Here is a 288,358-nt window from a genome sequence, read left to right as displayed (position 1 = left end):
AACTGGCAAAATACAAAGATAAAGAAAGAATTCTGAAAGCAGCTAGGGATAAAGGGCCTTAACCTACAAGGGTAGACACATAAGGATAGTAGCAGACCTATCTACTGAAACTTGGCAGGCCAGAAAGGACTGGCAGGAAATTTTCAATGTGCTTAATCGGAAAAATATGCATCCAACAATCCTTTATCCAGCAAGCCTGTCATTCTGAATAGAAGGAGAGGTAAAGGTTTTCCCAAACAAACAAACAAACGGAAAGACTTCATCACCACTAAACCAGCCCTACAAGAGATCCTAAGGGAGACTCTGTGAGTGAAATGTTGCAAAGACCACAAAGGACTAGAGACATCACTACAAGCATGAAACCTACAGATAACACAGTGACTCTAAACCCATATATTTCAATAACATCACTGGATGTAAATGGACTAAATGTTCCAATCAAAAGACATAGGGTATCAGAATGGATAAAAAACAAGACCCATCTATTTACTGTCTACAAGAGACCCATTTTAGACCTGGTTACATTTTCAGATTGCAAGTGAGGGGATGGAGAACCATCTGTCATGCTACTGAAAGTCAAAAGAGAGCTGGAGTAGCCATACTTATATCAGACAAACTAGATTTTAAACTAAAGGCTGTAACAAGAGATGAAGAAGAACATTATATCATAATTACAGGGTCTATCCATCAAGAACTAACAATTATAAATGTTTATGCACTGAATTTGAAAGCACCCAAATATATAAAACAATTAATCACAAACATAAGCAATCTTATTGGTAAGAATGTGGTAATTGCAGGAAACTTTAATTCTCCACTTACAACAATGGAAAGATCATCTAGGCAGAAAATCAATAAAGAAACAATGGCCCTGAATAATGCACTGGACCAGATGGACTTGACAGATATATTTAGAACTTTTCATCCTAAAGCAGCAGAATACACATTCTTCTCGAGTGCTCATGGACCATTCTCCAAGGTAGATCACATACTGAGTCAAAAAACAGCTCTCAATAAATACAAAATAATTAAGATCATACCATGCACACTTTCAGATCACAATGCTATGAAAGTTTAAATCAACGACAGGAAAAGGTTTGGAAAACTTCCAAATGCATGGAGGTTAAAGAGCATCCTAGTAAATAATGAATGGGTCAACCAGCAATTAAAGAAGAAATTTAAAAAAATGTAGAAACAAATGAAAATGAAAATGACAGTCCAAACACGTTTGGGATGCAGCAAAGTCAGTCCTAAGAGGAAAATACATTGCAATCCAGGCCTATCTCAAGAAACAAGAAAAATCCCAAATACAAAATCTAACAGCACACCTCAAGGAACTAGAAGCAGAACAACAAAGAAGCTCCAAAACTAGCAGAAGAATAGAAATAATAAAGATTGGAGCAGAAATAAACAATATAGAATCCAAAAAAAAAAAAAAACCCAGTAAAACAGATCAATGAAACTAAGAGTTAGTTTTTTGAAAAAATAAACAAAATTGATAAACCCCTAGCCAGACTGCTTAAAAAGAAAGGTAGAGGACCCAAATAGATAAAATCATGAATGAAAATGGATTTATCACAACCAATCCCTCAGAAATACAAGCAATTATTAGAGAATACTATGAAAAATTATATGCCAACAAACTGGACAACCTGGAAGAAATGGACAAATTCCTAGACACCCACACACTACCAAAACTCAAATGGGAAGAAATAGAAAATCTGAATAAACCCATAACTAGTGAAGAAATTGAGTCAGTTATCAAAAATCTCCCAACAAATAAGAGTCCAGGACCAGATGGCTTCCCTGGCGAATTCTACCAGACATTTAAAGCAGAGTTAATACCTATCCTTCTCAAGCTGTTCCAAAAAATAGAAATGGAAGGAAAACTTATGGACTCTTTCTATGAAGCCAGCATTACCTTGATTCCCAAACCAGACAGAGACCCCACAAAAAAAGGAGAATTACAGCCAATATCCCTGATGAACATGGATGCAAAACTTCTCAACAAGATACTAGAAAATTGAATTCAACAGCATATAAAAAGAATTATTCACCATGAGCAAGTGGGATCCATTCCTGGGATGCAGGACTGGTTCAACATTCGCAAATCAATCAATGTGATACATCCCATTAATAAAAGAAAGGATAAGAATCATATGATCCTGTAAATAGATTCAGAAAAAGCATTTGACAAAATACAGCATCCTTTCTTAATAAAAACCCTTAAGAAAGTCGGGCTAGAAGGAACATACTTAAACATCATAAAATCCATTTATGAAAAGCCCACAGCTAATATCATCCTCAATGAGGAAAAACTGAGAGCTTTCCCCTGATATCAGGAACATGACAGGGATGTCCACTCTCACCACTGTTGTTTAACGTAGTGTTGGAAGTCCTAGCATCAAAAATAAGACAACAAAATGAAATCAAAGGCATCAAAATTTGCAAAGAAGAAGTCAAACTCACTTTTTGAAGATGACATGATACTCTACATGAAAAACCCAAAGGACTCCACCAAAAGACTGCTAGAACTGATACATGAATTCAACAAAGTTGCAGGGTACAAAATCAATGTACAGAAATTGGTTGCATTTTTATACACCAATAATGAAGCAACAGAAAGAGAAATCAAGAAACTGATCCCATTTATAATTGCACCAAGAACCATAACATACCTAGGAATAAATCTAACCAAAGATGTAAAAGCTGTGTATGCTGAAAGCTTACTATAGAAAGCTTCTGAAGGAAATTGAAGAAGACACAAAGAAATGGAAAAACATTCCATGCTCATGGATTGGAAGAATAAATATTGTTAAAATATCAATACTGCCCAAAGCAATCTACACATTCAATGCAATCCCAATCAAAATTGCACTGGAATTCTTCTCACAGATAGAACAAACAATCCTAAAATTTGTATAGAACCACAAAAGACCTCAAATATCCAAAGTAACATTGAAAAAGAAAACCAAAGCAGGAGGCATCACAATCCCAGACTTTCACTTCTACTAAAAAGCTGTAATAGCCAAGACAATATGGTATTGACACAAAAACAGACACATAGACCAATGGAATAGAATAGAGAACCCAGAATTGGACTCACATATAAATGGCCAACTAATCTTTGACAAAGCAGGAAAGAGCATCCAATGGATAAAAGACAGTCTCTTTAGCAAATGGTTCTGGGAGAACTGGACAGCAACATTCAGAAGAATGAAACTAGACCACTATCTTATACCATACACAAAAATAAACTCTAAATGGATGAAAGACCTAAATGTGAGAGAGGAAACCATCAAAAACCTAGAGAAAAAAGCAGGCAACAACTCTCTGACCTCACCCACAGCAATTTCTTGCTCAACACATCTCCAAAGGCAAGGGAATTAAAAGCAAAAATGAAGTATTGGGACCTCATCAAGATAAAAATCTTCTGCATTGCAAAAGAAACAATCAACAAAACTAAAAGGCAACCGACGGATTGGGAAAAGATATTTGCAAGTGACACATCAGATAAAGGGTTAGTATCCACAATCTATAAAGAAATTGCCAAACTCAACACCTGGAAAACAAATAATCCAGTGAAGAAATGGGCAGAAGACATGAATAGACACTTTTCCAAAGAAAACATCCAGATTGCAAACAGACACACAACGAGATGCCCAATGTCACTCATCATCAGGGAAATACAAATCAAAGTCACACTGAGGTACCACCTCATACCAGTCAGAGTGGCTAAAATGAACAAATCAGGAAACTACAGATGCTGGCGAGGATGTGGAGAAATGGGAATCCTCTTGCACTGTTGGTGGGAATGCAAACTGGTGCAGCCACTCTGGAAAACAGTGTGGAGGTTCCTCAAAAAATTAAAAATAGATCTACCCTATGACCCAGCAATAGCACTGCTAGAAATTTACCCAAGGGCTACAGGACTACTGATGAATAGGGGCACATGTACCCCAATGTTTATAGCAGTGCTTTCAACAATAGCCAAATTATGGAAAGAATCTAAATGCCCTTCAACTGATGGATGGATAAAGATGTGGTTTATATATACTACTTGGAATGAGAAAGAATGAAATCATGCCATTTACAGCAACAGGGATGGCACTGGAAGCTATTATCCTGAGTGAAATAAGTCAATCAGAGAAGGACAGATATCACATGTTTTCACTCATATGTAGATCTTGAGAAACTTAAGGAAGACCATGGGGGAAGGGAAGGGGAAAAAATAGTTACAGAGAGGGAGGGAGGGAGGCAAACCACAAGAGACTCATAAGTACAGAGAACAAACTTAGAGTGAAGAGGGGGATGGGGGAGAGGGGAAAATGAGTGATGGCCACTGAGGAGGGCAATTGTTGGGATGAGCACCGGGTGTTGTATGTAAGCCAAATTGGCAATAAATTACATTTTTAAAAAAGAACCATCTAAAAAATAAGTAAAATAAAGTGTTCAGTCCATTTTCATGTAGTATAATTATTTTTTTTTAATCTGAGCACAGTTGACACACAATGCTACACTAGTTTTAGGAACACAACAAAGTAACTCAAGTCCACACATTATGCCATGCTCATCATAAGTGTAACGATCTGTCACCACCCTATGCCACCACAATACCATTGACGATATTCCTCATGCTGCAGCCCCCATTCCTGTGACCTAGTCATTCCACAACTAGAAGACCATATCTCCTACTCCCTTTTACCCACCTACCTATCACCCAACTCTGGCAACCATCAGTCTTCTCTTTGCATTTGTAGGTCTGATTCTGCTTTTTTGTTGTTGTTTATTCATTTTTAAAAGTCCATATATAAATGAAATCATATATTTGATTTATTTAATATGATCATATGATATTTGACTTATTTCACTTGGCATAATACCCTTTATGTCCATCCATTTAGTATAATTATTGATATGGTCGGCGCTACGTCTATTTGGTTTCTAATTGTTCACTCTGATTTTTGTCCTTTTTCTTCTTCTTGTATCTTTCTTCTTCCTGTCTCCCTTATTTGGAAGGATTAGCTAAATATTTTTAGTATTCCATCTAATTTTGCCTATTGACTTTTTAATTATATATCTCTTACTATAAATTTTTGGTAACCATCCTAGTAATTACAGTATCTATCCTTTACTTATTATTGCCTACTTAAAAATAATATTTAGCACTTCAGATGAAATGTAAGAAACTTGGAAGAACATATCCTATAGTTCTGTTTATTCTTCTCCCATCCTTTGTGTTATTGTTGTCATACATTTTCCTTCTATATATAAGCTAAACAGGACATGTGATATTTTCATCTTAAACTCTCACTTGTAAAGAAATCAAGTTGTCTTTTAAAGAAATCAAGAAATGTAAAAGGTAGTTTACATTCACCTAAATAATTATTTCCAGTGCATTCCATTCCTTTCTGTAGATTCCAATTTTCATATGATATTGTTTTGTTTTTCTTCAACCTGAAAAAAAAAACTCAACATTCTTTGTAACACAAAACTTCTAACAAAATATTCTTTCACTTTTTATTGTAGATAGTTTTCTGGCTGGCATTTTGATGTTGTTGTTGTTGTTGTTGTTGTTGTTGTTGTTCAGTTACTTTGAAGATATAATGCTTTTGTTTTTAGCTTCTATTGTTTTTTAGTAAGAAATGAGCCATCATTCTCATCGTGGTTCCCATACATGATTGTGTTCTTTTACCTCTAGCTGCAGGACTTTTTTCCTTATCTTTGATTTTCAGCAGTTTAACAATTAGGTACCTAGTGTGGCTTCCTTTGTCTTTATCCTATTTGGATTCACTGAATTTCCTGGATCCCTGGGTTGATGTGTAGGGGAAAAAATGTGGGGCCATTCTTTCTTAAAATATATTTTTGCCCATTCTCCATATCTTTTCCCACTGAGGCTCCTTTTACAATGTGTTAGATCACTTGATATTGTCCCATGAGTTACTAGGTCTCTGTACATCTTTGATAATCTTTTTTCTTAATCTGCTTTTAGGATGAGTTTATTTGGGTTTAACCCCTAGTCCTACTTCATGGCACTTACTTACTCTAGAGTGTGTTTTTCTTCTAACGTGCACCCTAATGGATTTCCACTGGATATTTGAGGTAGGCAGTAAGTTCTCTCCAATTTAAATGGGGTGACCTCCACCTCCTAGTATTCTGTGACCTCTCTTACATCAGTTGCTTCTCAACCCCTTGCATAAGTTGTGATGTGTTGCTCCCTTTTGTCTTACCTTGAGGAGTCAAGAGCAGACCTTATTTAAAAACATGAGCAAAACCCACATGTACACCCAAACCCAGCTTTCTGTTTCCAGTCTCTGCTACACAAATTCCAACCATTTCTGCAACCCTAAACTATGATCACTGTCTCATAAGAAGCAGATGTCTAGTTTTTGTCTGGGTTCATTCAGAAAAATGCCTCAGGGCAGAAAGTTGGAGTTAACATAGAGCTCATCACATGTGTTTCCCTTCTCTCAAGGATTATAGTCTTGCACTGCCTGTTTATCTATTCCTGGAAACAGTTACCTCATTTATTTTGTCCAGTTTTATGGTTGTATATATATGTCAGGGCAAGTACAAAACCAATATCTTAGTCATGGCTAGATGTGAAAGTCTATTGCATCTTGGCCTTTTGGCCAAGACTAAGTGTAGTATCTGTTCTTATCAGTTCAGCAAACTTTGAAAAAATAAATAAATAAATGAATTTTGGCAAAATCAGGAAATTTTTTTAAAAGTATGCTTTGCTAATCATCTCCATCCTCGGGGCAACCTCTTACACAAACTCATCCACCTGTCATGTGTCCCTTTTACTAGAAAAATGCTTTAGATCAAATCCTTATTAACATATTAGTATATTTGCATTTTGAAAACATCCTTTGAAGTAAAGCCTGAATACAAAAATAATAGAGAAAATCAATGAAGCCAAAGTAGGTTCTTTGAAATGATAATCAACAAAATTGACAAACTTTAACTACATTGACTAAGAAAAAAAATCTACCTGATCTAGCCTAATGATGAGCTCTTCCATTAGTAATTAATGATCTTTGCTTTGTTCATGTCATCTGCTTTAAAACCTGAATTCTTTCAAAGAAATGCTCCTCCTGTTTCTATAAAAATAGTACTGCTAAAATATATTACATAACACTAATATCTGGAAGTCTCTTCATGGTAAATAAATGTGAAATATCATTTTTGATATTGAAAAAAAGTAGAAAAGTTAGAAAATAAAAAAAAAATATTTCAACTTTCATGCATCTCCACTAGCTAATAAAAAATTAATGGACAAAGAATGTTCCTTTTGATCCTCAAATTGCCCCCTCTCATTTTTGCCATAAACTTTGCATATGGCAAGCTCATTACTGATATTAAATATATATGTACCATCTTGACACTACATTTAATCAAATACATACTTACTGCCTTGATACTACACTTATAGCACAAAAGAACAAGTCTATGCAGCTAACAGTCTTACTAATCTCATCATTTTTTTCTTCAGATCATGGAATTTTCTTTTTTTGCATAATTCTCCATGTTTTTTTTCTCCTTATTACTGTTCATAACCAACAGAGAGGATGGACAAGAGTGGCTACAAATTAAACAATGTTTATATTTCATAAGAAAATTGTCACCATGGATACCATATGTTATGATGCCTCCTCAGTTTGCATCCATGTACTATATTCAAACATCAGGAGAGAGATTGAGGAATCAGAAGATCTTGCTTGTAGTTCTCTACCTTTTACTAACAAGCTGTAAGACCACTGGTAATTTCATTTAATATCTTTGGTGCCTTGGTTTCACAATCTGTAAAATGATGAGGTTAGACTAAAGAATTTTAGTATGTAATAATTACTAAGCACTTTCTATGTACGTGTTATTATGCCAGGAATTTTATGTATTTAATGTTATTTAGTCTTCACAGTAATATGTCTATGAGACTATTTTTCAATGTTCTCCAGAGAAAAAGAACCAATGGGACATATTTAGATATACAAGAGGAGATTTAGTATGAGAATTTGCTCTTGTGGTTATGGAGGCCAATAAGTCCCATGATAAACTGTCTGCAAGCTGGAAAACTAGGAAAGCTGATGGTGTAATTCAGTACAATGCAAGAGTCCTGAGAATCAGGAGGAGAGGTGGCTGCTAGTATAAGTCCCAGAGTCCACAGGCCCAAGAACCAGGAGTTCCACTGTTGGAGGGCAGAAGAATATGGACATCCCAAATCAATAAAAGACAGAGTGAATTAGCCCTTCTTACTCCTTTTTGTTCTATTTAGGCCTCCAGTGGATTGGATAACTCGCACCTGCATTGGAGAGAACAATCTGCTTTACTCAGTCTACTGTTTCAAATGCTAATCTCATCTTGGACATACCCTCACAGATCTACTTCTTAAATTATCACCAGCTATCTGTGCATCCCTTAGTCTACTCAAGTCATACATAAAGTTAGCTATCACGTAGGCAGATATTATTATTATTATCCCATTACATCCTTGAAAACTTGAGGTTAAGCATCATTAAAGACCTCTTCTAAGTAGTAAATAAAAGAGTCAGAATTGGACTTAAATCTGTCTGACTCCTGGGCCCAGGCTGGTAACCCCCACAATTTCAAGCAAAACATATCCCCAAACATTTTTTTCTTTAAAATATTAAATTTAATATCCAGTTGGGGAGAAGCTTACATGCAAACTGGAGTCTTGTGACTCCTCCTTCTATTGAGCACAATCCAGGCTTGTTCTGTGTTTGCATGTTGTCTGTCTGTCAAATTTAGTTCCCAAGTAGAAACTTCGTCTAACACAACATTCTGCCTAGAGGTTCACACATTGCTAGCACTCAGTAACTGCTCATAGCAATATGAATGGCATCTGTTTAGTAAAAGGAATTTTGCCACTAATATTTCTTTTCTATTAGTTCAAATATGTATTTAGCAATTTTAACTGTTGAAAATATTCCAATCTTCTTAGTAGATATAAAAGATTATGTATATTAATATTAGCCTATGATAGCCCCAGTTTGGCATAGTGTGGTTCTAGATAGACTGCACTCTCTGTAAATATACCTAGCCAAGATCTATTCCAGTTTATTCATTCATTTAGTCAGTCAGTGAAAGCTTAGCATTTAGTGAATATTTAGGCATATTATTTGCCTGCCATTGTGCTAAGTACAAGATAAAAACAAAGATAATTCCAGCCTGAAGAATGTATTGTCTAATGCACTGCAGTTTGCAATATAGGTAAGTAAAAGTAGACAATTACAATTTGATATAATAAGTACTAATAATTGGTAGGGTTAGTACAACTCCAAAGGGGGCTTCTAAACCAAGATTAGGGATCAGAGAAGTCATCCTACACAAAGTAATATCCCAGTAAGACTTGGAATGTTCTCATAAATTAGCCAGGTGGAAAACAGATGGAAGAAAATTCCAGAGGGAAGAATTTTTTCAAAGAGCCAAAGATTAGGGAAAGAGAATGACATTATTCTAAAATCTGAATATAGTTCAGAATGCCCCCCCAAAAAATTGGTAAGAAATGAGATTGGGAGGTAGGCAGGTATCATCCCAAAGGACCATATAAGCCTTATAAGCGCCATGTTAAGCCATAGAGTCTTTACCTGAAGGCAGCCAAATAGGTTTAAATAGTGAAATAGACGATTAGATTTACATCTTGAAAAGGTCACTTTGGCTGCAGTGTAGGAAGCAAATTACAACAAGTAAGGATGGACTGGAAGAGAACAATTGGGGGCCTTCTTAAAATGGTGGTATCCAAAGGCTCTGGATGAATTGGAGTCAATTGAGATAAAATTAACAGTACCTGGTAAATTATTAGAAGAGAGGTAGTTGGGAAGGAATAGGAATCAAAGACATGCTTGTGTTTTGGGCCTGAAAAATTAGATGAATGGTAGTTTTATTCATTGGGATAGGGAAGATGTAAGGAGAAGCGGCTTTGGGGTCAGAAAAACTGATTAATTTCATGTTAGTCAAGCCACAGAGATAGTGTTGTTGTTGTTTGGAATATATTATATGACTATTTAAATTCTGATGTAGTACTAATCTGTACCACAAATTAGTACCTGCGAAACAGAGTAGGTGCAGTTTTATCTTACTCTGTCAATTCAGTAGATTACTCTAAAGGTGATAAAAAATGGAGATTATTAATCCTAAACAGTATTGATTCTTGAAGAAGGTGATGGTAGAACATATCTCATGGCTGGACCAGAACCTGTGGGGGAAAGTACTATTCTGAGCTAGTCAGTAAAATTATACAATCTTATATGGTAGCCTGGACACATACACTACAATACCAGTTCTATGTGAAGTAACTGAGCGAGAGGCCCTGAAAGATTGCAAACCAATCTCAGCTGATACAGAATTTCTGAAAAAAGTGGCTGCTTCCTTCAACATGAATAAGAGACCAGGTGATATAAAAGAGTAAACCGAATGTCCCAATCCATTCGCTTTCACTGTCGTAGAATTCCTCCCAAGACTGGTCCCATTCACTGAGTGAAACAATTGGAAAATCTGTGCACCAAATTGCCTGATAAAAACTAGGATTATCCCTAAATATCCTATGCTTCCCAGCTGAATAGATTTCTTACCCACTCTACTCAAGTACTTTACCTCTTTAAGCACCTGTGCATCTGTGTTTGTAACTCCACCACAGAAGGGCTCAATGACTTCAGCCTGGGTGTTTTTCAGGGAAGGTGTTAAAACCATAGCCATAAAATTGGACTATATAATGCAATCCTTCAAAATAGATTAACTGCAGGTATCTTAATGAGTTGATGTAATGGAGGATGTCTGCCAAGAAGGATGGCTTTGGCTTGGAAGCAACTGATCTTCGTCCATCCTTCTGATGATAATTAGGTAATATGTCTGCTTGCCTATTGTTTATTGAGGCCAATCCTAATTTATGGCAATAAAATCATGCTCCCAATTTAAAAGGGAAATCTTATGTTTTTGTATTCTATAGTGGAGTGGCAAACATGGTTTAAAGTCATTTAGATAAAAGTCATCCAATGAAGGATGCCCAAGGGCATTCCTGTTTTATGCTGCTCTGCCTTGTCCTCTTTAAAATGATTACTTTATCTATTGAATTCTCAAGGTTGTATTATAAATAATGTGAAGAACACCTTTGTAATTATCTCCTTAGATTAGATTTCTAAAAGTGGAATTATATCATGAGTCAAATATTTTTTTTCAATTTACAATTTAGTATATTCACAAAATTACTTACAGAAAGAACTACCCATTTAGCTCATATCAGTAAAATGAGAGTGAGTCTTTCCTTAACACCTTCATTAATAATAGATTGTATCTATATTTTTAATCTTTACTAATCCAAAATCCAAAATATATTTCATCATTTATTATTTTCAATTATCTGATTATTAATGCATTTAGATATATTTTCATGTTTCCTGGCCATTTTTATTCTATTAATTACCTTTATATGACTATTGTCTATTTTATTACTATGCTATTGATTTTTCTTCTCTCATTGTGGATCTCATTTTTTCTCCTGATTTATAAATTTATAATGTTTTGTAACATTAATATTTGTCTCATATTAATATCATTGCCTCCTATTTTTTGACATATATATTTATCTAAACTCTATACTTTTCTAAACTTAATACTTGTGACATATATATTTATCTAAACTCTAAAGTTATTCAGATTTTCTTTCCTCTCAAATAAGTCCTGAGTACATTTTTCCCTCATTATCCTAGTGTTCTTAATTTTGTTAACTAGATTCTTTTGTGCCATTTTAAAAGTACCCACATAGCATATATTTCTTACATTTAGTAGTTAATTGTTGTTCCAGGATATGTTGCCAATTTCTGACCTCACTATCAGTCCTTGTCTTTAGGTTTAATTTCAGTAGGTTTTTATGTAAGAATCTATGAGTGGTAAACTTTCTAGAACAACTTCCTGTGCTTGGAAACAATGATTTATTTCACCCTTACTCTGGAAGGATATTTTAGTTAGGTATAGAATTCTGGCTTAACAGTTATTTTCCTAGCTCTTTAAAGATATTCTTCCTTTGTCTTCTGCCAACTGTTGTTTGTAATGACAGTTTTATTGCCAATCTGCCTATCTTTCTGGTTATCTTGCTGTTTGATGTTCTGAAGTTTCACTTTAATTTTCCTGTTAAGTGTATGAAGAGTGTTAAGGGCTGAGTTGTGTCCCCTAAGAAAGATATGCTGAAGTCCTAACCCCAGTATCTCAGAATGTGACTTATTTGGAAACAGGGTCCTTACATGGGTAATCAAGTTAAAATGAGGTCATTGGGGTAGACTTTAAATAAATATAACTGTTACCCTTATAAATAGGGGAAATTTTGGACATAGAGACAAACATACATAGAAGAGACAGAGGCACAAAGAGAATGCCATGTGAAAAGCAAGGCTGAGATTGGGGTGATAGACCTATGAACAAAGGAACACCAAAATTGCCAGCACACCACCAGAAGGTAAGAGACAGAGGGAACAAATTCTTCCTCACAGCTTTCGGAAGGAACCATACTACTACCACCTCAATTTTGGACTTCTAGCCTCCAAAACTGTGAAACAATTAATTTCTATTATTTTAAGCCACCAGTCTGTGGTACTTTGTTACAGTAGCCCTAGGAAATCAAAACAGTGAGCATTTTCAAATGAGGCTTGTGTGTTTCTTTAATTTAAGAATATTCTTAAACATTATATCTTTGGATATTTCTTTTCTATTATTCTTTCTATACTCATTTCTAGATTTTTATTAAATTTATAATGGAATATCTCAATTGATCCTCCATATTTTTAAAATTTTCTTTGAGTTTTAGTTGACATCCTATGCCATATTCCAATTTGCTAATTCTATCTTTGACTTTTTCTATTTTACAGTTTACCCAAATATTGATTTTCTTATTTTTATTCCAATATTTTCATTTTTCATTTTCAAAATTAACCTGCAAGTTAAATAACCTAAAGTTAACCTGAAGTTAATTCAATGTCTTGTTTTTCATTTTATTGGTTTTGTTAGTATTACTTTACTTAATGTGTTTGAATTTTTATTTTGAACTTTGACCTTCTGTGGAAATTTGTTTTTTACCTCTATGCCCATTCCCCCTTGTCTAACTGTTTTACAGTTATCTTAAACTCCGCTTTATCCCAGTGTCCCCTTCAAGTACTTGATGATATATAGTCACTGAGCCAGCAGGTGAATTGGCTCAAGTCTTGCTTTCAATCTGTGTCCGCTTACTCCTGTCTCTCAGTATGTGCAATATGTAATCCAGAAAATTGTTGGTCACAGCTTTTTACACCTTTCTTTAACAGTTAATGGAGCTCTAACACAGCCGGTTTCAAAAGCAGGAAGCCTGACCCTAGCCTCCTATTTTACATGGGCCACATTTAATCTCTGTTACTCTGTCTTAGCTGTGCTTAATTCTGGTCCAAATTTCAGTAGGGAATATGGAGTATACTTATTATATTATATTTTTGGTTTTCTCTTGTGTTTTCGTAGGCATAGGTAAATTTTTAGTTCATCCATGTCTTTTTAATTTTTCACTTTAGAGTTTATCATTGCTATATATTTAGGATGGCATGTGAGGACTCAAACATGAAATCACAAATTTATCTTGAAGAGAAACCCTGATTCCTTTCTATCTTTAATTAAACCTTTGTGAGTCATTCCTAGTTAACTCCTGCTAACCTGTTTCCATAGTTAAATGTGGAAAACTCTTTTGGCCTGGAACTCCATTGGCCTTGAACTATTCCTAGGCTGTAAATAAATTAGGCTTAAATAACTTTTGACAAAATCAGGCTAAGATAGGCCCTATTTTTTTTCTACGTTGATAAAATACACATATACCAGCACCAGATGCAATGTGAACAAAGAGAGATAAGTAATGATTTTTCCTTAATCCTGAATGCTGAACTGGGATTATTTTCCTTCCATGATGCTGAGTCAAGGTTATTGGACCTTACCACTTCAGCATATGGAAAAGAAATCCAAAAAAAAAAGAGACATATCCACTTGCAATGATTTTTTAACTTTCACTACATAAGAACTCACCCCACTACCAAGCCTAGGGAACATGTTGTTGTAGGATCTAACTAAGAGCAATTCTCCTCTTTCCTGGAGTAGAAAAAATGATGAAGAGCTTTGAACTCCTTCCTTGAAAACTAGCAATATTAATTTTCCTCAAAACCTTTTATTGTTGTTCCATATCTTCTACCTTTAATGAAGTCAGTAAGTCTGAGATTGTTTTCCTTCTTAGTGAATGTCCTATTTTTGTCAGTCTAGCTGAAGGACTCTTTATTTGTCATCAAACTACACTAAGATTCTGTTCCTAATTTACCTGGGTATGGTTTATATATTCCTTTAGACTTTGAGCTGAAAACCTAGTGTATGAGCCCATAGTTCTTATGTAGTCATTCAGTTACTAGGGGCTGTGTGAAGAGTAAGCTAGAGAAACTGATAGCCAAAATTCAGGTGGATTGTATCTGCCTACTTCTCTGAAAATTTGAGTACCATACTCTTGAAGTTTTCCATGGTCTTTAAGGAAAGAGTACCTACTATTTAGCTGTTCCCTAGCTTTGGTGTCCCTCATCAGTCTTTTGTATATTTCAGTAAGTAGCACAAATCCCCCACCACTATCACTATGACCACCACCAAGTATTATTTACAGTCTTTTTTTAGGCTTAATCTTGCCTCCGGTCATGCACCAGATTCCTGTTTAAAACCCAACCGGAAGTTAAAATGGTAGCATAATGTGATTTTTCCCTTAGACTTACTCCTGTCCTATTCTGTGGAGGAAAGATAAGTTTCAAATGGACAACTTCCATTTTTTTTCTTCCATGGCTGTCTTTTATCACTTGAACTTCTTCACTCACTGATCCAAACCTCAGCGTCCTTGTTTGTCTTTATCCAAATGTATGACAAGCTCATCAAATCTGGTAAGCTTGTAATATGACTTTGTGGTCATACCTCTAGTATTCCTAAAGATAAATTTTTATCTCTATTTTGCATTCGTTTCTGTAAACTGTAGGCAAAGTATAAATCATGCAAACATGTCCTGACTTTACACTCTTTCCCCGAAATTTATCAATACATTTGGCTTTAAATTAGCAAGTTATAACAAAAAGTGAGAACTAGTAAGTAATCAACTGAAGAACAGAAGAAAGTATAAAAAGTAGTCAAAAGTAGTCAAAAGTAGTCAAAAGTAGTCTCAGTAGTCACTGAGAAAGGCTGCTAGGAGTTTGGTTTGGCTAAAACATAGATTATATCTAAGGGAGCCATATTTACTTCTTAGATTCTTATCAGAAAGTGTCAGATAAAAGTTATAAATAATAATACTATAATAAATTTTATTGTTACTTATATTATCATAGGACAATGCATTTGACAAAGTAAGACCTATTTTGTGGAATAAAAAAGAACAAAGGAGTAGAATTCATAGGATATTGGTTTTTTCTCTTTCTTTCTTCTTTTTTTTTTAACTAGAAACAACTAGCTGTGTGTGTTGGATATGGCCCCTACCATCTCTGGGGTTTCTTTATTGCAGTTCAAATTAGAGAATGAAATTTTACTCTATAGGGTTATTCCATGCTGCATTTATTTAGGCACAAATCGTAGAAAGATGACTTCTCTGTAGGTGAAGTTGCCTGCCTACAGAAAATGTGTTTGATCTCTGCCTAGCCATTTTCTTCAGAGTTTTTGTATCCATAATATCACACTCAACAATCACAAAAAAATAATTGGTAAACCTTAATTGAACATATTCAAAACTCTTCAAGCATAACCCAGAAGAAAAGATTTCAAAATTACACCTAGATGAAATGTTTATCTTTTTATAAATTTCTGTTTGAATGGATTTTGAAGCAAAATTATATTTTATTTTAAAAATAGAGTCAAGATAGTCATGATTAATATTGTTTTGGGAATAATTTATTATAACATAGTTTACATTCAGAAAGTGACTTCTGAAGAATCTTAACGACCCTTTCCAAATTGCTTTCACCTACCTCTGAAGTGAAGGACATTTTACATAAGCACAAAGTGGAAAAAATTAAAATATATACAGCCATGGTTATTAATAGGAAGGCAGGTGGCACTGATTAAAAGAAAACAGTAAAAATTCTCATTTGGAAGTAATTTCACAATTATGTACTATGGATTAATTTAGTCTGGAAACTACTATATGAAAGAAATGCAAATTTAGCTGAGCTTTCTAATTATGAACTATTTAAGGTAAAAAATTATCAGCCTAATTATGTTATTCTATACACAGGATCCCATGGTTAGATATTCTTATATCTGAATTTCTCTGCCATCACCTGCCATTGCTATATACTGTCTTCCAAGAAGTGGATTTTAAAAAAAGGAAATAGCCATGTTATTTGACATTTTGCTCTATTTTTCAATACCCAGTGTATAATGAATGCTCAATAAATATTGATAAATAATGTCTTTAATGAGAATCCAGATTAAAATGAATGTTTTACTGTTAATAATCTTTTCTAAGCACAATGCAGTAACTAGGATCATCCTGACATAACTTCACATAAATCACAAACTGGACAAGTTTGGGCAATTGGTTCACATTACCATCTACCATTTTCACTTATCATTTTATATTATGAAGTCTCCTTAGATAAGAATAGAGCAGACCTTTGGTAGAGTGTAATCTTTTCAGACATCTCATAATTCATTTATGCAATGCAGAAGTGAAAATATTTTCAAGCTTTTAGATAATGATGCCATTGGCCAGGCAAATGACTTTGAATAGCAAAGAGAACAAACTTCTCATTTTGCTCTACTTTTCTAAGACATTACTCTTTCCAACAGTGTGCACTGCGTAGTTCTCAAAATCATTGTGAATAGGAATAATCTAGGACTGTTGAAAAATATTCAGTTCATGAATCTGACTTAAAGAGATTCTAATTAAATAGGAAATGATGGCTGCTGTGACAACTTCATTGGACTATGGGGTAGCAGATGTGAAATATTTCTCTTTATTTTGAAATATTTTTCATGGAACCTAAAGTATTATAATAATTAACACCTGGGTGGCACAGTCAGTTAAGCAATCGACTCTTGATCTTCCTTCATCATGATCTCACGGTTCCTGAGTTCAAGCCCCACATTGGGCTCTGTGCTGATGGTGCAGAGCCTGCTTGGGATTCCGTCTTCCATTCTGTCTGCCCTTCCCCCCACTTGTGTGTGCTCCTGCGCGGGCACTCTCTCTCTCTGTCTCTTAAAATAAACAGGAGCACCTGGGTGGCTCAGTCGTTAGGCATCCGACCTCAGCTCAGGTCATGATCTCACAGTTCATGAGTTCGAGCCCTGCTTCGGGCTTTGTGCTGACAGCTTAGAGCCTGGAGCCTGCTTCAGATTCTGTGTCTCATTCTCTCTCTGCCCCTCCCCCACTTGTTCTCTGTCTCTCAAAAGTAAATAAAAATGTAAAAATAAATAAATAAATAAACAAACAAACATAAAAAACTATTAATAATTAACACCTCTCAGGAAACAATATAGGGGGGCGCCTGGGTGGTTCAGTCAGTTAAGTGTCGACTTTGGCTCAGGTCATGATCTCGTGGTTCATGAGTTCAAGCCCCGTGTTGGGCTTTATAGTTATAGCTCAGAGCCTAGAGCCTGCTTCAGATTTTGTGTCTCCCTCTTTCTCTGCCCCTCCCCTGCTCATGCTCTGTCTCTCAAAAATAAAGCATTTAAGAAATTTTTTAAAAAAAGAAACAATATAGGAAAGGATTCTTTTTTATTTTTTTAATATTTATTTATTTATTTTGGGAGAGAGGGCTCGAGCAGGGGAGGGGCAGAGATACAGGGGGACAGAAAATCCCAAGCAGGCTTTGTGCTGACAGCACAGGGTTTGAACCCACAAACTGTGAGATAATGACCTGAGCCAAAATCAAGAGTTGGAAGCTTGACCAACTGAGCCACGCAGGTGCCCCAGAAAAAGATTCTTTTAAAAACATTTTTTCTAATTATAAAAATATTATATGTTCATTATATAGAAATTTGGAAAATAATGGAAGGTACAAATAAGAATCTAAAATTTGACCATATCCCACTATGGGGAGATAACAGCCATTAACTTTTCTTCCCTTTTTGGAGCATTTTAATTGTTTTATTTAAGAACGAAGAATATTGCAATAATTATATATATTTATATAAGTAAATTTTCACAAACTATACCTGTGTAACCAGCTTCCATCTCCCAGATCAAGAAATAGTGTATTACCAGCAACACAGAATCCTCCCTTTGTCCCCTTTAACACCACCTCCACAAAGATAAATACCCTTATACTGACTTCTAATGCTCTAAACAAGTTTTATCTGCTTCTGATTTATATATATAACATCTTCTCTCACTCATCTAGACATTTGTGAAATTTGTTCATATTGTTCTGTTGCAGTTCATTTGTTTTCATAGCTGTGAATATAGAACCAGTTTAGGGCAATTACAAATAGTTCCCCAGTTAACATTTTTGTGCATGTTTTGTACATGTATATGTACATTGATGTTAGATATTTACTTAGGAGTGGAATTGCTGGGTGATAAGATGTGTATAGAATATGCATATGTTTAGTTTGGTAGACACTACCAATTAGTTTTTCATAGTAGTTGTATCAATTTATATTCCTACTAGCAGAGTATGAGACTTTTAGTTGCTCCGCATCTTCACCAAAACTTGGTATTTTCTTTCATTTTCATTTCAGCCATTTGGGTTGATAAAAAATTGTCATATTGTGGTTTTCATTTATATTTTATTTATGACTAATGAAGTTGAGCTTGTAGCTATCATTGACATTTTGATAAAATTTTTTTGTCTTTTTTTTGTGTGTCTGTATATGCATGCATGATACTTTAAAATAAAGATTATGTTGCATATTCAACTATATGAACATCTAAAATTACATAATGAGAATTCTCCACGTTCATAAGTATTCTTCAGAAATGTTAGTTTTAGAATATTGGTCTGACCCATCTCACTAGAAATAATTAAATGACACTTATTTTTCTCTGTCTGCCTTATTTCACTTATCATAATACCCTCTAGGTCCATCCATGTTATCGCAAATTTTATTCTTTTTTATGACTGAATAATTTTCTATTTTACATATACCACGTCTTCTTTATCCTTAATCTGATGGACACAGTTTGCTTCCATATTTTGGCTATAAATAATGCTGCATATATCTCTTCAAATTAGTGTTTTCATTTTCTTCAGATAAATACCCAGAGTGAAATTTCTGGATCATATGGTTGTTCTATTTTTAATTTTTTGAAGAACTTCCATATTTTTTTTCTATAGTGGCTGTACCAATTTACATTCCTACCAAGAGTGGATGAGGGTTCCACTTTGTCCACATCCTATATAATTTCACTTATATGTGGAATCTGAAAAATAAGCAAACAAAACAAAATAGAAATAGACTCATAGATATAGGAAACTAACTGTTGGTTACCAGATGGGAGAAGGTTTGGGGGGCAGGAAAATAGGTTATAGGGATTAAGAGGTACAAACTTACAGTTATAAAATAAGTCATGGGGATATAATGTACAGCATAGAGAAGATAATCAATAATATTGTAATAACTTTGTATAGTGACAGATGGTAATTAGACTTATCATGTGAATCAAATAAAAAATGTCTAATCACTATGACATACACCTGTAACTAATAGGATATTGTATGTCAGGTATACTTCAGTTAAAAAAAAATTAAATGATACTCTAATATCTGGACAAAAATAGGGAAAACAAATATCTGAGAAAACAATAACTGAAGTTTAAATTGAACAACTGACTTCACTAAATTAGTTTCTAGTTTTCTCTTTTTGTCTTGTCTAAGTCATGGACATGAAGTTGATTAAACTATGATTTTTTTTATCACATGATGAAAAGCAGTGGACCACCTAGGACCCATAGTGGTCAAGTCAAATCAGGATGATGGCACATTCCCTAACTATGTTGGGAGGGTATGTGCATATCAATGAGGATCATTTGAATCTGAGAATAGTTTGTACTATGTAAGGCAAGGAATTGTGGTAAATTAGAAACTATTATTATAATTTTACCACAGCATCTTGTAAATACGAGCCTCTCAAAAAATGTTTGCTCCAAGTGGAAAGTAGAGGTGGCCAGTCCACAAGTTAAGGCTATTTTGCGATGTTCTGTAGTTGGAATGTTCAAAATTCTAGACTACGTACAAATGCCATGAGAATTAATTCCACTTCTAATCATTGTGAAGTAGAGAAATTTAGTATGGATCATAAAATGCCCCATTAGAATAGACATAAAAGATTCTAAGAAAAAAATTTTAATAAGAATACTGCTATTAACTAGAGGTTAGGCTTAACTTGTAAATATCCATCCAAAAATGGTAGTCTATTACTTGTATACTCCTCTATCGAACTGATTAGTGAACATGTTTTTCCACGGCAAATGGTCACTATTATTATTTTAATATTACAAGATGTTAATATTAATGGTTTTGTATTATATAATCATTATCTGAATTAATCTCCATAAGTCTGTTAGGCAGGCTGGTAGATCCTGTCTGTCATTTTATAGATGAAGACACTGAGGATATAGAGTCTAAGAGTGCTGGCCATCATCACATGATTAATAAATGGCAGTCAAAATATGAATCTAGGTCTTCTGATTCCAATCTGTTTATATCTGGTTCCCTGCTCCTTTTCCCTCAGCAGCAGGAAGTTTGTTCAAATTATCTAGGTATTTATTCCAGATCTCCATTTTACTTTGACTGTCTAAACCTAGTTTAGGGCTAATAAAACAACTCTGTTTAGAATTTATTTTCAGAAAAATGCTTTTTATAAAGTAGCATTCAGAAAATTCTTAAGACTGGACCAGAGTATGGAATAACTCCTACTTACCTATCAACTCTCAGTTCAGACAGGACCTTCTTTATTAGACCTCCCCCACAGGACTTTGCTAAAAATGGGAAAATATAATGCAAAAAAATTTTTGATATATGCAAAATATGTATTTAGTATATGGTAATTCCTTTCTCTTATGCCCTGAGACCTTTCTTCTATGAATTCAATCTTCAGCTGTTGATTAATGTGTCTGACATATTGTAGATGCTCAATATATATTTAATACACAAATAATTAGACAATAAGAGCTAGTTTGAGCAGGGCTTTGTGAGAATGGATCCCAGAACTGGAAGAGATGGGCAGGCATGCTGGAGAAAGGAAGCAGGAAATAAATCAACTTTGTTTTTGGTGGAGTTCTACCTAGGGCTAATGTTTGGTGACAACACTCCTTCAGGCTTCAGATAAATCTTCTTGAACTCTGGTTACCCATTTGCCATTTCCCACCCAAGATAGGTTTGAGCTACAAATGTCAGTTGAGGTCCCCCTGAAGCAGATGAATACCAAAGTTAATAGATAGGAAGCAATTTTTTGGAGTTGGCACAGAGGATGTTTGCCAGATTTAGCGAACAAAAATATAGGATTCCCCAATTCATTTGAATTTCAGATGAAGGATTAATACATTTTAGTATAAATATGTCCTATACCTATATTTTATCTGGCAACTCTAAAATAGGGCCATCAATTGAGTTTGGTAATAAGTGTTTTACTGAATTTATTAATGTCCCACTTTTCTCTAAAAAAAGATTTATACCAGCTTACTGCAAAAAGCACAAGATATGTTAATAAATTAGAAATAGAAAACTAGGAATGAGTAAAATCTGTAATTAATAAAATTGAACTTTAAATTTTGCCCTAAGCTTTCTGAAACAGTGCAAACAATTCATGATAAATCATGTATGTCTTACGATTAAAAAGGCCATTTCTTAAAATGAAAAAAACATTATTATCATAAAGAAGAAGTGTAGTATATTAGACTATATTTCTAGTAAGAGTGTTTGGTTTCAAGTCTTTAAGCAAGTCACAACAGCTCTTTGAACCTCAGTTCAAAGTTTATCTATGAAATGGGATTATCTTATTCCAGTTATCTAGCTATGGCTGTGTAACAAATTACCCTATAACTTAGTGACTTCAACAACCATTTTGTTATAACTCATGATCCCTGGATCAGGAGATTTTGTAGACCGTAGCTTGATAATCTATGCGCTCAATGCAGCATTGACTGAGATCACTCACTCAGCTTGGATATATGCTCTTTTGAAGATTCAAAATGCCTTCATTCATCTGTCTGTGACTTAGTAGGATTATGTGGAAGGCCAAGCACTTCTTGGACTGTAGCTCAAGGGACCCACATGTGGTATCTCCAGCATGACAGTTTCAAAGTAGGTGACTTCTAACATGGCAGCTCAGGACTCTTAGAGAAATTGTTCTAAGACAAAAAGTAGATATGGAGCATCTTTTAGGCCTGGGCCCGGAAACAGACACACTGCTACTCCTTCATATGCTATTGGTTACAACAGTCACAGAGCCAACCCAGATCCAAGAACAGGGGACACACACCCTACATCTCCATAGGAGGACTGTTTTAAAAAACAGTGTGGCCTTTTTTAATCTGCCACTCTGACTCTTTACCAGGATCATGGGAAGATAGATGAGATGACATATCCACAAGTACAGATAATATAAATGGCCTATTAACGTCTACAGTTCCGGGCCTATTAAAATCTCTTTTAACTATGGCCTCAACCTAATCCCTACTACAGATAATTCTTTAACCCAGGGAAAAGGTATAAATGTGCTATGTAAATCAGATGATTGGAACCCTCACAAGTACTTCTTTGAAAAACACAAGAACCCTGGATGTTAAAAGCAGCTGATAAATCAGTTACTGAGTACCAGCTGTGTCTGGATAGTAAGCCCTGCTCTTCTTAAACCATTGGACCAATAACAATCATCTTGGTTTACTCAGCCAGTAATCTACATGCCTAATTTATATTAATAGTAGTTCCTATTGGAAAATTGGAAAAACTCTCAGTATTTTAGAAACTCTCAACACTATAATTTTTTTAAGTAGCTGGTTCATATGAGAAAAGGGATTATTTTCTTTTTTAAAAAATGGTGATTTTGTTTGTTCATTAACAAAAGAAAACTTCCATTAAAACTTCACTTCACAGGGGCTCCTGGGTGGCTCAGTGAGTTAAGTGTCATGATCTCACAGTTCATGAGTTTGGGCCCCACGTCATGCTCTGTGCTGCCAGCTCAGAGCCGGGAGCCTGCTTCAGATTCTGTGTTTCCTTCTCTCTCTGCCCCTCTCCCACTCACATTCTATCTCTCTCTCAAAAATAAATAAAACATTTTAAAACATTATTAAAAAAAATTCACATAATGGGTTGCTAGCTTAAGGATATGCACACAGGATTGATTCTGTGCCATAATGTTCCTTCCGTAATGCTGGACATGCCATTCCCAGCTCCATTCAGCAAAAGCACCAAGATTTGAGAACAACCGAAAGCTCTTCCCATTCTCTTTTGCCCAAAAATAGTTCTGCTGTTATCTTCATGGGGTTATTAATCACTTTCTTGAGCTAAAGAGGTGGTTTATAAAAACCTTTGTTTAAAATGGCATTTAGCCATTTTAGTTGCTAACCTAGGACCTTACTGCTGGAGAGGACTCCAGTCTCTTCATCCTTACCTATAGCCAAGGAAACAAAAGCCCAGGGAGGTAAAGTGATCTGCATAAGTTTATAGAGCTTTGAGTAATAGGAACAGAACATGATATAACAAATTTATATCTGCATAATATTTGATAGGCCACAAACTCTTATGCTTATTTTATGCCATTTAATTCTCATGACATCTTATAAAGAATCTCTGAAAGCCAAAGCATTTGAAGAAGAGTCAGGGGTTCTTTCCACTGCACATGTGCCCAACACCTAGGCCCTTAGAGAATAGGACATGGGACAGGTATATTTGCTTTGTATGATTGGGAGCGGTAGAGGGATGGATATGATCCATAATCCAGAAAGACTGGTCTAGGAAGCCAAGCTTGATGGGTCATCTGAGTGAGGAGGAGGAGAGGAGTGCAAACTGAAGCAGGAGGGCCCAAAGGAAAACAAGCTATTGCCCAAATATTTTGAGGGGTTAATCTGAATAGCTTCATCTTTTTCTATGAGTTCCTTTAATAACCTTAAAGGGCACCTGGCCTCATATATTAGTATCTTAAGAAGAAGGACTTGCCTGAATACAGGCTGCTTAGCCTTTTCTCCTTTACTTTAATTGCTTTTGCTGAACTGTCAATAAATTCCCAAGTGTCTGAGCTAAGCAACGATAGGAATAATTTCCATTTCTGCTTCTCTCAGCATGAAAGAAGGCAATCTCTTTCCAATCCAAGGAACTTGGTGAGCAAACATTAAGAAACACCAATTTCTCTCGTCCTTTTTGCTTGTTTAAAAAGAAAATCATAAAATATGATTTTTGTTTGTTTCTTTTGCAGCAGGAAGTATTTGCCCCCAAGCTTCTGAGATGTTATTTTCAGGCTTGTTCTGTCTGTCAATATCTGAAGAACACTTCACAGCAATGACATAGCTTTTGAGTGCATGGGGAGAAAATGAGCAGCAAACAGACCCTCAAGAGACACTGCTGCCACCATAGAACCTGAAAATATGGCTCCTATCTTTTATTGGTGTCAGAAGACCTTCAATTGTGGGTCTTTCATCAACACATCCAGTATTTGCATTTCTAAAGTCCTGGAGCTATTTTGCAGTATTTGAATTTAGATGATAGATAGCTGATTGATAGATGATAGATAGATAGATAGATAGATAGATGATAGGTAGATACTAAAGAGACAGACAGAGAGAGAGAGAGAGAGAGAGAGAGAGAGAGAGAGAGAGATGGGAGAGAGACACTGACCCTAAATGTTCCTTGATCCTGGAAGAACATAAAGTGACACAAGATTGGCATGGACAATAACATTAATCCCAAGAGATATGATTGTACTATAAATTTCAGATACTCTCAGGAAGATTTTTTTTTCATAATTAAAATATTGAATTGCTTTTATTATAAATCACTTTATAATTTTGTCTTCAATCGTGAAATGATAAAAAAAAGAAGACCAAGAGAGTTCCCCTCATCTCCACACATTCTCCTCCCTACACCTGCAATACATACCCTCCCTATAATCCCAATCCTAGAAGTATCTACTGTTACAGTTTTAATATAGTCTTCTGGACTTGTATTCACAAAATAAACATTTTGAATTAATGTGTTCATATTTTAGATAATGTTCTATAATATGCTTTGTAATCATAATATGTTGTAGCCATCTTTCCATTTTAACACATATTTTGTAATGATTACATAAAAATACATTTCCTGAAGTTCATTTTAACCAAGACTCTGCTAAGTTTAGATGGCTTCCAAATGTTTTCTATTTGAAATAATGCTACAACAGACAGCCTTAAATTTATATCATGATACATTTTAATGAGTATATCCGTATGGTAAATTTCTTATAATGAAAGTCTTGGCCAAAAAAATTGCACATTTTGTAAGGTAATACATTTTACTAGATTGCCTTCTAGGTTATATGACATTGCTTGCTCCCACTACGAACATGTAAACATTCCTGCAAAGATTTTTGTACTGACAATGGCTGCTTCATTGGAAGAGATTGTCTCTTCCATTAAGTGACTATTGAGAAAGTGATAATTTCTCCAGAAGTCAAAAAAAAAAAAATCAATGGATAAGACATCATGAAACTTGAAGAATAGTCCAAAACCACAGTAGTGACTGGATGGCTTTCTTCAAATCTGGTGCCAGATAAGACATTTGACTGTTTAAAAAGTATATATTCCCATGTTTTATTGCAGGCTGTATAAGTCCTCTAGCAATTACTTGATGGGATGTATTTGAGTTATTTTCTTTTTTCTTCCATAGGAATGCACTTAGAGTATAGTATAATAGATGAAGTACTGGGCAAGAAGTTATGGTACATGGAGCTGATACCAGCTGTGCCACCAGGTAGCATGTGAAGTATACAGTAGGGAAATTGATTTGTCAGGGCAAATCACAGGTCAGGCTAGACATGGCTATTTAAAGTCAGGCAAACATAACAGTTGCAGCTATTGGTTGTGGTTAAGTGAGATCTGAGGCAGAAATACTGGTTCGTATCAGCAGAAGTCAAACTTGAGTGAGACAATGAGAAGAATATACTCCAAAGCAAGCAGAGCAAGAGGTTCAGTGGAGAAAGTGCCTCACAGAGTAGTCAAGGCTTGGACTACTGCCCCCAGATAAATATAACTTAGACCTGGTCGAAGGTCTTCTGAATTGTAACTTATTGAACAAAGATATAAATGCACACACACATAATGCAAACACACATATATGCATACATATACAAGTATATACATACATACATATATGTATATGTAAGTTTAGTTAAGCAGACTAAAGATTCTGATCACCAGTTCCAGTGTGTGTGTGTGTGTGTGTGTGTGTGTGTATGTGTGTGTGTGTGTGTTATGGAGAGTTTTCTCTACACTACCAACAATCCTTGAACACTAGTAGGGTGTCCTACCATTCAGTTCAATTCTGACGCTATCTACCCAAAGATAACATCAGATTCCAAAGGTAAGGAATTCAGTCCCACAAGCCCGCCCTTTGCTTCAAATGCCAGTCACAAGTCCAAATTGTCACCTGTGCTTCTGACCTACTGGCTATATATGAAAGGTTCCAACAACCCCTTTCTTGGATTCAATTAATCTGCTAGAATGATTCATGGAATGGAGGGAAACATTTTAAGATTACTGGTTTATTATAAAAAATATATAACTCAGACACAATCAGGTGGAAGGGATATATAAGACAAAGTATGAGGAAGGGGTAAAGAGTTTTCCAGCCCTTTCCTAGGCAAGTCTCACCAAATTCCCCCATGTTCACCAAGCTGGAAGCTCTCTGAACCCTGTCTTTATTTTTTTTTATGGAGGTTTAGTTACACAGACATGATTAATTAAATCATTGCCATTGGTGATTAGGTAATTGAACTCCATCCACAACCCCTCTTCTTTACCCTGGGTGGGGTGGAGAGAGTGGGACTGAAAGTTCCAACCCTCTAATGATATGGTTTGTTCTATTGGCAACCAACCCCCCATTCAGAGGCACAAAGCAAAAGTCACCTTATTAACATAATAACCAATTCCTTTATCACTCTCATCACTGGAAATTCCAGTGGTTTTAGGGGCTCTGTGCCAGAAATAGAATGAAGACAAAATATATTATTTCTTACTATAAATCACAACATCATAGGAACACAAAAAATAAATAGGAAAATATATATTGAAGCCAGGTGGCAACAACAGCTATGAAAAAAATTAAAGCAGACATTGGTGCAGTCACTGTGGAAAACAGTATGGAGGATCTTCAAAAAGTTAAAAATAGAACTACCCTATGATCTAGCATTCACACTACTGGGTATTTACCCAAAGAATGCAGAAACAATAATTCAAAGGGGTATATGCCCACTTATGTTTATGGCAGCATTATTTATAATATCTAAATTATGGAAGCAGACCAAGTTGTCCATTGATTGAGGAATGCATAAAGAAGATGTGATATATATATATATATATATATATATATATATATATATATGCAAATAATTCCATACAGTGGATTATTCAGCCATTAAAAAGAATGAAATTTTACCATTTGCAACAACATGGATACAGCTAGAGAGTATAATGCTAAGTGAAATAAGCCGGCTAGAGAAAGATATATATCATATGATTTCACTCATATGTGGAATTTAAGAAACAAAACAAATGAGCAAAGGGGGAAAAGAGAGAGATAGAGATTGAGACAAATCAAGAAACAGACTCTTAACTATAGACAACTGATGATTACCAGAGAGGAGGGGGCCGGTTGGGGGTTGATGGGCTAAATAGGCGATGGGGATTAAGGAGTGCACTTGTCATGATGAACACTGGGTGATGTATGGAATTGTTGAATCATTATATTGTACACCCAAAACTACTATAACACTGTATTTTAACCGACTGGAATTAAAATAGGAACTTAAAAATTAAAGCAGGATATAGGACATAGAGAGTAATTGGGGTGCTATTTTAGATAATCTGATTAGAGAGATATCTTAAATAATGACTTTTGAGCAAAGTCTTGAAGGAAGTGAGCAAGTTATCTATGTAGATGGCTGGTGGAAGAACCTTCTATGTATAAATTTCTGAGGTTGGAGTATGCTTGAGGTAGTGGAGGAGTAGTAAGGAGCTAATGTGCCTGGAATCAACTGATGAACAAAACCAAGTATAAGAACAGATAAGAGAGGTTACTAGGATAGACCATAGTTATGCAGGCCTAAGGACTCAGATTTCATCAGAAGAGTGTTATTCTGGCTGCTGTGGAGGAGTCTTCAGAGAGCAGTAGAGTGGGAATAAATTATAATGTAACAGAGAGATGGAAAAAGTGCAGGCATGAAGTTCTTGAGTCTGCAGAGGAGCAAGGGTAGAATCAGGAAGACCAGTTAGGAGGTTACTGCATGTCCAAGTGAAAATGATGGTGACCCAAGCTAGAGTGGTAGCTAGAGAAGTGGAAAGAAGTAGCCTACCTCCTTCAAAGGTAGACAGGATTTGCTGAAGAATTGGCTTTGTAATATGACAGAAAGATAAGAGTCAATGATAATTCAAGGTTTTTTGATCTGCATAACTGGAAGAATGGTATTGCCAGAGGGAAATCTCTGGAAAGAAGATTTAGAAGGAAATGAGAAACCAGAGTTTGATTTGAGGAGCCTGTTAGGTTTGAAATGTTTATTAGACAATTAAGGGCAAATGTCAAGTAAGCAGTTAGAAATATGAGTCTAGAGTTCATGGGCAAGAATAGGCTGGACATAAAAATGTTGTGTCATCGATGTAAAGAAGCCATGGAACTGGATGAGATCATTCAGAGAAAGGATGCAGATAAAGACAACACCCAAGGACTGAGCCCCAGGGCACAGCCTTGGTCAGAGGAAGAGGAACCAGTCAAGGAAAGGAAGAAGGAACAGACAGTGAGGTAGAAAGAGGCTAAAAGAGAGTAGTGTCCCAGGGGTAAAATGAAGGAAGTGCTTTAAAAAGTGGTGACAATTTATATTAAATGCTGCCAAAGGCCGAGTAAGATGGGGACTGAGAATTGACCATAGGATTTGATGATACAAAAGTCATTAGTGACCTTGACAAAGAAGTTTTGGTAGTACAAGGTGGTCAAAAGCACAAATAGATTAAATTCCTGAAAAATTAAAGATAGGGAAGTAAAAACATCTAGAAGACGCAAATTTCTCAAAGAGTTTAGTTGTAAAGGAACAGAGAAAATGATCGATAGCTAGAGAACAATGAGGAGTCAGGAGTGTGTTGTTGATGGAACTAATGGGAATGAGCAGTTGAGTGGGAACAAATTAAAACGTAATAGAGAGATGGAAAAAGTGCAGGCATGAAGTTCTTGAGGATACAAAGGAGAATGGGATCCATTGCACAAGGAGAAAATTTGGCCTTAGGAGCAGAATGTTTGTCTTTGGGAACAAAAGAAAAATAAAGCATTCAGGCACAGATCCAAGTTGACTAATAAATGTGTTAGTAGGAGAGTGTGGAAATTATCTTCTTAGTTTTTCCTATTTCCTATTCCCAGTGAAATAAAAAACTGAAGGAGTCACTGAGGGACTCCTTGAAGTGGATTGACTAAGGAAATAAAGCAGGAATGCTGGGAAGCACCAAGAACCTACTTGACATATGTGATTCTGAATTTAAGGTGAGGTCAGCAATGTTTAACAGGTATGAAAATAATGGGCGATTGGATTTAATTAGATTTGGGTTTTTTCCAGGTGATTGTGACAGAAGGAAGGAAGAACAGGTAGTTAAAGAGGTAATCCTCCTCATCATAATTATAATCATAACAGTCAAAATTTAATAATCATCTCTGATGTGCAAGACACATGGTCAGTCTCTACAGAATTTATCTACAATGTTTACAACAAATTTATTATTATTATTATTACTACATAAATTTCAGGTGTATAGCTTTATAATTTGAAATCTGTATACAGTACACAGTAATCACAACTACAAGTCAGTTACCATCTATCACCATACCATATGGTTGACCCCCTTCACCCATATCTCTCACTCCCTCACCCCCATATCCCTGGTAACCACTAGTCTGTTCTCTGTATCTATGAGTTTGTTTTTGTTTTATTTTGTTTATTCATTGGTTTTGTTTTTAGATTCCACATATGATTTTGACTTTTTTTTAGATTCCACATATGAGTGAAATCATACAGTATTTATTTTTCTTCATCTGACTTATTTCACTTAACATAATATCTTTAAGATCCATCCATGTTGCTGCAAATGAGATATCTCATTCTTTATGTCTGAGTAGGATTACACTGTATAAATATGCCACATCTTTATCCATTCATCTATCAATGGACACTTAGGTTGCTTCCATATCTTAACTATTGTACATAACACTGCAATGCACATAGGTGTGCATATATATGTTCAAATTAGTGTTTTTATATTCTTCAGATAAATTCCAAGAAGTGGAATATATTGGTCATTTGGTAGTTCTATTCTTAATTTTTTGAGGAAGCGCCATACTATTTTCCATAGTGGTTGCACCAATTTACATTTCCACCTATAGTATATGAGGGTTCCCTTTTCTCCACATCCTCTCCAACACTGTTATTCTTTGCCTTTTTTATAATGGCCATTCTAACTGGTGTTAGGTGATATAGTATTGTGCTTTGATTTGCATTTCCCCAATAATAAGCTTTTTCTGTGTGTATCTTCATGTGTCTATTGGCCATCTGTATGTCTTTTTTGGAGAAATCTCTACTCAGATTCTCTGCTCATTTTTTAATTGGGTTGTTTGGGGTTTTGTTGCTGAGTGTAATTCTATATATATTTTGAGGATTAGCCTTGTATCATATGTACGGTTTGCAAATATGTTCTCCCATTCAGTAGGTTGACTTTTTATTTTGATGATGGTTTCCTTTGCTGTACAGAATCTTTTTAGTTTGATATAGTTCCATTTGTTTATTTTCCACTTTGTTTCCCTCACCTTTGGAGTCAGATCCACAAAGATGTTGCTAAGACCAAAGTCAAGGAGTTTATTGTCTTCTGCTTTCTTCTGGGAATTTTATGGTCTCAGGTCTTACCTTCATGTCTTTACTCCATTTTGAGTTTTTGGATATGGTGTAAGATAGTGATCTAGTTTCATTCTTGTGCATGTGGCTGCCCAGTTTCCCCAGCACCATTTATTTTATTTGCTTCAGTTTATTTGTTTTGAGAGAGAGAGAGAGAGAGAGAGAGAGAGAGAGAGAGAGAGAAAGAGTGTGCAAGAGGGGTAAGGGCAGAGAGAGCGAGGAAGAGAGAATCCCAAGTAGGCTCCATGTTGTTGCATAGAATCCACTGTGGGGCTCAAACTCACAAAACATGAGATCATGACCTGAGCTGAAACCAAGAGTCAGATGCTTAACCAACTGAGCCACTTAGGTGCTCCTCCCAGCACCATTTATTGAAGAGATTGTTCCTTCTCTATTGTATGTTCTTGTCTTCTTTTTCATGGAATAATTATCCATATATATGTGGGCTTATTTCTAGGCTGTCAATTCTGTTCCATTGATCTGTATGTCTGTTTTTGTAACAAAATCATACCATTTTGAGTACTATAGCTTTGTATGATAGTCTGAAATCAGAGCTTTCTTTCTTTCTCAAGCTTTCTTTCTCAAGATTGCTTTGGTTATTCAGGATTTTTTATGGTTCCATACAAATCTTTTAATTATTGTTCTAGTTCTGTTAAGTGTGTCATTGGAATTTGTTGCGCTGACTCTGTTGATTGCTTTGGATAATATGGGTATTTTAATGTAATTAATTCTTCCAATGTATGAGCATGGAATATTTATATCCTCTTCAGTTTCTTTCATCAGTGTCTTATAGTTTTAAATGTACAGGTCTTTCACTACCTTGGTTAAATTCATTTTTAGAAATTTCTGTCTTTCTGGTGCAATTGTATATAGGATTATTTTCCTAATTTCCCTTTTTAATATTTCATTATTAATTTATAGAAATGCTTCAGGTTTTTTCTATTGATTTTGTATCCTGTAATGTTAATTCATTTATTAGTTCTAAAAGTTTTTTTGTGTGTGTGGATTCTTTAGAGTTTTGTGGGGATTTGTTGTTGTTGTTTTTGTGTTGTTTTTTAGAAAGAGAAAGTGTGGGGGGGGGGGAGAGGGGCAGAGGGAGAAAGAGAGAGAATGTTAAGCAGGCTCCATGCTCAGTGTGGAGCCCAAAGTGGGGCTCAATCCCACAACCCTGGGATCATGACCTGAGCCAAAATCAAGTGTTGGATGTTCAATCGACTGAGCCACCCAGGTGCCCCTCTTTAGACTTTTTTTTTAATATAATATGTCATCTGAAATAGTGACAATTTTACTTCTTCCTCTCCAGTTCTGATGCCTTTTATATCTTTTTCTTGCCTAATTGCTGTGGCTGGGACTCCTAATACTGTGTTGAATAAAAGTGGAGAGAGTAGGTAGGCATCCTTGTCTTATTACTGTTCTTAGAGAAAAAGCTTTCAGCTTTTCACCATTGAGTATGATGTTAGCTGTAGGATTGTCATACATGGCCCTTATTATGTTGAGGTACATTTCCTCTATACCCACTTATTGAGAGTTTTTTTTTCATAAATGGATGTTGAATTCTGTCAAATGCTTTTTCTGTGTGTATTGAGATTATCATATGATTTCTATCCTTCATTTCGTTAATATGGTGTATCATGTTGATTGGTGGATATTGAACCATCATTGCATACCTGAAATAAATCCCACTTAGCTATGGCATTTGATCCTGTTAATGTGTTGTTGGATTTAGTTTGCCAATATTTTGTTGAAAATGTTTGCATCTATGTTCATCAGAGATATTGGCCTGTAGTTTTCTTTTGTGCATGTGGTGTCCTTGTCTGGTTTTGGTATTAAGGGAATGCTTGCCTCATAAAATGTCTTTGGAAAAGTTTGAAAGGATAGGTATTAAATCATTTTTGAATGTTTAGTCTGATCTTGGACTTTTGTTAATTGGTAGGTTTTTGATTACTCTTTCAAACTTCCTACTAGTAATCAGTCTATTCAGATGTTCTACTTCTCCCTGGCTCAGTCTTGGAAGATTATATGTTTCTAGGAATTTATCCATTTCTTCTAGGTTGTCCAAGCTGGTAGCATACAATTGTTCATAGCAGTCTCTTAGGATCTTTTGTATTTCTATGGTATCAACCATAGATATACAGGAGGAATTTTAATCTCCTCCTTCATTTCTGATTTTATTTTATTTTATTTAAGTCCTCTCTGATTTTTTTCTTGGTGGTCTAGGTAAGGAGTTGTCAATTTTGTTTATATTTTCAAAAAAACTACTCTTTTTTTAGTTTACTATTTATTTTGAGAGAGAGAGCATGCGTGAGAGAGGGGGAGGGGCAGAGAGAGAGGGAGAGAGAGAGAATTCCAAACAGGCTCCAGTGCTGTTAGCATGGAGCCTGATGCAGGGCTTGAACTCATGGACTGTGAGATCATCACCTGAGCTAAAATCAGGAATCAGATGCTTAACCAACTGAGCCACCCAGAAACCCCATCCAAGAACCTACTCTTAATTTCATGGATCTTTTCTATTAACTTTTCAGTCTCTGTTTCATTTGTTTCTGCTCTGATCTTTATTATTTTCTTCCTTCAGCTAATTTTGAGCTTTGTTCTTCTTTTTCTAGTTCCTTTAGGTATAGAGTTATGTTCTTTATTTGAGATTTTTCTTGTTTCTTGTGGTAGGCCTGTATTGCTGTGAACTTTCCTCTTAGAACCACTTTTGCTGTGTCCCATAGATTTTGGTGTGTTGTATTTCTGTTTTCATTTATCTAGAGTACTTTTTTATTTCTCCTTTGATTTCTTTGATGACCCATTGGTTGTTCGAGGGCATGTTGTTTAATCTCCACATTTTTGCAGTTTTCTCCATTTTCTTCTTGTAATTAACTTCTAGTTTCATATCACTGTGGTTGGAAAAGATGTTTGATATTATTTCACTTTTATTTTAATTTATTGAGACTTGTTTTGTGGCCTAACATGTTATCTATCATGGAGAATGTCCCATGTGCACTTGAGAAAATGTGTATTCTGCTTCTTTTGGATGGAGTGTTCTACATATATCTCTTAAATCCATCTGGTCTAATGTGTTATTTAAGGGTGATTTTTCTTTAGTAATTTCTTGTCTGGATGATCTTTCCATTGATGAAAGAGAGGTATTCAACTCCCTTACTATTATTGTATTGCTTTCAATTTCTCCCTTTAGATTTGTTAATATTTGCTTTGTATATTTTGGCACTCCTATGTCGAGTGCATATATATTTATGAATATTATATCTTCTTGCCGGATTGACACCTTCATCATTATGTAAGGCACTTCTTGTCTTTTATTAAAGTTTTTGTTTAAAGTCTATTGTCATTGATATGTATGTATAGCTATTCTAGATTTTTTTTCATTTACATTTGCATGGAATATCTTTTTCATCCATTTACTTTCAGTCTCTGTGTGCTTACTTCTGAAGTGAGTCTCTTGTAGGCAGCATATAGATGGGTCTTGTTTGTTAATCCATTCAGCCATGCTGTGTTTGTTGATTGGCAAATTTCGTCATTTACAGTAATTATTGATAAGTATATACTTATTGTTATTTTGTTAATTGTTTTCTAGCTATTTTTGTAGTTCTTTTCTGTTCTTTTCTTCTCCTCTTTTTTCTTTCCTCATAGCTTTATAGCTTTCCTTAGTGTTATGTTTAGATTTCTTTCTCATTTTTTTGTGTGTATTTACTATAAGCTTTTTCCTTGTGGCTATCATGAGGTTCATATAAAATATCCTATGTAAATATCAATCTATTCAAAGTTGATACCATCTTAATTTTAAACAGATTACAAAGCTTTACCTTTTTAACTACCCCCCTCCCCCATGTTTTATAGTTTTGGTGACACATTTCACATCTATTTATTTTATACTTCTCTTAATTATTATAATTTTAATTTTACTATTTCTGTCTTTTAACCTTCATGCTTGCTTTATAAATGATTGATCCACTATCTTTGTTATATATTTACCTTTTCCAGTGATATTTTTACTTTTGTATGTTTTATTATTAAATAGTGCCATTTCTTTTTAGCTTAAAGAAATCCTTTTAATATTTCTGGTAGGGCCCATTTAGTAGTGATGAACTTAGCTTTTCTTATCTGAAAAGCTCTTAATTTCTTTTTTAAATCTGAAAGATAACTCTACTGGGTAAAGAATTCTTGGTTGGAAGTTTTTTCCTTTCAGCATTTTGACTATATCATGCCACTCCTTTCTGTCCTATAAAGTTCCTACTGAAAAATCTGCTGAAGGCCTTAAGGAATTTTCCTTATTTGTAAAAGTAGTTTTTCTCTTGCAGCTTTTAAGATTCTCTCTGTACATTTTTACTGTTTTAATTATAGTGTGTGTGGTTCTCTTTGGATTCATCTTACTTGAAATTCTCTGGGCTTTCTGGACCTGGATGTATGATTCCTTTCCCAGATTAGGGAAGTTTTCAGTCTTTAGTCCTTCAAATAAATTTTCTGGCCATGTCTCTCTCTTTTATTCTTCTGGGATCTCTATTATGCAAATGATGCTTGATCTTCTCCCAAAGGTCCCTTAATGTATCTTCACTTCTTAAAAAAATTTTTTTTTTCATTTTTCTGCTTTGTCTGGGTGAATTCCTTTGCTTTGTCTTCCAGCTCACTGATTCATTCTATTTTATCCAGTATGTTTTTGAACCCCTCTAGTATACTTTCAAATTCAGTTATAACTTATGTTTAGTGCTTTCTTATATTTTCTGTCTCTTTGCTGAAGTTCTTATTGTGCTCATCAAATTCTTCTCTTGAGTTTAGTGAGCATCTTTATGACCATTACTTGGACTTCTTTATAAGGTAGTTTGCTTAATTCCATTTCATTTTATTCTTTTTCTGAGGATTTGTCTTCATTTGTTTAGACCATATTTCTCTGTCTTCTCATTTTGCCTAACTCTTTGTTTTTGTTTCTATGTATTAGGAGAGTCAGCTATCTCTCCCAATCATGAAGGAGTGGCCTTATGTAGGAGATGTTTTCTGGGACCTAGAAGCACAATTTCCCCTGGTCACCAGCACCAGGTACTCAAGAGATGCCCTTGTGTGGTTTGTGTGCAACCCTCTTGTTGCAGCAGTCCATGGCTGTGGCATGTTGGTGAATAGGACTGAAGCTTGATATGGCTGCAAGGTGGATCTGCTACTGCTGCAGCATGTTGGTGGCTAGGGTGCTCAGCAGGTCACATCCTCTGGTACTAGCAGATTAAAGGGAGAATTCCAAAATGGCACCCACTGGCACCAGTTTTAGTAATGTGGACTAACATCACAAAAATGGCTCCTGTTAGTGTCTTTGTCCCTTGGGGAAGTCCCTGCTATTTTTTGCTTCTCCCACAGATTCTTTAAGGTTAACAAATGGGTTTCCTTTACCTATGGTCGATGTCCTTTTCAAATTTTTCAAATTAGTGTTTTTGCAATGATTTCCAGGTGAAGTAAGTCTGCTTAGGCCTTTTAAGAGCAGGTTTTCCATCCCTACCGTTTTAGTTTTCCTGAATATAATTCCCATTGATTCTCAAACCCAGTGTTTTGGGGGCTTGTCTCTCCTGTGCATAATCTAAGGGTTGGGGTGCCACTCACTATGGCTGGGGTACAGTTTTTCTCCTGGTGGGTCCAGGTCTCTGCCTCTCTTTCTCGTCTCAGTGGTATCCTCTTATCCTCTATTGTCGGATCTCACTTCATTTAATTTTCAGGTCCTTTTAGAGTGAAATATTCCATATGTAGCAGTACATTTGTTGTGTCCAAGGGAGGAGGTGAGTTCAGGATTCTGCTACAGCGTCTGCAACAAATATTAGTGGTAGGTATTGTTATTCCCATTTTACAGGGGAGGAAAGAAAGGCCCAATGATATTAAGTAATTTAGAAAAACTAAATACGTCTTGTACATATCAGGGCTGAGATCAGTGATATTTTACATATCTTAAATTGATAACGATGACTGCATTATTATTAATTTTAATTTCCCATCCATGGCTCATTAGAAGAGTAACAGGGAGAAAAGAAAAACATGATTACTGGAGTCTGCTTTGGAAAACACCTCACACACACACCTTAACCAATCAATATTAGAGCTTCCAGACACACTAATTGAAATACTTGGCAAAGTTTTCTGTTTTCAAAGACTTTTGGGAGAATGATGGAGAATGAGGAGAGAAATCAGGTTCTTCAAATTGAGCTAAGCCCAAGGAATTGATTCTAAGAACTTTGAAATTTCTTGAAACATCTTTTACTTTAAAAAGTTTCTGCAGATCTTTCTATTACTCATGGTGGGAGCTTGGTCTCATCTTTTAGGCTCAGTACTCCCGAGGAAAAAAAAAGTCAGTGGGCTTTGGGGATGACAACTAGAAGAGTAAGATTCTGATAGAATGGACACTGAGGAGGAACATTGCTCTGCATAATAAATTAAAGACCCTCTTCATTGAGAGTCATTTCTCAATGGAATCCAGAAATATGTGCAGGTTTAGGTGCCCTGGACCCAGGAACAAAGTACTTGGTCAAAGTCATTCCTGCATAATAAAGAAGAGTAGGCCCCTCTAACATGGCATTGGCCAAGGAAAATAGGAAAATGGCCTGCTGGAAATAGCAATATCTACTCTCAAGTTGTGTTTTCCATCTTCTACATTGTAAACTCCATTCTCCATTAACCTTAAGATTTCTATAAAGTTTTATTAAAAACCACAGGCTGGTCTTACAAGTTTAAGGAATTTTGATGGGACTTGTGTCCTCACATGGGACAAAATGTTATTTGAATTGCTACAGAAGCCTGAAAAATCGTTACAAAAAAGCAAGACACCCCCCGCCTCCTGCAAAAACAAACAAACAAACAAACAAAAGCCATTCAGATGAACAAGGGACCTTTAGTACTTGTAGGAAATCTCAGAAAGGGGAATATAAGTACAAACAGGACTTCCTGCTAATCAAGTGATATGAAGAGCTCTTGAAGGCTGGAGAACTTGGGGACAGCTGAGTTACAGAAATGGTTTGTATCTCTCTACCATATAGTTTTAATAGTACTTGTAAATATTTATGTTCTTTCTTTACAGATAATATAATTAATTATAAGGTATCCTTACTAATGTGAAATTTGTCACCTAGAATTGCTGGCTCCTATCTTCTTGCTCATAATGCCACTCAAGAGACACAAAGTAAGAGATACAAAGTATGAATTCAGATCCAAAAGAGAAAGAGAGAGGATTCTGCTAAGGACGTATTTATAAATTATTTTCTTAGAACCCGTATCATAAACTTAGGTTATAATCATGATAAATTTATACAAAAAAAAACACATTCTTCCCACATCCGTGTTCAAATAGTTTCACTACCCACCCCCCCCCATTCCTGAAGTCAACTGAAGTAGAGTTCTGAGATCTTCATTTATTTCTCTTCCTTCTTTTACTTTTTGAAAAAGCTTCATGGCAAAATCTCATTTTCCAAAATTCAAAATATATAGAAATACAATGTAAAACTCAACATGATAAGCAAGGAATCACAGGAATCTACCCCCAAAACCAAGAGCACACTTTATACACTGTATGTTAGCCAACTTGACAATAGATTATATTTAAAAAAAAAAACCCAACATGAATTCACAGTATCACAGAGAAGACACTGCTAACATTTCAAGGACATTTAATTGCAGTATAGATATCAAAACTACATGCACACCCCCCACAAAAAGCATTTCTTATTATCTTCATTATCTTAAAATGATCTCATTCTCAAAAAGTGTTGGATAGCAAATTTTTAATTACCAGAAGCCATATTTCATTACTTTAAATTAAAAAAAGTATTCTCAGCCCATCAAAACCTTCCAAATGATTTCCCCAAATATCATTAAAATACTCTTAAACACAAAATTTAACAACCCACCAAGAATTTCTGCATGATATAATGTTTATAAAACACCAATGACCTAATTCTTAAATTCTTAATGAACTCATTAGTATGTATGTTTACATACAGTACAAATGGAATCTGCACATTAACAAATACAAATATCATTTTTCCTTTATACCTCAGGAAATAAACAATAAACAATTGTAACATAAATAATAATATAATGAATTAGATAATAAAAATAACATCTGAATTGGACCTGAGCTAGCAGAGTCCTTAAGTGCTTCACAGAAGTTATATTACTGGCAGTGTTAAATGTCTAGACTGCAGGGGGAGAGAAGGAAAAGGATAGTGATAATGCATAGCATATTTACACTCCTGTAGGGAGCAGGTGCAATGAGCCTGCAGTGCTCTGTACATCCTCTTGCCAGGACTCAAGGGCAGCTGAAGAGTCTTCTCTAGACAACATTTGCAAATTCCTTATAGTTTTGTTTTTAATTTAGGTAATGAGTTTGGATAGTGAATTGGTTAGTCATTTTTTTTATAAATGATTTTTTTACAAGTGATTACAATGTTTATATGGTGAAAGTCAGCATGGACATAGATATTTATATGTACATACACGCACATACACTGCATATATCCATATGTATTCTGCTATATAATATTATGATAGATACCACTTTTTTCACTAATAGTTACTAAAAACATTTTCCATGGCATTAGTTTCCAAATTGCTGTTTTTAATGTTGAATAGTGCTCCATAATATCCAAATTAATAAATTACTATCTTCCTATTGTTGGCCATTTAAGTTGTTTCCAATTTTCCATTATTATAAACAATGCTTCATTTCTAAATGTCTATGTAAATTTGTGATTATTTTTAAATTATTTACAGTGGAAATACTAGCTTTTCAGGAACAAACATTTTTGAAGCTTTTAATCCGTATTGCCAAATCATTTTCCCAGTAAATTGCTAATGACAGTACCCCTCACACAATGTAAGAAGGTATCCATTTCAAACACCTGTCCAATACTGAACATTTTCTTTTATCATTTAAAAAATTTTTTAACCCTTATTTATTTTTGAGAGACAGAGAGAGATAGAGCATGAGCAGGGGAAGGGCAGAGAGAGAGGGAGACACAGAATCCGAAGCAGGATGCAGGCTCTGATCTGTCAGCACTGAGCCAGACATTGGGCTTGAACCTTGAGATTATGACCTGAGCCGAAGTCGGATGCTTAACTGACTGAGCCACCCAGATGCCCCGAACATTTTCTTTAAAAAAAAAAAACACTTTACCGGGGCGCCTGGGTGGCTCAGTAGGTTGAGCTTCCGACTTCGGCTCAGGTCATGATCTCACGGTCTGTTGAGTTCGAGCCCCGCCTCGGGCTGTGTGCTGGCAGCGTGGAGCCTGGAACCTGCTTCAGATTCTGTGTCTCCCTCTCTCTCTGACCCTCCCCCACTCATGCTCTGTCTCTCTCTCTGTGTCAAAAATAAATAAACATTTAAAAACAAAACAAAAAACATTTTACCAACATAAGTGATTATGGTGCTCCTGTATTTAAGTGACCATTTCTTTCATTTCCATTTTTGCTAACTTTCTAATTTGTTGAGAATTTATATTTATTGACCATTTATACTTCTTTATTTTATGAATTTTATATTCTTATTGGAATTTTTTGTTTTTTATTTATTTATAAAGGTTTTTGCATATTAAGTGTAATTGCCCATTGTCTGTCTTCTTATTGGACAATGTGTTCTTATTGGATTATTTATTTTTTAATTTATTCATAAATGTATTTGCATATTAAGTATAATTGCCCTTTGTCTGTCTTTTACATTGTGAATATCTTTTCTTTCCAAAGTCTGAGAGATTCCTAAGCTCCAGCTATATTCTCACTTACCAAATTAGATCAGTACCATTAGGAGTACTTGCTGGTATAAAATGAGCCTCCTCAATTCATTACAGCAGAGAATATATCAAATTTCCCACCTACCCCACCTCTACCTCAAAAGCTTTTCTTTTTTTCAACGTTTTTTTTTTTTTTTTTTTTTTTTATTTTTGGGACAGAGAGAGACAGAGCATGAACGGGGGAGGGGCAGAGAGAGAGGGAGACACAGAATCGGAAACAGGCTCCAGGCTCCGAGCCATCAGCCCAGAGCCTGACGCGGGGCTCGAACTCACGGACCGCGAGATCGTGACCTGGCTGAAGTCGGACGCTTAACCGACTGCGCCACCCAGGCGCCCCTCAAAAGCTTTTCTTATTCATATAGGGTAGGGAACTGTATCTTCAAAGCTGGTCTAGGCATCCCTAGGCCTGCCCTGATTTTCAAGAAAGCCCAATAAGTTTGTCAGGTAGTTCTTACACCCTTTTTTCTGAAACGGTCAAGTCCTGAGATTTCAGTGCATTTGGGCCAGGTAAACAGGATTGGCCAAGGTTGAGGCCTTGATGAAGTTAGTCCCTTAAATTGTCTAGGCCTCAGTTTCCTCATCTGTAAAATCAAGTGCATGATGCAGGTGATTACCAGTATCCCTTTCAGCTCTACCCTTCTGTGGGTCTTAATTAATACTGCAGGTGCCTGACAATAACTTCTCATTAGAGGACTTAAAAGATTCTGTTTGTTTTGAATGCCCAATTCTTTACTAAATGAATAAAACTTGTATTTTCTTTTCTTGATTAGCATTGACATGTTTCTTGCATATTTACTCACTAAGAATTAATTGCATCACTTTGGAAAACTCAAGCCTCTTTATCCATTCATCTATCAATGGACACGTGCTGCTTCCATATTTTAGACATAAATAATGTTGCATTAAGCATAAGGGTGCATATACCCTTTGTGTTCTTTGGGTAAATACCCCAGTACTGCAATTACTGGATTGTAGAGTAGTTCTATTTTTAACTTTTTAAGTAACCTCCATACAGTTTTCCAGAGTGGCCGCACAGTTTGCATTCCCACCAACAGTGCACAAGTGTTCCTTTTTCTCTACATTCTTGCTAATACTTGTTGTTTCTTGTGTTTTTGATTTTAGCCATTCTGACGGGTGTGAAGTAATATTTCATTGTGGTTTTCATTTTCCTTTCACTGATGACAAGTGATGTTGAACACCTTTTCATGGCTCTGTTGGCCATCTGTAAATTTTCTTTAAAGAAATTTCTGTTCATGTTTTCTGCCCATCTTTTAATTGGGTTATTTCTTTTTCTGGTATTGAGTTGTGTAATTTCTCTATATATTTTGGATACTAACGCTTTGTCACATATGTCATGGGCAAATATCTTCTACCATTCAGTACATTGTCTTTTTGTTGTCTCAGTGATTTCCTTTGTTATGCAGAAGGTTTTATTTTGATGAAGTCCCAATAGTTTATTTTTGCTTTTGTTTCCTTATCTTAGGGGACATATCTAGAAAAATGTTGCTATGGTTGATGTCACAGAAGTTACTGCCTGTGCTCTCTTCTAGGATTTTTATGTTTAAGTTCTTACATTTAGGTCCTTAATCCATTTTGAGTTTATCTTTGTGTATAGTATAAGAAAGTGGTCCAGTTTCATTCTTTTTCATGTAGCTGTCCAGTTTTCTCAGCACCATTTGTTGAGGAGACTATCTTTTTCCCATTGCATAGTCTCACCTCTTTTGTCAAAGACTAACTGACCATATAATCATGGGCGTATTTCTGGGCTTTCTATACTGTTTCATTGATCTATGTGTCTATTTTTGTGCCAGTACCATACTGTTTTGATTACTACAGCTTTGTAGTATATTTTGATATCTGGGATTGTGATACTCACACTCCAGCTTTGTTTCTCTTTTTCAAGATTGCTTTGGCTTTGGGGTCTTTTGTAGTTACATACAAATTTTAGGGTTGTTCTAGTTCTGTGATAAATGCTGTTGGCATTTTGATAGAGATTGCATTAAATGTGTAGATTGTTTTGGGCAGTAGAGACATTTTAACAATATCTGTTCTTCCAATCGATTCGTTTGTGTCATCCTCAATTTTTTATCAGTGTTTTATAGTTTTCAGAATATAAGTCTGTCACCTTCTTGGTTAAATTTATTCCTGGGTATTTTCTTATTTTTGATGCAATTGTAAATGGGATTGCTTTCTTGATTGCTCTTTTGGCTGCTTCATTGTTAGTGTATAGAATGCAATAGATTTTGGTATATTGATTTTGTATCCTATGATCTTAGAGAATTAATTTATCAGTTCTAGTATTTTTTGGTGGAGTCTTTAAGGTTTTCTATATATAGTATCATGTCATCCACAAAGAGTGAAAGTTTTACTTCCTCCTTACCAATTTGGATGCATTTTCTTTTCTTTCTTTTTGTTGTCCAATGGTTGTGGCTAGGGCTTCCAGTACTATGTTACATAACAGTGGTGAGAATGGACATCCTTATCTTGTTCCTGACCTTAGAGGAAAACTTTTCGGTGTTTCACCATTGAGTATGATGTTAGCTGTGGGTTTTCCACATATGGCCTTTATTTATGTTGAGGTATGTTCCCTCTAATCCTACTTTGTTGAGGATTTTTATCATAAATGGATGTTATACTTTGTCAAATGCCTTTCTGCATCTATTGAAATGATCATATTGCTCTTATCCTTTTTTATTAATGTGTTATATCATGTAGATTGATTTGTAAATATTGAATCACCTTGCATCCTGGGAATAAATCCCACTTGTCATGGTGAATGATTGGTTTAATGTATTGTTGGATTCAGTTTACTAATGCTTGGTTGAGGATTTTTGTGTCTATGTTCATCAGAAATATAGGCCTATAGTTCTCTTATTGGTAGTGTCTTTATCTGGTTTTGAAATCAGGGTAATGCTGGGTTCCTAGATGAATTTGAAAGTTTTTCTTCCCCATGAATTTTTTGGAAAAATTTAGGAATAGGTATTAATTCTTCTTTAAATATTTGGTAAAATTCACTTGTGAAACTTTCTAGTCCTGGAGTTTTGTTTGTTGGGAATTTTTTCATGACTGATTCAATTTCATTGCTGGTAATTGGTCTATTCAAATTTTCTACTTTTTCTTGATTCAATTTTGGGAGGTTATATGTTTCTAGGAATTTATCCATTTCTTCTAGGTTATCCAATTTGTCAGTGTATACTTTTTAAGAATATTCTCTTACAAGGCTTTCTATTTCTGTGATGTCCATTGTTATTTCTCTTCTTCAACTCCTGATTTTGTTTATTTGAATTTTTTCTTTCTCTATTTTTTGAAGAGTCTGGCTAGAGGTTTACCAATTTTGTTGATCTTTTCTAAGAACCAGTTCCTGGTTTCATTGATGTGTTCTATTGTTTTTTGTTTGTTTGTTTGTTTGTTTGTTGTCTGTTGTTTCAGTTTCTATTTCAATTATTTCTGCTCTAATTTTTATTATTTCCTTTCTTCTACTGCTTTTGGGTTTTGTTTGTTCTTCTTTTTCTAATTCTTTTAGAGGTAAGGTTAGGTTGTTTATTTGAGGTTCTTCTTGCTTCTTGAGGTAGACCTCTATTGCTGTACACTTCCCTCTTAGAACAGCTCTTGTTGCATCCCAAAGATTTAAAAATTTTTTAATGTTTATTTATTTTTGAGAGAGTCAGAGTGTAAGCGGGGAGGGGCAGAGAGAGAGGGAGATACTCCGAAGTCAGGACAGAGCCTGATGCAGGGCTGGAACTCACAGACTGTGGGATCATGACCTGAGCCACCCAGGCACCCCTGCATCCCAAAGATTTTAGACGATTGTGGTTTCATTTTTCTTTGTCTCCATGTATTTTTTAATTCTTTTTTTTTTAATTTTTTTAAATGTTTATTTTTGAGAGAGAGACAGAGTGTCAGTGGGGGAGGGGGAGAGAGAGGGAGAGACACAGAATCTAAACCAGGCTCCAGGCTCTGAGCTGTCAGCACAGAGTCTGATGAGGGGCTTGAACTCAAGAACTATGAGATCATGACCTGAGCCGAAATTGGACACTTAACCAACTGAGTCACCCAGGCATTCCTAATTTCCTTTTTGATTTCTTGGTTGACCCACTCATTTTTTAGTAGCATGTTCTTTAACCTCCATGCATTTGTGCTCTTTCTAGATTTTTTTTCTTGTGGTTGATTTGTAGTTTCATAGTATTGTGGTCAGAAAAGATGCATGGTATGACTTCAGTCTTTTTGAATTTGTTCAGAATTGTTTTTGGCCTAATATGTGATCTATTCTGGAGAATGTTCCATGTACATTTGAAATTAATGTGTATTCTGCTGTTCTAAATATATCTATGAAACCTATTTGGTCCAATGTGTCATTCAAAGCCACTGTTTCCTTGTTGATTTTCTGTTTGGATGATTGGTCCATTAATGTAAGTATTAAAGTCCCCTACTATTTATGTATTACAATTGAAACTTCTGTTATGTTTGTTATTAACTGCTTTAAGTATTTAGGTACTGCTATGTTGGGTGCATAAATATATACAGTTGTTATATCTTCTTGTTGAATTGTTTTCTTTCTTATTATATAGTATTGTTCTTTGTCTCTTGTTACTGTCTTTGTTTTAAAGTCTATTTTGTCTGGTATAACTATTGCTACCCCAGCTTTATTTCCATTTCCATTTTCATGGTAAATGCTTTTCCATCCCTTCACTTTCAATCTGCATGTGTCTTTAGGTCTTGTAGGCAGCATATAGATGGGTCTTAGTTTTTTTATCCATTCCATCATTCATGTCTTCTGATTGGAGAATTTAGTCCATTTATATTCAAAGTAATTATTGATAGATTTCCATGTGTTACTTGTTTTGGGTTGCTTTTGTAATCTTTCTCTGTTTTTTTCTTCTCTTACTGTCTTCTGTCATAATTCGTTGGCTTTCTTTACTGACATATTTGGATTCCTTTCCCTTTATTTTTGGCATATCTATCACATTGTTTTTGATTTTTGGTTACTATTCAGTTTTTATATAACATCTTCTCCATATAGCAGTCTATATTATGTTGATGGTCACTTAAGTTTGAACCCATTCTTTACTCTTTGCCCCTGCCCCCATGTTTTAGGGGTATAGTGTCACACTTTACATCTTTTTATTTTATGAGTTCCTTGACTTATTTTTACAGATATACTTATTTTCCCTGCTTTTGTGCTCCCTACTTTCCTTACTTAATGGTCTTTCCTTTCCACTCAGCATCCCCTATATTTCTTGTAGGTCTGGTGTAATGGTCATGAATTCCTTCAACTTTTATTTGTCTGGGAAACTCTTTATCTCTCCTTCTAGTGTTAATGATAGCCTTGCTAGATAGAGTATTCGTGGCTGCATATTTTTTCCCTTCAGTACTTTCAATATGTCATGGCACCCCCTTCTGACCTCAGAGTTTCTGCTGAAAAATCAGCTGATAGCCTTATGGTGTTTCCCTTGTATGTAACTGTTTTCTTTTCTCTTGCTGCTTTTAAAATTCTCTCCTAATCACTACTTTTTGCCATTTTAACTATTATGTGTCTTGGTGTGGACCTCCTTGGGTTGATTTTATTGGGGGCTCTCTCTGCCTCCTGGATCTGGATTTCTGTTTCCTTCCCGAAATTAGTGTCAGCTCCATGCTGTTTCCTGCAGGTGGCTTTGTGTTTATGCTCGGAGGTAAGGGAGAAAAATGCCAGCTTTTTTTGTGAGAGGTATCTCCCAAGATCTCTGTCCCTCTGACACACTCTCTAAGATCAGTAAATAATTCTCCCTCCCATATGCCCCAGGCTTTTTCAAACTGCTGCTTCTATGTTGTATCTCCTTGGGTTGTTTGTTATGCTGTTTCTATAAGGCGGGGACTCAGTTTCCTCTCACCTTCTTGTTTCTTCCAGAGACAACTGAGCCCACTGATTTTTAAAATTCCAGGTTTTAAGTCCTGCTGATTGTAAGAACACACAGAATTCATCCCTTCTGGTTTCAGAGCCTAATGTTTTGGGAATTCATCTTATCCATATGGGCTCCCTGGTATAAGGGTCTTTTTCTCTCCCCTCTTGCACCTTCTGCATCTCTCTTTCCTATGAAAAGTTCCACAGTTCCATTTAGCTCCAGACTGCATCTCCACCCTTCCTACCCTTTTTGATGTGGACTCTCTTCTTCATATTTAGCTGTGGAGTTTGTTCTGTCAGTTTTTGAGTTGTTTTCTGGGTTATTCACACTGATATGAGTGTTATCTAGTTTGTATCCATGTGACAAGATGAGTTTCTCTGCCATCTTAAATTTACATTTTTAAATGCTGACTTTCATTATTTTATAGAGAATTATAACGAAGGAAGAGATGTTTAAAAATTTAGGAGGCTCTTATAAATTAGTCCAGAAGATATATAATAAGAGTCTAAACTAAGACACTCTAAATACATAATATCCTAATGATTCTAGTGTTTCATTCTTTATGGAATTAAAAAACACTTAGTCTCTGCCATCCTGCTACAAAATACCATAAGCTTTGATAAATACCAAGACTATTTTATTTTTTTAAAGTTATAGTTTAACAAGCATTTACCCATCTGCATTATATATCATATCGAATATTATTTCTTCTTTCAAAATAGGCTTAAGGTTTTATTTTCCCCCATCCAACCGTCTATTGTAACAGTAGGTATATGCGAGTAGGATAATCTAAGAAAATAGAATTGTCTGAACCAGAATTAGAACTATGGGTTTACTTTAGAAATAATTCTTCATTCCTTGTATATTATATCACCTCTGTAATTGTTTTAATGTTGTTTATCTTCTTCTAACATGAACTCTTTAAAAAATTGAATTCCCTCTCTTCATGAGCTGCAGAATCAAAATCATTTCCATTAAAATAAGGTAAACTTTTGGTCCTATCACATTCCTAAAATGCCTTTGAAGATAGTTAGATTTTCCTAAGTCTAACTATTCATTCATTGCATTTCCTCCCATAGGATACTAATTCATTTTTTTAAATTCAGATATCAGCATTTTGTGGCATAAACTGAACTCTATCACCATTAGTATACTTTGAGTTGATCATACTCTCAAATTCCTTTATGCAGTGTTGAATAGAATTACTTGTTCCACATCAGTAAAAGCACATCAAGAAAAAGACACTTGACTTCATTGGTCCTCACAGTCTTTATTTGAGAAAGGAGGAAGTCAGACCACAGAAACTATAAGCTTTTTTCCAGCCTTAGCATTGTGTGATTCTACATAAAATCAGCAGTTTCATTAATATTTTATTTAAAAAAAATATATCTGAAATGTGCCTTCAGAGTAAATCATTTTAAAATTATTTTCAAAGATTTTATACTGTTCTAAATACTTCTAAAATAATTTATATTATTTAATTATTATTGAGAACTTTTTACACTTAACATTGTTATAAGTTATTTTAACAAAACACAAAATAAAACAGGGTCCTTGTCTCTATCTGCCTACACCTGATGAGTAAAGAAGCACTGAAATAATTAAACAGGGGAAAAACTTTATGAATTAAGAAAATTTTGTGCTATAAAGGAGTTCCCAGCAAGGGGATGTATTCAACTGGAGGATTAATGAAGGCTTTATGAAGGTAATGGAATTTGAGACCAAACTTGAAAAATGAATGAACTTTCATTCCAAAGGAGTAGGAAGAGAGAATACATTCTAAGACAAGGAAAGAGTATGAGTATAGCTTGAACTGTTTGGAGATTAATATAATAGTATAGTTATTTAAAAAGTTAGGGAATATACAGAACTGAAAAAAGACAGGGGCCAGTTTATAGAAGACCACTGTATTAATAGTCATTCTTTTGGTTACACATACAGAAAATTCAACTCAACCAGAAAAGAAAACGTATTAACTGAAATAACTAAAATTCAGAAGAAGACTAGCTTTACATATGGTTTATTTAATGGATCAAATTTTGCTCCCAGGAGACTGACTAGACTATTTCTCCCCCACGTTAATTTTCTTTCCAATTTTAGAGTGCTAGATGCTGGCAGATTCAAGCTTACATCATTAGTGCACCCAGTCCAGAAGAATCAGTCTGCTCTGAAATAGTCCCAGAACTGAGTCTATTTGCCCTGGTTGACTGACTTGGATCAGATGCCCAGCCCCAGCTGTGACCAGTGGGTATTAAAGGCACTGTTTGCTCAGCCAGGGTCATTTGTTCCACCCCCAATGCCTCATAGTAAAATGTTTTCCACCACACAAATGGGCAAGAGTGGGGAAGAGAGAGTTCCTCAAAGCAGAGACAGTTCTTCCTCCCACTAGAAGAAGATATGGCTTTGGGTGGCAAACTGTATTCCATGACTATGAATAAAAAGCTAAAGTTTTAGATATTAGTAGGCAATAGAAAACCAATAAGGTTTTTGAACTGAGCAGTAAATATGATCAATGCTGGTCTTTATGAAATTGGTCTGGCTGCAATGAATATGACTGGCGTGGGAGATGGGTGGAGGTGATAAAAGTAGCCTTGAGACTGGTAACAAGTTTAAAGAGTCTGTGGTAGGATGGCGGTAGTAAGAGTAGTAAGGAAGAGTCAAAAGCAAGAGACATTTGTGGGGTTTTTTGCAAATATTTTTTTCACCAGGACTAGGAAATTCTCAAAAGTACATTTAATATTAAATGCAATATTGGATTGCTGAAAGAATATTGTCATAAAGAAAAAACAAATGTAAATTATTTTAGTGTAATTTCCTAAATTGGTTTAATAGGAAGCCCAACTCTGAAGCCTCCAGCTTGTTTATTCATTTGGAAGAACATTGCTGCCATCTCGTAGTCACCAGAGTCCATGTACTTTTCTTCAATCATAATTCCCCCTGGCAGCCTGGGGTCTGCTGTGTGGGCTTCCAAAATTCTTTCCAGGTCTAATGCCCTGAACACCAGTTAATCCCATTCAATGTGTCAAAGACACAGAAAGGGCAAGTGGGCAAACTTTAACAAAATGTTCCTCCTTCTGATTGAACAATAAAAACCAATTAGTCATTTTAATTTGGGTCTACAGTTTTTTGACTTTTGTTCTCTCCTACACCATCTTTGAGCAGCAGGGTTTGAATTGTACAGATTATAAAAGAATGGTTGAATCACCACCAAAAGACTATTATTAATGATTTTTTTAAGTCCACAAGCATACTGACATCATCATTATTACTCAGCTTTTTAAAAGATTTAATAATACTGAATTTTCAATAGGCATTTAAAATGCATGAGGATTCACTTATTAATAAAATTTAACTTGATCAATACAAAATGTATTCTGCTACCACTCAACTCTTTAATTTAATTATAATGATTAAAACTAAAAGCAGTATTAGCACATTTCTTGCTGTAAGAAAGCTGAGTGTGCTATGATTTTATATCAAGTCCTCTGGCCACTGAAAATACAGTGAGATTATCTTATAAATAGAAGAGAATATGCATTGTGCTTTTCTCTTGCTACTGATGTTGCTCATGACTGTCATTGCAAAAGGCAAGAGCTAGCTTTGCCATACACTTACATCAATAAATAAACCACCTAGGCCACAGTTGCTGCTCAAATTTGATAGTACATACAAAGCACTTGGGGTTCTCGTTAAAACGCAGATTCTGATTCAGCAGGTCATGGATGGGGCCCAAGAGAGTCTGCAGTCCCAGGAGACTGATGCTACTGGTCAGTAGACCACACTTTGAGTAGGAAGGGTCTTTGAATTTAAAATGAGACTTATTTTCTGGAACTGGGACCTGGTATTAAATCATGCCCATTTTAGGCTGCAAAACAACAATGTGAAAGGAATGAGATGTAAATTATCTTTGTTTTCTTCAGATGCATTGCATGCCTTAATAATATGAATTACTTTGAGTTTGAGTTTAGCTGGGCAATCATAGCCCAGCCACTTCTAAGTCCGACTGTTGCTAATGGTGGTATTAAGGCCAGTGAATTCTATACCTGTGTACAGGTCTGGTTAGAAAAGATTCATTAGTAACCATTCTTTGCACAGTGTGTACAGAGACTTTATTTTGCTTCCTATGATGGTATTGTTTGAGCTTGACACATATTACCAATTCATCTTCAAAGTTGTTTTTCCATGATTCTAATTTTTAATATGAAAACTAGAAAATCCTGTGAAAGGTCAAAGCATTTAGATGTTTGGCAGAGTTTTCCATTTTTATTCAAATACTTCTGGTAATCCAAGTGGCAGACACATAGGTGTTGCCACTTGTCTTTGTTCCAAAAGAACCACACCTTTTCCAAACTGCTGTATCTCTGGTTTGTTTGCCTTATGTCAGTTTACCTTATGATTCCCTGGAGTGAACAAGATTACACAAAGAGATACTTTCTCACCATTACTGAAATCAGAGGATAGAGAAAGTTATGCACATTTTCTCCTTTCAAGATCTTTTAAAAACCACCTATTTGCAATTCGTAGCAAAAAAGATTTGCACAAATATAATTATATTATGATTCAGCTTTTTGTTAGGTGTATCATAAAATCCTTAGCGTTCACTGGAATACAGTTCATACCTGCTTTATCTTATGGATTTTCTACTGGTATATCTATTTGCACATGAAAGTTTCTTTTTTGCACCAAAACACCATATTACTTAGCCAAAATCCTAAATTTGGATGGCAGTTTTTGGTCTAACCATATAAGATGTATAAATTGCTAGCTGGTTCTGTGAATCAAAAGTATCTTGAAATACTGACACTTGGATTAATAGTCAAGATTTTGCTCACAAAGCTTTTATTTATAAGCTGTGAAGGAACTTTCTGTGCTGTGAAGAGGATTAAAGTTCAAAACTGAATGGGAAATATTTGACTAGAAGAGGTTAGATGTAAACTTTTAGAGAGGGGAAATGGGAAGTTGTGGAATCTCTGTAGAGGTTTGTTTGTTTATTCATTTATGTATTCATTTATTTATTCATTTAAAGAAAAGTCTAGGTAAGTTTATCTTTCTGGGATGATATGGTCTTATTCATCAATGTATTTCTGCTTTAGCACAGCACTTGCACATACTAAGTTCTTAATAAATATGAATGAAAACAGGGATGCCTTCACAGATTCACTTACATTCCTGAGATTTGTGAATGTAGGGAAAACTAAATGAGTTACTTAGGTTTTTAATAAATTATATACATTTGGGGTGCCTGGGTGGCTCAATTGGTTAGGCATCTGACTCTTGATTTTGGCTCAGGTCACAATCTCACATTCATGGGATCAAGACCCACATTGGGCTATGTGTGGAGCCTGCTTGAGATTCTCTCTCTCTCTCTCTCTCTCTCTCTCTCTCTTTCTCTCTCTCTCCCTCTTCCCTACTCTCTCTCTAAAATAAAATTTAAATTAAAAAAAATTTTTAAATGATATATTGAGTTTTATCTCCAACTCTAGGTAGTTGCCATGCTGTGATGGCTCCTTGAATCTGTCATTAGATAATAGGAAGCATAGAATGGATTGGAATAGTTTGGCTCCACTATTACTTCATAGAATTCTAGCACCTTCAAATCAAACAGAAGAATTTCCCCATTCCCCAAGATCTTTATACCAATATGCTAGCATTTTACAATAAATATTTCCCTTCTTTTAAATTTGTAGAGCTTGACATCTCAGAAAATTGTCACTCATCTTCTCTGGAATGGAAAAAAGTCTGTTTACATAATCATATATGGTGGCTTATAATTTACAACTCCCTTTGCATGCATTCAGTCCTCAGCAGCCCTGTGTAGTAGGCTGGGAAGATATTTGCCTTACTTCAAAAATGAGGAAGTAGGGGTACCTCGGTGGTCCAGTTGATTGAGCATCTGACTTCGGCTCAGGTCATGATCACAGAGTTTGTGAGTTCTAACCCCACGTGGGGCTCTGTGCTGACAGCTCAGAGCCTGGAGCCTGCTTCATATTCTGTGTCTCCCTCTCTCTCTGTCCCTCCCCTGCTCATGCTCTCTCTCTCTCTCTCTCTCAAAAATAAATAAACATTCAAAAAATTTTTAAATGAGGAAGTAGAGAATTAGTATACTTGCTTAAAAGAGCAGTGAGGTAGGGAGATGGAATTAGCATTTCTGCCTGCAGACTCCTGTCCAGTTCTCTGTCCTATAAAGAACAATAATACAGGTGGTACTTTACCTTTTTACAGTTCCTATGAACATGTCTCAATTTTCAGGATAAAACCATGAGTTTGTCATGCAGGGTTTGGATATAAAAAAGCTGAAGTCTAAAGAGGGTAAAGGATATTTCCCAAAGTTAACTATTGGTGGAATCTAATAGGAATCCACATCTCCTGCCTTTAGAAGTCTTAATCATTTTGTGGTTGGCTGGTTGGTTGGTCAGTCAGTCCATTGTTTTTGGACCACAGACGTATTGGATTAGATTAATCATTTCTTTGATTTATGCCACTCTTTCCTCACTAGTCCATGCATAGCTGTGTTTTATTTATATAGCAATTTTTATCGGATAATACACATCCGTGAGTCACCACCCAACCTAATAGCTAAGACATTGACAATTAACCTTCATATAAAATGCCTCCCCATTTCTTTCCCCTGCTTCTCTTTCCCTAGGATCACCAATATTCTGAATACTATATTCCATATAGTACATGATATATATTTATGTTCTTAGGGAGTTGATATATTTTTTAACTTTATGAAAGGTATATCATACTATATGCACTATTTGGGGGATTATATTATGTTGTATATAACTTGGGGGGCCGGTTGCTGTGTAATTGGAGATCTTATTACCTAACAAAACTAGGTAGTCACAATATACATATACATATACATATATGCACATGTATATATTGTATATATATTTATAATGTAGAAGCTACATAAAACTATCCAGTGTCTTTAACTTGAGATATATCTAAATGCACTCTACCTGTATATTACATACTAAAGATCCATTCATTCAACAAATATTTTTAAAGTACCAATCATGTGGCAGGAGGTATATTGTGCTGATACATCCGTGCAAAAGCAGATACACTCCTCTCTGATCGCATGGAAATAACATTGCATAGAGAGAGACAGACAATAAATAAAATATGTAAAATACGTGGGATATTAGATGATGTTAAGTGCTAGGGAAAAAAACAAATCATGGAAGGCCTCTAGGGACTGGGGTTTGGAATTTTAAATAGGGTGCTCAAAAATGAATTGAGGGTGCGAGTCTTTATTCACTCAATGATAGGGAGGTAACTTGTGATAGCTAAATCAGAACAGAAGTGAACTCAGGGACACCTGGTGTCTCAGTTGGTTAAGCCTCCGACATGGGCTCAGGTCATGATCTGAGGACCGTGAGTTGGACTCCCGCATGGAGCTCTGTGCTGACAGCTGGGAGCCTGGAACCTGCCTCGGATTCTGTCTCCCTCTCTCTATACTCCTCCCCTGTTCGCTCTTTCGCTCTCTCTCGCTCTCTCTCTCAAAAATGAATAAACATTAAAAAATTAAAAAAAAAATAAAAGAACAGAAGTAAACTCTTCGGAAACCCCCACGCTCAGCCCATTATGTCTGTGCGATGACAGGCTCAGTCGGTATGGATGGCCCTGGAGACACAATGCATTTTCCTCCCACTTTTCTTACATCTGACCATCTACTGTGCCGGAATCTCCGTGCATGCGGCCGCCGCACCTGAACGCCTTGCGCGACCACCACTCACGGGCACTTTGCCGGCCGCGTGCATGCACCGCCTTCGGGCCTCTCACGGGCCCGCCGGGAACGCGCGCGCGTGCCCGGCCCCGCGGCCTCTCGGCAGAGACGCGGCCGGGAGGGCGGCGCGCGCCCCGCTCGGCAGCTGCTGCGGCGGCTGGTGTGGGCGCTCACGTCAGGGTTGGGAGGAGAAGGGGGTTCGTGACGAAGATAGAGAGACATGAGGCAGCCCGGCAGGAAGCGAGAGAGTTCGGTGGCGGAGTGAGTTTTAGAAACGCCCGGCGAAGCAGGACCTGAGCCTGCGGGTGAGCTTGGCCGCCTGGGCTCCTCATCTCCTCCGCGCGCTCTCCTGTGTCCGCTTTCAGCACCCCGAGCGGAGAACAGTTCCCGGCAGCCTACAGAGCGGCCAGGGGGCCACAGTGGCCGGGCTACCTGGAGCCTTCCACCCGGCTCAGGGGCACCGTCTGAGAACACACTGTGCACGCCGTCTTCTCCCCTCTGTTGGTGTGCAAGTAAACACGAGGGAAAGCATCCGGCGGCCTCAGGGAGCCCTAAAGAAGCCGAAGCAGAATGTACCAGGGACACATGCAGGTAAGACATTTCCACCGAACTGGAAAGAAATCTTGGGGGGCTAATTTAAGAGCAAGGTGGCTCACTAAGTTATTGTGGTCAGGCGCTGCCTTCACACAGTTCAACAAGTGAAGTGGTGCAACATGACCATGACATTTCTGTCCAGTAAACTAGACAGGTTTCTGAGGGTGGGAGAAAGGGAGGAACGACCTCGGAACTTCGATTGGGGAAGTTTGTTTTCTGTGCATTCCCTGAGCCTGTTTCTTTAAACAAGATCAAGGAATCCAAACAGAGGAAACCTGGAGATGACTGTGTTTCCGTTGTAATCCTCTATTGATGCAACTCGGCATGTATGTCAACTGAAGGGCAAACAATAATAGAAAGACAAAGCTTTTCCTTTACCATCTGCAAAGGTTTCTTGACAGTTAGAACACTTTGCCACTTTTGTATAATTTTTTAAAGTGATAATTTTTTAAATGGTTTGTGCTCTATTTTCCCCCTTCAGAGAGTGGGACATTGTCACCTATCTCTACAGTCACAGGATGACTTGGGAGGATGAATTTCAAACATATGTCCAAGAGACTCTAATGTTTTTCAGGGAAGATGCTGCCTCTGGTTGTTAATGCTCATCTGAGCTGAGCCTCTGCTTCTCTCTGATGCACTCTACTCTCTTGGGAAAAATTATTTTAACCTTGACTTCAGTTCTCATTCACATGGTTGGTTCTTCCTTACAAAGGCAGCTGTACACTTTGGGGAAAAAAAAATACTAACTCAGCTTCCTAAAGTATGAACTGAGCTCTTTTTGCCGTTCTAAATGCTTTAGTCATCAGGTTTGATGTTTGGAGTTCCTTTCCATTCCAAAGATGGTCAAATATAGTCATCATATGTGGTATCTTCACACTAGTGTAACATGTGTGAATATTGACGACGTTGCTTCTGTGTCTTTGGAGCAATTGAAAATAGGTAGATATGTTATTGCATTCATAATTTAGTATTACCAAATATTTAATTTCTAAGTCTGTGGGGAAATTCTCTTAGACTGTAATTTATTTTTATATAAAACGGTATAATCAGTGTCATAAGTTTTGTAAGATTTCTGAATCAGCACTATCAGAATTCCAAAACCATTTCCCATATTACTGACATCCTGTTTGAAAATTGTTAATGGAATTCTATCACAGTTGATGGACAATAATTAGTCACTGAAGTATATTTCTAAGTATATATAATAGATATGGTCTACATGTTTCTTATTAAAGCTACGTTAATTGGAAAGTTTAACAACAAAGGAGCATTCAAACATTCAGAAATGTTGAATTCAGACTGCTGAAAAAATTAACAAAGGATCATTACTATAGTTTTATGTTTCATATGTCCCTAAGAATGATACTTACAATTTTCTATATTATCTGTTTATTATCCCTAAGCAGTTTCTTCACTGGAGTAAAATAGGAAGGTTTTACTGAATAGTGTCAATCTTCAGAAAATTGCTCATTCACACAAAATTCACAATTGGTTACTTGGGGAATTTACAAAAACTTTTCACATTATTATTTTGTTCTTTAAAATATGTTTTTGTGAATGAAGAATTGAAGCAACAGTCTGGTAAATCCAGGCACCCAAAAACAATTCTAACCCAGTTTTCTGAATATTTCAAGGGAGGATGTTAGTGAAACTTGAATCACCTAGAACAATGTCTGAGGGTTTCATTTTACTTTGGAAGAATAAACAATATGTAAGATTCTGCACATGCTCCCAACTTCACGTTTTTTTTTTTTTTTGCTTGTGCACTACTGTAACAGCAAATATGATGGCTTGCAGTAAAACTCACAAATCTTTGCTGCCAAGCTTAACTTGAAAACATTACTAAATAAAGACTGTAATCAATATGCTTGCCAAAATTTCAGAGCACAATACTTTTTTTCCCTATTTGCTATTGACCATTAATGTTAAATATAAAGCTTCTATGGCTTTAATATTGTGTAGTAGCTATTAAATGATATATATGATCATCTGAGTGGGATTTCCTCTTCCCCAGAATTAATGCCTATTACAACCTGATTTATAATATTTGCTTACATTTGAAAAGGCCAGTCTCATTCCCAGAGAATAGTATTGAGCCTGTAGACAAAATCTCCATTGTGCTGATATATTCAGGGTAAATAAAGAAGCCTTCCTTATCAGAGATAGCACCATCTTTCTGTGTGTCCCTGATGGTAATCACAAAGGAGCAGACATTTAGCCCAAACACTCCAAAATTTTAATTTTTAATTTTTTAATTTGTGATTAAAAATCTGAATATTTATTTGGTAAATTGGACTAGGAATGAGTAGATTTACTAACACTTCTGCCAACTTTGGAGTTCATTTGAAACACTGGTGTTACTTGGCTGATATCTTAAAATGAGAGTGAAAAAAAAACATTTGCAATCATTTGCTGTGCCTTCTAATTCTTCTCTTTTCTGTAGAGATTCTAAAATAAAATATTTGTAAATAGGCAGTCTTGAGTGGGGAAGGTATTCACAAGAAGCCTTAAAAAATAGTTTAATTTAAAAACTCCTGGAGTGCCTTTGTTTTTACAACTAAATGATTTTGTAAATAAAATCTATTAAGTCTTTCACATATAGCTAATTTTCCAGTTTACCATAGAACCTGAATTCATTTTAGAAGCCACAGGCTTTCAAAAGCATACTCTGCTAGCACCTTTGAAGATAAAAGTTGACATCCATTGTAGATAGATAAAGCAGAGCATGGCAGCATATATTTCTTGGTTTCATAGTAAATGCCACAGGTATATTTCTTAGGAGCAGGGCCCTAGAGTTGCACTGTTTTCCAACTGCCTCACTAGTTATTTCCAAGGGGAATTTATCACCCAAGCAACTTAAGCAAAGCTCGTTTCCTTAGTGACTGTTTTAGATTTACTTTTTTTTTTCCTTTTGACCAAGAGGGCCAATTCTAAATATATTTTAGAATCAGTTCAGACCAAACTCTTTATTCCTATTAGATACCCTTCAGTCTTAATCCTTTCAATACCTCTGTATGCTCTGTACTGCAATGCTTATTTGTACATGTGCATGTGAATTAACAGTGCCAATTAGAGCAAAATAATTACATGTCTCTGAATATTTCCTTAGCCAAACTTTTTTTTCTGGGAAGGTATAAATATAGACCAATGTAATTTCAATTTTGAACTGAGGGTTTGTTTTTTTTTTTTAATGAAGCATCCTCAGTAATGCTTTTGTTATAAAAGAAAATTATTTCAGAAGGCAGTCAAACAAAAAATCTAATTGTAATTGTAACTGATCTTCATTATGAGCCTTCTAAACCAGACTTTTTTTTAATTTACTTAAGCTGGCTAAGGAAACATTCCACGTCCTCTGGCTTCACAAGACATTAACTAAAGAAAATTTAAGTGACAATAATTGTAAGATTATTAACAGCTCTAAAGTAGCCGTTTTATTTGTTTTCCCCAAAGGAGTTTTGTGTTTGTATTTATTTTTGACATTACTTAGCTTTAAAAAAAAATCTTCATGAAGGGGAACAGGTTGGGTAACATGAATTATGCTAATAAAGTAGATCTGGCCACAGGAGATTCATTTAGTTTCACTAGAAACAACAAATATAAGAAGCCAATCCAAGATAAGATTATAAAATGTTATTTCAACATCTGTAATAGTAGTTTGTCATAATTGAGACCCTCAAGCAAAACTGTAAACTAAGTAATATTTGTCATGGGTATTTCCACTTCTCTAGAAGATCCATTTTCTCTTCCTTGATGCCACCATTTTCTATCCTATGTCATTCCCTTTATCAACCTTTTGCTAACAAAGATATAATTAATACTAATACACCACATATACACATACACACACCCTGCAGTGGTATTTGCATTTTCAGAGGAGAATCTTTGAAGATTAGCTTGCTGGAGGGGATGTTTTAAAGAAAATGAGGCAATGCTGACCTGAGACTGGGGTTGGTTGTTTTGGTCAGATGTAGCTGCTGCCTTTCCCTTTCCCCCATCTCAAATGGCACCTGCCCAACCTCCTCAAGGTCTTCCTATGAATGATAATCAGCATTAATACTCACTTATTGAATGAATGTATAGTCTGAAATAGTATTAACTAGAATTCTGCTGAAGGAAATACATGTACAGTGGGGCTCATGCTCAAATTATGACACAAGCTCCAGCAAGGTGTTGAAGTGCTTTCTGATATATTTATAGCAAATCATGCTTGATATGGGAGTAATAGTGAGCTTCTAACTCTTAAAATTATACTTATGGTATAATATTGATTAACCTGAAAACATCATTCCCCAGTCATACTGGCCAATAGTTTATATAATACACTTACTAAAAGACACACAATATGTTCTTCTGAGATTTTGTTTATGGTTTATAAACATTCTTCCTAAAAACACATGTTTTAAGGAAGAAACCTCCAGCACATGAATGTTTTGATTATAACACATTTTTAAAGTAAAGACTAAGAAAAAGTTAGAAGAGAACTTGTTAATTTTAAAATCTTGAATCTCTAGTATTACTACAGCCAACCTAGGAAACATTAAGGTGTGATGTATCATGTAGTCAAAACATCTGGCAGTCTCCTTTTTCACACTTTTCATTGAGATCACATGTTGCCAACACAGGCATAAGCTAGAGCTGTTTAAAGGTTTTATATTCTAGAATTAACTTCTTGATGCACCCATGGAATAACTAGTGTGCATTTCCTGCATTACAAGTGAAGGTAAGCCCCACTTTAATGTTTCCTTATTAAGAGACTTAAGTCCAATCTGAGTATTTTGTGGCATCTAAACATGCTATAATTTCAAATACACTGATAGAGGAAATGGGGTTGCCAAGTTTCTGAAAATGTATCACCTTTTTATAATTACGAATTTATTTACTACAGCATGTAACCCACGTATCAGGTACCAAGACCAGAGTGCTATGAATTAAGGGTTACATTTCTGTTAATGACCCCTTCCTTCATCTCCACCTCACCCATTTCCACCCCTCTTCCATGTGCCATCTCCTTTACTAAGGAAACCAAATTGAAAACTTCTTTCCCCATTCTATTCAGAAAGATTTTTGTGTTTTATATATTAGCATATTATACAAGAAGATAGTTAATACCCTATTGGTTAAATATCCAGATCATTGCTGAGTGTTGAGACCTCAGAGTATAATATAACATACTGCCAGTGTTGTCTTAGTATGTCATTTTTGACTGATCTTTATAAGTGCCAGTATACTACTTCTATTGAAACTCCATTAGATAAATGACCATTATTATTCTCCGTGTGAAATTTTACTAAAATGATCATTCCTATGTATAATTTTTAGGCAATCACTGTCAGAGATTGCACAGATGAAAAAAAAGTGAGCTCATTTAGAGAGGAAGAGGCTAGTTATCCACCACTTCATTCAAGAGTAACACATAGAAGCTTGCCAGCAGCTCTGAAATGGGGGGAACCTGAGCCAAGTGGGAGAATTTGCATTGAAGGTGCTTACAGAACTCCCCCAAATCCCTGCTCATGCATAGATTCCTCTGAAAAACAATAAAAACAACAACAACAGGAAAACCCTGCAAGTGGGACTTGGTGTAGTGAAAAAAATTTTTTTTCCAAATAGAATGCCATATGGTGATCTATAAAGTCATGAAGATTCCAAGAGATGATTGGTGTTGTAATGCCAGAAATCTACCTAGGTAACCACAAAATTCCCACTTTCACACACCCTCTTAAAATTTGTGTATTTTTTAAAGTAACTGGTATGGTAGAGGAATTCAAACCATTTTATATGATTAATTATTGAAGGAACTGGAGATGTTTAGTTTGAAAAGTAAAGACTCAAAGAGACCGCGATGACTCTATATAAATGCTTGAAGAATCATTATGCAGGAAGAGGCTAGAATTGTTCTGTATGGTCTTGAGGGTTAAAACTGGTATTGTATCAGGGTGAAATGAAAATTCCTGTGATAATAAAAAGACCCTGGATACATTACCCAGTTGCTACTGAGTGAGATGCCTGTTTGGAGATGGACAAAGCCTAGAACGAAGGGAAGAGAGCTGAAGGTAGGCATGGGTCCCTGCGCACACACAAGCTTCTGTTCCTAGGCCATTATGCCTTGTGGGAAAAAATCCAATAAAAAGCACCATAAGATGGTATATGTGTTTGTGTGTGCATGTCTGTGTGTCGTGCCAAAAATAGTTATAGTCGAAGTAATGATCTAAAATAATCAAAATTCATGATATGCTGGGGGATTAATTCAGGCTACCTAGAAGTAGACAGAGCCATGCCAGTAGGCAAAATGATCAAAAGTAGTAAAGGTCAGAAAATATGGAAGCTCTTTAAGGAAAAAAGAGACAGGAAAACATTTAAACATCATGAGAAGACGAAGCTGCTGGAGTTGTGAAACATCTTTTTACCTCCTTTCACATGGGTGTTAACTGTAACATGCATGCTTATACTGAATAATATCCTTTGGTCACATGGGAATGTAACATCTGATTGGGCAGGTGATTATGTGCACATGAAACACTTGGGAGTTTGTTGGAAATGCAGAATCTCAGTTCCCACCCCAGACCTACTGAATCAGAAATGAAATTCCTCAAGATACCCAGTGATTGATATATATATGTATGTATATATATGTGTGTATATATGTATATATATGTATGTATATATACATACATACACATATATATGTATGTGTGTGTGTATATATATATATATATTTTTGATGTTTGAAAAGCACTTATCTGAAAACATTTACATGGAGAACAAGGCCTGATTTGTTGCACTGAGACCCTAGCAAAAAGCTTGATTCTTGGGTAGCTTTCTGAGATCACAGAGACATGATGGTGTCCCTGACAGAGGGGCTGATAAAAGCAACTATCACAATTATATTTGAATAGAGTTTCCTCCTTATATCAGTATCATAACCTCCACCCAGTTGGTTGTAGTTTTTCTGTCTGGAGAAAACACAAAAAACCTATTATATTCCACCTGAATAAAACAAACCTTCAAGTAGCTAGAGAATTATCATGTCCTCATCCCATTAAATCTTTTCTTCTCCAAGATAAACAACCCAGTTCACTCAATAATTTTTCATGATGACATTTTTGATGTTTTAATGGCTCCACGAAAGTATGGCCCTCTGAGCAAGATACACTACTCAAGATGTGACCTGACCAATGCCAAGCCTGTGAGACTGTTTAACTCTTGGGAAAGACATCTATTCAGACAGCTTTACGATCTCTAGACTAAATTGTTCTCCAAATTGTTTTGATGTTTCTATTCTCTGAATAACTTGGGAGTTATCTCACAGTTGCTAATCTTTATACCAGAATAATCTTGGATCCAAATGTCCTCATTAGAATATTCTAGGTTAACAGTTCCTTATGTCTCCAACAATTGCACTCATGTTCAGTTTTGGGGTCATAAAATCCTGAGTTTGAAAGACTCTTGAAAGTGTTGTGTTCAACCATCTCATTTCACAGATGATGAAATTAAGGTTCAGAAAAGTAAAAAAAAATTGCTCACAAAGTCCCACACAAGTTAGCAGAGCTAGCACTTGAGGGAAAGCTGCCTTCCCCCAGTGTGCTATTTCCGTTAAAGTATTTTTCTTTATTTTGATATTTATTACAAGCAAAAAAATCTAAGTGAAAAATAAACAGTATAATAAACTGCTCAATATCCCCAAATATCTTGGTGTTTAGCATTTAGTCACAAAAATTGATATTTTTCTGCTTTTCAGTTTTAGTCTATTTGATATTTTATATATTCAGTTTGGTAGTCATTTGGTTGGCAGTGGAAGAAAGTCTGATCTGTGCATGTGTTTTAAAAGTGGAATGAGGCACGGTGAAAAGTTGTATCATTTGTTAAAGATGTTTCTCCTTGGACTGACTTGATTGACCATTTGAGTAAACTGGTTGGAGTCTTGGTGGTTTGATAGGTTCTTGGAACTAGCTGCCTAAATATACAAGTTAATCGGCCTTGGGGTTCTTAGCTATAAGCACTGGAAACCAACTCTGGCTCATTTAAGCAGAAAGGGGATTTATGAAAAGTATATATTGACAATTAATAAACATAGGAGGAATGATGAAAATCAAAAAAGCACCATTTTGCAATCCTCATAGTAAACATTGATTCAAGCAAGAATGATAAATGGATGCTGAATCGGAGCTGAGAAGGGGGTAGTTCGAGGAGAAACAGGACATTTATATAACATCAAAATATCAACCATCTAAATTACAAGAGAAAAATATAATAACTTTTCAGTGAAGAAATTGGACAACATCCTAACTAAGTAATCAAAATCAACATCACCAATATGGTAATCATCTGCATATTATCTCTGGATGTGATGCCCTGAGAAGGACACAATATCACTCATATAATATTACTGCTAAGAATTAGCAACTTGAATCTAATCATGAGAAAATCTCAGACAAACCCCAAATGAGGGATATTCTATAAAATAAACAGATTATTTTTTCAAATGTGTCAATATCTTGAAAAACAAGGAAAAACTGATATATTTACACATTAAAAGAAGACTTAAGAGATATGACAAGTAAATGCAATATATGATCCTCTGTTGGATTGTGGACTGGGAAAGAAAATTGTTATAGAGCACACTGTTGGCATAATTGAAATATGAATATAGACTGGAGATTAGATTAATATTAGTGTTACATTTCCTGAATTTGATAACTAAACTGTGGCTGAGTAAGAGAATACCCTTGTTTTTAGGAAATACATGCTGCAATATAAGGAGGTAAAGGGGCGTAGTGTATGTAACCTACTCTAAAGTGATTTAGAATAATGTAAATAATACTATGTATAATATAATTACATAAAGAGAGTGGGAGAGAGAGAAACAGAGAAAGAGAAAGAAAAATATAGGAAATGTTAAGAATTGGTAAATCTGGGGAAAGGGTGTTATGGAAGTCCATTGTTCTATACATGCAGTTTTTTTGCAGCTAGATATTTTTTCAAAATAAAAAGTTTCTAAAAGTGTTTTTTTTTAGTACATTGGGGCACTCACAGACTTCTAGAACTAGGCTTGGGATGGAGAGACCAGGCATCAGGCAGGGCACAGCCTCAGTCAAACCTCAAACCAGGCTAGTGCAGACCCCACTGCTGTCCTCACAGAAAAGAAACCTCAGTTTGCACCCTTATGCCCTAGACTTGGGCACTGGTTCAGCCGCTCCTCACTGCTGCTGCTCCCATGGAAACCCCTGTTGGATCTTCAGCTGCTCCCCCACCCATTTCCAGGATGAATTCTCTACTGTGACTGCTTCTGTGTGCCCCGAAAATCCCAATTCAAAGTGGGGACAGATGTGGCTGGTTGGTGGAGCTGAATCACACATCTGTACCCTATTTACAAGGTAGTTTGGAAAAGTGCATATCTGCTTACCACCAAGACTCCAAAGGTAGGCGATTTTCCAAATACAGAGTTTATTTGGGAAAGTTAAAAAGAAAAGTCAATGCCCACTATTACATGTTATAGATATTGCTTGAAAGTAAAATAGATGCCTCTCTATATTGACTTGACTAAAGTCCAGTCTGCCTTCAGGGAGAATAGTTAAAAGAAAATAATTTTCTTTAAGCTTTTGTTGGGTGCTGCCTGCTATTACATGCAGGCCTATAGAATACAGTTAAACTAGAATATATTGGTTTATTAAATCATGCAGCAAAGAAAAACAGAATGATCCCTCCATCATCCATCAATGTCCATCTACTGCTCACTCCTATTCTTTTTGAAAAATTGGGAAGAGCTCTGTGAAGAATTTAGTAATTAATCAGGGAATTAAAATACATATCATGTACTTTAGTGATAAGAACATTTTTTTCTCCATATGCAGGAATTTAATGTGGAAAACTGGTCACGTTAGTGTTTCATATTCATTCAAAGGATGATTATAATAAAAATGCCCTGTGTATTTGAGTCTTTAATTACTGATATGCAATCTATTATATAAGTCTTTAGTAAGATATATGTAAGACAAAAAAAAAGTGTTCTTAAGCTTGAGGCAAGATTAAATGAAAATAGAAGCTTAGAAATATAAAGGTCTTTGGAGTTCATATAGCACAACTTTGTCACTTCATGTATGAGGAAAGTGAAGGCTAGGTCCTGATGGAATTAATTGCCTCTCCTCAAAATGGAAAAAAAGTATGCTGAAAGCCTTTTGATGGCATGTATCATACATCACTTAATAATCCTCATACCTGAAGAGGCACAACATACTTGTGCTCCAGGATCAGACAGCCCCAAGTCCAAACCCTGGCTTCCCTAACATATTGTCTGTGTCATCTTGCTCTAATAATGTACCTTCTCTAAACCAATAAATGTACCCATATATTGTGATGACTTACTCAGGATTAGCTCTTTTGTTTTTATGGAACTGGCAAAGTGTTTTCTATACATTGTGTGTGAAGGAAGAGGTTCTGCCATAGCAGTGCCTGTCATAATTGGTTGTCTGCAGTAGTGGCAGACGCTTGATTTTCTTGTTCTCTCCCTGTGCTGAATGTCTTTTTCATTTCCCCATCCCAAACGCTTGCCTTCTGTACACTGAATATTTACTCATCCTTCAATATTGCACTTAAATGTTATCTCTTCAGTGAGTGCTCTTCTGTGCCCCCACCAGTGTTCTCCCATATTCTCCCACACAATGCAGAATTAGCGATCTCCTCCTCAATGTTTCCTTAACATCTTAAATTCATCACTAATACAAATAATTACCATATAGCTTTAATTACTTGTTTCTGTCAATCTCCCCAACTAGTAAGCCTATCTGTGGCAGCGACTATATCCAATATATCTTTGTATTCCTGGAGACTATTAGAATTAGGTACATACTATTAATGTAGTATTTACTGAATGAATGAATGAATGAATGAATGAATGAATGAATGAAATACTGAGAAGAGTCCCTTACTGTCCTGAATAAGGACTCCAAAGTGCGATTGGGATAGTCTTCCTGATTCTAAGACACACACAGCCCCAGAATCTGGTCTATTCCCATGATTTTCAGGAGTGAATGCATATGAAGTGAAGTTTCCACACACTTGAAAGGGAATCAATTACAGGGAAACCTTATAAGCCTTATAATTAGATTGCCACTGTAATTAACCAACACTCTGCTGTCAAAGCAGTCTACGCAATTTAATGGGTTCAAACCCTTTAAAGCCTAAGGACAGTCTGGAGCTGCAGACTTAGAAATGTAATAGATTCTCCTAATGGTTTCTAACTATATCTATAAGTGACCAAGGTCATTTGGAATTAGAATCCATGCCTCTAAGGTTCTAGACACCTCTTCACCAGCTCAGATAGTTGTCAACAGAGATTTTGATCATAGTGCTAACACACACACCCGTGAAACCGCTGAGATGACAGAACATGAGTTAGAACTGCCCTAGGAGGCTGTCATTTGCTTACACCCAGTTCTAAGAGGTTGCTTATACCTCCAGACCTCACCTCCCCATTTACACACACACACACACACACACACACACACACACATACACACACACACATTATTCCAAGGATCCAAGGAAGGAGCTGCACTCACAATGGTCATCCAAGGGACATGTCAATTTTGTAAGACTGTCTGAATAAGGAGATCTTCTTATGTTTCCCACAGTTATTTTGACATGGGAGCCTGAGATATGTAGGAGCAATTCTTCCCATCAGGTACAGGGTAAAAAGATTCAAATATTACATGTCAAAGCCTTCTCTAATAAGAGAGAAGAAATAACTATGCCAGTGATATGTGTCCCACTTGTGATCAGATTATAAAAAGGGATCTTCCCTGGGGAGCCAAATACATGGACTCTCTTTTTTCCTGGAGGACACAGTCTCACACCCAGTCACATGATTTAGAAAGTGGAGTTAGGGGGTTGGATTTCAGACCTGACTTGTGCCCTCTCATCCAGACATCCTTGTACAACCAATATGTACAATCATATGTATGACTCTGAAGAGGGTCTCCTCTACGAACATTCTAATCTGTGGTGTGTGTGTGTGCGTGTGTGTGTGTTTGTGTGAAGGGGCATGATGAAAGGTGAAGAAGTGAGCTCTATTTTATCAAAGATATTCAAACACAGATTGGATGTGGGTTTACTAGTCTTTATGGAAGATGGTTGGCTTAGAGGATTACTGGCTTTCCTTCCAGCTCTAGGATTCTATTTTTATCAGGCCCTTAATTAGTGATACAATACATCTCTGAATGTTGGTCAGGGCAGATTTCCCCAGTTCACTAATAACCGTATCTTGGAAAATAAATTAAAAGGCTTTGCTAACATCAAGATACTTGTTATTTCTTATGAAGTTAAAGATCAACCTTCCCTAATTCTTCAAGGGATGTACTGCTTGGGAGGATCCTGCCATACCTCTTCCCCTACCCTTATTCTGCAAATGACAAGAGATATTTTTCTACAAAGCTATCCTCAATATGACAGAACTCTCAGCTATGATAGACTACTGATTATCTCTGCTACAATAGTCACATTTTGTGAAAGCCTTGTAAAAGTTAATCTTTAGAATGCTTTAGTGAGGTTGGCATAGGATAGATATTTTATCTTTGTTATGCTGATAGAGAGAATGCAACTGACAAGGTTTGAGTGCCTCACCCAAACCCCTACATCAAATCAGTTGGGAGACCAAAATTTGGGTCTATCTGGTTTTTTTACTCTATTTCTTGAGCCTACATAGCAAATTCAGGTCACATCTCTACATCAGTACCTCACTTATTCCAAACTGACTCAACTAACAGTGAGGGTACAAAAAAAGATTTTGCAAGTTTTCTGGAATATTGCATGGTCTTGGAGGGTAGAAATCTCTGAGGCATTCTTTCTGTCATTTATACAGGACAGGTACTAAATCCATACAGCTTTATCAGTTCTCTGAATTCAGCATCTGCATATATTTATTTAGTACCTTGAGAGTACCTTTATGTGTGATGGGGTACACTCTCCTAGTGGAGTACAAGGCAGCGGTGAAACATCCATATTTTTGTACAGAAAGCCTCCCTAGAATCAAAATACCCAGCAAGCCAGGAAAATAGCGAAACTGTGGGATTCACCAGAGCTCAGAAGCCCAGTGTAGATCCCTCTGTGTTGCATGTATAGAAGCAGAATCTTGGGTTGTGTGTATAAATTAAGCCAAGATGTCCCCCCTCCAAAATCTGTCACTTACCTAAATATTTAACTTTTATGTTTTACTTTTTATTTTATAAAAAATTCAAGGGGCTCCTGGGTGGCTCAGTTAGTTGGGCATCAGGTTCTTGATTTTGGCTCAGGTCACGATCTCATGGTTCATGGGATCGAGCTCTGCATGGGGCTCTGTGCTGTCACACGGAGCCTCCTTGGGATTCTTTTTCCCTCTCTCTCTGTCCCTCCACTGCTTGCATGTGCATGCGTGCACTTTCTCTTTCTCTCTCAAAAAAAAATAATAACAATAATAAAAAAATAAAATAAAATAAATAAAATAAAATAAAATAAAATAAAATAAAATACGTGATCAGTATTGAAAAATTAGTCACTGTTTACTTGGGGGAGGTCTCTTATTTTCTTCCTCTCTTAGACATCCATTTTTTCAGGGAACGAGCAAATTCCAGCTTTGTTTAAAGAGAACTTCTAAATGGCAAGATAAAGATTACTGTGAAGGAAATATACATAGCTCTTACTAATCTCAATTGATGTTAAAATATCTGTTTAAAATGGAGACACTGCAAAGCATAAGAGACTCTTAAAAACTGAGAACAAACTGAGGGTTGATGGGGAGTGGGAGGGAGGGGAGGGTGGGTGATGGGTATTGAGGAGGGCACCTTTTGGGATGAGCACTGGGTGTTGTATGGAAACCAATTTGACAATAAATTTCATATATTGAAAATAAATAAATAAATAAAAATAAAAAATAAAATAAAATAAAAAATAAATAAATAAATAAAAATAAAATGGAGGCACTAGTCCCTGATTTCTTGAAATTGATTTTGAACTTTCCATTACTTTAGGAGCAGAAGGTCAAAATTAACATTATAAAAATCAGAATGTGATAGTATTGATCAACTAATTCAATGTAAAATTAAAAGTACCAAAATAAAAGTCATAATTTCTTTCATAGTTGAGTTTATTCAAATTAATCTTTCAGGGATCAACTCCCAGCACGTTCATGTAATTTTTCCCTGGTTTCAGAATCAATGATAAAAGAATTTAAATGTTCTGTGTTATGTAAAGGAAGCATTAACTAATGTTCTGTCTGAAGAGTTAAAGTACAGTCTTTTGCACCTAGTTTGGCAAAAGTTATTTTAGCTGTAGCTTGTACTGTACATAATTCTGCCATTTTACTTACTTTTTTAAACTAATTCTTCCATTTTTAAGAAATGGATAGTCAGCCTGTTTGCAAGTAAGGAAATGTTAAAGTAGCTAAGCTGAAAACATAGTTAATCTGGCATCTGTGCTCATCTTAAATATATATCTACAAACAAGTTATTTTTTTCCAACTAAATACCAGTATCACTAACTGACCTCTACCTGGTCCAACCCAAAATCAATATGTCTCAAACTGGATGTATTATCACCACCAACAACCTCCCATAAAGTCTGCCTCTTCTCTTGTTTTCCAAGATTGTTTAATAGAACCACCATCTACTCAGTTACCTAAATTAGAAACCAGGAGCCATTCTCTCCTCTTCCTCCTTCATCCTTACTCCTCTTTCTTTCTTACTCCCAGAATCAAATCTAAATGTTCTAGCCCTTGCTTCCTAATTCACTCCTACCCTGCGCTGTCTCTCCATCCTAACAGCCATCATCTTAGATTACTTTATCACCCTTACCTAAAGAGTCACTCTGTGCCCCCCCACCCCCGCCCCTGCCTCCAGCCCCACAGCTAGTCCTTTTGCTCAGGGTCACATGTATTCTACCACTATCTTTTCTGCAGCATTGATTTGATCATATCACTCCTCTATTTAAAGTCCTTTCAAGGTGCACCATCATCTGTAACAGTGTTTTTCCAAATGCAATCTTTGATTGAATTGTTATCTACAATATTTGTTTAAAATCCAGATTCTTGGACCCCACTGCAGCCCTATCGAATCAGGCTCCATGAGAGTAAGGCCTGGGAATTTTCACTTTAACACTGTGCAGGTGAATTTAGTGCACACTGAAATGTGAAAACACTGGTCTCCAGAATAAGATACGACTTGAAGGGCCCACTTTCTGGCCTTCTCATTTACAGCTTCCCCATGAGCACTCTGGACCCTAGTCTTGCTAAATTTTGGTGTTTCCCCAACTGCACCTATGCTTCCATGTCTCTGGCCTTCTGTAATGATGTTCTCTCTGACCAAAACACTCACCATCTCACCAGCTTGGTTAATCCCTCTTCATCCTTCAGAACTCAGGTCAAGGGTTATTTCCTACAGTGAGTCTTTCCTGAGTTGCCAGGACTGAGGTAGATACCCTCCTCTATGCTTTCTTACACCATGTGCTTGTGCAGACCTGTGTCTTACCTCCCCTCACCCTATTCTCTGCTGAGTTCCCTTGGCTGTGTCTTGTTCATTTTTCAATCCTGGTGCCTAGCACAGAGCCTCCTTATGGTGAGTGAGAAATGCATGTTGGATTAAGTCATGAATCACTGAACTAATTCATCTTTTAATTAGCCTAAATTCATCTATTCAGTTTGATTTAAACTTCTGAAGTTTCTCGTAGACCAGTATAGACTGAACATCTTATCTGGGAACTTTGCAGATAGATTTAAATTAAATTATGAAAATGAACTATAGGCATACCTCATTTTATTGCACCTCACTTTATTGTACTTCACAGGCATTGTTCTTTTTACAAATTGAAGGTTTGTAGCAATCCTGCATCGAGCAAGTCTAGTGGTGCCATTTTTCCAACAGCATTTGCTCACTTCATGTCTCTGTGTCACATTTTCATAATTCTCACAATATTTCAAACTTTTTCATTATTAGTATATTTTTTATGGTGATTTGTGATCAGTGATCTTTGGTCTTACTATTGTAATTGTTTTGGTGCACCACAAACCATGCTCATATAAGACAGTGAACTTAATCAATAAATGTTGTGTGTGGTCTGACTACTCCACCAACTGACCATTCCCCTGTCTCTCTCCTCCTCCTTTGTCCTCTGTATTCCCTAACATACACAACAGTATTTAAATTAGGCCAGTCAGTCACCCTAGGATGACCTCTAAGTGTTCAAGTGAAAGAAAGATCACACATCTCTCACTTTAAATGAAAAGCTAGAAATGATTAAACTTACTGAGAAGGGTGTGTCAAAAGCTGAGATAGGCCAAAAGCTATACCTCTTGCACCAAACAGTTAGCCAAGTTGTGAATGCAAAGAAAAAGTTTTTGAAGGGAAATTAAAACTGCTAGTCCAAGTGAACACATGAATGATAAGAAAGCAAAACAGCCTTATTGATGATATAAATCAAGTTAGAGCAATATGAATAGAAGATCAAACTGGCTACAATGTTCCCTTAAGCCAACACCTAATTCACAGTAAGGCCCTAACTCTCCTCAATTCTATGAAGGCTGAGATAGGCAAGGAAGAAGTAGAAGAAAAGTTCAAAGTTAGCAGAGGTTGGTTCATGAGGTTTAAGGAAAGAAGCCGTGTCCATAATATGAAAATACAAGGTAAAGTAGCAAGTACTGATGTAGAAGTCACAGCAAGCTATCCGTAAGATCTAGCTAGAACAGTTAATAAAAGTGACTACATACACTAAATAATAGATTTTCATCATAGACAAAATAGCCTTCTATTGGAAGAAGATGCCATCTAGGACTTTCATAGCTAGAGAGAAGTCATTGCCTGGCCTCAAACTTCAAACACAGGCTTGACTCTCTTATTAGGGGCCAGTGCAGCTGGTGACTTTAAGTTGAAGCAATGCTCATTGACCGTTCCAAAAATCTTATGGCCCTTAAGAATTATGCTAAATCTACTCTGCCTCTCTCCTATAAATGAAACAACAAAGCCTGGATGACAGCACATCTGTTTACAACATGGCTTACTGAATATTTTAAGCCCACGATTGAGACCTTCTGCTCAGAAAAAAAATTCCTTTCAAACTATTACTGCTCATTGACAATGCGCTTGGACACCCAAGAACTCTGATGGAGATGAACCACAAGATTAATGTTTTCTTCATGCCTGCTACCACAACATCCGTTGTGCAATCAAGGAGTAATTTTGACTTTCAAGTCTTATTATTTAAGAAATACATTTTGTAAGGCTATAGCTGCCTTAGATAGTGATTCCTCTAATGGATCTGGGCAAAGTAAATTGAAAACCTCTGGAAAAGAATTCATCTTTCTAGATGTCATTAAGAACATTTGTGATTCATGGAAAGATCTCAAAATATCAACATTAACGGAGTTTAGAAGATGATGACTTTGAGGAGTTCATGAAGGAAGTAACTGCAGATGTGGTAGAAACAGCAAGAGAAATAGAATTAAAAGTGAAACCTGAAGATGTGACTGAATTGCTATAATCTCATGATGAAACTTTAACAGATGAGTAGTTGAGTAGTTGCTTCCTATGGATGTGCAGAGAAAGTGATTTCTTGAGATGGAATCTACTCCTGGTGAAGATGTTGTGAAGATGGTTTAGAATACTACATATACTTAGTTGTAAAGCAGTGGTAGGATTTGAGAGGATTGACTTCAATTTTGAAAGAAGTTCCACTGTTGGTAAAATGCTGTCAAACAGCATTGCATGCTACAGAGGAATTGTTCATAAAAAGGGGTCAGTCGATGTAGCAGATTTCATTATTGTATGATTTAAAGAAATTGCCACAGCCCCTCCAACCTCCAGCAATGACCACCCTGATCAGTCAGCAGCCAGCAACATCAAGACAAACCCTCCACCAGCAAAAAGATTATGACTTGCTGAAAGCTCAGATGATGGTTAACATTTTTTAGCAATAAAGTATTTTTAATTAAAGTATGTACATTGTTTTATTAGACATAATGCTATTTATTACACACTTAATAGACTACAGTATAGTGTAAACATATTTTTTATATGTACTGTGAAACCATAAAATTCATTTGACTCACTTCATTGCTAGCTTCTGCAACCGAACATGCAAGATCTCTACGTAATGGCTGTATTTCCTTTAAAAAACATTAATCCTGGGACGCCTGGGTGGCTCAGTCAGTTGGGCATCTGACTTCGGCTCAGGTCATGATCTCGCACTTTGTGAGTTCGAGCCCCGCATCGGGCTCCATGCTGACAGCTCAGAGCCTGGAGCCTGCTTTGGATTCTGTGTCTCCCTCTCTCTCTGTTCCTCCCCTGCTTATACTCTGTCTCTCTCGCTTTTAAAAAATAAATAAACATTAAAAAAATTTTTTTTAATCATTAATCCTGAGTAATGCATTCAAATGTCTGTCTGATTAATGAAGAGGGGTGGGGCAGGTGTAAGAAACCAAATAAAAGGAGCCAGTGGGCAAAAAAATTGGATCCCAGGACTCTTTTGGCCTAACTACTATAGGATTTGGGGAACACCTTTGAATCTCTGAGAGTCCCAGTTTTCTCATTCACAAAATAACTAAACAGAATTTTAATTTTTCCCCAGTACTATTATTTTATTATTCTAAACCAAAATTTAGTAAATTAGCATTTTGAAATATTTTATGGAATAAAAAAGTAAGTTCAATAAATTATATATAGAGTTTATCATATACATATGTATATATATGACATTTGATTTTAGGGAAAAAAACTATTGATCCAACTTACCAAAACATTAAACCAATACTATATTTACTTTTTTTTCCTGCTTAGTTATAATATTTTGTCATGTGGGTTTATATTTGCATGATTTACTTATTATATGAAATGATAATCATCTGTTATTCATCTCCATGAATTATATTGCTGTGAGTGAAATGAATATCATAGCATTATTTGGCTGCGTAGATGACTTTCACATTTTCCTTATGGTTTTCATAGACAGGGGAAAAATTTTTGAAGGAGGTATTAATTTAAGTTATAGCATTCCCTATCTGTGTGACCTTGGACAAATTTCTTAACCTCTCTGAACATCTCAAAATAGAAAATTGAAGTATGCAATAAGTCATACAAAAGCTTAATTGATTTCTGACTCTTGATAATAAGAACACAGATTTGTTGCCAAATTCTAATACTAGATTCTCTGTTTAAGAAATACCCTTATATTATTGAGGGTGAAAATGGGTTGTTCACAGTATTTAATTAACATGGAGTGTCTCATTAAGGCAGTGACTAGCACTTTTTAAAAACTCTACAATAAGATTATCATAATGAAAATTAAACCTTCAAACTAATTAATGGAATAAGTTGGTTGCAGTAAAAAAGTATTTCTATGCCCTTTCATCCCTCTGATTTCTTCTATGAACCCCAAAGAAATGTGGGTATGGTTGTGCTGTTCACCTGATACAGCTCATCTATAATGGGAATGGGAAACTAGACCCTAAAGCTATGTTTCCACTTTGTATCACTAAAATTGCCTTTTTGAAAATTCAAAATAAGCTGACCTCATAAGTCAAAAGTAGAGACCAGAAGCTAAAACTCTAACCAGAGCCAAGAGCTCCCTTTTATAGGAAGCTAGCAAATTTAGTATCTCAGGGCAGTGAAAGTTTCTGACTAATATTGATTTTATTAAAGAACCAAAAAAACTTGATCAAATAGGAGGCATACTTAGCAATCACACTTGTACTCTAAAAACACAGAGACTTTAGAGTTCAAATTCTTCACTTTACTCCCAACTATGATTCCATATGGCCTAACATAGCCTATTTGAACCATTCCATGGCCCTGTCCAGAGCTTGTTTGATGCTATCCCACTTAGTAATGAAAAATTTATTTGTCATTTTTTCCCTCTCACTTCTCACCCCCCATGCACACAATTAAAATAGACACCAATGCATAGAGCTAAAAGAAATGCTTTCTAAATATTGACTATTTACACATGACTGTAAAATGTAATTGGTTGCACTGATCTCTGTGGCTCCAAAATGCCTCTACTAGAGTAGTCCAGAAACCCCAGCCCAACTGTTCTGGATCATAATGAAACTCCCTGACAACTTGAACAAACTGAATTTTTGCAAGTCTCCACGAGCCATCCCAGAGGCAGGGGGAGCCCTTTGAGAAGCATAGCAACTGGATGTCACCAAACAGGACAGGCAGGCGTGGATGACAGGCTTGTTGGGAACTGTCTAAATGTTGTACTTCAAGCCTTCTGTGAATTGGAGTGCTGCTTTTCAGAGCAGCAGCTAATCTCCTGTTACAGTGAACAAGGTCTCCAGGCCAAAAGAATCTCTTTTCCTCCTACCTAAAAACAGACCAAACAAAAGGCAAGTTTGGAAATAACTGCACAGTCACAAATGTTTTCATTGTTTTTAACCAGAACTTTTTACTAAAAAGGAAAAAAAAAATCATGTTCTGATTTATATCATAGTTTATATTCACAATACTGTGGTCAAGTCAGAAGGGCAGGTCATATCACTAACAGAGGCACAGATTATTAGTTACTTGCCATTTCTGGTAATTGTCGGTTACAATGGTTAGTGGTAAAGCCAGGACTAGCCTCCCAATACTTGTATGAGCTACACACTGCCCATATTGGTTCTAGCCCACTCAGTAATAAGGTTAGCAGAACTACCAAAGGATAGAAAAAAATTGAAAGTATAAAACTAGTTATAATAACAATTAATGTATTTTTTATTTATGAGAGGAATACAATATACAGGTGCAAAATCAGAACACTACCTTTAGAGGTAAAGGACATCCTCATGTAATATATATGTTCCATACAGCACCTGACACACTATACAACCATAACAAATATAAATCACTGAAATCCAATTTATTTTCTGGCTACACTCCCAGGAAAGCTTATCTGATTTCCAAGCTGTGGGTGCTAAAATAAAATCTGAGAAACACAGAGCAGAATAAGAAATAGATCTCTTCTGCATATCTGATATCCACCCAACCTGAGTCCTCATTCTTCGTCTTACTTTTTCTTTATTTTGAATCCTGATTCCCTTCTCTATACCTAAATCTTTTATGCAACGTGCATATCCAAGTTTTGTTGATGGAAGTAAATGCCCACTTATTCATTTATTATCAAATATTTTTGAGCATCTTCTCTTTTTATAGAAACAAATCTTTATAATCCCTCTCATGAGGGAATGTAAACTCTATCTGAAAAGATGCAAGAAAACTTGCATATACAAAGATCTGATTTAAATAAAATAAGAAAACAAAGAACATTCACAAGACAATATAATTAAATGTGGAGTATATGGAAAATGAGTATTTAAAATATGACTCAGTTGTGCAGGATGTATAGAAGTAGCACACTCAGTCTGAGAGTAAATTAATAAACTATATATGCAGTGTATTGAATTAAATATCAAAAAATAGTCCCAAGACAAATAGATTAGTTTTTTTTAATTCCTCTATTGAAAATGGCAGCTTCTCACATCGTTCATACTGACCACAGCTTTAAAATATATTTTAAGAATGTATAAAGGGAGAGAAACATGTGAAGGCATTCTGGGAGTTGAATCAGTAATTCATATGTAATTTTTTTAACATTATTTCATAGCCTAGATGTTATGTGAAGGAAAATGTCCCTTTCCAAAACCAGAGAGAAAATCATGAAAGATACTACTGTCTGGAGATAGGTAAACATTTAAATTAGGTAAACGGCCATTTCAAGCTATTCATAAGTCAAAAATATAGTGGTCTAGTGGTTTTCCTGATATTTTTCATAACAAAAACTTAGACTCAAACCTGTAAACAGATCTTTTATCCTTTATCATGACACAGCAATTTAGCCACTAGAGAGAATCTTTTATAGAAGTTAACCCAGTATGAAATTTCAGTATGAAAATATAGTTGCTTATACAGATATAACATGTTAATGAACATTATTCACTCTTCACTAAAAATTTTAATAATAATATTTTAAGTTAAATATTTGACTTAATGAATTAGTAATGCTCTATTCTTCAAGATTCCCATTGATTTAAGTGTATTGATTAGCAAAGCAAACAACCCAGACAATAAATGCAAAATTATGTACATTATAAAAGCATTCAGATATTGATGTGAATAAACCAACCAAAATAATAAATAGCAACATTTAAGAATAATACTTTAAAACTACATATAGTATTTATATCCCAAAAGTGATAAAAATCTATCAACAATCTTCTGAATCTTTGGAAGCTCAGCATCATTCACCTTGGAGGTGAAGGTCAAGTCCAAAAACACATCACTTCCAGAGCTAAACCTAGATCCAGTTGCTCTGGTAGTATACATCTACTTTCAAGAGAGAAACCAGCAAGAATTTTCTGTGTTGTTCATCCTTGGACAGATAACCCAAGCAGATATATTCAAGGACAAATTAAACAACGGTATTAAAGGTCCCTTGGGGATAGAAGTTCCACGTGAGCACCTTTTAAGTCTCATCTATTTTAAATTAAAAATTCCTTAAAGACAGCAGTAGGATCTTATTCACATATAGAGAGAAATAAATATAGATATAAAAAATATTTCATAGCACTGAGCTGACATTTAGTTAATAGGGTGTTAACTTAAACATTAGAGATAGCAGCAAGGATTTATATAAAACTTTGAATCCTATTATCTAACAATCCATCAAAGTCATTCTTCTCCATGGTATGACCTGCCACATTTTCTGTGAGGATAAGATTGAGATGCCAGAATAAAATGAAGGATAGAATTAAACTCAAAAAGATGGAATATTTCATGTTATGTTGGTGATGGTAGTAGTAATAGCATTTACTTCTTGCTTTTTATGGAAAGAAATGTTTTTTCCTCAAAGTAGTCATGCCCATTTGTTGTTGCCTAAATTACGATTAGCCATTATTTTTCTGCCTTTATAAATTTAATCCCAGATACTCCCATTATATTTTTCTATAATTTTACATGTTGATTATTCATTCCACTTTTACTCTTTTATTTATTCATTATACATTGATTGAGTGCCTAGTATGTGTCAAGACAAAAGTCCAGACAATTAATTTCAAAACTCTGCCATCATTGCCTCCCATTTTTTCTAACTTGGGTCCTTTCTACAATTTGGCTTTCTCTCCTGTATAGTGAGGAGATTAGCATACCGTATGGTCTGAGAGAACCTCCAACTCTGAAATTCTGGGTCAGTAAAATAAGGCATCAGGGATGTTGCTTTGATTTAGTTTTTAATAATACAGAATTATGATCACTTTAAGAAAATCTTGCTATGTGAGACAATTATGGATGCTTGTACCATGAATGATGCTTGTTCTTCCTATTCTTCCATTATACTGAGAACTGATAGTATATAACATTACATCAGAATTAAATTTTTTTGTTGTTTTGCTGTTGTTGTTTTCTTTATTATTTTTTTAATTTTTATTTAAATCCAAGTTAATTAACATAGAGTATAATAATGGTTTCAGGAGTAGAATTTAGTGATTCATCACTTACATATAACACCCAATGCTTGTCCCAACAAGCGCCCTCCTTAATGCCCATCACCCATTTAGCTCATCACCACACCCAACACCCCTCCAACAACCTTCAGTTGTTTTTCTCTATTTAAGAGTCTCTTATGGTTTGCCTCCCTCTCTGTTTTTATATTATTTTTGCTTCCCTTCCCCTATGTTCATCTGTTTTATTTCTTAAGTTCCACATATGAGTGAAATCATATGATACTTATCTTTCTCTGACTGAACTTCATTTAGCATAATACATTCTAGGGGCTCCTGGGTGGCTCAGTCAGTTAAGCGTCTGACTTGGTTTTGGCACAGGTCATGTTCTCATTGTTTTGTGGGTTTAAGCTGTGGTTGGGCTGTGCACTAACAGTGGAGCCTGCTTGGGATTCTCTGTCACCCTCTCTCTCTGCTCCTCCGTCACTCACACTGTCTCTGACTCTCTCAAAATAAATAAATAAACTGAAAAAAATACATTCTAGTTCCATTCATGTTGTTGCAAATGGCAAATATATATATATTTATTTATATATATTATATATTTTTTCATATATATTATATTTATATATTTATTTTATATATATTAATAAATATATATTATATTTATATAGTATATATTATGTTATATTTTATATATAATATTTATATATTATTAATATTATATATTTATATATATAAATGCAAATATATATATATATACATACCACATCTTCTTTATCCATTCATCAGTCGATGGACATTTGGGCTCTTTCCATAATTTGGCTATTGTTGATAGTGCTGCTATAAACATTGGGGAGCATGTGCCCCTTCAGTTCAGCATTTTTGTATCCTTTGGATAAATACCCAGTAGTGCAGTTGCTGGGTTGTAGGGTAGTTCTATTTTTAATTTTTTGAGGAATCTCCATCCTGTTTTCCAGAGTGGCTGCACCAGTTTGCATTCCCACCAGCAGTGCAAAAGGGTTCCCCTTTTCCACATCCTCATCAACATCTGTTGTTTCTGAGTTGTTCATTTTAACCATTCTGAGAGGTGTGAGGTGGTATCTCAATGTGGTTTTCATTTGTATTTCCCTGATGTTGAGCATCTTTTCATGTGTCTGTTACCCATCTGTATGACTTCTTTGAAAAAGTGTCTGTTCATGTCTTTTGCCCATTTCTTCACTGGATTATTTGTTTTTTGGGTTTTGAGTTCTTTGTAGATTTTGGATTTAGAAACCTTTATTTTGGAGGAAACAAGTTGTCTGTAAGTTATAATTAAATTCCAGTAGCTCATTCTCAAATTTGACAAAGGTAGGATTTGAGTCCAGAAAATCTGGTTCCAGAGTCTATTCAATTTGTGTACACTATTATTAAACAACCATGTTTTAAGCATTTTCCAGAGTGTTAGCAGTAAAAGATGCAAAGATGAATGAGGTATGGTCCTTTCCTCAAGGGGTTTACAAAATCAACTCATCTGTCAGCAAAGCATTTCTCTAAGGCCCTGGTAAGGAGGAAGACAGAGCCCTCTCTGCCCAGAATCCCTTTCCTTTCTCACAGCACTTTTACAAGTGGGTTATTGTTATTTGTGTTCACCTCTTGGATCACTTGCTTGAAAGGAATATACCTTATTTGCGATCATTCTCTGTGTTGGCACTGAATAAAATAGTTTTAAAATGATGGAAGTAATACACTGATATTTAGATGTAGTATGCATCTTATGGTAGGTACAGTGTAAGGATGAAATAAGAGCCTTTGGTGAAACAGCTGTAATTACAAGATCAAAATCACCATAATAATCCCAGTTCAGACTTCAGGATGATTGAGAAAAAAAAATTAATGGACAGAGATTAAGCTTATTTTTCATTAATTACATACAAGACAGACCACACTTTTTATTATGCATTTTTAAGACTATTCTTATGTGACTTAAGAGTTTAGCTCCTGTTAAGCAAGACTACTTTCTGTTATCTTGTGTGTGTGTTTTTAATAAGTTCCCAGATTTAAATTTCTGATATGCTTTCTGGAAGATACAACCTCTTACCTTGTTTTTAAAGTTTTAATTAAAGTACAAGCTCTGTACGCCTGTTATTTGGGAATTTTGTGTGTCTTTTCTTGGCTTTTTCTTGGCACTTAAGTCATGTATTTTGCACATTGTCCCTTAATTGAAGCACAGAATTCAGAAGAATGCTTCCATTCTGAACTAATAGTTTCCTAAGAGAGACCTGCTGACATGTCACAGAAAACATTAAACATATTTCATGAATTTTCAGTCTGCTCTCAGACTCTTCAAGGACATAAGCTTGGGTGCATCATCACATTTCCCAATTGATGATGCTAAGATTTCTCAAGGTCATTAGTCCACACTTAACAGTTATGGCAGTTCACAATGGAATATGATAAATAGATGTGCTAATAAACAAGTTCAACAGAAGTTAAAAAGCAATTACAAAATTGAAATTTGTTTTTTTATCATAAAAGCCTTACATGCTCATTGTAGAAAATGTGGATAATAAAGAAATAATACAAAATCATCCTCAATACAATAGTTATTAATTTTTTAGTCATTTTCCTGGACTATTCTTTCCATAAGTGGAGGTGAATATCCCCAGGAAACCATGAAATACCAATTATATTTTCTACCTGGTGTATGAATAATAATCATAATAGCCAAATTTTATAGAATATACCAGGCATTCTACTAAACATGTCATATACATTATTGAACTTATTTCTCTCTGGAAATGAAATTCTTTGTAGCTCCAAACCCCCAGGTAGAGTCAAAACTAATTGTTTCAGTCACAAGTGATCTAAAATTATGGTAAATAAGTATTAAAATGATAAAGATTGGAGCACCTGGGTGTCTCTGTCAGTTAAGCATCCAACTCTTGATATTGGTTTAGATCATGATCTCACAGTTTGTGGGATTGAGCCCCACGTGGGGCTCTGTGCTGACAGTGTGGAGCCTGCTTGGGTTTCTCTCCCTGTCTCTGCCCTTCCCCCACCTGCTTGTGCACATGTGCACTCTCTCACTCTCAAAATAAATAAATAAATGTTTAAAAAATTAAATAAAATGATAAATATGAAGACATGCATCTAAGGAATTTCTTTCTGATAAAAATAAGAATTTTAAACATAGTAAAACTTAACCTTATCTATTATTGTTATCCAAAAAAAAATGTTCATTTTGATTTACCGAGACCTAATTGGAAGAAAAATTAAAGTATTGAGAATTTTGAACACATACCTGCATGCACACACATAGGGACTTATACTAATATGTGTTACATTAAGTTAACCTTTAACATTGGTATTTTAGCATTAAATTAGCATTTAAAATTACTAAATGTATTATAGATAGTACATTGTTGTGCATTTTCTTAATTAGAAACCAATCATTTATAGTTTTGTATTTGTATAAAAGCATTCATGCATGTTTAATTATATAAAAATAAACACTAACTTATTCAAAAGAACAAAACTGATAATTTTTCCCAAGATGAAAACAATCTAGCAAAAAGTACTGCTATGAAAACTACAGAAAGCCCAAATGAGAAGCATTTGCAATTTCTTACTGAGGATTGCTGAATAATTAAAAAATTTGTAATCGTAACATAATTGTGAATAGAATTCTATTCTTTTTAGCTCATGGAATGAATACTTGATTTTTTAGTGTGATTAAGAGAGATGTATTTTAAAATTAACTCTGTATCTCAAGGAATAGTCTGATCATATAGTCAAGAAATATATACTAAAATAAAAACACTCAAAAGGATTATCATAGGGGCGCCTGGGTGGGTCAGTCGGTTAAGCATCCAACTTCGGCTCAAGTCATGATCTCACAGTCCATGAGTTTGGGCCCCACATTGGGTTCTGTGCTGACAGCTCAGAGCCTGGAGCCTGCTTCAGATTCTGTGTCTCCCTCTCATTCTGCCCCTACCCCGCTCATACACTCTCTCTCTCTCTCTCTCAAAAATAAACATTAAAAAAGATTTTTTTAGAGATTTTCATAGGTAATTTAATTTATTCTTCATATGTATATTACATATTCCATATACTGGAATTTATCACTCTTGCATAATATATATTTCATAAAATAAAGACTATTAACCTTTGTATTTTCTCCTTATTGTTGAAATGTTTTGTCTATTACATTATGTCCTTGTCTTAATAAATAAAGTATGTTAAACATAAAATTAAAAACAATTTAACCCTCTTTTTGTAGTGCCTGAACCAGGGTCAACATTGTATACACCTATTCTCCTTGCTGAGTGCTATAAGCATATAATCTTTCTAAGGAAGATACCAGGCTTAAATCATACTGACTTCCAGATAAAACTACCAGTTTGGGTTTGTTGCTTTCCTTTTATTTATTTACTTATATGGTTTAAACGAAATCTCTATTATCAGTTGGTTGTGAAAGAGATTATGGGAAAAGGGATCATTTGCCGCTTTCTCATAAAAAGATTTTACAGAAATACTCTACTTAATTGAATATTGTTTTATGCCAGTGTTCAAGTAACCCTAAATTGATCATGGTTGATAGATGCTAGCATTAAAATTTGGATAAAGCAAATTATCTGTCTATTATCATAACATTTACAAATAAATAAGGAATACTCTTCTTCCATGCTCATCTCAGAGTAGTTTTTAAAAGTCTAATTACAGATTGTATCACTACTCTGTGAGGAGCTATTTACCAAACCTGGGGCAAATGGGATTATCATAAAGGTGATGGATATAAAGCCATTAAGGATTAAATTATTTTAGGCTCCATGATTCCTTTCCACTAGGCAAATTGCCATGAGATGATAAGAGGAGAAAATAAAATTAAGAGGGCAGGTTTGTTTTATTTCTGTAAGTGTTCCAACTGCCAAGTTAGATACTGAATTTTATGGTTTCTTCTTAGGTAGTGCTAAGAAGCTATACTCCTCACCATTCTTACCTTGCAAAGTTCAGCTCCTAGTTGCTTTCTGTCTTCAAAAAGACTATTTTTGAAGTCTTCTAGAGTTTAAAACATAGCCCTTTTTTAAAAGTTTATTTATTTATTTTGAGAGAGAGAGAGAGAGAGAGTGCAAGCAGGGGAGGGGCAGAGAGAGAATCCCAAGCAGGCTCCGCACCGTCATCACAGAGCCTGACACGGGGTTTGAGATTGCTGTGAGATCATGACCCTAGCGGAAACCAAGAATCAGGCATTTAACTGACTGAGCCACCCAGGTGCCCCTAAAAATAGCCCTGTAGATGTGTTCTGGTGTCATTTCTCTGTAAAGGATAAAAAGAAAAGGAGAAGGAAGAAAAGGATGAAAGAGGGAGGGAGGGGTCACTCACTAATTGAAACTTATCATTCAATAAAGAGTAAAAAAGACTATTAGCAAACTATATCTCATTTGCATTCAAAATCTAACATTCTATTTCCTTTAAATTCACTTAAACAAATTATCACAAAGACCTACTAAACAATGCTCTTTATAATTTTCTATGATGGTAAAATATGGGAAGGAGAAGGTCACATCATCAAAATGCTTGGCAACTTCTGAATTATTAAGTATCTTGTGACCATAGTCGCATGCATTCCCCTAGGTCATCTCTTCAGGGGAGGATGCTACTGTTTTCTTACAATATTGCTTACACTGCCCTTTTCAGTAATTAGTGTAATTTGACTCATTTTAAGATAATGAAGCCACCTGCTCTGAATAGCTAAATCACCATTAATGCTGAAAAGCTTTTCTTTCATCAACAAAAAGGTATGAAGCAACTCCTAATCCAACTTTGCTTTTGAAGTTTCATTTCCCAGAGAATTTTTAGAAGCATCATGATGTGGATGTCAATAATACACTGTAATTGACAACTAATGTTTTCTTTAGGTGGAGATTGCCAAGGAAATTTTTCAAGGTGTATTAGTTTCATTAGTTCACAGAGTATTGATGGGAAGGAAGGACAGATGTAGTGGATGGATGCGGTCTTTTACTACAGCAGGCCCTGTGAGAGGGGTGTCACTTTGAACTTCATGTAACTGGCGCGTTTTGCCCAAGACCACATAGGTAATCAGTGAAGAACCTTGTATAGAACACAGGTTTCCTATTGGCCAGCACCTTTTCTACAACCCTTTACCAACTCTTATTATTTATGGCATTTCACAGGGAGTGGTTCTTAAATTTTTTAAATACTTCAATGAATCACACAAAATTAATGGCAATTAATGCCACAAAATGTACACAAGAAAAGTCAGGTGGCAATGGCATAGAGCGCAGATGAAAAGAGAGGATATTATTAAAGTTTTTAAAAGAAATGACAGTTTTATACAGTAAAAGCATATAATTGATACTAGGTGTGAGAGAAGTTAACTGAGAAACGTGTTTTACCCATATATTAAATTTCAGTTGCCTTAAATGTAAGTGAACTAGAAGAAGCATTAGTTGTTGAGTCATTTGATGAGCTACACCTGTAATTCAGTTTTGCCTCTTTATACTAATTGTTATCTTTTCTCAGTGAATAAATCATATAGAAAGTCAACTAGAGTTTCTCAACATCAGTACTATTCACATTTTAGGCTGGATACTTCTGTGTTGTCAGGAGCTGCCTTGTGTATTCTAGATGTTTAGTAGCATCCCTCTTGTCCACCCACTAGATGCCAGTAGCACCCTCCCTGTTCTGACAATCAAAACTATCTCTAGACATCACCAAATGTACCTGGGGTGTGGGGCAAAAATCACCCCCTGGAGAGAACCATTGGAGTAAACAAGCATTTATTTATTGAGCACTTACTATATAAGGCCAGGCATACAGAAATGACCTAATCAAAGGCACTGTTATCACAGAAATTACAAGACAAAAAGACTATATAATGCAGTGACAAGTGCTGAAAAGAAAAATAAGGCATAAAGAATGATGTAGATGACATTTAGATCAGCCCTCTCTGAGGAGGTGTCTTGAGCAAAGACTTGAAGTGAGATGTGAGTATCTGGGGGAACAGTGTTTCAGATGGTTGGAATAGCATAGCAGATGTAAGGGCCCTAAGACAGGACCTAATTTTAATTTCTAAGAACAGTAAAAGGCCAGTTGTTGCTAAATGTAGTGAGTAAGTTGAAACGAGGTAAATGATAAAGTCAGAGAAGCAGGCGAGGATCAGATCATGCAGACTTCTAGATCAGCACTTCCCAGTAAAACCTGCTGCTCGATGAGAATGTCCCTTATACTGTACTGCCCCAAACAGTAGCCACTGACCACATGTGGCTAGTGAGCACTTGAAATATGGCTATGTTAACTAAGGAACTGAATTTTTAATTTTATTTCATGTTAATTGATTGAAATGTACGTAGACACATGTGGTGAACTACTGTATTGAGCAGTCTAAGTCTAGTCCATAAGGACTTGGGATTTTATTCTAAATATGATAGAAAACTATCAGAAGATTTTGAGCAGAGGAAAGACATGATCTCCTTAACTTTAAAAAGATGGTAAAAATAATAAAATCCAATATATTTTTCTCCATTTTAGGAGATCAGATCTAAATCTAGTGAGAATTTCAAATAAATAACTTGCATTGGGTTCCTATGATCTTCTACTTCCCTGGTCCTTTTAAATGGCTTTCCTTTTGTTTTTGTTTGTTGGTTTGTTTGTTTTTGCTTGCTTAATTTTGTGAAACTGTTTCAAATCCTTTTTGGAGTAAAGATAAATATAATCTAAATTAATAAATGGTAAATAAGTGGTAAAAGGTGGCCATAAATCCATTAATTAATGATTGCTAAAATTAAGCTATTGTGCTTTATGAGGACTTGTAACAGGATAGAACCAAAAATTGAAAGATACTAAAATAGTTAATGAATGTGATCATGAAACAACCCTCTATAGTTGCACATTGTAGTTACCTATAATTTTTAAGTAAATGAATCTATTAAAAAAAAAATGCTGTCTACAGACTGTTTCAATTCTTGTGACCAAAATATGGAGAAGAGAGCCTAGTACATAAAGGTTAAATTCTGGTGAATGGAAAAAATAAATTATCTAAAAACTGGAAATTTTCTTAACCAGTTGGAAATAACAATGATGAGTAAAATTATCATTTACCCATCAACATTATGTTTATCATACACAATGAAATGAAGTTAAATTTCTGCAATTATTTGATTAATCTGAAGTATGCAAACAAATTAGTCAAACATACTATTCTAAAAATCAGCTTTTGAGCTGAGTGAAAAAGTCAGAAAATGGTACCAAAAGAGTCTGGCCATTAGTAAATATGATTTGAGGGTTCATTTTCACTTTTTGTGTTCTTCCCAGTGGCCCTCATTCCTCTTCCCCTAACTTTGTTATTTAAGAAAAAAAAAATAGGCACGTTTATCTCTCACAGGCTTAGGACACCCTTTTGACTTTGTATGTTTGCTTACTACTGCATAGGTTGGGTTAATGTACCCTTGTTAACAAAAATAATTAATAAATAAGGAAGAAAGTGAAGAGAATGTAAGACCTTGATATGAATGGAAATTAGGTTGCTGAAGTAATTAATTAAAAATGTCATAGACTGCCATTAAGGGGAGGATTAGCAATTAAAGCAGAGAGGTTTTGTTAATTACTCAAGGTTGAAGCACAGAACAACCTGAGAGCGATGAATCCATTAATGAGTATCACTTCAAGGGAAAACTGGGTAAATGTTTGTGTCACTTGATTAAAGGTGTATTGAATAAGTTTGAATTAATAACAAGAGCAGGAAACTTCTCAAAGATAAACATGAAAAGATGGATGCCCTTATGCCTAGATATTGCATGTCAAATAGTCACATATCACATTTATAAAAATTTCAATTTGAACAGATAAGAAAGGAAAGTATGCCTGTGCTAGGAGTAAATTAAGACTCATCAATTCATTTACACTTAGTTATTTTCAATTTTATTTTTCTGTTCTGAGAAGTAGTAATTTAATGCATGGTAATTTGTTAGAATTTCACCATTCTTGATGTCTATTTTTAATACATGATTTCTCTTCCAATCATAAAGATTATACCGTCCTGCTATATATTGTGGGGGGAAAAATATTAGTGTCTTATGCTTAAACATTAACACAATAAGAAAAATATGTTCATGAGCTAAATTTTATTTTAAAAGTCTTTAAAAGCTTTTGGAAGATTTCATAAAGTTACTTTAATATATTCTCGATGCTGTTTTTATAAAATGTTAAGCCAATTTTCACTAGTCAGATTCATATGAAACTCCTAAGTTTTAAGTAATTCTAGTCTGTATTTTGCATTTCTTTTATCCAAATTCTTATAGAGTGATTCAGATCAAGGTCAACTACATACTCTGCTTTGTCAAAGTCAGAGATGTTCAAATTTGAGTCCATCTGGAGTGCTTTTGAAAGCACAGCTCCCTGGGCCCCATCCCGGGGATCTGACTTCAGCATATCTTGGGTACAACCTAGAAATGCCATTTTTAACAAAAATCTAGGTAGTTCTGATGCAACAAGATTTTGAACCTCTGCAAAAAATCAACAAGTTAGATAACTCACTAGTAAGTTTCCATTTCATTTTGTTTGGTATGTGTTTGGGTCCCTGTATATATTTGATATCATGTTCATTCATATTAATATACCCAGTTATTTTGGATAGTATTTCAATATTTTATGAACCATATATAGTTCTCTTTAGCTTGACAAAAAAAAATTTATGTTCAGTTGGAGTCTCCTATATATCTTCTCTTCAAATCTTACCAAAAGATAACCATGAAGTAAATATTCTTAATAACTAAAAAATGAATTTGGCTTCCCTGTTATGAATATAAAACTATGAAAATGTGATCTGAAATGCTTTCACTAAATTTGGACATCTCTACAGCTAGCAAACAGACATCTCTAGAAACATTAAGTTTGAAGACCATAGAAATCTACTGGTAAAGTGTTCAGGATTTAATTTCCCAACCATTTTTTTATTCAGTTTAAAGGCAAAAAATAAATTATAGGATAGCCTTTCTAAACTCTTACTATTCAAATAATATTACTTTCAAATTGGAAAGGCTATTTCAAATAGCACTCTCTTCATAACTGAAATTGTCAGATGAAGGGAAAAATCTAAGATTCCCTATATAGACAGTCAAGGGAGATATTGATGGGAATAAAAGCAGTGATCAGTGGAGCGTTACACACATGCCTCATTGGTAAATTCAAATCATGACTGTGCCTTCTTCACTTATTTGCACAACAGATTTCTGCTAGATTTTAAGAAACTTAATTACTCTTATAATATCACTTTAGTAATCAAAGGGAGCCAAAGTAGTCTTTTAAGGAGCAATTGGTAAGATGCAACTATTATTTATTTGCTTTTGTTCTTCTTAGCAACTTTTAAGTTAAATTCACAACATTTCATGTAAAATATATAAAACTATCTTCCAAATAGAAAAACAATTGTACCACAATTAAACTTGAATCAAAGATTTGAGTCCTCTGGAGCTTTTAAATATGAGAAGGTTCTATTTTTATTGAAGTTTATATTTTCATTAAACCTTTAAAAGAATGAATACATATAAATATAATTTTTGAGTGTACATAAGTTTAGATACATTAAAGGATTAAAATATCAATAATATAAATTTGATCAAATAATTATATCTTGGCTTGCTGCAGTTTGGCATTAAAATGTATATGGGTGCCTGGGTGGTTCAGTTCGTTAAGCATCAAACTCTTGATTTCGGCTCAGGTGATGATCTCACAGTCATGAGTTCAAGCCCTGCATCAGGCTCTGTGCTGACATCTCAGGGCCTGGAGCTGCTTTGGATTCTGTGTCTCCCTCTCTCTACTCTTTCCCTGCTTGCACTCTCACTCTCTCTCAAAAATAAACCTTTGTTTTTAATGTATGGCAGTTTGGGGGTTTTTTGTATTTGTTTTTGTTTTTAGTACATAGTCTGAGGCCACAGAAATAAGACAGTCCTTTAAGCATAGAGCATAGTACAGATTGTTCTAATAATGGATTAAGACACAGATGTTTTTTGTGTTTCGCATGATAGAATAGAGTGAGCTAAGCTCCCTTTGGAGACAGTTTTCTGAATCAACTTGTTTACAGAGCTGCTAAGACTTCTGGCTTTATTTAGAAAATTCTCAATAGGGTATTTGAAGCCAAGCCCCAAATTCTCACCTGAATTGTGTCAGTTTACATCTCCGTGAATAAAATGGATCAGATTTATATCACTCTTTTCTCTGTTTGAAAAGGAAACTCTTTGGTCTCATCTATCATAGTTTCCTAGCCTGTGAAATGAGTGAGAATCTATCTAAAAATAACATTTAGGATCCCCTCCAGATTTCACATGCTATGAAGATATAAGATCACTTAGATCTCTTATGGGACATTCTGTATTGTTATTGCAATTGTTTCCTGATTTAGCAAGATTATTGACTATACTTGTGAAATTATTCTGAAAGAAAGAGTTTTATTACATTGCCATTATCTCAGTCTTCTCTTATAAAACACTTTGTTAGGTGGTCTCTCCACAATTCTAGGAGAGCTGACTTTCAGCGGTTGAAACTGAAGTATATAAATTTTTTTATGAAAAAGTTAAGAATATGCACCAAAGAAGATAAACATTTGATAGACAAATACAGGTTTGGAGAAATATCTGCAACAGTTCACAAAGGGTTAATAGCCATACTGTGCAAAAAGCTCTCAGAAATTGCCAATAAACAGACCGACAGCCTGGTTAAAAACTGGGGAAAAGATACAAGGGGACTTTTCTAGGGGAGAAACTCCCAATGGGCAGGCAACAAACGAAAAGATGTTCAAGTGAATTGACAGGGAAATGTAATGAAAAACATTTACATCCATCTGTCCAAGAAAAAATTTTAAAGCAATTTATACCTATTTTAAAAAATTAAAAGTATGTATACTCCTTTATTCAGCAATCCCACTCCTAGGATCTGTCCCACAGAACAAAAACAACCATACTTAAGAAAAAAATGCACAACGATGCTAATTACAACATTGTTCAGAACTGAAAAAGAAAGGAAACCAAGTGAAATGACCATTTAAAATAAAGATTGAAGGAGTGCCTTGGTGGTTCAGTGGTTTAAGTGCCAACTTCACCTCAGGTCATGATCTTGTGGTTTGTGAGTTTGAGCCCTGTGTCAGGCTCTTTGCTGATAGCTCAGACCCTACAGCCTCCTTCATATTCTGTGTCTCTCTCTCTCTCTGTCTCTCTCTCTCTCTCTGCCCCTCCCCTGCTCATGCTCTGTCTCTCTTTCTCAAAAATAAAATAAACATTAAAAAAACACCTTTTTTTTAGTTTGAAAAAGTCATGGGCATCCATGCCTGGGATAACATGCAAGCACTGAAAAAAAATGAAAGTTGATTTAGGTGATTGTTTATGAGATGTTTATGTAAGAGGAAAATAAGACACAAAGAAGAAAGTATAATATCATACTATTTGTAAAACAATGACAATCCCAACTAATGTATATATGTATATGATTAAATGTATTTACTTACAAATATGTGTGTTTGACTATGACTGTGGCTATGATTGTTAGTTATGCATGAAATGGGTAGAATGATATAAATATATTGGGAAGCAGAAGATGTAGGCAAGCAAGATAATAAAACAAAACAAAGAGTAGACTATAAAGCATATGATATGAACCCATTAAAGTGTCAAGTTACATATTTATATAATATATGCTTAAAATATTTTATTTAAAATGATTAAAACTTAATGTTTTCAAATCAAATTTGCACATCATTGCTTGAAAGAATAATGAAAAAGAAATTAACTAACATTATTTATCAACTGCAATTCAAAGGATGTACATGTGGGTTTAACTACAAGGACATGGTCTGAAGTCTTCTTTTATGAACAATGACAACAAAACTTAATAAAAATTTAAAACGTCCACCACTAGTGTTAAACTATGTAACACTACACAGCCATTGAAAATGACATTGTGAAAATACACATATTTACAGGAAGGAAGCTCATGATATATTAAATTAAAACAGTTATAGAAATATATATATATATTACAGTCCCCTTTTTATCATTTATGTATCTATCAAAAACTCGATAGAAAAATGGGCAAAATCAGAAATAACTGATAAGCTGGATTTCATTAAAATTAAGAATTTCTGCTCTGCCAAAGATAAAGTCAAGAGTCTTAGAAGAAGCAATAGACTGGGAGAAAATATTGGCAAAAGACACAACTTATAAAGGACTGTTATCCAAAGATACAAAGAACTCTAAAACTGAATGACAAGAAAACAAACAATTTGACTGAAAAATAGGCTAAAGAACAGGAATTAAGCAAATAGATTCACATTTCAGCTTTAAAACTGACTAGCCAAGAGAACTCATGGAAATGGACCCAGTACCTTTACCTCTCAGGTTTCTCATTAATAAAGGAGGTATAATGAAAGTCCCAGGAGGTTGTTAAAATTAAATGAAATAATGTAAGTAGAGTGCTGAACAGAGTTCCTGGGACAAGGTAGGCACTTAATAAATTATTGGTACTAACAATCAACAGTTTAGATATTATCATAATGATAGAACATGATGAGAAATAGGAACTAATGGAATAAAAAAGAGTTTAATGTTATTTTGAAATATAAGGGGTATATTTAAGTAAGATATGGCCAGGATCTTTTCTCTATTGAAAATGATTGATAACAGTACCAACATGAGATTTCTAAATGCTACGACCAAACATTTTTTATTAGCATAGACACATAGACTGCTGGAGCTAGAAGACATTAGAAATAATCTCATCAAGGGGGGCCTGGGTGGCTCGGTCAGTTAACAACTGACTCCGGCTCAGGTCATGACCTCACGGTTCATGGGTTCAAGCCCGCATCGTGCTCCGCGCTGACAGCTTACAGCCTGGAGCCTGCTTCAGATTCTGTGTCTCCCTCTCTCTCTCTCTGTCCCTCCCCTGCTCGTTCTCTGTCTCTAAAAAGTAAATAAACGTTAAAAAAAATTTTTTAAAAAGAAAGAAAGAAAGAAAATCTCATCGGATCCAATCCTCTTACATATAAGAAAACCAGGGTTCAAATGCTTCAAGTAACTAGCACAAGGTCAAATGGTATTGACTGATGGTGGCAACACTATGGGTGATGGAGATTAAGGAGGGCACTTGTTGTGGTGAACACCAAGTGTTATATGTAAATGTTGAATCACTAAATTATTACCTGAAACTAATATACTGTATGTTAAATAACTGGAATTTAAATAAAAACTTTAAAAAGACAGCAAAGATATATCTTAATGTATACTTGACATATTTATATCGTGTTAGTGACTATATTAATCAATTTTTGTTTCTCATTAACTTTGCCTTATGCAGTTAGATTATAAATATTCAATCAAGATATCCTGGTTTTTATCAACAAAGCACTATCCAATGAAACTACATCTAATGTTTAGCTTAATTAAGCCATACTTAACACTATAATAACTGTCCTCCATGTGAATGTTGGGAAATACGTGGTAAGGGGTTGATTAGAAAGTGACAAAACCAAATGTGATTTTATAATATCCAAAAACATACTCTTAATTTCAAGGCACCTCTATACTGATACATGAGTCACATTTTTATCATCTGAGTTGAAATGTACCTGTGAAAAACAGCTAAGTTTGATTCCTTTATGGCATTCTTTTAGGTGACCACTTTTTAAAACAAATATCATGGAATGATTCAAGTTTACTAGAAAAGTCACTATTCCCCATGAATCTTTTCCGTGATCTAAAATTTTTGAAAATTTTATATATATAGAAGGTCTGTTCAAAGTAGCAAATGATTAGTAGAAAAAGTCCCATTTAAGGTGTTATCATGCTCTCCTAGGAGATTGTGGTTATTGTTTATGTAATTCTATTAAGTATCTACACTTTAAACATTTGCTAAAGAATGCATTTAGGATACCAGGCTGAATATATTGGTTTTTATGCTAAGATGACTACATAAAAATTGTGTTTATATGAAGATCTTTGAGTAATTATTCATAGCAAGATGCCATCTTGTTGGGATGTGGAACAGTGGGAATTAAAGTTCAGAACATTTAAAATTTTTGTGATATGGGGGACACCTCATTTATTGACAGTATGATGGCTTGAGGAAAAATGGTAGTTGTGGTACCACTCGGCTTCCATTTAATATTTAAATTGAAAGCCATAGATTATCATAGCCACATCAAACTGGGGCAGCCAGAGCTCAGTTGCTCTGGTGTGTAATAAGTGGTTCATCCACATAGTTAAAGACAAAGAAATCTGAAAATATCGCTTAGCCCTCTGTGGACAAAGCTGGTCTAGGATACATTGGTCTGTCCAAATATTCTATAGTTATATATAATTAAGGTAAACTCCCTCACTCTATCACAAATTAAAAACAAAACAACAACAACAACAAAAAACTATTGGCCCTGAATGCAAAACCACTAAGTTTTAAAGTTAGCAAAGGCAAGTTTTTGAAAGTTGGCCATAGTTCTTCAAATAGGAAACTTATAACAATCACTTTAGTTCTAAGAAATCTTGGCTCATACCTGGTCTCATACCTGAATCCTGAATCCATAACCTTGCCTGTTCACTTGTCCCATTGGTTTTTTCTGATGGTAACTACCTCTCTGTGTGCTCTCTGGAACTTTTTCCTGCCACACAATCAGGCTTTGGCATTCTACCTAAGTTTCCAAACCCCAATGTTCTGATCTGCCGACCTGATTTAGTTTACCCCATCCAGGCCTACAATGATCATTATACCTGACCACACCTTATGGTGCAAAAGATGAAGGAAATCTTTAACTGTATAGCCACACATTTAGAAATTTGTGTCAAAAAGGATTTCAGTGTATCAGTTTTTACTTTACTGGACTGCTATAATACATGGAACAGCTGATTCTATAGACCCAGGCTAATGGGCCATTAGCTCGCTTTTTCCCAGTGCTTCACCTTTCTGCTGCAGACATTAATAAATCTACCCTATATCATTTGGCCAATTACTTAATACAGTAGACTCTTAGATTTCATGGGGTCTACAGACTGATCTAGATTGCCCTAAAGTTAATAATTTCTTACACTAGTCAGAAATGCAATTATTCTGATTGTGAAGCACTGCTTAGTTAGGGATACTGGGTTTACTTATGTAGTTTTCAACCTTTAGCTTCACATTGGAATTACCTGAGGAGTTCATTTAAGTAATTATCCTTTTAAAGCAGTACTGATGCCCAAACCCAGTCTAGACCAATTGTATCAGAATCTCTGGGATTGGGACTTAGTTAGGCATTTGTGTAGATTCAAACCCTGGCTTTTCCTTGGGAGAGCTACTTCTCTTTTTCTCAGTTTCCTCATCTGTACTATGAAGGTAAGAAAGTTCTCAGATGGCTATAGTGAGAACTAGATGAATAAATGTATGTAAAACAGAATAGCCTGGCTTATCATAAATATTAGTTATTATTTCCTAGGGTTATAATGAGAACAAAATGACTAAAAGTGTTCAATAAGTATTAAACTTATGGATAAAAGAATTTTGTAAACACTAATGTGCTATTCAAATGTAAAATATTTGTAATATTTTGTATTGCATGTGGTGTATGGGTCTGAATATTACAGGAATTTAAAGTGTACTTTAAACTTTACATTGCTATAATGCCAAGCACAATACATGTTCTTAATTCAAATCTTAAAGTTAATTTGGTTGCATTTTAAAAGATTATAACCACCAGAAATAATTCTGTATGACTACTGAAAATCTCTTGACAATACAGTGGAATGGGAAATTTTTGGAAATAGTTTTATCTAGATAGTGAGATAGGGTACTGGCCTAATTCATTTCTGTGTCCTGAGTGTTGTACAGTGACTGGGACATATTAGGAACATGATAAATAAAGGAAGAAATTGAGAGGTGTGGACAGAAAGTGTGCATGTACCTCTCTTCATTGAATGTATGAGCCCAGAGGAAAATATTATGGAATATATTCTTAAGGACATACATTATCTACTTTTTATTAATTTTTATTTTAAACAACTTAACTTTTCTGTGTGATTCAATTGTTTCATCTTTAATATTAATATTAGCATAAGAATTAGTATAACTATTCAACATGATTTAAAAATTTTGAATGCATTTTGTAAAAGTTTAACTTTTAGTTCAATGGTGGAGAAGAGAACAGAGAACTGGAAGGGCGGGTTGGTTCAGATTAATTCAGTTGGTTTCATCAATACAACAGTACTATTTAAGCTGGGGGTAGGAGGAAGGCCAATCTTTATCAATCAAATAGTCAACTCTTAGTTTTATTGAGTGCCTGCTCTGTATCAGAAACCATAGTCAGTGCTGGTTGGACAAACAAGGCAAGTATAAGCTATGGTCCCTGGCTGCATGTAGTGGATAGAGTCAGGCAACTTATTTCTGTTCCATGGCCTAAAACGTATTCCTACCACTGAGTTGCTGGTTTTGTTGGGAGGCCTGTGCAAAAAACATGTCAGTGAATTTAGTCAGTTCCAAGACCAATGCCAGAAAAAGTATTCCAAGTCAATCCTCCATTCTTCATGACATAATATGTCTGCCTTTTAAAGTTTTATCTTGATAATGGTATTTTACTGATTTTTCAGTAAAGAATCTTCCAACATAGCACAAAGAATATACATCCAAGTTTATTCATATATAAACCCCGACTTGCCAGGCCATGGCAATTTCATTCCTCTTGCTGATATCTTCATTCAGGCTTGTTACCTGTGATTTGGCTCCTAAATACATTTGTGTCTCCACTTTTCACTCCCTTCAGTGAATTCTACACCTTAGTGGCCTGATTAGTTTTTCTGAGCAGCTGTTTACACATACACATAAAAACAATTGAACACCAACATATTCCTTCTTGAGAAATATATTTTCACATCCAATTTCAACTACTTCCATTTGTTGCATTAGAATGGAGACTTAAGCTTGTTGTAGCCCTTCTAGTTGGTTAGGAAATATTGATTTTGAAAGAAATGAAGGAACTGTATGGAGCAGCTTGTAGAAAGCACTAAATCCCCCTCAGTATTTTGAATTAATGTTATATTTTATTAGGCTTAGCCTCTTTCTTTAATTAACAATTGTCCTCTTTCTTAATCACTTTTACTAATTAAGTGACTTGCCAATAGTTTAAAAAGAAATAATAGAATTAACAACATTAAAGATCATCTGGTACAAACCCCAACTTTGAAAGTCAAAAACAGCTCAAAAGAGTTGAGATAACTGGCCCTCTAGGAAAAAACTGGTAAAAACAAGGCTAGTACCCAGATGTTGACACGACCAAAGTCCTTCACTACCTACTTTCCAAATCCATCATCTGTAGTCATTCTTTCTCTGTATCCTTAATATTTTGCACCATCCCTGAAACATACTATAAAAATCCAGTTTGTGTTAAAAGTAGATTTAACAAAGAGATGAACTTGAAAAGGATTAGCAACCAAGGCTCGCTGCTGGGGTCCTGCTCCAGTTACTTGACAACAGCATCTGAGTTCGTTTAGTCGAGCTTTTTGTAAGGGAAACGTTAGGCCAGAACCCTTCATGTTGCTTGGTTTTAGGTTCACAGGAAAGCGAACCGTCAAGGGAATGTTTTGATGTATCCATGAACTGCAGCTAAGCCATTCAGGGTCTTCTTAAAATAAAGCTTCGCTGGGTTTTCTCAGTACAGCCTTCTAAAAGTTGACACAGCAAGAATTGCTTCTCACCAGGTTCTATTTTTAAATCCCAGTCAAAAAAAATTTTTTTAACTTCAAGATTGAGTTTGAGACATCTTTGGTGAGTCTTACCATCTTGCTAGAAAGATTGTGTAGTGCTTATACACTGTCAACTCAACCTGTTACAAGAGGGATGGAAGAAAAGGAGGGAGGGGAGAGGATGAGGGCAAGAGAAAGAGGGGAGACGTAGCGGAGAGAGAGGAAGGAAGAGAGGAGAAAGGAAGGAAGAGAAGGAGGGAAAGATATCAGCTAATAATAGCTAATATTTATTGGTGTATTAAAAGTGTCAAGTACTGTTCTCAGCACTTTATATGTATTAATTAATTTTTTCCCTCAACAACTCAAGGAGATAGGTTCTGTTATTATTCTCAAATGAGAAAATTTAGGCATAGAAAAGTTACATAATTTGCCCAAAGTTATATGGTAGAGCTGGCTTTACCAAGAAATCTGACCTCAGAGGCTGACCTTTTACCTCTTTACTATATGCTCTGAGTTGGAAGTTTATCTAAAAAAAAAGCACAAAGGGGTTGTTGGCTTTCCTTATTTTTGTTCTTTTCTACTTAACCAAACATGCATTTTTGCATTAAGTCATCCAAACTGTCAATCAAATGGAAATATACTGGAGGCAGGGAGATGTGCTGAAAAGAATCCAAACTTTTGGATTGGTCAGAAAATCTTATGTTCTGTGTTTGATACTTATAGGTTGTATGACTTTGGACATGACCCTGAAAAATAATCCTAAGCCTTTAGGACATTCCATATCCTTATTCAAAAACTAAGAAAAAATATAAACAAACTCATGGTATTAGTGAGAATTAAATGAGATAACATATGTAAAGTCTTCATTCGGATGGATAGCAAACTATCCTCCACAAGGTGAATTTATTATAACAAACTGAAACTCTAAATGAGTCATTATCACCTTATTATTGTTACATGAAGTTGTATTTATATAGGAAATAAATCTTCCTAGCAACATGAGATTGTTCCTATGAGTGCTAGCTGTTATGATCATTATTCTTATTTGGTATCAATATGTGCATGTACTGTGTTGGGATCAATATACAGGTAGAATAATACATTAATATTTCTCTGCTAATGGAGGCACCTGGGTGGGTCAATTGGTTGAGCATCCAACTCTTGATTTCGGCTCAGGTCATGATCTCACAGTTCGTGGGATTGAGCTCCATGTCAGGCTCTGTGCTGACAGTTCAGAGCCTGCTTGGGATTCTCTCTCTCCCTCTCTCTCTGCCTCTCTCTTTCTCGCTCTCTAAAAATAAATAAGCTAAAAAAATATTTTTTAAAAAATATTTCTCTGCTAATGAACTACTCTTTCCAGAAACTCTTAGCTCCCTTAACTTTCAGAATCTGTCTCATCTTGTATCCCCAGACAAATCTTACCAGCATTGCCCCTGAACATCAGGTAGTTGAAGGGCTCTGCAGGAGCCACCAGGAAGTCTGACTCATGCTGTCATACTGTGGGACTTCTTTTTAGCCCTTTAGTGCTGAGTCCTCCTACATCTGTAAGTAGCAATCAGAAGCCTAGGTCAGAAGCAGGTTTCCTTGTTTGCAAGCAAAGTGGGACTGAGGTGGAGGCAGAAAGGCCCCAGAGAGACATTAATCAAGACCTACTGCATCTTTCTGAAGGAAGTAAGTAGAGAGGGGATCCAGGTGTAAAACCAATAGGACCAAAACTAGGAAAACAGAGAAAATTGGGTTTAAAGCTAAGATTGGAAAATCTTGCCTGGATTCTCAAGGCTCATCATGTGACTCCAGCAGCCTGAGATGGTGGTAGAAAGAAGCCATTAAAATGGATGATGTCCAGCAGCCATTCAATGCTGGTTTGTACTGGGCATGGTAAGAAGAAAACAGATATATTGCCCTATCTGCTCACCTCTAAATTTGAATGCCGAGTTGAGGTGTAGTCAACAGCATATATAGAATGACCTCTGGAAACTGTTCTGTTGTTCAGGCCTGCAGTTGTTCTGGAGCTTTTTTGTATGTCATTCATCTATTTCTGTCTTATTGACTGAGCCCTTTCATATTTGACCTAAGAGTTGGGTGAAACCCAAGCTACTCTGGCCTTATGCAGGGTAACACTGTTATGCTAAGTAGGAAAAATAATAATAACAGGACCTAATATATACAAAGCACTATTCCATGTGCCTTGGCTGGGAGAAGTCAAGACCTTTTACCAAATTCAAAATACTCAGCCCTTGTTTCTATTGTACTAGAGCTGAAGTGCATCGTCTATGCTGATGATAACCATGAGATATTTTTTCCATCCAAAGATGCAAAAAGAGCACAGGACCAGAAGGTCAACAGACCTGAATTTGATTCTGTGTTCTAGCATTTTCTAGATGAATGAAGCACTTTTTGTCTCTCATTATCCATTTCCTCAGCTTTAAAAAGGAGAATAATACCTACCTTCATGGAATGGCCAAAGAAAAGTAAAGGATATAAGCCATGTATGATTATTTGTAAATGTTAAAGCTATAGCCATTAAGTGTAATTCAAATATATACTAAGTAACACACAATTAAATTTATCATAAGACTAACTGGGTAATTTTTGACATGGTCTATTATGTTTTCCACCAGAATCCAAAAGAGATAAGTTGGCTTTATTGTTAAGAGAGAAGGAAAATAAAAACTAATTTTCCAAGGCCAAAGTGTTTTACCACCTCAAAACAAGTTTCTAGTCTTTCTGATTATAAGTGGTTTTCAAACTTTTGTCTCAGAGTCCCTCTGTATTCTTAAAAATATTAAAGACCCCAAACAGCTTTTGTTTGTGTAGATTATGTCTTATTGGCATTTATTGTATTAGAGAAGAAAACTTTAAAAAAATTTAACCATGGATTTATTAATCTTTTTAAAATAGCAATATTACATGCTAATACCACTAACATTTTTTTGTAAAAACTCTGTTTTCAAAACAAGTAGAAATTTTAGTAGGAAGTGTGGTATTATTTTTCATTTTTGCAAATCTCTCTAATAGAAGAGCTTATAGAAACTTGAATTCTTATACCTGTTGCTACATCTAATGTGTTGCAATTTTTTCTTTTTGGTTGAAGTATAAGAAAAAAATCTGTCTTCACAGAGATATATAGTTGGGAAAGGAAGTAGTCTTTTCATAGTCTTAAATACTTAAGGATATTCTTTGATTCTGCACCAAAACTTAACAGGTGATATTTCTTAAAGTTTAGTAGCACTGCAGAATCTAAAATGATATCAATGAACTTTTTGTATCTTTTACCTATTAATATCCATTGGTTTTCTTTACACTCTGCATGTATCCTTAACTCATGCATAGTTTTGATAACCTACCATGCATTGGTCATTTGGAAAATATTGGCTCACTGAGTTATCCATATATTCAACTATTGCCATACTTCATTATATAATATCAAAAAAATTCTTCATTAGTACCTCTGATCTCATCAGAAATGTCTTTAACTAATGAGAAATTATTAGGCTGGCAGTGGTAGATATGTTTTTCAAAATTCTAGCTTTCATTGAAAGCTTGAATTTTGGCAACAAATATTGTTGCTTTCCTTGAATTGAAAATCTTCTTCATTTATTTTCAAGAAAGAAAGTGCCAGATTTCTAAGTTTATGTAAACATAGTTTGTCCATCATTTTTAAGTAACAATAATTTACATTTATTTTTAAACGGCCAGTCCTGTTCCCAGCTAGTAGTTTGGTGCCACCACCTTGATTTATGCTAAGGTGCTAATGGTTTTACCCCTGTTGCTTTTGCACTATCAATACAAATTTCAACGTAGCAAAAAGGTAGATAATGTTTCAATACTATTATGAAAATAGCTTTAACTCCACAGGCCACCTGAAAGAATCTTGGGCACCACCAGGATTCTATGGACATACTTATGTGTTATTTTCTTTTATGTGTTAAATGAATTCTTCATTCTGATGGTTTCCAGGATATCTTAAACTTTCTTAACAAAAACTGTTAATGTAAGATGGATTTGGTTGTGTAATGTAGATATGGATGTGTATTAACTTGAAAAGATATTCACAATATATTGTTAAGTAAAAGGAGTAGTTTAGTATTTGTACTACAATCACATTTTGTCATAAATATATATATATATGTATTTATGAACATATATTTATACGTACATTCATATCTGTATATGTCTGTAAACTTTTTTTTTTTTGGAATGGCATCCACTAAGGAAATTAAGAGGGGCTAGAAGTTATGCAAATAATTAATCTGTTTTATTTTTTGTCACAAAGCAAATGTATTTCATTAAATATTTACTGAGTACCAGGGCACCTGAGAGGCTCAGTCAGTTAAGCGTCCGACTTCAGCTGAGCTCATGATCTCACCGCTTGAGAGTTCGAGCTCCGCGTCAAGCTCTGTGCTGACAGCTCAGAGCCTGGAGTCTGCTTCAAATTCTGTCTCCATCTCTCTGCCCGTCCGCTGTTGGCACTCTGTCTCTTTCTCTCTCCCTCTCAAATATAAAAAAAACTAAAAAAGTAAAAAATGTATTTACTGAGCACCACCAATGTGATAGGCACACTTCTGTACTTTAAACAAAACTTTTTTAGTGTTTCTTATGAGGAGAAGATGTTGTTTTATAAGTTTAAAAAGCTTTTTCCATTTGGGGCACTGTACTATCCATGGCAATTTAGCTGTTCCTTAGTAAAGCATTGCTTCTTCTCTCTTTAAAACCCCCACACTCACCTACCCAGGACAGTTTTACAAGAGTGTGGTAGTTTTTAAAAGACTCTTCATTAAATTCAGTATCTACTTCCAAAGATGTATTTAAAGTAATTGAGCATCAGTCATTCTTCTGTGTCTCAGTAATATATTATCAATATATTATTCACATTGGGACATTAATCTGATATTGCAAGGAGAGTCTTCAAAGGAACCCTTACAGTTCTCTCAATCAAGTTCATGCTCTTCATCATTGATGAACATCAACATCTCTGCTCTGTGTTGTTCAAGAAATAATTCTCATCGTGTCTTCAAAATTTTGTGATGACTTCCATCATAGAAGCGTCTAAGATTTGAGGTTTTATTCCTGAAGAGGAGAAAAAAGGAAAAATGCGAAGATTAAAATTGAAAGAAGACTTTCAGTAGTCATCTGTACTCCCTGGGATGCTGTAGTCTTCTAGAAAGAAGTTCATTCTGTACCTTTTAGGTTTGCTTACACAGCTGAATATCCTTCAATATTTTTTATGTAACATGTTAACTATTTTTGAATATTGAAACAAAACAATGTCTCATTAAGTAGCAAGAGTCTCCAAACTTTGAGCAAGAAGATAAATATTGCAGTTGAGTCTGCCTTACTCTACCTTACCTTATTCCAACTTTCCCCCATTAGAGTTTTATCCTCTGACAAGTTAAAAACAAGTGAAATGCAACGGAAGCAACTGTTTTTGTTTTTTTAACCAAGCTCTAAATATGCCATCTCCAGGGACACCTGGGTGGTTCAGTCAGTTGAGCATCCGACTTCGTCTCAGGTCATGATCTCATGGCCTGTGAGTTCGAGCCCCGTGTTAGGCTCTGCTGTAAGCTCAGAGCCTGGAGCCTGCTTCAGATTCTGTGTGTGTATCTCTCCCTGCCCTTTCCTCCTCCCCTCAAAAATAAATAGAAACATTTTAAAAAATTAAATATGCAATCTCCACTCTTTTAAAAGCACATTACTGTTTGATGATATCCTGAATACACCTGAGTAAATATACATCTTTGCAACATTTTATTAATCCCTGGGTGGGAGAGTTCTTAGGTTTGCATAAAGATGTCAAAAATCACAATAAATCCTTTTAGATGTGCTGCAGCACTGAACAATTTCACATTGTATTTTCTTAAACAGTCTCTCTTTGTTTTTGTCCAATAACAAGAAACAACAAGAAAAGTTTAGATATTGCTTTAGGACTTTACAGAGTACAAAAATATGTATCCTTTGCTTAGTGCAAAACGTTTTCCTATCTTAGTCAAATTATATTACATCTCTCTCTAGCTATCCATCTATCTCTGTATCTCTCAAAAATCTTTTTTTAATTGGATTTTTCTAAAATAATTTTGCACATGACCAAGTTAAATGAGTGCCTAGAGTGTGTCACTTGTTGGCCCGTTCACTGTTCATTTAATTCCTGACTACAGAAAATGTGGATACTTCTGTTACTTACAATGACCAGTATTGAAGAAGTAATCTCATGATACAGAGTGTGATGAATTAAGCATGTCTTACTAAAACTGATGTGTGGTCAGCTAGCTCAACTTATGTTTAAATGGGACCCATGACTGTCACACACCAACCTCTTCAGTAGCCCCCATTTGCTCTCCTTGCCTCCAGTCTTCTTTCCTCCAGTCCATTTCCCACCATTTCCCTGTCCATTTCCCTGTCCATTTCAGTAGGGTGGGCTTCCTAAAGCACAGATACGATAATGTCACTCTCCGGCTTAAAACCCTGAAACTGCCACACATTGCCTTAACATAAAGGGGTGATTTTTAAGACTCCGCCTTCCTGCCAGCCTCATCTGGCATCCCTCCCCCAAACCTCCAATCTGCGCTAGCCACACCATCCTCCTGTCAGATGTTAGAAGGCCCTTCCATCTCTTACCTTTAGTCTTAACTCTTCTGCACTTGCTTCTTCATCACTCTTATTCACACTTGCTCCGCAGACCCACACACACAGACCAGCCCTTCTGTTCCACTGGGATGGCCTCTCCTCATCATTTGGATCGCAGTGTCGTGCAAAGTATAAAACACATGAATAAAATGAACATACTTCGTGCTCATGCTTTGGAAAATTAAAATTGCCATATTTAAGAGTCTTCTTATATCCCTTATCACCAAACAAGAGAGGTTTTATAACTGTTATTTTTTGAAGACCAGTTTCTTTCTTATTAGCTGATAAAGTCATATAAAATTTCCTGTACGAATCACCAAAGTGCCAAGATACCCTGTGTATTCAAATGCATTTGTGCTTGTTTTTTCCAGTAATGGAAAAATGTAATATCAAATTTGGTAAAATGTCAGAAGTAATCCACTTCCTATTACCTTTTTTTGTGATAGCAACACATAACTGTATTGAATGAATCTAGCTAGCTTCCCTAGTGCCAAAAGGATGACCATGCATCAACATGAAGCCACCGTTGTTCAAACTAATACAATTCTGCCTAACAACCTCAACAGGTACTTGAATGCCCAACATTGCCACATAATCTGTTTTTTATCTTCTTAAATTAAGCTTGCCTTCATGACTCAAATACATAATCTCTAGGCATTAAACTCCTTTTTACTTGAGCCATGGATTCACAGAATATTTGAGCTCAGGTGTTTGGTCACAATACTTTACATAAATGAATTATTTTAACTTTGCCTGTAATTATAAGCTGCTGTGTTTTCCCCCTAATTAGTAGTAACACTTTTTATATCAACCAAGGTTTTAGCTGATGTTTTTCATAAAGTAATGTATGCAATTGGCTATGTCCTCTAGACTCTGCTGTTTTAATTTTTCTTTGATTACCACGTGTCCAGTGGATAAACAAGCTGTCTGTGGCCCCAGATCTTTCTTGTCCCTGTGACTTTGAAGAGCTTCTTCAACAAGTAATTACCCGAAAGCTTTTACCCATGAAGAAAATGGATAGGACCCCCAGACCTGCCCACCCTTTAGGGATTGCCATGTCTTATTTGTAACATTGTCATCAGTGAATTTATAAACCACTGGAGAAAAGGGATGAATTAAAGAAGCCATAGGGAGATTGATGGAGAAATGATGAGAATTGTGGTGTGGATTTAGGATTCCTAAGGTTATTAAGGCCAAGTGGGAGAGCCCGAGATGAGAGTAATGGCTATGCCTCCGGGAAATGTCACTTTCAGGAACAGGAGGGATTTATTCAAAGCTGTCATGTCTGTCATGTCTGTATGTAGAGCCACATGGAGAAAAAAAATCCACAAAATTCATTTGAGCCGTAACAGAAAAGCTACTTATAAATCCATGAGTCACATAGATGTAGCTTTAATGGTAACTTAAATGGTAACTTTAAATGGTAACTTTTTGTATGGATTTTATGGCCAAAGCACAAACTGTGGTCTGGCTCTTCTTGGAAACAAAATTTCATGAAACAAATTTTTCTTGAACATGTGTCAACGTGTCATAACAACGTGCTTGTTTAGAGAATGTTTGACAATAGAGAAATAATATATTTAGGGGGCAGAATGCTTATGGAAGCAACTCAGTTTTTTTCTTTATTTTTATTAAAATAAAAAGACTGCTCTTTTCCTTTATGAGGCATAAAATCATCATGCTCAGATCAATTGTTACAAAGAAAGTCAGTGGCAGGTGTATGCCAGGTGTGCTGACTACCAGCAAGAGAGAAAAGGACCACTGGAGAGGCTAATGATAAGCACAGCTGTGTTTGAGATTGGGTAACATGGTTCCATGCCATCCACTAGGGCCAATGCATATAAAAATAGGAAATCGTGTCAACAGGGATCAGAGGAACATCAAGTAATAGTTTAGTTTTAAATGGATTATTTCTTTTTTTATTCTTCAAGCGGCAAAGATATAGAATACATAGTTTGCCCTTTTATTCATTTGTTGTTGTTGTTGTTGTTGTTTTTGTAGGGGGCAGAGAGGTAAATGTTTTAAAGTGATAGTAGTATTCATTTGCCATCTGGGGATCCAAAATAATGACAGTTCTCTCAGGTTCCTTACCTATCTTTCACCACACCACTCCAGTCCTGCTGTTTGAGTGATGACAGGTGAAATTTTCAAATGCGACTACTTGTTAGTTTCACCTTGCTTTAGAAAGAGCACCAAGACTACATAATGCCAAGAAATCTAGTAGATAAAAACATATTGTTTTTCAGTCATTGTCTTCAGCAGACGGAAAACAATTTTTTTAATGTATTAGTCATTGCATGCTACATACCACTGCACTTACAGTTTTAAAAGCTAAGTCTACAGAAGATGAGAAAACTTATGTTTGTAGAGACAAGAATCTTCCAGATGAAAGAATTGGACTCGGAATTTTCCTGTGAAGAAGGACATCATATTTTGTTTGTTTTCTCTTTGAATGTAGTTTTGTTTGATTTGGGGACTGAGGGAGGGCTAAGAAGAGTTTACTTATTGTCCTCAAAGTAATGTGGAACATTGCTGAATCTGACATAACTGAAATTTCAAGTTTAATTTTTGTTGTCTGCCTACTTAATCTCAATAAGCCACCGGAGCACTACTGTTTCTCAGAGCATATGTAACCTTTCTGAGTAGGCATTAGCCTTCCTAGCCCTGTTGAAGCTTGCTACTTTGGTTGCCTGTTCCAGAGGTGAATGCTTGTTGTTTAGCTCAAAGTGAACTTGTTTACCAGAAACATTGATGATAAAAGGATATGAAATTGAGGACATGATGATTAGTATCAACTGGAACTGCCTATCACAGCATGAAGTTGTCCCTTCGAAAAGTTGAGTTGTTTGATCACTTGCTTTTTACAGAACTATAAAAAAACAAAAACCAAAAACAACAGCCTTTTGATCAGAAATCCTCTTTCCTAATTCTGGCGATAGGACCTACAACTAGCACTTAATGCTAGAAATGTAGTTCACTGATTTGCTTTTCATATGAAAGCAACAATTTGCTGTAGAGGAACAAATCCTGAACTTTTAGTCTTCTTAGTTTAGAAGCTTACTGAACAAATGGTTTTGCTTTTCTGAGTTTTAAAAGTAAATTAAATAAGATAAGCCGTGGTGGGAAGAAGGTGTAGAAATGTGATGCTATGTACTGTACTTTCAAAGTGTGTCACAGCAGATAGATGAATAGATATGCAAAAAAGCAAGTATAATAAAATGTCAGTGGTAGAATGTAGGTAGGAAGTATATAGGTGCTTGCTTTAAAATTCTCTTAACTTTGCTGTATGTTGGAAACTTTTCACAATAAAATATTGCAAAGGTGTATAAGAAGGTAGATACCTAATACAGAATTTGTGTACTTAAGAAAATGCCATTGCATAATGATATAAGATTGAGTAGCCTTAATGACTGTTTATGTTGAATTTTCATCTTTGGAAAACTTGGAGAATACAAAGTACTTTTAAGAAGCTTTATAAGCTCTTTAGGTTATTTTCTAAAGACCACAAGCCATGCTAAAGATAAGAAAGCCAGTAAGGAGGGACTTTGAGGCTACAGTGAAAATTGTATTGTGCGTCACTGCCATTTTATTATCCAACTATTAAAAAATCAGAATGCCTATTTTCCCAGTTAGATTTGAATTAAGATTTTAAAATATTACTAAATATCTGGACATATGCCTATGACTTAAAACATGGTTTAAACTGCATCAACATATTTGTTGTCCTTATATTTCTTTTTTCAGCCAGAAATATACCTTTAGAATTGAGTTTGATTGCCATAGGTGATGTGTGCCCAAACCTGGCCCAAAACTCAAAAACTGTTCCCTGTGGCTATTTTGTTTTACCATATATATGTTTCACCATACCATAACATTGTTTTACCATATATGTTTACCATACCATACTGAGGGTGGGGTAGTGGGACACAACTGTAAATGTCTTTCAAAAACAAACAAAAAAATAGTTTTTGAAAAATGCCAGACTTAACAAGCCCTCTGCAAATGATTCTCTTGATGATATTTTTCTTTCAGAAAGTTGATTTCCTCCATACTTATAAGAAAAATAAAAGATCTAAAAATCATCCTTTTAGTTAGTAATGTGGTTACGTTCTAGTTCAAAAGTCTGTCCAGGTTTATGTCCTAATCACAGGAACACTCTCTTATTCCAAGCCTTTGGGAAGAAACACTTCCTTCTCCCTTATTTCCTGTTTTCTCTTTTTATTGTTTCTTTGGCTCCTCTAGCAGTGGTGTTTGTGGCTGTGCTGACACTGTGCATCTTTAAAAAAGAAGGGACATGGGACCCAAATGATATCAAAGAATTGAGAAGCTTAATATTATAAAGGAGAGTCAAGAGGAAAGAGGCATATTAAATGCAATAAACAAAACATCCACTTCACCATACTACCACACTTGCCACAAGGGACGTAAGCAATAACTGTAGCATGAATCCCTACATTTTTTTACAAAATAAGCTTTTATTCCTCCAGAAACATAATAAAGGAAGGGTAAAGCCCTGACCCAGTTGTTTTTCTGCAAAGTAGACTTTAAATGAGTCTTTTCTATGGCAATTTTATGGATCTCTCAAGCAATCACACTTTGTTTACTTTCTTTTTTATTATGAAAGAAATCCATTCTTCTTTCAAAAAGTACTCCCAAGTATAAAGAGAACATATAGATCATGAATAATTCCATTTCCCAGAGAAAAGGACTTTTAATATTTGGTATGTATCCTTACAGATTTCTCTTCTATAAATATATGTCAAATAACTGTAAATTTTCAAAGAGAAACACGCAGTTTTTCTCCAAAAAGCGTTTGTTCTTCCTTTCTTGCCTCGTGAATTCTAGCCCCTCATTCTCTGGCATCTACAGTTTTACTTTCTTCACTAATTCCTTCTTGAACTATAAATGAACTTAGTACCTTTACACAAAGGAGGGGGAAGCTACAATTTTCCCAGTATTCTTTCCCTCTATTTTTGTCTTTCCACTCCATCTTCCCTCCCACCCTTTTTTAAAATTTTTTTAATGTTTATTTATTTTTGAGAGAGAGACAGAGATAGAGCACGAGTCTGGGAGAGGCAGAGAGAGGGAGACAGAATCCAAAGCAGGCTGCAGGCTCTGAACTGTCAGCACAGAGCCGGACTCGGGGCCAGAACCCACGAATTGTGAGATCATGGTTACCCGACTGAGCCACCCAAGTGCCCTCCTCCCACCTTTTTTAAAAACTGTGGTAGAATACTTAACACGAGATCTACCATCTTAATAAATTTTTCCCTTTCTCTTTTCATTCAAGCTTTTCTAAAGGCAAATAAGTTCCTTTCTCAGTATCTGTACTCCCTTACCACCAATGTAGCCACTAATTTACTCTGATCTTGGTTCCAGGAATTCTTCTCTTCCTAAGGTCCTTGATGGCTGCTAGAATGTCCAATACAATGAGAGTGTGCAGTGTACATCCTTACCTAACCGTTCATCAGCATTTGACAGTAGAGCTCTTTCTTTGACTGTATCCTCCTGGTTCTCCTCCTACACATAGGACCGCTCCTATTCAGCCTCTGCCCATTCTTTAAACATAACAATTCCCCGGGCGGGACTCTGGCCTTAGTCCTTATCTCTTCCGCTTTCTTTTTTGATGAGCTCATCCAGTCCTGCAATTTTAGTTATCCCCAGCAATCCATATGTCCTGCCCTTATGTCTCTTCTCAGATATCGACCTGTGTATCCGAGTGACCCACTGCATCTTTCCACTTGGAGGAACTTTCCAAAGACATCACAAACTCAGCATATATCTTTTCAGCACATCATTTCTTTTCCCAATCCTCCTCCCTCTCATGGAGACCCTATTCAGTTGGTGGCAACACCATTTAACAACTGTAATAGTGTAAATAACAGCAGAGACATTTGACACATTTGTCAAATTTGACCATTGAAATAAGTAATATTTACATTTATTTTGACATCTGTAGTCAATCACAAATTGCACTGGGGGCTAATTCATACTATGAGCTCTAAAAACAGACTGCTAGAGAATTTGATAATTAGAAGTCCATTGGTGACTGTGAATACAATTACTGTAAATTGCAACCTGATTGTAATTGGTTTAAAAGTGAAGAGAAAGGAAGGAGCTGTTACTAGTGAGCACAGACCAGCTTTCAAGTTTGACAGTGGGAAGATAAGAGAGATTAAATGAATGTCTTTAGGGGAAAGGAGATGTGAGGAAGTCATCTTTTAGAACAAGGAAAGCAACAATTTTGCTAGCTGTGGGAAGAAGGTGGTGGAGAAAAAAGGATAGAAGATAGGGATAATAGGAAGATAAGAATTGAATACTGACAACCATAAAAAAAAAGAGAGTAGGGGGATCTTTGTTGCTTTTGTCTATATTATATATTCTTCGTGTAACATTTGTTTTACTAAATTCAGGTCTACTATTTGTCATTAAATAAATAACAGTAAAAAATATTTTTAAAATATTTACATGTAACTTTTTAAAGTTTTTGTTTAAATTCCAGTTAGTTAACATACAGTGTAATGTTAGTTTCAGGTGTACAGTTTAGTGATTCAGCACTTCCATACATCACCTGGTGCTCATCACAAGTGCACTCCTTCATCCCCTCACCCATTTAACCCATCCTCCCATCCACCTCCCCTCTAGTAACCATCAGTTTGTTCTCTATAGTTAAGAGTGTTTTTTGGTTTGCCTGTCTCTCTTTTTTTCCCCTATGCTCATTTGTTTTGTTTTTTAAATTCCACATATAAGTGAAATCATATGGTATTTGTCTTTCTCTGATTTATTTCATTTAGCATAATACTCTCTAGCTCCATCCACATCATTGCAATTGGCAAGATTTCATTCTTTTTGATGGCTGAGTAATTTTCCATTATATATAATGGAAATGTGTGTGTATATATATACACACATATATATACCACATCTTTCTCCAGTCATCAGTCAATGGACATTTGGGCTCTTTCCATAATTTGGCTATTGTTGATAATGCTGCTATAAGCATTGGTGTGCATGTATCCCTTGGAATAAGTATTTTTGTATCCTTTGAGTAGATACCTAGTAGTTCAATAATGCAGTTGTTGGATTGTAGGGTAGTTCTATTTTTAACTTTTTGAGGAATCTCCATACTGTTTTCCCAAGCGGCTGCACCAGTTTGCATTTTTCTATGTAATCTTTAACCTTTACATTTATTTACATTATTATTCTGTAGTCAGGCAAAAATTGCAATTGAGGCTAATTTGCACAATTAACTAATTAATGTGTTTCTTTTCCTTTTGAAAATTTCCTTCCTGTATTCCATCACTAATAAGTATGAAGAATCCTTTTAATTCGACAGATGTCTTTCGGTTAAAACTCTTACTTTTTAATAAACTCCTATTCTAAAATGAACAATGAGAGTTTCATTTTTCAAGTCTCTACCCCACCAGATTTTGTTGTTTTGTTTTGGTTTTTTGTTATTTTGCTTTTTTGTTACTACTTGAAAAATTTTCTTATATAATGCATCCTATATCCGTGGGCATGTATTGTTTTTCTATACAGTTTCCAAGTTTTATAGTTTATCTAATTCAAGTGAGTAAACCCACATTTCTGTTCTACTTTTGTGGATGAGAGAATGAAAGGTGGGAAGCAGGAGGTAGATAAGGTTAAAGAGAGATGGTGGAATGTCTGCAGAAAGGAAAGTTTACCAGTTAGACTCAAATTCTTAAGAAAACTATAGCTCTGATTCAATGGTATTAACAAAGTTATCAGCACTAACAAAAAACTAGGCAGTTCTCCTTGCAGTTACTCAGGAAGGATTCAGAATGGTGTGGGGAAGATGGGAGGGCTACACTGGACACTTAGCCAATGTCAAAGGAGTTATAAGGAGTGAGGCATCCTCGGCAAATGACTATTTTCTTTCTCTCTTTCCTCACTTCTCCGGCCTCAAAGTCCGCACCATTTTAGCTCCACAGCACTGACACTCCCTTCTCAGCTGCTCATAGATGAGCAGTGCACAGAATCTACCATCAGCAGGCAGCCTGCTAAGGTTGTGGTGGAGAGGGCCTGACCTTATCGCCTCAGTTGAAATCCTCAGCTCCAGTGTCTGCCAGACGAGGTGGGAGGGGCACAGGAAGTGACTACCCTCTGGCTTCTCCTCCCACAGAAGCCCTGCCTCCTCACGCAGGACAGTAGAGAGGTTAGCTTTCTTTCTCCTTCTAGTTCAGTCCTTTGGCTAATGTGAAAGACCACGCAGAAGCTTTGGAGTTGCTTTTTGTGCTTGAAAAAAGTGCATAGATAGAAGACAGGGATTCCTGGCTGGGAGGAGGGAGGAGAGCTGAAGATCTCTGCCTGGGCTGGCTGAGCTAAGCAGTCAAAGTGGGAAGCTGAGTGCTTGAAAGAGGATTATGCTCGCACTAGAAATAAGCAGTAAGTGAGCGAATAACCATTATGGTTTAGAAAAGGATTAATCCCCCTGGGGTTATGGGGTGAAGTAGAAAATATTGCTTAACTCTAGAGTAAAACTGTAAGGCTTCTGACTCTGTATACAGTTGTGTGCTGTTTGGAGAGTAGGGGCTTAAATGCAAAATCAGAGCTCTAAATGCCTCCTCCCACTCTTGGAAAATGCCAGCTTCTACTTAGAATAGTTGTGGATATAATCTCCTTCCCTGACCTAGCCTCTTTCCAGGAAAATATATTCCTAAATCAGTAAGGAAGTTAGGATTAAATTGGAAAGGTGGAATTTGGTAGTGGTAGAATTGCAATCTTGAATTATGTTTGGTGAATGCTGACATTGTTATATCAGTGAGCAGTGATTTGTTAATCACAAGGAAGTCTGAGATTGGGGCATTAAAAAGGGAAAATTGAGAGCTTTTATGACAAGGAGGCTGAATAGTCTATATGCGTACGATGAAATATAAAAATGTATATAAGTAATAATAGATGGGGTGTTTTAAGGAGCATTAAAAGTAGAACAGCAGTCAGGAAACCTAGAAGTGCTCGGATAAAATTTAGTTAGAAAAGAAGAGATTTTAGTTTCAATGACTTTTTGTGCTAGCCAAAAATTTCACAATGTTTACAAAGTCAAGACAATGATTCAGGGATACTTTGATTATTGTCATACATTATAAATACTGTTGCTGGGCAAGATCTGTGGTTCTTTGGTCAGCAAGTTCTGGCAATGACACCACTGCCGCTGGTGCAAAGAATTCTGGGATGCCTGACAGTGAAATGGATGGAAGGACCCACATTCCAACTCTACTTAATGTCCTTTTGTCCAGAAATCGGGTCATGCAAATGAGCTACTTGGTACGTATATAGATCAATATTCGGAAAGGCATTTCTAAATGTTTTGTATTAGGTCTCTGGACAATATCTTATGGCAACCAGTAGACTAAAAGGATACAAAAACAAAAGTGATAGGAAGGAAGTCAGCTTGACTGAAACCAAACCTGTTCTTTTTGTTTTCCATCAATCCTGAAATGGAACCTCAAATGAGCAGAAGAATAATAGAGAGAAATACTGTGGCCATCTGTTCTGTTCTAAGTGGCTAAATTCATTAATATATGAATGAGAATTTAGATTTTATTTATGCATCCTAATACTTGAAGATTCAGAAATCTCTTTATTACAGAAAAACCCACGAAAATAAGAAGTATGTTTATTGGGGAGGAAGGGGAAAAAATAGACAAGAATTATATCCCACGGTATAAAGAAGATTTACGTCATGTTCACTGAAGGATATAGTTCTTCCCTCAATGAGATGGGGATCCTAATACGGCACAATAGATGCAAACAAATATTTTTAGTTCCCTTAATTCTGGTTGATGCAGTTAATACAGAAAGACAGATGAAGTTAATACAGAAGACAAAGAAAAGATTCTTTAAAAAATATTAACCTTGAACTACACTAACTATGTAGTGAATTTTATTTTCCTTTTCTTACTGGTCCTCTACAGAGGTACTATGATTTCTGAAATTATGAAGAAGCAATCTTCCTTTTCTAGTATTCCTATCAACAAGTGCACTGGGAGAAAGAAAAAAAAAAGACTCAGATGTATTATCTTTCTCCTATAGCACAACAGTAAAATGGTTAAAATGATCTGTGACATTTTCTAACTTTACAACTTTTGCTTTGGGGAAGATAGTTGGGGGTTGGACCTGGGTGGGGGAAGGGAAGACAAAATGCCAATAAAGTGCATTTTTAAAAAATGGTCTATATTCTTCCAACTTTTCAAACTACGTAATTTTGAAAACTATCTTACATATCTTTTAAAAATTATTTCTGAGTTATTTTTTCCAGTGTTAGTTTTCATCAGATTTGTAAGCAAATGTAGAAAATCTGTAGGTTCGTTATCTGAGTTGTATAGTGCTTATCTTATTCTTACAAATATAAAAGGGATTAAAATAAAACATTTAATCCTTGAAGTCTTAAGCATAGTGCAATTACTAAATTCAGTTTCAGTCTTTAATAAAAATGTGCTGGGACTCTTAAAGGAATTGTTGATCTATCTCAAATTACTAAAGAATCTGTTTTGAAACTACAAAAGTGAAAAAACATAACAATATTCAGAAAAAGATTAAAAGTGTAATTTGGATGGGAGAGGCTAGGCAGAAATACTTGATGAGTAATTATAAGCCTGAAGTTTGACAATAAAAACATTTGCTGTTGTCCACGAGAGATTGATATAAAAAATGATGTATTTTGACAAGTGAACAAGGCTAAGTAAAGTATTTAAAAAGTATTAAGTGGAAATTAACATTATTAATGGAAAGAAACTAAATGATCATTTAAAATTATTCTTTCACAAGAAAAGTAAAGAAAAAGGATATGGAAAACTAAGCAGTGATGAAGACCTCGAAATAATTGTTGATCAAAAGCAGGTAAGTGAATACTTACATACATTTTCTACTGTTGCACTGTAGATCTTTGACAACTGAGGCCCTTTGAGTGTTCAGTCCTGCCCTGGTGGCTGTATTAGCCTGTCCAGCTGAGGCCCGCTTAACAAGATAGATTTTGAGAGCAGCTAAGCCTCCCCCTATGATCCCTCTGATCCACTGACTTCTACATGATGTCAACATGCATGTTCTATATATAAAGACAATGAAAAATAGAACAAGATAAGAGGACTTTTAGAAAATTACATGACCCAGGGAAAAATGAATCAATACAGCAATGATAATTTGGTTGGAGAAAAAAAAATTAAACAAGAATCAGAAAGTGTGTTATTTTGAAAGTGAGAAAGCTAACATTAGTGAGAAACAATGAATATGCTTTAAGGGAAGGGGGGTAAAAGACCAAAAATACTGGGAAGTTGAAAACATATACATTGCCCAGTTTACTTTATCAGAATATCTGCAATAAATATAGAGATCTCTTTTTTTTTTAAATAAAAAGAAAAAGCTACTTAATATTCTTTAATACTGCCTGTGATTTGAAAAACATCTAGCTTGGATTTTATATGGGCCCATAAGGTGGAATGAAAGCTGCTTAATAGACCATAAACAATGACATACCAGGTAATGGAAGGTTTCCAACTAATGCCACTGAATTGGCATTGGCCCTTAATATCTCTGTTAATTATTGAGGAGACAACATAACTGCACATCTATTTAATGTGTAAGTGGCCCTAATTCTGAGGGTGACGTAAGCTCAGGTGGAGACTGAGAAATAATTCAAAGGAGTCTGCGTAGATGAAAAGGTTAGAAAGAAAGCAGTCAGCAAGTTACAGGAAGGCAAGTTGCATTTGGACAGTTTCCTAATTGTGCAGTTTGTTTTGCATCATGACAACTGCATTAAAGGAGCCATTGTGTATATTTCTGAAAAAAAGAAAAATGACCACCAGAAGAGAGCAATCAGGAGCCGTTGAGTTAGAGACCTACTTCTTAGGTCTGGAATAATTGAAGTAGTTGAAATGGTCTTCTGGGAGAAAACTCACCAAAAAAAAAGCATCTCCCCAGAAGTGCAGAATATGTTGATCTTACAGGGTTCACTCAGACTACCTTCAAATTAATGTTTCTTGCCTTATCTTTACTCTCCTACTTTTGAGTAAATTGGGGGACAAGGAGTACAGGTCGGTGAGGACTTTGGCCATGTATTTCTACTTAGTGCCAAATTGTCAGGTTAGTTAATAGGATAAGTGTGGCTGGAGCTCGAGTGCTCTGCTGGGCTATTGGCTATCATTTTAATTATGCCAGATTAATTACTTGGAGCACACAATCTCCATCTCCCACAGATCCTATTCCTAGACTGACATTCTCATTGAAGGACTGGCAGATGAACTAATGAAATACAATTGAGTATATTATGAGAACACACATACCTATCCATTTCTCTATTAAAATGAAAAGTAAGTTATTTTTTTATTTCTTCCTTGATCATGTATAAGTCAAATGTTTATAATGTTTTTATAATGTTAATGTTTAATGTTTTTTGTACTTTGTTAGTATCATCCTACCCTCAAAGTCTGCTTTTCTTTCTTTCTTCCTTTCTTCCTTCCTTCCTTCCTTCCTTTTTTTTTCTTTGCCTTAAGCTTTTTTTTGTTTGTTTTAACTAAATTTTGGGATTCAGAAAACCATAAATGTATACATTGAGATCTCTGGAGTGGAAAGCCCAAGAGAGTCATTGTTCTTTTTTTCTCATGGTACCTTTCACAACATGTATGTAGTTGTCCCTAAACGCATTTTATTAACTGTTAAGGGAACCGACTTTGCTTCTGTTTCAGAAAACAATGCTATTTTATACCTGGCTCAAATAAGGGAGGATTTGATTTGCTCAGTCATTGTTTGCCTCTGTAGTTATCATGTTTCTTCCAGTGGCATTGCACCAGTTGGAACCAGTTGGCAGTGACCCAGCTCTGCTGAGTCATTCATGTCAAAACACGTTTTAAAAGGCGAGTAATTATGAATATGAGTTGGCTTTCATGTTTGCTGTTGGCAGTAAGACTAGTCCTTCCTTTTTGGGAAGGTTTACTTGGTGGTGATGTTGTGAGCAAATCCTAGGTTGAAATAATGACAATGTTGATAACTCAAAGCAAAACATTTAGGAAAACACTCTAATTAGTCTTTATAATACCACCAAAAATTCTTTCTGTGCTTAAGAGATCAACATTAAAAGTGTGTATGTGTGTAAAACACATTTGTTTAATATTGCTTCACCTCATAGATATTATATTGGGGAGGAATCTTTATGCTCAATTTATTCTTCCTATAACATTTTACAAACATGGTAGATATTTTTGTTAGTCAATCTTCATATAACTGCCAAAAGAAAATCTAGAGAAGATAAATAAAATAGTTGGAGTGCTGTGCTGGGCAGAAGTCTACTAATCTCATTAAATCTGTCATTCAGAAGCTGTCGCTCTACAAATGCTGTGCAAGCTATATGCCATTTTATCAGTCGTGTGATTTGCAAGACTTGTACTTCCACAAAAAGTTCACAATTTTGCTTATATAAGCAAATTAATAACAGAAATAGCACAGAGTGTGTGGATTTTGTTCTCCCTGACTGCCTCCATTCAAGGGGGTAAAAGGTGATTTCTGTTATTTTTACATGAGAAAAAGTGATTTTGGAAATGTGTAAGGTTTTATTCTTAAAAGGCAATATTGTTCTTTTCTCTTTGTGAAATTTTATTAGAAAAATTTATTTGAAATACATATGAAAATGTTCTAGAGAATTCTTAGCCTAGTGCTAATGTCCTAAAGTAACAGGTGCCATATGTAATCACACATATATACACACATATATAGTCATTTAAATATAAATGTATGAGACTGGCATTGGAGTCCATATTTTCCACTAGAAATCCCTAGAGTTTTCAAACTTCAAGCATAGGAAAGCAATCGAAGGAAGCATATTCAATTAAAATCTTAATGGTTCTAAACCCCAGACATTTGACATAAATATATGTGTATTGCATTATTTATATAATCAGTAAATATAATTATTAAATTATTACATGTAATTATTAATAAATATATAATTAATAAATTATATATTTGGCTTTCTAGAATAAATATTAAAAGAGAAATTTTAAATGTATATTTTAGATCATTTTTATTATTCTTAAAATATTATTTCCTGATTGATCTTGTAGATCTTGTTTAGGAATAGGTTTCATGTACATATTAATTTCCTTTTGAGATTTTAGGGATGGGAATGAGGGAGTAGATGGTCAAGTACCTTGAGTACGGGATCAAAAACATTATCTACTTTGAATAAATAATAAATTAATTCTATTTTAAATTGCTATTTTTAATTAGAATAGAGCCACCTTCGTTCAAGGTTTATGACATGCTGGACCAAGATGACTTTTCTTCTAAAATATTTTCAATTTCCAAGTTAACTTAAAGGACCTAACAAAAGGTAACACAAAAGTATAGAATTTATGATTATCTGAAGGATACACTCACAGGCTCAAATATTTAAAGAATGGTTTTAACAGTATGTCATGGATCCAGTTGGTTATAGGACTCAGAGTTGCAGCTGCATAGCCTTCAGTGCAGTAAGGTGGGGAAATGTCAAATATCAGCCAGTTACAAGAGGAACAATTGTACAGAGGTCAGAGCAGTGGTTCTCAAATCTTAGCAGCCTCAGAATCCCCTGGAAGGCTTGTTGGAGGTTTTGGCGTGGGGGAGGGGGGGGTGGGGGAGGTGCGGGCATCCCCAGAGTTTCTGATTCTGTAGGTAAGAGGTAGGGCCAAGAATTTGCATTTCTATATCCTTAGCTCCCACTGCTGGTCCCAGACTACACTTTGAGAACTGCTGGACCAAAGGAAACAATTATTGTAGTTCTAAAGGGAAAAAATAGTTATATAAGGACTTGTAATAACTTCTACACTCTTCAACTGAGCATTACCTGGATACCTAAAGACTAGAATTCATAGACATCCAACATAATGATGCTGAAAACAAGAAAACCACAGCCATTTATACTCAAAGGTGCTTTTAAGACCCAGGTTTGTAGTATGACTAAATTCCACTCAATAGCCTTGTGAGCTTGAATCAGTTTGAGGTATTTATTTATTTGTCAAATATTATTCTGCTCTTACCATCTCTTAGAGTTTCTCTGAGAAAATAAAATCTATTAAATGCCTTATAAACTGTAAATCGTTATGCCATTTTAATTAACTAGTCATTACCACTATATCAGTCTGCTTCACCTGCCACATGAATTATCATAGACTAGATGGCTTAAACAATAGACATTTATTTCTCACAGTTCTGGAGGCTGGGAAGTCCAAGATCAAGGTGCTGGTATGGCCAGTTTCTGGTAAAAGCCCTCTTCCTGGTTTATAGATAGCTGCATTCTCACTGTGCTTTCTGTGTTTTCATATGGCAAGGAGAAAGAGCTCTGGAGTCTCTTCCTCTTATTAGGGCCCTACCCTTATGGACTCATTTAACCTTCACTTCTTCTTGTAGGCCCTATCTCCAAATATAGTCACATTGGGCTTCAACATATGAATTTGTGGGGAGGGATACAAGCACTCAGTCCCTAGTACCCCACAACCCCAATTTAGCAGAATATTGAGATCTAGAAAGGTGAATCAAGTTGCCCTGAGTCCTGATTAGGTACATAGAGAACACTGGAAGCCAGCCCTCCCTCCTGACAGTCCAATACTCTTTCTGTCACTCCATGTAGCTCTCTACAGTTGCCCATTACTGTCATCGCATAGGTGGGTCTTAAGAAACTATTTTGTTCCAGTGTTTTAATTATATAAATATACTAGGAAGTATCATAAGTGGCCAGTATTTATTTATTGAACCCTCACAGGGATAATCTTTTCCATAAACACTGCTTAACTGTTTACTTCCCTCTTGACCCCTATGGATTTGTTAGGAGAGAAATGCTCTTCAGAGTAAGTGTATACAGAAGTAGAGCTAAAAAGTTGTTGACATTCTGTTACTCTTCCCTTCCCTACAAAACTTCCTCAGAGAGGAGGCATGAGAGCACCATGGAGAGAGACAAAACATACTTTTCTTGGCCCAAAACCTTTCTGAGAGTGTCCTTTTAAATTTATAGGAGAAACCTGAGCAGAAAGCAATGGAAACTAGAATTTCTGTGATTTTTCTCTAAAGAAAAAGAAGAAACAAAGTATAGCCACCCCCTTGTATTTTCAGTAACAGGGAAGCACTTGGATAGGATTACAATTCTATCCTAGTGGTCATTGTGAGAATGAATCCTAAAGAAGAGAATACAAGCCATCATGAAATAAAAATGAAAGAATGAGAAAAACCAATGAACGGGAAAGGGTACCCAACTTCCCTCTGGTGTTAACAGATAGTGTGGTCGTATCACCATCTAAGCAGCTGACATGAGTCTTGGATTCATAAATGCTAAAGGGATGGGGATGATATGTGTCACTGCCTTGTACTCAGTACCATCTGGCCAGTGCTTTCTTTGCCATTACAATATGGCAGCTTAACTTAAATATAATTCAGATCCTATTACTTCTGAGGAGATTTTTAAAGTGTGAGACCATGTTTCTTGGTATCATGTGTAAAACTGGCCTGGAATACCTTCTTGGGGATCAGTATTGGTCACCAAGAACAGAAACCCCTCTAGAGTTGCAGAAAAGAGACCATCTGGTCAGCCTGGAGATTCTGAAGCAGGACGCTCTGAGACACTGAAAGGACAAAGCACATTCTGCAGTTGTGGTTGCCCTCATTACTCTCAGAGCAGACAGATTCATTAGTGCTTTCCTTAGGAAAGACTGATAGATGAGAAATGGTTCAATGAAAATAAGGCATACGTATTTGTGATGAGAGAGACTGAAGCTATTCAAATTTGCTGTCTATCTGAAATCAACATTGTAGTAAACAAAGATTCACTACTGTAGCCCAATCAGTGCCATCTTGTCTGCAAAGCTATTTATCATCATAAATATTGTACAAGAAAGGGGAAAAGTTTTCCACTAGGTTAAGTAGAAAAATTACTGGAATAAAGGCATGATCACCCTGCGTTTTATTCCTGAATATTTCCTATTTTTGTCAAGAAACAGAAAAATCGTTCTGAGTTACTGGTAATTTGGCAAGGGTGGAGTGGGGGGAAGCATAGTAATGCAAAATATTTTATTTTATGTTTTCCTTATAAACTCACAATGGGGAGTTTATTTTTGTTTGTTTAACTTCATGCATTTCAATTCAGTGTACCAATTCCCCTAAGCATCACCTCTGACTCTAAGAAAAACAAAAAGGGTAGACCTAATATCTTAATTTCAGAGTCTTCTGACATGTTACTGAGATCTGAAGGTAGAAGCCCAGAAGATGTAGATGGCCACTCTTTATAGAGTGACACAGAGACAAGCAAGAGAAACCTGAAGTAGGAGACCATCATTCTAGCTTCTAGTCTCGACATTGCTACTAACTAAGCAGAAGACACTAGAGTGAGCAATTTAAGTTCTCTGGGTTTCTATTTCTTTATCTCTAACGTGGAATAACACCATCTGGCTCAGATGTCTGTTGTGAGATTCAAATGGGGATATCCCTCTGGAGAACCTTGCATTCAGTTCATCCTCTTTTGGTCAGAACCAAGCCTAGAATCCAGGGCCACTGCAGCCTTTCTTTCATGTTCTTTCCACCAGCAGCTCATGCTTCCCTGAACATCAGGTTGGTTGTTGCATTGCAACATTTTTGCTTTGCTTATTCCCACTGCTTCACAAGTGTTCTGCATGCTTTCTGTAAGGTGCCATCAGGTACTCTAGTGCTGGCTCCTCTGTCCCCACAAGCTTTGGACATTGTGAATATATGACAAAGTTGTTAAACACAGTGGTAGGAACAGGGCTTTCACAGTCAGGAATCTGAATTAAATCTGAATGAAAACAGGGTATGGTCACATAATAGTTTTATTATGGGAAAATTAACCAGCCTCTATGAGCCTCAGCCTGCTGTCTATAAAATGAGGAAAATACTATCTATTTCATAAAATAGTTGGGAGGATTAATAAGTTGCTGTATATAAATGCCTAGCAAAATGCATGGCATAATAAGTACTTTATAAATGGAAGGTACAGGAATCAGGGGGGTGGTGATGGTAAAACTCTTAGATTTTTATTGGCTGTACAGTTCCCTTGGATTTCTTCAGGACTGAGTTATAATAATTCTAAACAACCAAGTCTATTCTGGGGTCATAGATACATCCTTCTTGGATCCACTAGGTACAGAAATGAGGAGAATAGATTGTGTATAAGGAAAATAGGGAGTGAGGGAAAAAGCCTCACAAGCTGGCCCCTCTAGAGGTGGCAGCACCTACCAGATCCAGCTAATTGCCATCTTGTTGGAAATTGGCTCCGAGTCACCACATATACTAATTTTTCAAGAGAAGCAATTTGCTGCTTTTTAAATGTTTAAAATCAATTTAAAGTTGTTACAACAATGTGTAGTCAAACAAAGCAGTCTGAGTCTATATACAACCCTGGGGTTCCAATTTGTGACCTGTTATACTCATGAGATTCTAAAATCAAAGGAGAGTAGGATGCTGACATGGGCCTGGGTGGGCCTCTGCTCTCCCCTTCTTATTTCTCTCCTGCTTTATACCCTCCACCTTGAAAACTAACTTAACCTAGTTGTTGATTTGATGAAAATAATGAACATTCAAGTATAATTGTCAGATGGTTTTAAGTCTTCCAAGAAGTTCGAAAACCCAAAAGGGAACTGAACCATTTAACCTAAAATGTAAAAGAATACTCATCTGATAAAATGAGAAGGTCAGGGGGGCGCCTGGGTGGCGCAGTCGGTTAAGCGTCCGACTTCAGCCAGGTCACGATCTCGCGGTCCGTGAGTTCGAGCCCCGCGTCAGGCTCTGGGCTGATGGCTCGGAGCCTGGAGCCTGTTTCCGATTCTGTGTCTCCCTCTCTCTCTGCCCCTCCCCCGTTCATGCTCTGTCTCTCTCTGTCCCAAAAATAAATAAACGTTGAAAAAAAATTTTTTTTAAAAATGAGAAGGTCAGATATTATAAGCAGAAGGCATTGCCGATATTTCCTCCTATTCAGGTGTTTGGCCACCTCTTGGCAGCCTAGCATCTCAGTGAGTACACAAGTTACCAACATTGTTGGATAGCAAGCATCAGCTTTCCTCTACCAGTCCATCTTCCCCAATTTTCCAGACAGTAATGAAAATAACAGGGCTCGGTTAAAAACTATAATCACCAAGAAAGATCATGAATTGCCACCTCAAGTTCAACAAATATGTATGCATCACAGATCTTTATTTTAAAGTATTAATATACAGTCTATGTTCATTACATACAATATGAGAAAAACCTGGACTTTCCAGTTGGAAAAATATAGATGTTAAGTAATTTTCAAATAGCCCATTTTTTTTCTTTTTAATCGAATGGGGAAAGGTGCTGGCAGCATGTTTGGTCAGTGAGAAAATAAAGCAAAATTGAAATGACATGAGCTGACATGCTGGGTATAAAAACGATGTGATATATGAAAATAACAGCCAGAGATGGTAATACTTAAAAGCAGACTCGGCCGATTGGAATGCAACTTGAAGAGAAACCATTCAACCTTTCACTGTGGAAGATTTGTTGTGCTTTTACTGGCTGTTTCTGGTTTTGTTTTGGGTTTTTAGTGGTTGTTTTTGTTGCTGTTTTAAGTAGATTCATCTGACCAACATGAGAACCGTAGACATCAGAGCTGTTAGGAACTTTAGATAATCTAATCCTGGAGCTTTCAAACTGTGCTCTGCGGGGCCCATTCTGGATTGTGAATTGGTGGGGAGGGCTGTCTGTGATGTGGCATCATCCCTTAGAGAGCGAGTCAGCCACTGGGTGTGCAGACAGGCTTTGTTCAATGAAAGGGTGCTGCTGCTAAGAAATTTAATTATATTATTCTAGTTCCATCAAAATAAGTTAAATGAGTTTAAGAGTAGGGAGATAGCTTGACTGTGTCACCAGGTTATTTTATATCAGGTCTGCAGCCTCTAGTCTTGGGTTCATTCATCTATCCTTGTAACTGCCTTTCTAAATTAAGCTGCTTATCCTTTCTTCTATATTCCCTCATGCTGGTCAGCTAAATATACCAACCAAGTCAGAAAAATCACTTGAAAGAAGTGTGCATTTCAAGTGCACAGCTTAATCTATGAAATTTGTTCTGGTAGATTTTTATGAAAGAATGTTTACATGAGATGCTTCCTACTTCATAAAGGGGATCTCACAACTTTGTGACAACTTCCCAGTATATATCAGGATTCAGGTATTAAGGATTTTAAAAGTGGAATTTGTATCTCCTAAGACACCCCTAACAAGATTAGCAAAATGCTTCCTCCATGCCGAAGCAGACAGTTTCTACAGCTCATCTCAGGTCTTCTCCACCTGGATCAGTTTATCATCTCCTTCTCCGTTGGCTGTGCGCATTGTGGGCCGTGTCCGTGGTTCCACATGGAGTGTCCCAGTCCATCCATTTTGAGATGCGCTGCCAGTGTTTCACCCTGCAGGTGAACTCACTGATTACTGGTCGGATCGGTGGCTGTTGCCATAAGGGTTTTGAAAGCCAGGTGTGGGTGGAAATATTTATACTCATATTTACATTACATATTCAAAATCTGATAAATAAAGATAAAGGAGCAGACACACCATACAAATAATTTTTTTTTCTTATTTTGATATTTAAACAGCAGAGAGAGTTAAGAGTGTAACTGTCTCTTCTTCCCCTTCTGACTTTGGACCCAGATGTCTGTGATCTGCCATGGCCCCGACCTTGTCATTTCTGTGGTTGTGCATTTATTTCTCTCCCATCCAGGCTTCACCATACCGAGGCCTTTCCTTTCTGCTCAGCCCCATTCTCTGATCCCTGCCTCTGGAATGTGTCTCTTATTCTGACACTGCATATATAAGCTTTGACAGAAACGCAGTTCTTGCAAAACTGCTTTTTTTTTAATGCTCCACTGCTTCCTTCCCTTTCTCCAAAACAACTCTACAATTCTGTCATTTCCATTTTAAGTCATTAATTTTTCACATGGTCTACCCCCAATCATAGTGAGTACCACTTCCTTCCTATCTTGTGATCTGGGGAAAACACATGCATACACAAATGATCATTCAACACAATTGTTATTTATTCCTCACCATAGTATTTTTTTTTTTTGGCCAAATGATCTCATTCTTGAAATATATGAATAAGTGACTTATTACAGAAATGGTGAGAGAAGGTACCATCTCGGCTTTGTGCGGGATGTTCTGAATAGAAAAAAACATTCATTCATCACTTTTTTCCAACAAAATTATCTCATTTGTATAATTTGTGAATAATTAATGAATTCTTGTGGTAGAAAAACACTAAACAGTTTATGGAAGTAGTTTTCTTCCAGACAAAGTTTGTCCAATGATCATTTCCCTAGAGTCTCAGCTTCTATTTTTAAACTTTAAATGTGCCCCCAAAACTGACGCATTAATTTTTGTGAACTATGGGAGTAGTTTCTGAAAAACAATTACTGAGTGATGGTGCATTCGTTGATGGATTTTTTTAATCAACTTGTTTAGTACAGAATAAAACAAATTGAAGCTCATGAACAGGCTTACTCTTCAATTTTTATGCTAAAGATGGAAAACCTTGCAAACTTTGCTTTTGCAGAAAGGGAAGCAATTTGTTTTTCACTAAACGAATGAGCAGTCTTATCCTTCCATCCAAACTTCAAGGAACTTGATTTAAAATCATCTCCCTGTGGGTCTATGAACCACAGTAGCCCAACAAGACATGCCCCGTGAACTCCAACACTGCTCGGCTTAGTGTAGCCCACAGGTGGTAGGCACCCAAGACTGCAGACAACCAAGGCTTGTCACCATCTCCCAAATAAAATGCAAACCCTTCAGCTGAACTTGCATGCTGTGCGTGGCCCAGCCCCTGACCACCCTGTTATCCTCATTCAGTGCCGCCTCCACTCTACACCCCATTCATATTGAACAACTTGAAGAACCCCAGGTGTGTAACGCTCTTTCTCCCTCTTGGCCTTCACCCTCTATATGTATATGTGTATACAGTCTGTATCACAGATCTTCTGATATGCCCCTGCGAGTGAAGGGTATAGGTTGGAGGGATGGAGGCCTCCTCATGGTTCTGACTGAAGCTTTCCCCTTTGCATATCCAAATGCTAAGAGAGGAGAAAGAACAGTCTCTCTTGGCTCTGTACACAAGCAGACTTCTTAAATCCTAAAAATGTGGGGAGAAATGAGGAAAAAATGAAAAACAAAAGTAAAGTCTACTCCTGAAGAGAAGGGGAGCAAAGGGGAAACAGAAAAACCTGAGAGTCTTTTCTTTATAGAAATTTGATATCTAAATAATTTTGCTATGTATTTTCAGTGACTTTGTTGTAGGGGAAAATGTTTAATTATGTTTAGTACATTTATGCCTTTTGTGGTTCTAAAAAAAAATTGGAGCTTGATTCTGCCCTCTTCCCGAGGTTCATCGCCCCATGTGATATGCAGGGGAGCAGTGGAGAGAGAGCACAGCAGGACCAGCTCAGGGGATGTTGGCAACATTTAACTTTCCAGTATTCAAGGGAGACAACTAAACAGGGAATCATATATTTAAAAATCGGTTCTAAGATAAACTATGTGAACAAAATTAAATTGTCTTTTATTTTTCTCCATTACGAAGTCACCTAATAAAATAACTTCTGGAGGAAGATACACGTTTTAAAAATATGTGTATTTCAGTGGAAATGATCTAACCTTTTAGATAGATCACTCATTTATTTTACAGAAACTTCTTGGCACTGCATTTCTTGCTAGGTGTTTGCCAGTTGCTGGGACACAGAGATGACATAAACATACTCATGGCCCTTGAGAAGTCAACAGTATGTTGCGGACCTTCTTAGATACCAACACTTAGCATTTACTATGTGCTACACCCTTTTGTAAAAGCTTTATATAGATTAACTCATTTAACCCTCCCAACAACTCCATGATGTAGGTCCTACTATCCCCATTTCATCATGCACACTAACGCACAGGGAGTTTACACAGGTCTGCTACACTGCACAGCTACAAGGAAATGTGCTGTGTGCAGCAGTATATGCAGCCGTGGGTCCCAGGAGTTCACAATTAGGAGGTTATCTTTCCATCATCCTTCCCTGACTTATTAGGGAGATAGTAGATAGATATATTAGTAATGGTACTATCTTGACTGTGCTAGGAAAAATAATGTAACATGGTAGAATCTGAGAAAGCCTTTCTGTTTATAAAGGAAAGATGCATTTGATAAAGAAAACCATAAATGAATTAAGATGGGTAAACTGGAAAAGAAATATTCTCCCTTCAAAAAAAAAGTATTCTTGTGTGTGTGTGCGTGAGAGAGAGAGAGAGAGAGAGGCAGAGAGACAGAGAATGTGTGAATACATAGCCATAAACCCACATACCCCAAAGCAAACCTATGAAAAAGGTCAGTTGCCCAGTCCTAGAAGAAATGCCCACCTCTGAGGCCATGGGGACACTGCACTGCACTGAATGGTGGGACCAGGTGACCAGACTGTCTTGCAAGGGAACCAGTAAAATGCACATATTGCATTGCAGTTGCTACATGTGCTTCATGTCCTCCCATTTGAGGTGCTTCTCGTGATAAATCCAATCCTTACTTTGTGTCTAGAATTACCTCTGTGCTCCCCACATTTGAAAAATTCCATGCCTGGAAGAAAACCAGAAAGTTCGTCACTTCAGCCTTTGTTAAATAACTTTCTGTTATGGGAGTAGATTGCTGTGCTCTGAAAATGTCACTCTGACAGCTGCCCTACAGTGGCTGACCTTTCTTCTCGGGCTGAAGTCCCTGCTGAACTGTTCGGTAGAGCTAGTTTATCCCAACTTGCTGGCAGATCTCCAGTTTCTCTGCGTGCCCATTTGGAAAAGTGGTCTGAGGGTTGATATTTTGCCACTTATGACTTTCACCCAAAACACCTCTGCCCCTCTGAGCTTCTTATGATCCTTGTATCCTCCCAAAATCAGCGCTCTGGTCTTCCTCCACAAACCTTACCTGTTAGTGCTGGAGAGTCACCCTTGGGGTCCCTTCTCCCTGCTTACTCTGCTTATTATGAGTATATGAAACCCTCCTCAGAAACTGTGGATGAGGGGTGCCTGGGTGGCTCAGTCCATTAAGCATCAGACTCTTGATTTCAGCACAGGTCATGATCCCACAGTCATGCGATTGAGCCCCGTATTGGGCTCCACACTGAGCACGGAACCTGCTTGGGATTCTTTCTCTCTCCCTCTCCCCTGCTTGCACACTGTCTCTCTCAAAAAAAAAAAAAAAAAAAAAAAAAAAAAAACAAACTTTGGATGAGACAGGAAGTCTCACCCTTGCTCCCAGGGACTCTTCATTTTGCATACTCTCTCATTTTTGCATGGTCACAAGCATAATTTTCATTTTTTGCAGAGTTGCAGTCAGTATGCATTCAGTTTCATTTCTGTTTCTTTATGTAACATCATGCCACACTCACTTTTCCACATTGATATTTAGTTTTTATAAATGTCACTTTAATGGTTGCCTTATATTGATTCAAGGTGATCCTTAGGCATTTTTTTTCCATGACTTTCCCTGACTTGAGTAGTGACCATCCAAAGCTTTCTCTTCTTCTTTCAGGATGCAGGTTATCAAATAAAAAGAAAAGGAAGGGATTGCCAGAAAATCGTGTACATTACTATGATTAGACATATACGGATTGACCATGAATTATGCATGATGTTTATGGGAATTTGCACAGTGTCATCTTTTAATATCCCTGCTGCACCTTTAAATATCACTGGAGATGCCACCATGCATGTTGCTCTGCTCTCATAAAACCTTAGCTTTAAATCACAACCTACATGGCAGTTATATGGGATTCTGCTTCCTGAGGCTGACCACAGCCAAATTACAAACATTGATTTGCATAAATTTGGCTTGCATGAATTTTTAAGTTTGCTGAGAAGGGAAATTGACTAAATATTGTTAGAGCCACAAATAACTTGGGATATAATTTACTTTTGTACCATATGGATTGAGGACACAGATGTATGGACCCACTAGGATATTCCTATGCCAAAAAAATATATAGACTTAAAGACGCATAAGTGAAGCAACTTATATGATGGGAGTGCCACTAATTGCGTTATAAAATTAAGCCCTATGACTTCTTCATATTGAAAGGCAATGATAAAAATAAATAATTATGAATGTATTTTAGAGTATCTGGTCTTTTCAGTGAGCATTCTAAATTAAAATTTTTTGTTCAGGTCCTAAAATGCAAAACTAACTCTACAGTTGCAAGGGGTGCAGGAAGTTTTTAGGTCTATTAGCAGAGCTAAAATACAACTAGGATGCTAAGATTCAAGTTCCTTGCTCTGCCGATGACTTTCTATTTAACCTTGAACAAATCTCTAAGCCTTGACTTTCCTATCAGCAAAGTGATAATATTTTCCTTACTTCTATCTCACAAGAATGCTGGAAGAATTCCTTAAAGAAAACTTAAAAAATAATCATCTGAACTACCCAAGAGGATTACTTCCTGTGAATAAATCCAAAACCGTATCATCTGTAAGGATGCCACTCACTAATGCTCTGGGGTTGTAAATTGACCTCTTGTGTTAAGGAGCAATTTAAAAATGAAATTCCCTGTAGAAAAATGAACACATCCATTATTATTACTTTTAGATCAGTAATGCTTGAGGAGAGAGGCAATGTGGCTTAATTTTATGAATTTGCAGGTGATAGAATTACATTGCATTTCCTTTTGAGTGATTCATAATTTTCTCTCTAATCATAATGAGAAAAAGAGTGGATAAGTTTTCATATTTGTGTCTTTCGACTGTCTTGCAAAGATTTATGTTATAGATGGTTCTGAGGAAATAACATCAGTACTGATTTTGTTCTTTTTAAATGAACAAAACTTTTTCCTGGAAAAGTAAAGCTTATGCTGAGGCTTCTAAACTTTACTTAGTGGTTGAGAACTATTACATTCCAAGTAAAAACAACATAAGCTATCTGTTCCTTAGGACTAGAAAAAGGCCTCCTAGATTAATTTTAACCCCTGAGCCTTCTTTTTAAAAAAAATGAAAAGCATGTAGAATTCATAATGAGTCTTTAGCAGAAAAGTCACATAATATCTCTCAAAACACAGAGAAACCAAATTAACCTCAGCAAGGTAGGAGCCAGTGAAAGAACTTCTTCTCACAAAGTAAGTTGACATTTCAAACTGCCCTATATAGTTTGAAGGGAATTGGTCCCTTTATCAATAAACTGTCTTCAGAACAGTTATTTCAGGGCACGCTGGTGCAAAAGGTTAGTAACCAGGAATGAGTTCTTATTTTTACTCATTTAGAAATCTGCTTCTGACATCACAAATAAGGCCTACAATCAGCTTCCACAGAACATCCAGCCTATCAGAATGGCGAAAAAAAATTTTTTAAGTGCATAATCTTAAAGTTCATGGTGGAGCCAGAGTTAGGGACAGAGTAAAGGAGGGTGCAGAGAAATTTAGATAAATCAGTTTGTGCGGAGGTCATTTTAAACACTTGTGTAAGCATTGTAGATGAGATTGTTGGAATTGGTTGGAGCAAATTTTAAACCCCAACAGTCCAGTTTAGTTACATTATGACAGAAGTGGGGGGGGAGGCAGTGAGAATAAAGGGAATTCACATTGTCAAGCACATGTGCTAGACAACAACCTAACAGGTATTATTGTTATTATGCCAATTTTTCAAAATGGGGGGGGGAACAAACCCAAAGCTCAGAAGGATCGAGAAACCTTTTTGAAAAGAGTGATATAACTCATAAAGCAGCAGAAATGGAATTGAAATAAATTCTTCCTCCAAAGCCCATGTTCTTCCAGCCAGCTGCCTTTCCACAAGCCATCAAGAAAATTAAACTGCACCACATTTTGTTTAATTTAAAGACACAGCCCTTAGTTACTGTATATATTGCCTAGTACCCTTGGGAGTTTAAATAAAAGAGCCTTCTTTGAAAAAAAAGTCACAGATAGCAAAGAGAAAGGTGGGGCTGAGTCAGGGTCAAAGCAAAGCCCCTTCTGATCACCTGCTGGGGAATTGCCAGTCCCTACCTAGAGATTCTTTGGAAGAAGTTCAGTGCTGAATAATGGAAGTGAACAGGCAGAGGGTTCTAGAATGCCGTGTCCTGTTTCCTACTTTGCACATAACCAAGTCTATATTTCACTCGTAATTGGCCCAAAGACAAATTGTACTGGAAAAATGGCTCATTTCACCAGGCGTTTCTTCTATTCTGAGCACCAAAGCTTCTATATTCATGACCGATTTTCTTTTTTCACTGAAAGTTAATTCCTAAGCTTAGTTCTTGTAGATCTTAAGTTAGTAAAGCTATCCAAGGATGGTACAAAAGAACAAAAAAGAAATCTCGTTGGAACTTAAGAAGCAACAGGTTCCCCAGCTGGCAGGTGAGATCAGGTTTACATCCCTCTTGGGATATATAGAACAAATAATGTTGAGAAACATAAGAGTTAAAATTTTTGTAACTTTTTTACAAGACTAAAGTAGACAAAGGGGTCACCTACACAGAATATTTCACTTTAGGGGGTATCTTGAGTCTCTCTGGCCCACTTTTAGCTTCATCATTCATTAGTTGCCAAACATTTGCTTTCTCACTACATTCATGTTGGTTGACCAGGTCTCCCCTTCCAGCTCTTCTACTTCTCTTATGATTTACTGCATTTTGGCTTTTGAATCTATTCCTCAGAGAGGCTGTCTTCCTTCACTTTTGGTGGAATGGATTTCCTAACATCATTCCACCATTTCCATCCTGAGTCATGGTGAGACCCTCCCATAGCTCAGTCTCTCCATCACTGAGGATGAGTCATTTAGAGACATTCCTTATAGCACCATGGAAACCATTTATAAATGATACAGCCTTCTTCATCTCAAAACAAAGCAAAATGAAATTTTTAACAGTTAAATAGGTCAAGACTTTTTATTAAACAATGCAAACCTCCTTGATTACACCAGCATACAAATATGCCATATTGGATGGCATCAGTAGCAGAATCTTTAAATAAAATAACTGTAAACAGTTTAAGCCACTTTATTTCATTGCTTTTAATTGCACCACCACCCTCATCATCACATATTATTTATTGAAAACCCACCTTGGACCATGTGGCATAAACATTGTCCCTGTTCTTGAGAATTATATGTTCTATGTATATTTAGGCAAATAATGCCTAAACAAAGTGGATTTTAAAAGGCAGCAGTTTGTCTCTCTCTCTCACTTAAAAGAAGTCTGTAATTACACTATTTAGGGTTGGTACAAGACCACTCCAAAGTCATCAGAGATGAGGGCTTCTCCCAGCTCTCTTTTCCACTGTACCTTGAAAGAGGCCCTGTTCCTCATATTCCAAAATGGCTGCTGAATCCCCATCAATCATCTCTGAATTCCAGAAAGCAGAAGTGAGAGAAAGGCAAGGGAGCATCTACCCCTCCTTTTGCTACTCTCTTCCTTTTCTTTTATCCACTTCTCCTTTTAAGGAGACTTCCCAGAATTTCCATAGAGTCCTTTTGCTTATATTTCATTGCCTAGAACTTAGTCATATGATCACAACTGATGACAGGAGAGCCTAGTTCCTGGGAAATATAGAGTTATTTGCTCCACATGGTAATATGTCCACCTAAAAAGCATGCTACTAAGAAAGATACTAGGGTAGAAAGTTAGCAATCTCAGCCATAATTGTCATTCCAAAACTATCAAAAATTTCACCTCTCAAGTCAATGACAAGGGAAAATAAGCATATATCACACTTTTTTTTTCTGATTTTTTTTAGCAATGTGTCTTACAAAATCACAAAGCTGAGTATTGTTCAATTAAGCATGGCAGGAGGGCAGGAAGAGCTGTTTTTTGAAGGAATATGCAAAGTATCTGTAGTAAGAGCCTTCAGCATTTAGCAGCACAAAAGGGAATAGACTCATGCATATTCTAAAATAAGAAAAGGCCAGCAACACTTGGATCTTCCGGGAGGAATAATGATGGTGCCATCTGATACCCTTTGCCATTGGGCATCATACATATGCCTCCAGCACACATTTTGCTCTAAGCCACTTCTCATGTTTCTCAATTACAGAATCTTGCCAATTCCATCTCAGCCTTTCCTCACCCCTCACTCACTCCATCAGGAGTCCTTCAGTCTCGCCTGCACTCGTAGTTCCTTTGACCCGTTGGGGACATACAGTGTCAACGAGGAGCATGTTATGGTGATTTTACTTCTGTTTCGTACACAGTATAGTGTATATTTTCACCAAGACTGTAAATGCCTCAACAGCTAAGTCCAGTCTTTACTCCTACATTAGGCCTCATAATGCTTCCTGCAATGTGGTGTAGGTAATGGGCCCTCGGTAGATGCTATTAGAGCAAGTAAAATATGTGAGAAGATAGGAAAGAGGGACTTTCTTTCAAGGCTGCCCCCGTTTTCCAGCAGGTTTGACTGCGAGGCTTGCGGAGACCCCAGCAGCACAGGGCAGTGCGAAGGGAGGAAAAGCGGCCCTGAGCGTCAGGAAGCTGGCGGTGCAATGCAGTGTCACTAACGGAGAAGGTTCCCGTGGCACTGGGATTTCAGGCAGCACTTTGTGCTTTAGCCGCAGTCTCACAACACCATGGGGTCAGTTCATGTACGACAGACCTTCAGCAAAGGCCGATGGTTCAGGGAAGGAAGCTGTCAATTGGTAGGGGAGGTGATCAGGGTCTCAGGCAAGATGATGGCAGGGTCCCAGAGCAGCTGAAAGTGAAACCCAGTTGGACAGATTGGGCCAACATTGCCAGGTCTTATGAGGAAGAAAGTGCATGTTATTCATCTTTATGTTCCCAGCTGTCCACACTCTCCTGCTCAGCAGTAGGTTTCTAGTAAATGCTTGTTTCTCCTGTAGTTCCCTTGTCCATGACCACAAGACTACTCCAGACTCTACCTGCTGGTGGAATAAAGCTACCCATTCCTTCCACCTTTGAGCACCCAATTGGTCTTACCTTGCATGAGGAGGATAACATATGGTAGCTGGGTGGGAAGGCCATCTGCCCCACTCAGTTTCTTTGTGTTTGGAAACAAAACATATTACTCCCTATTGTAGACGGCAGTCCAGCATTAACACAGGCAGTTTTGTATGCAGTTCTACCAGATGTGTTATATAAAAAGAGAGACTTCATGGGTTCTAAATGCAAAAGATAGCAATTGGTTGGCCTTTCATTTTTTAAAATGGGGAAATAATTTCTGGTACATCCATATTAGAGAATACTACATACTTGACTTAAAATCATGCTGACAGAGTTGATACTGACGAGGCGAAAAATACAGCACATTAAGCAAAACACAAAGGCAAAACAACAATTTGGAGAGATCCAACTGTTAAAACATAATTAGCAAAAAGGACTCTAAGGAAATGTTCTAAAATATTAACCGTGATTATCTCTGGATGCTGGAATAAGTGATTTTTAAACTACTCGTCTGTTCTTTTCAGTTCTGTATTTTGCAATTCATTCATTCTTCCAAGAACAATTTTTTAATATAAAATACCTTGAAACTGACTAAAAGTAAAAAATAATGGGAAAGACCTGTATAATTAATCAGAGCAGAAATAACGCTGTTCCAAACACCAGCCACAGAGAGAGGCACGTGTTTCATGTAAATAGAAGAGACACAATGGAATTAGAACTGGGATCTGCTTACTGTTGGTGTGGCCTTTAATTAAATATTATTAAAGTCTTTTCCCATGAATGTAGATATAATGATTGCTGTGCTTAAAATCAACATCAGCAAAAATGGTTTGAAAAACTTCTTAGTTGCCATTTTATATAATTGTGTTAAAAGCGCATTTAACAATGAGCATTAATAGCTTTAGCTGCTTCAGATTAATAAGCGAGTTGAGTTCTGTGCTTCCACAGAGAGAACATCTGAGGTAGGCATTCCTTTTGTTTATCTAGTACTTTGTTTTTTCAGTGGCTGGTGGGGACGGGGGATTGAGGAGAAGGGAAGAATCACAGCCGGCACCTACCCAGCTTTCAAAGTGATAGTGTCATCTATAATTTTCCAGGAGTAAACTGGTCACTCCAGCAGGGAGGAAATTTCCCTGAGCCCTAATTCTCTCCTTGGCCCCACACACCTAACTGTATTTCTCCCGTGCTGTGTTCCTGTTTGTCTCCTCACTCATCTTCTCTGGTGAGATAACAACTCTGTCAGTACCGGTTTCCAATCTCTAATTTCCCCCCTTGTAATTTCTCACCTTGCTGACCACAGTCAAACAGGAGACAGAGAAGCTGAGCTGTTTTTGGCAGATGCTTTAGATAAAGACCAAACACAAGCGAAAATTCTGCAGGAAGGAAGACAATTTGCTAAATAAGGATTGCATCAGGATTCTTTTGTGAGGTTTGATCATTTAATAGCTTTAGGAGGTGTCTGTGCCTCAAATGCAAAGACCATAATATGAAAATGTGGACTGAACCTCCAGGTCACTTGCTTTGAAATACAAATCCATAAAACTTATAGTTGTGGCAAGTCAAACACATTTTTATTTATTCCTGGATGTTAATTAAGAAAAAACATCTAATTAGTAACAGCATTCTTCCGATTCCTCTTTTTACCATTCACTTTTCCCCCCTTTCAAAATCACTTTTTTTTTTTTTACTGTTTATTTATTTTTGAGAGAGAGAGAGAGAGAGAGAGAACCAACAGGAGAAGGGCAGAGAGACAGGGAGACACAGAATCCTAAGCACGCTCCAGGCTCCGAGCTGTCAGCACAGAGCCCAACGCGGGGCTCGAACCCACGAACCACAGGATCATGACCTAAGCCAAAGTCGACGCTTAACCGACTGAGCCACCCAAGGCACCCCCTCAGAGTAACTTTTGATTATAACACGTAAAATACGTTTATTGTAAAAAAAAATTTGAAACTGCAGACAAAGGAAATCATCCTATTTCCTCCCTACCAGTACTATCTTTATATTGTTTCTGCTTTGCTTTGAGGAATCAAGCTACTGTAACAGAATGAGCATTTCAAACAAACCCGGGTTTTAATCAGAACTCTGCCACTTTCTAGATGTGATTATGGACAATTTCTTAACCTCCCTAAAACTCTTATCTTTGACTAAAAATGATAGTTATACCTGCCTCATGCAGTTGGCATGAGAATTAGGAGTAATGTGTCCTTGGCACATAGTAAATGGTTAATTACTGGCAACCATAATTGTTACTATTACCTTCTATGTTTAAGAGCTTAAATTTAAACTTTTTTATGGCATTTTTAATGCTTAGTAATTGCAATACTGCTTCTAATAGATGACTATACCTATCTGTGGAACCGAGAAAGACCACTGCCGGTTTCTTAGGTGAGTGCACTTGCCCGGTGCTGCAGAAAAGGATTTGCCACGTCTGCCCTGCTCATTAGTTTGTGAGAACCTCCGTTCAATAGAAAATTACCCAAGGAGAGGGGGTCCATGTCTCACCTACTGTGAAACACCACACAGCCAGTAACTGCTCAACCCATACCCACTGCTACTGATGTTGTCCCACGGAGCTAACAATACATGTCAGATACTGCTCATTGATCCTTCTCCTTCTGTCCGTGCAAAAATCCCTGTATATCCCAGCTCTATTTGATAACATGTAGAGGTGGGTCCTTGTTGTTCAGGAAAGCCTGAACCCACAAAAGCTACCTTCACTAATTGAAGGCCTTTCTGGTGCTGGTATTGGTAGGAGAGCCGCTAACTCCTGGGTTCTCCACCGCAGCCACACACTGCAATACTAGGAGGACTTTGACAAAACACCGATCGTGGGTCCCACCCTCAGGAATTCTGATGTAATTGGTCTGCAGCTGGGGGCTCAGCTCTAGCTTAGCTCACCTCATCCCGAGCGCCCACTCTTTCAGTAGCCACTGAAACCATTACTCTGCTCAGAGCTGAGTCCACGTGTGCTTTGCAAATTTATTGTTTCATCTTACGTGCTTCTTGTTTCTATCACCACTTCTATTTCTATCTCAGTTAATCACCTAACTTCTTCATCTCTGCTATTTCTCTCTCCTCAGTCTCCACATTGGACCATAAACAAGGAATTTCAGTGGGAAAATAAGGGTTGTGTGTAAGGAAGTTGGGAGAGGGAAGGTCTGTGGCAAACTAGCGAATGAGTGCCCCAATGAGAATGTTCAGATGCAAATTTTTCTACATTGTAGATTAACCAGACCCACGTCTTTTTTTTTAATGTTTATTTATTTGAGAGAGAGAGAGAGAGAGAGAGACAGCAGGGGAGGGGCAGAGATAGGGGGAACAGAGGATCTAAAGCAGGCTCTGTGCTATCAGCACAAAGCCTGATGTGGTGTATGAACTCACAAGCCATGAGAACATGACCTGAGCTAAAGTTGGACGCTTAAACGACGAGCCACCCAGGCACCCCTAATAAGGACATCTAAGTGTCCACTGAATTTTGGCTACTTGTAGGCCACAAACTTTTAAACTTTTTTTTTCTTTTCCAATTTTGGAAACTACCATAGTCCTACAATTCCACTGTGCAACCACATAGAAGAGGCAGAAAATATACCGAGCAGGCCTTGAGTGGAATATAGCTGAGACGAATGAGTGTGCGTAGAGGGACAAGGGTTCTGATCTGGACTGTGTAACAGCCTTCCCATCAGAGCTGCCCAGTAGAGGAAGTGGCTGCTGTGAAGCAGCAAGCTTTGCACCAGGAGAACAGGGCACTGAGCTAAATAAATCCCACAGCACTCCTAACGAAAGGTTTCTTCCCATGGATGGATGAGAGGTATACTTCTGTTAAACATTTACTGAGCCTCTGGTACGTGCCTGTCAAGATGCAGAACCTTCGTGGAATCTGCAGTCCTTAGCTAACCCAGAATTGTGCTAAGAAGTTTATATACCTTCTTTCTTTCACCTTTATCATAACCTTGAGAAGCAGGTGCCATTAATCCCCATTGAAAGATTGAGGAAGTTGTTGAAGGACACAAGATAGTGGCAGAGAGAGGACTTTAACTGGGATTAGAAGTCTGTGCTCTTAATGACTATGCCAAATATCCTCTCCCTCAATGGGGACACCAGCTTGGAATCCTGAGTCAGCTCAAGCTTTAGCCCATTGCACACTGTCTAAGTCATATCAAGAAGCAGCAACCTAAGAACCCCCATCCACCAGCTCCTTTCTGGTTACTGGGGATGTGATACAGGGACTGCAGTTAACTTGATTCCATCCAGTCAGATCACAAGAGAACCAGGAGAAAATTATCTTAAATTTTTTTACTCTGCTGTATCTAAAGCAGACAGTAAGACAGATTTTCTGAGTGCACGCACAGCACAGCTTTTCTCAGTTTAAATGTGACTTTGACGTTAACATTGCAACAAAATATCAAGAAATAAATGTATTGAGAGGCAATCAATCTAGCTTTGTGAAGTGGACATAGAAAGCTTAGGAGACCTGAGTTTAAGTCTTGATTTGGCCACTTACTGGTTTGTACTCTTGCATTTCACTTTATTTCACTGAGTTTCAGTTTCTGCATGTAGAGAAATGAGGCTTGCAGATTGTTGTGGGGAAACACATCGCTCCATTAAGTGTTTGTGTTCCTTCCTTGAACAATGATAGAAAAACTGCTAAAAGTGACTTAAAATGGGAATAAATTGAAATCTTACAAGGTTTACAAAAACTGGTTCACAAACTCAATACAGTAGTAACAGGTGATATGGCCATTTTAAACAGCATAATTAGTTTTGTAAAACATATTTATTGTTTTAAAGGATGAAGAGAGGGAGAAGGGAAAGGGAAACTGACATTTGTTAAGCTCCTCATACATGTCAGGCCATGCTAGACCTTTCCAGACAGTTCATTTCATCCTCACAACAGCACTGTGAGATGGGCAGTTTTATCTGATTTTCACAAATGATGAACCCTAAGCCTGAGAGGTTAAGAAAATTGCCTGAGTGCCCAAGACTGGATTTGAACTGAAGTTGCAGACTGTCTGAGATCTTCTCCCAGGGACCAGGGCGTCTTTTGATTCTTGTTGAACAAAAGTTTCTTCTCAGGAGGCTGGGTTGAGTATAAACCTTTCATCTCTGAAGCCAGCAATCTGCTCTCATCTGAGTTAATGGTTGTTCTTCTAACAGAAACTCCTGTGGACCCATATTTCTAAAATTTCTGATATGTTCTCTCTACTCTCTAAGATTTGGAATAACTTCTGATGAAAGATATTGATATCATCCATTTTTTTTTGTATGGAAAAGTAGTCTGTGCATCCATAAATGGTCCACATTGTAATTTCAGTGGCTATAAGTTGACAAACTTTTTCTACCATTGTAGTTTCTTTGGGGGTGGGGGATATATTCTTCTGGAAATTTTTTGAGACAGTCCCATGGAAATGAAGCATTTTTTGCTCTAATCTTTGAATTACCCAGTTTTACCAGGAAACTTTATTTGGTCCTATTTCCTTCTGCTCTGCCCAGGGAATGTGAATAGTTGACGTAGATAGGAAAAGGGAGATGGAGTAGAATTAGTAGAATCAAGCATTGTGTTGAGAATTGTGACTGAGCCCTTCAAGAGACCTTTGTCTGACTTAAGCATCTAAGAATTCAAGCCCTGTTTTTCTTTCTCATAGATAATGACAGCAGTGGGACACAGATGTCACATGCTTTGCATGCACCACCTCGTCTGTCTTTTTGTGATTCTTCATGTGGTAAAAGAAACCTTGCTCACAGAATTCAGATTGCATTCAGCTTCCCTGAGGATTAGTTTCCAGTGAGCAGAAACTGAGTTTCCATATCTAAATGCTATAGCAGAGAATTTGACTAATTGAACATGAGTTTCTGTTCTCCTCACAATAATTTACTGCAGGCTAATTGTTACACTTTTAAAGGCTTTGAATAATTAATTAAAAGCCAATTTTCATCTTCGTTCATCCAGCTTATTAGATGATTTCCTTTTAGGAAGTGAGGAAGTAGACGTAATTCATTTTGCATCAAATGAGCAATGCACTCATTTATGCAAGGAATAAGTATCAGCTTAGCTATCTCTGCACTAAAAGATGGGATGATTTGTTTCCCCCCCTGTCAAGGTGACCACTGGGCACACAGTGAGTGCTTGTGCTCATGCAGTACAAATGCTGATGGTGGAGATAACTTAGTATAAAGATAGTGCTTTAAGTCCAGGGCAAACTTCATGTACCATAAATAGAAAATTAAGCATGATTCTAAAAGAAAATATAGTTTATAAAAAAAATCAACCCTTGTATAGTACTTCATTTGTGCAAGTGCTTTGGTATATGTCATTTGATTGTTACACAACAACCTTGGATGTCAGTATTACTATTATCCCCATTTGATGAGAAAATCAAAGTTCAGATTACACTAGCACATTGCTGAAGGACACACAGCTTTTTTAATTTTTTTTTAGTATTACTTTAATTTATTTTTTTAATATTTACGTCCAAATTAGCATATAGTGCAACAATGATTTCAGGAGTAGATTCCTTAGTGCCCCTTACCCATTTAGCCCATCCCCCCTCCTACAACCCCTCCAGTAACCCTGTTTGTTCTCCATATCTAAGAGTCTCTTATGTTTTGTCCCCTCCCTGTTTTTATATTATTTTTGTTTCCTTTCCCTTAAATTCATCTGTTTTGTCTCTTAAAGTCCTCATATGAGTGAAGTCATATGATATTTGTCTTTCTCTGACTGACTAATTTCACTTAGCATAATACCCTCCAGTTCTATCCACGTAGTTGCAAATGGCAAGATTTCATTCTTTTTGATTGCCAAGTTATACTCCATTGTATATATATACCATATCTTCTTTATCCATTCATCCATCAGTGGACATTTGGGCTCTTTCCATACTTTGGCTATTGTTGATAGTGCTGCTATAAACATGGGGGTGCTTGTGTCCCTTTGAAACAGCACACCTGTATCCCTTGGATAAATGCCTGGTAGTGCAGTTGCTGGGTCGTATCGTCGTCTATTTTTAGTTTTTTGAGGAACCTCCATACTGTTCTCCAGAGTGGCTGCACCAGCTTGCTTTCCCAAACACACAGCTTTTAAGTGGTCGAGTCAGGACTGGAACCTAGGCCTCCTGAGGCAATAATGTTATGCCCCTTCCACTGTATCTGCTTTAATTAACATTAAAGGAGAAAAAGAGAGGTCAACTTGAAAGCCGTTCCCTTTGGTTGTTTTAGCTCCTATCACAAAAAGCAGCCTGCCTCGAGGGGCTAAACCAGGGTGTGGTATCTGGGAGGCTGAGTTGAGAGGTGAGCCTTGTCGCTGCACATCATCTTCCATGTATGCACCCCAGAGAAGGCAAGAGCTTGGGAGAAACTGCCCATCTCACGGGCCTGGGTAGGGAGGGAGAACCTGGATGTAGCTGGGGACCAGAAGATTCAAAAAGAAGGAGATCGCACTGCTCTCAAAGGAGCCTTGGGCACACAGAGAGGGAGTGGTCAGAAGCTTCATCCAGATGATCACTCGATCCCAGAGTGCTTCCATTGTTCTGGCTTCTGTAGAAACAGCCCTGTCCCAAACAGCCTGGTGATGTGCACCACATTGAGGAGTGGCCCTCCTCAGACTCCACGTGTAAAGTGCTCTTAAACGGTCAAAACATCGCAAGTACTGGCCACAGAAAACAGTGCTCAAAGGAAAAATGTGTCCTTTGCTTGCTTGGAGTGATACAGAAAAGGCGGTCACAATTATTTTCAGTCTGGCAGCCACTTCCTGGGAGGATTCCATGGAGTAATAGATGTATTTATGGCAACAGTTTGTTGTAAAAAGGCAGAGTGAACCTTAGATGTACATCCTCTTCTACCTATCAACCTTCTTTTTGAAATGACTGGTTAATGATCTTGTTACTTTCATAGGAAGAGATGTCCTATTCCTACAGCTAGTGTAAACTATATCAAAAAGGTTTGGGTTTTATTTCTTTCCTTTAAATTTTTGTAGCTACCCTGACTCCCACTGTCACCTACTAGATTAATTAGTGTTATGACAAGAGCTTGAGCTTTAGCACTCAAGACCAGGGTTCAAATCCAGGCTTTGCTACTCATTAACTGTGATTTTTGAGTCAATAACTTCTCTGATTATCAATTATTTCATCTGTAAAATGGGGGATATGCTACAAATCTGGCCGAGTTGTTGAGAGGTCCATGAAGACTGCATGTTAAATGCTTACCGTGACATTATACTCAGTGAAACAAGCCAGGCATAAAAGGACTAATGTTGAGGGTTGCCTGGGTGGCTCAATCAGTTGAGTGTCTGACTTTGGCTCAGTTCATGATCTCACGGTTTGTGGGTTTGAACTCCGCATCAGGCTGTGTACTGACAGCTCAGATCCTGGACCCTGCTTCCGATTCTGTGAGTGTCTCTCTCTCTCTCTCTGCCCCTTCTCTGCTCTCTCTCTCTCTCTTTCTCTCTCAAAAATAAAAACATTAAAAGAAAAATTTTAAAGGACAAATAGTGTATGGTTCCATATGTATGAAACACCTAGAGTGGTCAAATTCACAGAAAGAGAGAGAAGAACGGGGGTTGGCAAGGACTTAGGGAGTGGACAATGGGAAGTTAGTGTTTTGTGGGTACAGAGCTTCAGTTTGGGAAGATGAAAAGTTACGGAGATGGATAATGCTGATGGTTTCACAGCAATGCAAATGTACTTAATGCCACTGAACTATACACTTAAAAATGGTTAAACTGGTGCATTTCGTGTTATGTGTATTTTACCATAATAAAATAAGTAATTTTTTTCAATGTTTACAACAGTACTTGGCAAATAATGAGTAATAAATGGTACCGCTAATCCTGTGTCCCACGCTTTGCGTATGTCTTATATGCCATGTTTCACATTGTATTTTATCCACTGTTTCTGTCACTATTGTTATACTTCAATTTCCCTGAATGTAAAGAACTGCTGAGTATATCTTATTCATCTTTCCTGACTCCACACTGTCAGACACATGGTAAGCACTCAATAAATGATTTGGAGGAAGAGAGAAAGTTGCTAAATGCCCCTTCCCTCCTATCTTTTACATCTTAAAGCCACCAAACTTAGTCATAGTTCACTCATTTATCTTGGGTGTTAGAAGATCTTTATTTGGACTAAAGTAATGAGCTCACACTACTATACAAATGTATTAGGTTCTTTAATCTTTAATAAGTGAGGGGGAAATTTCTCTAAATTGGGTCTCTGTGGATTGAATCCATGCTGTTCTTAAGGAGTTATATTTTGCTCTAAAAATACAGGCAGAACAAAAATGGAGCTTAAGGTTGCTATTCCTTTAGAGGGAAATGAATACTAGGTAGAGTTTATCTTACCTGAATATAACTGAAGCCCCACATGGTGCAATCTATATGCTGTGTCATTTCGAAGAAACAATGGCCAGTTGTCATAGCTTTGGAGAAAACTCTAGATCATTAATGAAGTTTCCTGAAAATGGCGAGTGAGGAGTCGCACAGCAACTCACACAGAAAGTCTCCCAAAAGCCTTCTGTGCATCTCTTCCCCTCTCATTAAACTTTCCCACTAGCAGGAGCTGCTAACATCAGTCCCCCTCTTCTGTCCCTCTCTCTCTCCTTCCCTCCCTCCCTGCCCATCCCGTCCTCCATACTTTGTTCTCACCCATCTCTGCTCATCCATGCCCAAAGTCCAGGCTCCTGGGACCTGACCGTGCCCTCTCTGACAGTCCCTGGGAAGCATGGTCAGGTCCCCTGCCCTGACTAGAACCCAACAAGAATCGGCATGTATCCCATCTCCCTCCCTGGAATTCGGTGAATAAGTTTAAAATCCTGCACCTGATGAAATGCTGAAGAGCCCCAGTGCCAAGCATTTCTGGGCTGCACTGCTAGAGAACGAATTGGGCTATGATCATACCACTCTCATTTTCTTTTTTTATCCACCCTCATTTTATAGGATGATAAGTTGATAATAAATTATATAAATGCATCCTTTCTCTGGGTAAGTGCCTTGCAGCTTTTTCAGCTGTGCACCATCAGACCCTGCTCTTCCCAGGCTGCTCTCCAAGGAAACTCACAGACCTTGCCTGTGCCCCAGACCTGCCTGGTCACTTGACAGAGATCAAGGGCAGCAACTCCTGGCTCGGCTGTAACCCCTTCATGGCTCATGAGCATGTTAGTTGGGCTGCTGGACTCTAGGTGATGGAAGTTTAGGTGACAGTAAACTGTCAACTCATTGGACTTCTCTGCATGCATTAGATGACAGTAAACTGTCAACTCTTTGGACTTCTCTGCATGCATATAAATGAAGGGCCTAACTGGGTTGTATGTTCTAAGATCTATTCCAGGCCTAAAAGTCTATGTGTCTAGTTAACACACAAAGGCACATGTATCAGAACCTAATGCCCAGCCTTCACTTTCTTCAGACTTCCTTTGAAGCTGTAATTTCCCCAAACCTAAACATCCAGCCTCATAAAAAGGAGTCCACATAGGAAACTTAATTTCACAACAAGGAAACTGAAGTGTAGTTCTTAGGTGCAGTGAGTTTCCTGGAGGAATTCAAATGGCATGACATCATGGGGCAGAATTCCAATAGCACAAAGCAGCATTTTCCTTAGTCCATGAGCCATTCATTCATTCACTAGACCAGGCCATCCGTTTCGGGCTTGTGTCCTGTGATCTCCATGAATAAAACACTTCTGACAATTGCTGCATCAGAACTTAACCGCTAATCCAGTAGGTGACTGTACATTGAACTACAGAGGAGATTTAAGACTGGGGTCTAATGGCTTAAGACAGGCCAGCATTGGTCTCACAACCTGCAGAAAACAGCATTTGTAGGTCCCAGGGAACTTACAAGATGCAGCAATGCCCTGCAAATCAGTTTCTAAAATGGAACAATGTCTTCTTTAAATTTGAAACACTCTAAGAAAGGAATTTGAGCTTTTAGCCTATCCTTGCATATCCTCCTTGAGGCATGTCTAACTTGATAGCTCCTTTCCCCACTTAAAGTATTTACCTTTTCATTGTGTTTCTCTGTGGTATCTTCCCCCTAAAATCTTACTTTGTGGAGATTTGTTAATGAACTTTATAATGTCAATCTCAGTGGATACAGTTTTATTAAACACACTGTTTCCCTTACCCACCAAAGTGTTAAAGGATGGTTTAGAAGTTTGAATTCATCATGCTGATCTAATTATACTAGACAGCTCTCATTGAATCTTCTGAGTAACCAGATTTGAAGGCCTTTTGTGCAGATGCACAGTTCTGAAGAAGACTGAATATCTTCTAACTTCTCCTCCAACCACGTTAGGAATGAGCAGGAGTCTTCTCTAGCATCTATACTCCACTGAACTTAATGGGAAATATGGTGGGCTGCTAGCCCACGTTTTAATAAGTGAAAGGAGGAATTTCTTCCCTGAATGTCATAAGCTATTTCATCTCTATGGAGCTTTACTTGAGAGGGTTCATCCCCATTTTTGTATTCACCTCCGAAGACTTTATCCCAAAGATTTTTGCCTCTTCAGAGCCAATCTTCCTGATGTGAAAGGTTCTGATACCATAATCATGTGGTGGTGATGGTGGTGGTGGTGAAAGTAATGTTGGAGCTGACAGAGGGAAGAGGGCCAGTGGTGGCAACAGTGGTGGTGGATGTGGTGGGAGCAGAAGTGGGGATTCAGGTGCAAGTGATCAGGTGGTAGACAGAGGCAGCAGAAGGGTGATGGTGATGGAGGTAGAGGAGGAGGTGAGGTGGGGGTGTTGGCGGAGGCTGTGGTAGAGGCGGTAGAGGTGGGGGTGCTGCTGCTATTGCTCTGTTTAGATGTGGTCAAGAGGAACCAAGCAATGCTAGAACTGCTAGACATCACCCCGATTTTCAGATGAAGAAACTGAAACCCAGCAAGGAGGCAGCATTATCATTTCACACAAGACAGGCTTTATCTTCCTGCCCCCTTCCTGTTTCAAATGCGCAAAACCTGGTGGTTGTTGGATGGTCTTGAGAAATGATGCTAACACCCCTGAACTAGGATTCCAGAATGACCAAATACTTAGAACCAGGTATTCAGAAACACTAAGGACACCCTGCTTCTGCCAAGCCAAGAGCTGGCCTGATTCCACCTCATCTTGTTATAAATGTCTTCTAGCCACTGTAAGGGCAACCCAAAAACCACATTCTGTGCAGCTGGGACTTGCAGCTAAAACTGGGGAACACATTGGGCTTTCCCGGAGAAAATAAATTGAGGCAATTGTTATAAGATGGTTATGTAAAAGGAAGCCAGAGTTGACAGATTTTAAGTGTGCTTGAAGGCAAAACTGAGTGTTTAACGAACGGTATTTGATTTTTTTAAAACAAACTTTCTCTTTTAGAATAGCTTGAGGTTTACAGAAAACCACTAGGATAATAGAGTTCCCATGTACCCTGCATTCACTTTCCTCTATTGTTAGCATCTTACATTACTCTGGTACATTTGTCACAACTAATGAAACATTGGTTCTTTGGTACATTACTATTAACTAGATTCCACACTTTATTTGGATTTTATTAGTATTTTCCTAAAAGTAAAACAATATGGGCTTTTTACAATTGCAACAGGGTAAACACCATCACACTAGTAGCTTAAAGCTCCTGAGGATAGGATCTACTTTTATGCATGTATTTATATTTTTTAGCACCTAGTATATAGTAGGGGCATAATAAGCATGTGTTGGCTGATCAAATGACTATAATATCCCATTAATTCCATTTTAGTATACAATAATGCACTCAGTCCAGTGATCATTTTGTACACCTGGAATTTAAGTGAGTAACCAGGGAAACTCAAGCTGTCATATAGGCTGTCCAGTGTATTCCACTTAAACTTTATTTTTAGAAAGCCCAGCCCAGGGCATATCTCAGTGCTGAAGGCAGTGCTTATAGCCATGCCATATGGGTTAAGCCTTCCAAGGCAATCTTAGAGACAGCACAAGAGAGAAGGTTTGGTAGGTCAAGGATCCTATAAATCACCATTCATCCTGATCTTTCTTCTTGGTGACTAGACTCCAGAGAGGTACATGACACCCTGTCCCTTCTCCTATCAGGAGCACCTACACATAACTATGTCCAGCCCTCTTGGCAAAGGCCTAATTTTTGTTGGGGCGCCTGGGTGGCGCAGTCGGTTAAGCGTCCGACTTCAGCCAGGTCACGATCTCGCGGTCCGTGAGTTCGAGCCCCGCGTCGGGCTCTGGGCTGATGGCTCAGAGCCTGGAGCCTGTTTCCGATTCTGTGTCTCCCTCTCTCTCTGCCCCTCGCCCATTCATGCTCTGTCTCTCTCTGTCCCAAAAATAAATAAACGTTGAAAAAAAAAATTTAAAAAAAAAAAAAGGCCTAATTTTTGGGTAGTCAGACTTCCTTTGCAGATTGAAAGTTTTTCTTAAAGTTAACAGAGCAAAATTAAGCTACCTAGAAGGGACTAAAAGGGGGAAATCATTAGATTCAAAGCTTAAATTAGAAACTAAGTAACTCCTTTTGATTCAATAATAATGGCTAACATTTCCTAAATGTCAAGTACTGTACTAAGAAGTTTACTAACTCACTTTATCCTTAAGAACACAAGAAGTAGGCTCTCTCTTACACAGACGAAAACTTCTTCATCTCCTTCTTACTCCACATGTTCAAACGAGTAGATGGGTCCCATCTAACATGTGTTAGCATCTTTCATACTGAATTATGGTAATGTACTTTGTCAGTGTGTGAGCCTGATTCCAAAACCCTGAAAATAGTAGCAGAAGAAAAATATCAGCATTCAGAAACTATTTTGCCTGCCCGTACCACCCTCAGTTCCCAATTCCCATCCCTCTCATTCTCTCTCTTCTCCCTCTCTCTCTCTCTCTCTCTCTCGTACATATACATGCACAGATGAACACATGGTAGAAGATAGGCCACAACTATGGCTTTCAACATAATCTGTACCGCCTGCTTTAAGTTTTAATAAGGGACGAACCAGTAGGTTAACTTTTTTAAAAAAGGTGATGCATTTCCTCTTATTAAAGTAATATATAGTCATGGTAGGAATGAATAACAAAAAAATATGAATAGGTTTAAAGAAAACAAAAATGACTGTAAGCACATCCCAAAGATAGCCATTACTATTATTTTGTTGCAATTTCTCCAAATCTTTTTTCTGTGTATATATGGTTTTCTTTAATTGAAATAAAATTGCAAATAAACCTTGATTGTGCTTTTTCTCACACGTTATATATTACCATTTTCCTGTATTATAAATTCTTCAAAAGTACCATTTTTTAGGGAAAAATAGTATATTTAATAATGTAATTTAGGGCTAATGTAAGTCTTTCACTTTAATAGCCTACCCCCAGCTCCCCTGCCTCCACATACACAATGATTTAAGACAATAATTTTCATATAATAACAAAATCACACAGGACTTTTAAGAAGCTCGGTTTCTTTTCTGGGTTTGATTCACAGCCAGATTACTTCTGACAAAATCTGGTACTTCTGACAAAATCTGGTATTCAGAATGCTATAAAATTGACATCTGACCATTTGTAATGTGGGGAACACACAAACATAATGACTCTTTAACTTACAAGATTTCACTAGTAATAAAATAATGTTTTAAAAAGAATATTAATTCAGTCAAATGTCTACTACATAAGACAGTATTTTAGAGATGGTAGTTTCCAAGCAATTAGAGTATCAGTATTGATCCTTTGTGTACTCAGCAAAAAGGCACACAGTCACAGTAATAAATGGTTTGCAGAATATAAATTGATGTTACATCCATAATACTATTATCTAATTAAATAATTTTTTACTTGTTCCATGTTGTGTTGATGAGAACAGAGACAATATAGACTTTGAAATCATATGTAACTGAATTCAAATTCCAGATATACTATTCAGTAATTTCATTTTTCTAGATAAGTTGTCTACCTCTGACATTGAGAGATCTCATTCACCAAATAAGCATCATAAGGCCCATCTCATTGTGTTATTGGTGCTAATCATTAATTGAGACACTTTGTTTGAAGGTCCTTAACAGTGCATGATAGACAACAGAGGCTTCATAAATGCTAATTCTCACTGCCCTTCCTTCTCCCTAAATAGCCTGGTTTACCCAGCAGACATTTAGCTTAATTCCTGGTTTGGTACACACAACTTTTTAAATTATGTATAATATAATATAATATAATATAATATATAACATAATATATATATATATCTTGCCATATCCACTTACACAGAAATATTCTATATGGAAATGCAAATTTTACTCAATGAAAATACATATAGGATAATTTCCAGAGTAGCAGCTATTCATGTGCACAAATTGTGTGCCAGTCGGCTCAATCTGGAGAGGGTTGGTGCATACTGGATGTGAAAGCGAGCTGGCCAGGGCATCTGCTGTGCTCATCAATTGCCAGGCTGGATTTGGCAGATCTGCCTAGCTGGTCCGGAAGGATATTCCCTTCTTTTGTGTCTCATTAGGTCCTTCTGAATACTGGAACAAACTTCGCAGATAGAGAAGTGATCTTCTTCCATCAGGCATGTCTGAGTGGGCCACAATTCAAACTCAGCGTCAGAAAATGTAGGGAGCAGACTATAATCTGAATCATTGCTACTCAAGGTTGCCCATCAGCCCCACAGACTTATTGAATCAGAATCTCTGGGGATGGGCCTCTTCAGGGACTCTGGTGCTCACAAAAGTTTAATATGAAGTAGAACTACATTCATTCAAAGAATATTTTTTGCGCATCTGCCATTCTCCCCTTGCTCACTTGACACCAGAACACAGGCCTGTACCTTGAAATAGGAAGAAGAAAAGACTTCACATTAACTAATTAAAACTCTTAAAATTCTACCTGTGTTTTATCAACATTTCTTGTTTCAAATTTCAGACTGTTTTCCAATTTCAGTTAAAAATCCATTTGAAGTGGTTGCTTTTTAGTAATAGACGTTTTGCTGGTGTTGAAATTAGTTTTCTCAAACGAAGGGATTGTACTTGGCTCCACTGCCTCCAGTCATTTCATCTAGGACGAGCTCCCTGAAGTGCCAATGTTAGCAGCATTGGCTGGTACAGTGGGCAACAGCTCCCATGTGGAAGGCACATGTGCACAGAGCACTTGTGCAGCAGGTGGCCATAGTTATTTCCATGACTTGCTGTAGATTTCCTACTAACAAGAGTCACTGGTTATGTGAGCAGGAAGAACACGCATGGTCCAGAACAGCCATCACTGCTGGAAACAATACAAGATATATGTGCATAAGAGTCTGGGGTCACGAATTATGTCATCAAAGGTGTCCTTATAAAAAAAAGTTAAGAACACAAATGGAGCTTAAATTAAATTTATTTTTCCAATTTGGAATAAGAATTAAATCAAATTATATTTGAAACCCTGTCACTTGTGACGTTTAAAATGTCTTAAATGTCTTTGCCTAGTGTATACTCGTCAGAATATCATAAAGCAAAACCAAAACATTCAGCTTCATTTCATTTAAAATACAAAGATAGATCTTTGTTTTTTTTCTAATTATAAAGTTTATACCTATTCATGTATAAAATTCATGCAAACATAAAGAGCAAAAAAAAAAAGGCAGCTCAACTTCACCATCCTAGGGTAATCACTTTCAACATTTTGGGGGTTATCATTATACATGCCTACCTATAATCACACACACACACACACTTTTACATAAATATGATCATAATATACTTGAGATTTTGAACCTCACTTTTCCCTTCTTCCCTATGTCCTGGAATTCTTTAGATCTTGGTAAATATAGATATGATTTATATTTTTTTTTAATTTTTTTTTCAACGTTTATTTATTTTTGGGACAGAGAGAGACAGAGCATGAACGGGGGAGGGGCAGAGAGAGAGGGAGACACAGAATTGGAAACAGGCTCCAGGCTCTGAGCCATCAGCCCAGAGCCTGACGCGGGGCTCGAACTCACGGACCGCGAGATCGTGACCTGGCTGAAGTCGGATGCTTAACCGACTGCGCCACCCAGGCACCCCGATATGATTTATATTTTTAACAACTCTATAGAATTTTGTTTTATGGGTTAACATAATGTGTATAACTAATCCGAATTCATAGACTTTGGGTAATTTTCATTTTTCTATAATTTTAAATAATATTGGGATAAACATTCTGGTATATGGGCATATTTGTACTTTGTGGGTCATATCATTAATGTAAATAACTCAAAGCAAAATTATTGAATGAAGACTAGGCATTTAATAATTTGATTCCAAAACATAAAAAAAATAAAAAGTTGATTCCATCAACAAACTGCCCCCCAAAAAGGCTGTTAATTTCCCTCCTCTTGACAGGGAATGAATATTATTTCCTTATACACCAGCCAAAAGAGTATCACTCTTTTTTTTTTTTTAATTTTTTTTTTCAACGTTTATTTATTTTTGGGACAGAGAGAGACAGAGCATGAACAGGGGAGGGGCAGAGAGAGAGGGAGACACAGAATCGGAAACAGACTCCAGGCTCCGAGCCATCAACCCAGAGCCTGATGCGGGGCTCGAACTCACGGACCGCGAGATCGTGACCTGGCTGAAGTCGGATGCTTAACCGACTGCTCCACCCAGGCGCCCCAGTCTTTTTTTTTTTTTAATGTTTATTTTATTGAAGAGAGAGAGAGGGCAAGCAGGGGAGGGGCAGAGAGAGAGGGAGACACAGAATCCAAGGCAGGCTCCAGGCTCTGAGCTGTCAGCACAGAGCCGGACACAGGGCTCGAACTCAGGACCAAGTTGGATGCTTAACTGACTGAGCCACTCAGGTGAGCCACTCACTCATTTTAATCTTTGCCAAACTCATATACAAAAATTGATATCTCATTTTTATTTCTATTTCTTTTGTTACTAGTGAAATTAAAGAAAATTGAGTTTAAGATATGAACTTAACTGAATATTTCAGGACCTCTCTGATTAGCATTTGAGTTCTTGGGAGCATGCTATATCCAAGGAATTTTTCATGTATAAGCTTGGAAGTGACACTTCTTTGAACTTCTTTGGGAGAAAAACACATAGCAACTTTCTCTTAGAAGAAACAGATAAGAGTAATTTAAATACATCAGAGCATACGGCTTTGGGCATCTCGTCATTTTTCTAAGATATTTTTAATCTTGAAAAAAGTATCTGGGGAACAGTCATCCTTTCCAATGTGATTCTATCATTATAAATAATTGTCAAATGTGATTTCAAATGCAGGCTGAGAAAAAAATGATAGTCAGAAAGTCTGGGTTCTGTTCTGGTTTGCCATTAACCAGCCTAATGACCTTATAAAATTGACTTCACCTTTATAGGCCTCAGTTTCCTCCTCTAAAATAATGAAAGGAGCTGAATAGTTGTCCTTTGAAGTCTTTACAGCCTAAGATGTGATTATGACCTGCATTCTAAGGATAGTAGCTTTGCCAGGCTCTTTATTGACAGTTACCCAACGCTAGCACTAATTTACGTCTATGCCTCCATCCTGGACACGACAATAGATATTGAGTTTAAATATTGATCAAATCCATGTAATCCATTTTGATTGTGGTAACATTAAGTTAGATAATTCAGAGAAATATACCTTTTATTTTTCATATGAATGTGTGTGTGTGTTCAGTCATTCATTTCTCAAACATTCCTTGAGCAACTACTTAATGCCTTTCAAGCTAGTACTAGACTACAAGAATGAACAAGACAGATTTCTTTCCTTAAGAATCTCAACATGGCAGATGAAGAAGTGGACAAATAAACAAACAGGTATTGTCTGAAAGAAATGTTGAAGTTATTCTTAAATAATACTATTTCTTTCTCAAAAATCACATTTTTATGAGATGGCATTTCCCTTTTCCTCCATTCACTACACAGATAAAAATGATGAAAGGTTTGAGCAAGCATGAAATGGCTTTTGGGGAAGAAAGGACAAATTCAGGCCTTTTTTAGGATTAAGTTATCCAATTTGTTTTTTAAGTTTATTTATTTATTTTGAGAGAGAGAGAGAGCATGCTATAATTTGGGGAGGGACAGAGACAGACTGAGAGAGAATCCCAAGCAAGCTCCATGCTGTTAGCGCAGAGCCCGACCCAGGACTTTATCCCACAAACCACAAGATCATGACATGAGCCAAAAATCAAGAGTCAGATGCTCACCCATTGAGCCACCCAAGTGGCCCTAAGTTAGCCACTTGAATGACAGATCCTAATACCTCCTCTTATTTTAACACTCAAATATAAACAACCTAGAAAGCATTTACTGTACCTGAAATCCAAACCTGGTTTTTTAGTCCTCATAAGTTACAGAAGGATGAGATGTAGTACAGGACCTTCCCACTAAAGCAGGACAGGCCTAGGGGCAGAGCCCATCCATAGGAGACTCATCTGGATAGGCAAAGCACCAAGTTTATGGGCACCAGGAACTCCAGTTTTAGTTGACACTAATAGCTAGTTTCCTGGAGTTCTAATACGTAGGCAGAAGCTAACTATTCTGAACCCAGAGTAGGTGATATTAGCGTCCCAAGAGGGTGGCATTTGGCAACTGGGAAGCCATTCCATGCATAACAAGGGCCTACCTCCAAAGCCTGGGATTCCGCTAAACTTTTACACTGCTGGGAAGGAAATCAGATACTGTCTAGGAAAAAGAGCTTATCAAAGGCCATCGGTAACAGAAGAAAATCAAAGGAGAAATGCAGTTTTATGACCTAATCCAATAGTTCTCAAACTTCGGCATGCATCGGAATCACCTGAAGGACTTGATAAAACTCAGATTGCTGGACCCTACCCTGAGAATTTCAGATTCAGTAGGTTTGAGTAGGCCAAGGATTTGCTTTTGCAACAAGTTCCCAGGTAGTGGTGATGCCTAGATCACGCTTTAAGAACCACTGACAGAACAGACAAAGAGCTCGCTCAAGGCTCAGCAACTCAGACATAGAAACTCTGTTTCCCATTGTGGACTCTGAAAATAAGGAGAGTACTCTGGAGCCTGTGATTTTAGCCACAACTGTATCCTGATCTGATGAGCAGGTGACTGTGACAGCAAGTTGGGTGTTCGCTGACTATGGAGACAGAACAACAAAGTGGGCAAGGGCAGTGTGACCCAAAGTTGAAGAGGTACTTGGTTCTGGAACAGACACCATAGATGGGGTGTTGAGGAATACCCATGATCCCAGTTGTGGGGAGCAAGGAGAGGCTAAGGTAGGTTTTCACAAGGACTCATCACTCTCCCTTGAAACCAACGGCTGTTACTGGTCACAACATGTGCCTGTCCTTCATGTATATTTAAAGTATTGGGGCGCCTGGGTGGCGCAGTCGGTTAAGCGTCCGACTTCAGCCAGGTCACGATCTCGCGGTCCGTGAGTTCGAGCCCCGCGTCGGGCTCTGGGCTGATGGCTCAGAGCCTGGAGCCTGTTTCGGATTCTGTGTCTCCCTCTCTCTCTGCCCCTCCCCCGTTCATGCTCTGTCTCTCTCTGTCCCAAAAAATAAATAAACGTTGAAAAAAAAAATTTTTTTAAAGTATCTATATCTGAATTCTACTCCAAAGTATTAGATCTAACCCTTAGAAATTGCCAATATTTAATAGCTTTTGACACACAACACACACGCACATACACACACACATGCACACACACACAGGGCAATTTCATGAAGTCCAACCTAATATAAACTAGACTATGAACTGAAAGTAAATGCAAAATTCTTTATACTTAACTCAGCCATTTAAAAAAAAATACATTTAAAATGAGGAATCAACTCCTGGGTTGTCCGCATTTAGATTTAAGCCCTTTGAGGATTTTTCCACAGCAAATTTTTCATCCTTGAAACTACTTTCAGAGCCAGAGTTGACTCTGATCGGCTGCCCCCTGCTGCCAGATGGGGAAGCAACCTGATTTTAACTGTATTTAGGAAGCTAGAGCTATTTAAAAAAAAAAAAAAAATCAGGATTTCTAAATGTCACTCAGGATTATCCTTTGTTTCAAATAATCCTTGCCACTGCTTTTCTCCATTATAAGATTATTAAGACTTGACAGGTTAAGTCATTATCATGTGATCCCTACTAGCCTGACATATTTCCCTTTGGGATATAACCCGGAGTCAGTAAAGACGGTAGAATTACAGTTGGACTCTCAATAACTCACACTAATGACAGGGACAACTGCTTACAGATTTCAGTCATCAGGCTAAAGAGGATGTAGTGAAAGGTAATAGAATAAAGGGGCTTCGAGTGTGGATCTTGGTGATTTTGCTGGAGTGAGTTTGCATTTAATTACCTTCAACAAAAACTGGGGTTTGTGCTCTGGTGGTTTTGTTCTCTGTGTGATAAAACTGAATGAGTATAAGCCAGCTCCAGTCCTTTGCCCTCAATTCTTCTCTGTAACACCAAAGGGGACTGCTGGGTTTTTATAAGAATCACTGAGCTTTAGATTTAACACAGAAAGAACTATGTGCTCCAGTTGGTAACTGATGGTTGCTTGTGGAAAATGACGGAGGTGCTTAAAATTCTATCCAGAATTAGTTGGAAAGTTTAGACTGTAATTCAGATACACAACTGTTTAAATGCCGCCCCATCCCCACCACCATTTTTCTTGTTTTTGAAGGCCACTGTATGCACTATTTCTGAAGCTTAGGGTGGGGAGGGTATGTGTCCCCATGAGACCCTAGCCCTTCCTCATTCCCTGATTTGTAGGTTCCCTCCCCAGAAACAGTGAGCCTTGGACAAACCAGGGGTCCAAAGGGAGTGTTACAGGTGCTCCCAATTGGGTCACAGGCTGCAAACTTTGAGAATGACTATTCTGAATTATAGTTAAAATTTAATTCGGCAAATATTATTGAATTTCTCTCTGTAATTCAGAAAGGCTCTGGAGACACAGGAATAAATAAGTCCCATCTAAAGGCTCACAATCTCATTTCTTATAAGTGCACATAGGTTGGTTTTACTCAGTTATTATTGAAGTAAAGGAAATTGTCACCTCAGAGTTTTTCCTCCCATGCAAACTGTGCATTAGTATGCCAACGACATGAGCATTTGCTGCACTTTACACCTATTTCTTGCAAGATGAAAACCAAAATCTTTAACTTAGCTCATAAAGTTCAGCCCAGAGCTGTACAAACTATTTTTACTGAAGGGCCAGCTTTGTTTTGTTTTGTTTTTTAGCATCTACTCTGTTGCGGATCCATGCTTTTATAAATGTGATAAAGGCTAATTACTCAGATAAATGAAACAGAAACAAAAAGTCATGCAAAATGCAAGCCCAACTTTTTTATTATTAGATTCAACAAAAATAAACTTACTTTGTGAAATTGCTGTAAAAATGTCTAAATGCATACTTTCAATGTTTAGACTTATTGCAGTGTGGTGACAGACAGTGGAAACAGTTCACAAGTCTGTACAGCCCACTGAGTAACACAGCGTAGCCCCTTCCTCTCCCTGTCATTCTGCAGGCAGCCACGCTGACCTGCTTCCCCTTCTTACATGTGCCACTCTCCTGACACTGGAGTGCTGTCCCCTCTCCCCAACCCCTTCGCGCCTAATTAACTACAACTAGAACCACCCTTCAGAGTCACATGTCTCTGCCTATCCTGACATCTCAGATCTCAAGTCGCATGTCTCTGCCTATGCCGACATCCTAGACCTGGTCAGGGCCCCTGTTCTGTGCTCTTGTTGTACCGCGTATCTCTCCTTATCCCACTTACCACCATTTGGAAAAATGTGACTTCCCCCACTAAGCTGTAAGCTTCACAAATGGAGTGCTGTCATCAGTCTTGTTCACCACTGATCCCAATGCCTAGCGCAGTGGCTGGAACATACTAATTGAAAATACTTATTCAATTAATAGATAATTAAAATATAACTTGAGTTCATATCATTCAAATCCCCATTTTACAAATGAGAAAACTGAGCTGCAAAGAGATTAAGAGATTTGCCCCAAATTTCCAAAGATATGTATATATCTTACATATATATATACATAAAGATATATGTATATATTATATAGATATATAGATATAGATATAGATATAGATATAGATATAGATATATGGATCTGCCAAAGTCCACACCACTCCTTTTTTATGACACATATTAAAATGAGACATTACACAGACATTATGAAAGCTGTTTTGGATGATAGCATTTCTATGAGTTGAAGCCTAGTTTTCAATACTACTCCATTTCCAAAGCTATCCAAAAATGCACAGTTAAACAAATTTTATTTTATAATCCACCTATTCATTCCACAGATGTTTGCCGAACACCTATCATGTGCACAACTCTAAGTGCTGTAGATTTAGCAGCAAATGAGAAAGCCCAGGCTCTGCAGAGCAACAATCTCAGTCTAGCGGGAAGGACAGCAGCTAACAGTTAGAAAAATACCCATGATTGGTAATAAGTTCTATGAAGAAAACAAATGCAAGATAAAAGGATAGAGAATGGTGGAAGTATTATTTTTTTATGATATGATCAGGGGCCACTTTGAGGAGATGACACTTGAGTTGAGACCTAAACATGAAAATGAAAAGGAGCCACAAGGGTCTGGTGGAAGACAAGAGGGATAGCAAGTACAAAGCCATGGGGGTGGGGACAAGTCTAGTTCTGTTCTGTGACAGGACACAGTGAATGAGCAGGAGAGGGTTAACCTCAATGTTGGAGAGTAAATGGGGGCCAATCATAGATGACTGAGCCTAAAGGCAACATCATGATCTGATTTTCCTTTTTCAAAATCCCATCCTGATTTTTAAGGAGAATACTATGGGGGCAGGTGGGGAGGTGGAAGCAGGAAATCAGTGAGGAGCGGTCCAGGTGAAAGATGAGAGCAAGGTGCCATCAATGATGGTGTTGAGATGGTGTTCAAGATTTATTCTGAAGGGAGAGTTGAGAAAACTTGCTGAGGGATTGGATGTTGGAGATGAGAAAGAGGATTTTGATCTGACCAATTGAGTGAAAATTAGTGCCCAACACAGGAATGTTAGAAGACTTAAGAGGGGTCTTTGAAGGACAGAGATTGGATTAAAATCAAGAGTAAAGCAGTGTGTGCAGTAAATAATGCACAATATAGACCACAGAGAGAAAAGAGTTTTAAGTATAATCCAAGTAACTGAAACATTAACACTTTTATAAATATTGGTATAGTTTTTTGTTTGTGTCTGGCCCAAAATCAAGATAATTTTTCTAAATTTACAGATAATGAGTTACTATTGCTCCTGGAAAACATATAGCACTATGTTCAAGGTTATTTATTATAGCAATGATTTTAATGACAATAAGAAATAATCTAGTCATTAATAAGATACCAGATAAGTAAGTTAAGGTATACCCTTGCAACGGAATATCATACACATATAATAAAACTGAAGTAATTCTCTGTGTACTGATATAGAAAAATCTTTAAGATGTATTAAGTGATAAAAGCAAAGTACAGAATAATTGGTATAGTATGTTACCTCTTGTTAAAAAGGCAGGAAAATGAAAATATGTGCAATATCTGTGTTTGCTTGTATAAGCAGAAAGACACTTTGGAGGGATATGTAAGAAACTACTCACAGTGGTTATGTATGGTTAAGGCACTCTGGATGGATGAATTAGGGAAATCGGGGATGGGGGTATGAGGAATATTTGCCACTGGATACCTTAATTTTTTTCTTTTTGAGATATGTAACATCTATTCAAAAGAATAAATCAACAAAAAAGAAATATAACATTAGGCCGAGTTCCAAGAATACCCAGTATTATTATTACTGAAAACACACTGCTGCCAATGAAAACTTTTTAAAGCAGGGCACTTCCTCTAGCCTCTGAGCATCTTCCCTGGGGAAGGAGAGGATGAATTTCTAATGTGAAATTCTATCTACTGGACTTTCCAATCCTAGTCTCTCAGGTTTGCACATAGCCTTCCAACTTGAGTTTAAAAAGAGCCAGAATGTCTGGCTTCTAAGACGAAAGTGATAAGTAAGTCGTTTTATTGTACTTGCCTGATTGCTTTCTTCTTATACTGCCAAGGTCAGCACTTTACAGCCCTTCTTTCATTCATGTATTCAACAAATATTGATTGAGCACCTTCTATGTGCAGTGCACTGCACTATATCCTAAAATACAAAGATTAATCTAATTTCTCATTGATTCTCTTAATATATTTAAAGTATAAAGTGGCAAGGAAATGCCATCCTCTTTGCAGCTGTGGATATTTCCATGGTCCTAAGAGATTAAGTACTTAACAAAAACAGGATATGTATTTGCCAATTGGTTCTAGGAAGCAAAATCCACTTGATCCCATTTTTTTCTAGGTGATAATAGGGATCAAATTTGACTTTGGGGGAAGGTAAGATAGCTTGTCTCTTTTCTTATGGTTAGTGCTTATCTACTGTGGTAAGAGTATGAAGTACATTGTTTCAGCTTTGCATTTAGGTTTGAAAACATTCATTCACTCATTCGTTGACTCATTCATGCATTCCCAAGACCCTGATCCCATCCCAAGGGCTGATACCATCCCATGATGGTAGGAGCTGAGGGAGGTATGAAGATAACTCAGATTTGGGTCCTGTCTCAAGAAGGTGATCTGGTTGGCCAATAATGGCATGCTCATAAATAACTGTAATACATGGCAGAAGTGATCAGTGTCATAGGAGAGGTTCAGAGAAAGAGTTCTAAAGAGAGAGATCAGCTGAGCTGGCAAGGCAACAAGGAAGACTTTATCCCATAGCCCCACGCAGAGGGTTAGGGATAGGTCAGACCTATCCCAGACAAAATTGAAGCCTGTGAAAGCCTCCTAGTCTGAGAGATGCTTCTCTATCCAGTGCTCCCAGTGGATGATACCTTTTGATTATATATGTTAGCTTGGAGGTTTTTTTCTGTGTCTTTGAAATACATTGATAGCTCTGATGACAGTTTTGATATTTACTGCCTTCTTGAGCATGATGTCACCCAGATTAGAAATAAATATAGCCCCAGCTTGTCCTGCAAGTAAACCAAATCAATAACCCATTAGTCCAATACCATAAATGAAAACAGATAAAACTCCATTAAAAATAGCCGCCAACACTTTTTAAATACTATGCTTACCTAACTTCACAAGCATTGCTTCTTTTAATCCTCACATCAAACTTAAAAGTTAGACACTATTATTACTGTGTCTAACATTCTACCAATATTTCTACTACGAAGAGATGGAAGCATAAGGAGATTGTTACCTATAGTCACACAACTACCAAGGGGTAGAGAGCTGGAGCTGTTTCCAGATCTGTCCGATTACAAACCCATGATGTTAACACTATGCTATTGGTTTTCAAACTTTAGCATGCATCAGAATCACTCATAGAGCTTGTTAAAACACAGCATGATGCCTTCATCCCTAGAGTTTTTGATTCAGTGGGTTGAATATGGGGCCAAGAATTTGCATTTCTAACAAGTTCCCAGGTGGATGCCACTGATGCTGATGCAGGAGCTGCATTTTGAGAACCACTGCAAATCTGCTACACGTGTACCAATGATAGCTTTCCCACTATTCTTTGGAGGAACTTGAACCCAATCTCACTGGATAAATACTTAGGCCAACTTTCTCTTTATTGGAATAATCAAGAATTCACTTGAAGTCTTTGAACAGACTGACTCACCGAGAATTTAAAGCAAATAACCAATATATTAAATTTCCCAATTTAATAATTCATTTCCTATGAAATGAATATGGAATTCTTTTTCATTAAGGGCAAGGATGATCTTTCTGCATGAATTATGAAGATATTTAAATTAGTTGAATAGCATTCTAATAACCAGCTTATGATAGTTTCAGTGAATGTTCTGTCCTTCAAACAGGGCTATGATATGAGAAATCAAAGCAGGGAAGCTCTGAACAAATACCATATGATTTCAGTTATATGTGGAGTTTAAGAAACAAAACAAAAAAAAAAAAAAAGAAAAAGAAAAAAAAAAGAGAAAAAAAACCCAGACTTAACCATAGAGAACAAACTGGTAGTTATCAGGGGGGAGGTGGGTAGGGGGATGGGTGAAATAAGTGAAGGGGATTAAGAGTACACTTACTGTGATGAGCACCAGAGTGATGTATAGAATTGTTTAATCATTGTATTATACACTTGAAACCAAGATAACACTATATGTTAATTATACTGGAAGTAAAAAATACATTTAAAAAAATGGGGAAGTCCTCAAATTCTAAAGGTTGGCACCGGATAATCGAGAGAGGAGATATTTTCCTGGCACATCTAAATAAAGAAAGAGGTATTTGTCTTACATCCTGCTATTGTCTCTTCCCGTAATACCCTGTGCTTCTCCTTTATGGCACTTACCACACTTGAAAATATTTGTGTAATGTCACTCAGCCCTTCCAAATTGTAAGGATCACATCTGTTTGTCTTGTTTACCACCATCTCCCCAGCCTGTTACAGTTCCTGGCAGTATTTGCTGACTGGCTGACTTACTGCTCTCTAATCCATAATCTTATAGGCAACAAATAATAACCACAGCAGTTACAAACCTGCCTAGCTAGCACCAGAGAGAATTTTTTACAGAATATTCAATAAATACTTGTCCAGTGTAGGGAGTCGAGGAGGGAGAATTGTGTGAATACTCCATAAAACAGAAGGAACATGCTTTTTGTTGCCCATTCCTGAGCCTTTTCCTGAAGCACTTATCTGAGATGACTTCTTCCTGTTCAATGATTTCTGGGCTGTAATATAAAGAAAACACATTGCTTGAGGAAAGCTACAGTTTAATGAGGCAAAAAATAAAAACATCCTATGAATCCAGTCCAGCTGTGTGGATATTTCCTGCCAAAAGGTGTAGGAGTTGGAGTAATAGGGGATGTGCATGAATGTGAATGAGAATGGATGTCTAGAGTCCCAGATGGATTGCAAGCTATATCAGGAAAAACCAGTGACTGTGTTCTCATTGTCATGCTCCAGATGACACAGTAGCAGTCCCTACCCTTGTACACCAAGGGAGAAGATGCTGACTGAGTCATCTCGCTCAGATTCTTGGATCACATATGTCTCTCTTCACTCTCATTGTGGTTGTGATGATACTTGGTGGGTTGCAAAGTACTAGAAGAATCAATCATAAAGGCTGATAGATATTAAAAACTTTGGACGGGCTCCAAGCAAATAATTAAACAAAATACATTTGTAATGTAGTTCAAATATGAGTTGCCAGCATCAGAGAGATAAGTACCATCTGTGCAAACTGAGACTTAAGTAAAAGTCTTCATTCTGCTAGTTTTTTAAGCTCATATTCGACTGGCATGATGATGTTTATTGGATTATGCTCTAGTGTGATGCTACTGGCCATTTTGGATAGACACAGTAAGAAACGGCCTAATAGAATGCATTCATTGTCATGTCTACCTTAAAGATATTTTTGGAACATTATTCATTATATTTTCCAGTGCCTTTTCCTAGGACAAAATTCCTTAGGAAGGAGAAAATTTCTTTTTAGAAGGGCTATGCATGTCTAGAGCAATTAGTTTGTTTCCTGCCTTAAAGAAACTAGATATTGTGTAACTGATTAGGATTCAGTGTTCCTAGTTAGAAATAAATATCTTAGAAAAATGGAACTTGGGGTGCCTGGATGGCTCAGTCAGTTAAGCATCTGACTTCAGCTCAGATCATGATCTCACAGTTTGTGGGTTCGAGCCCCGCATCAGGCTCTATGCTGACAGCTCAGAGCCTAGAGCCTGCTCTGGATTCTGTGGCTCCCTCTCTCTCTGCCCCCCTCCCGCTCCCACTCTGTCTCTGTCTCTTTCAAAAATAAATAAATATAAAAAAAGAAAAAAGAAAAATGGAACTCATGGTATCCATTTTAGTACTAGACTTGCTTTTGGCTTTATATTATGCTACCATTGTTTTTCTCCTTGAGTCTATACACATCTATTATGTGTTTTCTTTCTCTATTTTATTAATTTTGAAAGCTAATATATCCATTTATGTAGCAAAGTGCAAATAAGTTCATTCAAAAATACTTTTTGAGCATCTATTAAGTGTGAAGAACTCTCCTAGGTGTTGAGGATTCCACATAAACAAAACTGATGTGGTTCCTACCTGTACTGATGGAACTAATGTTTGTGAAAACATGAAAAGTTTATTAAGGCATGTCTAGAAAATAGATATATTTTCTCTCAGTGCTCCTGGGCAAATTAACCTCTTTGAAGCTGTCTTCTTTTTATTAAGCTTGGGAATAATAAAACCTTCTTTCTATAAGATTTTTGTAAGGATTATATTAGATCAAACACATATTGTGTGCCTGTCATATAATAGGTTCTCCATTAATGCCTTTCGCTTTTCCCAATTAAAACCATAATATGGGGCGCCTGGGTGGCTCAGTTTGTTAAGCATCGGACTCTTGATTTTGGTTCAGGATTCTTGATTTCAGGTCAGGTCGTGATCTTGCAGTTCATGACATGAGATCGAGCCCCGTGTTGAGCTGTGCGCTAACACCTGCCGAGCCTGGGTGGGATTCTCTCTCTCCCTCTCTCTCTACCCCTCTCCCACTCGTGTGCTCTCAATCTCTATTTCTCAAAATAAATGAATAAACTTTAAAAAAAAACATGATGTGTTTTGTTTAAATGCTTCTGGTTTAACAGACTCTGCTTTGGAAAAATGGATGTTTTGGATTCTCTGTTAAAGCTAAGGAGTGGATGCTTAAACACAAGTTTCATTTTATTAAAGACCCAACCTAAAACATAAAGAGGTTAAGAAGGAAGGAGGGCTTAAGTGAGTTTCCCTCTAAAAAGGAAAGGATTAGGAAAGAAGATCCCCTCGGAAGGAGAAAGAGCTGGTTCTGATTAGGAGAGACAACAGACGGATATGACAGAGCTTCCACCCAGATCATAAGTTGAGGGCTCCCACTTTCCTATCCATTGTGTTTTGCCTCCATGAAATAAATTTAGAGCAGGGAACCTAGAGAAGCAGTTCCTTTTCTTTTTTCCTGACGGACATTTGTCAGGTCTCTCTCTAGGCAGCTAAGAAAGGCAAGCACTTCTAACACGCAGCTATATCAAGGAAGTTACACTTAGCTATTTTAAGGAAGTTATTTGTTGTTTGATTTTTTTCTTCTTTCATTTCAAAGAGAGTTGGGGGAAAGCCCCTGCTAAACTTGCCTTCTCATTCATCACAGGAATGTGCACAGAGCAGATGTCCCAGCCGTGAACCCCTGCTCCAGGCACAGCCACTACACGCCTAGTTAGTGGCAGCCTATTCTGTTCGCAGACAAATTACTCAAAAGGAAATAAACATTCTCCCAAATGCTGACCCTGTAACTTCTACATGTGAAAAGCATGGAGCCTGAGTTCCATCAAGTGTGACTTAAGGTGCCTGTGAAAGAGTCCCATAATCATTCACCAAAATAGGAGACAAGGAGTAGTTCTGACTGGAAAGCTTTTCATAAGCCTAAGAACTGTCTCCATTTAGCTCATGCTTTATAAAGTACCTAAAGGAAGGCAGTCTGCTATAGTCGTAGGAAGATCCTCAGCTTCAGAGTTAAACAAAACCAGATTAAGTCCCACAACTGCCACCTTAACCCTCAGCATTATGAAAGGAAGTATGAGAACCTACTTTGCTGGAGTGTTTTAAGGATTCCATTTGATTTCCGACATAAAGAATTCGACAGAGTGTCTTGTTACTTCCCTGACCTTGCCTTTCCTTTTGTGCTAGTAACTGTGGTGTACACAAAAGACAATCTGGGATTTATAGATGTGAAGCGAAGCCATGAGCACATAGAATGAGATGGTACTTGATCTGTGGAATGTGCTTCCCAATCCACACTGGCCTCGAGCTGGCCTGAGATATAAAGTACATTAGAGAATTCAGTAGGACTTGCAGTTGAAGTCCCTGAAAAAATTCTCAAATCTTTTCATTCCATAGGACCCCTTTTCTTCTCTACTGTCTGTGGATAAGTCTTATCAGTACACACAAATATACACTAATTGGCACGGTGCTTATAGCGTTTAAAAATGGTGATACCTTTTGCTTTGCCCAGGAGAAGAAAGAGATGAGAGAGAAAGGAGCAAGGAAAGAAAAGAGAAGAAACTACTGTCTATCAAGTGCCTACAGTGTTCACTCCCTTTACTGAGTTCTTCCACACAGCTTTGTAAAGTGGGTATAATTATTCCCATTTTAACAGATGAGAATGGAGAAGCTCAGAAAGGTCACTTTACCCAAATTTGCACCCTTGTAAGTTGGAGTGCTGGCATTTAAACTTAGACTTTCTGCCTCTTTGTCCAGAGGGAGGTAGAAAGGGAGTTCAGTAAAAACTATCCACTTCAATGACACTGAAAAAGCTGGTTTGCCATAGTGTCTTCAGGACTTTTCACAAAAGTTACCTAGTGCAGTACAAATTAAAGAGCATACAACTTGGGGTTGAATATGCCTGTGCCCAAATCCTGGCTCTCACCATACCCTCCAGCTATTTGACCTATGTAACAACAGGAATTTGTCCACATGTGGCTACTTGGTATCCAGTGTGTTTGTCCAAGGAAGACATAAACTGCAATAGAAGTTCCACGGTATCACTGAGTAGAACATGGTGGTAGTAGAAAGGCATGGCTCACAGTGTGGGCCCCTGTGACAGACAGGCTTGGCTTCTAATCGCAGCTTTCTAGTAGACAATAAAACATAGCCGTCAAAAACACAGACAGACTCTGGACTTTTGTCCCATCTCTGACACTTCCTAGTTCTCCCACTGACTCTGTCTCAGTCTCTTCATCTGTAAATGGTTATAAAAAAGAAAAATATGGACCCTAAGGTGTTGTTGTGACCTAGGTACTGTAGAAATATATGTAAAGTACTCAGCACAGTACCTGGTACATTTTAGATGCTCAGTAAGTGATTACTGCTCATTACTACTACTGCTATTACTAGAGACCTATCTTTGGGCAAGTTATTCTCTGTGAGCTTCAAGCGCCTTTTCTGTAAAATGAGGATATAATCATATCCACCTCAAGAAGTGTTCATGACAATTCAGTTGGAAACTTTGTAGCTTGCTTAATATCATTTTGGTAGTTATTTTTATTAGCTAGATGCTCTGATGTTCATTTCTTCTTTGGACCATGACACTCTTCAGATAAGTTTACTGTTCTGAGTAATTTCCTCAGAGGTAGAAATTGCTGTGTTCATTGTTAGATGTCAAGTAAAGAACTATTTTATTCTTGGCAGCTTTAAAATGAAGAACACATCAAATGCACAAAGCCTTCTTCTTCAGGGGTGACTCTCTAACACTGTCTCTGTGCCCCCTTCATTCTCACATTGTTCAGGAAATTGTTTCACTCGGAAAGTCAGAAAATGTTCTCTTGCCTTCCTCCAGGCAGAACACATAACCACTATATTTCTACGTAATACATCACTGCAATTTTCAACTTTTTCCAGTAATCTTCAAAATTCAGTGTCTTCTCCACATAATCTCTCAGCACTAAGTTCATTTGTGTTGGTTTCAAAATCACCGGACATGTACCAGTCCTTCCTTAAGACATCTTTGATTCAAGTTACAGTTTCTTCTCTTTTGCGTTATTTAACCTCTATGCCAGCTGAGTCTCCCTAAATCTTGAGATCAAGATAAGATTGACTCAAAGCTCTCCTGCACTGTGAAATTCAGCACCTCTCCATCCCCACATCATTTCACAAGATTTCTGCAAATTTGAAGGTTGCTAAATTCTCTGGCTCTAAGCTCCTACTTCTGTTTTACCAGTCTTAGGTTTGTGGATTTTTAAAAATTCATTCAACAAATATTTAAGCACCCATTCCGTGTCATTTACTGTTTGGGTTCTTCATATATAGCACTGAACAAAACATACAGTTACTTCTCTGTTTTTCTCTCCTTCTTCCACACCTTGTCAATTTGAATGTGGAATTTGGCTCTATTCTTCAATTATAAGCAAAAGGCTACATCTTACAGAAGATGTTTGTAACTCCAGCAGATATCACTAAAGGTTTGGGGATATAACAGCAAGGGGAGGGAGGTTGAAGAGAGGACTAACTTACCATCAAAAATTTGTTTTAATTATGCAAGTTTTTTAAGTTTATTATTTTTTAGCACTCTCTACACCCACGTGGGGTTCAAGCTCATGACCCCCGAGATCAAGAGTCACATGGTCTTCCAACTGAGCCAGCCAGATGCCCCTAATTTTGCAGTTTTTTAAGCCAATCTTCTTTCTCTCCTTTCTCCCTCTTCCAAATTGCTACTATATTTTAATCCAAAGTAAGTATGATTTCCAACCACCCCCACAAATGGCTTTGCAGAAAATATGAAAAGTCCATGGATGAGCCATAAACTCATAATAGCCTTTCCCTTGGCTACTAAAATGAGATCAAAAGGTTTTAAATTATTACTGCTAAGAATTGCATTACGTTCTTAGCCAGGAGCCATTCCTAGTCTGCCTGAGATGTTGGTGGAAGAGTTTGGGGAGGAGGTGGTTTGGAAGAAACGTCAAGAAGTCTTAGGTAGGTAGGACTATATATCATCTATTCATCCTTTCATGCCTTCATTCATTCAACAAGCTTTTCACTTAACACCCCTGTACTCACAAGATTGTGCTTGTAGCAACACAAAACAGAATATGAGTCTCAGTATCCAACTTCAAGGAGATCACAGTCTAGACTTTAACAAAGAAGAATGGTGATTGAGGTGGATATGAAAGAATACATAGAATTCAACAGGAAGAGATGAGGAGATGGGAATTCCAAATGAAGGGAACAGTTTCTGCAGAGACCAGAAACTTGCATCCATACAGCCTTAACCAGCATGGTGAGTGGTGCAGAAAAGCTACCAAGTGAGGCGCTACAGGACAGGAAGTGATGGAAAAAGATTCTACAGACATAGGCAGAGATACAGGCACAAAGTGCCCCCCCCTTCCAGGAAGAACATTCTATGATGCCAGGCAACTCCTACTGTTTGGACTGTCCTCTGTGGAAGTTTGATGCCCTGAGGAATACTGACTTTCTAAAAGCTTTCTAAAAGTTAGTGAGACATCAACTTTCTGAAGCCCAAGTTAATCAAAGGCAAAATCCAGTTTGTGTATTTTTGTAAACCCTTGCTCTTGCCTGTGCAGTATCATATGGAGAGAAATATTATTGATAAAAGATCCCAGAGTCCTGAAGTACCTAATTTCATTGTTCATTTTGAAGAAGAGGAAAGAGATAAAAATATTAATATGGTACTATGTGATTTTGAAATAAAAGTATAAACCTTCACAGAGTTTAAACTGAAAACAGATGAGTAAAATTCTACAGTACTAATTAAGAGAGACTTAAATGGACAATAAGCTCCATAATGGATGAATCCAAGTTAAATTCTTACAAAAACTGTCAGTCGCTTTCTTTTACTGGGGCAGTTTGTGTCATTGCTGTACCTGAAATCACTATGGTATTAAAATATCCAAAGATAAGAAGTACACTTCTATTTCCAATTAAGTCTTCTCTAAGACAAGAATTTTTTTTAATGAGGGGAAAAATGCAAACAACTTCGTTTCTCCTTTTCAAAGAAAAGGTCAGAGTAACTCTAAGCCCACTGAAATAATTGTTTTTTAAAGTTGTTGGAAAGGTCAGGCAGAAAAAAATATTTCTGGAATTTCTAAATCTTGATGACTTTAACATAGAAAGTTCTACAACAGAGTACATTGTGTTTTTACTCAAATTTAAAATCTCTTAAAGCACATTTGTAATGAGGTCTGTACACAATTTATTATAAATGGAAATAACACTAGAAAATGAATCTCAATTTTTTTACACTGCTGCATTAAGTTGGCCATGATTTGCATATGGGTATAGATATAAATATGGATAGATATACAATACATACATTTAAGTATGACAGAATATATATGTGTTATACCTAAAAGCAACTGTGATCTGTGATGAACTAATGGGAAAAACAGGAAGTAGACCTTTAAAATAATTGATCTTCTTAGGGCACCTGGGTGGCTCAGTCAGCTGAGCATCCAACTTTGGCTCAGGTCACAATCTCACAGTTTGTGAGCCTGAGCCCCAAATCGGACTCACTGCTGTTGGCGCAGAGCCTGCTTCAGCTCCTCTCTCTCTCTCTCTCTCTCTCTCTGTCTCCCCCTCTCTCTTTCTTTCTCTCTCTCTCTGCCTGCTTGAACTCTCTCTCTCTCAAATATAAAAATAAAAACATTTAAAAAATGAATAAAATAACTGATCGTCTTGATGGTAACATTTGAGGAAAAGCAGTGTTTAAGAAATTAAAAAGAAATCTTTGTGTTTTTAATCTAGTGATATACGACAGCGTTTCAATTAACCAGAACACTCACAGCCATTTGAATGTCATATTTAATTGAAATTTTTCATCACATCAAGATTGACTAAAGGAGAAAAAAAAAATTTTTTTAAAGCGGCAAATGTTTCTAAAATGTATTCCTGCTTCTTTCTGCATCACTAAGTGCAATACGCTATACCAACTCTTTCTTTGAAGAATGGGGGTATTACAGGCCTCGGGGCTATTACTCTGGTGCATCTTTCCTGATTGAATAGTCCCCAGGTGTCAGAGATGGGCTGAATGAGTATAGACTGACTGTGGTACGTAACTTGGAATCTTCAGAATCTTTCAAATGAGCTTATTTGCTTGTAAGTTAATTTTTATTCTAAACATGAAATTTTCTGGAAAAGTTAATTGAGAATGCTGGTTAATTAGGCTTTTGTTTTACTGTACCTGAACAGATTAATTGGCTAGAAGGAAGGAGATAATGTGGTATTGTTAATGTTGGTGGGGGGGGGGGGGAAAGAGGAGTAACTGTAAATTTTCAGATAAATTGATTTGGATAGGTGTTTAAACCATTTGGAGCTTTCTTCAATTTAGTGTTTATAGGAGTAGCTTAAGTAGAGAGGCCCCTGGGTGGCTGAGTTGGTTAAGCATCTGACTCTTGATTTCAGCTCAGGTCATGATCTCACAGTTTGTGGGTTCAAGCCTGCTTGGGATTCTCTCTCTCCCTCTCTCTCTGCCCCTTACCCACTCGTGTCTCTCTCTCTCTCTCTCTCTCTCTCTCTCTCTCTCTCCCACAAAATAAATAAATAAAAACTGAAAAAAAAGAAATAGGTAGAGAATCCAAGACCTCTTATACTTCCTGGGAAACTTTTAAAAGTTTTATAAAATTTGGCATATGTTGATATGGAAACAACTAGGATCTTCATGTTAAGTAATTAACTTTTTTCTGTACATATAACATCAACCTACAATTAGTGTAATTCCACTCAGTCTAATGAATTATCTGTACCATGTAGTTGCTTTTTTATCTTTGAACTTGAAAGACCATACTGTATTATTTAGCAAGATGAAATGAGTTTAGGCCAAATCTCTTTTAAATGTTAATTTAATCTATTTTGATATATATATCTCAGAGTTTGGAGGAAAAAAATTTAGAGGATAGCAGAGAATCTATTTTTAAGAGATTCAGAAAAACTTCATAGGCAGCTTAAAATTAACATTATCAAATTACTCTTCTGCCTATTTATAGTGACTTGGGACACAGATTATGAACATATTTCCAGTATAGGAGACACATACAATCTGCCTGAAGCAGAATGTAAAAATGACCCAACACTTTTGTGAACTAAATGGTTCATCAAACTGTTCTAGTTCTTCAGAATTAGAAACAAGATATGAATATGGTCCCTATTAATAATTCATCAGACAAACCAATGAACTAGTTAGTAGAAACATATACTTTTAGAACTGCTGGAAATGTTTCAATAATCTCAAGGTTCTCTACACTGAATCCTTTCTTAGACTTTGAAAGTTGAGAGTCATCTTTGTTATGGTGATTATATAACTTTGGTTGAATACATTTCCTAATATGGCTCTATATTTGTCAGTCCTAGAGCACATAAAAGACCCTGTGAATTCTTTAGCAATCTAATGGTACCTTGGAGTTTTGCAGTTGTTGCTTGAATTGGCCAGATCTAGACTAGCTTTGGATTTCTATTGTTAGGGCAAGTTCATTAACTTTTTCATCTCGTTGTAGTGTGGCATTATCAAATTACTCTCAAAATAATAAATAGTTCTTTTAGATACTATAGACTCTCAAATACATATAGAAAATAATTTACTTAACAAATGAGATTTGGCTGATTTATAGAATTGTTAGAGCCTACTGAATGCTCACTTTTACATATCACCTAGTTGATTATCACAAAAACCCTGCAGAGTCAGTGAAGCAGTTTATAGTATCATTCCCACTAGTAACCTAGAGAAAACAAAATTCTCTGCCTTAGGTCACACAAGAACGGAAAGGGTAGTCTCTGAGTATTAAACCCTGGGTTTCCAACTTCATGCCCCATGTTCTGTGAACACAGAACCCAACTAATTAGCCTCAGTAGCCATATGTATATAAAGCCATGTTGCCACACACCACTGGGTTAGAGTGTCCCTTGGCAGCTTGGAGTTGATAGATGAGCAAATGGAATACTACCAAAGGAAAGGTAGGAGCTTGAGCCATTTCCTTCCCTTCCCGTTTTGTCAGTTGAAGGAGAACTTCCAAAAAAGGCAACATGTAATATAGAGCACAGGACATGGGTCTAGACACAATAGAGACACTGGCTTCAAAACCACTAGAATACTGACTCGCTGAATGGTCCACCTGGTTGTCCTTTCAACACAGCCTCTCGTCTTCATGGGTGTCCATACACAAGGTAGGGGAGAGAATCGAGAGGTTGTTCTTTCTTTTTAATAGGTCTTTAAGTGGTAACTTCAAGAGCAAATTTCATACATCTATTGATATTTATAACAGTGTCCTACATTTGGAGTTAATCAGGACTGTGATTTTAGCCGGAAAGTTTGACAGAAGAGTAAAATGAACTGTTTTATGTGTCACCTGCATAATAATAGAAATGTGAGTTACAGATTTATGGTGATTAGAAAGAGGAAAACTGACTTCATTTAAAACATTCAGGCACTCCAGAAATCCTGATTCCTTTAAAGTCCCAAGCTGACGTCTTCATACAGAACAGTCCAGGCTATTATCTGACAGCCAGAGACAAGCCATAAGCTCTGCCACAAAATAAACTGCAGAGATATTAGCAAGAGCTTGTGGGAAAGAAAAAAAAAAAAAAACAAAACCTACCTGTAATACATGATTACTTCCCAATTATTCTATTTTTTTCAACTGTTCTATATTTATGTACATATCAACTATTTTAACTGATGTACATATTAACTAATTGAAGTCTCTAAGATGTATATAATTTAATAAACTTTTAGCTGGGAATAAATAACTTCCTTGGACAAGTCAGATTTTGAAATTAAAAGTGAAATGCTTTTTTACAAGAAAATTCTTTTCAAGAAGTTCCAAACTATAATTTGAGGTCATGTGGCAGAAACCTCAATTCAGTTTGAGAAGCACAGCTCCTGCTGGCGCAGGCTGACCACTCCAGGCATGATCTTCATCTGAGTTTCTTTTAGGCAATCCTCCCTGACAAGTAGGTCATAGTCCCTGACAGGACACTACAATAGTGGCCAATTGTGGCCACCTGCGTTCAGAATGTCTAGTTTGCAGTATCTAGAAGTCTCTGAGCAGATTAGAAGTAACAAAAGAAATTCTCTGCGAAAGCTTATAAATAACCCTGCTACATACTGATTGTCTTTGGATATTTCTAAACAGTTTTCTGAGGTACCAAAGGAAGACCACTTTGTAATCAGTAGTTGTTTACTTAATCTATGAGCTTACTGGAGCTTTCATAACAAGCACCACAGGCTGCATGGCTTAACCAACAAAAATTTATTTTCTTACGGTCCTGGAGGCCAGGAGTCTGAGATCATGGAGTTGGCAGAGTTGGCTTCATCTGAAGCCTCTCTCCTTGGCTTCTAGATGGCTGTCTTCTCTCTATGTCTTCACATGGTCTTTCTTCTGTGTCCTGTTTTCCTCTTCTTAAAAGAATACCATTCATATTGGATTAGAGAACGCCCTAATACCTCATTTTAAAATCGTATCTCTAAATAGAGTCACATTCTGAGGTACTGGGAGATAGGCCTTCAACATATGAATTTGGAAGGGGGTGGGAGGGAACAGCTCAGCCCATGACGTTTATTAATCCCAGCTCATTAGAAACTGGTTTCTCGTTATCCACTGGTTGCTAGATTCAATGTCCCAGTCTTGCTTTCTGATCCTTGATTTCTGTGCGTTACTAGTCCCTTTTGGTTTAGGTCATCCCAACCCTGGTGTTTGATTGTTGACTGCAGAGATTCAGACTTAATTTGCTCATGGATAAGACCTCTTATATGTACTGTGACTATTCTCTGCCTCTGTTGCTGTTATGGAAGTCTGTTTACTCTTTACACCTCTATTTTTCAGTTGTTTGCTCCTCATATATTCTCTGTGGCTTCCAAACTCAAATTCATTACAGTGTTTTCTACATTAGCCAAAAACCAGAAGCAACCCAAATGTCCATCAAGAGTTGAATGGATAAATATTCATTCATATGAATGGTGGTATATTCAGATGATGGAATACTGCGCAGTGGTAAGAATGTCATAACACTTACTCCATGGATGAATCTCACAAACATAATATTGCATCTTTTGCCATCCATCTCATAAGGACAATTAGGCCATGGAGCCCATGAGCTCAGCAATAACAGTTCATAGTTGACTAATTTTTATCGAATATCTACAATGTAACAGGCATTGTGCAAGTGCTTTCATAGATAATCTTATTTAATTCTCACAAATTTGTGAAGTACTGTATCTGATTTTCAGAAAGTAAAATGAAGGTTTAGAGAAAATAATGTATAAAAGGCAGAGCTGGGATTAAAACTTCTGTCTTCTGACTTCAGTCCCAGTGTGGGTGCCCACATGCCGCATGGCCATCCCTCTTTCTCTTCCAAAGACTGTGGAGGCTGCACGGGGTCAAATTAACTGGTAATCCCTTCAACCATACCTGGCCACACACTCATTAGAGTTCACAGCTCCAAGGTGTCTTCATTCTTTCCCTAACTCTTATCCACAAGGTGAGAGAGACTATTCATTCCCTTTCAAGGGTCAGGGAGGCATTAGGGAGGAGCCAACCCACACATTACCAATGACTCCCAGAGGACTATCTAGGTAAGCAGAGGTGCCAGAGACTGATCCAGAATTTTAGAATAGGAATTCCCACAGTCTCAGCTTCTCTCTTAGAGCTGTTTCAAGGAAGTCAGGCAGATGGAATACCTTAGCTGAGACTTTCTTGGCTAGAATTGGCCTAGTTTCTTAATTTACTTTTCTTAAGTTATGTCAATAAAACTAGAGCATTTGGTGACTGGGGAACATGCTGGTAAAAACACTTGCACCTTCCAGAAAATGAGGAAAGCCGCAAAGAAGGGTACTGGGTGCTCAGGCTCCAAGTCCAAAAATTAGCAATAGAATTTACCTGAAACATTAATAAAGGGGACAAATTCCACTTCACTAGCTAATAGTCCTCCTCTAGAAAAAAAAAACAGATGCAGTATAATTCTTCCTTGTGACATCTGGATAAATTTGCTATCTCGAAGTCAATAATTTGGTAGCAATATATTAATATATGGCCTTTCCATCTATTTTAAAAGGGGTGTGAGGACTCAGTCTCTTTGCTCTGAGATAACTGTCAACATTTAAAGGTCTCCAATTTAGTAGGGGGATGAAATTCTTTCTTGTGACTTGTTTTTGACTTGGTATATGGATATATTACTTATTAGGGGCAAGAAGTTGGGGGATGCATCTAATCACTGATTAGTAAGTTTCACAGAAACTGTTTCATGGTCTTAACCACATATTTACCTACAAGGATTCTTATTTATTGTATTTATTTTGGAAATTTTTCCAATCTTAGAAAATCTGGAAAAGACAGAAATGATAAAGAAACCATATTTTATTTTTGTGACATGGTTCCTCCAAAGTTTCCTTCCCACCTACCTTCAACAGTCTAAGATCTTACATACTGCACTAACCTGGCTATTGCATATGCTTAGAAACCAGACCTCAAGACCTCTTCTCCTAATTCTTCTCAGAAAGAGGCCAGGTCTCAACTTCCTTACCCTCAAAGCACCATTGATTCAGATTAGTCGAAGCAACTATTCTAAGCACCCATGCTGGTGAAGAATAATTATCATACTTTCTCTTGAATGTTGGGACATCCATCCATTTGTGCAAGTAAGATTCAAGCAGTCTGGAGTACTTATATTTGGGGAGACATTTTTCAAAAAGAAAATAATAACAAGGTAATCTTTAGGACTTTGTGTTTTTCACTGGTTTCCTTTTTCTTATAAATAACCCCAGAAAAGTACCTTGTTTTGCAAATCATCTGAGATATTTAACAAGGGACTGAAAGTAACAAGAGTAACATTTAATTAAGATTACATTTTTGGTTGTGTATTTCACATATTATTAAAAGTCTCTAAAATATAAATATATTATAAAATATAACTTTAAATAACAAATTTTGGATTTATCATAGAAAACAAGAAAACAATACTTTATTCTACATTTACTTCTTAATTATCAAATTTATATTATTTACATAATATATAAATATATATTAAATAAAATATGTAAATATATATTGTTTATATTTATCTCAATGTTGAGATAAAATAGGTGCTAAGTAATTTAGAGCCACATTAGTCAGAGTAAACGTGATAGTAAACTTAACCAATTCATCACTGGTTATAGGTGAATGAGAACCGAGTGCTGTCACCTTGACCTTTTGTCAAGAAAGCTTGCTAAGCACACAGGTAAATAAGCCCCAGGGACACAGTGACAATTAGGCTTAGGCGGGAGAATGTTTAACCTTCTCAACAGAACAAACAAATGGCAAATTGTGGACAAATGGATCTTGTTAATTAAAAATAAGTCTTATCTGTCCTTCAGAGCAAATTTCAAACATATTTACTTGGCAACATATTATTAATATTAATGAACTTTTATTTAGATGCTTGAAACTTATTTAAATGTCTTTAAGACTTTTTATCTAATTCAGAATTCACTTCCTGTCAAAGTTGGCCATATTATGTGATTTCAGTATCTTAAATAACTTGAAAACAGCATCTAATACTTGTATTTATTAAGTAAACTTGAGTGTCTATTTTATACCTAATCGTACAAAATGGTTCAAAAGAAATGAGCATAGTCTCCACCCACACAAGGCAGTTTTTTGATGAGACACAATCAGAAACCATTTTACAAAATAGAGGATTATAACCAGGTCCCTGGGAGGAGGCTAATCTTCATGCACAACTCAGGAATTTGGAGTGCAAGGCAGTGCTGTTTCTCTCTTGAGGAACAGAAATTGAAAAAAACAGTGAGGAAAACTTTGGAACCAGTTGGTGACTCTAGTCATTGAGGGCTGTTTTTTTTAATAAAAGTAGAGACACAGGGTGACTCAACTTTCTCAGAAGTGCTCCTGGATGGTCAGGAACACACCCTGAGGCAGGAGAGAATGAAGTGCTTAGCCTTGCTGTCTGGTGTGGAGAGATTACATTTTAAGAATCCCATCAATTTTACACAGCAATGTTTTCTGCCTCCGGCCTAAATGTTCCAGATTTTCTGAGTGTGTTTTAAGAACTACAAGATAAAAGCTACTGATTGGGCACCCAATAAGATTTGTAAGTACTGTTAGGGGAGACTCCCTGAATCCTAACAAAAATAGTGATAGCAGTGGCCATAGCAAAGGGGCCTGTTAGGGTGGGAACAACCACCGCCAAAATAGAGCCCCCATAGATGACAGCAGAGCAGACCTGGGGACGCCACACTGACTCTTGAAAAGACATGACCCAGGCTCAATGTAGGCATTAGGCACTGTGGACACAGTACATAGGGCACTAGATGCTTTTAAGGGCCCATAAAAATGTTTTAATCTCTCTTAAAATCAGAGCCCCCAAAATGACTGTTATAATAATGGATGTGTAATAATAAATCCAGCCTGGATTACATTTGTCTTTATAACAACACAGTCATAAGATGCGACTTTTGACTTTTTTTTTTTTTTTTTAATGGAGGAAGGGACCCATGAAGGCAAAAGTGCTAGGGCCACATGGTAGTCAATATCCCTCTGCACCAATCACTCAGGCCAAGGAGCGTGAATGTGCATGTGGGGGGCTCAGAATCCTGGTGACTTTTGTGGGTGGAGGTTTAGAGTTAACAACCATAGAGATTGTTATCCATGACTTTCTTGAACCCACTCCCTGCACAGCCCCACCACCTGCAGAGTCTGGAAGGGCACAACAGGAAGTGACTGTTAAGCACATCACACGCACCAGGGGCACAACCATTATATAGGAGAAATGAAAGACTTTCTAGAGTTCCTAGAATAGGTGATGGCTTGGAGCAGAGTGTACCTCTCATCTGGAAAAACAATACTGTGTAAGAAAAACAGGATAGTAAGGAAGAACTATATGGAAGCCCTCACTGAACCAATAGTGAATACATTATGATTTGTGAATTCTATATATGAATCTCTAGTTAAGAATCTCTGTCCATGCATCCTAGTTGTTTACATCTGGATCTGTGCTTTCTTCTATATGATTAGAAACAAGGATTGGCCAGTAGACCCAGATTTAGTTCTATTTGTATGGCTTTTAAAATTTAAAATTATTCTGTTGGAGGAGGGGATGGGGATGAGTTAACTGTAACTGATAGAACCAGCCTGGTCTAAACCCTCCTCTAGTTTGAAGAAAGCTACAGGAACACACAAAATGGGAAAGGACACAATATGGTAGGCAGGGATCACCAGCATTCAGAGGATACCAGGAAGCATTGTTCTGACATTTTCCCATGTTGCAAAATGACACTTACCATGACATTTATCTTCCCAAGTAAAAAAAGGTTATCCTGTCTCTGCACGTGAGAGACAAGACAACCATCAGAAATTAGCTTTTTTGTGAGTAGCTTCTTACAGGTGCGTTTAAGTCCAGGGTCCAGAAGTTATGAGATTTATCATTTTTCGGCATATGCAAAACTGAATATCATTTCATTTAAAACAACGTTGTTAAACTAATATCAGTGGCAAGTATTTGCTTGCCTACATGTATATATGAAGAAATATATTTAATACACTCAAACTTGTAAAGTTGATGGTAGTTTGCCTATTCTTAAAACATTCATCCTAAAAAACTGTTTAATCTCCAATATTGTAAATATGAAACTTTGGGAAAATGCATGAAAATGTCAGGTTTGCTATTTTTATTTTTTATTAGTGCTTTTTCTTAATTTTTGGCAACAGCATGTATTAATTTTTATAATTATAACAAAAGACAGTCTTTTTTTAAAATTCATATATTAGATAATTTGGGGTTAACAGTGATGTTTAGTATTATAGTCTTTTACTTTTCCCCTAACTTACTTTTTCTCCATTTCTACTTTTGAATATCTCTGTTGAAGGCACTCTGGATTATTGTTGATAGATTAAGAATAATAAAAATGATTTTTAAATTACAATCTGCATAGTAGCAGTAATAGAATTTGCAACTACAAAATTGCTTATGAATGGGACCTGTAACTTTGGAATTGTATACTTGAAGTATTTTGTGCACCCAAAACCTCAGGACAATCCTAGTAAAGATGGCATTTAATAGCATCAAGTTAACATTTAATAAGAATTAAAGTGATGCTAAAGCTTATAAACCTGATAAGATCTACGGAATAAAAAGAAGTGTTTATACATGAAATCTGTAGGTTAGTTTTCCATAATGATAACAGAAACAAAAACATTTCATTCAAAATATACTCATGAGTGAAGTTATGGATGGCTGATTCTTACTGACCATTGCACACTGAAGAAAACGTTTTTCAAAAATATTTCCTTAGACCCACACTCTGCGATTATACTGAGAAGTGGCTCCTTCTCGAAACTTAAGTGGTATAAACAACCTGCATTTATAGCAATCAGTGAGGCGGATGTGGGAGAGAAGGAAGCACACAGTCTGGGAGGTGACTGTGCCTTCAGTCCTGGTTTAGCCACATACTGGCTTTGAGGCTTCAGCCAAATCACACCATCACACACACACACACAGCTCACTATCAATCTGGCAAAGACAGTTCGTGCCCCACAGAGCTTTCATGTGATGGTACAAATAAAAATAGGTAAAACACCTAGCAGAGTGCCCAGCACATAGCAGCTTCTCCAAATAATTTAGTTCTCCTCCCTATGAAACCGGCCTGGAGCCAATACCTCCACATCCAAAGATGTCTGGTAGCTTTCACAGCCTGGTGTCCAGCCTGCGAAGATCCTGTGACGAAAAGACTTGTATGGGTGTATCACTGTCAGCCCTGCACAGCTGCTGATAAGCAGAGTAGTATCGTTCCCTGAATTGCCAAATCCATTATCAGCCAAGTTCTGAATTCTAGAAGTGTTACCCCCACAAGATAAATGGACATGTCAGAGATAGCACAGCTTGATTTGAAGATACCAGGTGGAGGTGGCAATATGGTCTGGGGGAAATCTTGCTTTGCTATATGAGCATATTCATTTGATTTGCCAGTGGTTGTATACGCTCTGTCTGGAACCATGGAGATGTCATTGTGGCGGACCTTCCCGTTCTGTTCTCCGACGGTACCACACTTGTAGAACAGTGAGGCTCGTGGGGTAATAACTCAAAAGCCAAAAGGTGTAAAGAAAAAAAGTTGCTAGCAGGCACTAACATGGGTGTCATGACTCTTTTCAGGTAGTAGGTGTAACCTTGAAGAAAAAGTGGCACTGTCTTCAAAAAAGTGACCTGACCCTGGCTTTGGTGGGTTTTTCTGCAAGAAATAAAAAGCACCGCATGTGTTTATTATACATCCTTTCTAGCTGACCACTGCTTTGTTCTAGAGTTCAGCATGAAAGGACTAATTTTTGTTTTGTTTTGTTTTTTGTTTTAGTGAAATGGCATGTCCGTTGCTAATTCTAGCTATAATAGTTGCACATGTGAAAAATATCTGTATGTAGTTTATGATTGGTAGCATTTCAAATAAATGGTATATTGAAATATTGACCTGAAATTTTTTGAGATGCTTATCAATTGACATCTTTTTCTTAGCCCAAGAGCAGATTCTGAATTATTATTATTATTTTAAAAGTATACCTTGTTATTTTAAATATATTAGGAATTTAAATATAAGCATGCCACTTTGTTTATTGCTATATTATTAGAACTTCTTGGAGCATGGAAAGAATTCTTCACAAATGATTTTGCTCTTTTAAAAAAATAAGCTGCAAATATATTTGTTAAACTATATTTAGTCTACAAATGAGTGTAGCTTTTAAAGCGATATCACTTTATAATATGTAATGTTTCATCCAAATAATGTTTATAGTTTGAAAAAATGTTAAATAGTTTAATAGTGCCATAATAAATATTTTCCCAGAATTCAGAATTGTATGCATCTCTGTTTTAGGAAGTTCACATTGCTTCATAAAGAAAAAACCTGGGATCATTATGCACCCCAATTTGTTATGCAGTAAATCATTGTTTTTCTTTATTTTTCCAGAAGTCAGTTATTCTAAGGATTGTGGCCATATAAACTTTCCAGAACACATATGGAAATTACTACTGTTATATGTGCTAATAAAATCTCTAATAGTTGATATTCCATCATGGAGATAACACATTATCATTCAGTAATGTTAGTTCTTAAGTCAAAACACACCAAAGAAACTTTCCGCCTTGTAAAGAGATTCACACATGTTAAAATCTATAGAGAAAGTTTTTCTTTGTTTTCATAAGTAAAAGCTGCCACTCATTACATTTTAGAGAAGCAATGCCTGAGAAAATAGACAGTTTTGCTTCCTAGAGTAAACCTACCTTCTAAATACTTAAAAGCCCTCTTGCAAGCCCAAGATAATAATGCACTTCCATCCTTTTTTGCTGCATGGAAACTATCAAGATTTATCAACCTCTGGAGTTATTATTGACCCTAGCTCTTAATTACCTTTCAGATAACAAACCCCCATATGTTCATTTTTGTATCTTTGCCTATGATATCTCTATATGCTACATTTGTATTTTAAGTAGATTTACAGCACAGTTATTCATATGTGCTCTTAGTATAAAATTATTTTCTCTAGGGAAGCTTTGCCCAGAGACCTGAGAAAATGGACGTTTTGTTTTTAAAATGGTTAGAGATTATTTAATTTTTACATAGTATAAGATGTTTCTAATTGGGTTGGGAAGGTGATACTTTGTTTTGTTTTTTCCATTATGCCATATCTACTCACAAAAACTTAATAGTCTGGTAAACTAAAAAGACAGAAAGCTAATATACCCCTTTACAGTCCCAAATTCTGCTTGTGGGAAACAAAAAAATGTGGGGATATACACACACACACACACACACACACACACACATATCAGTGCCTCAGTTATCAACCATCCTTTATTTACACCTAGATTTATGGAATTCTCCAATTAAAAGACATTTCTAAACTTCAATTAAAATTCTTCAATCTCAAAAACATTGAGAATTGCAGACTTTTTTCACCAAGGTCATACTATCTCCACAAAATACACAAGCTGGGTGAATTTCTGTGATGTTAAGCCACTGAAGAAGTTTTAGAAGTTTTATGACACTTTTACTCTTTTTATGCCCAATCCAATAAAAAATGACAGACTCCAGGGACCACCCAGCAAAACCCCTCTGTGGGAGTCAGACACTGATCCTAATCCTGATCTCAGATGCAGACTCTGTCATTCAAAACATTTAAGAATGATATAGGAACAATTTGTAAATTAACATAATAGACAATCCATAGTGTTTTTAAATCAATAGTATAAAAATTATGTTCATGTCATGCAAACTGCTTTAAAAAATATTATACATATAAAATACTATGTTAAAATTAAATATGTCAGCTGTAAAGGTGAAAAAGTAGGTAACTAAAAGTTCACAAATAATCTTTTTTCAGATTTTGTGTGTTTTCTCCTCAGCCAAAAGCCTCAAGATTCACTTGCAGCAGCCTACCTCTTCATTTATGTTGGATTGCTCTTTAAACATTAGAATATCTTGTAATAATAAGTTAAAGATTTCTCCTGACACAAGTCATTGTTGATTTCACTGTTATAGGGAAAAGGCTCTAGGGCGGCAGATAAGGCTGTTGCCATGGTGATGAAGGAGATACCGAGGGAGGAGTCTGCTGAAGAAAAGCCCCTCCTTACTATGACATCACAGGTGGGCAGACCCATAGGGTTCCTGTAGGAAGCTGACATATGTTAATCTATCAGACATTGTGATTTCTAACTAGCAAAAAGAAAAAAAAAAAAAAACATTAACTTGAACCAATTTTTATAAAACACAGTTTCAATGAAATAATTATACAATATAAAATGAAAACCAAAATTGCTAAAAAAGGAAAATTCCATCATTTAGTCATTTGTGGATATTAATGTTCATTACTCAACTTTAGTTTTAAAAAAATGTATGTGCAAGTAAACCATGTTGCTTCTTTATAAAGGAATCTTGTTAACAACTTTGGGAAAGAAATAACAATTAAGCTAATGGTACCTTTGAACAACAACCAAAAAAAAAAAAAAATCAAATTCCTGTGAATAAATACAAGTTCTATTGTATACATATGTCAGTTTACCAGTAGAATATCTAAATTTTCTTAAATGTTAAATATATTTATGTTGTGACTATGCATACTACATATATGTCTATACATATTTATGTGGATACCTAATTTACAGGAATGAGCCAGAAGTCCCTGAGTCCCCATGCAGAAAATGGCATTTGTGACCTTTCTTATACTTAGTGACCTTGAAAACAAAAATATCATCTCTATTATACACACATGAGAGCCATTTTCAGCATTTATTATTACAAGTATAGAAAAAAGTTTGCATTTGTATGCAAAGACACTCTGAGACTGTGAATCCTGTATGTCCTCAGGGACTTTTGAAACACCCTGTAAAATCCACATAAATATGTATAGTATACTCATCACCACTCTGTGGAACTATCAGTTTTAAATTTTTAAATGAAAAATATTTTTACTTGCATTTATCTTATAATTTAGATTAGATTGTTATCTTAAACATTTCTTTTTTTCTGTAATGCAATAGTAAATGCAGTGATTCAGTTCCAATTATATGAACATGTCTAGAATTAGAAACATGTCCATTTACAGTCCTCATGAAAGGCATTTATATCAAAAGCTAAATTATGGCAACTTATTTTTAGAATATCATCAGATCACATCCCCAGCTGCTGCCAACATGTGTGGTTTTATTTTATTCTAAACACTGTGTTGTAAGTAATGGAAATCATAACAACATACAACAATCAAAATTGAATAATAAAAAAAATTATTAAAGATTCCTAGGACTTTGGGTTAAATTTTATATTGTGAGATTTTTACCCATAAAGAAGAGATGCTTCTTCCCAGTCACACATAGTGGTAGTTACAAAGAAATATGCTTTATATTTACCAACGTCTCCATTCTTTACTTAATTTACATAGTAAAACATGTACAGTTTTACATTGATCTCCTACCCTTTGTAGGATCCATGTCCAAAATACGCAGCTCAGAGTTCCTCAGGTAAATGCTAAGGGAGGTGAGAACTAGTTGGGAGTTCTTGGCTAACGACAGAGCCATATTCATCAGTAGAAGACCTATCCAGATTTGCCATTGGCATAGTTGTACTACGATATCATTTCAGATTATCACAAGTTAGGACAGGCCCCAGGACCTAAGATTCTTTCCCCCAAACCATGCAATGCTATGTGCTTTCCAGTAATCCCTTTCAAAGGTCCAAAATTACCATTATAACCTACACATGAATTTAAAATTTAACACAAAATACATTTTTTATTTTTTTAATTTAGAAAAGAAATTGTGATTACCATTTTTTCATATTCAGAACATTTGTGTGTAGCAAGTTCCTTCTTTAATCCCTGTCTAATGTTTCATTAACTGTTTTTGAGGTTCTAGTTACAATTTTACTGCATGAAGATTATGTAATGCTTTCTTTGGTGCATCATATTCTTGTTGCATACTGGCTAGTTTATGAATCAGCAAACAGTTCTGATTCATAAAACGTAATGCATCTGTTGTGATGATAATTTTATGGAATTTATTTAGTGACAGCTATGATACAATTATTTCTCAGTCAAATACAGCTTTATTAGTTGACATACTTTTTCCACTATACACAAGTGGCTTCTTCCCTGCTATGCACCAGTGGCGTGCACAAGCCAAAAAGCAGCAGAATGATCTGAAAAAGTGAGTACTTCTCATAGCAACCATAGCATCCAATCCGTGTACCATACCACATTCTTACTTGTTATCCTGTGTGAATGTATTAGTGTCTTGAAATATGTCTGTCCAAGCATCTCCTGTATAGCCCCTTCTGACATAGTGCTACATACTACTGACTACATTGACTCATCTTCATCACTGGTATGTCAATGCCAGCTGCCCATTCATAGATTCCAGATGTGTCTGAAACTAATTGCTGCTCTCTCGATAATGTCCTTAGAATAACCATAATTGATAAAGTACAAAATAAGTTCTTGAAACACTGAGTCCTAACTTGTTTACTAACTGTTCAGTCAACAGGTTGTAAGTGTAGAATAGTTTTTATTGCAGCATTTTTTGTATTTTGTGATTATTACAATCACTTTTAGAGAGATTTAACCAAACATAATCCAGTGAAATCATTTATAGTACACTGAACAAATTGAACTAAAACGTGAGAGTTGGCCAGATGACCCGAATTCAGAAATTGCTAGGCCCTCTGAGAATTCCTCTTTTTGTTTACTTTCATTATTAATTCTGTATTAGCAAACAATATGTTAAGCACTTCATAGAAGCTGAGATTCATGCTGTCCTAGACTAATACTTGAAGTCAAGCAGTATGTAAACAAGTGTGCATTGATGAAAGGTTTGAAGCAAAAACAGTACGTCCTCAAGTCTTTGAGGGAAAAAGTTTCTCTAGACCTGTGCTGTCCAATACAGTAGCCACTAGCCATGTGTGGCTATTGAGTGTTTTGTGACTACCCATAATTGAGATGTGCTAAAAGTATAAAATACACACCAGATTTTGAAGATTTTATTCAAAGAAAAGTAATATAAACTGTCGCATTAATAATGTTTATGTTGATTACGCGTTGAAATGATCATTTTTTGGATACATTGGGCTAAATAAAATATATTATTAAATTTATTTCCTGTTTATTTTCAATGTTTTAAAAGCAGCTACCAGAAAATTTTTAATTAGCAAGTTCTCATTGTATTTCTATTGCACAGCACTCCTCTAGACTGTAATAGTATAAATTAATCCAATTTGAGGAAGAAGGAACAACTATGTGCCAAAAGATTGCTTATATCATAGAAAAAATTATTATTCTTTATGAAAATGAAATTGTTAGCAAATGTTTTTTCTCATAAGGAACCATCAGAAATTTCCATTTTAACCACATCCCATAGCACTTTTTTAAGCAAGATATCTATAGAGTATAATATCTGAAAAGTGTGTGTTTCAGATCTCTTCTTGCTAAGGGAATTTTTTCTTCTTTTTTTTTTTTTTTTTTTTTTTTTTTGGCAAACTCAACCCTTGTTTTTCTATCTGTCCCCACTCCTGATACCTAGATACTGATATTATTTTTGTGTCTTATAAACATAAAAAGAATAATGTCCTTGATTGGAAAAAATGTTCTCAAGGCTGCTAAATATAGCATTGTTTGGGTTTCTATTACCAACTTGAAATAATTGCTTTATGTTCTCCTGCCTGCCTCAATGTTAGGACTACCCAAGCTGTAAACAGTAATATGTATTCATTTCCCCATGAACAGATTCACATTTTTTAAGTCTAACTATCCTGTCAGGAAAATATAGTCAGTTGGTTGACATTTAGATCAAGTCAAAGAGTTGCAAGTTATTACATGGTTATCCTTTACTGCGGTGGGGGGAGGAGGCAGAGCAGAACTATTAGTACGATTACTAGCTCACAAGAAATTACTTTGGTCGGGTGTCAGAGTTACCATGACAAAACTCTCAAAGTCTAAATATTTAAAGGATGCATCCTAATGATTTAATTAGTTGTCTTGGGGTTTCAGTGGATTGAGTCAGTTAACTTAGTTTTGACATGGTCACTATTTTGATGGGCACCACACAAATTTCTAAACTTGCATAGGACTAATAAAGCCATAAACAAGTAGTTCAATTATGAAATTCTGAAAGAAAACCTATTTTAAAATGACACATACTTTGCATCAACAATGTCACAAATAATAAATGAATTTTCAAAATGCACAGATATACTTATTAAAATCATATTTATGTTTTTATATAAAACAAAACAATCTTAAATTTTTCAATTTTATTTAGATGAGGTAAGATACATGGTATATTATTACAAACTTTTTAAATTAACAGTTCAAATATGAGATACTTGCAAACTGTTTTTTAACTTACTAACTTTAACGTTTGAACTTTTAAAATTATTAAGTACTAAAGTGTTTAAAAATAAAAACAATATTTTACTTTAAACTAAAACAACAGTTTGAGATCAACGATCTGAAGTGTAAAAATTATGGAATAATGGATTATTATCCTTTACAGACATTGTAAAATGTATTTTGGTCTGGTGTTAATTCTTGGTGATATAAGTTATTACAAACTTTTATTTAGCTCTGTACTTTTTAATGAAATACCTAAGCAATATATTGTTCAAAGATAAATAAACATATTTAAGTCACAAAACAAAAAATATAAACACACTGGAGCTTAAGTAACAGGCAGTATTTAAAAGCAAAATACTTTCATCTTGGTTAAATATTCCCCTGTAGCTTAGATTACATAATAATTTAATTGTTAACACTGAAATTAGAGAAATCAAGTTGAACTAAGGCAAATGCATTTTTAGATAAAGTTTTCAAAGAGGCAATAATTTATTAAAGCTGATATTATTGTCTGCATTCCATGCAATACTAAACACTGTATGGATGTAAAATAAGAACCAATTTGATCCTGTGGTGGTTAATAGTTGCCACATCAACTGACGAGTCTAAGTCATAAGTTAATTGAAGGCATTTGGCAGAATATTTCATTCACAACCTATGATTACAAGGAAAGTATAAATGTTCAATAGTCTTTGTAAATTCTGGGTGGCAAGGAAACCCCTACATGTAAGTGCACAGCTTTCTTACTTCTCCTCTTTCCTTTTGTTTCTATGTCCATTGACCATGTAAGGTTCTCCCTCAAAATCTTCAAATTTGAATCTCTGAATTAAAATCCCTGAGTGAGGGGCGCCTGGGTGGCTCAGTCGGTTTAAGCGCCCGACTCTTGATTTCGACTCAGATCGTGATCTCACAATTGTGAGATCAAGTGCTGCTTCCAGCTCCATGGGTGGAGCTTGCTTAAGATTCTCTCTCTCCCTCTACCCCTCCCCTGCTTTCTCTCTCTCACTCTCTCAAAAAATAAATAAAATAATAGAATAAAATATAAAATATAAAATAAAATAAATAAATAAATTCCTGAGTGAGGTAGTAATGTTTTCTTGAAGTATCCCTGGCCTCCCATTTGCACTGGGCCATGTCCTTCTTCCAAGAATGGCATGGGGCAGGCCTATGCCCTTATTTTTCTCATTAGGCATTCAAGCTTTGCATTCTTGACTGTTTGGTAAAAGCCTTGCATTTAGAAATGAACCTTTAGATAACTTTAAGTTTCCAAACATTTAAATGACATGACCCTGGGAGAAAATGGACTTAGATTCATGGTTTAAAGCCTGCCAGGAACTTGGTAAACATTTCTGAGGACCACTGGCCTGTCTGTGAGTTGATCAAACCCAGTATGAAATTGGGGATGCCCATGTAATCATTCTTTTGTACAATTCACCATTCATTTAGACTGTAAATCAGTCAATGTTTATTAAACTGCTGCTATGAGATACAAAAGATAGTTGGATAAGGTCTCTAGCCTCAAAGAGGTCATAGTCTAGTAGGGGAAAAAACAGGTGAAACTAAAGTTATAAGACTGGGTAAAACATGGCAAGAAGGAGATGCTCTAAGAAGACACTCACTGCCTAGTGCTGAAGAAGGTTCCCAGACAATGTGCCAGTAATGGGATCCTGAAAGAGAAGTAAGAATCTCTGACCATTAGAAAGGCTTTGAAGTGTTTTAAATATTGAGAAGAGAAACAAAGGAGAATAAGAAATGAAAATTTTAAATGTAAACAAAGAAGACAAAGGCCCTAAAAACTAATGTAGTGGGTCATTTTAACTCAGATCTGATCATCTGATTAATCCAAATTGCAATTACTTTAACTCAATTATTTTAAAAAATGGAAACCTTTTGACTCACCTTTTATTATTTTTTAACATCAATATACTCTGTACTCAAATGATGAAATGAGGTAAGTTCATAAAGTATTTTCCAACTGAAGGAAGTAACTCTAAGAGAAAGTCAATAAGTCATATCCTACCAACGAATAAGGAGAGAATAGATTGGTCTACAATTTGGAAGCAAAGTTTAGAGGAACTCTTTGGGAGATTCAGTTCATTTTGCAAGTTTCCTTTAGGACCTAAAAGATTTATTCTCAGGTCACCATAGGAAAACCATAAATTTGTTTGAAAATGAGGAGGGGGCATATGAGAAGCTATTCTTATTTATACAAATACAAATAAAATAGGACTTAGTATGGCTAAAATAATGATTCCCAAATTCACCCAACTGAAGATGCAGTTCAAAATTGAACAGTTTGAGGGAGATATTTTTACATCCTCAGTTTCTGCAAAGTCACTGTCCCATTTGGTAGGCATTTATTGATCCCCTCGTACATGAAAACATTCTATTAGAAGTAGTGAAGGATATGAGTAAGACATAGCCTCTGACCTCAGAACTTATAAGACAAGATTTCATGATATTTCTTGTTTCATCTTCCCTATCTCCATCAAAACCAAAAAACTTTCAATTCCTAAATTACCTTCCCATGATATCTGAAATCTGGCCCTTTATCCTCTTCACCCCAGAGACCTGCCACCATCCCCCACTCCACCCCCAGAATTTCCCAACAGTTAAACTGTGCCCCATTTTGAAAAACACAGACTCAGAAAGTAGTTTGTTATTTCCTCTTTGATTTGTATCTATGCAAGAAAGCCACAGGAACAGCTCAGTTATGGAAATTAGGCAGATGTAACAACTCCATCAGTCTGGGTTTGATGTGTGCTCAGAAACAAGACAGTAGATATGGAAGAAACACAGACCTTATGAGGCAGAGGAGAAGCCATACCTCAGTCCTGGACACCATAGGGTCTCTCTGAACAGCCTCCTCTTTGGTATTTCTTTCTTCCTATGTTGAGAAAAGTCTGAGAATGCTAGAAGTACTTTCTCCAGAAAATAAGTCTGAAGTTTCATGAAGAGAGAGGCTCCAAAAAAATATTATCTTTGATAGATAGACTTACCTAAAAGGATAAGCCCTCTCAACTGCCTTTTCCTTTGTTTTTCCATTTAGACATTTTTATGTGGACAAAAGCCTTTCTAGAAATATTTTTATCAAATTAAGACTATAATTTTTAATGTTTACATCTAAAAGTACCTACAGAAATCTAACACCCTGGTCTTCTAAAACCATAGTTAATCCAGGCCCATTTCACACATTTACTCACAGAGCTGTGATATAAGAATTATTATTAGTCCCTGTTTACAAAGGAATTTATATCTAAAATGAAGAAAAAAATAAAGAAAATAAGACTTCATCTTTGTTTTATGTGTCTCTGAAAATGCAGACTTGCAAATCAGTATTTAAAAATCTAGAGGTTTTTAGGCACATCTTTTTCTTAAGTAGAAAACTGGATGGTTATGTCCATTTTAAGATAGGCCAATATAAAAACTCCTGAAAAACGAAAACAGTTAATTTAGGAATTAACCACTTTAATGTCATGATTATATTTCTTCCCTTAACCATGGAAGCAGAACTTAAGGAAGTCTGGATTCTAAGAGGTGCAGAATAACTGAAAGTTAATAATTGGCTACCACTGCTAATTAGAGACCAACTAAAAATCAAACTGAAGGATTTCTAAAATTAGAGAACAAGCCAATGGGAAAATACAATTGAATTGACAGAAATCTATTTTACATATAGATTTTCAGAAACATATCCACGGGATACCTATATAGTTAATATAACAATATTTTCTACTCTCCCAAAATAATGTTTGTTATGCTCTACAAAAGCATCCCAAGGAAATGTAAGAAGGATATGTGCCCATAGATGTCTTGAGTTTTTTTTAGAGAGAGAGAAAAGAAGAACTTTTATCCACACACATACAGATCTCTGTGTGCTTATCACATAATACTGATGGCCCATCCTAAACAGAATGTGTCACCTCAAAGTCTGGAGCCAGTATATCAGGTCTCAGTAGTGTTTTGTCCAAGTGAAGAGTGGGATTGGTCCTTAGGAACTGTGATTCATTAGGTGTCATTTTCCACATATTGAAATTAGAATTTTAAAACAATACTAGGAGGAAAAAAAAGGCTTGAGCTTTAAAAACTGAAATTGGCTGCATCCAACATATGTTGACAGTGCTAAAAGGCTCATTCCCCATCCCTTGATATCTTTTTTCTTTCTTGCCCTTACCTATTTATTTATTTATTTATTTATAAGCTTGCTATTCTCATTTTGTTGCAAGGCTGCATTTTAATTCATCTGATTCTGCAGTGTAACAAAGCCCTTTGATACCTGTGTTCATCTGTTCTCAGCTGGTGAATGAACAGCAAGAAAGCAGACCCCTCTTGAGTCCCTCCATCGATGACTTTCTTTGTGAAACCAAATCGGAGGCAATAGCAAGGCCAGTAACGTCCAACACAGCCGGTAATTCTTTCACTTTTAACTGATCCTCAAGTAGAGCTAATTTTCACTCTAGTGAAATGCATATTTTATTTCTATAATGCATTTTAAGTAGAATAATGTTTGCAACCAATGAAAGCTTAGAATATATACTATTCAACATAAAATGGTAAATCACTCTGTAATATAAAAGAAACTGCAATGTATATTACCCAACCAATTTTGCTGAATATGAGCAAATGAATCTTTTCTGTGCAGATTTACATCTTTGCATCTCAAGTCACATTACAAGGAATCTTTAAAACAAAAGCATCTATTTCAGAGTAAGGTTTTAAAGTTGTGGCTGGAAATACTTTGTATGACAAAAGTCCAAAAATGTAGGCAGCCCCTTCAAGCAGATTGAAATAACAAAATTAAAAGTCCTAGAGACTTGAAATGTTGAAGAGCCGATTTCATTTTTCTGTCATGTAAATGTGTTACTTGTTTCCTCTTACAATGATTTCTTTGCATATTCTTCTGGAATTAAAACATACCCAAACAGTGAACTATCATCTGTGTAGGCACATACATATAGGCACTAATAAGTATTCATCCAATGAGTGGATGCAGGATCCCACTGGTATGAATCACATCTCCTCTAGTACCCTCTGCATTTGCCAATTTTCACTGATGCTAAAACTAAGTCACTTAGTTAGGGCCCACCCCGAGGGAGCTACATAAGATGTGACGCAAAAGCTACTTTTCACCTTCTGTATCAGAGACAGCCTTTCTGCATTGATTTTATTCAGTCACCACTCACGTTCAAAGGCATCTTGTTCAAATAAGGATGAAAAAATGATGTTCAGAATCAAAGAACAAAGGCTATGTTAGATTGCAGGAAAGAATTTAATGGAGAAAGGAGAGAACAGTTTCGTGCTGCCTTGTTAAATGCATCCATTTCCCCATCATGTCCTCAGCTTGCTGTTTCCTGGTATATTTTCATTATACTTTTAGGTAAGTGAAGAAAATCACGAGTGAAGGAAATTGTGGGGTTTTTAAATGCTAAAAATTACAATGGCAAAAGTTAACACAAGATAGAAGTTTTATGCAGGAGTATAGTCTACAGTGTCTGGAGTCACAGTTCACAATGTCAAAACCCAGCTGTGCCACTTAGCAGCTCTTGTCCTTGGGAAAGTTGCTTAACTAAGTCTGTTTCCTCATCTATAATGGTAACATCTCATAGGTTACTTGGGAAGATTAAATGAAGCAATCTACGTAAGAGCTTAATACCATGTAAGCTCTAACAGATGTTACCATTACTGTTAGGTATCAGGTTAGGAAAACAGTATACCCGATGCTTCTCTGTTCAAATGCATTAACTTTCTTTATATCACACCAAAGCAATCATTTTCTAAATTCAACTATCACTTTGAGTAATCAAGCAAATAAAATTATACTTGGTACATTTAAGCAGGAAATTAGTAAGTTCAGATTTTACCTGATCAAATTTATCCTTCTTATCTATGAAACTAGAGCTCATTCCTCCAAAACTGGAGAGGAGCTTTGTGTCTCTCATTTCAGGAAAATCCATGAGAATTGGATGCACTGAGAAGTTCCCATTGTTCTAAAAAAAAAAAAATCTGCAAAGGATAGAGTTCTCAGATCTTGATTCCAGTACCTTATGCACTTTCCAACTCCCACTAATGCTAAAATTAAGTCACTTAGGAAGGGCCCACCAGAGACAGCAACATAATACTTGATTCAAAAGGCACTTTCACTTTGATTTTTCCAACTATGAAAGAGATATATGAAATATTGGAGAAAAAATTCAAAAGAAGATGTAATTTCTTACGATTGCAATACTACAATATTGCCTTCTGTATACGTTTTCTAGACTTTCATGACAAGATACCACAAATTGAGTGGATTGAGCAACAGAAATTTATTGTTTTGTAATTCTGGGAACTAGAAGACCAAAATTAAGGTATCAGCAGGGCCACTCTCTCTCTAAATGTGCTCAGGAAGAAACTGTCCTGGGAAGGACAGAAAGGAAAAAACTTTCCTTTGCTGGTAGTTCATTGGCTTGTGACAGCATAACTGTAATCTTCACATGACATTCTTCCTCTGTGCATGTCTTCCTGTGTTTGTGTCTGTCTCTGTATCCAAATTTCCCTTTTTCATAAGAACACCAGCCATATTGGATTCAGCACCTCTTCTACTACAATATGACTCATCTTAACTAATTATATTTCCAACAACCCTATTTCCAAATAAAGTCACATTCCAAGGCACTAGGGGTTAAGACTTCAACATATGAGTTTTTTTACGGGGACACAGTTCAATCCACGGCACCCTCCAAAGTAGGGGTTCAAGAATAATGGTATTTTGAGATTATGAGGTTTTCTTCTCTTGTCCTCATCACTCAGTGCATCTGGGTCACACAGATTTTTATCCTGAAGGAATACTCTTATTTGATAGTGTGTTTTTTTAATCTTAAAAGTATATCTCAAGGAGGAAACTCCGTATTTTTTTAATGACTAAGAAATACACTTTTTTCTTAAATGTTATAGAACCTACTATTGATACCTCAATATGGAACATTATTATACATCTCTAAACAGGAAAAATTTTAGCATACAAACACTTTGGAAAGAATTCCAACCTGGTCCAATAATTTTATAGGTAAGGTTTCTGGGGAAAGTATATAGTTACTATTTTCTGTCTAAATTTTTAATAAAAAAATAATTTGAAATAGAATATTGTTATTTTGTAGAATACTATGAAAGTACATTGACAAATCAGGACAGTCTTTGAACATTGTCTGTTACACCCCAGGTATTATGTATATCTTTATGCTTAAGGAATGGATATTAAACAATCTTGGAGTAAAATATGGAAGAAAACCTGCTTCTAGTTTATACCAAGTCCGTCAAGAAGACTAAGAGAGTCACTTATACCTGGCATTTTCTTCCAATAAAAAATAAAGTGTGCCACCACCTTGACATTTACTTAAATATTTAAAGAACAAAGTTCTTATATAAATTAGCATAAAATAAACAATATAGGAAATATTTATCTCTTCCAAATGTCACTCAAATGATAGGATTTTTTCCTCTACTGATCTTAAAAGAACATGTCAGTCTTCTGTCTCATAGAAGTTCTAAGTTATAATCTTTTTCTAAAGTATTGAATTATCTTTTTTACTTTCTGCTTGTTTCTACTTGTTCTGCTTGTTTAGGATTAACTTTTTGTCATCCAATAATGATAATATCAAGCTGATCAAATAAAGATGTTTTTAATTTTGTTGTCATTAATACCCCAAATTATCTTTAATTCATCTGTAATCTAGATGGTATCTAATTCCTTGACCCTCTCAAACTGTATCCCTACATGGTAGGTAAGGTAAGATCATTACTAATATCCTTGATTTTAAAATGACAAATAAATACATATTGTCACAGATGCAAATATCAAATGTTCAGAAAGTAACTAGACAATGGATATTTTAAGATCATGATTACATTATAGAACAACTATTTACTCTAAAATTTGCAAAAATACCTTGTTGGTCTATAATCTCCCAAAAAACTTAACATATGTCAAAGTGCAGGAAAGATTCTTTTCTAAAGACCAAGAAAAACAGGGGGTCCTTGGTTTGCATTTATCAATGTGCATAATCTAAAAAAATTTTATCCCCAAACTTGAGCCATTAGTTGGATACGATAGAAGAAACATTTTTCATGATTTAAAAAAAATAATTTCAACTCCTTATATGGGACCTGTGTACCTGTGTAAGTGACCCATATGTATAAGGGAAGAGCCACCCTTGAAGTTCACACTCATGTCACAGCCACCCAATTAAATATTTTAATTGCAAAGTTAGTGTAATATTTACAAAATACATTTCTCTGAAGCCCAAGTAGCTGTGAACCCAATGGCATGCCTCTTGAGAGAACTTAGAAATGTAGGAAGTAGCTCTAATTACATATTCAGATAAAATAAGCAAAAATTTGTTGAATTATTTAAGTCCATTTTATCTATTTGACGTCACTGGCAAAATTATTCCTAAAGGACTTTGCTTTGTAGCCACTATACTAAAGAATACCATGTTTCTAGAATAACTGCGTAGCTTACAAAACAGAACAGAGATCTCATCAGCTCCTTGTGGCACATTCTGTGGCTACACCAATCAGGGTTGTTTCATGATCTGCTCTCTCTAACCACTCCATGTAGATTTATTCCTTAAGAGAAATACACTAGAAATCTGAGCCTCATTATACTGTAGTGGTGTAAATAGCATTGTGCTTACCATCAAAGTATCAAATCAGAGCTTCATAATAGGCGCTATTTCATTCTGTTTTAAGCAGCCTCACCTCCCACAGCCCAAGTAATCTAACCTTCATAAACATCTTCAGTGCCCTGTAGGAGCCTTGCAGTTCAATACGTTGTGATCTTCAATTAGGTATCCTTGAGATAAATGGAAACAAGTGCTTACATAGCATCTTACATCTTACATCTTCAGGAAATTCTACCCAATGAAACTAGGTGATTTAAAAAAGAAGAAGTAGGGGTGCCTGGGTGGCTCAGTCGGTTAAGCATCCAACTTCGGCTCAGGTCACGATCTCACAGTTAGTGGGTTCGAGCCTCGCATTGGGCTCTGTGCTGACAGCTCAGAGCCTGGACCTTGCTTCTGATTCTGTGTCTCCCTCTCTCTTTGCCCCTCCCCTGCTCATGCTGTCTGTCTCTGTCTCTCAAAAATAAATAAGTGTAAAAAAAAATTTTTTACACTGGGTGTTGTATGGAAACCAATTTGTCAATAAACTTCATATAAAAAAAAATTTTTTTTTAAAAAGAAGCAGTTTTTGAGATTACCAACTATTTAAATTCTGCCTCAGACTACCCAAACTGCCAGATTGGGAATAACCAAAAAAATAATCAAAGCCGCACCAATATTTCTTCCAGGTTCAGATAAAGTGTAGTGAGGAGTGGTAACAAACACATGCTTGGGAGTGACAGGGCCTGTGTTTGCATCCTGGCATGGACACTGATCTACAAGCTGTATTAGTTTCCTATTGCTGCTGTAACAAATTACCACAAATTCAGTTGCTTAAAAACAACACGAGTTTATTGTCCTATAAATCTGTCAGTCAGCAGTCCTAAACTCAAGGTGTCGGCAGAGCCACATTCCTTCTGGAGGCTCTAAAGGAGAATTTGTCTCCCTGCCTTTTCCAGCTTCTGGAAGTACCTGGAATCCCTTGGCTTGTGGCCACTTCCTCCATCTCCAAAGCCAGCAACGTAGCATTTTTAAGTCTATTAGTTTCTCTCTCTCTCTCTCTTTCTCTCTCTCTCTCTCTCTCTCTCTCTCACATAAACATATACACACATTTTCACATCCACTGTAAGAGGTGGTTATCTTCATTTAGACACACAGATTCTGGAACTCAAACTTTAATGTGTCTAAGAGAATCTTTAAAATCCAGTTACAAAAATCAGCAGAACAATACCCCCTTCCATGCCAAGGTATGCCTCCTTCGAAGCCCAGATGGAACAGTGAGACCCTTATTTCAAAACTATTAACTAAAGTGCATGTGCATGCAACACACTCACACACACGTACACACACACACACACTTGCTAAAATGCACTTGTCTTCCTCCAGAAAGCAAAAGGCTGCATCCATCCTTGTATGCTTTTGAAATTGTAGTCCCCAGGGACTCTCTCAGCTTCAAAGCTTACCATTCAACCTCCAAGCCACCCCCTTCATCAAGTGGGTAACAAATAAGGCCTTTTGTGTGTGCCAAGCATTTGTTTCATGTTTGCTGGGAAAAGAACAAAGGAACACAGAGCTCAGAACCAACACAGGAAGTGCTCAGGCCAGTTTGGAGAGGGAAAGAATGTTACTGAGCGAAGTTTGAATTTGCAGTTCACTCTTTTAGTAATTCATTTGTTCTGAATGGTGAGAAGCAGATATAGAATTAAATTAATACTCCATCAGTTATTATTCCGTAATAAATATACTTCCTATATACAAGTAGACAAGTCCTATATAATTTACTGCTAAAAGAAGTGTAGGAGCAAGTGACTAATTCCTAATTGTTTGTACAATTAGTAAAAAGACATATATGGCATTCCCGAGACTGTTACCCACTTCCTTCCTTCTGTTATAAGGAAATTTTGGTAGGCCTAGAATCTCTGCCAACATAATAGTGGCCTGGAAATTTCTGTTTAAACATTCAAATAATATGAAATGTGTTACATCCTAGTCTATGTTGGCCGCTTGCCATGTTTAAATTTGAGACACCAAGCCAGGCGGCTTACCTCTAAAAGCCACTTGTTTCTCCTCACATTGAGGTTCTTGCTAGCCACATAACACTCCTCATATTTCAGAGCATCTTAGTATTGGAAGGGGGTTCCCATCTCCTCCGGAAGACTCAGAGGAGATAAGCTGATGCTCTCAGGCCATCTTATGATAAATTTACTTCATAGCATCCTCTGTAACCAATATCTTTGTCCCATTCTCTGTTTTATTCCCAGTGATGTTCCCCGTTTCTGTCAGTTTCTTGCCCAAAATAGAAAAACAACAGGGAGAATAGGAGGAGATTAACAAAAAGAAAAGCATCACAAATTGGCCACCAAAGAACGGAAATAACATTTGTTGAGTACCTATTGTATGCCTAGCACTTCACATATTCAGTATACAAATTAGATGAGTTAACCTTCACATCTTATCTAAAAGATAGACTTATTAATTCTGCATTTTTCAGAGGAGGAAATTGAAGCTCAGAGAAGTCAAGAAACTTACTCCAAGTCACACAGCTAAGCAGTGGTAGAGTCAGGTCTTTCCACTTCACCATTAACATCCCATCACTGTGATTTGTAATTGAAATCAGAAACTGAGAATTTCTCAATTCTGTATTGAGAATACAGCTTGACAAACTATCCTAAAGACGCTATAGGGGTGGTTAGCTCATGAGGACAGTGGTACTAAAGAAACCCAGGTTGTGAGTTCAACTGAGGTCTGACCCACCTTGAGTGCAAGGGGGAAGCAGATGGAAGAATGTGGAGATATCCACAAAAATCCATTCCCTACCAGGAGGACCTGCTGGGAGATCAAAGAAAAGGAGTGGTTCAGTCATAGTTGTAGATAGTGCCAGAAAGGTCTAACACAAGGATTTCTCTGTCACTTTGATGACTTTCCTAAACTAGCTGGGGGTAAAGTGATTCCAGGCCAGAAGTCAGTCTCTTCTGGTACTTGAGCTGGTAGAGAGGCAGGACTGGAGGGACCTTCCCTAATTGTAATTTTCCATTTCTCACAATGAGCTACTCAAACCCTGGTTACTTACACTGTAAGAGAGAGGAGGATGAAGAGTTACAAAGCTTGCCTTTTTAATTCTCATTTGCCTAGTTTGCATCTGAACAAATGATTATTTCTGTCTTCATTAGAGTATTTAATACAATGTAATCAACCTGCTGGGAAGTTAAAGTGTAGCCCTTCTATGCCTTGTTATGTTGAAATTTAAATTTGCATATTAAACAGCAAAGGCATAACATGTGTACCTATTCATCAACTATGGATTATAAGATACTTCTCTAGTGTGAGCCCAAACAGCAAGCCGTTCTCTGATTGAACTGCTTAATTAAATAAAAAGTGATTAATAGCATTCCTTTATATCCTATATGCTTTAGTAGTTTGAAGTTTAAACACAAAGACATTTAAAAAGTTTTCCAAATCTTCCTCATAACTGTTTTGCAAACTTTCATCCCTGGTAAAGCTGGTCTAAGTCCTATTTTGTGGGTTTGTACTGTGCCAAGTAAAGGAGAACACACAGCAAACTTTCCAGTGTAAACACAGACCATCTTTACAAATCAACGGTCATCTAACTTAATTTCATACTTCTGACCACAATATTCTTCTGCACCCAACTGAATCCTATTTTTAAAAATAACTTCAGAGCAGTGAGTGGGCTTATCTTAACCTCTTCCATCTTTGATAGTATTGACCACAGGCTTAGATCTCCTTGACCTGAGTGAACCCGTCTCTCAAACCCAAACCAAAGCCAAGAAGTTGGAGGCCTCATCGAAAACCTCATCCCTCAAGAAAAAGGCTGATGGATCTGAACTCATCAGTGCGGATGCTGAGCAGAGAGGCCAGCCTCTCCGAGGCCCAGAGACTTCATCCTTAGATTTAGGTAAGGTAATAGCATGTGTCGCCTGCTGCTTGCCCCTGCCTTAATACAAGGAAATTCCACAAATGACATTAAAACCATGGGAAAGGAGTAGAAAAGATTAATTCCATGTAGGAAATGGGCAGCACACACTTTTGTTCTTGGATTAAATAGCAGTTGGGGCATCCAATTTTGCATAACTGATGTGGATTCATTCATTTATTTATTCAACCCACATGTGTCGAATTCTTGATAGATGGCAGGTGCCATATGAGGCATTGGAGTTACAAGTAAGAATAACACATGAATCTTGCTCTCTAGGAGAATTTAGTCTAGATTGGGAGGTAGCCAGTTGAGAGAGAGAGAAAACAACTTTAACACAAGGTCCAGGAACAGCCAGCCAGAACATGTAACATGCATGGGGATGTATCTGATACAATAATAACAGCTACCATTTATTGATGGCTTATAATCTCCAGGACTATGCTTGCATGATTTACATGTATTAGCCCATTAATTCATCATAACTCTGAAATAAGTGAGGAACCAGGTTTTCAAATTTAAATAATCTGCCCAAGATCTCAATATAAGAAAGAGCTAGAATTTGAGCCTAGTTCTGATTAACGTCAAAGCCCATCCTGTTTTCTACTGTACATCTTCCTGAAAAAGGAAAGCTTAACTCATCTCATGCAACCAGTCAAATTAAGGTCTGCTTTATCAGGAGAAAGAAAAACGACAAGTATTTCAGAACATGTCCCCTCTCCCCTGCCATGTCCCTCTCTGAGGCCTTTGTCTTTGGAGAAAAACTTTATAAGTATCTCCAGTACTTCCTCACTATCCATGTGTTCTAGGTTTAGTCAGTTGTACAAATGAATAAATGAAATTTACACACTTATTTAAGGATATATTAAGTTCATAACAATATAACACAATAAACTTAAAAATGAGACTTTTATGTCTCTGATTTTAAGAAGATGTTCTGTGAAGAAGTCATAAAAATACTTAAAGAACTATGGAGGACATTGACTACCTCCTACCTTTCTATAAATTAAACCTATCTTTCTATAAATTAAAAAACTGGACCCCAAGGCTGTTTAAGTTATTTATTTACAGTCACACACTTATTAATGAAAATGAACCCAGCCAAGTTCTTTAACTGTAAGAATTAAACCACAGGGGAAAAAATTGTTCTAGCATTCTCTTGACTTTCTCCATTGCATCTTTACTTTCTCTTCCCATTATTAATTCACTCCTTTGATGAACTTAATCAGTTTATACAAAACCTGTGAAAAGTGTTCCACTTTCTTCTCACCTCCTTTTAACAGTGAGTCTCGGGGCGCCTGGGTGGCTCAGTCGGTTGGGCATCTGACTTCAGCTCAGGTTATGATCTCACGATTCGTGAGTTCGAGCCCCGTGTCAGGCTCTGTGCTGACAGCTCAGAGCCTGGAGCCTGTTTCAGATTCTGTGTCTCCCTCTCTCTCTGACCCTCCCCCATTCATGCTGTCTCTCTCTCTGTCTCAAAAATAAATAAAAAACGTTAAAAAAAAAAGTGAGGCTCATCTCTTTAAACAGATTTTTTTTCTTTTTTTTCATTTATTTCTTTTTTTTTTTTAATTTACATCCAAGTTAGCATATAGTGCAACAATGATTTAAGGATTAGATTCCTTAATGCCCCTTACCCATTCAGCCCATCCCCCCTCCCACAACCTCTTCACCAACCCTCTGTTTGATCTCTATATTTAAGAGTCTCTTATGTTTTGTCCCTTTCCCTGTTTTTATATTATTTTTGCTTACCTTCCCTTAAATTCATCTGTTTTGTATCTTAAAGTCCTCATATGAGTGAAGTCATATATTTGTCTTTCTCTGACTGACTAATTTGCTTAGCATAATACCCTCCAGTTCCATCCACGTAGTTGCAAATGGCAAGATTTCATTCTTTTTGATTGCCGAGTAATACTCCACTGTATATATATGCCACATCTTCCCGGATATTTGGGCTCTTTCCATACTTTGGCTATTGTTGATAGTGCTACTATAAACATGGGGGTGCATGTGCCCCTTCGAAACAGCACACCTATATCCTTTGGATAAATACCTAGTAGTGCAATTGCTGGGTGGTAGGGTAGTTCTATTTTTAATTTTTTGAGGAACCTCCATACTGTTTTCCAGAGAGGCTGCACCAGTTTGCACTCCCACCAGCAGTGCAAAAGAGATCCTCTTTCTCTGCATCCTCATCAACATGTTTTTCCTGAATTGTTAATGTTAGCCATTCTGACAGGTGTGAAGTGGTATCTCATTGTGGTTTCCATTTGTATTTTCCTGATGATGAGTCATGTTGAGCATTTTTTCATGTGTCTGTCAGCCATCTGGATGTCTTTGGAGAAGTGTCTATTCATGTCTTTTGCCCATTTCTTCACTGGATTCTTTGTTTTTTGGGTGTTGAGTTTGATAAGTTCTTTATAGATTTTGGGTATTACCCCTTGGTCTGATATGTCGTTTGCAAATATCTTCTCCCATTTCATCAGTTGCCTTTTAGTTTTGCTGATTGTTTCCTTCACTGTGCAGAAGCTTTTTATTTTGTTGAGGTCCCAATAGTTCACTTTTGCTTTTGTTTCCCTTGCTTCTGGAGACGTGTTGAGTAAGAAGTTGCTATGGCCATGGTCAAAGAAGTTTTTGCCTGCTTTCTCCTCTAGGATTTTGATGGCTTCCTGTCTTACATTTAGGTCTTTCATTCATTTTGAGTTTATTTTTGCGTATGGTGTAAGAAAGTGGTCCAGGTTCATTTTTCTGCATGTCGCTGTCAAGTTTTCCCAGCACCATTTGCTGAAGAGATTGTCTTTATTCCATTGGATATTCTTTCCTGCTTTGTCAAAGATTAGTTAGCCATACGTTTGTGGGTCCATTTCTGGGTTCTGTATTCTGTTGATTGATCTGAGTGTGTTTTTGTGCCAGTACCATTCTGTCTTGATGATTACAGGTTTGTAATACATCTTGAAGTTCAGGATTGTGTTGCCTCCAGCTTTGGTTTTCTTTTTTAAGATTGCTTTGGCTATTTGGGGTCTTTTCTGGTTCCATACAAATTTTAGGATTGTTTGTTCTAGCTCTGTGAAGAATGCTGGTGTTATTTTGATAGGGATGGCATAAACAGAATTTCTTTTTATAAACATGCCAGAAGTGTCTCAAAGTCACCTCCTTAGCTAGAGGCAGGTAGGATAGTACTCCATATGTTCATTCCATGGGGGTTCCATGGACTCATACACAGGATTCAGAATGCACACAGCTCTTGAAACAAATTCAGGTAAAAGAACTTGATTGTTTAACTATAAGTAAACCAATGTTTCTTAATGGGTCTCATTTTTATTTAGCTGCACATGTTTTTTTTTTTTAATTTTTTTTCAACGTTTATTCATTTTTGGGACAGAGAGAGACAGAACATGAACGGGGGAGGGGCAGAGAGAGAGGGAGACACAGAATCGGAAACAGGCTCCAGGCTCTGAGCCATCAGCCCAGAGCCCGACGCGGGGCTCGAACTCGCGGACCGAGAGATCGTGACCTGGCTGAAGTCGGACGCCTAACCAACTGCGCCACCCAGGCGCCCCATAGCTGCACATGTTTTAATTAATTTTCATGCAACCTTAAAACACTGGTCTTAGGTTTAGGAGCATCAGTTGAGTGAAGTTCACTTGTATAAAACTTCTTAATCTTGATCTCTCTTCTGTCTGTATCTCATATTCCACTGTCCTTTTACCCCTTTCCCATCTCCTTCATAGACATTCAAACACAGCTGGAAAAATGGGATGATGTTAAGTTTCATGGAGATCGAAATAGCAAGGGGCATCCAATGGCAGAAAGAAAATCATGCTCTTCTAGAACTGGATCAAAGGAACTCTTATGGTAAGATATTGTAATATCAGAAAATAGCTATTGATGTGTAAACTGTATGGGTATTTCTCCTATGTACTGAAATAGCCAATGAGATAAATCAATCCAAATACTTGGTGCCATGTATAACCCCCTATGTTTCAATGTTAGTTATCATAGCTTCTAAAACTAAGTATTAAATCTGAATTGCCAAAGATTCAACCAATAATGACTATGGTAGATTCATAACCAGTATTCAATATTTCTTTAATATTTGTTGATAATTTTCTGAATGTGTAACTGAGCCAATCAATAAAAATAGGTTTATGTATGTAGGTACATTTGTGTGCATATTCAATATATTATATGAATGGCAGTTAAATTAAATGTTTCTGGTTACACAGGTAACCTTTTCTGATTATCTTAATCATCATTGTCAGATAATACACTAATTAAGAACAATCTGTGGATGCTCATGAGAAAAATTGGCCACCTGAATTTTACCATGTTTTTAAGTCTTCCTGAAGGGCAACATGCTTCAGTCTCCTGTTGCCCCTTGCACATCTCCACTTATGGTGACATTTCAAATTCTGTGTAAAGATCAAATCACACCTGGGTCACTGTGAGACACTCCCCTCCCAAAATACTTTTAATAAAGCAGAACTGTTTGTAAGAAAAATGGGATTGTGTTTATTTACTTTTTGTACATAATTGAACTGAATTCTAAATCAATCAGATTTATATTATGCCTAGCACACTGCAGCCACTTAAACTTCAAACGTGGTTGTGTAAAATTATATAAAAGCTCTCTTTTTCATCAAAACTCTGATGAGAGCTTTGTTATCATGACTCTCAATGATCCAAATTAACTCAGTTTCTTGACTGTCTTCCTAGTTGAATTTGTTTCTTGATGTAATCTCCTTTTTTCATCCCCTCTAGGTCCTCAGAACACAGATCTCAACCAGAACTAAGTGGTGGGAAAAGCGCCCTGAACTCTGAGTCGGCTTCAGAATTGGAATTAGTGCCTCCAACGCAGGTCACAAAGCTGATTCTTTAATCCACCACCTTTTCTAATAGATAATTTATATCATAAATATTTTGTTTAAATTTTCCCCAAAAAAAGTTTGAAGTATTTTTTTCTGTATTTCATATGCTTTCTCAGTAATCTGTCTCAAAGCTTGAGACAACTAATGATATATGTGTCTATTTGGCTGGAACATGTCTCAACGAATTCACTATATATTTAGCACTTTTTCTTTGTTCTACCATTTACTTTTCCATTGTTTTGCAATATAAAATCTCTTCTACTCCAGTATTAGCAAAATTTATATAACAAAACACAAAAAAGAGGAACTTACCTATTGACTCTTCATTCACATGTATGCCCTGTGGACCAAGGTACTTACATATCGGGATCCTGACTGTCACATTAAAGTAAATTTCATGTTGAAGAATTAATAATTACAGTATTAGCAGTAATTATAATAGTAAGAGCTACCATTTGTGAATGCCCACTAAGTATTAGGAACTTTACTATGTGCTTTTAATATGTTACATCCAATACTCAAATAATCCTATGAATTGTTATTAGCCTCATTTTAAGGATCCTTTAAAGAGTCTTGGTAAATTCAAAATCCTTTTTCTGAGACACCCAACTAGTCACTGATGGAAGTATGGTATGAACCGGATCTATCTGTCCACTACTTGACCCTCAACTCCAGTGTAACTGGCTTGTCTCTAACTAGTTCTTTCCTTTGGGTAAAACTACAAAGAAGGCCAAAGTCAGCCTCAATCTTTTCATTGGCACAAACACTCTCTAAGGATGCAGCCTTGATCTAAAACCACAAAGATCTCTTAAGAAATGTGTCCACATTCATGCATTCTGCAATCTAGTTGAAAGTAAGTGAGATGGAGTAAGCAAGAGAAATTTTCTTGAATTTACTAGATCAGACTAAGAGATACTGTGAGGTGAAGTAAAGGGATAATTATGATAATAGCAAATATTATTGATTGTTATGATAAAGTCTTCTAATAATACATGTTAGCTCATTTGATCCTGACAAATGGCTATATGAGGTAAGTTTATTTATTACCCCTATTTCGTAGATGGGAAACTAAGACACAGTGAGATTAGGAAAATTGTCCATGCACCCAGAACTGGTAAGCGGCCTAGAGCAGGAGGACACGGATAAGAAATGTTGAGGCAATGGAAGGCCACTGGAATCAACCACTAAGAGAACCGACTCCTGTTCCCATTTCTAACATTCACTGGAGAGGAGTGGGCATTACTGCTTCCAGGACTCTGCTGGAAAACAAGTCAGCTCACTTCCAGAACAAATAAACCTAGAAAGCTTAATGAAATGTAAATATAACATAAAAATGTATTTTCATCCTCTGTATTCATTCTGTATTTTTTTAATTGATAACATTTATTAGAGAAACATTCTTATTAAGTGCATTAGAGATTTAGATTCAGCTAAAGTAATTGGTACTGTTTCATAACCTGGAATCCTTGGAAAAATTTAATGTAGCAATAGAACATTTGTTTTTGTAGAGCGGGAGATTTGGCACAGGTGGGCTGTGTTCTACCCAACGCTGGAGGGGCAGAGGATCAACTGGGGCCCTCAGTTGCCGTGGAGACCCACAATGCATTTATCTTGTTATTCCAATGACTGCTCCTCTCCTGCTGGTTGTCTGATTTCATCCCACCACAGCATCCTTCCTCTTGCTCACTGGTGTGCCTTTAAGCAAACACAATGTGCTTCGGAAAATTTGTGTGGGATTCCCGATATTGTCCTCCAAAACATAATTTAAAATGCACCATGACAGTTCTGTCTAGATAAATTGTCATGAATCCTTTACAGGCTCACCAATTATATGTAAAGAATTTATCCCTTAATTTGCTTTTTTTTTGTGTTTGTGACATTTATCCATTTTTGAGAGACAGAGCACAAGCAGGGGTGGGGCAGAGAGAGAGAGGGAGACACAGAATCTAAAGCAGGCTGCAGGCTCTGAGCTGTCAGCACAGAGCCCAAAACAGGGCTCGAACTCACAGTGAGATCATGACCTGAGCCGAAGCTGGATGCTCAAACGACTGAGCCACCCAGGCGCCCCGCCCCCCTTAATTTGCTTTTTTTTTTTTTAATTTTTTTTTTTCAACGTTTATTTATTTTTGGGACAGAGAGAGACAGAGCATGAACGGGGGAGGGGCAGAGAGAGAGGGAGACACAGAATCGGAAACAGGCTCCAGGCTCCGAGCCATCAGCCCAGAGCCTGACGCGGGGCTCGAACTCACGGACCGCGAGATCGTGACCTGGCTGAAGTCGGACGCTTAACCGACTGCGCCACCCAGGCGCCCCTAATTTGCTTTTTTAAAAACACTGCATGCTTTTCAAGATTTTTCTAAACTAGGAAAATCATAATCTCCTAGTTTTAAGTCTACCATAGTGTTAAATAAGGACAATTTCATGAATTGGGGAATTTAATCATCTGAAATACTAAATCACTGAAATAAAGCAGCAAGAGCATAGGCTGATTAACCTAATTGTAATAAAAGACAGGAAGGTGTTTTAACCGTTAGAAACATACTGCCCTTAAATATATGATCTTTCTAGGTAGATAAGATGATGAAGGTGATATAAAAATTCAACTTAAAACTGGCTTGCAGACTATTCAAATAAACGATTTCAGCTTACCAAAACTTATTTCTGCTCCACTATCACACAGATAGCTCATGAGAAAATCAAGGAAATGTTTTCTTCTCTCTCAAACCAACATAAATTATCTTAGGTTCAACAGGTAACAGGTGAGGAGCTATTTGCAAGCTTTATTTAAAAATCATATTTCAAGGGCGCCTGAGTGGCTTAGTTACATGCCAACTTTGGCTCAGGTCATGATCTTGCAGTTGATAAGTTTGAGCCCTGCGTCAGGCTCTGAGCTGACAGCTGGGAGCCTGGAGCCCGCTTCAGATTCTGTGTCTCCCTCTCTCTCTGCCCCTTCCCTTCTTGCACTCTTTCTCTCTCTCTCAAAAATAAATAAACATTTAAAAAATTTTTAATCATATTTCAAAAAAATTATATTTCAGAATCACAAAGAAAATGGAAAATTCTTATGTCAGCTCCTTTTCTTTTCAAAATGGAGAACAGGAAAAGCATAGTCTGGTCTCTTTCAAATAGTGTTTTGAATACACTAATCAGTGGCAGGAGATTATGATAAATTATATAATCTCTATGTATTTAAGAATAAAGTTTCGGGGCATCAGGGTGGCTCAGTCAGTTAAGCATCAGATTTGGCTCAGGTCATGATCTCGTGGTTTGTGGGTTCGAGCCCATGTCAGGTCCTGTGCTGATAGTTCAGAGCCTGGAGCCTGCTTTAGATTCTGTGTCTTCCTCTCTTTCTGCCCCTCCCCTGCTTATTCTCTCTCTCTCTCTCTCTCTCTCTCTCTCTCTCAAAGATAAATAAACATTAAAAATTAAAAAAAAAATAAAACAATAAAGTTTCTTGACACGCAACTGTGTAATTAGTATTCCCTGAAGTTAATTGTTTAAAGAAATCACACAATCTGAAAAATTAGAAAACGCTTGAAATGTTGAGGCAAAACACAGGTAATGATGTAAAATTAGCTTTTTCTATAAGTGGGTTCTATAAGATAGAGGTGGGGCAAAAGAAAATGAACCCAGCTTTTGCTGGAAAGTGACAGTTAAGCATTTCTTTGCCAAGTCTGGACACTGGAAGGATAGCTCCAAGACGGGTTCTTGCCAATTGAAGTTCGACTTATTGAGAAGCTGCAGGAACCAGGCTCTCCAGTTCTTAGTCATAGTTATGCTGCTCTCTGATTTTGCTGACCTCCACATAGAAAATGCTTCCTTCCATATAATCATAATTCCATCAAGTTGGCAGTATCCCAAACCAGAACAATTGCAACTTTTTAAAAAAAATTTTTTTGACATTTATTTATCTTTGAAAGACAGAGACAGAGACAGAGCGTGAGAGGGGTAGGGGCAGAGAGAGAGGGAGACACAGAATCTGAAGCAGGCTCCAGGCTCCGAGCTGTCAGCACAGAGACCTACGTGGGGCTTGAACTCACAAGCTGTGAGATCATGACCTGACCTGAAGTGAGACGCTCAACCCACTGAGCCACCCAGGCGCCCCTGAACAATTATAACTTTAAGATACAAGTGCAGATATGTTTTCTAAATTCTTAAAGGAGCAATACAAACAGAAATGCATTCTTAATAGCTGTCCTATTACACACCTCATGTGTATAAATGAAATATTTCAAACATATTATTTGAAATTCTTGCAATAATCTTGGAAATTAATATCCCCATTTCTCACATGAGAAATTCACCTTAAAGAGAAGTAGCAAAGGGAAGAAGAGCCAGCCTTCAAATCACCCATCAGCTTCTAAAGCCCTGTTCCTACCCACAAGCCACCTCATATCAACTACACCAAGCTTATTCACCCGAGAGAACTCACAAACCATCTATTTCCCTTCTCTTTGCAGTCCCTGATTATTACTTACATTTCTAGGATTAAGATGAGTTAAGGGATTTTAAAGAATATCACTTTCTTCCAGAAGCTTTGTAAGATAAATTAGGATTGCCATCGGATCTGAGGCCATGCACAATTTTGTGCCTCCCTCCCAAATTCATTCTGAACCTCTACTCTCTGCAATACTAATAGTTTGCATTTAAGCCCATTTCAGTTCAGCAAATGTGATTGAATGTCAACCCTCCAAAAGCTACAAGTAAGACAGTGAAAAAATTAGAAAAAGGAGTTCAATTATAAGAAGTAGCAAGACCTTATGTCTATTAGAAACAATTAGATGGTACGCTATGTAGTTTTGCTTGTTGGAAGACAGTGCAGGATCCACATCAACATCCCTTTTTCCCTCTTTTTTTTTTTTAATTTTTTTTTCAACGTTTTTATTTATTTTTGGGACAGAGAGAGACAGAGCATGAACGGGGGAGGGGCAGAGAGAGAGGGAGACACAGAATCGGAAACAGGCTCCAGGCTCTGAGCCATCAGCCCAGAGCCTGACGCGGGGCTCGAACTCACGGACCGCGAGATCGTGACCTGGCTGAAGTCGGACGCTTAACGACTGCGCCACCCAGGCGCCCCCTTTTTCCCTCTTGACAGCACACCAATGAGGTGTGAGTGAGCTACCAATGAGGAAGGAAGCAAAGATAGAAGGAAGGAGCAAAGAAAAGGCAGAAGGGCAAGAACAGCAGGAAGGCAAGAAGGAAGGAAAGAAATATGGAAGATCACTTTCAGCATAGTAGGAAATCTGCACATAGTAGGGACTCAACAAATACTTGCTGAAGTGGAAAAATAAGAGAATACTAACAGAGGAGAAACAACTCTTGTCAAATTTAACAATTCAAAAGTAGTGGCTAATTATTGTTTAACTAAAGAGCAGATCAAAATAAAAATAACGTAACAAAATTTTATTCTTTTATCATTTTGGAAGCTAGTTTCAAAAATAATTTTTAGTTACTCATGATAATAGACTATCCCTCTCTTTTCAAAATCAGCACTGATTTGCTTCAATGTTCTACAACATAGAATTTCATAATGGTACGGAGATGGGAACCATATGTGCCCGCCTTGCACAAAGCTCTAGAAATTTGCTCTGACACATAAGGTACGACTTTTTTGTGTGTACCTTCAACAATAAATATCTGTTGACTGATCAAGAAAAAAACTGTGACCATCTCAATGAGGCAAGAGTTTATCTGTTCTGTGTAAGGAACCAATTAGTCTCAGGGCACCTGTGTGGCTCAGTCAGTTAAGCGTCCAACTCTTAATTTTAACTCAGGTTATGATCGCACAGTTTGTGAGTTTGAGCCCCATGTTGGGCTCTGTACTGATACTGTGGAGCCTACTTGGAATTCTCTGTCTCCCTCTCTCTCTGCCCCTCCCCTACTCACGTGTGTGTGTGTGCACATGCTCCCTCTCTCTCAAAATAAATCAATTAATTAAAAAGAATCTAACTAGTCTCTATTAACCACTAAACAAAAGTGCTGTATATACAGAAAATTTTTAAATGAATTTCTAAAGTCACACCTGACAAGCACTAACCAGAAAGGTGATAACAAAAGCCAAGTTTTATAGCACTTACTATGTACTGAGCATTTTGTGTGTGCATTTACATGAGTTATTGTACTCAATTCTGGTATGGACTCTATAAGTGAATATACATTTTGCAGGTGAGAATACTGAGGATTATAGAGATTAAGTAATTTGTCCAAGGTCACCAGTTACTATTAAATCCAACCAGGATTTGGCCCCAGGCAGTCTGACTCCAAAGATTATGCTTTTAAATACTGGGTTATGCTGTTACCCAAAGTCTGCTAGTTGTTATAAGATATTTTTCCTTTCTACAGTTAAGCAGCTCCCATTCCCCATCAATCTCTTTTGAGAAGATACTGAGATTTTTAAAACTGTGTTTTGCTAGCAAATCTCTAGCAGTAACGTAAACGCAATTGTATAAGGAGTTACGAAAGACTGACATAGAGGTTAGCCAACGGTTATTATGCTAGGACAACCACAGCTACAAATACAGTAATTTTCAAATCATAATTTTGAATAAAGAGAATAAAACAATATTCTTAAAGAGTTATTTAATTCTTCTTATCCTTCACCCAGTGCTTATCATTCAGAACAAACAGCAGCTGGGAGAAAAAAACAAATCCTTTTTCTTTAGAGAGTGTAATACCTTAAAATCCAATTAGCTTAAACCAATTAAAATACTATTTTTAAAGCCAAGGCACTTCCAGGAGGTTGTTGTAACTGTGGAGCATTTTTCAAAATCATGCGATGATGCAAAGTAATGCCGGCATCAGAGTATATTTGTAAACTCCGGAGTTCCACTCGCCTACATGGAATGTCAGCATCTGATCAGAAGTTCTCATCATGGGGCCCTACATCAGCAGTATCAGCATCACCTGGGAACTTGTTAGAAATGCAGATTCTGGCCCCCACTCCCACACCTACACGTACTGAAGCAGAAACCCTGGTTGTGGGGCCCAGCAATCTGTGTCTGGACAAGACTTCCAAATGATTCTGATGCCCACTCAAGCTTGAGAACTACTAATGTAGCCACTGTGATACCAAAACAGCCACAACTCAAATTTATGGCTATCATTGTTTTGCTGACCATTCCTCTAGTCAAGTACTAAACAATATCTGCAGCTTACCAGCATTGCTTATCTGTTTTCCCAGACGACAGTTTTTTGCCTGTAAAGAAATTAGATAAAAAAAAAAAAAAAAAAAAAAGTCTTGGTTGAAAGAAAGGCTGATCTTTAGGTGTTAGAATCCGTATTTCACTGTCAATCCTAAACTAGCATGACTGGGGGCTGAAAAGTTTCAGAACCTTTTTAGTTGCATATTACTCTTGGCTTGAAAACAGCCTTTGTTTGCAGTGTTTTTCTATACTTTATAACATTTAGCTTAGCTTCCTTGGACAAAATAAATGGCTTTGAAATGTGAGGTAGACAATAACTTGTCTTAGTAATGACTTAAGGCCTTTCTAACTAGGTGGAAAATAGCACTTACCTAAATAGTAACTGTACTACTGAAATAAAATTTCATTTGCACAGTAGGATTCTGTTTACACTTGCTGTTTTAAGCGGCAAAGAGAATATGAACTGTAAGTCTAGAATCCTGAGAGAGAGATTTTGCCTCTTCTTCCTGATATATGGTGCCCTTTGCGTCCTGTGATTCATAATCCACTTGGGTCGTGAAACATTGATGAAGGGAAGCCAGTGACAGTAATGGAGTTCTGTTAGGTCAGGTTTCACAGGCAAGACAGATCATATTTCACTGGTAAAAAGTGCCTCTAATAAAAGGAGATGCCTTGGGACAAAAATATTAGTGCTTTCTCTTTCTTCTCATGCCATTCATGGGTCATTTATGACATTATTATATAAATACACAGCTTATTTCTCACCATGTGTCCACATTTTTAAAATTTATTTATTTATTTCATTAATGAGGGAACCAGCAGGAAGACAAAAGAGTTAGTTCCAAAGTAAAGGAACAGAGATGGTTGGGAAAGAAATGCCAGAAAAAGATTTCCAAGTTTGATACAAGATTGGTTAACTTTCTACAAGACAATAAGATCATATCATCTTTGGTGTTAACTTTGTTACCAGGCTATACCATCCTAACGACTTACCAGTTTTAAAAATTTGCAAACCATCTGCACCTTTATATTTGTAAAGTGACCGAAATGTATTGTGACCCAAGAGTGTCAGATAAGGGTGGTAGCGGGATGAACAGCCGTCCCCAAAAGATCTGTGTCTACATCCTAATCTCTGGAACCTGTGGTAGTCAATCCCACTTATGTTTTTGGAGCTCTCTCCCCCCAGCCCCGCCTCAATATCTGGGTTGAGAGAAAGTAGTAGCTTTCACAAGGCCCAGAGAACAAGAGAAGGTGCTTGTTCATGGTGGTCATTGAGCCTGGCCCGCCTGAGAATGAGGCACTGATGCCCACGCAGACTTGGATGTGTCCTCATCGCCCTCCCTCTTCTGACCACACACACTATTCCAGAGGCCTTACCTCTGTGTTGCTAACAGGCCTAGCTCTTTACTAGGTGTTCCACTAAGGCACCCTGCAGTCATTCCCCTTCCCCAGAATCAGGGCACAGGGCCTTGCTAACACAGACCTCTGCCACTCCAGGCACAGAACCAAAAAATAAGTCCCCTCTCAATTTCCTACAAGTTCCCCTTAGCCTCTTGGATTTACCAAGAAACCTTGACTGAGAACACATAGTGTTCTGGGAGTAGGGAAGAGAAATACCTTTAAGTAATTCATTCACATATTCTCCAACAGCATATCTTCAACAAGTATTTACTGACTGCTTATGGAGCAGCTACTGTTTGTAGGAGATACCAGGGACACAGCAGTGAATATATCGAGGAGAAAACATGAATTAAGGTTCCAATAAATTAACCTTCCTTGTTCATTAGTGCGAAATACAGTCTAAGACTGTTATTTATGCATAACAATTTACTTGTGCATAACAATTACATCATTATTGTTTTCAGCCCACTATATTCTTGAGGACTTCTTGGTTGATTCCCTCAACCGTGCATGAACCTCTAAGAGAGTTTTCTGTATTTTGCATCTTTCCAAAATGGCCACTTGAGCACAGCCTCCTGTGAGAGGCAGTATAGTACAGTAGTTATGAACATGGCTCAGAGCATCAGCCCTACCACTTACTAGCTGTGTGATGTTGGGCAAGTTAATTCACATTCTGTGCTTCAATTTCATGGAGTTGGTGATAATACCTACTTCACAGGTTATTGAAAAGACAAAGTGAGTTATAGTATCTAAAGGACTTGAGGCAGCATCTGGCATGTAGTGAGCTCTGGTATTACAACTGTGTGATAATAAGGGGGTAGGGGTCCTCTTGAGAACCAGCAATGATGGAGAAAAAAATGAAAAGCAGCTGAGCTATATAGATGGTAAGTGCTCAGTGAAGGGCAACGTTTTGCTGTGGAACAATGGTTTTCATACATGACTGCTTTTCAAAATCACCAAAAGAGCTTTTAAACATTTAGTGCCCAGACCCTACCCCCAGAAATTCTTTAACTGGTCTAGGATGGGGCCCAGGCCTGTTCAAGTAACCCCCATAGAAGCCAAGGTTGAGCATCTCTAAAGAAGAGTAATCAAACACCTGGGTAAAAGGCAATAAAAGGGTGTAGAGAGTTTCATTCCACAAGCATCCCTCTTCCTGTTCCCCAAGGTCTAGCTGCCCTATCAGGACAGTCCCTCATCCTGCAGTCTGTAGGCATCTTTAGGGTATACATCACTTGTCAGGCCCTAGGCTGGGTACAGGGGAGAACAAAAGTTCGCAGACAAAATCCTACCCTCATGGATCACACAGTGTAGCAGAAAGATAGACAAGAAAATAAGCAATTACATGGAGAAAAAAATCACACCTTGAGTTCTCGTGGGGAAAGGTCTGAACAAACCACAGTATATACTTTACTAGGAAATCCCTGGGAAAGAATAGAGTGGATCTATAAATACTAAATATGGACACTCTCCAAGATATATTGTTGAATGAAGAAAAGTAAGCTACAGAATAGCATACCCTTGATGTCGCCAAAATTTTTGTAACACGTTACTGTCTAGGGTACATAAATATATATGCAACCAACAAGAAGCTCTAGAGGTACACCTCTTATTTTCCATGATTCTGAAAGCATTAATTTTTTTCAAAAAGAATGTATTTAGTTTTTGTGAAATTAAAAATTAGCAACATTTAGGGGCGCCTGGGTGGCTCAGTCGGTTGGGCGTCCGACTTCGGCTCAGGTCACGATCTCGCGGTCCGTGAGTTCGAGCCCCGCGTCGGGCTCTGGGCTGATGGCTCAGAGCCTGGAGCCTGCTTCCGATTCTGTGTCTCCCTCTCTCTCTGCCCCTCCCCTGTTCATGCTCTGTCTCTCTCTGTCCCAAAAATAAATAAACGTTAAAAAAATTTTTTTTTAAATTAGCAACATTTTAAAAATTCCAGCAGATCTTTGTGGGGCTGGAGGCTGGTCTTCTGAATATTTGCATTTAGCTAAGTGAAGATGTCTTTCACAATGTCTGTTAATTGTGACAAACTTGTTGACATTAACAAACATGATCTCATCTAAGTGACTACCACTTAACAGAGCAATGTCCTGAGGATATTGGGCATGAGGCAGATGTGTGCCAATAGAGGGAAGGCAAAGGAAAGAGAATTCACCATGAGGATCTGCTGTGTATGTAAGGAAAAAGGTCTAGCAGCACCTTCCATCTCTGCAGCTTAGTTTTACCCGAAGCTAGTCCTAACTAACTGGAAGCCTGAATATCAGTTTTTAGGTCTAGGCTTCTAATGGAGATTCTCCATCTTAGCTGCATATTAGAATCCTATTGGAAGGCTACTAAGATATCAATGCCTAGAACCATGACCAATGAAAGTAAGATCTTTGGGAGGCTGGGCCTGGGGCTTTGGTTTTACCATGACCAGGGCTACTAAGATATCAATGCCTAGAACCATGACCAATGAAAGTAAGATCTTTGGGAGGCTGGGCCTGGGGCTTTGGTTTTACCATGACCAGGGCTAAGACCCACTCTTAGAAGAATCATGCATGCAGGCTCATACACATTTTGGTACCATCCCAGTTTGGGTAACATCATGCTTGCAAAGTACTCCAAAAATAGCATCCTTTGCAGATGCTTCTTAAACTGTAGGGAAATATGAGAAAAGGAAAAATATTTGTACTTTTGTATTCAGTAATTCTAGTAGTATAACACCATGCATTTGGTTTATTTCAGGCTCGATTGACCAAAGAACAGCGCTGGGGAAGTGCATTACTTTCCAGAAACCACTCCTTGGAAGAAGAATTTGAAAGGGCAAAAGCAGCAGTGGAGGTAACTTTCTTTTTAAATTATTTTTTCTGTTTCATGTTGTTGGGAGTGGAATTCAAAAACTCAGACTTCAGCAGGATACATATGAAATGAGTCTTACTTTAATGACACGAAGTAACCATGATAATGATTATTAGAATAAGATCTGTTACCAGAGAACTTGTGACTTGGATGACTAATAAATGCTAATTCCTGTGCCAATTCTGTGATAGCTTAACAATCTGTCTGAAGTCCTAGGTCAGAAAGATCTCTGAGCCTCATTTGTGTTCCATGATGAACCTATGTAATGAATTTGCTATGCCTCTGTGAGGCCAAGTTTCATGCTTGATATTTCTGTCTCTCTAGCATCCAGCACAATGTCTGAAAGGCAGAGAAATTCATGTTCCTCCTGAAATATACATTTTTCTAACTGAGTGAGGTAAAAAGCAAGGCTTAGGTATTCTATGAGATATTCTAGCCAGTGGATATCCCATCTTGACTCGAGTCATAAATTTTTACTATTAAGATTGTCCAAAACAATGGCAATGTTGATAAATCAAATGAAATGCTTCATTTGAATATTTATTTCTTTTTTAAAATTGTTCTAATGTTTATTTATTTTTGAGGCAGAGAGCAAGCAGAGGAGGGGCAGAGAGAGAGGAAGACACAGAATCTGAAGCAGGGTCTAGGCTCTGAGCTGTCAGCACAGAGCCTGATGCGGGGCTTAGACTCAGAAAACGTGACAGCATGACCTGAGCTGAAGTTGGACGCTTAACCAACTGAACCACCCAGGCACCCCCCTTTTTTTTTTAGCCTCCTAATAAGAAAAGCATAAACAGAAAGAGGGAGAAAAGGGGAAAGAAGGAAGAGAAGCCCCCAAAGAAGCAACCTTTGCTGTCTTTTTATCAATTTCCTCCCTGGTTGGAATCACAAAGAGTACTTTACAGACACCATCTATGATACTCATCAAAGCTTTGCTAGATTGCTATGTAAGAGTGGAGCTTTTCACCAAACCCAAGTATGAATTTTTTAGGATCTCTATTTCCATCAATGATTTGAAATCTTGAAAATTTAAAGTATTCCTGTGATATGGTTCATTTATGTGGCTATCTTACCACTAGGATTTGGATGAAATTATTATACTATGAGCAGTCTTTCAGTAACTCCATACTTGAAGTGCAATTAAATCATATTTGCAGTTTCATATTGAAAGGTTTTATAGTCTAGGAAATAATTCTAGCCATAATTTAATATCATCATTCATCAATCCAGTAAGAACAACTTTATCTCATCACAATACAATTCACCAAATTTCTTCTTTTAATTTTATCCCTTTTTAGTTTAAAAAAAGTTAATGCATTAGTGTTCTTGAATGTGATCAATTGATATATTTGAGTGAGACCAGCTGAGTGCAATCAAATTGTTCAACTCATGGAGCCTGTAACTCAATTTATCTTAAATGTAGATTTTTCCAGACTTAAGAGCTAATTTAAATTCATCTTTTGAATTCCTACTATGTGTAGCACACTGAATTATCACCAAAAAGATGATTTAGAACCATAGAATATTGGGTCAGTAAAGACATTAGAATTTATCTGGTCCCATTTATAATGAGAAACACAATGGGTTCAACTCAAAAGACCTAATTACAAAATAACATATCAATAAGGAAAAAATTATTCATTTATCCATCTGTGTGTATGTGTACATATATTCATAAAATCATTTCACCTTAGTGGGGAGGCCTTAGTAGTTATCTATCCCAACCAGGCACATAGAACAAAATTCGTTTCTTTTCAAACACACTTAACAAATTATTTATTCAAACATAACCTGTTTCTATTTGAATACTTCAAATTAGGGGCAACTTCTTTTCTAGAAAATCTGCTTCTATTTTGGACAGTACTAACCATTAAAAAGCTCTTCCATGTATTATGCTGAAATTGGCCTACCAGCAACTTCCATTTCTCTTTCGTCTTGGCTTTGCTCTCTGGAACAAGGCAGAATTAGTTTAATCCCTTCTTTACATGATGTCCACCTGACCCCACAAAGCCTTCTCTTGGCTTCTCCTTGTCTCTCCTGGGAATTGAGAAACTGATGTGTTATTCCAACTTATCACTAATAGCTAAATGACAACATACATTTCATCAACCAATATGGGCTTCAGTTTCCACACTTCTATGGTCCTTTCCAGTTTAGAATCCTTGGGGGCTGTAAGTCACTTCAAGTAGTTATTCATTCACCAAACACTGACTGTCTGCATGTGCTAACTTCTGAACTAGGTATTAGAGATAAAGAAATGAGCCAACCCAGCCTAGCTGTCTAACAGCATGGACCAGAGGACCAACTTGGACAAATCACTTGCTCCGTCAACTTTAGTTTCCTCATCCGTGAGATGAGGGGCTTGGATTTCTAATATACTAAAATCCTATGAGTTTATGGCTTCAAGGGAAATGAATTTGTAAGTAAAGAATTCCCAGCAAATCAGAAAATTGTAAGCAGATTGCCTCATCTGGAAGCCTGGAACTGAGAAGCTTTCTTAGGGAATGAGGGAAGATGTTGCTGACCAGAAGGCAAGAAGAGGTGTGGAGAAAAAAGGCAGGGGATAGAGGGGAGTATTTCACTAAGCTGATGGTAAATCAGACCTACAAAACTTCACATGTATGTGGACTATTTACTTCCTAACATTATTCTTATCCAAGGGTATAATCTAGTTCATGGAGAGGATATGATGAAAGGCATCAAAGTATACATGACCCAGCTTTTGACCCAGCCACTCAGAATTTATCCTAGAGAAATAAGCGTGAAATTTTACAATAATTTTTTAAATAGTGAAAATTTGGAATCAGCTTAAGTGTCCCAGAATAGAGAATTAGCTAAATTATATCTCTGTAGTAAAATGCTGTGTAACCATTAAAAACTACGTTATGGAAAATATTTAAGATCATGTAAAAATGTCCAGTGATGATTGGAATAATAATGTATTTTACTGACAGTTTTACAATATGATCCCAACTTTGTAAAATGAAAATGGCATAATGCCTAACATGTTAAAGTGCATATGGTGTGCCAGTCGGGAGAATTATATGGATGATCTCGTTTAATCCTCATAGTAGTCTTATGAAGAAGGTAACACTACTATTCCCATTTTGCAGATGAGAAAACAGGTTTAAAGAGATTTCAGACATTTCTATAGCATTTTATAAGCAATTACGATCGATTGAAAAATGAGTACCACTCATTTAGCAAGTTTCTAAGCCATGGTTTTCACCCAGACTCCAGGGCCCATATTCTGAATTACTGCAATTTATAAGCATAAAGAGAATCAGTTAACAGCAGTTATATTGGCAGGCTAGGTTTGGAGTGATCTTACTTCTTCCATTAGCTTATCTGTATTTTCCAAATGTTCCATCATAAACATGTATTATGTTGGTAATCAAGGGAAAACTGGTAAGTTGTAGACACTGTAGTGGGGCATGAGATTCTTAAAAGAACGAAAAGTGCCTCGTTCTTCATTGCAAAACAAATAAAGAAAGGTGCTGTGGATTGGCTTTATTAGAGACGGTTCTCACACTAGTAAGACATAGGAAAATCATGCCTGGAGCAAGCTGAATTTTTCCGAAGTCTCTATCTTATATTTTTATATCATCTGTTTCCAATATTCCTTCTATTTCATGTTTTATTCCATCTTTAAACCCTATTTTTCTGTCGCCATCCTGCCTCTTGACCTGATACCGGTGCCCTTTCCGGCTCCTTCTGCTCCTCAGTCCCCTGATGAGCCCCAGGGGCTTCCCTATGTTCCTCTCACATGACAACCTCATTGCCCTGCTCTGTCTTCTGTGGGGACCCACTCCCCCCAGATCTTCATGTGGCAGTTTTCTTCTTGTCATCCAGATTTTAGCTTGAGTGCCAATGCCTCAGAAAAGCTGAACCTGACCACCCAGTTGCTATCACAGAGCCTAGAGTTTTGTTTTTCATCCTTATATTTATCACTGGGTCTTTTCTTGTTTGTTTCTGTCAGTTTGTTGTCTGTCTTTTTACTTTAAAATGTAACCTCCGTGAGAAAGAGGAACTTGTCTCTTATTTAGAGCAATGTCTAGAACAATATCTGGTACCTAGTAGGTATTCAGTGAATACTTGTTGAATTAATGGATGGCTGGCTGATTGTTAATCACCTAATGTGGTCAGCACTTCCTTCTCTCTGTTGTTGCATGTAAAGTACCATATAACCTCCTAATATAATTTAGTATTTACATTTTCATTGCTGATTGGAGACAAACAACTCTGTCTATGGCATATAGATTTCGGCCAAGGCTATGCTGAAGTGTCTTGTGTGGTTGTCCTCATCTCAACATCAGTCAGTGAGACACATTTATAACAATGCAGGTAGCACTGACCAGTCCTTGCCATGAGTAATATTAGGCATGTTTTATATTTTACATGGTACGAACTGGTTTTTACTTCCACAGCATAATACATGACAATGTACAAATCAAATAATGTTTGAGCTAAAATGCTCAAAAATAGTCTCTTCTACTAGAGAAAATACATCTAATGCCACATGCACATTTATTGCATATATTAAATGAGCTGGGAATCTGTTTATGTGCAAAGGCTGACATTGCTTAGGCTCAAGCTGAACTGTTAAATCAAGTAAGGCTTTGTACGGTGGAGGGGGAGGATGCTTTTGCCTCTGTATCTTCCATTTTATTGAAAAATCACCAAAACTTCATCTCTGTTCAAAAGTGTTGTAATTTTAGGACATAGAACCAAATATTCATATTCTAGACTTTAAAAGAAAAATCTTCCCTGAACAAGAAGGGAAAGTAACTTACTTTCCTCTTGGATTTTCTTTCTAGCCAGTATCTAGCTAAAGCACTGTCAGCTACAATGGGTCTCTAGGAAGGATGCACAAGGAGTCTCAGAAGTGAGAAGCAGGGAAGGAGCCCTGGGAGCTCAATGAGGCCTGAAGCTGCCTCCCAGGAATGGAGATCCCGAGTGGGAACTGTGTTGCATCTGTGGAGGAGAGAGAAGTCACGTGGGCAGTCAGCACACTTGCAACCACACATGAAAAGTATATCCTTTATCCCTATTTAGCAGGGAAGGAAAGAGCCAGCATCTGGTAGTATTGTATTTCGCTGGTTAGTCTCTCTAGGTGCCCCAGCCTTCAAATTAATTGGATTTAGTAACAAATTCGTTCTTAGTAACAAATTAAGTCCTTCTATAGGCCAGGCACTATGCTGGGTGCTAAGAATACAAAATTGAATAAGACAGCCTCTGCCCTTAAAGAGCTGGAAGAATCACAGATACATGCACACAGCTCAGGGGATCACTCAAGTATAGCTTATCACATGATGTTGCTACTATGGGTTTACATGGCCACCTCCACACTAGGCTTTGACTTCTTCCAGGCAGGACCATGTTGCATCCTTCTTTATGCCCTCAGCACCTTTCAGAGAGTCTGGTGCAGAGCAAGGCCCTACAAAGTTTTGCTGGATGCATAAAGGAACAAATTAGCAATTGATTCCTCAAATGTATGTATTTCATCCAAGCATCTCTTCATTAGTGGGTGCTTAAGAAATGTCACAAACCTACTAACAGAAGATGAACTGTGTATCCCTGGAATCAAAGTCACATTTCACTTGGTCCCAATACTATCATAATGCTTATTGTACACGTTTTAATCAATGTTTTCACAGCTCTAATTTTACCCAGAGGGAGGGATCCTTGTGAGCAAATTTTGAAAAAGAATAATGACATGTGTGAATAAGGAAAAATGAGGATGCACAGACAAAAGGAACATAGTGGTCAGAAGCAAGAAAAAGAACAGGAAGTGTAATTTTAAATCCTCTTGGCTAATTGAGTCTACTAAAACCTTTAAATTCTAGAAATCTGATTTCTCCTCAGGCCCAATTCTCCTGTTGAGCCTCACTTGTGATATTGCATGTGGTAGTTTAAAATGTCCACAAATTCTTTGACATTCCCTTCAAAACATGGAGCTTAGTTCTCCTTCTCTTGAGTGTGGGCTGGGCTTAGTGATTCACTTTTCATAAATAGAATAAAGTCAAAGCCATGGTGTGTGACTCTGAAGATTAGGTCATACAAGCTACTGTAGCCTCCTTCTTGCTCGCTCTCTCTCTCTTTCTCTCTCTGCTCACTTGCTCTGGAGGAAATCCAGCTGCCATGTCATGAGAACCCTTGGCAGTTGAGAAGCAAAGCATTCTACCAACAGTCAGGGAGGACCTGATGCCTCCTTTCAACAGCCACGTGTGTGAGCCATCTTTGAAGTGGATCTCCCCAAACCCCATTAAGCTTTTAGATGACTGCAGTCCCAGCCAACAGCCTAATTCCAACCTCAGGAGAGACCCCAAGTAAGAATCACCCAGCTAAGCTACTCCCAAAGTCCTGACTCCCTCAGAAGCCGTATGACATAGTAAATGTTTGTTTAAGTTGCTACATGTTGGGTTAATTTACTAAGCAAATAATTATTGTGTTTTTCTACTCCTCCAAGCCCCATTCTATTTCATACTCTTCCTCATCTCCATTCCCAATCCATTTCAGTACTTCAAAAATGGAAAGATTACCCTTGTAGAATAGAAAGAAGGTATTCATTACCCTAGAATGTAGTCTTTCAAACCACCCCCTCCCATTTATTCTGGTTCTCAATTTATCTTCTCTGATCCCCAAGGGAGTATGAACAAAGACCTTTTAGTGACAGTCCACATTCCTTAGGGATATATTCATCCCTTCACCATGGATCTGGTCAGGGTCTTGCCTTTTCTTCTTCACAGTGTCTACACATCTCTTCATGACAAGTCTCATTTTTTCCATTTCTATGTCCTATCACAAAGGACATGGCCCTCAAGATAACTTCTCTTCAGGCATCAGGCTAACTTTCCTTCTAGCAGAGCTTTATGAGAAATCACAGGCAAATTGGTAATTAGTGTTACCACTAATGAACATGGATAGTAAAAGAATTCCTTTTTCTAGAAATATGGGTGACCTTCTTTATCTCTCCATATTCAAAACAACCCAACAGTTAAATCCAGTTCTAGTGACATAAGCTAAAAAGTTCTTTCCATATAGAAATTTTGTTTCCACCTGAAGTTATTCTGTGCATATCTACCATGGATCTGATAGGAACCTCAGAAATAGTAAAAGATTGTAGGAAATTGGAGACCATCCTCTAACTGTTTTGATTAATATAAGATTATGTAAAACACTACTGACTTGGGTGTACTCCTACCATGACAATTATCTGCCTTTATCACCCCCTCATATTTCCTTTTGCTTTCTATGACAGTGTCACCTCTTTGAAGAATGTAGAAGAGATTAATGGATTAAACATTACTTAAATCATTCTGACTTAGATTCAATATCCAAAAAGGACAAAATCTTTTGAAAATATCTGAAAACATTCTTTGGGCAATATTGAAGGAATCTTGAGATTAACTACCAGGATACAGATATCCCAAAGCTTATAATGTCATGTTAGTGAACATGCTTCCCATGTCAACTTGTAGATAGATTACATAAAAATTAGATGTATTCTGCAAACTTGGGATACTGTGCATTGGGAAGCTGGCAAAAGTTCCTTTTTTCTCATATTGAGTCATTTTCCTTTCATTTTACACAAACAAATTTCCAAAATAATATGAATCATAGAGAAGAATTATTGCAGAATAACTTGTGATAAACCCTCATAGGTGATATGGATGAAAGTATAAAGAGGTGTAAGATGGTCTTAAATAAATTTATGGGCAGATGATCTATTTAAAGGAAGAGGGTTATTTAGAGTTTGCCTGTATTTTTTTAAAGTCAGTGCTAAGGATGGTTATCATATTCTACTACTGTCCCTTGATATCCACTGTGTAAATGCTAAAGTAATAAAATCTTTAACTTGACCCATTCTAACAAAACCTCAGTTATCCATGGATTGGTCTTCTAGACCATCATATTTGTATACTAGCTTCAGACCAAAAAGTAGCTTGGATATAAGCTCCAGACCAAAAAAGACCTTAACTCCAAATCAGAGAAATATAAGATCTGCATTCTGGACATGATCTCATCAACAGACATTTACTAAGTGAATTGGTGCAAAAGAAGGTGAACATGAAAAGATACACACTCCATCTGAGCCAGCCTTGAGCGGTTACAGACTGTTCTGTGCCCTGTGTGTTGACTAAACCTGGACAGTAATTTTTATCCCTTCCTCTTCAAGGAGATTCTCTAAAGATCGGTCAGACTGTAGTTGAAAGTAATTTAAACCATTTGTTGGAAGATTCTGTACACAGGAATCACATGTTAAACTCCCCTGGAAAAGGTGAGATAGCATATAATGTACATGGGAAAAGTCTCAAATTAGACGTGGATCCTGGTTCTACCCATGCCAGTATCTTACCATTTGGGCCTCAGCTTTCTCATCAGTAAAATGAGAGGTTTGAATTAGATTGTGTTTTATGTAGTTGGTCTATAAGATTAGGTGGAAAATGGATGAGCATTTTAATAATTATGCATTTATTTTATTTTATTATTTTTTTTAATTTTTTTTAACGTTTGTTTATTTTTGAGACAGAGAGAGACAGAGCATGAATGGGGGAGGGTCAGAAAGAGGGAGACACAGAATCCGAAACAGGCTCCAGGCTCCGAGCTGTCAGCACAGAGCCCGACGCGGGGCTCCAACTCACGGACCGCGAGATCATGACCTGAGCCGAAGTCGGCCGCTTAACCGACTGAGCCACCCAGGTGCCCCGCTTATGCATTTATTTTAACATATATTAGAAAAATATAACTAGAACTTCAAACTGATGACTTTGTGGACATAATTTAGACAAGGATAGAGTAGACTTCACCTATTTAAATAAAAGAACTGTATCAATTACAACATACATTAAGTAAATAAGATAGAATATGGAAATGATAAATTGTAGTTAGGATCAAATGACTCAAGTTTCAGAAACACTGGGATTGATGATTGTGAGACCCAGTATTAGTTAGGGTAACACTAGCAGCCATACAATATTCCTCAAAATGCAATTGCTCAAACAAAATAGTTTATTTCTTCTGTTAAAAATAAAAGTGCCAGACCAGCAGGCAGATCTGCTCCATGCCAAAATTCACCCAGGTTCCTTAGGGTGTTATCCTCACTTGCACGGTCAAAGCCAAGTCACAAGTGCTTTCTTGCTCCACCCCCAACCAGGGGAAAGAGACGTTGGAGGAGGCAGGCCCACCTTCCTAAAAGCTCCAGCCCAGATGTCATCTACTCACACTCTATTAACTGGAGCTTAGTCAAACACATCACATCACCACCACCACCCATTCCCCAAACTATAAGAGAGGCTAGGAAATGACCACAGTGCTATCACCACAGAAGAAAGGAGAAGATATTTTGACTGACAGCTAGCAGTCTCTGCCACAGGTACCTTCCAGTTCTGATATTTGTAGGAAAATTAGAATGCCTCTCCCTCTTCTCTTTATCTTTTTTCTCTCCCTCTGCCTGTCTCCCGCCCTCCCTCTCTCTCTCTCTCTCTCTCCTCTGGATTTCTTTTACTTTTAGGAGCAGTTATTAAATAACTCTCTAGGAAGTTTGTGTCTATAGGAAGAATAATGTAATTCTATTTCTCTAGAATATTCCAAACTCCATCTCTTGAATAACAATGCTGCCCCATATAAACCAATCATTAGTATTCTATAAAACTTCCTATAATGTTGAATATTATTATTCCCAATTTATTGAAAAGGAATAAAAATAAGATCTATAGGTTAAATGTCTTATTTCTGTCAAATAATGGAAGTCAGGAATAAAATAGTTCTAGTCTTCAGTTCTATAATTAATTCAGTAGAGCTATCTGCCCATTTTGGCTTTCAAAGGCTTTTTATAAAATAAAATCAAAACACTAAATGATGAGAGACATCTCTTTTCTGATGACACTTAAGCTGCACATTGGTTTAATAAGTAGAGCATCAAACACACAACCATAGAGAGTTCAGTGGAGAATCAGTAACCTCTCTGTGGGCAAAGTGTCATCTTGAATTTCCTTTATTCATTTGACTAAGGTATATGATATATCATATAATGCTGGATACATAATTGATGTTCAGTAAATAAATATTTCCTATTGATTAAGAAAGCAGTCCTTTTCCATGAAGGTAACGAGTTCTATCTCTTCTTCCTAAGTGATCAATCATCGGTTTCTTAGATCTTATATTAGGATTCTCCAAAGAAGCAGAATCAGTAGGCTATATAAAGACAGAAGAAGAGGGAGAGTGATGTATTAGAAAGACTTGGCTCACACAGTTATGGAGGCTGAGAAGTCCCACAATCCACTGTCTGCAAGCTGGAGACCCAGGAAATCTGGTAGTGTAGCTCCAGTCTAAATCCAAAGACCTAGGGACCAGAAGAGCTGATGGTATAAGTCCCGGTCTGAGGACAGAAGACCAATGTTCCAGCTCATTCAGATAAGCAGGGAGGAGGAATTCTCCCTTCCTCTGCCTTTTTGTTCTGTTCAGACCCTCAACAGATTAGATGATGCCCACCCACATAAAAGATGGCCATCTGCCTTAGTCTGACAATTCAAATGCTAATGCCATCTAGAACTGCCCTCACAGACACACCCAGAAATAATGTTTAACCTTGACACCCCCATGGCCCAGTCAAGTTGACACATAAACTTAAGCCTCATAGATCTTAATGATGGTCCCAGAGGTCCCCAGTCTTCTCTGGAAGAGGTTACTGTCCTACAAGAGATGTCACAGGCCATGTTAGAGTTGGTACCTCATACCAAGGATTTATAGGGCCCACTCCATCACTGCAGAGAAAGGGTTGAAATTCAGGGATGCTAAGGGACTTGTCCAAGCACACACTGCTGATTACTGGCAAGCAGAACTAGGGCCCATGTTTACACATTCCCTTGGAGCTAGTTTTTTTCCTGGCCTGGGAGGTATTGATAGAAGGAGGAAATTCAGAATTCAGATAGTAAATAATATTAAAAATTATTTGAACTTGAAATTTAGTTTGGAGGTGTATTTTTTTCTTACATCAGATTTCTTTTATTAATATGTTTATTTTAATTTATATTAAAACTATTTGTTATTCTTTGAAATACACATCAGTCCCTGCCAAGGGCAGCCATCTTTTTTAATAGAAAGGCGAGAGGCAAGGACAGAGAGTAAGTAAAAGGCAGAAAGGTATTAAAACATAACTGGAAATTATCAATACCACACATCCAATTTATTCAGATGAATTAGATTTCCTGTGAAATGCCGAATTGCATGATGAAATCTGAGAATAAAAGACTTACAGGGAATTCTTAGTTACTTTGCATCAAAAGAGTAAAAATGGATAAGTAAATAACTTTAAGTCAGGCCCTCAAATCAGAATGTCATGATTATTAAACACCAGTTATGTACTACATCAGAAAACTTGGGTAATCATAGTAGAGGGATGAGTGGATGAGCTCTCCATGTTTCTGAAGTGTTTGTGAAATGCAAACATAATACAATATAGACTGACTACCTGATCTGATGACAGAAGGGAAATAAGTAGATCACTCTATCATTAAACCTAAATGTGAAAAAAGATTTCATTTTCATAGAATAAGTAAAACCAATCAGAATGTGTTTCCCCCGGTTAATCTCAGGTGTGTTTCTGTGATAGGAACAGGATGTTTACCGAAATCATTTATGCAGCCCCCAAAGTAAAGGGGGCTTGAGAAAATTACATTTGAAGTTAACCACTGTGAGAAATAAACCCACTCACCCAAAGGGGGGACGCAGAGACTCAGAGCACAAAGAAGTGAGGCTTTAATCAACATTCTTGCATTGCAAGAGTGGGTGTCTGATGGACAAGCACACACCGGACAGTTACACCAGGCAATTTATCTCCTAGCATGCAAGTCTCTGCCCTGATTCTTCATTGGCTGAGTACTACAGAGGTTAAAGCCTTACCCAGAAGTCGCCTATGCCCATGTAAGGCAAAAAGTGCATTCCTTGAGGTGACACAGAGACTTCTGTTCTTTAGTGCATGCTCATTGCAAAGCTAACGGAATGGAGAGGGGAAGAAGAACCAGGAAGTAAAGTGTCTAAGGGTTTGGGACTCCATTTTGGGAGGGTGGTTGTGTTTCATACATATTTTCATTAGGTTGCAAACCTATTTTAACTAAATAGCACAACTTTTATTTAGTATTTCTGAAAATGAATCATCTTACTTCTCACAACCACTTCCTTTTCTAAATCATTTAAGATTCATTTGTCTTCAGCGAATTGTCTTCCTTTTCAAAATGAGCTGTTTTAGGATACTAAAGCATTTATTCTCTACTTATAGTAAATAGATATTGGATTGTGAACATCAGATTTAAAAAATCACATCATAAATTAGGTTTTAGTTTTAACTGGCCAGGTGGCAATAATACAGTATGACCTTCAAAATTAGAATTATATTTTTTATTAGATAAATTTGATGTTATGGATCCACCAAATCACAGTGATTATTTTGATCAATAATAAGAATGTACCTTATTCAAAATAATAATTTTGCATCCTTCAGGTTGTCTGGGATGTTTGAGAACACACACAATGTGTGTTTATGCACACACACACACACACACAAATATACAAACACCACTGTAAATTTAGGTAGAGGTCCTGATTTATTCAGGCAAGGACCCCATGCATAATGGAACTAAAATGGCCACATGAGCAAAAGCAGACACAGTTTCTCAATCTAGCTTCCTCTAGCCCCAGAGTCCCTAACCTAGGTGTGCAGCTGGTGATGACACTACCTACACAAGGCAGTCTTCTTACACTTGGGCTTTGCATCATTACTCAGGAAGAGCTTACATGGTCTGTCCTGAATCCGTTTGGTCCTCAGGCTAGATGCAAGTGTCAGGAAAGATGGGGCCTCATGCTATGTGTCCCCTGAGGGAGGGGGAGAAAAATAGCAGGGATATGGCTCAGTATCCCTAAACAACCTGTACCTCTAGTTCCGGACTTTCCAGAAAGTCTACTGTTATTCTCAGAAACATAATCCTAACTTTTACAAAAGTTTAAAAGTATATATGGACCTTGAGAAAATAGCAGAAGGAAATGCAAAGATATCAACAATGATTAATAATTTATCTCTAGATGGTAAAATTGAGAGATTATTGACTTCCATTGGCAATTTCAATGTTTTTCAAGTTATCTATAATGATAATGTATTGATTTCATAAACATACAAAAAGGTTGTTTGTTTTTGTATCAGATCAGGGTCAACAAACTTTGGTTTGTTGGTTATACTTTGGTTATAATTCTCTTCCCTAGCTGCCCTGGCAGGCTGGGAAATGTCTCTTTCCCTCTGGGCCTCAGTTGTTACTTTTGTAACATGAGACCATGTTATAACTGGGAAGCTTTCAAAAATCCTGATTCCTGTGTCCCACCCCAGAGATTGTGATTTCCTTGGTCCTGGCTATGATCTGGGCTTTTTGAAAAGATTCCCATGTGACTCAATGTGCAAACAAGCTTGGGAATCTCTGGATTCCAAGATTTCTAAGCCTTTCTTCTGTTGAGATGGTCTTAGAGTCTCTGGTTGTCCACTTTTGCCTAGGGCTATCCCTGAGCATCAGTTCTATTTTAGCAATTTTAGCAATTAGTTAATTTAGTTCAATTTTAGCAGTTGCCAAGAAAGAAAGAATATTCCAAAACTTTCCTAAGTGACCCATTTTGATGTCTTGCAATAGTGTCAGTCAGAATATATTTTCCTTGTGTCTACTCTAAATTCCTGCTGCAGCAATTTAAGCCATGATGGGAAAAAAGAACATCTAGTTAGGATGTTGGATTTGTTGTTGAATTCCTTGCATGAATTGACATCACCAGCTTGGGTCATTTTCACTGCTAACAAAGTTCTCTCATTACCAGATCTTTATCTAACAAGCTCTTTGTCAAGGTTCTAATAGAGGGAAAAGCAAGTTTACATACTGCTATGGTCCCAGGCTATATTTTCCAGTTTCTTCCAAAGCCATTTCTAGATCTGTGTTGCTGTGAAGTTCTTAGGGACTGTGTATTTTTAATCCTTTAATGTTTTATTTGACCTGAGAATAATAATTTCAAAGAGAATATATCACTAGGATTGAGGCATTTTTTAAGAGATAAGCAATCATCTTCCTCCTTACCTACTGTATTTATATCTGTTTTACCAGTTTCTTCCCATCTCTATCTGGCCTTCTTCATTGTCTTAATTGGCCACTGAACTATATATCTTATCATATTTTTACATTTTATTTTAATATGTTTTATTATTGGTTGAATATTCCTTTAATGTTTCTTATTGCCTAGCCTTCTTCCCAGATTTTCTCTATCACTCTTCAGTGCTTTTCTCTGCTTTATTAGTATACTTACTGAAGTTAACACATTTCAACAAAACTAGTTACAAGGGACACGTCACAAGACACAATCTGGGCAAATGCTCAAGGTTCAACTAAAATGGCTAAAAATACTGTGCCATTTACAAAATAATTTTATCCCACACTGAAAAAATACAGGTTGATGTTCTTTACATTTGCACCAGAATTCAAGAAGGATGAATGACATGAACATGAGCCCTCTTTTTAAATTTTTTAAAAATAGGTTCCTGTTTTAGCTCTTAACACTAGCTCCAAAGCTAACTTTGTTCTTTATATATTTATGACCATTCAATGTGAACCTTTCTTACGTCTTGCCATGCCCGTTCATTTGCGAATGAAACTAGAAATAGTTCCCTGTCCTGGTTACAGAACTCTGGTTGCAGAGTCCTGGTGAAATCTGAACCGCATGGAAGGGCTTGGATCCACCTCACAGCTGTGTCACATCTGTGTTTTAGCAGCAGGCTAAGATGCAGCGACTCTAAAAAGTTGACGGTGCGTGTGTAGTATTGCCTCATTGTTAAACATGAGATAGAGCAGCATTGCAATCCAGTAAAATTTTTCCAATTCATTGGACTTCTTTACAATTTTTAAAGGATCTTTGAAATATCTTCAAAAGAACAGGAGCATTTTACATAAACCCATTTAACAATGCTGACTGCTAAGGAAACTTTATGATATGATTTTAACCACACTGTATGCTTTTTAGTTTAGTTTAGTTTAGTTTAGTTTACATCCAAATTAGTTAGCATATAGTGCAGCAATGATTTCAGGAGTAGATTCCTTAGTGCCCCTTACCCATTTAGCCCATCCCCCCCTCCAAAACCCCTCCAGTAACCCTCTGTTTGTTCTCCATATTTAAGAGGCTCTTATTTTTTGTCCCCTTCCCTGTTTTTATATTATTTTCATTTTCCTTCCCTTATGTTCATCTGTTTTGTCTCTTAAAGTCCTCATATGAGTGAAGTCATATATTTGTCTTTCTCTGACTAATTTCGCTTAGCATAATATCCTCCAGTTCCATCCACGTAGTTGCAAATGGCAAGATTTCATTCTTTTTGATTGCCAAGTAATACTCCATTGTATATACATACCATATCTTCTTTATCCATTCATCCATCGATGGACATTCAGGCTCTTTCCATACTTTGGCTATTGTTGATAGTGCTGCTTTAAACATTGGGGTGCATATGTCCCTTTGAAACAGCACACCTGTATCCCATGGATAAATACCTAGTAGTACAATTGCTGGGTTGTAGGGTAGTTCTATTTTTAATTTTTTGAGGAACCTCCATACTGTTTTCCAGAGTGGCTGCACCAGCTTGCATTCCCAACACTGTATGCTTTTTATCTCCTCTACACCAGTAATATCTAAGTTGTGTCTGTGGTGCAATGGTGATGTTTCTAAAGCCTTGTCAGTGGAGGTTTCTCTCATATAAAATGCGGATGTGATATGTACAGAATGGAAGGCATCTTCTGTTTCAATAAAATAATTACATGTAGAGAGCTCTGAGCCTGTTGTGCTCCCTTTTTCTGTGGGTTTGATAAGCTAACATAAACCTGCCCACGGAAGCTGAGGGAAATACATAAGGCAGGGAGAACAACTTAAAGTCATTAGGAAGTTGAATTGATCCTCACAAATTGAATCATACATTCATTTATTTGCTTAAAAAGCATTACTTTATTTGTTTGTTTAAGAAGTGACTATTACTGTCAGATCCTACGTTAGGTACTAGCTAGAGATATCAAAATGGGAGACACTATCCCAGCCCTCAGCTTACTCAAAATCTGGTGGAAGATAAAGATAACTGAGAATTGTAATATGGTGTAATAAGTACTATGATACATGTAAGACTCTGGTCCCCTGAGGGCATACGGAAGGGAGACTTACCTTGTGTGGCAAGGACCAAGGAGGTTTCCCAAGAGCAGGCATACCACTCACAGTTGAACCAGAGACTGGGAGTAGAAGGAAGATGGCATTCAAAGAAGAGAGAAGAAAATGTGCAAATGCGTGGATGAGTGTCTGGTGTACTGAGGTCCTGCAGGTGTTACTCTATTTGCTTAGAATGGAGGGCGGGATGCAGGAGTGAATGGGAGATGAGATGAAGAGGCAAGCAGAGGGAACAGAAGGCAGATCAATCATTTATGCTTTTCTTCAGCAGATTGTATGGAATATGTACTGTGTGCCAAGTGATGCATTGTACTAGCTAGATCCTAGTTTTTTCCTGCCTCAGAACCCATGCCTTCCCAGTCTCCTTTGCTGGCTTATCCATTTGTATCTTTCTTCTAAGTAGTACATAGCCCAGAACACAGCCCTTGCTCCTCCTCTCTTCTCCATCTACATTTTTTCCTTCTCCATCACTTTCAGTCCCATGGATTTAAGTTCCACTTATAACCTGGTGGCTCTCATCCAATTTTTCATCCTTGATGTCTTCCCAGAGATTCAAAATTGAGTATCTATTGCTTACTGACACTACCACTTGGGTTCTAGTATCCATTATATACTTAACAAGTCTACAACTGAACTCTTGATTTCCCATTCCAAACCACTCCTTATCCCAATGCAGTAACAGCACCACAATCTGTTCACACCAAAATCCTGGAAAATGTTCTTCCTTTCCCTATTATTCCACAGCCAATTCAGTGGGCGGTCCTATTGAAGCAACCTCCAGACTAAAGAAATCACATTATCTCCCATGCTCAACCCTTCCTTCACACCAACAGCAACCCTGTTGCCTCCTACCTTGTCTCCCAGCTTCCAGTCTTGCTCCCCTAAAGAATCACATATTCTCTTCTCAAGGGAGTACATCTGATCCTATTATTTCCCTGCCAATACTGCCAGTTAAAATATGCCAAAATAAAATGAGATACAAAGTTTTTATTTTATGGCCCATGGACATAATGGGATCCTGCTATCATTCTTTCTCATCCCTCCTCCCCACACAATAGGACATTCCAGCCACACTGGCTTTTCTGCCCTTTCATGCCTCCAAACTCATTTCCATCTCCATATTCTCTGCCTGGAACGCTCTCAACCAGACTGTTTAGGTCTCAGCTCACAGGTCACCCTCTTTGAGAGGTCTGCCTTCATCATCTTTTCTAAAACAAATCTTCCAGAATTATCCTATGTAACCATTTCTCTAAGAGCTCATAACTATCCAAAATTATACTATATTATTTATTTATGTATGTATATATGTATGTTTTTTCTGTTAGTATATCCCTTCACCAGACTGGAAACTGCATGAGAATAAAGAGTTTGTCTTGTTTACTGTTGTATCTCCACTCTCTAGAATGGCACACAGATATATAATCACAAACTGTGATTGCAAGTGAAGGAAAAGTACAGTAGTTATATGAGTTTATATGGCACTGGAAAATAGAATTCAACCTTTTATTCAATGTACCCAGAAAATCCTGTTTATTCTCTTCAATATAAGACAGTAGCACAAGAGCATAACTTAATAGTCTAGCACTCATTTGCACATTTCTGCCCTATTTTCTTTAGGAAACCTTGATCAAGTGGCAATGTTTATGATTTTGCAAAAGCTTGACTGAGGAGGTATCCCACTTATTTTTTTAATGTAATATTTAGATGAAGAACATAGCCAGTATTGTTTGTCACCATTTGAAAAACATTATGCTGAATTACAATATATTCAAAGAAAAAAATTACAAAGGCCTAGGAACAATTAAGTCTTTACTCAGAAACTATTAACAAGCAATTTATGTCAATTGCTTTTTAATTTATACCTGATTTTGTAAACAAATTTGAATAATCTTCTTGAAACTGGAATTTTTTCTGAATTTAGAATTTTAGAGTCAAACACTTATGTTTCCTTACCTTAAGGCAAAAGGGAAAGGAAAATCAGTAGCATTACATCATAATATATCACCTGCCATAATGAATCCCCACCTCTTCTACCAGAAAGAGTAGATTTTTCTCTTCTCAAAGGCAAAAGCCTCTCCTTTGACATGATTATCAGATTCTAGACTTGCTGAGTAGTGTAGAGGCTATGGTCTCCATAACAACCAATATTAACAGCCTGTGTTGGAAACTTTTTCTCCTTAAAAGCCTGGCATTAGAGCGGCGTCTGGGTAGCTCAGTTGGTTGAGCGTCCAACTTCAGCTCAGGTCATGATCTCGTGGTCTGTGAGTTCGAACCCCGTGTAAGCCTCTGGGCTGACAGCTCAGATCCTGGAGCCTGCTTGGGATTTTGTGTCTCCCTCTCTCTCTGCCCCTCCCCCGCTCATGCTCTGTCTCTCTCTGTCAAAAATAAACATTTAAAAAAAATTTTTTAAAGCCTGGCATTAGAAAGCAAGCTACATCAGAACACTGAGGGAGGAAAATAATATTTTAAAAATACGTATAGGGTGTTTTCTTCTTAGTGGAAAGAATCAATACACTGATTATTTAGTTTTCAAATCCTTTATTCTGAGATATCTTTATTTGCTGTTGTCCTACCATGCCATAACTTATTAAGCATCTATTATTTGTCAAATTTGTATTAAGCTTTGCACATACGCTATCTCACTTAATCATCAAAGTAATCCTAAGGGTTAAATTGTAATAATCCATTTGCAGGGGCGCCTGGGTGGCGCAGTCGGTTAAGCGTCTGACTTCAGCCAGGTCATGATCTCGCGGTCCGTGAGTTCGAGCCCCGCGTCAGGCTCTGGGCTGATGGCTCAGAGCCTGGAGCCTGTTTCCGATTCTGTGTCTCCCTCTCTCTCTGCCCCTCCCCCGTTCATGCTCTGTCTCTCTCTGTCCCAAAAATAAATAAACGTTGAAAAAAAATTTAAAAAAAAAATAATCCATTTGCAAATGAATAAATTACCCAAAGGCATGCATTATACATTAGTAAATAACAACAGTCAGGATTCAAACCCAAGCCTTGTGGCACTAAGGACAGTGGTTTTTCTGTGCAAAATGTTGCCTTCTCTAGAAATTTTGAGCAAAATTTCCCAAGTTTAATAATAGAAGTGGACCTAGAATCTAAATATTTTATCTCCCAGGAAATTTATACAACTTATCAGAAGCAAATGAATTTATAACTTCAAGAAAAGACATCGTTAGCATTTCTTCAAGAAAAGATATAGCAAAAATCTCCATTATTCTTTAATACAGTTGAAGTTGGATTCTTGTGTTTTAAGGATATATCAATATGTAGAGGCAGCTCTGGTGCAAGCATCCAAATTAAATGCAATTTAAGGGAAATTTAATCTTCTGAATTCTGAATTTTATTTCTCTGTTGTTAACCTGCTTAATTCCCCTGTCTCAAACTATTATTAAAATAATCAAAGAAACAAAACACAAGTGGAAAAAACTCTTTGAAAGTACTGGGTAATAAGAATGAATGCCACTAAAATGCCAGAAACCTTGAAGAATTTCTAAAAGTATTTTAAGACTATTCTTAAAATAGACTACATATTGTCTTTATTAACAATCTAGGTCTGAAAACTTGATTTTTTCCAAAAAAAAAAAAAAATGAAACCTTGATTTTTCAGTAAACCCAAGAAGGACAAAGTAGAAGTAGAAAGGAGTAAAAGGGATAATAAATCTCTCACCTTAAATAAAGGAATTCAATGTAATATTTATTTTTGAATCAATAGTAAATAAAAGATCAAAATTGTTTTTAATTGAGTGGTAACTATGAATACAATAAAAATTAATGTAATACTTTCAAATTAATAAAGAACCAAAAAAGGAGAAAAAAGCTTATCAATAGGGCTAATGATGAGGGGAAAGAGCAATAAATATAAATGAGTTAAATTTTTCTATTAGAAAACAAAGATACTCTCACAGTGTTAAAAATTTAAAAAATAAGTGTTTTCAAAAGAAACACAAACAAAATTATACGGGAAAATTCATAATACTGAGATGGGCAAAGCTATACCAGACACACTACAAGTTAAAGTAGAATACAAACCAAAAAGAATTAAGTGGAATATAAAAGACAGATTATATTGATTAAAGGTAATTTTACATTGAAGATATAATATATTGAAAATACAAAATTAGAAGTACAATGAAAGTTCTGCAATATAGTAGAATAGATACCCTCTGGCAATATGTATATAAATATTTAATATTTACATATAAATACATATATTAAATATTAAAACCATCTTTTTAAATTTAAGGTTAGTTTTAAAGAGAATAAGAGAAATCCTTAGAATCTAAAACTATGAAGTAGGAACATAAATTCAAAGTATAAACAAGCACTAATACTAGCAGCTACCCCAAATTATCTGCTAATCCCTTTTACCTACAGCTATGGATTTTGACAGTCACCCGGTGATAATTGACAAAATAGTGAGCAAAAAAACATGGGAAGTAAAGTTTTAAAAATCCAGAAGCCTTAAAAGACCATGCTTCAATAAGAGGGGGAAATGTGCATGTTATTAATAATAGATCAGGATGTATTAATAGACCAGAAACTTTGAGGAATTCTAAAAAAATGTAGGGCTAGTTGGGGAGTAGGCCAAGACAATTTGGAACATTGAGCAGTCTTCATGCACATTAAGCTATAATTCGTACAACCTGCATGGTCCTAAAACTGTCAATCCAGGAATTCAATTTGAAGTATCCCCTCATGGCACCTACAGCTGCCAAACACTCATACACAAACACACATGCGCACACACACACACATATATAGACATCAACACACATACATGCATAAACACATATATACATAAACACATACACACATTCTCCCTAAAAGAACACTTCTTAAACCAAGCCTCAAGACATTGTCACAGAAGAACTTCCAAAAATATAGAAGTTCAAAATCAGATATCTCAAAACACATAAGAAAGGAAACCATGAGTGAAAGTCAGCAGAAACAGCAAACAGAATGATCAGACCTCAAAGACCTGAGATATATCAGACATAGAATATAAAAGAATGTTTAATATATTTAAATAAATAAAAGAGGGAATTGAAAACATGAGAAAAGACAAATGACTAGCAAAAATAACTGGGCAAATTTGGAAAAATAGAACTTTCAGAAAAAAATATAATAAAAATTCTAATTGGAGTCTAAAGTTTTGTGTTGTTCAGGGGGAAGATAAATATATTTATTAACTTTAGACTTTTGTTAATTAAGTATGTTAAATTTATTTGTAAAAACTCAAAACATAAGGACACAAAAAGCTGAAAGAAAAATTTGGAAAATATGCCAGGTAAACCAAAAGTAAGCTGGAATAGCTATTGGTATCAGATTAAAAAAAAAAAAAAAACTTAAAGCTAAAAGGATTTCTAATTAATATAAAAGATTGAAAAGATTCAATTTGCAGGAAGATAAAACCATTCCAAACTTGTATGCAACTAAAAAGAGGTATTCCAAATATAGAAAGAAAAAATGGACAAAGCTATAAGGCAAAATGAATAAATCTGCCATCATGGTGGATATTTTAATACGCATCTCTAAGAAATTTATCTTGAGCTGAAAGAGATTACTAGAGATATGAATATTTAATCTAATAGATATATATAAAATGCTGTGTACAAAAACTACAGAATATACACTCTTTCCAAGTACACCTGGAACAGTTACCAAATTCACTCATGCATATAGCAAGTCTAACACATTTCAAAGGATTAGTTTCATGTAAATCATGTTTTCTGACCACAATGCAAAACTCCATATATTTGGTCATTTAAGAACACACTTTAGAATAAGTAACTCATAGCCTCAAAAGAAATTATGATAGGGAAATTAATAAGTTCTTACAACTGAGTAATACTGAAATACTATGAAATGAAAACATAAAATATAGATAAAGCAATATTTCAGGAGTACTAGATACTCTTAAATTTTTTTATGATTTTTTTTTTGAGAGAGAGAGAGACAGAGCGAGCAGGGGAGGGGCGGAGAGAGAGGGAGAGAGAGAATCCCAAGCAGACTGTCAGCATGGAGACCAATGCAGGGCTCAAACTCACGAACTGTGAGATCATGACCTGAGCCAAACCAACAGTCAGACGCTTAACCAACTGAGCCACCCAGGTGCCCCTAGATACTCTTAAATATTTAGATTAGAAGAAAAGTCTAAACATTGTAGATTAAACATCAACCTAAGACATCTAAAAAACTAGAGAAAGAACATTAACTCAAAGAAAATGGAATAACAAAACAATAACCTTAGCATAAATTAATAAACTAGAAAACAAAGATATAATAGAGAGGAACAAAAAAGCCAAAGCTTAGGAGTGCTTTTTTTTTACTAATAAAATTGACAAATTTCTGATAATGTTGATTTTTTTTAAAAAAAGAAAAGGACGTAGGGGCACCTTGGTGGCTCAGTTGGTTGAGCATCCGACTTTGGCTTAGGTCATGATCTCACAGTTGGTGAATTCGAGCCCCACATTAGGCTCTGTGCTGACAGCTCAGAACCTGGAGCCTGCTTTAAATTCTGTATGTCCCTCTCTCTCTTTGTCCCTCCCCTGCTCGCTCTCTCTCTCTCTCTCTCTCTCAAAAGTAAATAAAGATTAAATAAAAAATTTTAAGGCACATATAGATACTATTAGAAGTTAAAAGAGAGCTATATCTAAAGATAGCATATACTTAAAGGTAGTAAAGAAAAAAGTCAAAAGTTAAAAAATTTAGACAAATGGAATAATTCTTAATAGAATATGATTTGCCAGTGCTGACTCAAGAAGATATATGCAACCCAAATAGCCTTATGTCCATTAAATAACTTGAATCATTAAAAGTCTTCCCATCAGCCGGAGCAGGTTTTACAAATTTTCTACCAGGAATATGTATGTAGGGAAGAAAAATGTTCAGTTTCATTAGTTACCCTTGTGGGAAAGAACTATTTACAATGATAATGCTCAGAAGAAGCTTGCGCAATATTTCTGAAAGGCAACTCCACAATACATATCAAAATCTTCAAAATGTTTGTGCCTTTGACCCAGCAAGTCTTTAATAATCCTAGAGAAATAGTTGCTCATGTGCAATAAGGATACATGCCCAATTTATTTGGTGCAAATTTTTACAATAGGAGAAGGTGAAATGTATTAAAATAGATCCATATAATGGGATACTACAGGGCCATTAAAATGATGCAATAGTTGTGCATCTAATGACATGTAAATATGTTCATAATAAAAGGTTACACAACCACACGTACAGGAAGGTTTCATTTCCACCAGTAAATAATAAAATAATTATAGTTGCTAATGCTTATTGAGCATTTATTATGTTCCACTCTGCTATGTATTTTATAAGTATTATAAAATCTATCCCTCGAAGTAAGTGCTTTAACTTCTTTTTTTTAATATTTATTTATTGTTGAGAGAGAGAGAGAGAGAGCTTCAGTGGGGGAGAGGCAGAGACAGAGAGGAGGAGAGAGAGAACCCCAAGCAGGCTCCGTGCTGTCAGCACAGAGCCTGACAGGGGGCTCAAACCCATGAACCATGAGATCATGACCTGAGCTGAAACCAAGAGTCAGACACTGAACACACTGAGTATCTAGGCACCCCTAACTTCTTCTTATAAATGAGAAAACTGGAACTCAGAAAAGGAAGTAACTGGCCTGACACTCAGTTCATGCACAATTGTTTTTATAAGTATACATAGTGGGAAAGCCTAAATTAAAATATATCAAAGTACTCCCAGTTATTATATCTAAGTAGGAAATTTAGTAAGATTATTTTTCTTTTTATTCATCCATTTTTTGTCTACAAGAATGACAATTTGTCTACAAGGAGGACATTTTTTTTTAATTTTTGAAGCATTTTATCAAAAACTATCAACCCAAATACAAATACCTAAAAGAAACAAAAGGCCTGTCCTCTCAAATTTTGAATGAGTTTAGGAGGTCTCTAAAAATACACTCCTAACACTTACTTACATCTACTTTGAAAGATTTAGGTGATCCCTAATTTAAATCTGTTTTAATTCTTCTATTTTCTGCCATCTGGACAGTTAATGGGCTCTGGGGAGTTCACCAGATGAAAACAGAGCATGTTTATAGTTTATTGTCATTAAATACTTAGTTAAATGTGGGACCACAATTATCTCTGAAAACAGCCTTTTAATTATTCAAATGTCATGACAGCACAGCTTAGATGCAACAATTGACCTTTACATTTCTCTTGAGTCAGCAGTGTTCTTCAGATTCTAAATATCATTTTAAAAAATAAATCACAAGCTCTGGCTCCAAGGGGGAAAAAAAAAAAAGCTCCTAATGTGGTTTTGTCCTCACAGAACTTAAACAGGATTGTTTGTGCTTGGCTAGTTAGCCCATTCATTATACTGACTGATACATTGTGTCACATCTCTTTGGACATTTAAATCATACAAGAAAAGTATTTTTATAAAAACAATAACACCACCTGATTCTAGTGTAACTCTTCACAGTTTACAGAAAAAGTTACCTAACATTTGGAAATTTAAAAAAAGGTTGTTTGATATGGCTGATCACATCCTTGGGGAGTGATGGTACCAGGAGAAGAGTTCACGTCTTCTAACTTCTGGTCCAAAATAATTTTCAACACCCCCAAAAATTCCTTCCAGGCAACTGTGAGCTACTTGAGGTCAAAAACTGCCTTTTTCAGCTCTGTAGGCCACGAACATAACACAGACATAGAGTCTAGGTTTCAATCTATGTTGAGTTGATTTGAACTACACAACCTATTCTTTACATGTTTTCCTATAGATAGACTTTTCAATTAGTCGTTTTAAGAACCAAAATTGCCACGAAAATAGATTCTTGCATTCTAAGTCTAAGAAATCTTTTCAAGTGAGGCATAGTTCTCTGAACACAGGTCATAGGGACATCTACCCAGTTCTTTCTGAACTAATCTGATAGTGTAGTGAAGCACCACTTACTGCAGTCAAGAAGACCTATGTTCAAATCCCAGTTCTGCGGCTCTATGCCATTTTCCTTGGACAAGTTATTTAATTCCTGTAACATCAACTTCATCATTTATAAAAATGGAAATAATGCACATAAGCTCATTTGAGAAATTAAGTGACATTAGGGTGTGAAAAAGGATGCATCTCAGCAAGCTCAGGAAATGATTCATTCAGAACTATTTGTTGAGCACATATCAGGCACGAGGTCTCTTGGCTATCATTTCATTCATTTAATGGCAGAACTTGACAGAGTGAGAGTAAAAGAAAATTTTACGCTATCTTCTGCCCATTCATACCCATTTGTGAGCTAGTTTTATCCTAGCTTCTGACTGAAATCATAGATTGGTCCTTTGTACTCATTTCCCATGGCTGTTGTAACAAAACATCACAAACAGGGTCACTTAAAACAACAGAAATTTATCATCTCAGTTCTGGAGGCTAGAACTCTGAAGTCCAGCTGTTGGCAAGGCCCTGCTCCCTCCCAACCCTACAGGGGAGGATCCTTTTTGGCCTCCTCCAGTTTCTGGTTGCCCCAGGCATTCCCAGCCTCTGCCTCAATCCTCACAAGACTGTCTTCCCTCTGTGTCTGTGCCTTCACATGGTGTTCTCCACTCTGTGTGCCCCTGTGGCCAAATTTCCTTCTGCTTATAAGGACACCAGTAGGATTGGAATGGGACTCACCATAAGAACTTCATCTGGACTTGATTACATTTGCAGAGACCCTGTTTTCAAATAAGATCACATTCAAATAAGATACCAGAGGTTAGGACCTTACCATATCTTTTGGGAAAACACAATTCAGCCTATAGTTTTTCCAGTCACTTGAAGATAATAAAAAGTCCTCCAGACACTTTCAGCCCCAAAAGAAGTGTTGTTTCAGTAACTAAGACACACAGTCCTCTATAATAATTACAGGACTCCTTCCATATTCACAACATAGAGCTTCTCACCACCCCCACCAAGCTAGGAACACCATTAGGCCCGATCCTCTGTTGTTGGAAAGCTGCCAGGTAGATCTTCTGGCTTCTGGCTCCACTTCCTCCCACTCTGTTCACTAGTCACAGCCTCAGAGCCCTCCAGGGTGGGACCAGAGCAGTGAGGACTAGGGGAAGGAACCCAGCCTTATGTGGCAGGTACAATCATAGCCTGGCATAAACAGGGCTCATATATCTGGGCTCAGTGGGATATATAACATGAGTATATTCTCTCATGTTCTGCTTTCATGGGTCTCTCAGAGATTCTTCCTGGGAATATCCCACTTCAGTTCCAGTGAAGTCACCAATCCTCACCCTTCCAGGAAGTCCTCTGGGGTAGAATTCCAGATAGCTCCAGGATGGCTCAGCCCTTGGTGGCTGGGTAGCTTGGTAGATGGTCATACATCCTTGACCACTGCCTGGAAATGCTCTCCTCTGGTGCCTCCAGGATTAGCTCTTTGATAATGAATATAGGCAAAATGTTGGAAATATATATGTACATATATACCGTTCTTTTAACAAACCCTATATATGTAGTCAGGCACCTATTATTCATTCTTTTTTCTTTCCTTTTTTCGGAATAGCAGCCAACACTTAAACTGAAAGACTCCCATTTTAACATTCCACTGTAGTTGCCTTCATTCCTGATAGAAAAGAAGCCGAGAGCAGTATCAATGACCTTGTATTTCTAAACAGAATGAACTTGGTTTGTCTCAGAAAATTAAGTGACAAGAGACAAGCAGAAGGGCTTTGTTCTGCTCTTTCCTCCTATCAAGATAGTATTTGCCAAGCAACAACATTGATTGATCCTTAAAGCTAAGGATAGGTTAGAGCTGCAGAGTAGGACAAGGGAAACAAGACTGCATTAATGAAAGGGTATAAGAGCAGGTATTAGAAGGTGTGGGCCTGGACCTGGTTCACTGATTAGCTATCTAGTGACCTTGGAAAGTTCACTTATGAAGGTCAAATAAGTTAGTGCACTTGAAAGCTCTTTAAAAATTATGTACATTGAAGGTGACAATATTATTGATCTTAGTAAGAAGCAATGCAGTTTTGTTACTAAATCCTCTTATTTCTTCACCTAGAAAATCTCTGGTTCACTCCTTCCTCTCTGCTTTTGTTGCAATCACCCTGGCCTCAACCTAGATTCATGCAATAATCTAATTTATCTCTTCTCTGCCCTACCCCCACAATTCATCCCCACAGGAAGGAGTTGGACGAGATGCTCCTAAGGCCTCTTCCTTCCTGATACGATGTTCAGATTCTATGAGACAAAGAATAGGAAAAGAAAACATGGCTATTCTTTTCCCTAGTCCACTCACATCCTTAGCCTTGGCTACGATTCAAATAAGGCATTTGGCTTATCAGTTAAAGTTTAGATAAATGGGGGTGTGGTGGGCAGGGGCGGGGGCTACCTGGGTGGCTCAGTCAGTTAAGCTACTTACTTCGGCTCAGGTCATGATCTCACGGTTCGTGAGTTTGAGCCCCGTGTCAGGCTCTGTGCTGACAGTTCAGAGCCTGGAGCCTCCTTCAGATTTGGTGTCTCCCTCTCTCTGCCCCTCCCCTGCTCACTTGCCCTCTCTCTCTCTCTCTCTCTCTCTCTCTGTCTCAAAAATAAATAAACATTTTTTAAAAAATTTAAAAGGCATGAAATTGTCAGGGGAAAGCCAGTTAAATGAAGATCAGGATTTTTCAGATACTTCATAGTTTCAGTAACTCCACAAACACTCCAAAGATGGTTGTATGTACTATTACAATGTATGGCAGTGTCTTTTTATTCTTATTTGCCCTCAATCCATGGCAATCTGGCTTCTACCTCTATTCCATGGGTGTTGCTCTGGACAAAATCATCACAGCTCCATGGCTGTTCATGCTCACAGATGTGCTCCAGCCACAGCCCTCCACACTGATAAACACTTTTTCCACATAAGGATTCCCTTACTGGGTTTTCTCTCCAGTGAATTCTTCCTCCTCTAGTACTTATTGCTGATGTTCCCCAGAGTACAACTCTGAACAGTCTGCTCTCCCTCCTGATGTACTCTCACTGGTTCAACAAATCCCTTCATGTGATTCCAGTCACCACCGCAATCAGAAAATCTACAGCTCTGGCTGTCATTTTCTTCTTGAGACCAAACCCATGTAGCCAATAGCCTACTAGACATCTGTGCTCCAACGTACACTAAAAGCACCTCAAACTGCACATGTCCAGATCTGAGGTCTTCACCATACCCCTACTTCACCTTTTCTGTTATATCTGCCAAATACAACACTGAATTCCAGGCACCATCTCTTACACAGACAACTCCAACAGCCTTGTAACTTGTCTTGCTGCCTCCAGAGGGGATAGAATGCCCAGTTATTCCATTCTTTTCATTTCAGTCAGAGTAGTCTTTCTGAAGCACAGATCTGCGTCATGACTTCCCACTTATCCTTAGAATAAAGTCCAAATCATTGACCTAGTCTTATAAGGTCTTTGTGATCTGGACCATTCTTGCCTCTACATCCTCAGCTCTGACTCCCCACCTTGATGTCTACGTTAGCATCATAATAAATCACCAATTCCCAGAATAAGCCATGTAATCTTCCTCCTAGCCTTTGCACATGCTGTTCCTCCCTCAGAAATGTTCTTTCCTCACCCCATTACCTGGCTAACTTCTATTCACCCTTAGAGTCTCAGTTGGCTTTCACTGTATCCAGATCCCTGAACTCCCAAGTCTAGGTTGAGTTCCCCTCTTCTTTGCTCCCAGAGCACCATTTCTTCCCTTATCTTACAGGCCTGGATTGCACTCAGCTATGCCCCACCACACTGCACACTCCAGTGGCAGGATCAGCATCTGTCTTATTTATGCTATACCCTGTATACTTTATAACATTGCCTGCTACATAGTAGTCCTGTTAATAATTCTGCTAAATGAGTGTACTATGTGTAAGTATATAGAATAAACTATTTTGAGAAGATTCTACCCTTCAAATTTTATGAAATACTTTAATGAAAAGGGTTCTGTATGAAAAAAAAATCCACTTTATACAGACATTATAAAAGCACTACTATCTTGTACATCTAAGTATTTCTTTTTAAAAGTATTGCATCTGGTCTTTCAAAATGTGTTTTAATTATAACATAGCTCCAAATACCGATATAGGTATATGTCATTTGTAAAAGTTAGCAAATTTTGCCAGTACAATCTAATAATTGAAAACAGAGGAATTTCAATCCATCCAGAACCTCTTTTCCATTTTTTGTTAGGTTCTGTAGAAAAGAGTGCTCCAATGGTGGATTTTTTTTCCAGGGCCGATGGAGTCTCTGGCCTGGTATTATATTGGTCTTCTCTTCTGTGTTTTGATACTGGGAATGAGGCAGCCACTGCCAGCAAGCTAGATTCAATGCCTAGTATCTTTGGCAGAGAAAATATTTCTCCATTTCTATCCAAATTAATCCTCACAGGCCAATAAATCAATACACAAAGAGCATGTGTGATGATTTTGACCATCTGGAATTTTTCTAAGGCGTTGGTGGTCATAACAGAAACTACCTGGCTCCACAGTAGCTATGAGTATCTAGTTATTAGCTCGGACTAGCATGAGAACATCCCCCTTTCCATGTGATAGCACCACCTGATCCAGGGCAGGGGAGCTCCTGGCAGCTTTTCCTTATCTTTGCCTGATCATTCAGTCAGCTAGTTTGATTCCAGCATCAAAGAAAACAACTTTAACCCATTTCTCCCCAATACTCTCATAAAATAACAAACTGGATCTAGACTATCTTCACACCTGGTCAACCATTATAACAATCGGGTAGTCAAAAAGAAAAAGGAAAAAAGTCAAAATAGCAGTACAGTATGATCAATATACCAGTGATTTTTTAATCTGACTTTTCCAGAACAACTGACCCAATTTTTTTTCCTTAAATACGCCCAAAGTGTGGGAGGAGGAAGCTTTTCACAGTGTAAGGCTGTGTCTACGTGGTTATTAGATATAACAAGTTAAATTCTTTATCACCAGGAAAAAAATGCTACAAAGGAACTGCTTCTAAACCAATGGCTCTAGTGGCCTTCCCTGCAGCTAAGGGAAAAGCTAAGGAAAGGAGAGGAGGAAAGAACCTGTTTCCATGCTCAGACAGTCTAAGGTTGCTTTAGTTGTACCAATAAATGCTACCCCTGGTGGGCTCTCTGTCCTAAATCCATTCATTATTTCACTCAGTGCTCACAGCAGCTCCAAATCACTCCCATTTGTCAGTTCGCAAACTGACCTCTGCATACGGAGGGCAAGGAGAGACTGAAGAAAGAGGCAGACCACTCCAGATTGGTAGGAGGCAGGTTTAATAAGCAAGGGAACTTAGTTACAGGGCTTCTGTTGGGCAGCAAGATGAGTGTATCTCTACACCAACCTGCCAAATCTTAAAAATTTATCTAGAGACCTTAACTGGGTTCAGTCACATAATTCGCTGCATACGGTTGCAATAAAATCGTACTATCTATAAAGTCTACATCCTTAAAAATGGTTCCAACAATGGGAACTGTAGGCAGAATGTATATGCCAAGGACAAGGGAAGGGGTGAGGAGCCTCCAGTTGCCGGGGTCCAACTGAAGAATCAACCAGCAATCACTTCCTCTTAATGACCTCTTCTAATGTCTTACCTCTCCTGATTGGCTCTTAGAATCTTATGTGTCCCCCTCTTCTGCAATGTGCCCTGAGTGGTCAGCAAGGGTGTTAATAACATAGACGTGGTTTGTTTGTTAGTTGTCTGACTGCACTGGAGGCAGATACTACACCAACAATACAGGCAAATGTAAAAGAAAATAGATTAAGATGATTACCAAAATAACAATTTTTTCCATCAAGAACCCCATGATCCAAACCCCTCCCTGATTTACTTAGTCCCCTAGACTGGGGTTCAGATCACTCAGGGTATTCGTTATATTTTTATATGATTAAAATAGATGATACGTACTAGATTCATCAGGTATGAACACATAACATTTTCTTTGGATAATGGCACAGGTGCCTCCCCACAAAGCAATAATAATGCCCAAGGCTATCCTATTTTGGAGGACAGCTTTTTCCATCAGAGACATTTCAGTATTCATTAAGGACAGGCTTTGCTGGCTATCAGTTAAGGTTTGTTGGGTGAATTTAGTAAGAGCTTCTGTGTGTACCATATCATCCTCCAGGCCAATGGAGAGAACAAAGAAGGCAGCCAAGAGATTTTATCAGTGGAAAACAGAACATACCCACCTGACCTTGAGGAGAGGGAGGCTGGCAGCTTTAGGAACTTGACCCAGTTGTACATACCATACACGTTGGCCAAGGGAGGCAGCGCTGTCAGGCATGAGGAGATACAGTGGTGGTGGGAGATACTAGACCAGAACCCCTCTCTCGGTGACACATGTTCCATTCCATGTATCGTGCATTTCAACAGGTTCAGCTTGTAGCAGGACAGTGGAATCTCAGTGGAGACTGAGTAGTTCCCCACACTTAGAGGTGTAAAATAATCTACCCATTCCAGTGGGACGTCTTATTGCAAATTCCGGTAGATGACATCTTTCCCAGGCACATGGGGTTTGGTGTTCTCAGCAGCACATCACATTGATTCATGGTGAGAGCTGGGCAATGGCTGTTTACCATGACTTTTTTATCTTTACAACATCAAATGTCTCAGCAGCAGTCTCCAGTTTGGCATACAGAATAATAGTCCCTACTGGTTGATTATTCAAATGAAGTAAAGCCTGGGACAGTACTTTAGTCTATCCAGCCAGGGTAGTTTTACCTGATAGTAATTTAATCTGTTGCTTCAATATTTTATTTTTTCCTTTCTTTAACCCTACTGCTTGTGGGTGGTTATAGGGGGCATGGAACCATGGAACATGGTCATGTTCTTTTGGCCAGTCTTGCACATTATCACTTTTGAAATGTGATCCCTGATCACTGTATTTTTGACAAGGGTGTCTGTACATGGTACTCAGCTTTTCTAATTCTTTAATGGTAGCAGCCTGGTTTGCACAGTGATGGGAAGACTTGGGTTAGGCCAGATACAGTGTCCCCATAAACCAAGGCATATTTAGAACCTTTGCTCTTGAGGGCGGGGCTAATATAATCAATTTACCAATCTTTCACAGGTTGGGAACTCCCATGGATGTCCCCAGACTTCTCTAGCAATTGTCTTGGGCATTATTAAGAACACACAAGATAAGCTTTTAATGCATTAACCAAGTCAGTGTATTTCAAGGGCAATCCTGCATCCTGCATCCCACCTGAGTGCTAGTGGCCGTTTATTCCTATGCATCCAATCTTTTATATCTACTGAAGAGTCAATTGCTAGCACTTGTGTACCCAGGCTAAGGCATCAGCTTCCTGATTGCCAGGAAGGATCAGTGTCTTATTATTTAAGGCATGGAAAATAGTGAGGACTGCCTCAGGCTCCTACGGATCAAACTGAATATATATCTTGGAATATGGAAACTGAATTTCCATATATCTTGACCACACAAGGGCATTCATGGTCATCCATCTTTAGGCTTCCCATTGTCTAAGCCATAGGGTTAATCCCTTTAGAACAGCCCAACTATATGTAAAGGGTTAACAGCCAGGGCTCCTGAGCAATCACAGACAAAATGCTCCGAGTTCAGCCCACTGGCTGCTGTGATTCATTCTTGTTTCTAGGCATCTGTATACTAGGCTTCAGTGAGAATTTCCCCCATTCTCTTTCTACCAGCCACAAGGGTCCCATAGGAATAGGGGCAGGATATTTATAGGATCTACATATCCTACAGGGTCTAGTAGCACCTGCAATTCCAGAGACGGTGGGCTAGCAGACAGGGTGCTCCTCTGTTGCAAATAGGCATGCCGTTTAGCCAAAGTGGGAGTTTGATCCATGGCAGAGGTAGATCAGTGAAACATATTTTTAATTCATCCGTTGATAGGAGGGGAAGTTCTTATCATGATATACTGTTCCTTTGTGAGAAGCTCTACCTAGAGGAGCACCGTGTCCACTGCTAGCAGCTGTTGCTCTGTGGGGTACATGAGGTTTCTCTCCGCTTCCAGAGCTGGGACAAAAATTTTAGGGGTCTTCTCTCCTTCTGTTGTCCCTGCCATAGTACCCAACCCATACCTTCTGGAGTCACAGACACATCTAATTTAAATGTTAGCCCTCTGTGGGAAATGTCCAGAGCTTTAACCTGCCTTACTAGTGTTTTTGCCTTCTCAAAAGTGACTTGTTGTTTTGACCCCCCAGTTCCACGTGTACCCTTTTTCTTACTAGGTGGTATAAAAGGCAGAGGCGCTGTGCCAGGTAGGAATAAAAGTCCTTCTAAACCCCTAAATCTCGACAAAGATTTTCATCTCTCTCATGTTTTGTGGGAGTGGATAGGCTTGCATCGTGTCAATCATAGCTTTGGGGACAATGTGTGTCTTATCCAACCAAACAACTTCCAAAAACTTTATGGCAGCACCTGGGCCTTGAATTTTCTGGGGTTTATTGCCTATCCTTTCCTCACAGATGTCCAGCAAAGCCCACAGAGTATCCAGCAAATCTTCATGTGTTAACATTATATCATCAATGGAATCAGGCCATTGTATTGGGCTACCATCCCATGACATAATATGAAGCTTTGCACGTAGTCCTTAGGGAAGCACTTGAAGGGTCCATTATTGTCTCTCCCACATGAAGGCAAATTGATCTCAGTTATTAGAAACCTGTACTTGCCAGAGTCTTTTCCATGAATCTCTTTGAAGATGAAGCACTTTTGCAGGAACATTTTTGCAAAAGCATCAGAGTAAAATAATAACTGTCTATAAATGACAAAAGACTTTAAAAATGGCCATAGTTAAAGATCTGATGAGAGTTCATTATAATGCAATTGACAAGGAGATTTAGCTATTTCTATGACATACATTTTAAAATTGCGACTGATAACATTATATACCAGGACATATCAGATTTTTAGGAATTCCATATAAATATACCCTAAGGAAAGCTTATCTGATATGCACTCTTTTTAATTTAGCATATCAAATAAGCCTAATTAGTTTAATATCTCCCTTTTATAAGGAGAGAAAACACATCTTTTGAGATGTTCCAGGGATCTGAAAAATCCCTAAGTTAGGACAAGGTCAACAAGCCCTCATTTAAATTTGATTTGGTGAATTTTGTCAAAAATATCAAAAGATTTAAAACAGTTGATTAAAAAGGGTCATAGTTCACCATGAAACAATACTTACTTATCATTTTAACCAAAGTGACAAAGATTTGAAAGGCAAATACAGAAAGTCATATAGTTGTAAAAAAAAAAACTTAGCTCGGGGAGACTTGGTGGCTCAGTTAAGCATCCAACTCTTGACTTCAGCTCAGATCATGATCTCATGGTGCAGGGTTGGAGCCCCGCATTGGACTCTGTGCTGAGAGAAGGTGCTTGCTTGGGATCCTCTGTCTCCCTTTCTCCCTGCCCTTCTCCCACCCTCACGCACGTGCACACGCAGTGTCTCAAAAATAAATAAACTTAAAAAATATATATCCATTAAATAAAAATCTTAGCTCTTTTAATGGAGAAGACTCAGTTTTTCATAAGTAATCAAAGACCTGATAAAGACCATATGACGCAAAATGAAATTATTTTGATAAAACATAGAATCTTTGTTTTCTAGGCAGATTACTTAAAAGGTAAAGGAAAACCTTTCATAATCTCATCAAGGACAAACCAATAGTCCAAGAAAACTTTGTCCCTGTAGCAGATGAAAGAAAATAAAGTTTCATTTTTACATAAATACACCATTGATGTTAAAGCTTACTTTTCTTTAAGCCAATTAAATAGAGCTCTTTTGCAACTTAATTTTGGTAATTTTGGTAATTACCAAATTAAAAAGAAAAACATCACACATGTAATATATGTCCATGGACATACATAACAGACACACAGACACAAAAAAAGATCCCATAGCTTTCCTTCCAAAACTCTAGCCATGAATTCAGTACAACAATATAAAATTCACTAGTTTATAAAGCAGTTAAATCCAAATGTGTTTCTGGCAGATGAAACAAGTAAAGGTTACCCACTCATATGGCTAAAGTTTTTTATTACTATTTGTAGAGAAGACTTGTAAGATTTGTATGTGCCTTTTAATAGTAATCTTTTGGAGGCTGTGGACTAGATTTGGGGCAAGGGAGTTTCTATAGCAAACTGTATTTTAGAAAGTGTCTTTCCCCCTTTTCTCTCTTCAGTCCCAGGCAATCGTGGGCAGGGTTTTAGTTGTCACCTGTGGTATTTAGATTTCCAGGGCATGATAAGACTTACAACTTCAAGGGACAGAGAAAGAATGCAAGTTTCTTCTAGGAGTTTTAGGGGTATATTTCTTCATTATTGGAAATCTAGAGTAGTTACTATTTAAATTTTCCCTTTGTGTTAGGAGTCAAACTTCACGAGACTGTCAGTTGTCACTGTCAATCACCATAACATCCTCCTCTTTGCTCTTGGCTCTCTTCACTTTCCTAGAGATTTCTCCTCTTAGTATCCCAATCAGGCTTCGTCACAAGCTCTTGGATCTTAACCCAAGGCATCTTGTACCCTTTTAGCTTTGCAAAATTGACCACCAAGTTCCTCAACTTATTATCCTCCTCTCCCACCTTTTCTGCCAGCCCCAAAGCTAGCAAAGTAGTGGACAACTGCTTGTCCTTCTATAGCTCAGCTCTTCCAACTTTCTAACTCAACTTCAGCCTCTAGTTGGGCATCAGTGACCAGCCAAGCTGCCCACATGAGAGGCCAGCCCACTGTGGCAGCCACTCATTTCCCTTCTTTGCTGCAGTGTGCTATGTGTAGTTTCTCAAACACGTATATCAAACCTGCTAGCATTTTCAGGGTGTCCTGAGACTCACATGGTGGTCCACGAGCATCTAACATACGTGACCACCTCTCCTCACATAGAGATCGGTGGCCAACACAGGACTTCCCCCGTGAATGCCTCTTTCCCAAGGCCCATTACTTTGGTCTCCTAGCTGGCTCACCAACTGTTGGTTCCTAAACTGGGCCCATACACAGAAGGCAAGGAGAGACCTATGAAAACGGCGACCACTCTAAATTGGTAGGTGGCAGATTTAATAAGAAAGGAAACTTGCATACAAGGCTTATCTTATGTGGCTGCAAGAAGAGATCTCCACACCTGCCCACCAGAATCTTAAAAAGTTTATATAGGGGCCTTCACTGGGTTCAGTCACATATACCATCCAGATGGTCTCAATAACACCTTCCTCTCTCAAGGCCGCATCCTTAGAACAGCTTTTGCTATGGGAACCGTAGGCAGACCATACATTCAAAGGATGGGGGAGTACGTGAGGAGCTTCTAATTACCCAGGTTTAGCTCTAGGACCAACTGGCAGTCACATCCTCTCAATTACCTCCTCCAACAACATCATTTTAATTTGGAAAAACTGGGACATAGACTTTGTAACTTATTCAAGGTCACACCACAGTTAAGTGGCAAGAATGAGATTCTGACCAGGTCTAACCCCAAAACTTCCACTCTTAATCACTATTTCTAATACGAAAAATGTTTGCATGTTTTGCAGACCCTGAACCAATCATAGAATTTAAACATTGTTGGTCACCAGAAAAAAATAATTTCTTTATCAAAGATTTTCTCTTATTGAAATTATTTTAAAAGAAACAACAATTTGGGAAATCAGAAAGTTGGGGGAGGAAAGGCTAGCTAGGAACTCCTTAGAATTCCCATGACATTAATAAATTAACTATTTTCATTTTTTTCATATTCCTTCCAGTCTTTGTCCAATCTGTATATGTAATTATATGTATTTTCAAAGCCATTTTAAATGAATAGCTAGTATTGAAATGATAAACTCATCAAATGAGTTGTCTTCTTAAAAACAGACAAAAAGCATTTTAATTCTTCCCTCCACATTCTGGGTTTCATTTCCTCTTCTGGAACAATAACAATGACAGATTCTTGAAGAATTCTGATTCACACAGCAGATGTGAGGATTAGAGAACCTGCTGGCTAATTGGAGATAAGTTTCACTGGAAAAAGCCACATGAAAACAAACTATATGTGGTAAATTCCTACCCCTGAGCTTCTCAGGATATACCGAATTTATCCCACCAAAGAGTTCTGTTTTTGTAGAACTTCAGATGCCCTGAGTCTCTACATCAGCATTTTCCAAGCTGTGTTCTAGAGAACCCTAATGACAGATGCACACTTAGAGTTTCAAGGTAAATACATTTAGTGACTACTGTTTACATCCCCACTGAGAGATTTAAAATGTACATTAGCATATGAACATCCTGGGAAGTCATGCAGTAAGGAACGCGTTCACTTTTGTCCAGAAGTTGCAAACAAGCTACTTCCAGGAGCCAGGTGGGTAAAGATAGTGATCTGGTGGTGGCTGTGATGAAGTGGAAACTACAAGTTCCACCTGACAGTTGCTGCTTCTGGTCCACGTGGGCCTAATATTAGCATATCTTCATGAGATGTCTGAAATCTGGGTTTTGATGGAAATTTTACATCCAGTTTGAGTGGGGAAAAAAACATGTCTCTTGGCTAGATTGGGCCCCTAGGCTACCAATTGACAGCCTCTGGGTTAACCTAAGGTTTCTCAAGCTCATTTGACTACAGAACTCTTTGTTTCTAGAATACTCTTTGGGGAGATGCTACCACACTTCATTCTCCTGCCAACCCTTTAAGGTCACTCTCTACATCTAGTCTTCCTCCCATGCTCCAGTCTTCCAACCTAAAGTATGTTCCAGTTACTATGGTTGTGTAATAAATTACTCCAACACTTGTGGCTTAAAAAAAGCAATATTTATTTTGCTCAAAAGTTGTAGTTTGGGTAAGTCTCAGAGAGCATGATTCATCTTTATTCCACTACATGTCGGTGTGGCTCAAAGCCTCGTGGAGATGGTGAGGGGTGGGAACCATCCAATGGCATTCTCAGGGCACCTGGCTCATTCAGTCAGTGGAGCATGTGACTTTTGATTTTGGACTTGTGGGTTTGAGCCCCACATTGCATGTAGAGACTGCTTAAAAATAAAATCTTAAAACAAACAAACAAAGGCATTCTCACTCAAATGTCAGGCTTATGCCAATAGTCACCTGACACCTTAGCTGCAATGGCTTAGAACACCTACATGTGACCTTTCTTTGAGGCCTGGGCTTCCTTGCTAGATATCTAGCCATCTAGCTAGCTAGATTCCAGGAGTGAGCTGTCCTGACAGGGTTACAAGAGTGTGGGAGAGGTGCTGGTCCTTGTCTCACAGAGTCAAAGAATGAGTTTCATGGACAACAGAGTGAGCGAAACAATAGAGTTTATTGAGGAAAGTACAAAGCTCTCAAGAGTGAGAGGGGTCCCAACTGGGTAACTGCCAAGGGTTTTTGTCTTTGACTTTTTATTGGGGCCTTATCAGAAAGTTGTGACACTTCACTTATGCACCTAACCCAGGCAGGTCTAGAATATGTTTATCCATTTTTTTTTCCAAACCCTGCCACAGCTTCAGCCTCCCACTTACAGCTGCAACCTTCCCAAAGAGTCCGTTATCTCCCTGACTAATGTGAACCCTTTTCCTTCCCAAGAGGAAAAGGGAGAAGCAGGCAGAACCTGCATCACCTTGTAGGATCTAGCCCCAAAAGTCACAGCACGTCATTTCTGCTGCATTCTATTTGTCAAAGCAAGTGTTCAAAGACAGGCAAGTGACTCCACCTCCTTCAAGGAGGGTGGCAAGGTTCCGAAGAGGATGGGGGACCGGAAATACCATTTTAGCCAATTTGGAAGATGCAATCTTCCGGAAAAAAGAAAGAATGAGGGGCACCTGGGTGGCTCAGTCGGTTAAGCATCCAACTCTTAACTTCAGCTCAAGTCGTGAACTCATGGTCCTGAGGTCGAGCCTGGCATCAGGCTCCATGCTGGATGTGGAGTCTGCCTGAGATTCTCTCTCCCTCTCCCTCTGCCCCTCCCCCACTCGCACATGCTTGCGCTCTCTAGCTATCTCTCTCTTTCTCTCTCTCTCAAAAAAAAAATTCTGGCTCTTTCACTTAACAAAAATAATGTGACTTCGAGCAAGTGATTTCATCTCTTTTTGCACCATTTGTTTACTGTATCCTGAATTACAGTTGCCTCTGCTTTTACTTAGACTGTAAGCATCTTGAGAGTAGCACTCACATCTAAGTTTTTTGTTTTATTCTTTAATGCTGCTGTAATGCAAAGTGCAGACACGTACTTGGGGTTTAGTACATATTTCTAATACCTTATTTTATTACAGCTAGTAGGGAGGTTCTCAGTAACTTTTCACCGCTTGTGAACATGGTCGAAGGAGACGAAATGCCCCCCCCCCCCGGAACTGAATCACACTGCCTTTAGTTCATTATTGTTCTGTGTTGGTCTCAGCCTATCAATGACCGGTGCTGTGGCTGGACCAGCGCCTGTGGTTCTTATTATGATTTCAAGATGCTCTCAGCAATAACCACCAGGAAATTTTGAAAGAGAAAATGTTTCTTATAAGTTCTGAAAAATTACATGGCCCACCTGGAGCCACACAGTGAGGTCATGGGTAGAGAGAAAGAGAGCAGGCCCAGGGTTCTGCTTTTATTGGGGTTGAGGGCAGGGGACCTAGAGTTTTGAGGGCACATTCTTCATTGGTTTTAAACCATTGACTCATTTAAAACAGAAGTGCAGGAATTTAGAGCCTGGGAGGAGGAAAAAACAACCAGCCCAAATGGTCAGTTATTGAAATCAACCAAGCTGTCTAAAACAAAGTAGCCTTGGGAGTAGGGGTGGGGGAGGGGGCGATGCATGACCTGGCTCCTGATCTAACGGCAAGGTGTCTTTTATCAAGATAGCCATTTTGAAGTGGATGCCTCATCAATCAAAACTTAAGTCAGGCATTTGCCTTACAAAAAGAAAGCCAACTGTCAGGGCTTGCACTGCAACTATCCATCCACATGCCACTTCCTTTATCACAGGACTTGTGACCGTATGGATGTGAGGCAAGGCTCAAACCCCAGGGCCCTCCCATCTTCTTTTTTAACTGAGCCAGCCAGGCTTCCATGCTCCCATCTCCTTATGCCTATCACAAAGTAGCCCTGTTGTCCTCTATCACCAGCTGCCCAAAGAGCCACCAGGAAGCCTGCTGAGAAATCGGCCCCACAAAACCTTATGCCCAAAGCAGCAGCAAACCCCAGGTTTGGTCTGCAAACCTCCAGGCCCAGTGCACCTATAAGAGTAGTTCTTTGCTGCGAATACAGACACCAAATGGAGCCACAAACTGATATAATCTTGTCAAACTTTGGCTCCACAAAGGCATTCATTTGCTAATGAATATGCTAAAATCTCTTTCAAAAATGACCATACCCGTTTGAAGGACAAGTTTTCCTTATTGTGCATTAATACTCCATTCCTCTTTGCAGCTTGCCCTGGGAGGAAGACTAGAAAGAACAGGAAAATATCTTAGATTCTGACATCCTGCTCAAGCTTGTATTAAATTATTTCTAACCTCCTGTGCCCTTTCCTCTCCTTTCCATCATTTCCAATTTTTCCTCCCCACATTTCTGCAGCCAGCCTGCTACCACATTGTTTGGTGAAAGCCTCAGGCTATTTGCCATGTGCCTGCCAACTTCTTCAGTGATGGCCGATTTCATTAAACAAGGAAGCGTGTCTAACCCAGAGGCAACCAGAAAATCTATGTTGAGTGCTAGTACCAATATTTTTGTTTTTCAACATTTCTGAACCACGGAGTTAACAAGTTATGCTATTGCACCCTCCCTATCCTGAGAAATAATTTTTTTCATTTATGAATATAAAATTACAGTAACTACTGATTCCTTTGTTCTTAATGTTACTAGTTTTAAGCACTTCACATACATTGTTTCACTTAATCTGCACAACCACTTCAGGAGACTTTCTACATTTTACAAACCAGAAACTGAGTTAAAGAGGTGAGCTGAATTGCCAAAGGTCTCTTGACAAGGGACATAGCCAGTTTTGTGACCTGTTTTACTTGATGCCAAAGCCCATGGATTTTCTTCCCTATACCATTTAGGTTGAGAAAGGGGCATGCGTGACCCTTTTCTTATCTCATAGAGATTTTATTAATTTTGAGCCTTCCTGTTTGACTCAGTTTGTCAGTTCATTGATAATGTTTCGATCAGACACACTCAGGGTCCTAAGAGACCATAGAATTCATTAGGTCAAGCTAATCTGTGAATCGTCTTTACAGCACTTCTCACATTGGTCATTGCACTTCTGTTTAAAGACTTCTAATGTTGGGGAACCCAGTCTTCTGAGGAGGAAGCAGCCCATTACATTTTCGGGCATTTGATTAAAATCTGCCCCCCAAGAACTGCCATTCATTCACCCTAGTCCTTCTGTCTGCAAGACAAGGCTAAACCTGCTTACTCAGCTCCATCACCCTGTGAGCATTGCTTTACCAGTGAATTGTTTCATAAACCAGGTTACTCCTGCCTGCCGATTCACTCTTGCCTGACTAGATGCCAGTTTGCCAATGCCCCTCACTACATGGCCCCCCCAGGACTACACCCGGAGCTCAAACTAATTCTGACCAATCAAAATTCTATCCCATCCTCCATCAGGATGCTGACCATCTATTCTTGCAGCCCCAGGTTGAGTATGTTCTTTGGGCAGCCACATGGAATCTTGGACTATTAGCTTTTAGTCAATAAGATAAGTGAGTACAGATGTTTTGGCCACATTTTGCTAACCTGGGCTACTAGATCCCAGGGCAGTAAGGTCTCTAACTGATCCGCACATAATTTCACGTTAACAAAAACTGTTTGTGGCAAATATTTTACACAAGCTTACACAGTGATTTTCATTTCTTGCCATGCCTCTTTTCTTCTGCATACAGATAATGGATTGCTTAAGTTTTGATCCAGTGACAGTTAATCAATAGATGTCTAAAGAAAGAAAAAGAAAGTCAGACTCCTCACAGACACAATGGGCATTCAATCTTACATCAAACAGTTCTTTCACAGCGCAACCCCAGGATCCTTCTAATCAACAATTATGTTTGACTACAAAATTGAAAGTATCTCTGCTTTAACTCAAGGATGACCAAAATAGGGTGGTGAATGAGAACTGGCAATATGCTGTTCTTCCTTAAAAGTCCCTGGTTCTAAATTAAATTGCTGATTTTTTTACTCTTTATATTTTAATTTCATTAATATTTAATTTTGTCATGGTTCTTATAGAAATTTTTATGTTCTAGTTTTACAGTCAAAAAGTAAAGGGAAAATGTCAGCTTTATTCTTGGGAAAATGCTTTAAAGTATAATTTTTAGAGATCAGTGAACAGACTAGAAGCCTGCTTCCCATCCCCCTTATTCTGATCTTTTGAGTCAATCTGTGTAAACAAACCTGAGTGTCTAATCAATTCAGACTTCTTACCTTACAGAGGACAAAAAAAAAAAAAAAAATGTACAGGTGACTTTAAATGACTTGTTCAAGTTTACAGGGTTAGTAGAAGCACACAACTCTCTTCTTTCCAACCACTGATACAGAATATTAATTCGAAGGAATTCGAAGAAGCAAGAGATGCCTCTAGTGTAGGGTCTTTTGGAGAAAGACCATGGAGGAATTGAAATTGAAAAGAAGTATTTTTTAACCAAATCTTACTTTTTCACAAAAATAACGTGCTAGCAGGGCACCGGGGTGGCTCAGTTGGTTAAGTATCTGACACCTGGTTTCGGTTCAGGTCATGATCTCACAGGTGTGTGAGTCTGAGCTCCACATCAGGCTCTACGCTCGGTGTAGAGTCTGCTTGGGATTCTCTGTCTCCCTCTCTTTCTGCCCCTCCTCTGCTTGCTTGCTCTCTCTCTCTCTGAAAGATAAATATATAAACTTTATATTAAAAAATAGGGGTGCCTGTGTGGCTCAGTCAGTTAAGCGTCTCACTTCAGCTCAGGTCATGGTCTCTGACAACTCAGAGCCTGGAACCTGCTTCAGATTCTGTTTCCATCTCTCTCTGCCCTTCTCCCGTTCATGCTCTGTTTCTGCCTCTCTCTCAAAAATAAATAAACATCAAAAAAATGTTTTTTTAAATAAAATAAATAAAAATAAATAACATGCTAGCAATAGAAAATTTTGGAAATGCTGTAAAATACAAGGAATGGTAATGGGACAAACTACTCACAACCATGAAAGTAGTACTATGGGTGCATTTCTCTACAGTCTTTTTTCCCCAACACAGTATTTGTTGTTGTTTTCTATCATTATGATCATACTACTTATAAAGGCCCAAGGCCTGCTCCATGTTGTAATAACTCTTCATAAATACCATTTTAATTGCTACATAACAGGTTTTTTTCCATAATCTCTTAACTTTGCTCCTATTTTTGAATAATTAAGTAGAAGGGAAAGATTTACATAGAGGAAAGTTATCTGGAAGAGGGTACGTATTTACAGCAAATTAAAACACCAGGATACTCATAGATGTATATTTGGGCTTTGAGGTTATAGGTGAGATCTTTATTTTATTCTTTATATTTTTCTCAGTGATACAAAAACACTAATGAACACACCTACACTTATTTAACATTTACCATATACTTCATGCCACAGATATATTTTCTCATTTAATCCTCATAACAACTAACCAAGATCACTGTTATATGTTCACTTTAAAAATAGGGAAAATGAGGGGCGCCTGGGTGGCTCGGTTGGTTAAGCGGCCGACTTCAGCTCAGGTCATGATCTCACGGTCCGTGAGTTCAAGCCCCGCATCGGGCACTGTACTGACAGCTCAGAGCCTGGAGCCTGTTTCAGATTCTGTGTCTCCCTCTCTCTGACCCTCCCCCGTTCACGCTCTGTCTCTCTCTGTCTCAAAAATAAATAAACATTAAAAAAAAATTTAAAAAAAATAGGGAAAATGAGACCTAGTGGAGTTAAGGGTCTTGCAGAAGGTTAGTGATGGAGCCACATTTTTCTCCCAGTTCCACCTGAGCAGAGGGCTACCCTTCTCAACCACGATACCACATATCCCAAGCTTTTCATGAATATCAACCACTGTTTTAATCATTTTTAAAACTGAAAGTAGATTGCAAATAGCTCATTTCTGATGTAGGCAGATAGCTTATTACCTGTAGAATATAAAAAACAATCTACCAAAATCCCAGAACAGCTAACAAAATCATCAATACATAAAATCCCTTCAGTCCTATCTACAATGGTTAAAATTCAAATATGTTTCAGGTTTCTCTAAGATTGATTAGAAATAGAAAAAAAGAAGCAGTGTTAATTGCAGTTACATGAATGAAATCTGGATTCTGAGACTGGATGAAAATTGTGCTAAAAGTATTCATCTGTAATTAAATGAAACTGTGCTGTGCACTTTAATTAGTCAGCATAATTTGTTCTAAGTGGTAAGTCCTGGAGTATCTCGTTAAATAAGAGCCTGACAGCCTCACCTTAACTGAGGTTCTGTTTCCTATAGCAGTCTTATTTATGCATCCACAACTCTAATTTGAACCTACAGGAAAGGTGATGCATCCTTTTGTAAACCAGCTGTACATGTTACAAAATCTTCTTCATTATTTCATTCAGAAGACTTGGGAAAATCAGTAAACATTATAAAATTCACTTGATAGATTTATCTTTGTTTCTATGCAGAGAAGCTGAACTACATTTTTGAAAAGCTATTCAAGAAAATGAGTCTCCAAAATTTTTTAAGTCTATTTATTTATTTTGAGAGAAAGAAAGCATGAGTAGGGAAGGAACAGAAAGAGAGGGAGAGGGAGGACCCCAAGTAGGTTCCACGCTGTCACCTGAGAGCCCACTGCAGGGCTCAATCCCCCAAACTGCAAGATCATGACCTGAGCCGAAATCAAGAGTCAGATGCTTAACTGACTGAGCTACCCAGACCCCCAGGTCTCCGAAATTTTTTTCAAATTCCTCAGGACTTAGATATTCAGTTTTGTGGTATTTACAAAGGTCAGATAGTTGTTCTTCTTCATTGTTGTTTTGAACCTTTAAAAAATTATAACAGCAATGCATACTTAGAAAATTCAGAAAGTGCAGAAAAGTATAAAGCAGGAAAAACATCACCCATTATCCCTTCATTCAAAGACAGATTACTCTTAACATGGCAGTGTATGTCCTTTTAGTTTATTATCAAGCCATTGCTTTTGTATATTGGAGATCAATCTGTTTGCACAATTTGGAATTCTACTAAAAAGACTTGTTAAAAAATAAATTTTGGATTTTATTCCTAACCTTAACCTGGATGAGTGGTGGCCATTCCATGTGCTTCTAGCATCTCAGACACAGATTGTCAAGGTGCCTGCTGCCCTGAGCCTTCGTCAAGGGGAGGCCTCTGCTGAAGGGACAGGACCCATTCCTGTGGTAGGAAGGCATAGTGTAGACATAATAAAGGAGAATGCCAAGACCGACTACTTACTTAGAAGCCTTGGATTAAACAGATTGGGTTGGCCCTTAATCCCCGAACATTTACTTCCGGAAGAAATAAGCTTAGAATTATCATTCGGAGCAACTGTGAAGAGTTCCCACCAGAGAACAACCACTATCAGGCACGAGGGTAGAGAAGATGGTAAGATAGAAGGACTGAAAGGTGAAGGGCAACCCTGAAAGTGTCAGCAAGTCACAGGACTTAGAATCATAGAAATTGAGATTTGCAGGTAGAGCGTGCATGTCAGTCCCACACTCAGATGTTCAAGGGAAAATCCCTTGTTTTCTTTAAAGAAAATTAAGTGGTGTCTAAGCATCGCTCTTACCAACTGGAAAGTAACATAGTCTCAGGCACCAAATATGGAAGGATTATGGGGTGTCAGAAATCAAGGGCAGAGTCTTCATCCTCCATCTGTTCATGCTGATGGCTAACAGCCGACAAGCCCCAAGTGGTTCCTTGAAATCCAGTTTCTCTCGATGTCCCTGCCACGTGGGAATCAGAGTTCAAGTCAGCCCCCCAGCCATACCCTCTGGCACCCTCTTGGAGGTCAGGCCAGTTTGCAGGGAAAACGTAAAAGCTAAGCACCAGTCTCCCATTCATCTCAGAACCCACCACCCTCCTTCTATTTTCCCACCCCTGAAAATTTCCCCTTCCTCTCTTAGGTTCTCTAAAATATTTGCCCCTTTCCCCTCACACCAGGACACCCAAAGTACTCTCTCAAGGCTTAACAAAATAGAAGCTAACCAGGGACAGATCTTGCAGAAAATTTCTGCTTCAGTCCTCCCCTGAAGTAAAGGAGAGCCAATGTCCTGGTTTCCCTTTTGGAAGACATGAAGGAAATTATAAAGAGAAAAACACAAAGTAATATTTTCCAAAAAATCATCCTGCCATTGGTAAGACCTTAACTAAAAGGACTCCATTAAGTTCACACCAAAAGACAGTCTCCTTAATGTTTTAGCCCTACGAGGCCATGCTTGCCATAAAGTGATGAGCATGGGCTTAGAAGCCAGACCGAGGTTCTGATCCTGTGCAATCCTAGCTTTAGGACCATAATCCTCTAGACTCAGTTTTCTCCCAGCACAGTGCTTGGCACAGAGTAGGGTTAACTAATGTTATTTTCCCTTGTTCATGGCCAGCTGCCTCCCCAAGTCACTGCCCCTCCAGTCCCAAAGCCACTGCTCTAATTCCTCATATCCTGAGAGCGACTCTAAGAAAGACCATCATCCTTCCTAAAATATGTGGCTGGTACCCACACTTGAAACTGCTCAAGTAATGGATTTTTAGTTGAATTTGGTATATATGATATCGGTTCTTCAGATGGTAACTATTTTCCTGCTGGAGAAAGTCACAGCTAATCCAGTTCAACACTTTGACCACTAAGTACCCTCCAGAAGCTCTTCAACCATGAGTATCATTGGATGTGACCAGTTTGAACATTTTATTCCTCCTAAGAACTCCTTTTGATCTATGAGTAAAACTGTCTTCCTAGAAATAACCCAAGTGGCATAGCACGTTCTTAAATCCATCTGTCTTCATGTTTACTATCTCCTAGTCAGATACAGAGTTTTGGGATAAGATGCAAGCAGAATGGGAAGAAATGGCCCGGAGGAACTGGATATCCGAGAACCAAGAAGCCCAGAACCAAGTTACAATCTCAGCTAGTGAGAAGGTGACCAATTCTGTTCTTATATATGCTAACCAGTTTTCTCAACCTCTTTGCATCATATTTTTATAAATTAGTTAATAACTATTTTGTGAAAATGTTAAGAATTAAACAGACAATTTAATGTCAATCTGACCGAGAAGAAATTCTGGTAGATGAAAACAATATAATCATCCAATGTGTGAAGACAGCAAAGCTGAAATGGAATATCCTTATTTTTATCAATGTTAATACGGTTTGGCAGTCAACAAGAGCTTGGATCCTGACTGCTGGCAAGTTACTGAACTGACTGACATTGAGGGTGGGTTGGAACAAGAACTGACTGATCCCACAATGTTTTTTGTCAGTCATTCATGTGAGCCATGTGGATGAGCTAACAGAAATGGTATCAATGGACAGGGGAGTGAAGTGGGGGCTTAGGGCTACATTTCACAGGGTCCTCACACAGCTCACAAAAGAACTACATGGAAAAGATACCCTTCACACAGCCAGGTCCAGTCCCAAGGGGATTCCTCAAAGATATTCTCCTGATAGGAGCCCCAGCAAATGTGAGAGTTCAGTGAACAACCAGCCAAATTACCCATGATGTCCCAGTTGCCCTTGGATTTATGCTTTTAAAAACATTTTCAAAAATAAATTGAAATGATTCAAAAGATAGAAAAAAATATGGAATTTTCTAACTCAAGGGATACACACACACACACACACACACACACATACATATATATGTTTGTATTATGGACTTTTTATGGTAGAGGAAGTCTCAATAGTATTCAGTTCTGGATAACTTCAATTTGTTCAATCCAACAAATATTTATTAAATGCCTACCTTGTAGTAGATATGATGATGAATAGTCTCCAATCTTAGGGGATTTTTAACCTACATAGTCATTCATTAAAACGTCTTCCTTACCACACCATTCTCTGTCCCTCGGTAGGCCAGGCATTCTCATAAAATCCGAAGAACTATCTTGTTAAAAATAACTCTTTTCCACAATGAAATCAAAACTAAGCAAGAAGAGAAGACATTGATACAGATTGTCAGACTCTAGGCTATAATTCGTGCACCTGAGGCATGGCTGGGCCCTGAGATTCTCGTCCCCGGGACCCCATATCTGTTATACCACTACATAAACTGGTCATACCCTGTGGCTTTGATAAGGGGGGTTGTCTTTCTCAATGCCAGTGGAGAATGAAGGTCTCCATTTAGTGTATTTTAAAACCTTAGTAGCTTCACCAACAGACTAGCTTATTTGTATCTATCAAATTAGAAGGACATTATGATAATCTATGCTGGTAAAGTTGCAACAAATCATTTCTCTCAGATAATTCCAATAAGAGTTTAACTTGAGACAAACTTTCTCAAAAACAGTTATACACATCAAGGGCTCCAAAATAGTTCATAGCCTTAAGTCTAATGAAGCCCTCTAGAAGTCCATCCTAACGTAATAATCATATGCAGACAAAGATTTGAGCATGAGATCTTCACTTTAATCTTATTTATGATAATAAAAAAGTTGAAAGTAGCCTGAATGTCCATCAGTAGAAACTTAATTAAATAAGTTTAGGCACAAGATAGATAATTTTAAAAACCAAATGGGGCACAAGCTACAAAACTGCATATATATATATAAGCTTATTTATTTAATTTATATATTCATAAAAATATTAGATTATTTATAAATTCTGTATTTTTTACATTTTTGAAATAAAAAATCTATAGCTTTAAAATATGCATTTTAAATGAGGCAGTATGGCCCACCATGGGGCAAAAACTGGTTCAAGGAGCAGGAAGGTAAAAAAAATCTCAGATATTGGAATGGTTTGTAGACCTCCAAAGGGCCAAAGCATATACACAGATGTACAGTATGTGGCATTAACATTTGAGGGGAACGGATGGTAGCACTTAGCGAAAATATGTCCAAAACTCTGTATTTTTTATATCTTGGGGAGAAATGATTGAAACAAAAAGAAAAAAAGAGCAACAGAGAAAACAAACTCCAGAATATCAGCAGTGATATTTAGCTGTAGCATTATGGGTAACTTTGTTTCTTTTTATATTATTCAATAACAAAATAATGTCATCTAAACTGTATACAGTGAGAATGTACTACATTCATAGGAAGGAAAGAAAACCAGTAATTTAAATTTAATTTTAATTAAAATAAATACACAAATTCAAATTGAAAAAGAGCTTACTGAACGTGAGAATGAAGAGATAAATCAATAGATCTTGTATTGGCCCTTCTCTGCGTTGTAGGGATATTACTTTCACACCGAAAATCCCTTCAAGGACTGGCCGGGAGCATTTGAAGAGGGCTTAAAAAGACTGAAGGAGGGGGATCTGCCCGTCACCATCCTGTTCATGGAGGCAGCAATTCTTCAGGACCCTGGAGATGCAGAGGTATCCTATCCCCTTCGTCCTGCCAGGCTCACAAAGTGACTACATGTAAATGAGGGACACAGGATGCCACAGAGTTCTACTGGGCTGCATTTTCTTCAAAGGTTCCCAAAGGAGTTAACCTGGTTTACTGTGCCGTGTGTTTGAAAGTTACAAATAGGTATACCTTTCTCTAACCAAATCTGCAGTATCTACAGTGCCCAAAATAAAAGGATGGGGACAAGAAATGAAAAACCAAAATTGCCAACCTGGAGGCTCAGCAATAGTTTTCAGGGGCCAGTGTATAGTTCCATCTAGGATTAGAGCCATACCCTATCTCACCCTTGATTTACTCACTCAATGTTTATTGAGCACATACTATGTCCCAAGAATTGTGCCAGACATGGGCTTCAAATATTGAGGAGCTGGAAAAAATGGAGCCATTGAAAAGACACACTTGTGTTCTATCTGGAGAGACAAGTAAATAAATCAATGCAGTGTAAGAAATGCAGTGTTAGAATATGTACAGGATGGTAGGGGAGCAGAGAGCAAGGGTCCTAAGCCAGCCTTCTCCCACAATTAAATCCAAAACTGAGCTTTGAAGGAGGGAGATTAATTAAAGACAGCAGGGGAGTAGAGATGTTAAGAGGCAGTGGTCTGTGAGTGGGCAGTGAGGCATGAAACACTGTGCCAGGTGGGGAGGGGAGAGGAGACAATGGCAGGAGAGGAGGTAGGAAGAGGTGGGTAAGAGTCTGAACTTCATGAAAGCAGGGGACTCTACTCAGCAGAGGGATATAATCAGATTTGCCTGTTTGAATTGAAAAACCCCTTTCGCTGAGGTGTAGAAGGTGATGGAGACCGAGGCCAGGAGACCACCCAGGGAGGCTCCCATCATCCTATTTTGGTCCACCGTGTTTCCAAACCTGCGAAGGCCTATAATTAGATAGCAGCAGGTGTAAAGTTTTAGTTCATGAGTAATTTTCAGGAATTGTCTTATAAAGAATCTTCCTTATAAGAAATTCACAGAAATTTTAGGGAGGGGTATACACGGCTCTGAGATGGCAGTATACAATAGTGGTTAAGCTTCTAGGCTCTGCTGGCCTAACTGTGTGGGTTCAAATCCCTGCTCTACCACTCATGAGCCATGAGCCATGTGATCTGGGACAAGTCATGTAAACCATCTCAGCTTCCATTTCCTCATATGTAAAATGGAAATCACATTACAATAACTATCTCACTGGGTGTTGTGAGGATTAAATTAGGTCATACAAATAAAGTGCTTAGTTCAGTGCCTGACACATCAGTAATTAGCCTTCATCGTTACTATTGACTGTACTTAAAGTCTGTATAGGAAGGACGAGTAAACTGATCACTAGGTTAAAGCCCTGGTATCTTGTTAGTCAAAACGTTGACAGTGAAATGAGATTGAACTGAGAGTTGGAATTGTGAACCAAAATATTGGAACCCTGGAAGGTTAAAAAAGATGTATATACATTATTATCTCAGATTCATAAATGAGAACATTAGGGCACTGATTAACAAATGGATCCCAACCAAGGACCCAGGGCCTCTGAACCTTGGAGACCCCTAATTTAAGATAATGGGCAATTTGTGAACAGTGAAAGTGACACCCTGCTCAAAGGCTAACAAGAAACCCCCAGAGAAGAACTGTTTCATCAATCTTAAGAAGCATTCTAAGATGTATGGAAGGTGAGCTCAAAATAGGGGCTGCTCTGTGTATGTCTGAAAGATTAAAGAGAAGTGCCAATATTGAGGGGGGGTGGGAATAATCAGTATTTTTTATGAGTTGATATGGCATGGGTAATAGTAACCCATGATGGGAAAAGCCAATATAATTCTTACAGCATTTCAGGATGAGTGTAGGTATTTTCATGAATAGTTTTGCTTTAAAATGTCTGTAGGTGGGAGAACTATGCACTCCCCAAACCCTTTTAAATTCCTAAGACTCTAATACACCCCCATCCCCAGTAAATTTGAGGACAGTGTCAGCAATGAGAGGTTGGTTCATGTAGATTGCTCTTGTAATGGTGCGAGAATTATTGTTCTTATGAGTATATAGGGAGAAATTTCTTATATTAAAAACTTTCATTGTCAATATGAAATATGTGACCTGCTTAAAGACATTTGTCCCATTGTTGACAATAACACAGGGTGGGAGCAACCTTATAGCAGTAGGGAATTGGTTGAGTAAATAATGGAATATCCACTCAACAAAATTTAAATTGAAAATTCTAAGTATCATGATTTTGTAAAACCATTAAAAGCATTTATGATGCATGATAAAGTATAAGTGTAGGCTATAAAATTATGTCTATATTATATTGCATTTTATATGTGCCTTATGCATTTTAACAGTGATATTAGAGCAGTGAACACATTGGAGTGGAAGATTTTGTTTTCTTTTCCCTAGTTCCTAAATTTCCTTTACCTCTTATAATAACAGTCAGACTTGCATTTTTACAAGCTGATTTCATTTTGTACATCTTGAGATTCCTTACTATAAACTTTGGACTCTTCAGCTACATTTCTGGGTTATTTTTGCACCCCTTTTCCTGACAAATGCATAATTTTATATGTTTATCTTTTGGTTTTAAGACACCTAATATCATGAAATCTCGGATATTCAAATGTTTCCATGGGTCACAGGAGAATAAATCCTGAGAATTCGTAAGTAATAACAGAGGATCTTGACCCAGATGTCAGAAGAGCCTTTGGATAAAGAAATGCATGTGACATTTTTCCCTTTTACAAGACTCTCGCATCTCAGGTTGCTCTGCACTGAGGAATCCAAAGCACAGGAGTGAATCTGCTTCCTCTTCCAATGTTGACCTTGGTTGTTTTTTGTAGGCATGGCAGTTCCTCGGGATAACCCAGGCAGAGAATGAAAATGAACAAGCAGCTATTGTCGCCCTCCAGAGGTACATGAAACTAAGTGCAAACTCACGGGCCTAGTGGACCCTGGCTAATGGACTTCTGTTGTTTCAGACTTGTATTTTAACCCTTAGGTACATTATGAAGAATTTGGCCAGGATAAGTGCTGAGATGCCTCGTATTACACTTAGCTGTGGGAAACAAGAATTCATGAAGAAATGGTGTTCCTAAATCACAGTGTTTTGTCACCTGCAAATCAGTTGACCATCACTGGCATGAAAGTATCCATGTCAAAAGCAGTCATAAAATAGACTTATTAAATATATAGTTCCTCTTAACTTTGTAACCTTCTGCAGCATTTGAAGGTTTTCCTCAGGAGAAAATATACTCAAAATAATCTCAGTGTAATTTTAGCTCCTTGTGTCTACAGAGAATCTCCCAAGATAGTTTCAATGACCTATCAATACCAAAGTATCACTACCGAGCCCCTGAGTAAAGGTCTAGGCTACTTTGGCTGGACGTAGCATCACATTTTACTTGATTAGAGCCCCTATTTAAACCCTGAAAAAATAGCCCTACCAAATAGACTTCCCCTTTCCCTACTTAATATATAACCACCCCGCCTATATAATCTCTCGCTGAAGCACTGATGTAGGTACTCGGGGTTGCTACTCAAAGTGTTCTCCAGGGACTACCAGCTTCATTATCACCTTGGAGTTTGTCAGACCTGCTCAGGCTTGGGCCCACCCCAGGCCCACTATATTACATAATCTGCCTTTTGCCAGCTCCCCTGATGATTCTCATGTACGTCAAAGCTTGAAAAGCCCCCACTAGAGGCCAGCGGAATAGCGTGAGGGGAGCAACTGTAGCCTGTGCCTCCTGCAAACCCACCTCAGTTGTCTAGAAACACAGGATTCTCCCTCTCCTTTATAAAACACTGTACAGCCTTTCATCTTTGGACATCCAAATTTAGCTCAAATCAGTTTGCTTTGTGGGTAAGATACATTTACTATATTAATAGTAGAGCAGCGCTAAAACAGTGATATCCCTGCCTCATGAAATAAAGTCCTAAGAAATTTTGTGCAAAGATTACCCACCTTTTCTATAGTTTTTAAAACCATTTAGGGGAACCTGGGTGGCTCAGTCAGTTAAGTGTCTGACTCTGGATTTCGGTTCAGGTCATGATCTCACAGTTGTGAGATTGAGCCCCATGTCCGGCTCTGTGCTGAGTATGTGGAGCCTGCTTGAGTTTCTCTCTGTCCCTCCCCTGCTCGCATGCTCTTTGTCTCTCAAAATAAATAAATAAACATTTTAAAAAACATTTGTTAAATTACCAGATCTAGCACTCAGCAAGATGAGTTTTAACTTTCTTACAAATATACTTAGGTCCCAATTTTGACATAGATAAATATGGTATTTTCCAGGGGCTTAATATAAACTTCGCAATGCTCTTGCACCATTTAATTAGTAAAGGCTTCAAATTTCCTAAAGAACTGTTAGAGTCAGTCTCAGAAAAAAATCTGAAATAGGCTTTTTATTTATTTACTTATTTATTTATGCCTTGATGCAGGTGCTTAGAATTACAGCCCAACAACTTGAAAGCTTTGATGGCTCTGGCTGTAAGTTACACTAACACTGGCCATCAGCAGGATGCCTGCGAAGCTCTAAAGAACTGGATTAAGCAAAATCCAAAGTACAAATACCTTGTGAAGAGCAAGAAAGGATCTCCAGGCCTTACCCGGAGGATGTCCAAGTCTCCAGTTGATAGGTATGCTTCTAACTAAACGACCGTGGGCAGTAAACACCCATATACACAATTAGTCACCTTAAGGGTAATTATCGAGCCTCACCACCAGCCATTCCAGAACGATTGTAGGACAACATCCTGCTAGAAGAGCATCTCTGATTAAAAAGATTGATGCTGAGACCAGAACCAACAATTGGACACATGATCAACATTGTAGTCACTCATAGGCGTTTATCTGAGTACCATAATTCGAAGCAAAGTGCTGTGGACATATAGTTAACCTAAAATAAGCTACAAAATGCACCACATTTCATAAAGACTGAGAATTGGATATGAGTAAAAACGGAAGTCCTTTCTTCTAGGGGTTTTGTTTCTATCAGCAATAAATCATGATGTTAAATTCTTTCTCATAGAGCCTTGGGGTTTTCCACATTGGCTCTCACAGTGTCAATGAAACTCTCCTTGGGAAGACTTGACTTAGTACAGTCTTGTTTCTGTGTATGACAAAATATTTCATGAAAATCAGCAGGTATTTTTTAATGTGCAGTATTAGTCCTCTCATTAAGCGAATATATTTTAAGCAAGATTTTTCCAGTTTGTAATGTTCTCTTAGAACAGTGGACATAATAGTAAATAATATATGTTCAGACTATTTGGATTATAAATCTCATTTTTTCCCTTGCAGCTCTGTTTTGGAGGGAGTTAAGGAATTATATCTGGAAGCTGCCCACCAAAATGGAGATATGATTGACCCAGACCTACAGACAGGTCTGGGGGTACTGTTCCACCTGAGCGGAGAATTTAACAGAGCAATAGATGCATTTAACGCTGCCTTAACTGTTCGGCCAGAGGTAAGTGCCCAACAAGAAACCATAAGGTTCTCTGTTAAAAAATAAGTTGCTGCAGGCTACACTTTGCACATTTCTGCTACATCTTATTTGCCTGCATCCAATAGTTTAAAAAGATGAGTACTAATGATATGCTTCTGTGGCTGTTAATACTTGAGTACCTAAAATAGAAACACGAACTACCTGACAGCATCAAATGATAGCTGCTCTTTGATGAATGAAAGTCATTTCACAAAGCTGTCCGTAAAATCATTTGAGTAATTTACCACTGTCATGGTCCCCATCCATGAGCACTGGATAAATTTTTCGCCACCATCCTTCTTCTGCAAGAAATATGGGAATACTCTGTCACCATGACTCGTACTGGTTGTTAGTTCTAATTTTGTCATCAGGACTATTCATTATGGAACCGTCTCGGGGCAACCTTGGCGAACGGAGACCGCAGTGAGGAAGCTGTGGAGGCCTACACACGAGCACTGGAGATTCAGCCAGGCTTCATCCGATCCAGATACAATCTGGGAATAAGCTGCATCAATCTGGGCGCCTACAGGTGAAGTATGGTCACAGGCTGAGAACCATGAGCCACATGCAGGGCTGAGGTGGAATAACCTACCTGAAAGATTGTTTCCCAGTGAAAATACCTCCTGTTGTAGGAGTAACCCTCCTCCTCTCGTCAAGGGAAAATTTGAACCCTCGGATCCTGGGGCCTGTTGCTGCAGGAACAGTGTGCTTCAGTGTTTCTCAGCTTGTGGCGAACAGCGGATCATGGAGGCAGCTTGTGAAATGTAGATTCCCAGGCCTCTCCCCAGAGATTTCCATTCAGTCAACCTGGGTTGGGACAAGTTAGTAACACCTCCAAGGGCAAGTGTTTGAGAAACTTGAACATTCCAACCCTTCATTTCCCAAATAAGCAAAAAAGAGAACCTTGGGGGATAGGGACAGGGGAACCAACAAAATGAGTTAAGAAGGTCCAGGGTCAGTTTTTGGCAAAGCACAACAAAAAGTCCAGGTTTTCTAAAACTACTTTGCCAGTAAAGTTGGCTAAAAAATTATTTTAAGAAAAAATTTTAAATGGTGGGTTTATGGTTTAAAATGTCTTTCTTGTTCTGTCATGATTCCTCATCATCAGGTCTATATCATATATACTATTTTTCACTCATCTACAGGGCCCATAAATGACCTTTATTTCTTTTAGGTAATGAAAGTATAGGTAATTTTTACTTCTTTAGCTTTCTACTTTTTTGACTTTCTAAATAACTAGGTATTATTTTCGTAATTGGAAAAAAGAGAATTAAGTGTTAGTTTTAAATCCCACAAAAAATGTAACCCTTTCTCATTCTCAGAAAAAGCCTGGCTTTTAGAATCAGACAAGCTCGGATTCAAATCACAGCTCTGCCATTTACTGGTTTTGTGATTCTGTGCACATAACTGTGAGCCTCAATTTCTTCACCTGCTTAAAAACAAGTGGTGATAATATTTATCCCGCAGGATTATTATGCAGGTTAAACGTAATTGCCTAGCACAGAACAGTAGTCAGCATTTATTGTTATGATTCTGATCATTGCCATCATCATCAGTATCCTTATCATTATCTATTCAGATAAGTCATCAGAGAGCTACATAACTGGCTTGCAATCCCTTTGACATCTGAAAAATTGCTGTTTCTGAACTGCTTTGGGGATTGTGCCATTGGCAAATATTGACGTTTCAGAAATTGGTTGCTACCTTTATACTAGAAGAATCTTAGAACATTAGTCACTGGATTACACCCATCCTCCAAGAGGACCTTGTTCAGGTTAAAACCAGGAATAGCTGAGTGACTCTGCAGCAACTGGTTTGCTTTATTTCATGGGCACTGTGAAGTGTGCGACTGCAGAGGCCCTCCTTACATCAGCTCTGCAAAGGGTCACGGGAGAACCTTTGGTGCCCCCTCGCGCATCAGCTGTCGAAGGCCTGGCAATGTCCATTTTGTATACGAAGTTCATTCTGGTCTCATCTGATTTTCCTAACCCGATTTTATCTTTACCCCTTTAGTCACTTAACTTTCTAACTATGTCATATAGATGTATTTAATAAGATACCTTAGGTCCTTTGTTGGAACAAGAAGAGATGTAAATAAATATGTATGTACATGTAGTCATATTAACTTCTATCAGAGGAGGCTTTTATAAGGCTTCTGGTTGAGTAGTTCTTAACTGTAACTCCTCGTTACAGTGTAGAAAACAGTACTTGAGATGCCAATAAAATACTTTCTTGGCACTTACATGTATAAGCCTCAGTAGGGCACCCGCTTGCAGGAGGCCTTGAAGGTCCGTGATAGGTAGAAATGGGCAACTCTACTGAGAATGGATTTTTAATCCTCAAGCAGAAAGTCACCTGTACAGGAGCAAGTCAATTTTAGAGTTGCCATATAAAATACAGAATGCCCAGTTAAATTTTAATTAGATAAACAGCAAATACGTTTTTAGGGTAAATATTTTCCAAATATTGCATGGGACGTGCTCATACTAAAAATTATTGTTTATCTGGTATTCAAATTTAACTGTGCATCCTGTATTCTTAATTGGTAAAAATGGCAACCTTGATCAAATGGATACCTAAAAATTTCAAAACATCTCAGCTAAGCTCTGTGGGTCCTTTATCGTCATGCTGGATGTGGGAAATTTTTATAAGTACTAAATATTTTGGGTTTTTTTTTCCCCCGAGAAAAAGAAGACCACCAAGTGAGACATAAACTTTAAATGAATTCTGAAAATAAGTTTAACTCGAGGTGTAAGTGGATAGTTAGGAAATAATAACCCTCAATAGAGATGTGGCTGAGAAGAAGAGCCAAGAGCTGGTTCAGATACTTCCATACCCACCAGAGTCTTGGAACTTCTCCCTCAAGGACTGCAGGTGTCTATGTACATAGCTATAACACTTGTTGTTTGTCATCGCACATTTTCTTTTTTGTTTGTTTTTTAGAGAGAGGGAGAGAAAACGTGAGTGGGGAGAGGGGTAGGGGGAGAGAGAGAGACAGTCTTTTTTTTTTTTAACCTTTATTTATTTTTGAGACAGAGCATGAACGGGGGAGGGTCAGAGAGAGGGAGACACAGAATCTGAAACAGGCTCCGGGCTCTGAGCTGTCAGCACAGAGCCCGACACGGGGCTTGAACTCACAGACTGCAAGATCATGACCTGAGCTGAAGTCGGCCGCCCAACTGACTGAGCCACCCAGGCGCCCCGAGAGAGAGAAAGTCTTAAGCAGGCTTCATGCTCAGCGCAGAGCCTGACGTGGGGCTCAATCCCATGACCTTGGGATCATGACCTGAGCTGAAATCAAAAGAGTCAGATGCTCAACCGACTGAGCCATCCAGGCACTCCTGTAATTGCACATGTTCTATAAAGAGTCAAAGCAAGTCCCCAGGACTTTATACAATTGAAATAAGGAAAGGAAATTGTTGGCGTGAAATGTGCAGCTCAAAATGCTACCCCTCTGTCAGTAGGAGCTCCAAAGGATCTTAAAATTTTCAAGAGTGAGGACTCTTTAATGAAAACATAAATCACATCCCCTTTCATGTTAATGTTTTTAGTATTAATATAATGAGGGAAAGATATTATAAAATGAGGAATGCTTTTAAATGAATGCACTTTATTAATCAAGACATACATGAACAGCTTATTCATATATATGTGTGTGTGTAAGCCATTTAAAAACTATTCATACACATACATGTACAATCTTCTGAATCCCCCAGAAGGACTCTGTGTTCCCAAGTTGGAGAACAGATTTAGACTATCTTCATGGGGACTGCTTCACGTTGCCTGGCAAGTTAGCATTTAGACTATAGACTATTCTGGTACTCTCCCTGTTCCTCAGAGACCACTGCCACACATGGGGCAGCTAGGAACAGCCTGTGCATGAGGAGATTCCGGGGTCTTTCTCCCCCAGAGCTCTTACGAGCCTAGGATGATGAGAGGAAATGGAATCCTTGTCATTTGAGCTGCCATCCTGGAACGAGGAAGTCAAAAAGGGCCTCCAAAGTAAACCCCACATGTGCATCTGTTTATAAACCCTCCTCTCTTGCTTGATTACTAAACATCCAAAAGAGAAGATGATTAGAACCCCAATCCCTTCCATTAGCCAGGTTGCCAAATACAGTGGAACCATTTCCCAGTTGCCATTTATTTCCAGGCAGTCTAACAATACAGATGAACCAATGTCTAGATCATGTTCACTGGAATCAGAAGTCCAGCCTCACTTCAAAGCTTCTTACCAGATGCTTAATAATGACCTTGTGGGATTAAGTGGGATCAAATGTGTGAAAAGCTTTTAAGAAGAGTAAAGCAGATGCAAATTAAAGCAGTGTCATCATTCTTAGCAAAGACCAGTTTGTCTGATACAGAATACATGCTTCTGGGGACAGAGGTCCTGAGAGTGCAGACAGAAAGCACACCGGGTACATGAGCAAGACAGCAGCTGTGGACAGAAAGAGCTGGAAGGTTCACAGACTTGGTGTTCTCAGGACTCCTTTACACTTTCAACAATTATCAGGCACCTCCAAGGGCTTTTAGGTGGGTTGTATCCACCAATATTTACCATATTAGAAGTTAAACTGAGAAAGTTTATAAGATTCATTTAAAAATAATAATTAACTACATGTTAACATAAATTAGACATTTTATGAAAAATAATTATTCCCCAAAACAAAAAAAAAAATTTTTAGCGAAAAGAGTGGCATTCTTTTATCATTTTTGCAACTTTTAAAAATATCTTGCTTAGGGGCACCTGGGTGGCTCAGTCGGTTAAGGACCAACTTTGGTTCAGGTCATGATCTCATGGTTCGTGGGTTCAAGCCCTGTGTCAGTCTCTGGGCTGACAGCTCAGAGCCTGGAGCCTGCTTCAGATTCTGTGTCTCCCTCTCTCTCTGCCCCTTCCCTGCTCATGCTCTGTGTCTATCTCAAAAATAAATAAAAACTTTTTTTAATATCTTAATAGAAGACAGATTCTCATATCTGTCTCCACATCCAATCTATTGGGATTTTACATATTGTGTAATCACTGTACAATTCCATTGTACATTCGTGAGAAAATGAGAATAAGGTAAAATAATGTCTCGGAATTATTGTAAAAATAATTTTGACCTCACTGATCCTAGAGTTCCCCAGACCACACTTGGAGAACTAGTGATCTGATTTAATAAAAGATTTCCCATAAATTGATCCAACTGTACCTCACACAACAAGGTTTTAAAATGACTTCTTGGCGCACCTGGGTGGCTCAGTCAGTTGAGCGTCTGACTTTGGCTCAAGTCATGATCTCACAGTTTGTGAGCCCGAGCCCTGCTCAGCGCAGAGCCTGCTTCAGATCCTCTGTCCCCCTCTGTCTCTATCTCTTTCTCTCAAATAAATAAATAAATTTTAAAATGACTTCCCATAGAACAGAACAGAGAGACAACTAACAAGGGCTTCAACTACATGTGGCCATGGGAAGGACCAAGTGGGGAAAAGACATTAGAGAGTGGATTCCACGTGGCTCAGTGAGATATTGGGGCAAGGGCAAGAATAGTTGAAGATGGCATTAGGTTTTGGTGCTGGGTCACTGGTTGGATGGTGATGCCATGAACAGAAATCAGGAGAACCAGTTGTAGGTTTCCCCCACCCCCCATCCCATTTTCCATATTCTAAAATGAAGCATCTTTTTTTTTTTTTTAATTTTTTTAATGTTTATTTTTGAGAGACAGAGCACAAGCAGGGGAGGGGCAGAGAGAGGGAGACACAGAATCCAAAGCAGGCTTCAGGCTCTGAGCTGTCAGCACAGAGCCCGACACGGGACTCGAACTCACAAACCACAAGATGATGACCTGAGCTGAAGTCAGATGCTTAACCGACTGAGCCACACAAGCGTCCCTAAATACCAGGTGTTAACAGAACTAAGTGGAGATAACCAACAAATTATTAGAATCAGAGTCACAAAAGGGAAGAACTGGAATGAACTTATATCACCTAGACCATATGGAGATGAAGAAAGTGAAGCCCTGATAGTAACTTGCTGACATCCCCAATCCCTTCTGGAACAGGGTGGGGTATTAATAAATGCATATGTTTAAAAGGAAAAAAAAATAAATGAATAAAATGAGTTCTATTATCCCTATTATACAGTTGGGGAAATGGAGGCTTGGAAAGATAATAAATTTGCCTAAGGCTAAATGCTTAGGATTCCAACCCAGATGTTCTGACAGCAAATCAATTCAGCCCCAGCCGCCTCCCATATTACTATCACTAATAGGAAAAGTTAAGCCACTTTGTTTCTGAGTAGGGCCAGATGCTTCCTCTTCAACCCTAGTTGTATAATTCACATTTGTAAATGGATTCTGTCTTTAAATTACCCCTGAGGTAGGGGGAAAAGGAATGCATAATGAGTTAACAATGGTTTTGCTATTACTCTTTCTGTCTCACATGACATTCTTAAAATAAAATTCCCTTTTTCTTTCTGGTTTTGCTATACTGAACAATGATTTTTCACAAAAGAATAATGAGACAACCAGAAGGTTGTTCCTCTGATGATCTAAAACACCTCAGAGAGGTGATTTGGGGTTTTGAACTAAAAGAAGTTAATCCATTTTTGTTTTTTAAGTTGCTAACTCTGAAATTTGTTGCATTTTTAAATGTCTGTTTTTCTACCCTCTTAGAGAAGCGGTCAGCAATTTTCTCACTGCCCTCAGTTTGCAAAGAAAAAGCAGGAATCAACAGCAAGTTCCTCATCCTGCAATCTCTGGGAATATCTGGGCTGCCCTCAGAATCGCACTTTCTCTGATGGACCAACCAGAACTCTTCCAGGCGGCTAATCTCGGTGACCTGGATGTCCTCCTAAGAGCTTTCAACTTGGATCCTTGAAGGAAAAGAAAAAAAAAAAATTAAAAATGATAAATCCTTATCTGTGTAATTGTACTAAGAAATGCAAAACTATTTTATTATGAATTCCAAAAAGGATAAAACCAGATGTCCGAAAGGCCATGGTGATATGACACAAGGGAACTCCTACAGATGATGCCCAGTCTCTGTTCAGATTCAAAAGCACAAAATGTTGTACATAGAGTCAAGGTTGGGCTCAGAAGAAGAACTGAGAGACACAAAGACAAACCAAGATAAAGTAACCGTGTGTGAATACTCTTCACAAGCTGCAAGCATATTCAAAACACGTCCTTTGGGGTTTTTGTCCTCACTTTTGCAGCTGATGACATACCTAAGGAACTTGCTCATAGGACACCTGGAGAAAGCACTGCCTCTGATCAGGGAATTCTGACTGTTTCTGAACTATCCCCTGCAAGTCCCCCTTTTACAACGTAGTTTGGGCCAAGGTGCATGCACATATATTAACCCTTGACTAAAGAGAGGCATTGCTTAGACCTGTTCCGATTTTAACTTTTACTGTAGCCCTTTGACTCCAGAGAGGGAGCTTTGCTGGCAAAAGCAGTTTTTGCACTAGAAATTTTTGCTGTTCCCAATCAAAACTTTTCTGGGACTGTATATACGCACTTTAATATCTTATTTATGCCTTGCTGGAGTTTTGTTCCGTTGCTCCGATTTTTAACTTAGGGGTGAAAGATTCAAGAACTCGGCCTTGTTAGATCAATGGACCAAATAAAAATTCCTGAAAATAGTTTTTCATAGTGTAGAGTTTTGAAGGAGTTTTTCTCAAAGCAGATAGGACACAGGGTGTAAATATGTCAAACACAGATCTTATTCACATGCTTTCTGGGACCATATGAACTTAAGCAAGAGACATTGTACTGTCCCTTCATGCATTCTCTGCAGGGAGGAATTTGGATGATAACGGGATTTCTATAGAGTTAACATTAACTTGCTTAAATGTCATACTTTACTTGCTTTCTGACTGCCCTGCACACCAATATTCCTTTTAAACTTTTAATATTTTAAATAGTATTTCGTAAGAGTGATAAATACATTTTTTCCTAAAAATTAAGTGTTTTCTTAGTTCCATAATAATCTGCATTGCTCTCCCTTCTGCATTCTAGTGATAGAAGATCAATATTTTCTAGCTGAATCTCACTGAATGTCAGTGGTTTAATATGAAAGATGCATGCTCCTTTGGCTCTCATTTGGAACATTTATCAAGTGTCAGGAACCTTCTGTCGGTAGTGGTGTTTTATTTCATTGATTACATTCTACTCACTTCTGCAGGGTGTGTTGTGCCCTGTTGGGGCTTGGTGATTATTTGGATTGACATCATTTTTTAAAGAGTTAGAAAAATTGTTTGCAAAATGCTAACCAAAACATAAGATCGCCAGTGTCCAATTCTAGCAAGTTGTTCTAATAAGTGGTCCCATTCTTCTTTATTGTTTCTCCTTCCTTTCTTCCTTCCTTCCTTCCTCCAGAATCTTCCCCAAAGCAATCTGATCCCAACTTTTTCTTCATGTTCTTTGGTTAATAGTAGCTGGTTACTCTCATGATTATAGTTACCAAGCAAACAGCATTTGAGTCAAGACAGTTTAATTGACTGGAGAGTTAGCTTCTCCTGGTGAGGGCGGTGGAGGAGGGGAGCGGGGTGTGCAGGTAGAAATCCTCTCCTCTATTACCTTGGAAGTTCCTCAGGTAGGAAGGGGCCTCAAGGAAACAGGAAACCACAAATCCTTGAAGTTCACGTGTGTTATAACGACAGAGTTTATAAAGATGAAGAGTTTTTAAGGTTTATAAGGACAAAGAGCCCTGTGGTGTGCCAGGCTTTCATCTTCACTGTCGAAGCTCACTTGGGCAAAGGTGATGCCCCCAGCTGGACAGCAGAAGGCAGAGGCATTAAGGCATTCACCATTGGGCAGTCATGACAACCCAGTCTTTGCCTACTTCCTTCCAGTCTCAGCAGCAAATAAAGCTCAACAATATTTTCAAGAATATTCTTTATAATTTTAGAATCCTAGAATTTAGTCTAGGAAGGACTCTCAGGGCCAGAGTCCAAGTTCATGGCAGCTGCCTGCTTGAATATCCCTGAGAGAAGAACATCCATTCCCTGCATGTCCCTCCCGCCAATTCCCGTGCGTTCACTGGCTGACTAGCTGATTTGCGTCCATTGTAGTCCATTAGGAGCCTCTGAACGCAGGATTCAAAGCCAGCTCTGCAGGTTTCTGTTTATGATGCCACTCTATACTTTCAATAGTAACTGAATTTGCAGTAATAACAATAGGCTGTTTTCTTAGATTTGTTGGCCCTACATGCATGACATCAGTTAATAGTTTAAAGCCTGACAGTAGGGTAAATGCAGGATACTTTGATTTAATTTGATTGTTGCTAAGTGGTGACAAATTTTGCAGCCCAAGTTTGATTTTGCTGTCAGAATACCAAGTGAATTCAGAGGAGAGTAGACAATTTTCCATTCCCATCATACTTGGATCATTTCAGTAGCACTTTCTTCAATATATCTAGTGTCCATCAGAACCAAGATTTTCATAGTCTGTTGCCTATCAGGAAGTGCAGAATTATTGCCCAAGATATTTTTCAATAGTATTTTTAAACAAAATTAAGTAAAAACAGTTACTAAACAATAAGTGAAAGTTTATAGAAATCAGAGCACCACCAAAAATTAGTAAGATTTTAGAATGATCTTTATTGTATGCATTTTTCAAGTATATACACATTTTTTAAGACAGAACTGGTTTTGGTATCTTACCCTGGTGGTATGAAATTGTCATTTATTCTTTCCATTTCAAAAGGCAGGGTGTCCTTGGTTCCTGTCTAAGGCACCCTGGGAAGGCTTTGAGTTCCTTTTTTCTCAGAGTCTTACTAAGTAAGCCTAAGATCTCTTAGAGGATGGTACTGGTTTTCTAGAATGGCCCTTCAGTTGCATGGATGTAACTTTTAAGAACTTATTTTCACTGGCAGATTGGATGAGAATGCAGAGAAATCCAGTGATCACTGCTGAATTTCAAGATATGTTACACCTATGTCTAGTGGGCTATTTCTATGTGCTGTTGTACCTTGACAGTGGGGATGAGGCTTCCTCTTAAGGTCATTCCCCATGACACCTAAAGAAAGGCAGATATTGTCCATCAGGAAGCTTTCAGCAGACGCTATGAGCTGTGCTTTCTCAGCCAATCTGTATTTGAGCTAGAATGGCAAATTAGAGACACTTCACTGGGCTAGAATGTGCAGGACATACTCACCTTCAGAGTTGGATGCCACTCTTCTCCTTTTCTTTAAAGAGAACTATTATGTTGTATCTTGGGTCCATGTCTAGATACCCATACTAGGTAAGTCTTTCTAGTATATTCCTGCTATACAAGCAAGACTTAAACACAAGTATAGCTAGTCCCACATACAACAGGAGTTCCCAAAATCTCTTCCATACACTTTATCCATGAGCTCTTTGGGAATATAGAGAAAGCAAGATGGTCATTTTGTGTCCCTTCCTCATTTGCCCCTGAATCAGTTCCACAAGACTAGACTGCACTTTAAGTTAGTGGTTGCTATTGTTTTATACCTTGAAATGATTCTGAAAGGATTCTAGAAACAGGGTATTCTGAAGGTTTCATTTGTGTACCAATTTTTTTGAGTCCTCATATTTTAGAAATTATTGAACATGCACACACATGATTTCAACTTTGTAAAATGATTTCAAATTCATTCCGTCTCCAGATTTTACTGCACAGTTTCCCTGTCATCTCAGTATTTATAGAACTGGTTGAAATTAAACTGTTTTGAACTAAGAAGTAGATAGATAGATATATATTTTTTTAAAGAGTGTTCATAGATGAACTCTGGCATAAGGTTTGTAAAAAGGCAATTTTTAAAAAATAAAACGTATAACCTCAGGTAAAAAATAACGCATGCATTAGTACTTGCAAATCTGCCTACTCAAATATTAACCAAAGCATGCAAGATAACTGTACTGAATGTAAATTTACCCAGTGCATGGTTAAATCTCATAGGGTAGCCTATTTTTCCTTGCTTCTGAGCAAGGAAACATTTTCATGAACTTTGCATTATAGTTTTACTATTTGCTTTTAATATCTTCTTGTCAAGACTGTTTTCCTGCTATCACACTACACTGAACTTTACAGATATTCACACATCTGGCTTATGCAGTGTTGCAGCCAGTGCCAAACGAATCTACTGAGGAATCCAGGTACTTAGACATCTAAACAAGTTTTAAACCAGTTGAGGCACAACAGATCCAAAACTCAAACAAAATCCGTGTGTCTGAACACTACTAAATGCAATTGTGTTGATTGCCTCCACAGAGTTTTGGGTTCAAAATTCTGAATCGTGCATTTCAAATATTTTCTAAAATTTAGGAGTAAATTAGAAATACTGACCTTCTAAATAAGGTGGGAAGGTTGGGGTAATGTCAGGCACATGAAAACCACCATAAGGCAAAGTGGACGTGACGGCTTAATTTCCACAAATGTCACATAGTGAGTGTGTGGGTGCCACACCGTTGGCCTCAACATGGCCCTATTTATATGATGAGTGAGTGAGCTATGTGGGCCCCATCCCTTAAGAAACTGGACTTGGTCTGTATATCTAAAAACACTGAAAGTCAGAGATAATGAGGTGATTTCATGGTCACTCAGAATGAACTTGGAAGTCCTCTCACTGCCTTTTTCTGTAACCCCTGCTTCATGAAAAAATAAGGGCAAGGAGACCAGAAATGGAGGGAGCAAAGCTCACTAAGACAAAGCTGGGGGTGAGTCTTATGTCGCTAACAGCTTTGTCACCATCTCACACACCGCCAAACACACACATACAAGCTCAAAGACGGAAATCCTCAAACTCCTAGCAAAGACTCGTGTGGAGGCATTAAACAGTTAAAGAGGAGAAAAACCAGAAAATCAAAAGTGTGAAGTTTAACAACCTCTCACGTGGTATTTTGCCTTGAATAAAGTTTCCGCTCCCTGTGACCTCTGCAGACTTACCAAAATAACACACTCTAGAAACCAGTGCCCCAATCTCGGAACTGTTGTCTCAGGACCTTCTCTACAAGAGAAAACTAACTTGCAGTGTTGCAGGGTGTGCGTGCAAAAACCCTGACAGGCTCTTCAGGATGCTTTTAGAAACCCGCATTCGAAACAATATGAAGATGAAAAAACAGCAGGCAGTTCTTTGCTCAACAATAAAATGTGTGTCTTTTTTTTTTTTTCTTTGAATTTCTTGGAGAGGGGAAATGGACTGACAAAACAATAGTAAGGGATATACATACACAGCTAGGTAGTTTGGCATTTTCACTGAGATATGTAAAAAATTAGCCTAGATACCATAAAGAATTGTACAATGAGAGAAATGGTTCATGATTGAATATGTTGCCAGTAGTTAAAGGAAATAAAGCAAACCTAAATTTTTACCAATGTCCCCCCATATCACCTGACTCAAACCCTCTTCAACTTTCATTGCCCAAGTTTGTTTACATTGGTTGAAAAAAAAACCTGATTAATTTAATAAACTTTTTACAAACTATAACAGGCATTTATTAACTATTTAGAAAAGACATTTCTATATATTTTGTATATCTACGAATATTGCATATCTAGTCTAATCTAAAAATATTAAGACAAATGGCAAATTCTTCTGTGATGCTTCTCTATGCTCAATAATGTTTAAAATCTTGGGATTTCATTTTTAAGCTGAAATAGATAACAAAAAATTTAACTTTAAATGTTTACATTGAGTTTTTAAGTTAAAACCAACCCAAATTAAGTGACCTATAGTAAATTAATGGCAATGGGGTGAGGGTGTAAAAGTTACGGGCATACTATGTGATAATATATCTGTGTATTTAGTGAAATATTATGTATCATAGCACAACTCTGTTGGATAATAAGGCTTCATCTTAGTATTTCCCTGCATTGCTCTTTGAAATAAAACTACTACCATAAAAATAACCTATCATATTGATGTGTTTAATTTACTCCTTTGGCTTATAATTTGCAAAGTACCAAGATTAAGGTAGTATTTTTGTACTATTATTGGAAGCATGCCTTCCCTTTTTCACGTTACTAAATTGTATTTATATTTGTGCAATTTTAAACTATGTTTTCAAATAAACTTTGTCTGTGGCTTCAAGGTCTTTTGAGAAATCTTTCAAAATGGGATTTGGGGGTCAGAATTGCTTCAAATCATATATAATCCAATTTGTACTATTGATAAAAAAGGTCTTTTATTGAATAACCACCACATATGATGTTGCATGAGCTATCTGGAAATCAAGAATGCATTTTTACATATAAAACAAAACTTTAAAATCTTCTTCCTTTGTTAATTTTTTAAGAGTAAAATATTTAACCTGAAATTGGATTTTGTGATTTTTTTTAGAATAAAAATATTAAAATATATTTCAGTTTTAGGGTCTGTTTTTTTTTTCTTTTCTTTCTTTTTTAATCAGTCAATAAATATTTGAGGTTCTATTATGTGCACGTACTGTTCTAATGCAGGAGTGGTAAGTCAAATCAAACTTGCCCTTGAAGAGCTTAGATTTCTGTGAGGGATCAACAAATACTTTAACACATAAGGATGTCATGTGCCAAAAACTGCTAGAAGGACAAGGCAAATGAGGTATTATGAGAGAAACTGGGGGCTCCTTTTTATCCATAGATGGTCAGGAAAGATTTCTCTTAGGTGATGTTTGGGCTGAGCTTTGAACACCAAGAAGCCCACCAAGTGGTACTGGGAACAGCTCTTTGAAATATTCTCGGCAGAGCCAACAGCTACCACAAGACACCAAAGCAGGAATGAGCTTGGTGTGTTCAAGGAGGAAGGAGCCCAGGATGGCGAGCGCTGTGAGCTGGGGAGACCTTAGGAGATGCCCTGGCAAAGCGGGAGATTGTTGGTGGCCTTCCTGGAGCACATAAAGGGTGGATTTGCCCTCAAGCAGAGAAGGGATGCCACCGAGACAGATGTTTCTGTTTCCAGAATGTTTACTAATGAAGTCCTTGAGTGGTCAGGTTGGTGATGCAGGAACAATAGACTTGGATGAAGAGAGCCACACAGGCACACTGAGCCCCCCTTCTCCCTCTTCACTAAGTCCTCTTGCTATAAGCCAACAACCTGGTGGAAGTTCATTTTCTCCTCTATCAAATCAGGCTGTACCTCCTTCTTTCCCCTTCACGGTTATTTTACCCAGCGGTGAATTGTGGCTCCTCTCCCGACCCCTTGCATAACTTAAACCTTTTATTATGTCTCTTAATCCTTTTTAAGCGTGAATTCTATTTCCTCAAACAGCTGCTTCACTCCATGTGTATACATACATGAAAGCAGCCCAAGGTTTGAAGTGTTTTTCACATTCCTTTACAAGGCTCCTCACAGTAATGCCTTACCTATCCAGTACTTTAGGGCTCACAAGGATGTATGTATTTTTTTTTCCTTACTTATACCTCATAATAAATAATGCTGCCTGAAAGGAGGTTAGAGGGGGAGCGAGCCAAAGCATAAGAGACTCTTAAAAACTGAGAACAAACTGAGGGTGATGGGGGGTGGGAGGGAGGGGAGGGTGGGTGATGGGTACTGAGGAGGGCACCTTTTGGAATGAGCACTGGGTGTTGTATGGAAACCAATCTGACAATCAACTTCATATATTGAAAAAAATAAAAAAATAAAAATAATGCTGCCTGGTTATCAACTTAATGAATCAGAACCTTGGAAACTGACAGTTAATTTAGTATTTTCATCTAAGGAATTAAGCCATTTGATTCTTAGGAGGCCCCCTGCTTGAGTTTGCTCACCTGAGTTTAGAAGGGTGGAGACCAAGCAGTGCAGCCTTCCCAGGCCAAGGTCTTTGAAAAGGAAAAAGAAAGGAAGCTAACACTTACTGAAACCTGCCATGTGCCACATTCCTACACCATTATTTCTACTACGCCATTTTAACCCTAATGCACACTCAGGTCCTCTGCTTCTCCCCTCCTAATAATACACACAGTCTATAATTAATATTATTGCAAATGATGAACATAACAGCAAAAACTGTGCCAGGTGGAAGAAAAACATCTTACCGATTAAGAACTGACTAAAGATCACATCTACTATTAAAAACTGCAAAAACTGGCCCAGGAAAAAGTAAGCTTGAGAGAAATCTTACCAAGACGATGGCTAAGAGTGCTTACAGGAAAACTGGCTACTGATTCAAAAAAATGACAAAAGAACAAAATCTTGACAAAATCTAGAGTGGCAAAATTTGACCTGGTAAAGGTGGACCCGCTGGAAATCATGGCCACAAAAGGGACTCTGCAATAGGAAAAGTTCTAATAGGGAAAATGTGATGAGGACCAAAAGCTGAAGACTCAGACTGTCTTCATAAAATTTACAGAACTGAGGGTGCCCGGGTGGCTTAGTTGGTTAAACATCTGACTCTTGGTTTGAGCTCAGGTCATGATCTTGGGGTTTTGTGAGTTCAAGCCTTGCATTGGGCTCTGCATTGACTGTGCAAAGCCTGCCTGGGATTCTCTCGATCCCTCTCACTCTGCTGCTCCCCCACTCGTGCTGTCTCTGTCTCTCTCAAAATAACTTGAATTGATACCAATTAAACTAATTTCATTAAAATAGAAAGGAAAATATAAAAGCTTGGAGAGAGTTCAACTGGATAACTGTTTCACACCTCCCCTCGCCTCAAATCTCCAATCTCCCCCACCCATGGTCCCTCCAAGCTGAGGATCTCACTTCTTACTTCCCTGAGCAAATTAAAGCAGGCAGGACAGAATCCCCAGACTCTCAGTGCTCCCACTCCTCACAGCTGCATCTGGCGCTCTTATCTCTCTCTGCCTTCCTCCTGCCCCCAAAGACAGGCTCCCCAGCCGGTGTCTAAAGTCAGCTCCAACTGAGCACGAGATCCCGTCACCTCTTGCCTGCTCAAGGGCAGCAAACAGCAATTCTCACCTTTCTGTCCTACATCCTCAGTATTGTGCCTATTTGACCATCTTATTTCCCATATTTAAAAACAAAACCTCTCTTGTTCCCAGCCCACGTCCTGTCAGCCACCATCTCTTTTTTGCTTCCCTTTGTGGCAAAATTCCCCAAAGAGTGGTTTGCATTCATCTTCTGCAGTTCCTCCCCACCCCCCAAACTGTCCCCTTGGAGATCACCCATGACCTCCAAGTTGATCAATTGTGTAGTCAACTCATCTGACTTAACCTACCACAGTTACTTGACAGTTGATATCTGTTGCCTCCACTTGGCTTCCACTTGCATGCACTGTTCTCTTGATTTTTGCCCACGTTGGTGTTCACTCCTCTCAGAGTCTCCTTTGCTGGCTCATCTTCTCCTGGACTTCTTATATTGAGCCTTTGCTCAGTCCCTGGACCAGTTCCATTTCCTGTCTTCCTCCACAGGTGATCATACCCAGTCCCTGGTTTAAATGCCATCTTTAGTTTTTTTACTTCAGTCCAGACTTTTCCCTCAAAATCCGGAGTTGTATATCCAGCTTCCCACTCAACATCAACCACGGAGATCTAACAGGCATTTCAAATTCAACACATCCCAAACTTGCGATCATCTTTTCCCATCAATACCCCCCAATCCCACCAAGCCTTCCCTATCTTTGTTGATTGCAACTACATTCTTTAGTTGCTCAGAGGAAGAACTTTGGGGTCTAGCTTGGCTACTCTCTTTCCCTCACATGCCACGTCCTGCCCACCAGGAAATCCTACTGGCTTTACTTTCACATGTATCCAGAATCTGACTATCCTTGCAACCTCTACTGCTACCATCCCATCTATGTGAGCCATCATCCTAGCTCACCTTGCTTACCACAGTAGCCTCTACTTTTATCCTTGCCTCCTATCAGCTAATTTAGAGAACTATCTTCCTGAAACTTTGGTCAGATCAGATCATTGCTCTACTTAAGAGCCTATAATGACTCCCAATGGCACTCCAGAGTCAAGCCCTTCCAATGCCTCCTGGCTCAGGCAATCTGGCCCCTCTCCAACATCTTCCCCTACTCCTCTTCCCCTCATTCCCTTCTCTCAAATCACACTGGTCCCCTTACTGCTTCTCTGACATAATAGATTATGCTCCCACCCTGGAGCCTCTGCTCCCATGAGTCCCTCTGCCAAGCATATCTTTCCCCCCCAAATATCCATTTAGATGACTCCTTCACCTCCTTCAAGTCTTGGTTCAAATCTCACCTCCAAAAAAATGCTTTCCCTGCGTACCATATTTAGTAGCAAAATCCACACCTCCCCCCATTCTGCTGTTCTTTTTTTCCATAGCACATAGTACCTTTCAACATATTATATAATTTACTTATTTCTTATGTTTAGCATCCGGCTCTCCCTGCTAGAAAATAAACTCAACAAGGGCAAAGAGTCTGGTCTGCTTTGTTTACTGATATATTCTAAGAAAAGCAATGCCCAGCACATAGATATTCAGTATTTATTGAATGATGAACCATGTTATATACATTAACAAAATAAATTGGCTTAATGACATTATCTCCAGAAAAATACTTTGGGGGAAAAAAGTCATCGATGTTGGTATAATTCTGATTCTTTACAAAAAAAAAAAAAAAGATTTGCTAGACTGAAATAAAGGGTCAAAACCTCCACAGGGTCAAAGTGCTAGTTAAAATAGTGATGTAAAATAGCACAGTAAAAATATCCTGTGCCACCAGACTGTGAAATGTTTGACGTAACTTATCTCATGTATTATTAGGCCCCCTGCACAGATGACAAGACTGAGTTTCAGAAAGTCAAGTCTCTATGCCTCTACTCTTGCCGTTCTATCTGCCCCCTACCTCACTGAAAGACTTTTCCTAGTAAATTTTTAAATAATAGGTTGCATGCGAATGAGAATAACTTACTGTTTCCTATTAAATTTCCTCACTACAAATGATTTGCCACTGACCACATTCGAAAAGTGGGACCTTAGATTCAAACAGTGCATACACACCATGGTAGACTCTCCCACTGGGCACAAGGAGACAGAACAAAGTGAATGTAAGCAGCATCTGACTTGCAAACATTGTCCTAAAAACTTTATAATGTGTGAGTCATAAAAAAAATCCTCCATCCCAATCATTTCCTTCTCCTCTTCTCACCAAAACATTATGGCACAACACTGATGTTGGTCATTTTACTCGGATTTTTAAAAATGTATAGATTCTTTTAAATTTTTTAAATATTGAGGGGCACCAGGGTGGCTCAGTCGGTTGAGCATCGGACTTTGGCTCAGGTCATGATCTCACAGTTCGTGGGTTCAAGCCCCCCGTCGGACTCTGTGCTGACAGCTCAGAGCCTGGAGCCTGCTTTGGATTCTGTGTTTCCCTCTCTCTCTGCCCCTCCCTGGCTCATGCTCTGTCTCTCAAAAATAAACAAACATTAAAAAGAAAAAATTTTTTAAGTATTGAATGGACATGTTTTAAGTAGTAATAAGCATACCCTATATGGTAGGCAAAATAATGCCTCCTCAAGGATTTCTATATCCTAATCCCCAAAACCTGTGAATGTGTTATCTTACAAGGCAAAAAGGAACATTGCAGATG

At 37.3% G+C, this 288,358-nt stretch overlaps 1 protein-coding gene and 1 pseudogene across 5 annotated transcripts; both read left to right on the top strand.

The window, feature by feature from the left end:
• The first annotated feature begins 6,612 nt into the window (after positions 1 to 6,612).
• On the top strand, positions 6,613 to 6,770 carry LOC124527460 (uncharacterized; annotated as a pseudogene).
• Positions 6,771 to 112,180: 105,410 nt separating this feature from the next.
• PEX5L (peroxisomal biogenesis factor 5 like) lies at positions 112,181 to 276,777 on the top strand. 5 transcript variants are annotated; one of them, XM_047099707.1, is made up of 16 exons: positions 112,181 to 112,206; positions 112,922 to 113,081; positions 114,585 to 114,656; positions 181,638 to 181,742; positions 190,273 to 190,384; positions 198,334 to 198,528; positions 202,275 to 202,398; positions 203,305 to 203,401; positions 214,679 to 214,774; positions 261,924 to 262,040; positions 264,295 to 264,438; positions 267,283 to 267,353; positions 268,877 to 269,074; positions 269,739 to 269,904; positions 270,294 to 270,451; positions 276,573 to 276,777. In XM_047099707.1, exons 1-16 carry the CDS (start codon positions 112,181 to 112,183, stop codon positions 276,775 to 276,777), a joined length of 2,046 nt encoding a protein of 681 aa, XP_046955663.1. The 5 variants fall into 5 exon arrangements, with proteins under 5 accessions (XP_046955663.1, XP_046955665.1, XP_046955666.1 ...); XM_047099708.1 differs by lacking the exon at positions 112,181 to 112,206 and adding an exon at positions 179,261 to 179,326 and having other exon boundaries at positions 112,989 to 113,081; XM_047099709.1 differs by lacking the exon at positions 181,638 to 181,742.
• Positions 276,778 to 288,358: the final 11,581 nt, after the last annotated feature.

Source organism: Lynx rufus, unplaced genomic scaffold (assembly GCF_022079265.1).
Source record: "Lynx rufus isolate CCGP_SWC_20201006 ecotype Redwood Valley unplaced genomic scaffold, mLynRuf1.p SCAF_5, whole genome shotgun sequence".
Classification (NCBI taxonomy): Eukaryota; Metazoa; Chordata; class Mammalia; order Carnivora; family Felidae; genus Lynx; species Lynx rufus.
The sequence above is the reverse complement of the archived record's forward strand: the minus strand, read 5'-3'. Positions and strand labels throughout refer to the sequence as shown.

What these genes read in the sequence shown, in the direction of transcription:
- PEX5L (XM_047099707.1), top strand. Translation starts at nt 112,181, where the DNA reads ATGCTCGCACTAGAAATAAGCAGTAA. An exon ending in GGATCAAAGGAACTCTTATG is followed by an intron (nt 202,399 to 203,304) that starts GTAAGATATTGT and finishes CATCCCCTCTAG; the next exon opens with GTCCTCAGAACACAGATCTC. An exon ending in AATTAGTGCCTCCAACGCAG is followed by an intron (nt 203,402 to 214,678) that starts GTCACAAAGCTG and finishes GGTTTATTTCAG; the next exon opens with GCTCGATTGACCAAAGAACA.